Source organism: Scyliorhinus canicula, chromosome 17, assembly GCF_902713615.1.
Source record: "Scyliorhinus canicula chromosome 17, sScyCan1.1, whole genome shotgun sequence".
Lineage (NCBI taxonomy): Eukaryota > Metazoa > Chordata > Chondrichthyes > Carcharhiniformes > Scyliorhinidae > Scyliorhinus > Scyliorhinus canicula.
The window spans coordinates 16,226,410-16,514,767 of NC_052162.1; the positions used below are offsets into that span (position 1 = coordinate 16,226,410).

Sequence of the window (288,358 nt, forward strand, 5' to 3'; positions counted from 1 at the left end):
TGCGCAGAGCCAGCGGCATGTTGTACGGCACGACAGCTGCAGGTCGTCACTGTGCGCATGCGCGGCCTGGGACCCGGCCATTCTCTAGCCGTTTTCAGCACGGAAGGCGGAGGTTTCAGTGAATGCCGGTGCTGGCCCCTCACCGGTGCCGGAATCAGTGAAGGTTGCACTAAATTTACTGTCGTAAAAGACCATATATGCTCTGCTAGCACCAGCACTTAGCCACTGAAATGGACAATCCAGCCCAAGGTAAGCCATTAAAGTTGGAGTTCTATGTTAACATTCGTACACTACCCAGCAACTTTACAATCAGCATTACGCAGCTTTTAATTAACAAAAGGAGCAGACTTTATAAAATCCCTTTGCTTGGATACAAGTGAGGCTGCAACACAGGTTTGAATGAATGATCAGATAGCAGGTGTGGTGTTCAGCCAGTCGGGTTACTGTCTGCATTCTTGTGCTTATGAAATCATTCGTCTGCAAAAACAAGAGTTCAGACAGCTCCAGCTCCAGGTGCAGGCACAGGAGACAAAACTGAGGGGCGGGGGAACCTGCCTGGGAGGCTGGGTTAGTCATCTGATCCTTCAGGTTACTCTGCTGAGGCTGGCACAGCCAGTAATGATGCCTCGGGTCGGCCGTCTGCAGCCTTTTGGCAAGCGGCCTCTGGCCAATCTTGTCACGGGAGGGTTTAGAAGCTCGATCCCTGGCTTAGCCACTCGTGGAGTAAGTACTGGGTCAGAGGTTAATACGTCGACAACAGTCTCTGCGTCACTTGGTTAAGAGCGGGCATGTAATTTGCGGGGTGACTTGTGACACAGCAAGGGTAGCCAGGTTAATCTTTTGCAGAGCCCGGATCAATGAAACAGGCTGACAAACTGCAACTGGGTGGTGACCCGCTTAACATCACCGAATGGAAGAACAGTCTGACTCACTTAATGAAAACATAGGAGTTTAACTCTGCTTCTGCAGTGATCTTTTGTGATCCTTGGTCACACTGAGTTGTGAGTACGTTTACTCTTAATTAATGGTTTTCCGGTGTGCAGGTTAGATGTGAAGTCTTTGAACAACTAGACAGGTTTAGCCCTCGATTAAACAGGGACATAGACAACTTTAAGGTAAAAAAAAAAGGAAGTCAATCCTCTCAACTTGGTTACGTTTTTCTTTCAGTTGATAAAACAGTCGTCAGGAATGCAGCCACACACAAAGTGCCTTTTGTTGGGCATCACAATGTTGCGAAAGGCAAAGGGCAGATTGCGTATTCTGAAAATGTAAACTCGTTTGAGATGTGGAGTATCCACATGCCACATTGAGAGTTGGAAACTGGTTTCGGCCTGTTCCCGTGTGGGAAGAAGGTGAAACATTCAGAGGGGTCTTCAGAAGCCCGGGTGGCCAGGAACGCCGGGAATGAGACCACACATCCCATGAATGTGAAGTGCAGCCAACCGGTTCAGGGATGGACTGGCCTGAACTTGTCGGAATTTGTTTTATTCTGGTCTCTGCTGGGGTTTGCTGGAGGGGCCCAATTAACTGATAATTCAACCAGTCAGAGATCCAGTAGGAACTCCAAATTGCTGAGCAGTTACCAGCGTTTCACAGCAGACCTCAGCTGGAACCAGGTGACCTGCTGTCAATTTTATTAAGGGTCAGCGAGGGACTGACAGCAGGAACTTATGGGGTCGAAGAGGTTCAGGAGTGAACTGGTCCTCTCTCCCAGGGGCTGGTTTAGCACACTGGGCTAAATCGCTGGCTTTGAAAGCAGACCCAGGCAGGCCAGCAGCACGGTTCAATTCCTGTACCAGCCTCCCCGAACAGGCGCCGGAATGTGGCGACTAGGGGCTTTTCACAGTAACTTCATTTGATGCCTACTTTCATTTTTTCATTAATTTCATTTTATTTCCCTCAGACTGTCAGTGGACGGGTTATTATAGACCCCCATCTCTGTCTGTGACTGAGCCTGAGGTTATCACTGACAGTATACAGTGTGATTGGGCGTTAGCTAGGGCCTTGCGCTTCAGTGTGTCTTTGTGTGCGGCTGGTGTTTTGGGGCGCGATCTAACGGAAAAGTTTCTAAGTGTCATTTCAGGCGGGTTTGGCCTGGAATTCTTCCCCGGCTCTGTCGGCAAGTTCCTCGCCACTAACTATCCACACTGAGCCAGTTTTGTGTGCCCTGGGGAGTTTCCCTCCGGGTAAGCCCACGCATTGGGAGGAATTTAATCAGCAACCCGCCGCCTGTTTTCCAGCGGCGGAAGCGGCCCGCCAGCAGGGATCTCCGGTCCCGCTTGTCAACGGGATTTCCCGTTGACCGCATCCCTCATCATGGAAAACCCGTGCGCCGTCTGTGGGACCGGAATATCCTGCCGATATGAACAGCCGGTAAATTCCGCTCTTTTGAATTTTTTTTCCAGCACTGGGAAGCTGAACTCACGGGGCAGACCGGCACCTCAGACATCGGGCCTCCATTTTGAAAGGCTGTGCCGATCTCAAAGTGAGTTTGAGGGTCATCCTCATACCACACCCATGGGCAATGTCATCCCCCCCCACACACATGGGCACTACCCTCCCCCCCCCCCCCCACCTCCCCAACCCCCACAAGTGAGGACACCTCTCTGTGGGGTCGCTAACGGCCACCCTTTCCAGGCCTTCCCAAGACCCCCCTTTCAAGAACCCCACCCTTCACCGCCCCCCACCCCAACATTCCGGAGGGCCCTTCGTGCCTGCCCAGACCCCACTATTCATATCCCCCTCATCGCTCCTTTCATGGACATGCCCCCCCCCCCCCTCAGTCCCTGATCCTTGGCCGTGCCACCTTGACACCCGGTCTCCTGCCAGCCTGGAAGTACCACTTGGGCACCTTGGCAGTTCCAGGGTAACAGTGCCAAGGTGCCAGCCTGGCAGTGGCAAGGGGAGAGCCAGGGTGCTAGCCTGCCCCGTCCCTGACCACCCAGGGTCAGCCAATGGCCTGGAGAAGCCCCAGGTGCTTGCTGGTTACTGTCTGTGGACATGATCAAACTTGGCTACAAGGCCCCTGCAGTTGAAGACCCCCATTGGGAATGGGAATGGAGGTTAAATCACAAATAATGGGGACTGAGGCAAGGTTTCAGAAGGATGCTCTGGTCCATGGGATGCTGTCCCAGATTAGCAACTGATATGTGGCTGAGTGGAAAAGTCCTTTTTCCTTGCTTCAGCAACTTTACAAACTCTGCGGCAGTTTTCTCTTTTTAAAAAAATGACCTTATTGCTTCCAATGTGACCACAGTTACACTGGGGTACAAGGAGAGTATTTTAGTGGAACATGCCACAGTCCTACAGGTCAGTGAACTTCAAAGTTGTGGGCGCAACCTGCGGGTGGGTCATGGGTGTGTGTCGGGAGGGTCATGGAGTCGTCCGTCGCAGCGCTCCCGATTTGCGCAAATTTGCACGAAACAGCCGCTTTTAACTATGCCGGCTGCCAGCGGCCTTTTTAACCATATTTAAAAAATGCGGGTCCGCACTGCGCATGCGTGCCCGCTCATCGGTGCGCATGCGCAGAGTTTTGCACATGGGCACCGATGATCAGGCACGCATGCCCAGTGCAACCACATTTTTAATATGGTAAAAAGGCCGCTGGCAGCCAGCATAGTTAAAAGCCGACTGCTGCTTGCTCTGCCCGGTTCGGAGGTGCTCGCTTCTTCTGAACGAAACTAAGGCCAAGATTCCCCCCAGCGACTAGCACCATCGGACCCACCCACAGAGATCCAGCGCCAGACCTCCACCTCGGAACTTGCCTCATCCTGCAGGACAACGAGGTCACCATCACCGAAGACAAACTCAATGCCCTGATTAAAACAGCTGGTGTGACCATTGAGCCTTTCTGGCCTAGTCTGTTTGCCAAGGCATTGGCTAATATTGACGTCAATAGTCTGATCTGCAACGTTGGTGGCGGTAGCAGCTGCAGCTGTTGTTTCCACCACTGGCTCTGTTGCTGCTGAAGAGAAAAAGGAATAGAGGAAACAGGAAGAATCTGAAGAGTCTGACGATGACATGCGCTTTGGTCTCTTTGATTAAAAGTGCCGTGTACCAACATTGTTACAATTTACAAAAAACAAATAAAAGTTGAATATAAAAGCCGGCTGCTGCGGCTGAAGACCGCGAATTTGCGCAATCGCAGATGCAGATTTTTTTTAAAATTCTATGTCATCTTCCAGCCTGAGGGAGGCAGAGAGCAGGTCACGGCCCCTGGACGTCGCCATCACGTGCTTTGGGCCCGATTGCGAGTCCTCCATTTTGTCAGCAGCAATCAAGGTAAGAGAAAATGGTGGGTCGCGAAGGTCGGCCGGCGTGGGTCGCGAAGGTCGGCCGGCGTGGGTTGCGAAGGTCGGCCGGCGTGGGTCCCGAAGGTCGGCTGGCGTGGGTCCCGAAGGTCGGCTGGCGTGGGTCCCGAAGGTCGGCCGGCGTGGGTCCCGAAGGTCGGCCGGCGTGGGTCCCGAAGGTCGGCCGGCGTGGGTCGCGAAGGTCGGCCGGCGTGGGTCCCGAAGGTCGGCCGGGGTGGGTCCCGAAGGTCGGCCAGTGGTAAACATGGGTCCCCGGAAAAAAAGTTTGAAAAACACTGCTATAGGTCAAAGTGAACTAGTCGGTATCCTTTTAGACGCACTCCAACATGAAGCGTTACAGGCAATGCAGGCCGTTGTAATTAAGTGGCACAGAAGTGAAACCTATCACATCAATTGCGATTGCACCGTATCAACAACACAAAATAGCCTGGATTGTTAATAAGTAAAGCTGTTAGATTCATAGAAGGCTGTGTGATTTAATCAACTGTTCTTTGTCGAGGGGACCAAAGAGATCAGATATCATACTTCGACGTGCTGTTCACCTGTGTAACTACTGAATACTTAGAAATTCAATTTCACCCAACTTCAGTACAGAGAATAGAGAAACAAATGCATGGACTAAACCTTGAAGTGACCTTTCATCGTACTCCTGTCTTACAGACACACAACCCAATTTTACCAGAGTTTTACATCTTTTTTCACAGTAGATGTTAGCTAACAAGGTAACCAAGCTGCCACAGAATGTTTTCCTTCTATGTGGTACTGCTATTCTGAGTCTTGTTCCCAGGCTAGAATATTCCCAAAAAAATAGTCAATATGTTACTCAGTTAGAAGTGGGATAACCTCCCCTTGTCCTTTGGCGGGCAGGATTCAGACTATTCAAATGAATGTCCTTCTGACGTTTTAATTTATTTTTCAAACAACTTGTCAACAAATTGATAGCTTCCTTCATTTGGGTGGGAAAGGCCCCAAAGATTTGTCGGGCGTTTCTGCAGAGAGGGACACAATTAGCTTTATCTAATCTGTTATTTTATTACTGGGCAGCTAATATTGGAAAAGTACTGGGGTGGCTCAAGGAGTTGAATTCCAGATGGGGGCAGGTGGAGGCAGGCTCTTGTAGTGGTTCTAGCCTGGGGGTTCGTAGTAACTGCCTCACTTCCATTTCCCCCTGAAAGATTTACCTCGAGTCCGGTAGTGATGCATCTGGCTGTCTGGAAACTGTCAATTACAGCTTACTAACAGCTATTTCTCCTTGAAGTCAACAGAAGCCTTGCAGATCAAAGGATCTGAGGGGGTTTAAAACTTGTGATGTGGTTTTTGCTTTCTATGAAGTTGCAGCTGCTGCTTTCTCGACATCTGCCTGAGGCAGCAGGTGTAAGGAACAGGTGAATGAAAAAGCAGTGATTCTTCCACTGTTTCTGCCTGCCATGCTCTTTAGCTTCCAGGAAGAGGTGACTAATGGTGGGGTGGAGGGTCTCTGTTATGGGGGGGGGGTGGGATCCTGCTGTGGGGGTTCCTCTAATATGGGGGTTCTCTGTTATGGGAGCCTCTGGTGGGGGGGAGGTCTCTGATATAGGGGGCCTCCATTGGAGGGGTCTCTGATATGGGGAGGTCTCTGGTGGGGGGGGTCTGATGGGGATCCACTGGAAGGGTCTGATGGGGATCTCTGGTGGGGGGGGGGGGGGGGCTCTGATGGCGGGTCTGATGGGGATGGCCTGGGCAGGATTTTCACTATAGGAGAGAGGTGACCCCTTATGGACTCACTACCACGGAGGTGAATATTTATATCCCTCCAGAATAATAAATGCCCCAAGAGCTTCATACGTTCATACGTATACTTTCATACTTGGGTGTGCTAGTGCATGAGTCACAGAAGGTTGGTTTACAAGTGCAACAGGTGATTAAGAAGGCAAATGGAATTTTGTCCTTCATTGCTAGAGGGATGGAGTTTAAGACTAGGGAGGTTATGTTGCAATTGTATAAGGTGTTAGTGTGGCCACACCTGGAGTATTGTGTTCAGTTTTGGTCTCCTTACTTGAGAAAGGACGTACTGGCGCTGGAGGGTGTGCAGAGGAGATTCACTAGGTTAATCCCAGAGCTGAAGGGGCTGGATTATGAGGAGAGGTTGAGTAGACTGGGACTGTACTAGTCCTGAATTTACTGAATTTAGAAGGATGAGGGGGGATCTTATAGAAACATTTAAAATTATGAAGGGAATAGATAGGATAGATGCGGGCAGGTTGTTTCCACTGGCGGGTGACAGCAGAACTAGGGGGTATAGCCTCAAAATAAGGGGAAGTAGATTTAGGACTGAGTTTAGGAGGAACTTCTTCACCCAAAGGGTTGTGAATCTATGGAATTCCTTGCCCAATGAAGCAGTTGAGGCTCCTTCATTACATGTTTTTAAGGTAAAGATAGATAGTTTTTTGAAGAATAAAGGGATTAAGGGTTATGGTGTTCGGGCCGGAAAGTGGAGCTGAGTCCACAAAAGATCAGCCATGATCTCATTGAATGGCGGAGCAGGCTCGAGGGGCCAGATGGCCTACTCCTGCTCCTAGTTCTTATGTTCTTATGTTCGGTTTATTTTTAAAAGCAAATTACTGCGGATGCTGGAATCTGAAACCAAAAGAGAAAATGCTGGAAAATCTCAGCAGGTCTAGCAGCGTCTGTAGGGAGAGAAAGAGCTAACGTTTCGAGTCCAGACGCTTTTGTGAAAGGTTTAATTTTTAATGCTCTTATCCACCAATCAAAATTATTTTGTTTGAATCTTTGAAATTCTAACTATGTCTGACTTGGTTCTTTCCTTAGATTTCTAAGCTGTAGGCTTCTGCTTTTTGGCTTCTGGCACTATTTCATCTGCACTTAAAAAGGCTTTTCGCACCTCATCAAAATCCCGGGATCTCTCGTCTGACAATGGCGTAAACACTTTACTAGCTCCAGGTACCAATTTTGATTGAAACAATGATACCCAAATACTTGCCGCTTCATGTACGTGAGGGACAACCTGGTGTGGTGAGGACGGAGGGAAAGAGTTTGCAAACATGTTTCCAAAACATGATCCCAGTGTTGCACTTTCCCATTCTGCTGGCTGCCACCCCACCTAGCGGATGAATGTATGCTGGTGTAGTTTAATTACCGCAGCAGCAGACATAGTTGAAGGCCAAGAGGACATGAAGATGTGATTTTATTTATGAGGCTGCAAGAAGGTTTGTCAGCGATGAGGCTCATATTGCTTGTTTATCTTTCTGCTGCTGGGATAGGAGCCAGACAACGTGGTCTGTGTGGCCTGTTGAGTTTTAATAAGTCACGAGAACAACTTACATGTCTCAGATAGGTTTAGCAAGTGTTACTGTGGCAGTTTCTATTTTGGTATTTAACTGATGCTGCGAATATTCACATAAAACGCTTGCACACACAAGTTACCCAACGTTCGCAGCCTCTAGCACTATTGCAACTTCTTGTGTATGGCTTGGATAATCTGATTTCCTGAAGAATGTTTTTAAATTCTGAATGCAAACAATGCAGCAATCGAAGGCCTCGAGAAACGTGCTGCTTCTTGGAATTAGAGTCAGCATGGGGCAGCACGGTGGCGCAGTGGTTAGTGTTGCTGCCTCACTTCGCCAAGGACCCCCCCCCCCCCCCATAGCGTGCTTCACCCCTGCCAAAAAATGGCAAAGTTTCGGGTTCGGTCAGAAAGTCACCGTGTTTTTTCTTTGTAGAAAAGGGCAAATAAGAACCTGACAAGATCTTCCCAAACTTTGCTATTCTTTTTACAGAATGTGTGTTTTGGTTCAGCTTTGTACGGGGCGGGGCCTGGAACTGCTGGAAAGCCCAGCATCACAGAGATCAAGATCTCCAAATGAAGTTAAAGACCCCCCTCCTGAGACTATAAGACATAGGAGCAGAATGAGGCCACTCAGCCCATCGAGTCTGCTCCGTCATTCAATCATGGCTGATATTTTCTCATCCCCATTCTCCTGCCTTCTTCCCAAAACCCCTGATCCCCTTATTAATCAAGAAACTATCTATCTCTGTCTTAAAGACATTGTGATTTGTCCCTCACATCCTTCTGCGGTAAAGAGTTCCACAGATTCACCATCCTCTGGCTGAAGAAATTCCTCCTCATCTCCGTTTTAAAGGATCATCCCTTTAGTCTGAGGTGGTGTCCTCTGGTTTTAGTTTCTCCTCCAAGTGGAAACATCCTTTCCACGTTCACTCTATCCAGGCCTCGCAGTAACTTAGTGTAAGGACGTGCTTCAGGAAGCCCTCACAGGCCGGTTAAGGTTTTGCAGAATTAGGCGCCTGGTGTCTTATTGAATTGAATAATGTTGCATATTACACAGGGGATGGTAGAAACTCTCCATTCCTGATGGCCCTGATGGCAGATTTCACACGTCGTTCAGCCAAAATCTCACTGAATAGAAGAAGAAGCTCTTGAGAGAAAGGTTTCTTAATCATTCAGGACGTCAGATAGTTTCTCTTCATTTGCATCTCTGGAGAAACACGTTCTGCACCCTGCTCTGTGATGTACGATAAAGGTAAAGTGCTCTTTGTATTCTCGAAGCGACCTTTTATCTTAACCACTGTTAAGGCTGGCAATAAGTCACTAATTATCAACGCTTCCTCCATGCGTTTTTAAACAAACTAAAAACTGTAATCTTAGTCCCCTGCCTTGTGTGCAGTGACATAGTCCATTGTTTGACTCTAAACCATGTTGATACTTCTCAATGTTGCTGCCCAATGCATGTTGCAATGTATTGGGAATAGAGGGGGCTGGATCCCGGAAATGTAGAAGATTTTAGTTTAGACGGGCAGCATGGTCGGCGCAGGCTTGGAGGGCTGAAGGGCCTGTTCCTGTGCTGTACTTTTCTTTGTTCATTTTGTACCACATTGCTAGTTCATCGAGGAGCAATTAACAACAGTTCCCAATGTCTACTGACTTTAGAACAAATCCATTCTTATCCTTTTGTCAATGGCCTCACCACTCTCTAAAATTATTACTCCCCTCCAGTTCCACAACCTTCTCCAATTCTGCTCTCTTGGACACCCCTGATTTGAATCACTCCACCATTGGTAGTTGTCTGAAACCAAAACTCTTGAATATCTTCAGTGCACCTCTCATCATCTCTTCATTACACCTGTCCTCGTCTCTTCATTACACCTCTCCTCAGCTCTTCATTACACCTCTCCTCAACTCTTCATTACACCTCCCCTCATCCCTTCATTACACCTCCCCCATCACACCTCTCCTCATCCCTTCATTACACCTCCCCCCATCACACCTCTCCTCATCTCTTCATTACACCTCCCCTCATCCCTTCATTACACCTCCCCCCATCACACCTCTCCTCATCTCTTCATTACACCTCCCCTCATCCCTTCATTACACCTCTCCTCAGCTCTTCATTACACCTCTCCTCAGCTCTTCATTACACCTCTCCTCATCTCTTCAATACACCTCTCCTCATCCCTTCATTACACCTCCCCTCATCACACCTCCCCTCATCCCTTCATTACACCTCCCCTCATCCCTTCATTACACCTCCCCTCATCCCTTCATTACACCTCCCCTCATCCCTTCATTACACCTCCCCTCATCCCTTCATTACACCTCCCCTCATCTCTTCATTACACCTCCCCTCATCCCTTCATTACACCTCCCCCATCACACCCCTCCTCATCTCTTCATTACACCTCCCCTCATCCCTTCATTACACCTCCCCTCATCCCTTCATTACACCTCCCCTCATCTCTTCATTACACCTCCCCTCATCCCTTCATTACACCTCTCCTCATCTCTTCATTACACCTCCCCTCATCCCTTCGTTACACCTCTCCTCATCTCTTCATTACACCTCTCGTCAGCTCTTCACTACACCTCTCCTCAACTCTTCATTACACCTCTCGTCATCTCTTCATTACACCTCTCCTCAGCTCTTCATTACACCTCTCCTCATCTCTTCATTACACCTCTCATCATCCCTTCATTACACCTCTCCTCATCTCTTCATTACACCTCTCGTCATCTCTTCAATACACCTCTCCTCAGCTCTTCATTACACCTCTCGTCATCTCTTCATTACACCTCTCCTCATCTCTTCATTACACCTCTCATCATCCCTTCATTACACCTCTCCTCGTCTCTTCATTACACCTCTCCTCAGCTCTTCATTACACCTCTCCTCAGCTCTTCATTACACTTCTCCTCATCTCTTCATTACACCTCTCATCATCCCTTCATTACACCTCTCCTCGTCTCTTCATTACACCTCTCCTCATCTCTTCATTACACCTCTCCTCATCTCTTCAATACACCTCTCCTCAACTCTTCATTACACCTCTCGTCATCTCTTCATTACACCTCTTATCATCCCTTCATTACACCTCTCCTCGTCTCTTCATTACACCTCTCCTCATCTCATTACACCTCCCCTCATCCCTTCATTACACCTCTCCTCATCTCTTCATTACACCTCCCCTCATCCCTTCATTACACCTCCCCTCATCTCTTCATTCCACCTGTCCTCATCTCTTCATTACACCTCCCCTCATCTCTTCATTCCACCTCTCCTCAACTCTTCATTACACCTCTCCTCAACTCTTCATTACACCTCTCTTCAACTCTTCATTAAACCTCCCCTCATCTCTTCATTCCACCTCTCCTCATCTCTTCATTACACCTCTCATCATCCCTTCATTACACCTCTCCTTGTCTCTTCATTACACCTCTCCTCAGCTCTTCATTACACCTTTCATTATCTCTTCATTGCACCTCTCATCTCTTCATCACTTATCTCTTCGTTACACCTCACCTGAACTCTTCGTAACACCTCTCATCTCCACTACACCTCTCCTCATCTCTTCATCACATCTCTCCTCATCTCTTCATTACAACTCTCCTCAGCTCTTCATTACACCTCTCCTCAGCTCTTCATTACACCTCTCCTCATCTCTTCATTGTAAGAAGTCTTACAACACCAGGTTAAAGTCCAACATGTTTGTTTCGAACACTAGCTTTCGGAGCATTGCTCCTTCCTCAGGTGAATGGAGCAGTGCTCCGAAAGCTAGTGTTTGAAACAAACATGTTGGACTTTAACCTGGTGTGTAAGACAACTTACTGTGCTCACCCCAGTCCAATGCCGGCATCTCCACATCATCGCTTCATTACACCTCTCCTCATCTCTTCATTACACCTCTCCTCATCTCTTCATTACACCTCTCCTCCTCTCTTCATTACACCTCTCCTCAGCTCTTCATTACACCTCTCCTCAGCGCTTCAGTGCACTTCTGCTCCCTCTTCATCACAACTCTCCTCATAGCTTCATCACACCTCTCCTCATCTCTTCATCACACTTCTCCTCATCTCTTCATTACACCTCTCCTCAAATCTTCATTACACCTTTCCTCATCTCTTCAGTGTACCTTCCGTTTCTCTCCAGTGCATCTCTCCTCATCTCTTCCTCTCGTTCCTCTTTTAGACATTTTTAAAATGTTTGTCTCATAAATTTAGAGTACCCAATTATTTTTTAAAGGGCAATTTAGCGTGGCCAATCCACCTCCCTTGCACATCTTTGGGTTGTGTGTGTGTGGACCACGCAGACATGGGGAGAATGTGCAAACTCCAGATGGACAATCCTCGGCGTTGTGAGGCAGCAGTGCTAACCACTGCAGCACCCTGCTGCCCTGTGCTCGTTTAGACATTAAGTCAAATCTGCTCCTTTGAACAAACGTTCGGCCACCTGCCCTCATACTGCTCGAAAAGCTGTTTTCCACTTGTTTTGTTTTTTAATGTTCTGGTGAAGCAACTTGGGACGTCTTAATACATTAAAGGTGCTATATAATTGCAAGTTGTTGTTGTGGAGCTGTATCAGCAATAATTTTGGGGAATACAGATGACCACTTGGATCAACATTATAGAATCCTTTATATGAGGAATGAGTCATTTCCTTGTGTTTAAATCTTGTTAAAGGACTGTTAGCCCAGACATCTGAGGATTTACAAGCTCACATCTCACATTTCACCTTGCCAGAATGAAATCTTCGCAGAGCTGCAGTGCCAGCTTCCTCGGGCTAATTGGCCTGATACAAAGGAAAAGAAACAAAGTCTTTACGGAGGTCGACTGCCATGAAATAATAAACATCTCTGGAAAGTCCATTGCCAAATATGCATAGCGAGCTGAATGTTGTGTTTCTTTCAGGGACCGCCTGGTTTTACCGGCGCCTGACAAGGACGTTGTCAGGACGAACATGGATAAGGAACATGTCCCCGGATCACCGGTCTCCCCCCTCCAAAGAAGACAGCTGTTTTTAATTTTCCATACTAGCTGCTTCACCGCCCATGCTCATTAGGTTGAGTGGACTAAATGAGCACGGAGGCACCTGCCTTCGGATTTTATCAAATCATCGACTAATCCTGACTGAAAGTATGCTTTGAAATTTAGATCTGTGTGAACTTCTTGTTAGCCTGTCCCCACTTATGTAGCCGGGGTGCCAGTCAATGGTGCGGTGCTTACTCAGTGATCACAGGATCTTTATGTGCGGGGATGTGCAAATTAATCAACGTAAGGGAAAGGGGGAGGGGAGAGCAAAACAGACACTTTAATGACACAAGTCTGCCAAGCTTCAGTTTGCAATCTCCATTGCATACTTAAACCAGGTCCAATGGCATTGTTGTTAAAATGCACTTAATTTGGTGAGGGACTTTGTACAAAGGCAGGTTTTGACCTTTCCGCTTCTACCACCTCATGGGGGACACAGGATACCGTAGATTCAAAAACGGGAGTGGGGGAGGGGAAGGTCACGGAAATTTATGAAGAGCTCATGGAGTGGGAGGGAAGCCAGATAGGGGAAGTAAAACCCAAGGGGGAAGATGAGCTGGGGAAGGAGCTAGAGGCGGGGACTGCGGGAGGATGCTCTGAGTAGAGTCAGCACGTCCTCATCGTGTGCCAGGCTCAGCCTGGTACAATTCAAGGTAGCCCACCGGGCACATATGACGGTGGCCCGGATGAGCAGGTTTTTTTCGAAGAGATGGAGGACTGCTGTGGGCGGTGAGCTGGAGGGCCCGCAAATCATACCCAGGTGTTTTGGACTTGTCTGAAGCTTAGGGAATTTTGGCAGGGATTTGCTGATGTCACGCCCAGGGTTTTAAAGACAAGGGTGGCACCTAGTCCAAAGGTGGCGGGTTTCGGAGTGTCGGAAGACCCCGGAGTGCAGGGGGCGAGAGAGGCTGACGTTTTGGCATTTTCCTCCATGACAGCCCGGAGACAGATCTTACTGGCGTGGTGGGACTCGGAGCCCCTGAAACGGGGGTGTGGGTTAGTGACATGGCCGGGTTTCGCAGGCTTGAGAAAATCAAGTTCGCCCTGAGAGGGTCAACGTTAGGGTTCACCCGGAGGTGACAGCCATTTAGCGACTCCTTTGGGGAAAATTAAACTGTTAGCAGAAATAATAAGGGGGGTGGGTTAGGGAATGAGGGGTTAGGGGGAGATAGTCTAGTTTAGTTTAGGCGAGACCAGCGAGTAGGGGAGGAGGGACCGCCAAAGGTCTTTATGCGGCCCACCAAGATCAAGTCATAAAAAATAAAAATAAAAAAACATTTTTAAACTTTTTTTTTAATAAGGTTAATGGGGGGGGAGCTGGTATAGGGTGGATACGTTGACTTGAGTAGGGTGATCATTGCTCGGCACAACATCGAGGGCCAAAGTGCCTGTTCTGTGCTGTACTGTTCTATGTTCTATATGAGGCACCCAGAATCATAACGGGGTGAAGCGCCATTTTTGAAAAGTAGAGAAAAAGAGGGCTAAAGGCAGGATGCCGCCGGGGAAGCGCTGAGGTATATGCCGCAGGCTAATTGGTTAGAACCGGGACTATCAATTAATATACTATGCGGCCCTTTAAAATTGTGAATTTCTGAATGTGGCCCTTGCACGGAAAAGTTTGCCCACTCCGTTATAAGTCATGTTGGCTGGGGGGGGGGGGGGTTTATAAACGGAGTTATGTTTACATTTGTAATTACTGTTATAAAATCATAAATACCGGAATAAAACGCACTCAGAAAAAAATGCACTCAATTATTCCTCAAATCATATTACAGGCCAGATCTGAGTAACATGATTGGATATGTACGGGGAAAAGATCTGGGTGGAAATAGAATTTTCAAGATATAAACGGTATAAAGACGGGATTGGAGAATTACAGCAGCACTTAGCGCAATGTGCACAGTTGTTTTCACCATTTCAGAAAAAGGACACGGAGGAGCTGGGGAAAATGCAAAAGGTTTACAAGGATGGTACCAGAACTGAGAGGTTAGTACTATCAATGAAGGCGAAGTTGGCTGGGGCATTTGTTTGTCCAGCAAAAAGGCTGAGGAAGTGACCCAACTTTAGGGGTGGGCTTTTCAACCGAGGACAACTTAAGAAGTGGGCCGTGGGGGAGGGGTCAGCACGGGGCTGGATGGAGGCGGCATTGAGGGAGTTCCGGCAGGGGCTCTCAGACATGATGTTCAGGGGCTGGGTGTGGAGGTGGTTCCGAGTCCAGAGGTGGCGATATTTGGGATGCTGGAATACTCGGAGGTCCGGGGGGGGGGGGGGGGGGGGGGGGTGAGAGGCTGATGTCTTGGCCTTTGCCTCCCTGATAGCCTGGAGACGGATTTTGCTGGGGTGGGGGGACTCGGAGCCACCAACTGCTGAGGTGTGGATGAGAGACCTGGCGCAGTTCCTGAGGCTGGAGAAGGTGAAGTTCGTCCTGAGGGGGTCAGTGGATGAGTTCACCGGAGGTGGAAGCCATTTGTTGACTTGTTTAAGGAGGTTTGAGAGGTCAGCCAAAGGGGGGGGGGGTTGGTAAGGGGGTGAAAATGGGGAAGGCGGGATGTGAGAAGGAGGTAGTATCAGGGGAGCAGGAGGGAGGAGTGCGTGTTGGTTGTTTATTGAGCTATTTGGTTGTTCTTCTGGCTTTGTTTGTATAAAAATGCCTTGAATAAAACTAAATATTATTAAAAGTTATGTTCTAATTGCGGGATCATCTTAATCAGTAAATAGCTACACTGAACACACAAGGAGGGTCTTGGGTTCACATCCTAGGCCGCCCTTAATCAACCAACAACAGTTGGAGTGACAGGAAGAACAATTGGCCTCAGCACCACTTGCTTGGGGAAACAGTGGTGGCATTAGGACCATGTAACCCATGGAATTGCACAAAGCCTGAGCCAGCCAAGACGACCAAGTAAATGGAGAACCAGGTAATGTTAATAGCTGATCCCTGGTTATTATGTCACTGATTTTTGTATTGCCAATTGAAGGCCTTTTCATGGCTGCGTGAATGTGGATCGGACTCTTGGTGAAGTCAGCAATGTTTATTATATGAAGGGTGCATCAATGCCAAGTGGCACTCCTGCAGACTAGAGAACATTAATCAGGGTTCCGAGACCCGGGGGAGGATCTTCAGCCCCCACCAGAGGGAGGAGGGCATAAAATTCCTGCCACAGGCCGACATGATGGCACCGTTGCCCCCCCCCCCCCCCCCCCCCCCCCCCACACACACACACACAAGGCCTTTTCCCCGGAAGTGAGGTCGGGACAGGCAGCAAGTGGCAGAAAGCCAATTGAGCCTTTTGAGGGCCTTCAAAGGCCTATTGGTCGAGCCCAGGTCCCCGGAGATAACAGGAAACTCTGTAGTTGACTGGAGACCAGATCTAGTGCTCCAGACAGGCATTGAGGCCCTCTTCACCTGAACAGCCACAGGCCGCCCTGCGGAAGGGGTTGCATCGCGACAATGATTGGTCAACTGCAGAGGGAGTTTTTTATTTTAAAGTTATAAAACATTGGAGCAAGGGGGTGCCCCAATTTGCAAGCACCCACTCACTCACTTACCAAAATGTCAGCCGACTGCTTCTTCAGTGTTGTCCTTAACAGAATGATAGCCAAGCAAGTATTCATTCTCTTCAGGAAAGGAGTTGAGAGAAAATACCTATTTGAAGTTAACAAGGAGAAAAAGACGTATGAGAAAAATTGCACCAGTTGGTCTCTGGTTAGATTCGTAGCCTGTGCGTTGACTGCCTGGGAAAGACACAAAAAGCCAGATTTTAAAAACCCAGACTAATTTGGAGGTGAAAAATTGGGGAAATTCCTCTCTGCCTATCTAGGTGACCTGCCTATCACCATGACCCTGAGTTCCTTGCCGTGACTCCCTTTTGAAGGAGGTGGTGTCCACCCCAGCTGGAAGTATGTCCAGCTCTCGCTTGTAGGAATTCAGGGAATTAGTGTCCACTGCACAAGATGGCCGCCTACTCTGGGTCTCACTGAATGGGAGAGCAGACTCGAGGGTCGAATTGCCTACTTCTGCTCCTGTGCCTTAAGATCTTAACTGGTGTAGGACCAAGGACCAGCAATTGACCTCAGCACCCTCATACTGTTGAGGCAAAAGCGTTTCCTGGCGTTTCTCACACCAAATCTGCTGGAAAGTGGACGGATGTGGTCAAGGTTTGGCACTGCTGCGATGTCCCCAAGTTTCAGTCACCAACCAAAACTTGCTGTCTCGTCTGGCACACGTTAAAAAGGGCACTGGGGTGAGAGGGGTAAGGGATGTTTGGTGTCTCACAGAGAGGTCTGGAGATGTGTGCAGATGAACATTGAGGCCGGGATTTTCCGCTCCCATTTTCCTCGACCAGTTCGCCAAAGGTAGCGGAAAATCTCGCAAGTGGTCTCAGACCATGTTTCACACCAACGTCAATGCGTGACGCCATTGTTCTTCCCCCCCCCCCCCCCCCACCCCCATCAGTGACAGAGTGTGTTTTCCAACGTTCAATATTGGGAATATTATTTGAATTAGTTATCATCGCATTACCAAGCACCCGACACCTGAATCACCCCCCCCCCCCCACTCCCCTTAAGAAAGCCCATTCACGTCAATGTGAAAACAGAACGGTATGAATTACAACTGGTCTCCCAACGTGTGCAAGCGGAGCTCAGGTGAGTGCATCACTCAGGGGGAAGAGGATCATGCACGGACAGTGCCAGGAGCTGCGGGGGGGAGGGAGGAGGGGTTCATCATGAACTCTTCTGCATTGGGACAGCCTTTCAAATTGGGGCCTCGATCTTGTGGCCAGTGCCAGGGGGCCAGTGGACAGTGCCAGTGGCCAGTGCCAGGGAGCCAGTGGACAGTGCCCGTGGCCAGTGCCAGGGGGCAGTGGCATGAAAGGCTCTGCATTATATCATGGGGCTGGTCCCTTTAAGATTTTCACACTAAGTCGAGGACAATATGACAGGGAAAGCCACCAGTGCTGTCAGTGGCTTCAATCTCGCTTTTCCCGCCCGCTATCGGCCTTTGCCGAATTCCAGGAAAACTCCACCCTAAGTGTTTATAAATAACTCATAACTATATACCTCTCCAAGCGTGCATTTGGTGCTGTTTCCATGTTGGCTTGCACAGATTGGCTGTCACAGATCCACGTTATCATAGAATCCCTACAGTGCAGAAGGAGGCCATTCATCCCATCAAATCTGCACCACCCCACTGAAAGAACACCCTAACCAGACTCCCACCATATCCCTGCAACCCCCTAACCGCACCTAACCCACACATCCCTGGACACTAAGTGGCAATTTAGCGTGACCAATCCACTTAACCTGCACATCTTTGGACTGTGGGAGGAAGCCAGAGCTCCCAGAGGAAACCCACGCAGACACGGGGAGAACGTGCAGACTCCACACAGACAGTCACCCGAGGCTGGAATTGAACCTGGGACCCTGGAGCTGTGAGGTGCTAACCACTGTGCCACCGTGCCAGCTTCTTCCAGACTCTTCTACACACAGTCTACCAACATGTGACTCTTCACATCATAATGCGGGCCGTACTGATCCTGCACAGCTGGTGTGTGGTGCAGAGCGAGGCCAACAGCCCGGGTTCAATTCCCGTACCGGCTGAGGTTATTTGCGAAGACCCTGCCTTCTCAACCTCGCCCCTCGCCTGAGGTGTGGTGAATCACCACCAGTCAGCTCTCCCCCTCAAAGGGGAAAGCAGCCTATGGTCATCTGGGACTCTTCCCACTTTACTGATCCCCATGAATAAACGAGGGACTTTTAAAAAAATAGTGAAGCACACAGGAAGCGATTACATGATGGAGCTGGGGACTGCAGTGGGTTAGCACACAGTCCTTCCACACCACCTGTCGGACCAGATTTCAAATGAAACCTAGGCAGGTGAAATGGAAGTGTTCATCTTTGCTGTATGTAAAAAAAAACTTGTACGAAATAAGTTTGAACAGTTTTAACCCAAGGGGTAGAGGCTCCCAGCACGCAAATACCTCTAACCCAGCACAACACTGGCACAACAACGTCAATCTTCCTGAGAGGAGGCACAAGACTGGTGCCGATATAAGAAAAATCACACTGTTGCAGAAGGAGTCACCTTCCTCAAACTTAAGGTAAGTTATTGGGTTAAGCTACTGGAAGTTTTTTTTTTGCAATTGACCGCTCTATTCCCGGACAAAAGCATGGTCTGTTTGGAATCCCCAAAACTGGGCACGTAATCATTTTGATAAACATATTGTACTATCAACAGAAATCATAGAATCATAGAACAATAGAATCTACAGTGCAGAAGGAGGCCATTCGGCCCATCGAGTCTGCACTGGCCCTTGGAAAGAGCACCCTACTTAAGCCCACACCTCCACCCTATCCCTGTAACCCAGTAACCCTACCTAACCTTTTTGGACACTGAGAGCAATTTATCATGACCTAACCTGCATATCTTTGGACTGTGGGAGGAAACCGGAGCACCCGGGGGAAACCCACGTAGACACGGGGGAGAACACAGACAGTGACTCAAGCCGGGAAACGAACCCGGATCCCTGGCGCTACGAAGCGACAGTGCTAACCCCCGTGCTACCATGCCGCCCAGAAAGTTACATGCATGGCCCCCAAAATCACTTAGTTAAGTGTGAGATATAACGGGTGTAAAAGTGTGACAAAACCTGCCCAGAACAACTTGCTTTCCGTGACCGAGTTGTGGTGAATGAAAATTGCACAATTGTTGCCTTTTTGCAACTGAAATGCCGTTCCTTTTTGACAGAGTTAAATGCACCTCGAGGAATGATCTGTGGGGCTGGAGGAATGACATCAGGGTCACAATAAGAGGCTGATCTTATCATCCCTTTTAACAGTAGTGTCAGATTTTAATGTGTTGCCACTGAGGGGGAGGCGGTAACCAGCCGTTGATAAGATCCCTTCGAGGGTTACCCAGAGCAGGCAGTGCACCACCGTTGATACCTGCTGTGCCAAAGAGTCCCAGCAAAGGGAATGTGAATCTGTAGGGCAGGGGGAGGGGGGGGGGGGGGGGGTGGCGGTGGGGAGCGCTTTGTTTTAATCCCGTTAAGTTTGAAACTGACACAAATCAAAGTGAATGATCCTAGATTTTACACCAACTCCTTATTGACTCTGAAGAGTGATAAATATGACTGACATAAACTCAGGTGACATCTCTCTGTCACGTTGCCATTCCTAATTCCATTTTCTTGTTGTGTCACTGAACAATTTGTGCCCGTGTTGACTCTGCCAATAATTAAGAAAGCAATTTTATCCTTCAAAGTGCATTTTTAAATTATGGCAAATGCAGTGCCAGAAGATTTCTCCAGAGGGTGCCTGTCCACTGTAAAATGCATGTCTGTAACGGTGAAGTATGAAGTTTGCACATGTAACATTTCTATTTTTAGTTATTTTTTTTAATGCAATTGTGTTTGTCTTCTACGTTCTTCGAGTGGATTCTTCCTGGGTTCTGGAGGTGCTGCAGGAGAGATTCGATTCAGTAAACTTCTCAAACACAGTTTTCTCCTGCCAAGTGGTTGGGTAAGCAGGCAGCACAGTGTTCATCGGGCTCACGTGACAGTGGCCCAGTTGAGCAGATTCTTTGGGGTGGAGGACAGGTGCACAAAATGCACGGGAGGACCAGTGAACCATGTCCATATGTTCTGAACATGTCCAAAGCTTCGGGGATTTTGGCAGGGGTTTGCGGACGTTATGTCCAAGCTTTTAAAGACAAGGGTGGCGCTGAGTCCAGAGGTGGCGATTTTCGGGGTGTCGGAAGATCCAGGAATCCAGGAGGAGAAAGAGACAGACCTTCTGGCCTTTGCTTCTCTGGTAGCCCGGAGACGGATACTATTAGCTTGGACGGACTCAAGGCCCCCAAAGTCAGAGACCTGGCTATCGGACATGGCTAGCTTTCTCTGTTTGGAGAAAATCAAGTTCGCCTTGAGAAGGTCACTGTTAGGGTTCGCCCGGAGGTGGCAACCATTCGTCGACTTCTTCGCGGAAAATTATTCGTCAGCAGATGGGGGTGGAGTAGTTTAGGTTAGAGTAGGGGGATAATAAGGGTGGGACCTGTACGAAAGGTAAACGGCCTTTTCTCTATGTTTATGGTTTCATGTATTTGTTTATTGTTGTTACTATACCAAAAATACCTCAATAAAATGTTTATTAAAAAAAAAAGCAGATTTCAGGACATTTGGGAGTGGAGGAGAGGTATTTTCTATCGCCCAGCGAGTTGTTGTGATTTGGGATGCGCTGCCAGAAAGGGTGCTGGAAGCAGATTCAATAGTAACTTTCAAAAAAGAGAATTGGAAAAGTACTTAAAAATAACATGGAAGAAAATTGCAGGCCAATTGCGAGCAGAGTAAAGGAGTGAGCCTGCTTGGGTAGCTCTGCCAGAGAGTTATTCGCAACTTCGTAAACATCTCTTATTTTGTTACGATTAATTGGGTACATGTTCTGAAATCAACAGGAGCTTTCCTAGCTGGAGATAGCCCATCTATAAATTGGATTCATCCAATGGCTCGGTTGGGAGGGGAAAATGGAAACAAAAAGTACTCTGCGTTGGAACAGTATTTAATCATAGAACCAACAGTGCAGAACGAGGCCATTCGGCCCATCGAGTCTGCACCGGCCTTTGGAAAAAGGTACCCGACAAAAACCCACACCTCCACCCTATCCCCATAGCCCATTTACCCCAATTTAGGGTGGCCAAACCACCTAACTTCATTTCTTGTACACTCCCACTTGAAATTTAGAACTTACATGATGAGCTGAATGGCCTCTTTCTTTACTGAGTGATTCTATGACTTCAGTACTTTTGAAACAATTAACAAACAGCCAGTCACTGGCTGCGACTTAACAGAAAAGTTTTGAAGTGTCACCTTGGGTGTAATTGGCAGGAATGGTTCTCGAAGGCCGCATTGACGAAACCGTAGCCGTATTTAACGGCACTTCATGTCGAAAACGAGCCCCCCCCCACCCTCCACCAAGCTTCTCGCCGTTATTGATTGTCTCACTGTCTGATTCGCCAGACTTCAGCTCAACAGCTCGCCGCTATCAAGCTGCTTTTATACGCTCCCTCGCCACTCACTCCCAGCATGTCAGCGAGCAGAACTGCTCCTCGCTTTGGCGATGCCGACCTGGCCAGGCCTCTGGAGGCAATGTCCACCGGGAGGGGGGGGGGGATTGGAGGCCCAACCGCAGGACCATCAATGCCCCTGGGAGGCAGTGGGAGCAGCTGTCAGTTTGGGCAGCATGACCAGGAGGACTGCCGTACAATGTAGGAAGAACGCCAATGACCTCCACTGTGCTGCAAGGGTAAGTTACCACCACTTTCCTGGCAATAGTTCTGTCTGTATAGCTCCGCTACAACTCACTGGCTGACACCTCACATCCTCCCACATCCAATCGTGGTGCTTGTTCCCCAACACCCCCTGACACCCACCAGCACAACCCCTCCATATCCAGTTGCGTTACCCACACATGCCACACTCCATTGACCCCCCCCCCAACTCGCCAATCCATCAAGTGCGCAGCTCAAAATCCCCTCTCTCTCTGTCCCAACAGGAAAGGATAGCCCATAATAAGTGGGAAAGGGCCAAGACGGGATGGGATATCTGGGATCCAAGTCCTCACCTTCGATGAGGAACGGACCCTGGGGCGCGGAATTGACCGAGGAGAGAGCAGTGACCGATAGCGAGGTTGTCCTGCGCTGCAGACGTGAGGATCCACTGCCCCTCCACACAGATGACCCGTCTCAAGTGAGTTGTTCATGTCAGACAAAATGATCCTTCCCTCTTACTGCCCACATGTCCATCCTCTCGCAGGATCTCCATCTGATGAGGCCGGGCCGTCCAGAGTCGTTCTCCAGCGTCCCCCCCCCCCCCCTTCCGCCACCCAAGGAAACACCTCCAAGGAGAGCTCGGAGATTTCCGAGGAGACCACTATCGGTGAGTGACATTAGCGATCAGGCTTCTGGAGCACAATCTGGTGAGCACCACACAGATGCTGATGCAAATCAGGTTGACTCCCAAGGGAGTCAGCAGTCGGAGATCTGCAGGATCCCAGGACTCAGTTGAGTCCCAGTCAGAATGAACTCGAGAATATTTTGGTTATTAAACGGTTAACATTAACAAAGATTTGAAAATCAACTGCGTAACATCTCATATATCAGACTAACCATTAAACAACAAGGTAACGTCACCGTTCCATATTGGTCCCAATATAAAGTTATATCAGCTTCTTTTCACACAAAAAAGCCCAGCACACGGTATCGCCCCTCGCAGGTTCCTCAACAGAGATGGAGGATAAGCCTGAGAATGTGCTATCATGCCCAGAACTTTGGCGTAGAAATGATCTGTCCATCAATGTGTTACTTGTCCCACCTACAAGTTCCATTCTCCATCCAATAGCCGTAGCTGTGCAGGTCCCTCCCACACGGCCCAATATCATCGGAACCAAATCCTGGCATTCACATGTTCCACTGGTGCTCAAGGTGAAGTTGAACATCTTTGACTTCCAGCGTGTTTGACCCACAGTGACATGCTAGTTACATGCAGCACTCACCACACCAGCAACCAAAGCATCAGCAACTTGCAAAAGCATTTCTTCAACAGCATCATCAGGTGGCCCATTTGGATCAGTGTCGCGCACCAGGTCCCGCAGCGTCTTAGTTAGAACCATATCGCCTTCTGGACTCGTATGTCTCGCTGAGCCCAGTGTTCCAGGAGCCAGGCAGCTGAGAAAAAAATTGTTCTTCTTTCCGGCTACAGAAAGGAAGGAAACAGCAACAGCAGCCTCCAGAGATCTGCAGCCACCAGCAGGAGCAAGCGGCAACCACGACCTGCAGCTGTGAAGTGCTCTCACAATTAACAAGGTCAATTCCTTATTAGCAATAGCCTTCAGCTGTGAAAGCAACGGGAGTTAACGTGACCATCAGCATCTATCTAAGAACAGGGTGGTTTTGTTCTGGAAGTGTTTAGTAGGACAGGCAGGAACCAGCTGTAGTTACCCCTGTTATGGGTATCCACAATGACCTGAAGGCCTCACAGAAGAAAAGCCCCTCAACCTCCCCCCTTCCCCTCATCTGAGGGGCAACCCCCAACCTTGAATGCTTCAGGGCCCCGAGCCATTGCGCCAGCTTCATGTTTTTAAAAAGGAGCACTAAACAATGCCCACGTGATTTACCATTGGGGAGCTAGTTAATTCCCGGGGGGCCGTTACAATCGACTTCAATCTGGCTAATGAGATGGAAATGGCTGCTAATTGGGATTGTTGACATGCACGTCGCATTTGGGAATAATCTGGAATTTACCATTGGGAGCGGGCCCGGTTAGATAGCAAACTGATGCCTTCCGATGGCAGCTATTTGTTGAGCATCGCACATATGCTGGCTCCCACCAGGATATTTTGTTTTTGGCCCTGTTTGCCTGGTTTATGGGCAATTTTCTGGAGCAAATTGGTGTAGTTTGATGGAATGAGATGTTGGTTAGCTTCTTGACCAATGAATTTAAGAAGCAGCGGCAGGTCACTGAGGATCTGGAGGAGGCAGCGGCCGCGGTCAAGATAGATCCGAGGATGGGGGTAGAAGGGGTGGCAATACAGAAGGTGGAGGTGGCGCTCTATGGCCATAGTGATCAGATTGTCTCCCTGGAAGCAGAGATGGCGTTGCTGGCTGATGAGTGTAGAGTGCTAAAGGCCAAGGTTGATGATCTGGAGAACTGCTCCAGGCGGCAAAACGTAAGAATCTTTGGATGCCAGAGGGCCTGGAGGGTGTTTTTTTCTGGGTGAAGTTGGGGTTTATATATTGCACGGTTGGAGTTTTCATGGAGGGGAGGGGGATTGGGTGTTGAAGTTCCTCTATTGTTCTGCGTTAAAGTTTGGTTTGGGCAGGGGGGGCTGATCATTAATATACTGTTTAGTTGACTTTGATTTGTGTGAGGGTCACCCTGCTCGCAGTATAGCTAGTTAACAGGAGCAAGGAAGGGGACATACCTGCACCTTGTTACCATGGGGATATGGTTTTGTTTCGTTTTTTAAGTTGGCTTTTTGTTTCTGTTTATTTGGGTTTGGGGACAGGGAGAGGGGGGGGGGTTTGTTCTTCTGTTGGTTGTTTGTTCGGTTTTTCGGGTGGGGAGTGGCTGAGAGGTGGGAGGAGTCAGGGAGAGGAAGGGGGGAGGGGTGGACTGCTGACGGCGATGATGGTTCCTTTGTTTCCTTTGACTGGCTTGATGAGGGATGTTGTGGCCATCTTTGGTGGGCAGTTAGTGCTGGTTGTGGCACTGCTGGATTGCCTCACGGGGGGGCAGATGGGGCGGTGGTATGGCTGATCCTGGGTCGGAGGGTGGGGTTGATATCTGGAATGTGAGGGGGTTAAATGGCCCAGTAAATAGGTTGCGGGTGTTTGCGCCTTGAGAACTTTGAAGGCGGATGTGTTTTTTTTTACAGGGGACTCATATGAGAATCAGAGACCAAATAAGGTTGAGGAAGGGATGGGTGGGCAGGTATATCACTCGTGTTTCGACTGTAGGGCGCTCGGGGAGGTGGGGGAGGGGGCGCTGTGTTGATTAATAAGAGGGTGACCATTTCTGCAGTTAATTTATTGGCAAACACAGGTGAGTGATACATAATCACCAGTGGGTCATTGGCAGGCACGCCGCTCGTGTTGGTCAGCGTGTATGCACTGAACTGGGATGACATCAATAAGGTGCTGGCATCTATCCCAGATCTTGATTCACATCAGCTAATTATGTGGGAGGACTTCAATTGTGTTTTGGATCCGAGGTTGGATAGATCGAGTCCCAAGTCTCTGAGTCCATCAGGGGTGGAAAAGGAGTTATTGGTGTTCATGGATCTGATGGTGGAGTTGGGCCCCTCTCAGCAATCCCCGTGGAGACTGTATACGGTGTTGCTCGCCTAGTTTTTGTGAGCGTGTATCCTCTGCCATTGGGGAGCATTGTGAGTTCAACTGGAACGAGGTGGTCTCGCTTTCCACGCTCTGGAGAGACCTGAAGGCAGTTCTTAAGGGGGAGATAATCTCTTATAAGGCGCACAGGGATAATCTGGTACGGTCGAAAGGAAGAGGCTGGTGGACTCCATTCTCGAGATGGACCAGTACTCACTCGATCACTATGGCACCGGAGTTAATGGCGGACGGAAAGAAATTGCAAATGGATTTTGAGTTGTCAACACGCAAGGCGGTTAGCCAGCTGCGACGCTCAAGGGGGACTTTTTGTGAGTATGGGGAGACGGCCAATCGTCTGTTGGCTCACCAGCTGAGATGGCAGGCTGCATCCCGGGAGATGGTGCAAGTTAGGGTCTCGGGTGGTGGGTTGGTATCTGCCCAGAGAAGGTTGATGAGATGTTTGATATCTTCTACCGTGAACCCCCAGTGGAGGGTTCATCAATGAAGCAATTTTTGGATGAGTTGACCTTCCTGGAGTTTGAGCAGGAGAGAAGTCAGGAGTTGGAGACGCCAATAGGGCCGGAGGCGATCATGAGCTGTATTTGGTTAATGCAGACGGGCAAAGCACCAGGTCCAGTTGGTTCCCCCATTGAATTTTAAAAACAGTTTGCTGGTCAGCTGGTTCCATTTCTGCTGGTAATATTTAATGATTCTGTGTCCCGGGAGGTGTTGCCAGCCACGCTTGCGCAGGCGTTGATTTCCCTGATCCTGAAGAAGGCCAAGCTGTAATGTTCTGTGTTCTATGGAATGTGACACGTATCGACCATTTCATTGTTAAATGCTGACGCTAATTGTTGGCTAAGGTGTTGCCAACCCTGCCTCCCTGGCGTGATTTCAGAGGAGTAAATTGGGTGTGTTAAGGGTGGCAGCTGTCGGCCAATATTAGCAGATTGTTAGATGTTATGTTGTGGCCCTCCTGAGGGGCGGATTCAGAGGTGATTATTTCGATGGAAACAGAGACGGAAGGTGTTCGACACTGTTGAGTGGTGCTACCTCCTTGATAGCCTGGGGCGGTTTTGGCTTTGGGCTAAAATTAATTTTATGGATTGGGCGTTTGGACAGGGCCCCCACCATGAGTGTACGTACTAATGCCCTGATCCCCGGTTATTCCCAATTAAACAGAGGTACAAGGCAGGGCGTTCATTGTCTCCGCTTTTGTTTGCAGTGGCAATCAAGCTGCTGGTGATTGTGTTGAGGTGATCTACCAGACAGAGGATGATAGAGCATGGAGGAAATGAGTATAGGGCATCCTTACATGCGGACAATTTGTTACTATATATCACAGACCCACTCTCCAATGTGGGGGAGATAATTGAGTTGCTCAGTAAGTTTGGCTCCTTTTTGGGGTCCAAGTTGAATCTGGGCAAGAGTGAATATTTTCCAGTGAACCCCTCGGGGAGGGGAGCTGATCTGGGGAGGATGCCTACATCCGGTTCGGAGTAGCTTCCGGTATCTGAGAATTCGGGTGGCCCATGACTGGGTCACTTTCCATAAACTTAACTTTTCTAGTCTAGTGGATGGGGTGAAGGCCGATTTGTAAAGGTGGGATGCCCTCCCTCTAACCTTACTGGAAGAGTAGAGACGGTGAAGATGAATATATCTCCCAAGGTTTTTGTTTTTGTTCTAGTGTCTCCCAGTCTTCCTCCAAGGCTTTCTTTTGCAGCTTTAATAAATTGATATCTACTTTTGTTTGAGCTGGTATGAACCCTCGGGTTCGTAGGACGTTTTTCCAATGGGATGGGCAGTCAGGGGAGTGGGAGAGGGGGTGGGAGTGTGGTGCGGTTGACATTACCTAACCTGTTGCGGCTCTATTTGGTGGCAAATATTGATAAGGTACGGGGATGTGGTTCAAGGATCCAGACTCTATAGGGGGCGGATGAAGGAGGTTTTGTGCAGAGGGTCAAGTTACAGGGCCCTGGTCATTGCTCCCTCCCATGTTCCCCAGCTAGATTCTCTTTGAGCCCGTGGTGATAGCCACTTTGAGAATTTGGAATCAGTTTAGGCAGCATCTTAAACTGGGGTCCATGCCACTCCTGGTTCCGATTTGCAGGAACCCCTAAGTTTGTGCCATTTGGCTTAGATTCATCGTTCAGGGCACGGGAGAGGGAGGGGTTGGAGAGGTTTGGGGGAGATGTTTCTGGAAGGTAGTTTCGCCGGGGACGAGTTGTTCGGGAAGTTCAAGCTTCCGAGAGGGAAGGTATTCCATACGTGATTTTTTTGCACAAGGATCTTCCTTAATTCGCTGATGGATAGGATCTAATTGTCTTGCAAATCAGGATTTTTAAAAACACTATTGCAGCAGCCGCACACACACTAACCCTAACATATACATATAATACAAAATATCACAAGGTTCGTAAGAAACTTAGTAACATTGATGAACGAGGTCGGCTTAGCTTGACTAAATATTCTGAATTGTTTCTGTTGTTACGCTGTGACCAAAAACAATATAAATAGATTTCCATAGGTATAACACGGAAGTGCATGGGGCAAATCGTCAGCATTCTGCAAGTAATCTTCTGAACTTTCTGAAATATAAATGCCTAACACACTGGACTGACAGTCAATTCCTTCAAGGATTAATCTCCACAGTTTCAGATGACAGACAAGATTCAGGGGGGGGGGGGGGGGGGGGGCTGGGGCAGTGTGCAAAGCAGCTGTTAAACAGCCCATTCCAAAACATTCAGCTGGACCTGAACAGTCGGCAGCTAATCACTGAACTTTGGAACATTTATAATCAGCTCAGATGCCTGGGAGATATCAGTCTCACGTCCACTCTAATCCAGCAAATGTCGGACTGACAAAACCCCAACCTCGATTGCTACATTAAAACCTGAAAACGTTTGCACTGCAGATTGTCTCGAACTTTAAAAGAGTAGTTTCGGGCCTGGACCCAAATTCAGTGGTGGAGAAGGGAAAATATTGTACACCTTCACTTCTTGTCTGTCTGAGGAAACTTTGTCCAGCTCACTGCTGGTTACTAAAGTGACAAATATAATGATACATACTCTGCCCCATGTTCTATTCACCAACAAAGGGTTCCTCACTGAGCCTTTATTAAGGCCCCAAGCTCAGTATGAGCAAAGCATTATTTTAGAGAGAGACAAACTGATTGTGGCAAAGTGATCAAACTGCCCCACTGTAGAAAATTAAGTAATTTTTAAAAAATAATAAATTTAGAGTACCCAATTCTTTTTCTTTCCAATTAAGGGGCAATTTAGCGTGACCGATCCACCTATCCGGCACATCTTTGGGTTGTGGGGGTGAAACCCACGCAGACACGGGGAGAATGTGCAAACTCCACACGGAAAGTGACCCAGGGCCGGGATTCGAACCCGGGTCCTCAGCGCCGTGAGGCAGCAGTGCGAACCAATGCGCCACATGCCGCCCCTGAAAATTAAGTAATTTAAGTGATATTTGTAAACTATTGGTACCGAGAGAAGGGAATAATATAGAAATATTAGAATAATGTCAATAAAAGGTACCACGGCAACAACATTTATTTGAAGGAAGTGAGTGGAGCTGAAGGGGAAGTTGTTCAGAACAAGAACAAGCTCAATCAGGTGGAGAAGGGTGGTGGTGGGTAAAAGCTGGTTGGGCCTCCATTCAAGGAAGAAGTGGAGAGCTCCAAGACTGTCCTGGTGGGGGATGGAAGTGAAGAGAGATTGGATATTCACAGTGAAGAGGAGGCTTATTGCCAGGAAACTGGGAAGCTGTTGAAGTGACATGGAGCATCAGAAGAGTCATGGATGAAGGTAGGAAGAGAGCAGGGGGAGAAAAATGAAGTCGAGACATGAAGAGATAAATTCAGGGGGTTGGAGCAGGCTGGAGCAATGGGTTGACTGGGGCGGGTTTGTTTATGGATCTTGGGAGGAGGTGGAAATAGGCTGTAAGGAGGTGGGGACTATGAGGTTGGAAGCAGTGCAGAGATCTCCAGTGACAGTCCTGGATACAATGATGTGGACCGGAATTCTCCGCTGGTGGCTGGATTCTCTGGTCCCGTCGCTAGTGCAATCCCGCCTGTGGGTTTCCCAACAATGTTTGGTAGCTGCAATGGGAATTCCCATTGACAGAAGCAGGAGCACCGCCGAGAAACATGCGGCTGGGATGCCGGAGAATCCCATCAATGATGTTTTATAATTGAGGGAAATAGCAGAGAAACTAAACAATTATTTTGTGTCTGCCTTCACGGAGGAAGATACAGAAAATCTCACAGTGAAGGTGCCCTCAGGTAGCAGAACCCATAATATGGTTGAATTTACATTTAGTTTGATGGAGAGAGGAGTGGGTCCGAGACTATGTTTTTAAACGTAAACAGGGGCAATTATGAGAGAAAATTGGACAAAGTATAAGTGGCAGCAAAGGATGGCAAAAAGATTAATAAGGATTTTAAAAAATTACAGTATGAGAGAACAATAGCCAGAAATATAAAAACAGATAGTACGAGTTTCTAGAAATATTTTAAAAAGAAAAGCATTAGCAAAGTGACCCATAGAAACTGAGTCTGGAGAAGTGACAATGGAAAAGAAGGAAATGACAGATGAATTGAAAAGGTATTTTAGATTTGGATTTAAATTTATTGTCTCGTGTACCGAGGTACAGTGAGAAGTATTGTTCTGGGTATATTCCAGGCAGATTGTTCCAGACTTGAAAACATTGAACATACGATAAATACATAAGGACACATTTTTTAAAAATAAATTTACAGTACCCAATTAATTTTTTCCAATTAAGGGGCAATTTAGCTTAGCCAATCCACCCACCCTGCACATCTTTGGGTTGCGGGGGTGAAACCCACGCAGACACGGGGAGAATTTGCAAACTTCACACTGACAGTGACCCAGAGCCGGGATCGAACCTGGGACCTCGGCGCCGTGAGACTGCAGGGCGAACCCACTGCGCCACCGTGCTGCCCTCACATCAGGATACATAATGAAAATACATAAACATAAGACAATGGGTGAAGTGTACGGTATATAGTGTTACAACTGTAGAGAAGATGCGTAGAAATATCAGATCAGATCAGGCCCTAAGAGGGCCATTAAGGAACCTGGGCAGGGATTCTCCCCTACCCGGCGGGGCGGGGGTCCCGGCGTGTTGGAGTGGCGTGAACCACTCTGGCGTCGGGCCGCCCCAAAGGTGCGGAAGTCTCCGCACCTTTAGGGGCCAAGCCCCCACCTTGAGTGGCTAGGCCCGTGTCTGTGTGGTTGGCGCTCCGCCGACTGGCGTGGACGGCCCTTGGCGCCACACCAGCCGGGGCCGAAGGGACTTCGCCGGCTAGCGGAAGTCCGCGCATGCGCCGGAGCATCAACGGCTGCTGACCTCATCCCCGCGCATACGTAGGGGAGGGGGTCACTTCTGCCTCCGCCATGATGAAGACCATGGCGAAGGCGGAAGGAAATTAGTGCCCCCATGGCACAGGCCCGCCCGCCGATCGGTGGGCCCCGATTGCAGGCCAGGCCACGTGTGGGCACTCCCCGGGGCCAGATCGCCACGTGCCCCCCCCCCCAGGACCCCAGAGCCCGCCCACGCCGCCTGCTCCCGCCGGTCAGGTAGGTGGTTTGATTCCCACCGGTGGGAGAGGCTTGACAGCGGCGGGACTTCGGCCCATCGCGGGATGGAGAATCGCCGGGGCGGGGGGCTTTGACCGGCGCGATTCCCGCCCCCACCGAATCTCTGGTGGCAGAGAATTCGGGATACGGCGGGGGCGGGATTGACGCCGGCCCCCGGCGATACTCCGACCCGGCGGGGGGGAGTCGGAGAATCCCGCCCCAGGTAACAGTGAGGAAACTAACCACAATGTTTATAAACATCTAGCTATGATTGACTGTTCTTGGCCCACAACAAAGACAGTTAAGTGCCGTCAGATCTCAGCGCGCTGACCCAGGAGAAGATTTTTATTTAAATCTGTGCCGTCTTCCTGCTGAAGAGACTGCAGAGAGCAGGTTACGTGCCCCGAACACTGATGTCATGTCCTCTGGGCACGAGAGGATTCCCCCATTTTGTTAGCAGCAAACAAGTAACAGGACTGTCAAATTTAAAATGGATCGTATTGTAATAAGGAAGAGAAGCCAGAGTCACAACAGGCCAGGATCCCACAACTAAACCTGCTGGAGAGAGCTGCTCAGGAGAATCCACAACAGATTTAGTTGTGGGGGTGTAAGCTGCTTAGGAGAATCCACAGCAGGACAGAGCAGTGCTGGTGTGAGCGGCTCAGGAGAGTCCACAGCAGGACAGAGCAGTGCTGGTGTGAGCGGCTCAGGAGAGTCCACAACAGGACAGAGCAGTGCTGGTGTGAGCGGCTCAGGGGTGTCCACAGCAGGACAGAGCAGTGCTGGTGTGAGCAGCTCAGGAGAATCCACAGCAGGACAGAGCAGTGCTGGTGCGAGCGGCTCAGGAGAATCATGGTAGGACAATGCAGTGCTGGTGTGATCACCAGGATCTCTGATGAACAACCCATGAACAAGAAGCTGAAATCAGCAACAAAGCGGTATAAAGATGATTTTTTTAAGGTATGGCTTTATTAATTGTGTCAATGCAAATCAGGATGTGTTATTTGCAGGGAAGTGCTGGAAAATGGAAGTTTAAAACCCTCAAAACATCAAAGGCATTTGAAGACTAACTATGGCGAGTTTGAGGACAAACCTTTTGATTTTTGTTAAAGGATGTAGTGACAACTTAAATCGTCAGAGGAAGTCCTACCGTGGGCAGCACGGTAGCATGGTGGTTAGCATAAATGCTTCACAGCTCCAGGGTCCCAGGTTCGATTCCCAGCTTGGGTCACTGTCTGTGTGGAGTCTGCACGTCCTCCCCGTGTGTGCATGGGTTTCCTCCGGGTGCTCCGGTTTCCTCCCACAGTCCAAAGATGTGCGGGTTAGGTGGATTGGCTATGCTAAATTGCCCATAGTGTCCTAAAAAGTAATGTTAAGGGGGGGGGGGGTTGTTGGGTTACGGGTATAGGGTGGATACGTGGGTTTGAGTGGGGTGATCATGGCTCGGCACAACATCGAGGGCCGAAGGGCCTGTTCTGTGCTGTACTGTTCTATGTTCTATCTCTTAGAAACCTATAAAATTCTAACAGGACTAGACAGAGTTGAATCAGTAAGGATTTTCCCATGGTGGGTGTGTCTAGAACTAGGGGTCTAGGTTTGAGGATACGGAGTAGACCATTTAGGACACAGATAAGGAAATATTTCTTCACCCAGAGAGTGGTGAGCCTGTGGAATTTGTTACTGCAGGAAGTAGTTGAGTCCAAAACATTGTATGGTTTCTAGAAGCAGGTAGCCCTTGGGGTGAAGTGGATTAAAGGATATAGGGGAAAGTGGGATTAGGCTATTGAGTTGGATGATCAGCCATGATCATATTGAATGGCAATTATTGCCCATCCCTGTTGCACTTCAGAAGGTGGTTGTGAGTTGCCTTCTTGAACTGCTGAAGTCCTTGAGGTGTAGATACACCCACTATGCTGTTGGGGAGAGAGTTCCAGGATGTTGCCCCAGCAACAGTGAAGGAACGGCGATATATTTCCAAGTCAGGGTGGGAAATTACTTGGAGGAGAACCTCCAGGTGGTGGCGTTCCCAGATATCTGCTGCTCTTGGCCTTCTAGATGGTAGTGGTTGTGGGTTTGGAAGGTGCTGTTGTCTAAGGAACCTTGGTGAGTTACTGCAGTGCATCTTGTAGATGGTACACACGGCTGCCACTATTCGTCGGTGATGGAGAGTTTGTATGTTTGTGGAAGGGGGAGCAATCAAGCGGGCTGCTTTGTCCTGGATGGTGTCGAGCTTCTTGAGTGTTGTTGAAGCTGCACTCATCCAGGCAAGTGGAGAGTATTCCATTACACTCCTGACCTGTGCCTTGTAGATGCTAATTAATACTGTGGCCACCTGGGCCACAGTAGCCCTGGGGGTTTGGGGGGTCAGGAGCTGAGTTACTCGCTGTATGATTTCTAACATTTGACCTGCCCTCATTAATGCTGTGCTAGTCCAGTTCAGTTTCTGATCAATGGTAACCCCCAGGATGTTAATTGTGGGATTCAGCGATGGTAATGCCATTGAATGTCATGGGGCGATTGTTAGATCCTCTCTGGTAGGAGATAGTCATTGCCTGGCACTTGTGTGGAGCGAATTTTACTTTATTCACCGTGAGACACTGGCATCAAAATATTTAGATTTAGATTTATTGTCACTGAGGTACAGTGAAAATTATTATTCTGTGTACAGTCCAGGTAAATTGTTCGATACATGAAAAACATAAGACATATGATAAATACACAATGCAAAAATATAGACAGCGACATACGGTGAAGCATACGGAGTGTAATTCCACAACAGCAGAGAGGATGCATAGAGGTCAGTTCAATCCCTGGAGTCTGGTAACAGCGGGGAAGAAGCTGTTTTTGCATCTATTAGTACGTATTCCCTGACTTCTGTATCTTCTGCCCAATGGGAGAGGTTGGAAGAGAAAATAGCCCGGGTGGGCGGGGATCTTTAATTATGCTACCCGCTTTCCCAAGGCAGTGGCAGATGTAGACAGAGTCAATGGATGTGAGGCGGGTTCGCATGATGGACTGGGCTGTGTTCACAACTCTCTTTGTTATTTAGGATCCTGGGCCGGGCAGTTGCCATACCAGCTGTGATGCAGCCACATAGGATGCTTTCTATGGTGCATCTGTAAAAATTAGTCAGAGTCAATGTGGACATACTGCATTTCCCTCGTTTCCTGAGGAAGTATAAGTGCTGTTGTGCTTTCATGGTCAAAGCGGCGATGTGGGTGGGCCAGGACAGATTGTTGGTGTTGTGCACACCTAGGAATTTGAAGCTGTCAATCACCATACCTCGGCCCCATTGATGCAGACACTTCGCTTTCTGAGGTCGATGATCGGCTCCTTAGTTTTACTGACATTGAGGGAGAGATTGCTGTCGTTACACCATGCCATTAATTTATCTATATTCCTCCTGTACTCTGACCCATTGTTGTTTGAGATCCGCCCCACTATGGTCGTGTATTCAGCAAACTTGAAGATGGAGTTGGAGCTGAAATTTGCCACACAGTCGTGTGTGTGTAGGGAGTATAGTAGGGGAAACGAATTCCATCCAATCTTGAAGTGGTGTTGAAAGAGATTGTGAAAGTTGTGAATTTCATTAAATGCAGCACAATCAATACCAGACTTTTTGAGACATTGTGTTCTGATATGGGGGCTGAGCACACACATTTATTGTTCCACACAGAAGTAATTTGGCTGTCAAGGGGTTGGGTGCTGGTCAGAGTTTATGAACTGAGGCACTTTCCTCCTCGAGAAATTATCTCCTCTGGCTGATTAATTTGCTGACAAAACTTCGATGCTCACTGTGTCTTACCTTGCAGACATCTTTGCAATTCTAAATGAACTGAACTTCCAATTGCAAGGGAAGGACGATGATTGCTTTCGACACTGTTTAGAAATCAAGGGCGGAATTCTCCGCTCCTGGGAAAAATCGGAAGGCCGTTATGAACTCGGCCGAGTTTCACGATGGCCTCGGAGGCCGCTCCTCTCACCATATTCACCCCCACCCGGGGGGCGAGGAGCGGCGCTCAGTTATTCTCGGCCGCCGGGCCTTGACGCTTGCGTCAAGGCGGTGCGTCGAGAATGACGCGACGGCGGCGCCTATGTGACGTCAGCCGCGCATGCGCAGGTTGGCCGGCTCCAACCCGCGCATGCGCGGCTGATGTCACGACGGCTGACGGCTCAAACCCGCGCATGCACGGTGGCCGTCTTCCCCTCTGCTGCCCCACAAGACGTGGCGGCTTGATCTTGCGGGGCAGTGGAGGGGAAAGAGTGCGTCCCTTTGAGACGAACGGTGGGCACCGATCGCGGGCCAGTCCCCTCCCGAGCACGGCCGTGGTGCTCACTCCCCTCTCTGCCCCCCACAAGCTTCAAACGGGCCTTTGGCGCCCATGTTCACGACGGCAGCGACCAGGTGTGGTTGCCGCCGTTGTGAACCGGTCGCGAACGGCAGGCCGCTCGGCCCATCCGGGTCGGAGAATCGCCGGTCACCGTGAAAACCGGCGACCACCGATTCTTCCGAGCGGGGAGTGGGAGAATCGCGGGGAGCGCCAGGGGGGCGTGAAATGAGTCGCCCGGCCCTCCCGCGATTCTCCCACCCGGCGTGGGGAGCGGAGAACTCAGCCGAGTTTCACGACGGCCTTGGAGGCCGCTACTCTCAACGTATTCACCCCCTCACCCGGGGGGCAAGGAGCGGAACTCCGTTATTCTCGGCTGCTGGGCCTTGACGCTTGCGTCAAGGTGGCGCGCCGAGAATGACGCGACGGCGGCGCCTATGTGACGTCCGCCGCGCATGCGCAGGTTGGCCGGCTCCAACCCGCGCATGCGCGGCTGACGTCACAACGTGGGGAGCAGAGAATCGCGCCCCATTGCTTTCTAAAAGTCATTGAAAGTTTGGCAATTGCGAGTACAAAGCCAAAATTATTACATGTTCCCCACACTGCTATGACACATCAAAGAAAATTGTGTCAGTAAGGAAACTGTCAATAGACTGGCAAGTCCAGTATCTGGCTGCGTTGATTTTTGTTGCTACTTTCCAGAGGAGAAGTTTCAGATTTTGATAGAGAAGAGGTGGATGAAAAATCCCTTTGAGTTTGAGACCACAGAAGCAATTATTAACTTGCAGCTGACTCCAAATGAAGAAACTGAGCTTCTGGAACTCACCTATGACACAACATTAAAAACACAGCACAAGTCAATGAGGTTGTCAGCATTCTGGAGTAGCGTCTCCGAGGAGTAGTATCCAGTGCTGAGTAAAACAAGCATTTTGTTGCTTTTGCCCTTCACAACCACCTACATGTCCGAGGTAGGATTTTCTGTCCTCATAAAGATGAAGACAGCTCGAAGGAACCGGATGAACTTTGCAACTGATAAGTGCATCGCCCTCTCCTCCTGTGAACCTAATTGGAGTGAGATCTTGAGGCCCAAGCAGGCTCACCTGTGCATTAAAGGTCAGAGAAAATGTGGGTCGCAAAGGTCTGCCGGCGTGTGCCGCGATGGTCGGCTGGCATGCGTCCCAAAGGACAGCCAGTTGGTAAAAATGGGCCCCGGGCAAAAAGGTCTGAAAAAGACTGTTTTACAGTATTATGATGTGGAGATGCCGGCGTTGGACTGGGGTGAGCACAGTAAGAAGTCTTACAACACCAGGTTAAAGTCCAACAGGTTTGTTTCAAACACTAGCTTTCAGAGCACTGCTCCTTCCTCAGGTGAATTCACCTGATTCACCTGAGGAAGGAGCAGTGCTCCGAAAGCTAGTGTTTGAAACAAACCTGGTGGACTTTAACCTAGTGTTGTAAGACTTCTTACAGTATTATGTTGAAGGTGCTAAATAAATACAAGTAGTCGTTATTTCTTGAAAACTGTCAGAAAAGATGAGTCGACTGTAAACTGAAAAACTAATTCTCCTGAGTTTGTGATCCAAGTTAGCATGGATACATGTGCTAATTTACAAAAACTGGCATTCATAAGGAACTTTAAGCAACACATGCTCAGCACTTCTGATGAAGGGTCATGTTAGACTCAAAACGTTAACTCTGTTTTTCTCTCCACAGTTGCTCTCGGAGCTGCTGAGTTGTTCCAACACTTATTGTTTTGAAATGAAATGAAATGAAAATCGCTTATTGTCACGAGTAGGCTTCAATGAAGTTACTGTGAAAAGCCCCTAGTCGCCACATTCCGGCGCCTGTCCGGGGAGGCTGGTACGTATGTTTTTATTCATGCACAGCACTTGCTGGGTCTTTGGGGTGGTTTGATCCCAGGGTAGATAAATCTAAGTATAATTCCTTCGCTCTGCGTCATATTGAGGAAAAATTGCCCAACTCCCTCCTTGGACTGAAGAGAGTCAGACAACAGGAGCTAGCGGGAACAGAACTCCAGATCCCGGCTTCACGAACAGAGAATTCCTAAAACAAAATCTGCATTGTAATCCGAAGACTCCACATTATTCTCCCTGTGTACTTAACGTGCAATCATGTGAAGAGGTGATATTTAAAATGATGCCAATAGCTCGGCACAGATGTAGCCTAGCAACAGACTGCTGACTAGCTATGGTCATTGTGAGGTTAATTGTGTCTTCCGACTGTATCTAGTACAATCCCATATTTCCTGATGATCTTGCCACTGCTTCTGATTGTTTCTCAAACAATAGATTCCAACGCAAACAGGCAGGACACATGGAGACGATCCAGTCATCAAAAGAGACAATGCAACATCTTAAATTTTTTAAATTGTGCTTCACACTAAATAGGGAGCTGCTACAAAACTCTGGGGTTATTTAATCTAGACTCAGTGTAGACTGCATTGACTGAAGCCGAACAATCAAAGATATTAATTAGAATGAGGAGGTCATGGATGCAAAAATACTTGAAATAGAATAATTGATGTGGTTTACGGTTGATTAAATAAGGACACTGTCACTATTAAAAGCGTTTGTACAATTAACAGCGTTTCATCATATATAAGAGCCATTGTTCATGAATATCCATCTAAAATATATTTAAATATCTTCCCCCTGTGCAAGCTTTCTCTCGACCTTCTGTTGTCACGTTTTCATCACATATTTTGTGTCACTTTTGTCATGACCCTACGACATGAAAGAGATCATAATTTGTTCCAATCCAACAGTACCTTTTTGCTTATTTAAAAACTGGAATTTATTGAACCAAAAGGATGGCGGCTACAAGTCACATGATTCACAAGTTGACTACAGTTTACGAACATTTCCAACAGCAGCTACAGGACAAGAGCTCAACCCTCACCCTTGTGGAATATCATACCTCCCATTGGTAGTGATGTGTTGGGCAGGCTGGGTCGGTGTGGACTGCACTTGATGCAGTGTAGCGAGAGACAGACCTCCAACACTTGATAAGATGCAACACGATTTTATTTAACGTCTTAACTATTATACAAGACACTATGCTGACTTGACTGGAGACCTATGTACTAGCCTGACCACACTTACTAGCTACCACATGGTGTTTGCACTGACTAGAACATAGAACATAGAACAGTACAGCACAGAACAGGCCCTCCGGCCCTCGATGTTGTGCCGAGCAATGATCACCCTACTCAAACCCACGTATCCACCCTATACCCGTAACCCAACAACCCCCCCCCCCAACCTTACTTTTTAGGACACTACGGGCAATTTAGCATGGCCAATCCATCTAACCCGCACATCTTTGGACTGTGGGAGGAAACCGGAGCACCCGGAGGAAACCCACGCACACACGGGGAGGATGTGCAGACTCCACACAGACAGTGACCCAGCCGGGAATCGAACCTGGGACCCTGGAGCTGTGAAGCATTTATGCTAACCACCATGCTACCGTGCTGCCCACTAGCTCACGAACTCTGACTGTCTCAGAGGCTGGGTCCCGAGAGAGCGGGAAACCTGGTGCCCTCTGGCTTTATAGTGGTCGTATCCTGTCTGGTGATTGGCTGCTGTGTTCTGTGTGCTCACTGGTCATCCTGCATGTCAATCACTGCCTGTCTGCACTCCATTATATACATAGATGTATATTATGACAGGTAGGACACATTATAATCAATGAAACCTGGGACCAGCAGACAATATATCTCCCCAGCCTGCTCCTAATACAAAGTGAGAGCCAAAAAAGCTCATTATACCTGCAGAAGCACCAATTGCCACCATCTATCACCTAAGGAACGATGGATATTGACCTGGGGCATAGAAGCTGCTCGTTAACCTGCCACTGACTTATTAATGGGAAACATCACATGACCAAAACAACTGGCCTTTGGAATGTTTTGATATTGCATTTCTAGACTCCCAGTTCAGTCTGCTGTAACCTCCAGCCTGCCAACACCACAGCAGGGCTCCAGGCTGACCAACAGCCAACGTAAAATCTGAGCCTTCTGGAAGCCTGTTTCTCTGAAAGATAGCTAACATCATCTGCTGAACAGTACACATCTCTGTGTGTGTAACCTCACCTCCCTGGGTTACCATCAACTTTCAAGGAATCCTGCAACCCCATTCTTCGGAGAGCTAAACCCGCCTGAACTGTATCTCTTCCGTGAAGGGCCTCTCACTGGCCTGACTTTCTGGACCTGTGCCAGTCACGTGAACTGATCTCCAAATCTGTGGCTCTCTTACATTATCCATAGCTTTTAAAACGTCTTTATCCTATTTCCTAGTGTGTGTATATGAAATTGCGACCATTCCCTGGGTTTGAATGTAGGGGATAAACAATTCTTCTGCTTTAACTCCCTGGGGAGTTTGCTGTGAGTCACTTTAAAATTGACCTTGCAAACTGAGGGTTTGGTGAAACAAGCCGAAGCCTATTTCAAAACGTTAATAATAATAATAATCGCTTATTGTCACAAGTAGGCTTCAATGAAGTTACTGTGAAAAGTCCCTAGTCGCCACATTCCGGCGCCTGTTCGGTACAGGAATTGAACACGCGCAGCTGTCTTGTTCTGCATTACAAGCCAGCTGTTTAGCCCACTGTGCTAAACCAGCCCCTAAACACCTCCACCTGCAGATAGGCAGCAAGAAGACAAAGGTGTTCAGGTCTGCCTCTCTCCCCTGTCCATTAAAAGTTTCTGTGTCTCTGCTTGGAATGATTTGCCTGTGTAAACCTTGATTATGCACCCTGACTATTAGGTTTCCACAAAATTATTCCTGACATTTTTAACCAGAGCATTTCCTCAGTAACTGAAATTTCTAACGTCCAAATTGAAGGCTTCACACAACATGCAAGAAGTTATGTATTACCCGATAACATTATTAAATTCATCCATAAAACTCACCAGCTGAAATGGCAGGCCACCTCCCGGGAGATCACACAGATGCAATTCGCTCGATAACCTCTCTCTGCAGGTTAATGTGGATTTTGAATCTTTTTATCACCATCTCTATAGATCGGAACCTCCTGCAGACGGGTCGGTCATGTCTGACTCTTTTGGATGGCCTACCCATCCCACCTGTTGGGGTAGATTGAAGCGGTGAGTTGGAATCCCCGTTACACCCTGATGAAATTTAAAATGTGTTGGATTGTTGCAATCAGGCAAAACCCTTGATCTGAATTTGATAAGAAATTCTCGAAGCACCTTCAATTCTGGACATGTCCAATAATTCCCTATCCCGGGGAATGTCGCCCTCTCCCCTCACTCAGGCCTCTATCTCTCTTTCTTTAGAGGGACTGATTTGATAGAGTGGAGTGGGAGTATTGTTTGAGATATTTGGGAGGTTTGTTTTTATTTCTGGGATTCGTCTGTTGTAGAAGGTCCCCGCTGCCAGCGTTGGTACGAGCATCTTGAATTCTGATTATTTTCCTTTAAACAGGGGCACGAGGCAGGAATGTCCACTGCCCCCATTCCTGTTCCCCATTCCTGTTCCCCATTCTGTTTGCTCTGCCAATAGAGCCACTGGCGACAGCGCTGGCGTCCTCTCTGTCAAGTGGAGGGGGATTAGTCAGGGAGGGGCAGAGCATCAGGTGTCCTTTACGCGGGCGCCCTGCTTCTATATAATTATAGATCCAGCACCCTCCCTTGACGACATGACAAAGGTTGTTTGGCACCTTTGGTTCCTTCTCTGAAATTAGCCAAAAGTGAATGTTTCCCGTTCAACCCCCCCCTGGGAGGTGAACCCAAATGGGAATGTTACCTTTTCGCCTTTCTAAGATAAGCTTTCGCTATCTGAGGTCCGGGTGGCCCTCAACTGGGCCCTCACTTCGTAAACTGAATGACACCAGTTTGGTTAGCAGTATCCAGGCAGATTTGCAGAGGTGGAATAACTTCCTCCTGGCAGGTAGGATTCAGACTATTAGAATTAACGTGCTCTTGAGGTTTTATTTTTCTTTCAGTGACTCCCCATGTTTCTCCCCAAATCCTTTTTTATCAAGGTCAACAAACTGATATCATTGTTTATTTGGGCAGGTAGGACCCCGAGAGTCTGTGGTGTTGTGCTTCAAAGGGACAGACAGTCTGGCCCTCCTCGATTCTTTTATTTTATTACTGGGCAGTCTCTATTCAAAAAATATGGGTGTGGTTTAGCTATGCCGGGACCATTTGGGGACAAATTGAAGCTCACTCTATGTGTTCCTGTGTGTATCTGTGTGTGTGTGTGTATCTGTGTATTTGTGCCTGTGTGTGTGTCTAAGTATCTATCTGTGTGTGTCTGCATCAGTGTGTGATTGTGTGTGTGGCTGTAGCTGTGTCTGTGTGTGTGTGTCTTCATGTGTATGTGCCTGTGTGTGAATCTATGTGTCTGTATCCGTGTTTGTTTTCATGTGTGTGTGTCTGTATCTGTGTCTGTGTGTGTGTCTTCATGTGTATATGTGTGTGTGTCTGTCTGTTTGTGTCAGTGTGTTTTTGTGTTTGTGTCTGTGTGAATCTGTGTGTGTGTGTCTGTGTGTCAGTTTTTGTGTGTGTCTGTATCTGTGTGTGTGTGTCTGTGTCTGTGTCCGTGTGTGTGTGTCTGTATCTCTGTGTGTGTGTGTCTGTGTGTGTCTGTATCTGTGTGTGTGTGTGTCTGTGTGTGTGTGTCTGTATCTGTGTGTGTGTGTGTGTGTCTGTGTGTGTCTGTATCTGTGTGTGTGTGTGTCTGTGTGTGTGTGTCTGTATCTGTGTGTGTGTGTGTGTCTGTGTGTGTCTGTATCTGTGTGTGTGTCTGTGTGTCAGTTTCTGTGTGTGTCTGTATCTCTGTGTGTGTCTGTGTGTCTGTGTGTCAGTTTCTGTGTGTGCCTGTATCTCTGTGTGTGTGTGTCTGTGTCTGTGTCTGTCTGTCTGTGTGTTTCTCTGTGTGTCAGTTTCTGTGTGTGTCTGTATCTGTGTGTGTGTGTGTCTGTGTCTGTGTCTGTCTGTCTATGTGTTTCTCTGTATGTCTGTGTCTGTGTGTGTTTCTCTGTATGTCTGTGTGTGTGTGTGTGTGTGTGTCTGTGTCCGTGTGTGTGTGTGTCTGTGTCCGTGTGTGTGTGTCTGTGTGTCCAACTGCCATGTGTATTTCCATTTCACCAATCTACGCTTCTTCAACCATCTATCCGATCTGCTCTTCAATGCTCAGTTTCTCTCCCAGAGATAAATTCCAAAGCTTCACATCCCTTGTCACCTGTTCTAAATTTCCTACATTTAATCATGTTTCAATAAACCCTCATTCTAGTCCCTTAATTACTGTAAATGATTGCAATAGTGTAATCCTTTCATTACTTGAAACACTTTTATCATATTGTCCCACAATCTTCATTGTCCTAATAATGGGCGGAATTCTCCGACCCCCTGCAGGGTCGGGGAATCGCCCGGGGCCGGCATAAATCCCACCCCCGCCATGGCCGGAATTCTCCGCCACCTGGGAATCGCACTGCCGACCGCGATTCCCGCCCCCGCCGATCGACAGGCCCCCCGCGGCGATTCTCCGCCCCGCGATGGGCCGAAGTCCCGCCGCTATCAGGCCTGTCCTGCCGACGTGGTTTAAACCACCTCTGTGCAGGCGGGAGTAGGCGGTGCGAGCGGGCCCCGAGGTCCTGGGAGGGGCGCAGGGCGATCGGACCCCGGGTGGTGCCCCCCACTGTAGCCTGACCCGCGATCGGGGCCCACCGATCGGCCGGCGGGCCTGTGCCGTGGGGGCACTCTTTTTCTTCCGCAGCCTCCACCATGGCGGAGGCGGAACAGACACCCCTCCACCGCGCATGCGCCGGTGGTGACGTCAGCGTCCGCTGACGCTCCAGTGCATGCGCGGACTCACGCCGACCGGCGAAGGCCTTTCGGCCAGCCCCGATGCCAGCCGGTGTGGCGCCAAAGGCCATTGGCGTCAGTCGGCGGAGCGGGAGCCACTCCGGCGCGGGCCTAGCCCCTAAAGGTGCGGAGAATTCCGCACCTTTGGGGAGGCCCGACACCGGAGTGGTTGCCGCCACTCCGCTACGCCGGGACCCTCCGCCCTGGCGGGTAGGGGCAAATTTCGCCCAATATTTCAAGTCAGGATGGTGCATGACTTGGAGGGAAACTTGCAGGTGGTGGTCTTCCCAGGTAACTGCTGCTCTTGTCCTTTGGCTTTGGAAGCTGCTGTTAAAGAAGCCTTGGCCTCTTCCTGCAGTGCATTTTGTACATGGTTCACACGGCTGCCACTGTGTGCCAGCGGTCGGGGGCGTGAATGCTGAAAGTAATGAAATGGTTGCCAATCAAGCGGGGCTGCTTTACATGGAACATTCATACAGTGCAGAAGGAGACCATTCGGCCCATCGAGTCTGCACCAACCCACTTAAGCTCTCACTTCACCCTATCCCCGTAACCCAATAACCCCTTTTAACCTTTTGGACACTAAGGGCAATTTAGCGTGGCCAATCCCCCTAACCTGCACACCTTTGGACTGTGGGAGGAAACCGGAGCACCCGGAGGAAACCCACGCAGACATGGGGAGAACGTGCAGACTCCGCACAGACAGTGACTCAGCGGGGAATCGAACCTGAGACCCTGGCGCTGTGAAGCCACAGTGCTAACCACTGTGCTACCATGCTGGATAGTTTCAAGCTTCTGAATGTTTCTGGAGCTGCACTCACCCAGGCAAGTGGAAACTATTCCATCAAACTCCTGACTTGAGCTTTGTAGATGGTGGACAGGCTTTGGAGACTCACGAGGCCCCGAAAGTGAGGAATTCTCACCTTTCTAGGGGGCTAGGTTGGTGCCGGAGTGCTTTCCACATCTCCAACCGGTGCTGAAGGGTCGGCGGAAGTTCGTGCATGTGCGGAATGGCCAGTGTATTCCCGCACATGCACAGAACGGCTGGCGTATTTCTGCGCATGCGTGGGGGTTCCCTTCTCTGCGCCATCCCCCGTGCAATATGGTGGAGCCCTACAGGGACCCGGCGCAGAGTAAAGTAGGCCCCCACGGAACCAGCCCGCCCGCCGATCGGTAGGCCCTGATCGTGGGTCAGGCCACCCCCTGGGGTCAAATCCCCCTGCCCCCCCCCCCCTCCCCAGGATGGCCCCCCCACACTTACCTTCCAGGTCCCGTCGTGTGGGAGGTGAGTAATTCACGCCGGCGGGACTGGGCAAAACAGGTCGGCCACTCGGCCCATTGGGGCCCGGATAATCCCCGGGGGGGTGGGGGTGGGGCAGTCCTGCCGCCGCCCGTAAAATGGCGTCGGAGAATAGGGAAGCCGGCGTCAGAGTGGCAGAGCGGGATTCGCGCCTCTCCCCCGGGTCGGAGAATCCCGGCCCACGTGTTGTTTTGACCTGATGCCATGTGACTTCATGGTGATCAGAGTCAAAGTTGAGGATTACCAGGGTAAAACTACATCACTTGTGTTTTAACTGTTTAGAACATAGAACACAGAGAAGTACAGCACAGAACAGGCCCTTCGGCCCACAATGTTGTGCCGAACTTATGTCCTAGTTTAATCATAGTGTCCAAAATTCTATGATAATCTAAGGGCAATTTATCATGGCCAATCCACCCAACCTGCACATCTTTGAACTGTGGGAGGAAACCGGAGCACCCGGAGGAAACCCACGCACACACGGAGAGGATGTGCAGACTCCACACAGACAGTGACCCAAGCCGGAATCGAACCTGGGTCCCTGGAGCTGTGAAGCAATTGTGCTAGCCACAATGCTACCGTGCTGCCCTTAAGAACAAATTAATCTACACTCCATTATTCTACCATAATCCATGTACCTATCCAATAGCCGCCTGAAGGTCCCTAATGTTTCCGACTCAACTACTTCCACAGGAAGTGCATTCCATGCCCCCACTACTCTCTGGGTAAAGAACCTACCTCTGACATCCCCCCTATATCTTCCACCATTCACCTTAAAAACAGCCGGTAAATTCATGTCCGCTTGCAATGGTTTGTTCCACCCGGGGAAAAAGTCTCTGACTGTCTACTCTATCTATTCCCCTGATCATCTTATAAACCTCTATCAAGTCAGCCCTCATCCTTCTCCATTCTAATGAGAAAAGGCCTAGCACCCTCAACCTTTCCTCGTAAGACCTACTCTCCATTCCAGGCAACATCCTGGTAAATCTCCTTTGCGCCTTTTCCAAAGCTTCCACATCCTTCCTAAAATGAGGCGACCAGAACTGCACACAGTACTCCAAATGTGGCCTTACCAAGGTTTTGTACAGCTACATCATCACCTCACAGCTCTTAAGCTCAATCCCTCTGTTAATGAACGCTAGCACACCATAGGCCTTCTTCACAGCTCTATCCACTTGAGTGGCAACTTTCAAAGATCTATGAACATAGACCCCAAGATCTCTCTGCTCCTCTACATTGCCAAGAACCCTACCGTTAACCCTGTATTCCGCGTTCATATTTGTCCTTCCAAAATGGACAACCTCACACTTGTCAGGGTTAAACTCCATCTGCCACTTCTCAGCCCAGCTCTGCATCCTATCTATGTCTCTTTGCAGCCGACAACAACCCTCCTCACTATCTACAACTCCACCAATCTTCGTATCATCTGCAAATTTACTGACCCACCCTTCAACTCCCTCATCCAAGTCATGAATGAAAATCACAAGTTTAACCGACAGTCAGCAGAATTAAAATTCTACCTACTTCCTATCTTCATGGGTTCTTGCTCGAATGTTCCTTGACCTGTGAACTGGGACTCAAAATCCCTCTTCAGCAGCAAGGCTACATTTAGAATAGATTTACTGCTGCAATTTTCTAAACAAGAAGCATCACCTCATTCGTACTGGCATCAACCTCGATCTACCATTGTATCCCAAAACCCCATTTAACAAATCTCTTTTCAAAACTCTTTCCATCTCAATTCTGCTGTCTAAGGGCAGCACGGTGGAGCAGTGGGTTAGCCCTGCAGCCTCACGGCGCCGAGGTCCCAGGTTCGATCCCAGCTCTGGGTCACTGTCTGTGTGGAGTTTACACATTCTCCCCGTGTCAGTGTGCGATTTGCCCCCACAACCCAAAGATGTGCAGGCTAGGTGGATTGGCCACGCTAAATTGACCCTTAATTGGAAAAGAAATGAATTGGTTACTCTAAATTTATTTTTAAAATTCTGCTGGTTTACCCACTGCTCATCCTTAAAAAAAACTTGCCCTCATTCAATCTGGTGTATTAGTTGTTGCAATTATATTTTCCCTTTCGAATAGTAAACCTTATTGTACCATGATCGCTACTCCCAACACGTCCACCCAGATCTACCTCATTTATCTAATCTCTTTCATGACTCATTGCCAGATCTAGCACATCATTTGTCCGCATATTTCTGAATGCCCCCATTAGCTGGAGTCTCAATTGTTTAACTATCACAGGACTGAAAATGCAATCTCACATTTTACGGGGGGCCGTAAGAGCAACGGACCCTCAAGAAGGTCACTGCCTTCGACTGGCCTTGACTATAGGTTAGCGAATACCCTGATTTACAGGAGACTCGGGTGATATGAAAGGTAGAGTTACAATTTCTCTTGAACATAGAATATTTGTTGAATGCCGTCTGTATACTGTACCTTTAACAGCAGTCTGTCAGCCAACAGTTGCTGGGATGTGGATGCTTAGACAGCAGTAAAGATTGTAGTGCAGGCTGGCATTGCAATCAGCAAGGTTACATCCAAGATATGGTCATGTTTCACTTCTTTGGCTTTTCAGCATTTTAACTGGGCTGTTTAAAACTTAATTTTAAGTTCTGGCAGTACGTCAAACTGCTCTCAATTCATACTGAATGAGACTCCATGGCTCCTTCAACAGCACCTTCTAAACCTGCGACATCTACCACCGATAGGAACAAGGGCAGCAAACAGATGGGGACACCACTACTTGTGAGTTTCCCTCCAAGTCACTCACCATCCTGACTTGGAAACAATTATTTTATTTATTTATTTTTAAAAATAAATTTAGTGCACCCAGTTCACTTTTTCCAATTAAGGGGCAATTTGGCGTGGCTAATCCACCTATCCGGCACATCTTTGGGTTGTGGGGGTGAAATGCACGCAAACACGGGGAGAATGTGCAAACTCCACGCGGACAGTGACCCAGGGCCGGGATCGAATCTGGGACCTCGGCGCTGTGAGGCAGCAGGGCTAACCCACTGCTCCACCGTGCTGCCCCGTTGATTTGAAAACATGTCGCCGTTCCTTCACTGTCGCTGGATCAAAATCCTGCAACTCCCTCCCAGCACCCTGGGTGTACCTACACCACATGGACTTCAGTGGTTCAAGAAGGCAGCTCACCAGTTCAAAGGCAATAGGGATGGCCAATAAATGCTGGCCTAACCTAGAATGAATGATAAAACACTTCAGACTGACCACCTTCTCTGACCTCCTCCATTGCTGGAGGGTCCAATATTGTTAGGGTAACCACAGTTTGCAGACTGCTCAATCGGCCTCTGTGCACATTTGAATGCTGAAGCGATAAGCCCTGGCTACATGATACAGTATCATTGTTTGTGAAATCACCCGGGAGAGAGATTACTCCTGTGCACTCTTGTGTATCAAAATTGTAAACTACTAGAATGATTTCTCACTCACATTTCAGTAGAGTTACTGTTAAAAAGTTAAAGCAGTCCACAAATGCTTGATAATGCCCCACAATCTTCCCCAAAATGTTATTAACTTGTAATACGTATTGTTATTAAATATTTACTAGTAAAGCAAATCCACTTTCAGCAATCAAATCCTTCCAAGATTGGTATCAGTTCACTTTATCAGCTTAATACATAGAATTTTATAGAGCTGAAGGAGGCCTACTGATCTATTATGCATGCACCAGTTGGCAGCGATTACCATTTATAAACATTCCTCTGCCTTTTCCAAATTCCCTTTCCAAATTTTCTTTTTCAAATTATTATTCCTTTCCCTTTAATTGCAATTTCAGATTCTGCATCCACCACTGCTGAGGGCTTGTAGGGTGGTTCATGTACAAACGAACAAAAAAAATAGCTTTACCAACTGGTGTGTATGTGCAGAATAAGGTGCAGAATAAGACCATTCGGCCCACCGTGTATGTACCGGCCCTCTGAATGAGCATTATGGCTCAGTGCCAAACCTCTGCCTTTTCCCCGTGCCGATCTTCTATCCAAATAATCATCTAATGCCCTCTTGAACGCCTCGATTGAACCTGCCTCCACCAAACTTCCAGACCGTGCATTCCAGACCCCAACCACTCGCTGTGTAGAAAAGATTTTCCCCAACACATTTGCTTCTTTTGCAAATGACTTTAAATCTGTGACCGCTCGTTGTCGATCCTTTTACGAGCGGGAACAGTTTCTGCCTATCTGTTCTGTACACTCCCCTCATAGTTTTGAACATCTCTACCAAATCTCCTCTCAGCCATTTTCCCACCAAGGAGATCAGCCCCAACCTCTCCAACCTATCCTCATAACTGAAGTTTCTGATCCTGGAACCATTCTTGTAAACCTCTTCTGCTCTCTCTCCAATGTGTTCACATCCTTTCTCGACTGTGGTTCCCAGAACTGTGCACAATATTCCAGCTGAGGTCTAACTAGTGTCTTGTATAAATTCAGCATAACTTCATTGCTCTGGTACTCTATGCCCCTATTAATAAAGCCCAGAATAGTATCTGCTTTATTATCCGTTTTCTCCACCTGTCCTGCCACCTTTAATGATCTACACCCAGGTCCCTCCTCCTGCACCCCCTTTAGATTTGTACCCATTATTTTATATCATCTCCATGTTCTTCCTACCAAAATGAATCACCTCACACTTATCCGTATCAACCTTCATCTGCTACCTATCTACCCATTACACCAAATTGTCCATGTCCTTTTGAAGCTCTACACTGTCTCCTTCCATGTTTTATATCACCCGCAGGCTTAGAAGTTGTCCCCTGCACACCATGATCTAGATCATTAATATGGTTACAAATGTTGCCCAGATGAGGTCTCCCAAATGTATCCCCTCGGGTGAGATCCCTCAATTTGTCACCGACCGGCTGGGATATTTCCAAATTATTATGGCTCGGGTGAGGGGGGGACGAACTGGCTCCCTTTCTTTATTCAACCCCATCTGCTGGTCACAACAAAATTTAATCTAAAAAGGATTTTTTTTTTCGTGGAGACCTTTCCCCAATCACAATATTTGTGTTTTAAAAGGAGCCAATTTAACCAGGCTGCCTTGAGTTAAAAGTAGCGCGCGTTTATTAATTATTAACGGCAAGAAAATGACAAACGGGCATGCCTATGGGAAGGAGGTGGCGTAGTGGTATTGTCACTGGATTAGTGACCTGGAGTAATGCTAGGGACCCAGGTTCAAATCCTGCCACTGCATATGGTGAAATTTGAATTCAATAAAAAAAAACTGGAATGAAAAGTCTAATGATGATCATGAAATGATTGTCTGAAAAATCCATCTGGTGGATGGCCTTTAAAGAAAGATATCTACTGTTCTCGCCTGATCTGGCCCATCCTCAGCAATGTGGTTGACTCGCTGATTCTTAAGGGGCTGGTTTAGCTCACAAGGCTAAATCGCTGGCTTTTAAAGCAGGCCAGCAGCACGGTTCGATTCTCGTACCAGCCTCCCCGGACAGGCGCCGGAATGTGGCGACTAGGGGCTTTTCACAGTAACTTCATTGAAGCCTACTCGTGACAATAAGTGATTTTCATTTCATTTCATTTTTCAACTGCCCCCTCAAAGGGCAATTAGGGATGGGCAATAAATGCTGGCACAGCCTGCGACACCCATGTCCAATGAACAAATTTTATAAAAATATACATTCATATGGATTCGAAGTGAGAATTGAGTCCAAAGTAAGCTGGAAAAACAGTTTATGTCCTTAACGTGTGAGCCATAGGTGATTGAGCATTGCCGCCTTCTGGATTCGAAATTCCAGTAGCACTGACTCCAGCAGACGAATAGTCAGTTTTGAGTTTTCAATGCTCTGCAAGTGGTAGAGAAGCTTCCCTGTTTCTGCTTCAGCTGTAGTCTTTGCTGACTTGGCTCACTACCACAATCAGAGCGAGAGAGAGATAGAGATATACTTGCAAATGGCTTTTACAAGGCAGCTGCTGGCTGGCCTTTTACTTCTGTAGCAGACTCTCTGACACCTCCGAATCAGTACATGCAAACACACACACACACACATACACTTTTCAGCTGGATTTTGTCCCAGTCATCGTGCATTCCTGGAAGGCAAAGCTGAAAATTTGTCTGGACAATATCTCTTGATCAGATGATCCTCATTTCCCAGCATGTCCCATTGTCTCCACTGGAGATGGCAATTAGTTTATGAATGCATTTGAAGTGTCTTTGTCTGGAAACAGGGCGTACTTCCATTGTCTCTCAGAGTATCACCTGTCGCCAATTCAGCCAATACATCCTCCGCCATCTTTGTCTGTGCGTCCATTTACAAAAACTCACATAAACTTCAAAGTTCAATATTTACAGGCGTAAGTTGGTATTTTTCCTTCATTATTATGACAATATATATATCAGGAAAAGCAAGATCTCAACACCAACCCCCGGTGGAACATCACCACAACCCTTCCTCCAGCCTGAAAATGACCATTCACCATTACTCTCAGTTTCCTCTTACTCAGCCAATTCCATATCCACATTCCTTTTTTATTAAGAATATTTTTATTCAACATCTTTGATAATTACATAACAATAAAACGGTAAAATAAATAAAAGCAACAGTACCCGCACCCCAACCCCTCACAAACCCTTCCCCCTCCCTGATAGCTGAAGGTGACCAGTTTGTTAAAGTACAAAATAAACGGCTGCCATTTTTTATAGAACCCTCAGTAGCTCCCCTCACAGTGTAAAAATTCCCAGGAGATGCCCCAGCTACACTGAGGCACTGGGTGGAGAACCTGACCTCCACTTCAACCGAACCGGCCTGCGAGCAACCATTGAGGCGAAGGCCAGGTCATCGGCCCCCACCACCATCTGCAGCTTCAGAAGGTCTGACACCCCAAATATGGCCCCTCAGGGACAGGCTCCATTTCAATCTGCAGAACCGCTGACATGGTGCAAAAGAAGAAGATTCAGGAGCTCAGGGCATGACCAGAATATGTGCATGTGGTTGGCCTGGCCCCTCCCACAATCTTCCACTCCTGCAAACAACCTATTCATAGGCGGCATGGTGGCACAGTGATTAGCACTGTTGCCTCACAGCGCCTGGGACCCGGGTTCGATTCTGGCCTTGGGTCACTGTCTGTGCGAAGTCTGCACGTTCTCCCCATTCTGCGTGGGTTTCCTCCGGGTGCTCCGGTTTCCTTCCACAATCCAAAGACGTGCAGGTTAGGTGGATGGGCCATGATAAATTGCCCTTAGTGTCCAAAAAAAGCTAGGAGGGGTTATTGTGTTACGGGGATAGAGTGGAAGTGAGGGCTTAAGTGAGTCGAAGCAGACTCAATGGGCCGAATGGCCTCCTTCTGCACTGTATGTTCTGTATATGTATGTTTCTCTGTATGTAACTCCTTAAAACCACATTCCTCTACCTACCTAGGTCATTGGTACCAAAGTGAGCCACAACCTCTGGCTGTTCACCCTAGAACATAGAACATAGAACAGTACAGCACAGAACAGGCCCTTCGGCCCTCGATGTTGTGCCGAGCAATGATCACCCTACTCAAACCCACGTATCCACCCTATACCCGTAACCCAACAACCCCCCCCCCTAACCTTACTTTTTAGGACACTACGGGCAATTTAGCATGGCCAATCCACCTAACCCTCTGCCAGAAGGATGTCCTGCAGCTGCTCTGTGACATGGTTGACCCTGACACCAGAGAGGCAACACGCCAACCTGAAGTCATATTTACTGCCACAGAAATGCCTGTCTGATCACCTGACTATGGGATCGCCTATCACTATTGATTTCACACACTTTGTACTCCCATCCTGTGCAGCTGTGCCATCCATTCCACCACAGACTTGGTTCTGGCTGCACGCCCTGAGGAACCATCGCCGTCACCAGTGCCCAAAATGTAAAACCAATTAGCAAACGAGGTAGTGAGGGGACTGCTGCACTACCTGCCTGTACTTCTTACACTGCTTGATTCTCTTCCAATACCTCCCTGCCTGCATGCTCTTAACATGCAGTGTGACCACCTTTGGAAACATGCTAGAGACGCCCCATGGATGCACAATAGCGACTCCAACCACTGCTCAATATCCAAAACCCAGAGCTCAAACTTCTGCAGCTGGTGACACTTCCTGCAGATGTATTCATCGTGAACACATGGTGCCTCCATGACTTCCCACATACAGCAGGATGTACATTCCAATTGACCGAGCTGACCTGCCATATTGTAAATTTAAAAACGATTTATTACAATTAGAATAAGTAGAATAACTTAACCAGTTATTCACCAACCAACATCCCCCCCCCCCCCCCCCCCCCCCCGTAGCAAAGTAAAAGCGAGCTACTGGAGGCTGAGGAACGGTAGAAAATCAAAAAATTGCATCCTTCCCTCTTCGCTGAATTCCCTGATTCACCAAACTCCAACTTAACCAGTCTGATGCAACCCAGAGCAACATCTCAGTGCAGACCTGAAGCATTATATGAGAAACTAACAATTTGAGTTAATATAAAACACCTACCTATATGTCATTATTTAAGGTATCGAGTTTTCAGCTAATTTGGCTAAAAGTGATTATTGAGAACAAGGGACCAACTTCACTAATAGCAACAATTAATAAAATCTTTCCGAATCAGTGTGGATAAATTTATTCCCGAAGATGAGTGTACTGGAGTCAGGTGGAGCTTTAAAATTTTTTAAATCTCAAACCTGACCCCGAAATCGCTTCCAATCCACTCCCTTCCAGATTCCGCGGAGGGGAGACAGGACATGTAGGCAACCAACCCAATACAGGAGGTAACTTGGTCATTCAAATAAAAGCAAGTTACTGCGGATGCTGGAATCTGAAACGAAAGGGAAAATGCTGGAAAATCTCAGCAAGTCTGGCAGCATCTGTAGGGAATACCTACAGATGCTGCCAGACTTGCTGAGATTTTCCAGCATTTTCCCTTTCGTTGGTCATTCAAATACCAATTTTCACGAGCTCTGGCTCCACTCACCTTCTAATCCTTTATTTTTTTTAAATAAATTTAGACCACCCAATTAATTTTTTTCCAATTAAAGGTGCAATTGAGTGTGGCCAATCCAGCTACCCTGCACATCTTTTTTGGGCTGTGAGGGTAAGACCCACGCAGGCACGGGGAGAATGTGCAAACTCCACAGGAACAGTGACCCGAGGCCGGGATCGAACCTGGGTCCTCGGAGCTGTGAGACATCAGTGCTAACCACTGCGCCACTGTGCCACCCAAACCTTTATTTTATGCTAATGCACAACCCATAATTTGTTTTGTGATCTATGTCTTGTGCTATGTCCCTGGTCGGTGTTTGATGGTGAAGAGTTGTGTTGAATCTGAGAGAATCCTCGTTGGATTGGGGCAGTGGGAGATGGCTGGGATGGGGCCCAACTTGCAGAGGCGGCTTTACTGGTGAGCGGGCCTATGCCTCGGTGGTGCTGCATGACCGCCATTTTGAATGTTGTTCCGGATGATGATTACATTGGTGCAGGTTTTCAATGCTCGCTTCGATGAACTGCAAAGTATCCTCAAGAGAAGGTTTGACGGATCACATTGTATCCATTCTTCAAGGCGCCTGGGGTCGGGTGGAGGCCCCGGCCATTGGTCTTATGCTGTCCCGCCCGTGATGCGCGTCGTGAGGGATTGGCTATGTCGAGTCATTCCCCCCTCTCCCCTAGCCGGGGCCCTGTTTTCTAGCCGCCTGGCAGCGGGGCGATGGCGTGGCAGAGGTGAAGATGCTTCATTCGATGGAACCTCTGAGAGGTCCTGGCACGGCTAGCTAGGGTGGTGGGTCCTGGCACGGCTGGCGAGGTGGTTGGTCCTGGCAGGGCTGGCTAGGGTGGTGGGTCCTGGCACGGCTAGCTAGGGTGGTGGGTCCTGGCACGGCGGGCTAGGTGGTGGGTCCTGGCAGGGCTGGCTAGGGTGGTGGGTCCTGGCAGGGCTGGCTAGGTGGTGGGTCCTGGCAGGGCTGGCTAGGTGGTGGGTCCTGGTGTGTGCTGGGTGTCTTGACCCTTCAGTCTCAGAGAATGCTGGGCCAGACCAAGTCTGGTTCTGTGATTGATATCCTGCTGCCCTCTTTTGCTCAGGACATGTCTTCTCGAAGGTATTTATTAGGGACCTCCTGAGAAGCTGGGTTTTTGATTGTCTTGATTACCCTTGGTTTATTGGCTCACAGTGCACTAGGGTGTGGTATCGAGCTGTGTCCTATACTTTGGTTGATATGAATTGGTTGCGAAGTTCCCTTACACAGACAAACAGCTTTTTCTCTTCTTCAACTTTGGGGTGGGGCGTGCGCCGGAGGACTACGCACTTAGAATTGCGTAAAATTTACAGTGCAGAAGGAGGCCATTCGGCCTTTCGAGTCTGCACCTTGGAAGAGCACCCTACTTAAACCCACACCACAACCCTATCCCCGTAACCCCACCTAACCATTTTGGGCATTAAGGGAATTTATCATGGCCAATCTACCTAACCGGCACATCTTTGGACAGTTGGAGGAAACCAGAGCACCCAGAGGAAACCCACGCAGACACGGGGAGAACGTGCAGACTCCACACAGACAGTGACCTAAGCCGGGAAGCGAACCTGGGAGCCCGGAGCTGTGAAGCAACAGTGCATCCACTGTGCTGCCGCGTCACCCCAACCACTTCTGATTGTATCTTGCTCCTTTTTTATCCTGAGGACCTTTGCTCCTGATAGCTCTCCCTTTTTTATCCTGTCTTGTTTAATGTTCTGGAAAGCGCTGACTACACTGGCCAGAATCCAAATTTATAGCTGCTGTTCCTCTTTGTGTCAGTACCTGGAATGATGATCGTCCTGTACTCTGCCTGAGGTTAGGATTATGTGGCGTTGTGTGGCGCGTGTAAAACATCCTTCTCGAGCTGGAGTCCTCATGTTTTTTCTTTGTATTTTTCTGTTTTCTGTTACGGTGAGGTTTAAGAATCTGTGACTGGCTCCTGCCAGGGTACAGATGAGCCTGACATCCGCAGGGAGGTGGTTGCAGTTTGTCTGGGGCGGGATTTTTCCGTACCCGGCGGGGTGGGACGGAGCGGCGTGAACCACTCCGGCATCGGGCCGCCCCAAAGGTTCGGAATCCTCCGCACCTTCAGGGGCTAGGCTGGCGCCGGAGTGGTTTGCGCCCCGCCAGCCGGCGTGGAAGGCCTTTGGCACCACGCCAGCCGGGGCCGACGGGACTCCGCCGGCCGGCGCTGGTCCGCGCATGCGCGGGAGCGGCTGCTGACGTCATCCCCGCGCATGCGCAGGGGGAGCTACCTCTTCGCGCTGGCCATCACGTAGGCTTACACGGCCAGCGCGTGGGAAAAGAGTGCCCCCACGGCACAGGCCCGCCCGCGGATCGGTGGGCCCCGATCGCGGGCCAGGCCATCGTGGGGGCACCCCCCCTGGGGCCAGATCGCCCCGCGCCCCCCCAGGCCCGGAGCCCGCCCACGCCGCCAGGCCCCGCCGGTAAGGGACCAACTCTAATTTACGCCGGCAGGACCTGCATAGAATGAACGGGACTTCGGCCCATCGTGGGTCGGAGAATCGGCCAAATGCAGCGTGAAAGATTGATCCTGATCTCTCGTGGCCGTTGCGAGCAACCGCCAAGTGGGAAGGTGTGCAGCATTTTAACATCTCTTCATGGCTTCATCCTTCGCTCACTTATTCTTTGGAGGCACCAAATTGAGTCTAAACATTGCACTGAGCTAATTGCTGTTCTGTTCCCCTCCCTGTCCATAAATATTGAGAATATTTTTGTGCTGAGCTGTACCATTCCTGTGGTTTCATTGCGTTATTTGTTAAAATGAAAAACTTCAATAAAAAAATTTTTTTTTTAATATAAATTTAGAATACCCAATTCTTTTTCCCAATTAAGGGACAACTTAGTGTGGCCAATTCACCTCCTCTGCACATCTTTGGGAGAATGTGCAAATTCCACACGGACAGTGACCCAGAGTCGGGATCGAACCCAAAATCTCGGCGCCGTGAGGCTGCAGTGCTAACCACTAAGTAATATGCTGTCCCAATAAAAGTAGTTCTGAAGAAAATTATAACAAGGCTGCTTTCCTCAGGTCTAAAGTACCTTCCAGGTTTAAATCTGGCCGGCTGACTTTCCCAAGTCTCAGAGAATTTGGCAGCTGAAGGGAGACAAGGGCTGCTTTGCGGAAGAAACTAGACTTTCATGTACTGCTTGTGTACTAAAAGAAGCAGGAGAGTTTTGGAAGGGCAATGAGGTGGAGTCCTCCCAGAATTTGATTGAAACGAAAACTTCATGGCCCCTAACTTCGGGCTAACGGCAGGAATCCCCGGGTCGCCCCACCTATCCTTTTGGACACTAAAGGGCAATTTGGCAAGGCTAATCCAGCTAACCTGCACATCTTTGAACTGTGGGAGGAAACTGAAGCACCCGGAGGAAACGGTGGTGACAGATTGGTTAGCACTGCTGCCTCACAGCGCCAGGGTCCCGGGTTCAATTCCGGCCCAAGAACCAAATTGAACACGGGTCCCTGGTGTTGTGAGGCAGCAGTGCTAACCAATCTGTCACCACCGTTTCCTCCGGGTGCTTCAGTTTGCATATTCTCCCCCCCCCCCCCCCCCCCCCCATCTGCGTGGTTCTCGCTTCATAACCCAAAGATATACAGGGTAGGAGGATTGGCCATGCTAAATTACCCCTTAATTGGAAAAATTTAAGTGTATATATTTTTCCACATAAACAGAATGGTTCTGCCTTTTTGTAAGGAGGAAGGGAAGAAAGGAGAGTGTTTTGGCATATCAATTGTTGAAGTTACAAGCTCAAAGTCCGAAAGCAACAGCTGCGGAAATGCAGTATCCTGGAACACATGTACACATCTCCTCTGACATCATTCTAGGATATCCTTTGTCAGTACACTCTTAGGGGTGGGTAATTGATTCGCTGCAATACCTGTCAGACAGATAGTTCACATTAGCTTACAGGAGGCTTGTCTATGTCAACTAAGGCATGAAAGCATTTGAAGTAATCACTGATGCATGAAAGGAGACTCTTAAACAACATAGCTTGAAATACATTGCAAAATCCAAATGTACTTTAGCTCCCAATCAACTGGGAGGACAGGCATGCTGACATTAGTGTCCTTGAAGAAGTCTGTTGTACAAGTATTGAGGCCATGATCATCCGAAACCAACTCCGCTGGACCGCCCATATGCTTAGGATGCCAGAGCCCGGATTGCCAAAGTAAATCTTCTTCCCCCAGCTCAAGGAAGGATCCGAACAAGAGGAGGACAAAGGAAGCTCTTCAATGACACCTTGGACGTCAATGCCTGGGAGACCTTTGCTGAGAAGGGACCTACTTATAGGAACCTCCTGATTGAAGAGTCACAATTCTTTTTGAACACCCGCTGGCAAGAGGAGGTCCAGAAAAGGGAAAGGGATACCCACGAGTTAGCATCCAAGGACTGATGCCAACTTTTGGCAACTCCTGCCAAATGAGTGATTGAAGATGTGGCTCTAGGTTGGGGCTTATCAGCCACTCAAGGATCCACAGAACCCGTGACCAGTAACACTGAGTATCTTAGGTGGACAATCATACTTATTAGTGAGTGATCACCGCATTCTATCCATTATAGTTCCTTTAATAGAATTAACTTTTCATGGATAACCAAAGTTAAAAATCAATCATTATTTCACCTTCTGTGACTCCAAACTCACTTTATACAGTAAAGTACCCTTTTAATGGAATTAACAGTCTCATGATAAACCAAAGTTGCATTTGAAACATTTTAAAATGCGAAACATTAATAATATAAAATATGAACCGACCACAAAATGTCCCCCGATGTCTGCTGCCTCAGCTAGATCAAAAAATAAAAGCGCAAATCAAAAGGTGTTAAAGTCCCACCTAAAATCCGGGTAAGTGGTCCAAGTCAGCGCTCCAGCTGAATAATTAATTCACCAACTTCGGCGCACGCAGGGCTACCAAGCAGGGAAAAAATGCCGTCCGGGAGTTTAAATGCACGTGCTTCAAGTGTGCATGCCCTTAGGTCCGCACTTCCGGGTCGTCACAATGCACACAGCGGCACAGTGGTTAGCACTGTTGCCTCACAGCGCCTGGACCCCGGTTTCGATTCCGACCTCAGGTGACTGTCTGTGTGGAGTTTGCACATTCTCCCCGTGTCTGAGTGGGTTTCCTCTGGATGCTCCGGTTTCCTCCCACTGCCCAATGATGGTTAGGTGGATAGGCCATGCTAAATTGCCCCTCAGTGTCAAAAAGGTTGGGCGGGGTTACGGAAATAGGTGGGGGAACAGGGCCTAGGTAGGGTGCTCTTTCGGAGGGTCGGGTGTGTCATAATATACACATCAATATATGATGGTGCAGAGACACACACTGACTGACACACTGCAAGACCAATCAACACACACAACACAGCAGCCAATCACCAGTTAGGGCATGGTCACTATAACGCCAGAGGGCACTAGTTTTCCCGCTCATTCGGGATGCAGCCTCTTAGACGGACAGAGCTCGCAGCTAGTAGCACAAACCTTCACCATGTGCTAACAGTTTAGACTGGTCAGGTAATCAGGTAATCAGGTAATCTAACAGTGTCGACCCATAGTGCAAGTATGTTCAACAGCTCTTAGGTTAATAAAATAGAGTTGTACTATTACAAGTGTTGGTAGCCTGTCTATGTTACTGCAAAGGTAAACTCAATCTCCACAGATCCAGAGTACCCAACACATCAGGGTGCAGACTCAAAGGGCTGAACGGCCTCCTTCTGCACTGTAGGGATTCTAAGATGTTTTCTTGCGGCGCACTAGCAACTTCCCCTCATCAGGGAAGCTGGTACTCTGCCAGATCCTTGGGGTAGTTAATCATCCCTACCCCATAAGACCCGTGCAGATTATAACAAAGTTTCATCTCAGCTTGCCAAGCTAACATTCTTAAATAAAACCAGAAAGCGCTGGAGAAACGCAGCCGGTCAGGCAGCATCCGTGGAGAGAGAAACAGAGTTAAACATTCAGGACTGCAAAAGGTGCTGATGGTGGCATAAAGGTACGATAGCAAAATGATGCCAAATATAATTGGGTAATCTAAATTTATTTTTTTTTTAAATGTAGAGTGTGAAATAGGCACTTGCAATGACGTTGGTGGCACGGTTCATTTGCGGTATTGCACCAATAAAATATGTCTCAAGATCGCACTGTTATAAATGCTTTAATCACGGTGATGCGACCATCAATTCACGTGAAACAGAGAGTGGATGTAAACTGTGGCTTTAATCGACTAGAACAGTGCCTGCCTGCGACTGCTCTGCTACTGAGAGCCACCGACAGGGCTACTGCTCTTTATACCTCCCCTCAAGGGGTGGAGCCAGGGGCGGAGCCCACAAGGGCACCAACATGATACATTCCAGGTAATATCGTACAATAGTCGATAGGTGGAGCCCACATGGGCAACAGCGTGATACAGTGACATACATGATGAATGGTTAATGCAATACGTTCACCACACACGGAAAATGGTTCGGCTTCAAGGACCTCGAACGCTCTGGAAGAAATTATGGCCAGGATTCTCCGTCCCGCCAGCACTGTTTTCCATGGCGTCCCCGCCGACAGCTGGATTCTCTTTCCCGCAGTCGGCCAATGATGTTTCCCATTGTGGCCACCCCCAGGCCGCCAGGAAACCCACAGGGGTGAGGGCGCTGCCAGCGAAGCGGAGGATCCCGCTAAAGGGGAACCCCGCTGTATTGTTTTATAAAAGACACCGTTCCTTAAAGGGTTAAAACAAGGACTATAGTTGTTGCTGGTCTTGGAAAAGACAGCATTTACAGGAAAAGGTAATTAAGCAGTTTTAAAGAAGCTGGAAGCCTCTTGACCCTGATGGACTGTGTACAAAAGGATCCCAGACCAATGCCGAGAGATCAACTGTACAACCCAGATGACATTTCAAAAACTCCATCTTCTATCCTTTCCCCTTGAACCACTGACATTTCACCATTTGACAGAATTATTCTATTTTATTTTATTATTTATTTTGGTGTGTGTGTGTGTTAGGACATTTAGACAGATACTTTAGATACTTTCATATTTCTTACTGTATGTTAGTAAGCTTTCCCTTTCCACCTGACAAGCCTGCTTTAATGCTAAACTAATAATTTTGGTGTTCAGTGAAGAAGGCTGGGTATTGCTTGGCCATTCTGATGTAAAGTATATGCCAGCTTGGCAGTGCCAGGGTACGATGTTGCCATTGTCAAGCTGCAGCGATTGGTCCGGGGTGCACTGCTTGGGTTTCGGGGGTTTGGGGGGAGGGGGAGGGCAGAGGGGGCGTGTACCCCCTCGTAGTGAGTTGGGGCTGGGGAGGGGGGGTAAATCAGGGGTCATGTGGGGGGCTCTCCAGAGATCAAGACACTATTTTAAAATGGCGTCTCGATCTCTCACTGTACTGAGGAGTTCCAGCCATGGCCACGCGTTCCCCGCTGAGGCTCCCTATCTATCCGTTCGTTTTTTGGGTCCTGGGGAGTTTCTCTTCAGGCTTGCCCACACTTTTTTCATCACTGGAGAGCTGAACTCTCCATCCAGACCGGCTCCTCAGAGATCAGGCAGCCATTTTGAAAGGGTGCCCCGATCTCTAAGTGAGCCTGAGGGTACCCCCACCCATGGGCAATGTCACCCCACACATATTGGCATTACCCCCCCCACCCCAAGTGAGGGCAGCCTGCTATGGGTCAAGGATGGCTCCCTTTTTTAGGCCTTCCCGTGGCCTTTTTTGGGGCCCCCCCATTCAGAACACCCCCCAACTTTCCGGAGGACCTTTCACCTGCCCTTCACCCACCCCACCCACCATAATCCCTTTTTTCATGGGCATGCCCCCCCCTCAGACCCCAGCCCCTGGCAGTGCCGGAGTGACTGGGCTAATCTGCCAGCCTGGCAGTGTCAAGGTGCCTGTGTGCCACCCTGCCCTGTCCTTGACCACCCTAAGACGACACTAAGATGAGTGGTAAAGCAAAAAGTGCAGAGGATACCGGATGTCTGCAGAGGGATTTGGATAGGTTAAGTGAATGGGCGAGGCTCTGGCAGATGGAATACAATGTTGACAAATGTGAGGTTGTCCATTTTGGTAGGAATAACAGCAAAAGGGATTATTATTTAAATGATAAAATATTAAAGCATGCTACTGTGCGGAGACCTGGGTGTGCTAGTGCATGAGTCGCAAAAGGTTGGTTTGCAGGTGCAACAGGTGATTAAGAAGGCAAATGGAGTTTCGTCCTAGACTAGGGAGGTTATGTTGCAATTGTATAAGGTGTTAGTGAGGCCACACCTGGACTATTGTGTTCAGCTTTAGTCACCTTACCTGAAAAAGGACGTACTGGCACAGGAGGGTGTGCAGAGGAGATTCACTAGGTTAATCCCAGAGCTGAAGGGGTTGGATTACGAGGAGAGGTTGAGTAGACTGGGACTGTACTTGGAATTTAGAAGGATGCGGGGGGTGGGGGGGGGGGGGGGGGATCTTATAGAAACATATAAAATTATGAAGGGAATAGATAGGATAGATGCGGACAGGTTGTTTCCACTGGCGGGTGAAAGCAGAACTAGAGGGCAGAGCTTCAAAATAAGGGGAAGTAGATTTAGGACTGAGTTTAGGAGGAACTTCTTCACACAAAGGGTTGTGAATCTATGGAATTCCCTGCCCAATGAAGCAGTTGAGGCTCCTTCATTAAATGTTTTAAAGATAAAGATAGATAGTTTTTTGAAGAATAAAAGGATTAAGGGTTATGGTGTTTGGGCCGGAAAGTGGAGCTGAGTCCACAAAAGATCAGCCGTGATCTCATTGAATGGTGGAGCAGGCTCGAGGGGCCAGATGGCCTACTCCTGCTCCTAGTTCTTATGTTCTTATGTTCTTATGCTATGTTCACCCAGGGGTCTCCAATGGCCTGAGAGATCCCGCCCAGTTGCCATGACACTGGGTTTGTGTGGACCAGTACTAATCGGCACCCGCGTGACCTCTCTCTGGGGAGCCGGTTACATCACAGGAGGCTGTTAGTTCAGGTTGCTGTCTCGCTAATGAGATGGAGATTGCCCTTAATTGGCTTCAGTTTGCTTCGCGCTGCGTCTAGGCAGGATCCCGCCAACGGGAGCAAGTCGGTTAGATCGTAAATTGCTTGGCACCCGACAAGGTCCCCGAATTAGGCCTCTCTCGCGATCTAACTGGCCCACGCAGATCCTCACCGGGCGCAACACAGCTGTTAAATTGTGCCCTTAATCTTTATCCTACATTGGTATATATTCAGTGCCAACAATATTAGCACAGCTAATATTATAATTTGTTGTGAGCGGAATCGAATACAAAAGTAGGCAAGTTATGCACCAGTTGTACAGAGTATTGGTCTCCTTATTTAAGGAAGGATGTCATGGGTGGGTTCTCTTCTGAGGAATGTTTGGACTGGTGAGGCTTGTATCTGTTGGAGTTGAAAAGACTTAAGAGGTGACTTGATTGAAACATACCACAGCCTCAGACGTCTTGACAGGGTGGATGTGGAGAGGCTGTTTCCCCTTGAGGAAGAATCTAGAACTTGGGGTCGCTGTTTTAAAAATAAAGGGTCGCCCATTTAAAAAGAGGCGAAATCCTTTCACCCAGAGGGTTATGAATCTTTGGAACTCTGTTCCTGAAAAGGTGGAAGCAGAATCTTTCAATATTTTTAAGGTAGCGTCGGATAGATTGGTAAGCAAAGGGGTGATAGATTATCAGCAGCAGGCGGGTTTAAGGTTACTATCAGTTCAGCCATGATCTTACTAAATGGGGGAGTGGGTTGGAGGGCCTGAATGGCCCGTTCCTGCTCCTTGTTCGTATGTTCCTAATGTTATTTGCCTGTCAAAGTAAAATTGTTTTTAAAGATGCAAACTGCTAGCGACAGGTGTTTCAAAAATGCACAGGTATCGGTCAGATGTTTAAGCGAAAAATTGAACTGTAAATAATGGTTTACAACATTAGTGGGAGGCAGATCATTTAACAAAAGTACATGGGCGATGTCAAATCATGACAGTTTCCTCCATGAATGAACCTCATGACTACAGGAGTAACCATCGTAATGACACATCCTGTAGAGCTCTTTGTATTTCATTCATTGTTATGTGGAGGCTGCTGACTTAACTACCAAGGTTGCGTTTCTGCTCCAAATTGAAACATTACATTCAACTCACATTCAGAGGACACCACAAAGGGTTGTTGAAATATGTTCTTGTGAAGTCTGGTACTGGCAGTTTGCAGAAAATCATCGTTTGAGGATACTCTGGAAAAAAAGATGTAAACGCTGTGAGGAAGCTCCAGCATTAAAATAGGAGAAGTGCATTAGATGACAAGACCCAGTAAATCCTGTGCACAGTGACAAGAGAGGTAATACAGTGAAAAGGAATCTGTATGCATGAGCTCATTAATACCATAATGTTGTAAAATAGGAATGTGCAGTTACACCTGCTATGCTGCATTGCACATCACTGTGTTAGAGTGAAATATTGGACAGCCGTGAGATTATTATGTGCCAAGCAAAGTTGTGGGCTGGTGACAATTTACATACATCATAAAAATGTCAGGAATTTACTTATATTTGAGATTGTAGGTATGCAGATTTGACTGTAGCCCATGGAGAATACAAATCCTGGCTGCAGGACCTCTGGTGATGAAGTCACTGATGAATCAGAAAGGAAGTGTGGCATTTTTTCAGAGGCTCTCACAAGCTCAGATCATCCCAAGGCACTCAACATGCAATGAGTGTCACTGTAGTAGGGCAAAGGCTCTCAGGTGCAACGTTAGTGCCAGGCTAGTTTCAGATCTTCTTTGTTCCTAGGCCAGGTGACTGCCACCCCCCCCCCCCCCTCCCTCCCCCTCCCCTGCACACACCCATCCCCACAAAAGATGGGGCAGCACGGTAGCATTGTGGATAGCATAATTGCTTCACAGCTCCAGGGTCCCAGGTTCGATTCCGGCTTGGGTCACTGTCTGTGTAGAGTCTGCACATCCTCCCCGTGTCTGCGTGGGTTTCCTCCGGGTGCTCCGGTTTCCTCCCACAGTCCAAAGATGTGCAGGTTAGGTGGATTGGCCGTGATAAATTGCCCGTAGTGTCCAAAATTGCCCTTAGTGTTGGGTGGGGTTACTGGGTTATGGGGATAGGGTGGAGGTGTTGACCTCGGGTAGGGTGCTCTTTCCAAGAGCCGGTGCAGACTCGATGGGCCGAGTGGCCTCCTTCTGCACTGTAAATTCTATGATTCTATGATAATCTATGAAAAGAGAGACAGAGGAAAGGGGAGAGTTATTCCCACCAATCCTCATCCGTACCACTCTATCGCCTTATCAAAGTGTGGCAGATGGTCATCCTCATTTTCACAGTGAGGCAGTGCAACATGGTATTGAGGGAAATTGGAGAAAAATCTATTAAACAGGGAATTATATCTTTTGTCGTATCAATTTGTAGCCTTGAGCTTAAGACTGGAGTTAGACAATACCCCCCAAAGCTCAGACTGGGTGAGATGGCCTCCTTGATGGAGCCTCAAAGCCCAAGGTGCGAGTGAGCTTGGCTGTCTTGAGTTAGTCTGCCACTCTCGTATTGGCTAGTAGGGTAGGTGGTGGAATAGTGGTCATGTATTCGACTTCGATTCCAGAGGTGCAGGTTAATGTTCTACGGGCATGGATTCTAGCTCACTCAGCTAGCTAGCTGGTGGAATTCAAATTCAATTAATTAAAACAGGAGTGAAGAGGTCTTGCTGCAATTATATAGAGCCTGAATGAGGCCACACCTGGAGTATTGTGTACAGTTTTGGGCTCTTTACTGAAAGGAGGATATCATTTCCACAGAAGGAGTGCAGTGAAGTTCAGCACACTGATCCCTGGGGTGGTGGGTTTGGCCTACGAAGAGCGATTGAGAAGACTGCGCTAATGTTCTTTGACATTCAGAAGAATGGGAGCAATCTCATTGAAGCTCACAAAATTCTTACAAGGCAGAGACAGGAAGGAGGTTTCCCCTGGCTGAGGGGGGTGAAGAATCGGGGGGGACAGTCTCAGAATCAGAGCTGTTTAATACCGAGGAGGAATTCCTTCACTCAGAGGATGGTACATCTTTGGAATTGTCTACCCCAGAGGATTGCGGAGGCTCAACCATTGAGCATGTTCAAGGCAGAGGTCAATAGAATTCGAGATAGTAAAGATATCAGGGGATATGGAGATATTGCTGGAAAGTGGTGTTGATGTAGAAGATCGGCCATGATCTACTTGAATAGCATAGCAGGCTGGAGGGGCCGAATGACCTCCTCTTGCTCCTATAGACGTATGCACAGGCAAAACCACTTTGCGATGATGGGAAAGTGACAATATAACCATGTCCTCGGGTACTCAAATCCACTGATCTTAATCATCTCACTGCAATGTTTCTTCAAAAGTACATTGAAAGCTACAAATGTCAAGCTATGATAGAACGATCTTGTTTCATGCATCTTTTTCCACTTATTATCAGGCACATAGAGTATTTGGCTGTAGAACCTCTAGCTAGTCTTAAAGAAAATGTATGTTTTGTTCAGTGTATCAACTCCAAAATGTGTAAATCAATCAAAAGCGATATTTTCATTTCTCATCTCTGAATAGGGCCCATTAAACAGCGCACTGTAAGGGTCCTTCCTATTTATTCCCTTACTTCCCCCTTTTTTTATTTTGCCGTTATCAGTTTTCGTCCATGGATGATTAATGGACATGTGTCTTTAAGTCGAGCCACAGGGAGAATGAGGATCTCAGAAGTTACAGGAGAGAACACTCTGTTAGTCTTAACAGGAGACCTCCGGCATTTTGGCACCAGAGAGAAAGAGATGGGGTGGGGCTTGGCTTGACTGATTGGCTGCTAGCCAATGAATTGGCCAAAAGACCGTACTCTGCCCAGTAACAGGTGGTGATTGGATCCTATTCCTGTGGGGTGGTTCTCAGAGACCTGAGGGAGCAGTTGAGTCCTGAGACGCAGAGAGACAAAGACCTGCTTTCTCTCCTTCCCCTGAAAAGCTGTAATTGCTGTGTGCCTGACGCTGTAGAGAACCTGAATGAATGAATCTACAGGAAAACCATTGCAGGCGACGAAGGTAAGGACCTACTCTCTCTCATCCATGTTCTCTACAGAAAGGCTGTGAGTGCTGAAAGTACAGAGACCAGAATGAATCTACAGTAAGACCTCAAACTGACAGCAAATTGTGGAGTGGAGTAAAGTGCTGAGACTCACCATCTGAAACAATGACTCTAATTTTGCTTTAAATTATGTTTTTTTTAACTATTTCTTCCCGTGTGTTTGTCTGTCTAGTGTGTATGTAGAGGGTGGGGGGGAAGTTAAAGCAGGGAATTAGGAATTCAACAATAGATATCCAGTTGTATTTGTTGCATGTATCATTATAATTCTTGTTATAGATAAACAGTAATCGTGTTTAAACTTACAAACCTGGTGACTGTAATTATTGGGCAGCCAGGGGCCAAAGTCTTTGCAAGTGGACCTGGAATTGACTGTGTATTAGCCCAGGGTGTCATAACATAATGCTTCTTGACAAGTACATTGAGAGCTACAAATGTCAAGCTATGATAAAACTATCTTGTTTCACGCATCTTATTCCACTTATTATCAGACACAATAATTTGGCTGTAGAACCTTCCCCATGCTTTATTTCACCCTGAAGAAAATGTATGTTTCGTTGAGTGTATCAATCAAAAGCCATATTTTCATTTCTCATCTCTGAATACGGCCCACTAAACAGCGCACGGAACAGGAAAACAGAAGTCTCGGCCATGACCTTGTGTAATATAACTGTGGACAACGTCGGTTTTCCTTTTTATGCAAAATAAGTTTGTGTTGACTGTTTAGCTTGTGTGAAAAATAGAGTTTCCCAAATGAACTGTTGTAGCTGTCACATTTGCCCCAATGAAATAAACTGAATTCAGCCAATTACAGTGACTCACTTCTCGTGGCAATGCTTTCCCCATTATTGTTAGGTTTAAAGCTTGTCTATTACAGCCATCCATCTACACAGCCAGCAACTAAAACTGTCACTATTGCATCTGCTGGCCATTGCTACGATTATGTGTAACTACCTGTAAAAGCGATCTTAATGGTAAATGCTTAATGGTATGTGTTGCGTGACCGGTCATCTTATAATTTTGCAAAGCTTTCTGCGGTTACAAAATTAGCTGTCTCACAAAGTTAAACTTCCATAAACCACCTTTCTTTCTGTATTTCAAGTTCATACATACAGAAATGTGAGCAAGTGTGTGAAAGCACTTAGCCAGTGCCAGTAAGAAATATTTAAGTGCAACTTCCGCTCTTGGAGGTCACAATTCTTTCAGTCCCCTGAATGCTGTCAATATTCTCCCATATCATTGTGTGCTCCATATGTGCAGTTCCTCTCTTTCATTTAAATTGCAAGACATTTAGCATTGAGGAAGGCAATGTTCATGGAGAACCTCCCTCCAGTTAATGGTTGAATTGTCCAACAGCATTTACCACTGGATCTTCAATCTTACCTGTTGGTTGTGGGATTACTGAGCGCTGTCTATCAAGTGTGGCCCGGGGTCACTATGGAGTTTGCACTTTCTCCCCATGTCCGCGTGGGTCCCACCCTCACTACCCAAAGCTGTGCAGTGTAGGTGGATTGGCCACGCTACATTGCCCCTTAATTGGGGAAAAAAGAATTGGGTAGTCTACACTGGGCTAAATCACTGGCTTTGAAAGCAGACCAAGGCAGGCCAGCAGCACGGTTCAATTCCCGTACCAGCCTCCCCGAACAGGCGCCGGAATGTGGCGACTAGGGGCTTTTCACAGTAACTTCATTGAAGCCTACTCGTGACAATAAGCGATTTTCATTTCATTTCATTTTCATTTCTTCTGGCTATTTAGTACGCACATACTCCAGTGATGGAAACTCACCAGGTTGCCATCTCATTTTTAGGTATGGCTCTCCCGTACCCCTCATTGAACTAGGGTTAGTCGCTTGGCTTAATGTTTATGGTAAAATGAGGAGGATTCCAGGCTGAAGCTGTGATGGAATATATTCATGTTGCTTCTGATGGCATATAATGTCTCATTAATGCCCAGTTTTGAACTACTAGATCTGTCCTGAATCTATCTCACAGGGAACAGTGGTTTAGTGGCACACGGTAGACAGCATTTTGTCTCCACTTGGACTGTGTGGTGGTCATTCTATCAATACTTTCATGGATAGATGTAATCACAGAAGGTAGGTTGTTGAGGGGGGAGGACAACCACAATGGGTAAGTTGGTTCTCTCATCGCTTGTCACGGCCCTGTTTGGTTGATAAGTACTTCAGAACTCGGCTATCTCAGTCAGCAGTGATTCTGTTGTTCAACATGGAGGAGTGTTCATTCACCAGCAGAGGGAAGGCAGTCAGTGATAATCAGAAAGGGGTTTCCTTGTCTATGTTAGGCCTGATGCCATGAAGCTTGAGTCTTGGGTATTGTCATACCCATGAGTCTTGGGTATTGTCATAATATACACACAGGTATATGATGGTGCACAGACAGGTAGTGATTGACACACAGGATGACCAATGAACACACAGAACACAGCAGCCAATCACCAGACAGGACACGACCACTATAAAGCCAGAGGGCACTAGTTTTCCAGCTCTCTTGGGATCCGGCCTCTGAGACAGTCAGAGCACGTGAGCAGCAACTAGAACATCCACCATGTGGTAGCAAGATAGTCTGGTCAGGTTAGCCTCAGGTCTCCAGTCAACTCAGCATAGTGTCAACCCACAGTTAAAGTATGAAAATGAAATGAAAATCGCTTATTGTCACGAGTAGGCTTCAATGAAGTTACTGTGAAAAGCCCCTAGTCGCCACATTCCGGCGCCTGTCCGGGGAGGCTGGTACGGGAAGTATGTATGATAGTTAAGAGTTCAATAAAATCGAGTTGCATTTCTTCAAGTGTTGGAAGCCTGTCTCTCTCACTACTGCAGTGAACGCAGTCCTCTCAGACCCAGCTTACCCAACACATCAGGTATTGTCAGTTATAATTCTGTGAGTATGACTATGTCAGGCAGTTGCTTGACTTGTCCCAAGCTCTCCCAATTTCGGTGCATGCCTCTCGTGATTAGTGAGGAGGACTCCGCAGGATTGACTGAGCTCAGTTTGTCTGTGTGGTGTCCACTGTCTAAGTTGATGCTTGGTCATCTGGTTTTATACTTATTGTTTCTTCGCAGCAATGGTCCAATTTAGTGACTTGATAGGTGATTTCAGAAAGCGACTGCTGTGGGTCTGGAGTCTTGTGTAGGCTAGACTTGGTAAGGGTGGCAGATTTTCTTCCTTAAAAAGGACACTAGTGACCCAGATGTTTTTTTTTTGAGACAATCCAGGAGTTTCATGATCACTATTACTGAGACGTGTATTTTTATTCCAGATTTAAAGTGAATTTAAATTCTTCCGCTGCCATTGTGCTATCAGATGGGCGGCACGGTAGCACTGTTGCTTCACATGTCCAGGGTCCCAGGTTCGATACCCAGTGCTCCAGTTTCTTCCACAAGTCCCGAAAGACATGCTGTTAGGTGGATTGGGCATTCTGAATTCTCCCTCCGTGTACCCGAACAGGCGGCGGAAACCTTGGGCGGGATTCTCCCCTAACCGGCGGGGCGGGCAGTCTCGGTGCCAAGGAGTGGCGTGAACCACTCCGTCGTCGGGCCGCCCTAAGGTGCAGAATCATCCGCACCTTCAGGGGCTAGGCCGGCACCAGAGTGGTTTGCGCCAGCCAGCTCGGAAGGGGTTTGGCGCCATGCCAACTGGTGCCGAAGGGCCTCTGCTGGCCGGCGGAGTTGGCACATGGGCGGGAGAGCCAGCGTGTGCTGGCGTCATCCCAGCGCATGCGCTGGGGGGGGGGGGGAGGGTTCATCTCCGCGTCGGCCATCACGGATTTTTACACCAGCCAACGCGGAGGAATAGAGTGCCCCCATGGCACAGTCCCCCCGCGGATCGGTGGGCCCCGATCACGGACCAGGCCACTGTGGGGGAACCTCCCGGGGCCAAGGTTTTTGACAGCGACATACGATTTTATCAGCTTTCTCTGTTCGCTTGCTATTAGAAGTTTGAAAAGGGTTTTTGGACGCATCAGAAGTCTATCTGGGACAATGAAGACTTCACCAACACGCGAGTAACATTTATTCTGGAAGGATTCCACCCCAAAAGAGCGAGTGTGGTACTAGTCTGTCTTCTAGGAGGTGCCAGGAGAAACAAAGCGTGTGATGATAGGTGCCACGCTAAAGGTCCCTTAGTCCAAATGAGGTATGTGAGAACAGGAGAAACAGAGCAGCACCAGCAGTGAGCGGGGTTGGTGATAGGAAAGTGAGGCGGACTCCTTCTCTGCTGCAGATACAGGAAATCCCTCCTCCTCTGGACCGCCTCCACCATGATGTCCAGCACCAAAATCTGACAATGTGCACCCCCCTTGTTGAATCTCTGAAATGAGCTGCTGTTTGTCAATCACCATCCCACACCGTCAGTGGTAGTGAGTGCATTGAGCCTACGTCTTCTGTCGAATCAAACTTGCATCTAATCAGCACTCGAGTGTTAAACCTGCAGGTTGGCCGCTTTAGCACCTTCAGGCAAGGTTAAAATATGGTATCAGCAATTAGGATCAAAATTGCACACTAAAGCCAGACTTTCAAAAAGGCTGGTTATTAGCCCAGCTCCCGTTTAATGCCTGTTTTCACCCTTCCACCAGAATAAGCCCAGCTCGTCTTTTAACTACTCCATGTGGAAAAGGAAGACTTGTATTTATATAGCACCCTTCCCCACTTAAGGCATCCCAAAGTGTTTGAAAGCCAATTAGGTACCTCTCAACTTGAATCACTGCTGATGCGCTCCAGGATAGGCAGCAGCTCATTTGAACACAAAAAGCTCCCACAAACGGCCAGCTGAGAATGACCAGATAGTGTTTTGTATGGCTGAAAATATATTTGTCGAAGCTTTTGCTCTTGCACTCGTCAGGAGTTGGCAAGATTGCCAATGTCAGGAATCAATTACTTTGTACTGTATGTGAAGAAGGTGCTGATTGGTAGGCAAGTGGACTCTGATTGGTAGAGACGTTGCCATGGAAAATACACCAGTTGATGGCGACTGACAGTTAACAGCCAAGCAGTGATTGAAATTTAAATCAAAAAGTTTGACTCTGATTGATCAAGGCATGCCCTGTGGAATGAACCAGCAAATTACTTTATTTTGTTTAGTTCAACAGATGCAATGTAGATACATATTTCTTTCAGTCTTCAAAGAGAGTGTACTGGAAGCTACATCTATTAATACACAAAGTCCTGTTCTTTGTAGACAGAAAGAACATGCACACACATTGTACCTGTTTCAGCTAAGTGACAGCCATTCGGTAGCTCATTCCTCAGAGTCACGCTTCCCAGTTTAAATTTCAAACAACGCTTAGCAGTTAACTGTCAGTCACCATCAGCTGGTGCATTCTCCATGGCAATACCAATCAGAGTCCACTTGCCAACTAATCACCACCCTTTTCTTATATAGTATAAATTTGTTGTTTCCCATGACATTGGTATTCTTGTGATTGTTCTGATGAGTGCAAGATGGGTGGGGTGGGGGGTAATTTAAAACAGCTCTGATTACTTCTCTCACCACCTGCGCGGGGTTATGCTGCAACTGTACATGACCCTGGTGAGACCACATTTGGAGTATTGTGTGCAGTTTTGGTCACCTCACTATAGGAAGGATGTGGAAGCATTGGAAAGGGTGCAAAGGAGATTTACCAGGATGCTGCCTGGATTGCAGGATAGGTCTAATGAGGAAAGGTTGAGGGAGCTACGGCTTTTCTCTTTGGAGCGGAGGAGGATGAGAGGCGACTTAATAGATATTTATAAGATGATGAGGAGATAGATAGAGTGGACATTCAGAGACTATTTCCTCGGGTGGATGTAGCTGTTACAAGGGGGCATAACTATAAGGTTCAGAGTGGGAGATATAGGAGGGATGTCCGAGGTTGGTTCTTTACTCAGAGAGTGGTTAGGGTGTGGAATGGACTGCCTGCTGTGATAGTGGAGTCTGACACTTTAGGAACTTTCAAGCGGTTATTGGATAGGCACATGGAGCACACCAGAATGACGGGAGTGGGATAGCTTGATCTTGGTATTGGACAATGCTCGGCACAACATCGAGGGCCGAAAGGCCTGTTCTGTGCTCTACTGTTCTATGTTCTATGTCCTTAAACAGAAGACGTTTCTGATTTTTGATTTCCCCCTTCATGAGTGTGGCAACCCTCTTTCAATAATCCCCTAAAAACTCAAAACACAGGAAGAGCATTTGCGACGTTACCCTCTCCAGCCCACCCCCTTCGGCATTCATACAATGAAAGGGGGATAAGGGAAAGTAAGAGCTACAGGGCAAAGACCACAGACAAAATAAAAAATATTGTTTCACTTCATTTAAAATCTAAAGCCCAATGGTGTTTTCTTGCAGAGGTGTTGGCAGCTGAAGCTGATGCCGGTTAATACACTTTTCCTGGAGTGCTGACTTGCCCAATGGGAGAAGCACGCAGAGATTTATTAGACTTGTAGTAGGCACTGGTACAGGAGTTCAAAGGTTCTCGTGAAAACAGTGTTGATGAGGGACAGGTAATTTAAACGTGGATGTAGCTCTAGTCCTGCTGCTGTTTTTGTTGATGGAAGATGCAAACTGTCTAATTTAGCATCACATGGCATTATTACAGGTTCGAACATCTGGGAGTGAAGGGGGTCACATGATTTAACTCCCACTTCTTGCCCATGGTTTGGACAAAGGATGTATATCCCTGGTCTCGAGTCTTGAGATGGTTCACGTGTCATTGATTAATAACCAAAGAAAAAATGCTGGAAAATCTCAGAAGGTCTGGCAGCATCTGTACATGAGAACATAAGAACTAGGAGCAGGAGTCGGCCATCTGGCCCCTTGAGCCTGCTGCGCCATTCAATGAGATTGTGGCTGATCTTTTGTGGACTCAGCTCCACTTTCCGGCCCGAACACCAAAACCCTTAATCCCTTTATTCTTCAAAAAACTATCTATCTTTATCTTTAAAACATTTAATGAAGGAGCCTCAACTGCTTCACTGGGCAAGGAATTCCATAGATTCAGAAACCTTTGTGTGAAGAAGTTCCTCCTAAGCTCAGTCCTAAATCTACTTCCCCTTATTTTGAGGCTATGCCCCCTAGTTCTGCTTTCACCTGCCAATGGAAACGGCCTGCCCACATCTATCCTATCTATTCCCTTCATAAATTTATATGTTTCTATAAGACCCCCCCCCCCCCCCCCGCATCCTTCTAAATTCCAACAAGTACAGTCCCAGTCTACTCTACCTCTCCTCGTAATCCAACCCCCTCAACTCTGAGATTAACCTAGTGAATCTCCTCTGCACACCATCCAGTGCCAGTACGTCCTTTCTCAGGTAAGGAGACCAAAACTGAACACAATACTCCAAGTGTGTCCTCACTAATACTTTATACAATTGCAGCATAACCTCCCTAGTCTTAAACTAAATCTCTCTAGCAATGAAGGACAAAACTCCATTTGCCTTCTTAGTCACCTGTAAACCAACGTTTTGCGACTCATGCACTAGCACACCCAGGTCTCTCTGCACAGCAGCATGTTTTAATATTTTATCATTTAAATAATAATCCCTTTTGCTGTTATTCCTACCAAAATGGATAACCTCACATTTGTCAACATTGTATTCCATCTGCCAGATCCTAGCCCATTCACTTAACCTATCCAAATCCCTCTGCAGACTTCCGGTATCCTCTGCACCTTTCGCTTTACCACTCATCTTAGTGTCGGCTGCAAACTTGGACACATTGCACTTGGTCCCCAACTCCAAATCATCTATGTAAATTGTGAACAATTGTGGGCCCAACACTGATCCCTGAGGGACACCATTAGCTACTGATTGCCAACCAGAGAAACACCCATTAATCCCCACTCTTTGCTTTCTATTAATTAACCAATCCTCTATCCATGCTACTACTTTACCCTTAATGCCATGCATCTTTATCTTATGCAGCAACCTTTTATGTGGCACCTTGTCAAAAGCTTTCTGGAAATCCAGATATACCACATCCATTGGCTCCCCGTTATCTACCGCACTGGTCATGTCCTCAAAGAATTCCACTAAATTAGTTAGGCACGACCTGCCCTTTATGAACCCATGCTGCGTCTGCCCAATGGGACAATTTCTATCCAGATGCCTCGCTATTTCTTCCTTGATGATAGATTCCAGCACCTTCCCTACTACCAAAGTTAAGCTAACTGGCCTATAATTACCCGCTTTCTGCCTACCTCCTTTTTTAAATAGTAGTGTCACGTTTGCTAATTTCCAATCCACCAGGACCACCCCAGAGTCTAGTGAATTTTGGTAAATTACCACAAGTGCATTTGTAATTTCTCGAGCCATCTCTTTTAGCACTCTGGGATGCATTCCATCAGGGCCAGGAGACTTGTTTACCTTTAGCCCCATTAGCTTGCCCATCACTACCTCCCTAGTGATAACAATCATCTCAAGGTCCCCATCTGTCATAGCCTCATTTCCATCAGTCACTGGCATGTTATTTGTGTCTTCCACTGTGAAGACCGACCCAAAAAATCTATTCAGTTCCTCAGCCATTTCCTCATCTCCCATTATTACATCTTCCTCCTCATCCTCTAAAGGACCAATATTTACCTTAGCCACTCTTTTTTGTTTTATATATTTGTTGAAACTTTTACTATCTGTTTTTATATTCTGAGCAAGTTTACTCTCATAATCTATCTTAGTCTTCTTTATAGCTTTTTAGTAGCTTTCTGTTGCCCCCTAAAGATTTCCCAGTCCTCCAGTCTTCCACTAATCTTTGCCACTTTGTCTGCTTTTTCCTTCAATCTGATACTCTCCCTTATTTCCTTAGATATCCACGGTCGATTTTCCCTCTATCTATGTCCTTTCTTTTTGTTAGTATAAACCTTTGCTGAGCACTGTGAAAAATCGCTTGGAAGGTTCTCCACTGTTCCTCAACTGTTTCACCATAAAGTCTTTGCTCCTAGTCTACCTTAGCTAGCTCTTCTCTCATCCCCTTGTAATCTCCTTTAGTTAAGCACAAAAAACTTCTCACCCTCCATCTAGATTTGAAATTCCACCGTATTGTGATTGCTCCTTCCAAGAGGATCCCTAACTATGACATCATTAAGCAATCCTGTCTCATTACACAGGACCAGATCTGGGACCGCTTGTTCCCTAGTAGGTTCCATTACATACTGTTCTAGGAAATTATCATGGATACATTCTATAAACTCCTCCTCAAGGCTGCCTTGACCGACCTGGTTAAACCAACCAACATGTAAATTAAAATCCCCCATGATAACTGCTGTACCATTTCTACATGCATCCGTTATTTCTTTGTTCATTGCCTGCCCCACCATATAGTTACTATTTGGTGGCCTATAGATTTCTCTGATCAGTAACTTTTTTGTCTTATTATTCCTGATTTCCACCCAAATGGATTCAACCTTATCCTCCATAGCACCGATGTCATCCCTTACTATTGCCCGGATGTCATCCTTAAATAACAGAGCTACACCACCTCCCTTACCATCCACTCTGTCCTTCCGAATAGTTTGACACCCTTGGATATTTAACTCCCAGTCGTGACCATCCTTTAACCATGTTTCAGTAATGGCCACTAAATCATAGTCATTCACGATGATTTGCGCCATGAACTCATTTACCTTATTCCGAATACTACGAGCATTAGTACACTAATGTTGGCTTTTACACCTCTGTAAGGCATCTTACATCTTCCTGTAAGGAATCTTAACACCTTGATCAGTAACCTCTCGTAAGTTATTTTTCCTCTTAACTTTTCTCCTAATTTTCCTAGTCGTTGAACCCATATCTTCATGTAACAATCTGCCGCGTCGCTTTCCATTTATGTTTTTACTTCCCGTTTTATTCCTTTTAGTATTACAGGGCCTATTCACTGAGCTCCCCTCAGTTACTGTACCTTGTACTGTGGCCCTTTTTGATTTTTGACTATGGCTGCACTGCCTTATACTTTCCCCGTTACTGCCTTTTGTTTCTGTCCCTGTTTTACTACCTTCCGACTTCCTGCATCGGTTCTCATCCCCCTTCCACATTAGTTTAATCACTCCGCCAACCGCTCGAGCAAATAGCCCCCCAGGACATCAGGTCCAGTCCTGCCCAGGTGTAGCCTGTCCAGTTTGTACAAGTCCCACCTCCCCCAAAACCGGTCCCAATGGTCCAGGAATCTGAAACCCTCCCACTGACACCATCCCTTCAGCTATGTATTCATCCTATATATCCTGTCATTTCTACTCTGACTAGCATGTGGTACCGGTGAGATCAGTGCCTTCGAGGTCTGATTTCTTAACTTCCTTCCTAGCTCCCTGTATTCTGCTTTTAGGACCTCATCCCTTTTTTTTACCTGTGTCGTTTGTACCGATGTGGACCATGACAGCTGGCTGAATTCCCTCCCCCTCTCCCCTGCAGGGAGAGAAAAGAGCTAACGTTTCGAGTCCAGATGTCCCTTTGTCAAAGCTAAAGACAGAGAAAGTGGGAAATATTTATATTGTGGAGTGAGAATGAAAAGTTGCAAGACTTCTTACTGTGCTCACCCCAGTCCAACGCCGGCATCTCCACATAATGAAAAATGAGTCATAGCCACAGAAAACCAGGAAAACAGGGGTGCTAATAGCCACAGAAAACAAGGGGGAAGAGTGCTAATGGCAATCCCCAGAGAGAACAAAAGGTGTGAAAGGCCGAACTGCAGAGAAACTAACATCATAGGCTAAACTGTGACAGATGTAGATGCAGGGGGAGGGGAAGGAAAGGTGGATAAGGTGGGGAGGGGGGTAAATAAATATAAAGAAATACAAGAGAGAAAGAAATGGTAAAAGACAGTTCAAATGAAATGGGATGAAAACAAATGGATCAAGTTGAGGTTGAGTTCATTGATTAATAAGTTTACCAGAGGTTTCAGGGTCCTTTAGTCATCACAGATGGATCATCTCCATTGGCTAAGGCTTTGCCTCAGAAATATAAAGGGACCCTTTTGTGCTCCCTTGGAATTTGATTTCTGTAGTCACAGAGTGCATTAGCACCTCGAGAGATAACAAGGTTGCTGTGGTTTTCTGAAGGATAGAAATTTATTTTGTGAGAGTCGTAGCCAATCATTTCAGTCAGAGTTTAAGCATTTGTCCATTTTTTTTAAATTATAAAGTAGTCAGGATGATTCAGATATATATATGTACTTTTTTAAAAATATTTTTATTCTCCTCCTTTTTCACATTTTCTCCCAAATTTACACCCACCAACAATAAACAATAATCAGGAACAAATATGTCAATCCCCATATCAATAACAACAATCCCATCCTCCCACCAAACTCCGAACATTAGCCTGCATGTTCGCACAAACAAATGACAAAAAGGAATTAGGGATCACCCATAGTCGCCATTAACACACACAGCCCCCCTCCCCCAGCCCCCCTCCCCCAACCCTCCCGCCCACCCGCCCTCCCCCCCAACCCGCCCCAACTAATGTTCGATGTTATTCAGTTCTTGAAAGTGCATAATGAATAACGCCCATGAATTGTAGAACCCCTACATCCTTTCCCTCAGTTCAAACTTAACCTTCTCAAGAGTCAAGAATTCCAACAGGTCCCCCCGCCACGCCAGGGCACAGGGTGGAGAGGTTGTTCTCCAACCTATCAGTATCCACCTTCGGGCGATCAACGAGGCGAAGGCTACACCATCTGCCTCCGCACCTGTTTCCAACCCTGGCTGGTCCGACACCCCGAATATGGCCTCCCAGGGGCCCGGGTCCAGTGTCACGTGCACCACTTTAGAAATTACCCTAAAAACCTCCTTCCAGTAATCCTCTAGCTTTGGACAGGACCAAAACATATGAACGTGATGAGCACTTCCCCCCCCCGTCTCCCCCCACAACGTTCACACACGTCTTCTACTCCTTCAAAGAATCGGCTCATCCTCGCCCTTATAATGTATGCTCTGTATACCACCTTCAGCTGTATCAGCCCCAACCTCGCGCACGAGGTGGAGGCATTCACTCTGCAGAGCACCTCACACCAGAACCCCTCCTCCATATCCTCTCCCACTTTGCATTGATCCCTTCCAGTGGTGCCTTTTCTTCTTCCAAAGTGTCGTAAACCACCGACACTACCCCTTTCTCCAGTCCCCCTGTCATCAGCACCTCCTTCAGCAACGTGGAGACCGGCTCCACCGGGAAGCTCTATATCTCCTTTCTGGCAAAATCTCGAACCTGCATGTATCTAAACATTTCCCCCTCCTCCAGCCCATACTTTGCTTCCAGCTCCTTCAATCCTGCAAACTGACCCCGAAGAAACAATTCTATTAGTCTTAATCCCCTTCTCCTCCCATTTCCGAAAATTTCCATCCCACCTCCCTGTGGTTCCCCCAAATCGGCATTTCCCTTGACCCTGCCATGAACCCGAAGTGTTGGCGAAACTGCCTCCAAATTCTCAATGAAGCTATTACTACCGGTCTCCCCGAGTATTTCCCCGGGGTCATCGGGAGCGGCGCTGTTGCTAGTGCCTTCAATCCCGACCCCCTGCACAAACTCTCCTCCATTCTGACCCACTGAGAATCAACCCCTCTCACCAGCTCCGCACCTTCTCCACATTCGCTGCCCAGTAGTAATACATCAGGTTCGGGAGACCCAAACCCCCTGCATGCCTTCCCCTCTGTAGCAGCACCTTCCTCACTCTGGCCACCTTCCCTCCCCATATGAACGAAGTAATCCTTCCCTCAATCTCCCTGAAAAAAGCCTTTGGTAGGAAAATCGGCAGGCATTGAAAAATAAACAGAAATCGCGGCAACACGTTCATTTTAACCGCCTGTACCCGACCCGCCAGTGACAGAATCAGGCCATCCCACTTTCCCAGATCAGCTTTCACTCTCCCCACTAATCTAGAAATGTTGTACCAGCAGAGCCCGCCCCCCCCCCCCCCCCGCCCTCGCCAACTCCCAGGCAATCTGCACCCCCAGGTACCTAAAGTGAGTGCCTGCCCTACGGAATGGCAGCCCCCCACCCCTGCCCCCACCCCCAGCCGAGACACCACAAAATACTCACTCTTGTCTAGTTTGTACCCCGAGAAAGACCCAAACACTCAAAGCAGCTCCAATAGTTCCCCTTTCGACACACTCGGTTCCGACACGTATAACAGCAAGACATCGGCATATAAAGACACCCTATGCTCTATCAACCCCCCCCCCCCCACTATTCCTTTTCCTACCCCCAAACTTCTTAATGCGATAGCCAACGGCTCAATCGCAAGTGCAAACAGCAGGGGGGACATATGACATCCCTGCCTAGTCCCACGGTGGAGAGAGAAGTATCTCGAGCTGATGTTGTTTGTGCGGACACTCGCCCTCGGCTCCTTATATCGTAGCTTTACCCAGTTCACAAATCTTGGTCCAATCCCAAACTGCTCCAGAACTGCCATCAAGTTCATTTTAACCACCTGTACCCAACCCGCCAGTGACAGAGGAAGACCATCCCACCTTGCCAGATCAGCTTTCACTCTCCCCACCAAACTAGAAATGTTGTACCCCCATTCTACCCGGTCAAACGCCCTCTCAGCGTCCAATGCCACAACCACCTCTGTTTCCTTCCCCTCTGCCGGTGCCATAACGACGTTCAATACCCTTCTAACGTTTGAAAAGAGCTGCCCCCCTTTCACAAACCCCATCTGATCTTCACCCATCACCTTCGGGAGGCGCTCCTCCAGCCTACCCGCCAGTACCTTCACCAATATTTTTGCGTTCACATTCAGAAGTGATATGGGCCTATACGACCCACATTCCGTCAGATCCTTATCTTTTTTTAGCAACAGGGAGATCGATGCCTGCCCCAAGGTTTGTGGCAACGCCCCCTTCCCTATCACCTCTTCAAACATCCCCACCATCAGGAGTGCCAGCTTATCATCGAATTTTTAATAATATTCCACCCAAAACCCATCCGGCCCTGCCACCTTCCCCAACTGCATCCTCCCAATCGCATCCTTTATCTCCTGCTCCACTATCGCTCCTTCTAATGTAGCCCTGTCCCCCTCCTCTAACCTCGGGTACTCCAACCCATCTAGAAATTCCTGCATCTCCCGGTCTCCCCCGGGTGGCTCTGACCTCTCATAAAATTCCTCAAAAACCTTGTTAATCAGATCCGGAGCCACCTCCAACTTCCCTGCCCTATCCCTCACCTGAACAATTTCCCTTACCGCTGCCTCCCTCCGGAGCTGACCTGCTAACATACGCCTTATCTCCATGTTCGTAAACTGCACCTCTTGCTCGTCTCAGTTGGCGCACCGCCTTCCTGGTAGATAGTCGGTCAAAGCTCGCCTGTAGCTCCTTCCTCCTTTCCAGCTTCGTTGGGTCCCCATCTTCTGCATAACTCCTATCTACCTCCAACATCTCATCTATTACCCTCTGTCACTCCAACCTCTCCTCTTTGTCCACCCTGGCCTTAAACAAATTACCTCACCCCTCACCACCGCCTTTACAGCCTCCCAGACAACTGCCTTCGACACCTCACCCGTACAGTTGAAACCTACATATTCCTCAATTACCTTTTCGATTTTATCACAAAACCCTTGGTCCCCCAAAAGTCCCACATCTAATTTCCACCGTGGCCTCTGCGCTACCCCCTTCTCCAGTACCATATCCACCCAATGTGGGGCACGATCTGACACTGCAATTGCCGAGTATTCCGACCCCTTAACCGAAAGCCAGCAACGCCTTCCCCACCACGGAAAAGTCGATCCGCGAGTATACCTTATGGACTGCTGAGAAAAACGAGTACTCCCGTTCCCTCGAGTGCAGGAACCTCCAAGTGTACACCGCTCCCATTTCCACCATTAGCCCAGCCAACGCCTTCGCCCCCCCCCCCCCCCCCCCCCCCCCCTCATGGGACCAGCGAGCGCGGCCGTGATCTGTCCAACCTTCGCTCTTGCACCAAGTTCCGGTCCCCCCCAATATCGGTTTGTGTGTGTCCAAGTCGGGGATGGCCCCAAACACCTTTGCAAATCTCACACCATCCCAATTGGGACCATATACACTTAACAGCGCCACTAAACTCCCCTCCTAACCCCCTCACGTTCCACGTGACTATCCTAACTGGGGGGTCTCTCACCCCCCGCCACCCTTCTTGTCCACGATCATCATACCACCGGGCCCTGCCCCATGAGCCTGACCTGCCCCTATCCATTATTAACATCGAACCCCTTCCCCCTCTCCCCAAAACCCCCCCTACATTTCCTCTCGAAAAAACATCTCCCAACATCAATCCCTTCCTCCCCCTCGCTCGCCTCGTAGGCCCATCGAAAATGATTCAAATATATATTTTTCTTTTATGCCTACCTGGCAGGACAAAGATGAAAAGCTTTGACAAAATATCATTTTCTGTATTACCAAATGACTAGATAATCTCTTGTTTTAGTGGTGTTGACTGACGGGGAAATATTGGGCAGGAGATCAGAGATAACGGGAATCAATGGGAACCCAGGGAGAAACTCTTTGCTGGTTGGAGTGACACCTGGCAAATAGATGGTTGCAGTTAGGTTAGAATCGAATAGAATTCCTACAGTACAGAAGGAGGCCATTTGGCCCATCAAGTCTGCACTAACCATCTGCAAAAGCTAGGCCCACTCCCCGGCGCTATCCCCGTAACCCAATAACCCTAACTAACCTGCGCATCTTTGGACACTAAGGGTCAATTTAACATGGCCAATCCACCTAATCTGCATTTCTTTAGTTACTGGTGTTCAGTCATCTCAGCTCCAGGGCAGGAGTTGCTCAGGGTAGTGTCCTAGGCCCAACCATCTCAACTGCTTCACCAATGACCTTCCCTCCAGCGTAAAGTCAAAGGGAGGTATATGCACTGATGATTGCACAATTTTCAGCACCATTCGTAATTCCTTAGATACTAAAGCAGTACATGTCCAAATGCAGCAAGACCCAGACAATATCCATGTTTGGGCTGACAAGTGGCAAGTAACTTTCATGCCACACCAGTGCCATGCAATGATCATCTCCAACAAGAGGGAACCTACCCATCATCCTTTGACATTCAATGGCATTACCATTGTTGAATCTCCACTATCAACATCCTTGACTAGATACCTAACTGGACTAGTCATATAAATATTGCAGCTACAAGAGCAGGTCAGAGGTTAGGAATCCCGAGGCCAGTAGTTCACCTCCCAACTCCCCAAAGTCTGTCTACCATCTAAAAGGTACAAGTCAGGGGTGCGATGGAATACTCTCCACTTGCCTGGACGGGTGCAACTCCATCAACTCTCAAGAAGCTCGACACCATCCAGGCCAAAGCAACCCGCTTGATTGCTACTCGTTTCACAAACATTTAATCCCTCCACCACGGACGCAGAATAGCAGCAGTGTGTACCATCTATAAGATGCACTACAGGAACTCAACAAAGCTCCTTAGACAGCACTTCCCAAAACCACAACCATCTAGAAGGACAGAGGTAGCAGATACAGTGGAACGTCGTCACCGCTAGCTTCCCCCCAAGTCATACACCATCCTGACTTGGAAATAGATCACCATTCCTTCACTGTCACTGGATCAAAATTCTGAAACTCCCTCCCGAACAGCACAGTGCGTGTCACTACATGGCCTGCATCAGTTCATGAAGACAGCTCACCACGATAATCTCAAAGGTAATTAAGGATAGGCAATAAAAGCTGCCCTAGCCACCAACACCCAGATCCCTTGAATGAATAAAAAAACTTACCTGCTCTTCTTCAAGAAAGTGTCTTGGGGTCTTTTATATCCACATGAGAGCGTAACCAGGGACTTGCTTTTAACATCTTACCCAAAGGACAGCGCCCCCAAAAATGCAGCACTTTTTTGTTACTGCATGGAATGGCAGACAGGACTTTTGCGTTCAAGTATCTGGAGTGGAATTCAAATCCACAACTTTCTGATTCCGTGATAAGAGTGTTACCCACCTCGTCACAGCTAACACCACCCGCTCGGGTTCACCAACAAGCTTATAAGTGAATGATGCCTCAACTTGGCTCACTTCACTCTTACATCAAGCCATTTAAATTGATTATGGATTCACCTTATGAACTCTGAGTTAGAATACCCACAAGCTATTGATGAATGGATTGAGCCTTTTCTGCAAATCAGAGAACAAATCACGGAATAACAACCATTGACTACAAGATTCTAATTATTACTATTTAAACACTTTACACAAGCAATTAATAGATATACATAATTACAGACAGGGTCACCTGGTAATTTGAATAACATGATTAATGGAGTTACTAGACAAAATGAATAGAGATGATATTGTTGTGTCAGCATAATTCAGCATTAACTGGATTGCTTATTATCAGACTGCAGTTGAACTGAATATTTGTGATAGACGTAAATTGATGAGGTTGAATTAGGAATATCCTATTGATCGCAAACGGTTTAACAATAAAGGCTAGTTGGCCTATTGAGATTAGATTCTATTGCATATGGTAAACAATGTTTCCAGAGCTTAGACAGCCTTGTCCTTCTTTGTCAGCCGTGGGTCCCAGGTTCGATTCCCGGCTTGGGTCACCGTCTGTGCAGAGTCTGCATGTTCTCCCTGTGTCTGCGTGGGTTTCCTCCCGGTGCTCCGGTTTCCTCCCACAAGTCCCGAAAGATGTGCTGCTGGGTAATTTGGACATTCTGAATTCTCCCTCCGTATACCCAAACAGGCGCCGGAATGTGGCTGCTAGGGTCTTTTCACAGTAACTTCATTGCAGTGCTAATGGAAGCCTACTTGTGACAATAAAGATTATTATTACTTCTTAGTTGGTCAGGAGATGGCCATGCATGTACATATGGCGAGATCATACCTGGTATTCTGTAACTTATATGACCCACATTGCCTTAAAATGTTACCATGTTTGAGACATTAGTTGCTTCGATTCTACCTTTTTGGAAAAAAAAAGCACCACCCACATCGCACTCTAGTTGAGAAAACAGCTGGGTTTCGTGCCCATTGGGCACAATGATGCTGCTGATCTAACTGCAAGAAATGTTTTCATAGGGAAATTATAGTCTTCAGTCATCCCTTGCTTTCTGTGGGGAAGCAACTAATCCCCACTTGGAAATTTGGTATTATTACTATACGCTGCTATACTATAAGCTGCTATTATCATCTATTGTTTTTATCACTGTGTCCTGCTGCATTAAAATATGGATGATAGATACTGCAAAATATAACCCCAGATTCAATATTTAAAAATTTAAGTTATTTCCGGCTTGGAGAGGTGGGGGGGGGGGGGGGGGGGGGGGGGGGGGGGGTGCCTATCAGTGATACATATTTAGACCTTCGGGGTCAGCCTAAAGGGGCTAAGTGTACATGCCAACTGCGTTCTATGTTTGCATATGACAGGCACTCTGTGAAGTGCATTTTCAGTGGAAAGTGTGAAGTGGCTGAGGGGCTGGGTGTTGCTGCAGCTCTCCTGGGATCCAGGTGGCCTTGTGCTTCATTTTCCTAAATCTCGAGCTGCGTCTGCCACTTATGCCACCGTCTGCAATGTGTGGTAAACCACTGTATTGTATTGTACTGTTATACTGTTACATGCCTGGGCTTGTCCCTGCTGGGCCCGAACCACTGTAGTATATAATCTGTGTATTGTGGTAAACTGCCACTGTATTATATGTAATGTGGTAAACTACTGCCTGCTGGCTCCGCCTCCCGTGAGCTCGGTATAAAGGTGGCTAGGCTCAGCCGCTGCCCCAGTTCGGGATCCTCCTAGGCCAGGAGGCTTTTTGTTTAGTTTATTAAAGCCTCAGTTACGTTCACCACTCGTCGTGTGTTCATTGATGGCATATCACAATGTTATGCCTGTCAACTGTCTGCTGCCCACATTGACATTTCTGTCACGTGACAGGAGTGGGGGGTGGGTGCTGCTGGACGAGTCTTATTTTGGTGTGGCTAAATCTCTGTGCCCATCGAACAGCAGAGCAGTCTCGAGTGACCATATGGCCCTACTTCAGTTTCTTTTTCCATGCAGGAAATCTCCAAAAATTTGGGGAAAACAATATACAGGATTACGGGAAGAAGGCAGAGGGAATGGCACTTAGGGCTTGCCCAACCTTTTTGGATGGGGTGGCGGGGACCTGGCAAGTTCCCATTTTTTTCTCACTCAAGGGACTGACAATCAAATTTTGGGAAAATAAGGTTTCGCACAACGTTAAACATCTTTCTCTAAAATAAATTTCACAGAATCTTGACATTGCAGAAGGTGGCCAACCGGCCCATCGGGTCTGCTTCGACTCTCCAAAAGTGCATTGTGCCCTGCCCCATTCCCTAAAGTTGCTCACTGGTAAGCTCACCAGCGAGCCAATCAGCAGCAAACGTGGGATAGAAATGGTCTGCGATTGGGGGGGCAGCTCCTTGCAGATCTTTCACTCCACTTACCCATAGCACGAACAGTGCAGGTAATAATAATAATAATCGCTTATTGTCACAAGTAGGTTTCAGTGAAGTTACTGTGAAAAGCCCCTAGTCGCCACATTCCGCCGCCTGTTCGGGGAGGCCGGTACGGGAATTGAACCCACGCTGCTGGCCTTGTTCTGCATTACAAGCCAGATATTTAGCCCACTGTGCTAAACCAGCCCCTGATACAGGTGCTTCAGGGGGCCAGGCGTTGGACAAGCCTACTTGCGGTGAGTTGTTCATTTGGAGAGCCAGCATAGATACGTGTGAACGGCCTCTCTCCTTGCTGAAACTACTCTGTGATGCTGAATACAGCACCAATCTACCGGGAAGCAGTGCGATTTGCCAAACTCTAATGTCAATGGCCCTCTTCAACTAAAAGTTGTAGAAAACAAGCTGTACTTTGACGACTAAGCCTTCCATACCAGCAATGTGAGGATTCACAATTGATAACCCTGCTGTGCATCAAATCTCTCTCCCACGGGACCATTAACTAACACATGTTCCTTGGTAGACTGCAGCCCCCAAGAAGCCAGTATACAATACAGAACAAAGCAGCTGGAGGTGGAAAGGAGACATCTTCCACACAATGCTGCAGGAATTCTGCTGAGGGGTTTGGCAAAACTGTAGATAATACTCATGCCGTTCACTGATACTTTTAGTATGCATGTGGCCAGTACCATCAGCATTTTGTTAGTGAGCTGCAGTCCATTAAGCATCACACAAGACCTGGACAATATCAGAATTTGGGCTGATGAGTCACAAGTTAACATCCAGGTGCCAATTAGGAGAGACTAACCACATCATCCTGAGGTTCAATGGCATTTCAGGCACAGAATTGCGGCCAACAACATCTTGAGTCACCATTGACCAAAGCAGTAACTGGACCAGCCACGTATATACTCCAGCTAAACAGCAGGTCAGAGCCAGGAATCCTGAGGCAAGTAACTCACTTTCTTACTCCCCAAAGCCCGTCCACCATCGACAAGACACAAATCAGAAGTTTGATGGAATGCTCTCCACTTGCCTGAATGAGTTCAGCTCCAATAACATTCAAAAAGCTCAACACAATCCTGGACAAAGCAGTCCAATTGATTGAAACCCATCCACAACCGACACACCATGGCCTTTAACACCGAGAAGGTGTTGGGCAGCACCACTTTTTAAATAATTAATTCAAGGGGAGACACGTGTGTGGGAGTGGTTGCAATTTTAAAAATCTTTATTGTCACAAGTAGGTTTACATCAACACTGTGCTGTGAAAAGCCCCAGTCGCCACATTCCGGCGCCTGTTCGGGTACACAGAGGGAGAATTCAGAATGTCCAAATTACCAAACAGCATGTCTTTCGGGACTTGTGGGAGGAAACCCGAGCACCCGGAGGAAACCAACACAGACACAGGGAGAACGTACAGACTCTGCACAGTGACCCAAGCCAGGAACTGAACCTGGGATTCTGCCGCTGTGAAGAAAGTGCTAACCACTGTGCTACAGTGCCGATCACGTGCTCCGGTTCTATTCACCTTTTAATCCGTCTTTTCATCCTTGTACACATTTTGTTTTTGCAGAGCGGCACGGTGGTGCAGTGGCTCATGGCGCCAAGGATCTAGGTTCGAATTCGGCCTTGGCTCACTCTCAGTGCAGAGTTTGCACATTCTCCCTGTGTCTGCGTGGGTCTCACCCCCACAACCCAAAGATGTGCAGGCTGGGTGGATTGGCCACACGAAATTGCCCCTTAATTGGAAAAAAAGAATTGGGTACACTAAATTTATTTTTTTTAATTTTCTCTTTTCTTGGTTTACTATGTACATATGTTTACTATGTCCCAAGAATGGCTGGGTTGATGTCTTTGCACAATGGAGCATCGATAGAATGTTTAAATCCTCAATAGTTCATGGCAGCTCTGGTGGGGCCCGGTTTTTAATGACGCAGTTGCCTTTGAGCGGGCTCCCGCCCTGGCAGCGCTGTGTGCATCGACGGATGATGGCTGCCAACAAAGATGCTGTTCTGGCTGAAGGTCTCGGTTCTGTGGTACAGGTTGTCAAGGCCCAATTCCAAGAGGTGTGGGGCGTTTGTATGGAGGCGCACGAGGAGGTTCTTGTAATAAAAAGAGCATTGTCACTGGTGAGAACCCACCTCCGTTCAATAGAGATTCCGCTGCATGCCTGTCCTCCATCTCAATGAGTTTGGAGGGGGAAAGTGGGGTGGCGGTGGGCAGGTTATTGCTGAACAAAGACCGGCCAATTGTACTGTTGATGACCTCTTCCATCATTTTACTGATGATCGAATGTGGACCGATGGGTGGCCAGATTGGATTTATCCTGCACTTTGTGTACAGGACATACTTGGGCAAATTTCTCCATTGCTGGGTAGATGCCGGTGGTGTAACTTGCAAGTTCCCCTATAAAGTCACATACCATGCTGACCTGAAAAAATGTTATCGGTCCTTCACCGTCACTGGCTAAAAATCCTGGAACCCTCTTACTAATAGTAGGTGTAGGTATACTCATTCTTTAAGGATGAGAACACAGAACATTACAGCGCAGTACAGGCCCTTCGGCCCTCGATGTTGCGCCCACCATGAAACCCCTCTAAAGCCCATCTACACTATTCCCTTATCGTCCATATATCTATCCAATGACCATTTGAATGCATTTAGTGTTGGCGAGTCCACTACTGTTGCAGGCAGGGCATTCCACGCCCTTACTACTCTCTGAGTAAAAAACCTACCTCTGACATCTGTCCTATATCTATCTCCCCTAAATTTAAAGCTATGTCCCCTCGTGCTGGACATCACCATCCGAGGAAAAAGGCACTCACTGTCCACCCTATCTAATCCTCTGATCATCTTGTATGCCTCAATTAAGTCACCTCTTAACCTTCTTCTCTCTAACGAAAACAGCCTCAAGTCCCTCAGCCTTTCCTCATAAGTTCTTCCCTCCATACCAGGCAACATCCTGGTAAATCTCCTCTGCACCCTTTCCAATGCTTCCACATCCTTCCTATAATGCGGCGACCAGAACTGCACGCAATACTCCAAATGCAGCCGCACCAGAGTTTTGTACAACTGCAACATGACCTCATGGCTCCGAAACTCAATTCCTCTACCAATAAAAGCTAACACACCGTACGCCTTCTTAACAACCCTCTCAACCTGGGTGGCAACTTTCAGGGATCTATGTACATGGACACCGAGATCTCTCTGCTCATCCACACTACCAAGAATCTTACCATTAGCCCAATACAATGGTTCAAGGCAGCAGTTCATCACCGCCTTCTCAAGGGCGATTATTGGTGGGTAACAAATGCTGGCCTTACCGGCATCCCATGGTAAACTAAAAAGACGACTTCAGTCCTGCTGTGTTGAGAGAACTACAGCCATGCTCTAGCTTCCATTGAGCCCATTTTCCCAGTGATGCCAGCTCCACTCTTACACCAACAGCTGTGTTTCTGGCACTTCAAAGTATCACAGTTTGCTTGCTAAACCCAGCCACAAATGTTGCCTCAAACAAATGTAATTTAACCAAACTGATCACTATTCGGTTAATGTTGGTCCATTAATCCTGCTGTTAATCCCTCTCCTGACTCCTATTTTTGACAGTTATGTCACCCCCCAACTTCCAGCAGGCTTAACGTCTGAGACTATTTAATATATAGGAGGCAAAAATGAATGGAAAAGTACTTTATCTTCTCTAACCGTCTCATTGCCCCTTATTAGCCCAAAATTACTAGAGTACACATTATTTTCTTTAAACAATGCAATTGTTCTTATTACCAAGTAGAGGGATATGTAACAAGGAAGTGCTGAGGGTTTGGCCAAGGTTGGTATGACTGGTACAGACTTGGAGGGCCGAAGGGCCTGTTCCTGTGCTGAATTGTTCTTTGTTCCTATGCTTTTCCCATTTCTGTTTTCCAGCAAAATGGAATTACCACGCAATAGCGGTCTTAACTGAAGCCATACAGATTTTTCACTCATCCATTCTTTACTTGAACAAGAGGCCTGACAATCCAGTAAAAGAGTGCTTACTTAAAAACAGAAGGAGCAGGTAGAAAGCACTAGCGTTTTTTCTGTGACAACTGATTTATGGCTTATATATTGTGCATGTGGCCAGGGAAATGGGGTTTCATCATTTCCAGCAAAATCAGTACCCAGACCCTGATATTTCCACTGTCATCAGTTATAAACTCAGCTCCTTAAAGCGCCGCAGATGAACTTAATCTGACATCCCTGCTTTGTCGGACTTCATTCCCATGTGGCTTAACCTACACTTACATTCATAACTGCCACTAGTACAGGGCAATAATTCTTGGTCATAAGTGCATTGTGCTTCAATGTGCTTTATGCCATGTGTTATTAACTATTCCTTTGCATGCAGTTTTAGTGTCACAGCCCTCTACAGAAAGCTACACAGCAATTTGTGAAAATCAAGCAAACTGGTGTCCTCAGATGCGACCTCCGTGTTTATAGAGCACTTAAAATATTAACCGCAAAGCTTCACTTACCTCCTTGTTCAGTTTTCTTTGAACCAATTAAGTTGTTATGCCATAATGTAATAATCAGTTTCTGACAAACACCGCACTTTAACAAGGAGGACACCACTAAAACATCTGGGTCACACAAATAAAAATGTGTGGTAGTCAATGAAAACCATCCACATCTGCCAGTTGTGAAATGCTTGACGTGGACCTATGGGCGCCACATGCCTCTTTGCTTATTGCGTGGAGATTCAGACACAGGCTCATGTGTCCTGTGGATATTCAAGAGCTGTTTTTCCCACCTGTTGGACATTAAGGCCCTTTGTAGTTATTTGTTGTTTCCCAAATGTAGCAACATAATTCACAGACAACAAGAAGTTAAGCTACTCAAACCTCAGCCACACCAATCACAACTCTGCATGACACCAGACTGGCGCAAAGCACAACGGTTGACTACAAAACTCCAAACCAACCAGAAACTCCATGTCCTTGCCACTGGCAGTGTCCCCCACTGTTTCAAGTCAATACGGTTTGCAACCTCAGTGTCCTTTTCAATCCTGAGCTCAGCTTGACTCTCTGTCCTCTCCATCACCAAAGACCACCGACGCCAATTCTGTAACATCACCTGTCTTCCCCAATCACACACGTCACCCGTTACCAGTTCCAGACTCTACTATTCTAATGTTCTCCTGACCAACCTCCCATTCCACACTCGCTCATCCAAATTTCTGATACCCAAATCCTAACCCGAGTCCTGTGCGTCTATCATCTGTCATTCCAAATTAGAGCCTTTCCTTTTCAGAAAAAAGCACGTTGGTATACAGTACAAGTGATAAATGCAGCACAGCTCAGCAGAAAATGGTGATTTTAGACCGACACTTTTGAAAGTTCTCCACCAGTACTTCCTTGCTCTTGTCTGTGGACTAATTGCTAGATTGCTATGATAAGTCAAGGACTCCATTATCATTGTATCAAGCAAGCAACAGGATGCACCTTGATCTTTCTGCTAACAATTCCTACGCTGAGCTGCATCAGCTCCCAGCTGGCCTGCATCAAGGGGATACCGTCAAAGATATCTGATGTTCAACAGTGGTTCAATTTGTACCGTGCCATTGCCTAACCCCAGTCCAGAGGCCAGGGAACACAAAGGAAACAAATTATTGGCAGCATCACAGCCAAAAAAATCCGAGTGACATCAAAAGGTAACGGTAGGGGTCAACAAATGGTTTAGGACGTTCACCAGGAAAGGACAATAGCCCCTTAGGATGTTTTTATACCATAAAGCATTCAAAATTTGGGAAACAAACACTTCTATTTCCATAGTTCCTTTCCTTACCTCAGGACACAAAGTAATTAAATACTTTTGGCTCATAGCCACTATTATAGGTGTAGGAAATACGGCAGCCAACGCGTGCACAGCAAGCTCCCACAAACTGGCGTGTCAATGATAAAATTATGTTTTCCTCGACATTGGGCGAGGGATCAATCAACATTGGTCGAGATACCAGAGGAAACTCCACGCTGTTCTGTGAAATAGCACTGTGGAATCTTTTGCATCCAACCAAACAGGCACCCTGGGACCCAGTTTAACTCATCTGAGAGCTGGGCGACTTCCATTAGTGCAGCATTCTATTAACACTGCCCTGGTCTGTCAACCTAATTAATGTTCTCAAGTCCCTGGAGTGGGGTTCAAACTCGCAGCCTTCGGCCTCAGATGTGAGGGTCCACCAACTGAGCCGTATCCAAAACGACAGAGGCTGCAGGCCAAATTTGGGGTGCTGACTACAGGCAAGGCTGTAGAGCAGCTTAGAAAGGTAAAAGGCGCGATTTATGAGCATGGGGAGAAGGCCAGTAGAATGCTTGCGCAGCCACTGAGGAAGAGGTGAGCGGCTAGGGAAATAGGGAGGGTAGTGGATGGAGAAGGCAATCTAGTGGGTGATCCAGCAGAGCTGAACAAGGTCTTGAGGGACTTTTATAGGAAGCTGTACACTTCGGAACCACCCGGGGGACCGGGGGGGATGAGGCGATTCTTGGATGGACTGACCCTCCCAAGAGTGGGGAGGGAGTTGGTGGACGGATTGGGGGCCCTGGTCAGGATCGAAGAGGTGATGGGGGGCTTGAAGGTCATGCAGTCGGGTAAAGCCCCGGGGCCGGACGGGTATCCAGTGGAGTTTTACAAAAGATTTGCCGGGATATTGGGGCCGGTGCTGGTCAAGGTCTTTAACGAGGCAGGAGACAGAGGGAGTTTACCCCCGACGATGTCGCAGGCCACCATCTCGCTCATTCTGAAACGGGATAAGGGCCTGGAGGCCTGTGGGTCATACAGGCCGATTTCTTTGATTAACATAGTCGCCAAGTTACTGGCCAAGATTTTGGTGACTAGAATTGAGGACTGTGTACCGGATGTAATTGTGGAGGACCAAACTGGGTTTGTAAAGGGGAGGCAGCTGGTGGCCAACATAAGAAGGCTGCTCAACGCGATTATGATGCCCCCGGAGAGTAGGGAGGTAGAGATAGTGGTAGCCATGGATGCTGAAAAGGCTTTTGACTGGGTCGAGTGGGATTATCTGTGGGAGGTACTAGGATGGTTCTGGTTCGGGGGGGAGGGTTCATCGACTGGGTTAGGCTATTGTATCAGGCCCCGGAGGCGAGTGTAAGGATGAATAGGACGACATCGGACTATTTTAGACTGCACCGTGGGACAAGACAGGGCTGCCCTCTCTCCCCACTGCTGTTTGCGCTGGCCATAGAGCCGCTGGCAATTGCACTGAGAGCTTCTCGGGGCTGGAAAGGGCTGGTCCGGGGGGGAGTGGAACATAGAGTCTCGTTATACGCAGATGATCTGCTGTTATATGTATCGGACCCAATGGTGGGGATGGACGGTATTATGGCAACCCTGAGGGAATTTGGCCAGTTCTCCGGATACAAACTGAACCTGGCTGAGAGCGAGTTGTTTGTAATTCAGGCGAGGGGGCAGGAGAGTAGGCTGAAGGGGTTGCTGTTCAGGCTAGTGGGGGAGAGTTTCTGATATTTGGGGATGCAGGTGGCACGGGACTGGGGCAGCTTGCACAAGCTCAACCTGTCCCGACAGGTGGAATGAGTGAGGGAGGAGGTCCGGAGGTGGGATGCGCTCCTGCTGTCATTGGCGGGGAGGGTGCAGACTACAGGCAAGGCTGTAGAGCAGCTTAGAAAGGTAAAAGGCAGATGAAGATTCTCCCGCGGTTCTTGTTTGTTTTTCAGTGTCTCCCCATCTTTGTCCCGCGGTCCAGGGGCTGGTTTAGTTTAGTGGGCTAAATCGCTGGCTTTTAAAGCAGGCCAGCAGCACGGTTCGATTCCCGTACCAGCCTCCCCGGACAGGCGCCGGAATGTGACGACTAGGGCTTTTCACAGTAACTTCATTGAAGCCTACTCGTGACAATAAGCGATTTCCATTTCATTTCATTCTTTTTCATTTAATTTCTTTAAGAGGCTGAATAAAATTATTCTGGGATTTGTATGGGCAGGATGAAGAGTGTGATGCTTGAAAGCAACAGAGGAGATGGGGGCTTGGTGTTGCCGAACTTCAGCAGCTATTACTGGGTGCCAACATAGCGATGATAAGGAAATGGATGGTGGGTGCGGGGTCGATTTGGGAGCGGATGGAGGCTGCTTCGTGCAGGGGCACTAGCTTGGCAGCCCTGGTCACGGCGCCTCTGTCGCTTTCGCCAGCACGGTACTCCACCAGCCCGATAGTGGTGGCAGCTCTTCGGATCTGGGGCCAGTGGAGGAGGCATGTAGGGGAGGTAAGAGCATCGGTGTGGATCCCAATCTGCGGCAACCACCGATTTGCCCCGGGGAACATGGACGGGGGGTATCGACTGTGGAGGAGGGCAGGGATTATGAGGATGGGGGATCTGTTCATGGAAGGGAGCTTTCCGAGCATGACGGCGCTGGAGGAGAAATTTGGGCTGACGAGGGAGCATGACTTTAGATACTTGCAGGTGAGGGATTTTGTACGCAGACTGGTGCCGTTATTCCCACGTCAACCCGCCGAAGGGGAGGCAGGACAGGGTAGTTTCTCGGAGAGAGGTGGGAGAGGGTAGAGTTTCAGACATCTACAAGGAGCTAATGGGAGCTGAGGATACACAGACCGAGGACCTGAAGCTTAAGTGGGAGGAGGAGCTCGGGGGGGATGCTGGAGGACGATATTTGGGCAGAAGCCCTGAGCAGAGTAAACACAACCGCAACATGTGCCAGGCTCAGCCTGATCCAGTTTAAGGTCATGCACCGGGCCCACATAACTGTGGCCCGGATGAGTAAATTCTTCGGGCTGGAGGACAAAGTGTGCTAGATGCGCCGGAGGGCCGGCTAACCATGTACACATGTTCTGGTTGTGCCCTAAACTCGGGGGGGTATTGGCAGGGATTCGCAGATGTCATGTCCCGGGTGTTGAAAACTGGGGTGGTAATGAGCCTGGGAGTCCAGGAAGAGAGGGAGGCCGATGTTCTGGCCTTTGCTTCCCTGGTAGCCCTGCGACGAATACTATTAGCATGGAGGGACTCAAAGCCCCCGAGGGGTGAGGTATGGCTATCGGACATGGCGAGCTTTCTTGGCCTAGAAAAAGTCAAGTTCGCCTTGAGCGGTTCGCTACTAGGGTTCGCCCGAAGTTGGCAGCCATTTATTGACTTCTTCGCAGAGGAGTAGGCGTCAGCAGGGAGAGGGCGGGGGGTGGGGGGGGGGGGGGGGGGGGGGGGGGGTGGCTAGGGTAGAGTGGAGTCGGGGGTTTTGAGGCAAGTCCGTGCGTGAACAGAGCCGTGGTTTGCATTATGTTTAATGTGGAATTTGTGTCTTGACTTATTTTTTTGTTTGCACTGTACAATGTCATTTTTTCTATATGCCTAATATACCTCAATAAAATTGTTTGTAAAAAAAACACACAGCAGAACTCTGCGTGGGTTTCCTCCAGGTGCTCCGGTTTCCTCCCACAGACCAAAAATGTGCAGATTAAGTGGATTGGCCATGCTGAATTGCCCTTAGTGGTCAAAAAGGTTAGGTGGGGTTGCTGGGTTACGGGGATAGGGTGGAGGCGTGGGCTTAAGTAGGGTGCTCTTTCCAAGAGCCGGTGCAGACTCAATGGGCCGAATGGCCTCCTTCTGCACTGTAAATTCTATGATAACTTGCATACTCCTTTCCTTCTAAATTGGCCTGGAACGAAACGTATGGAAAACGTACCAAAAAAATACGATGTTCAGCACAGGGAAAGATCAACTTCCCCACTCAGTACAGATACTTCACACGCATGCAGGAATAAGCTGCATTACTATGAACAGATACACCTGCGTAAATAGTTTACAGACAGGCAACTTGTAATTTAATGGTAATCTTAAACTTAGGAATACTTGCATACAGATGAAAATAGATGTCAAACAGTAGAAGTCAACAGTTGACAGATGTGGCCAGCATCGGGTTCATTATGATTCTGAGCATGTGCCGCACTGAACTAACTCAGCACGTTGACTAAGCTGGTCAAGGAGCACCCAGAAGCAGTCCAGAGGGCCCAAGAAAACGGGTTCTTCAGTTATTGTATCTGCCACCATTAAATTAACCTTTTGCGCCGCCGACTCGCACCAAGCGGATGCTACTCAAACGTTAACGCTGCTGCTAAGCTGCAGAATGCCTCTCAGCAGCAGAAACTTATTTGGCTTTGGGAGTCGAGGGGGAATGATGCAAGCCAATGTGGGGTTAGTTGTTGCTCACCTTTTGATGTGTTGCCATTCACACCTCAACCAATATTAAGCTAAGCCTACAACATTACAAGTCATGATGTGGAGATGCCGGCGTTGGACTGGGGTGAGCACAGTAAGAAGTCTTACAACACCAGGTTAAAGTCCAACAGGTTTGTTTCAAACACGAGCTTTCGGAGCACGGCTCCTTCTTCAGGTGAACCTGAAGAAGGCGCCGTGCTCCGAAAGCTCGTGTTTGAAACAAACCTGTTGGACTTTAACCTGGTGTTGTAAGACTTCTTACTGTACAACATTACAAAACATTGCTCAGGATTTATTGATTATGAACTTCAACTACTGGAAGACCTACTGGACGCAAGTATCCTAGAGAAAGGGAACTGTAGTGACATGTATGACCGACTGGTAGATAGGGACGACACCGTACTGGACGCAACAAGAAGGAAATGGGAGGACGACCTGGGGATGGAGATAGGGTGGGGACTCTGGAGCGAAGCACTGCATAGGGTCAACTCCACCTCCACGTGCGCAAGGGTCAGCCTGACGCAACTAAAAGTGGTACATAGAGCCCACTTAACAAGAACCCGTATGAGTAGGTTCTTCCCGGAGGTGGAAGACAGATGTGAACGGTGCCAAAGAGGCCCGGCCAACCACGCCCACATGTTCTGGTCTTGCCCCAGACTCGTGGAGTACTGGACAGCCTTCTTCGAGGTTATGTCCAAAGTGGTGGGAGTGAGGGTGGAGCCATGCCCGATAGTGGCGGTCTTCGGGGTTTCAGAACAGCCAGATCTATTCCTGGGGAGGAGGGCGGACGCCCTTGCCTTTGCCTCCCTGATCGCCCGCCGTAGAATCCTGTTTGGCTGGCGGTCAGCAGCACCGCCCAGAGCTGCAGACTGGCTGTCCGACCTCTCGGAATCTCTCCAAATGGAGAAAATCAAATTTGCCATCCGAGGGTCGGACGACGGCTTCCACAGAACGTGGGAGCCATTCATGCAACTGTTCCGGGACCGATTTGTGGCCAATGTACAAGAGGAAGAATAGTCGGGGGAAGGTAGCGGGAGGGGCGGGGGCTACAGGTTCGGTACGGGGGTTCGATGGCTAGCTAAGGCCCAAAACCAAACTAAATAAACATGTTGAGGGGGGGGGGGGGGGGGGGGGCGGGCGCAGTTACTACTACGAAGATGCTTACCTGTAAATATGTATGTTAATTTTTGCGTGTTTGTTTGTTTTTTTTTTGTTTTTTTTTCTCTCCTAACAATTTGTAATTTGTTCAATATAAAATATGAAAACTGAATAAAAAAGATTATGAACTTCAGAGGCTGCTATTCTGAAGAGTATCAGTCAGAATGTTTCTTTCTCTTTCAAAGGCTACGGTGCAAGGTTTTTACATTATTTGGATTTGCAGCATTAACTGTTTTCCTTTCTACTACTACGTCTCCTTCACAAGCCCCCACAAGTTTTAATAATAACATAAAACTTGTTTTTTTTTAAAGTCTCAACAAGTGAACATGCTGAATTTCAAAAGACTGCTGCAAACATCCACAATTGTGCCAGAATTATTTGTAGAAATCAGTAGGCCATCAGCACATAAGCATTGACTGAACAATGTGTAGCTCCTCCTGATCGATGGTGAACTGGGGATATGATTGAGAGGCCAGACATGCCCTGAATCAGGATCAATGGGCTGATCTTGAACATTGCGAAGACAGAAAAGACAACCTCGATGCCAGTTCATCGGGGCTTCTTCAAGATCAACTCTCAAACCCTCAACCTCTTAGAAGGACAGACAGCAGCAGGCACATAAAAATACCACCATTGTCAAGTCCTCCTCCACATCATATGCCATCCTAACTTGGGTGCATCACCATTGCCTCATCATCCCACAGTCAAAATTCTGGAAACCCCTATCTAACAGTACAGGAGAAATACCTGCAGCAGACGGACTGGAGCAACTCATGGAGGCTCAGGAATGGGCAACAAATACTGATCTTGCCACCAAGACTGACATAAATCTCCAAAGATGGAGCAGACGTACAGTGTAATATACCTCTATCAAATATATAGAGAACACAAAAATCTAAGTTGACATTCTAGTGCTGTACTCAGGGACTGCTGCACTCGACTTCCAAATGAGGGTGGCACAGTGGTTAGCACTGCTGCCTCACGGCGCCAGGGACCCGGGTTCAATTCCAGTCTATGTCTGTGTGGAGTTTGTACGTCCTCCCCGTGTCTGTGTGGGTTTCCTCTGGGTGGGTGGATTGACCATGTTATTAATTGCCCCTTAGTGTCCAGGGATGTGTAGGTTAGGTTCGGGGTTAGGGGGATAGAGCTGGGTGGACGGGGGAATGTAAATGGGTAGGGTTCTGATTCGAAGGGTCTGTGCAGACTCGATGAGCCTCCTTTTTCACTGCAGTGATTCTATGAAGACATTTAAAGAGGTCCTTTTCTGCCATGTGTGTGAGTACAAAAAATTGCCATTTTGAAGAGGTAGTTCTTCCGAATGCCCTGTTTAATATCTGACCCTCAGCTAATGCCGTAAACAGATTTAATAATTATCGCATTGCTATTATGGGAACTTGTTGCAAATGTGTAAATTGATGATCATGTTTCCCACATTATGGGGCAGCACGGTGGCGCAGTGGTTATTAGCATTGCTGCCTCATGGCACCGAGGTCCCAGGTTCGATCCCGGCTCTGCGGAGTTTGCACGGTCTCCCCGTGTTTGCGTGGGTTTTGCCCCCACAACCCAAAGATGTGCAGGGTAGGTGGATTGGTCACACTAAATTGCCCCTTAATTGGAAAAAATGAATTGGGTACTCTAAATTTTAATAAACTGTTATCCACATAACCTCTTTGAAGGGTAGGCCATATTGTAATTAATTGACTAAAGTGCTTCAGAGCGTCCTGAGGTCATGAGGAGACCCATATAAATGCAATTATTTCTTCTATCTTACTGGAACACAAAACAGCACCAATGGGGCCCATCACGGAGAGAAACTGCAAAATAATAAAGCTCAGTGACACAGTGGACTAAATAAATATAGGGATAATCCTTGCATTGTTTTGATCTATTGTTAATCTATTATCCCCAAGTGCGGTGGTCAGGACTGGACAGTCATGGACAGAATTTTCTGGCAGTATAAAATATTCTTCCCCCCCCCCCCCCCCCCACCACTAAGTTCACAGATGTAGAGCACCCTGTCCCTGGCATCATGCAGCTATGCTCATAAATCTTGTTGCCCCATTCAAAGACATTCTGCACAACTTTCTGAGGCACTCCATCCTTAGGAAATTCCAATAATCCATCTTCAATTTGTTGATATCAAACTGAAAAGCTCTTGTTGGATAAGTCAGAGGCACGGGCGGCACAGTGCCAGGGAACCGGGTTCAATTCCGGCCTCAGGTGACTATTTGGAGTTTGCACATTCTCCCCCGTGCCCCGAGGGTTTCCTCCTGGTGCTCCAGTTTCCTCCCACAGGGCAAAGATGTGTACGTTAGGGCGGCACAGTGGTTAGCACTGTTGCTTCACCGCGCCAGGGTCCCAGGTTCAATTCCCGCATGGGTCACTGTCTGTGTGGAGTCTGCACGTTCTCCCCGTGTCTGCATGAGTTTCCTCCGAGTGCTCCGGTTTCCTCCCAAAAGTCCGAAAGACGTGCTTGTCAGGTGAATTGGACATTCTGAATTCTCCCTCAGTGTACCGAACAGGCGTCGGAATGTGGCGACTAGGGGATTTTCACAGTAAGTTCATTGCTGTGTTAATGTAAGCCTACTTATGACAATAATAAAGATTATTGTTATGATTGGCTATGCTAAGATTTCCACCTGGGTTCCAAAAATGTGCAGTTTAATGTGGGGTTAAGGGATAGGGCCGGGAAGTGGGCCTAGGTAGAGAGAGCTGGAGCAGACTTGATGGTATTCTATGGTTCTAAGTCAACTTCCTTGAGTGGAATTACAACCAAATAAGGAAAAGAGGTCACATCAACCAATAGCCAAGTGTAAAAACCACAAAAGGTCAAGGAGAAAAAGGAGGGGTCGCAATGTTGTCATAGTCCAGACATGAACTGAAAATAAAGACTTTCATTTATATAGCACTTTTCAGGAATACCAGGCTTTACAATCAATTACATACTTTTCAAGTGTACTCATTGTATATTGGAAACGTAGTAGCCAATTTTCACCCAGCAAACGCCCATAAGCAGCACTGTGATAAAGACCAGAGAATCTGTTTTGATTATGTTGATTGACGGATAATAGAAGCCAGGAATAAGTCCCCTGCTCGTCTTCAAATCTGTCTGGGCTGCACGCAGGACAATACTTTCCACTGTACCTCGGTACACGTGACAATAAACAAATCCAAATGAAAAATGAAATGAAAATGAAATGAAATTAGTGCCATGGGATTGTTTACGCACAAACGAGCAGGTAGTTGGGATTTTAATTTCTCATTCGAGGGACCACACTTCTTAAAAGTGCAGCACGGCTCCTATACTGCTTTTGAGCGCAAGCCCTGGGGTGAGAGTTGAACCCGTAGCCTTGTGACTCACAGCTGACACCAAGAGGGGCGTTTGATCCCATCATCAATACACTATGTATCTGCTCATAAAGTACAACATTGCGAAAAGTAACTGAATCAATCAACTGTTGCTGTTTGCCTTATCAGTCCATCTCAGGGAAACCCATAAAATTTCAAACCCACATCAGAAAATAGGAACCAGTCACTGGTCTCATCCACGAGATTTTACACCTCGCTTCCACATGGTAGTAATCAGCGTCAAAAATCAAGAGACAGAAATTTCAAATACTTTCTTGACGGCCCAGTTTAACTCATTAATCCAGGTCCAGAAATTTATGTCAAACATCTGGAGATAATGGCCAATGAAATTATAGTCAGCTTTAGTACAGCCTAAAATTGAGTGATAAATGCAGAAAACATAGTGGTGGCATGCTTGATATTTCAATGATGTGGTATAGAAAGTGTTGATGTTTTTTTCCTATTTCCTAAATGCCCAGGAAAGGAACAGGCCCCATTTTAAACCTATCCAAATTGTAAAACATCGCGGTGATTAAAAAGGAAGTGTATCTTGCTTTTGCCATAATTAAAGTGACTGGAGGAACTTAGTGCAGTAAAAATTCTCCAGAGGTTTCTCCTTTGTCCATGTGTTTCATCTCTCGCCATTATTTACTATGTTACCATCAAGGGGCATTTTCTTTACTTATGATTCGGGCTCATGCCTGCGTGCATGGTATTAACACAGCCGCTAATCCATTCAAACCCATGTTAAAATAATACACAAGGCTTTGGTGCAAATTTACAAACCAGTATTCTAAAATAGTGCCTGGGAGGAATTTTAATTCCCAGGTTTGCTTGGCAAAAATAAAAAGTGCAAATACAGACAGCAAAACCGATAGCAAGCAAAAATTAAACCGCATGAAAACACAGCTTGGAACAGAGGAGAAACCCAACACCGATCATTGCTGCATTCACGTGAAAAAAGTTTCATCAGTATAAAAAATTCTGTGATTAAGAATAGCACGCAACGAGTATCCAAACAGTTGTCTTCACGGTGACATTGCTTGAAATCTCTTACCTCCCAATTCCCCACCAGCTTATATTTTTGTGATTAAAGAAAACAAGGAACTAGGAGTTGTGACAGACACCCACGCTTGGTGTGTGGATAGAATACAGGCACAGATCATAAAGCTTCATGGACCAGGTACAAAGGGCAAAGTGAATACTTCCATTAAAGTCCATGGGGCTGGATTCTCCGTTTTGGAGGCAAAGTCCCCACACCGGCGTGAAAACGGTGGTCTTTTACACCAGGAAAACTGCCGTCAAAAGGCCACCGAATCCCCGCTTTGCTGGGGACTAGCCAGGAGGCAGCATAGAGTTCGCAGCTCTAGCTGCTGATACGGCCCCCAGAAAGTCCGGGTCAGAGGCCGCGCATTTCGGACTCAGCCCGTGGACCTGGACCACCAAAGTAGTTCCCAAAACGGATTCTCTGGCCCGTCGTAAACAATTGATGCTAACAGATCTTGCATTCCGATTCAGGATCTATAAACAACACTAACAAATCTTCCCACACCTCCAAATAGACAAAACGAAAAATCAGTGGTCAATTTAAGCACAAGCAGAAAATTAGCTATTGTAGACCGCATGGACTAAAACCATTGTTCAGACAAACCAGGACTAGGGAGTCCACTTTGAATAAACTCTTCTACTTTCCAAAATGCGGGCCCATACATCTTTCTGATTAAACTTATACAACTAAATAATGAATATAACTAAAAAAGAAGCTCATAAAAAAATTTAGAGGAAGGTGGTGGTGCACTAGTAATGTCACCGCATAGTAATCTGGAGGCCCAGGGTAATTAATATACTGGGGACAGGGGTTCAAATCCCACCATGGAAGCTGGTGGAATTTGAATTCAGTTAATGAAAATTTTTAATTAAAAGTTAGTCTCAGTAGTTATGAAACCATCGCCGATTGTCGTAAAAATCCATGTGGTTCACAAACGTCCTTTGGGGAAGAAAATCTGCCATGCTTACCCAGTCTGGGCTATATCGGACTCCAGGCCCAGAGCCATGTGGTTGGCTATCAAATGCCCCCTGAAATGGCCTAGCAAGCTACTCAGTTGTATCAAACTTCTACGAAGTCTAATAAAGTGAATGAAAAAATGAAATGAAATGAAATGAAAATCGCTTATTGTCACAAGTAGGCTTCAAATGAAGTTACTGTGAAAAGCCCCTAGTCGCCACATTCCGGCGCCTGTTCGGGGAGGCTGGTACGGGAATCGAACCGTGTTGCTGGCCTGCTTGGTCTGCTTTAAAAGCCAGCGATTTAGCCCAGTGAGCTAAACCAGCCCCTCGTGAGCTAAACCAGCCCCTGCAGCCCAGGAATGCAGCCCAACAGTCCACCAGCAAGAGCACACCCATGTCGACTCCGTACTAATATCTGGGGACTTGGACCAAAGTTGGGAGAGCTGTCTCACAGATTAGTACAGCAACAACTTGACATAGTCATGCACATGGAATCATACCTTACAGATAAAGACACAGGCACCATCAATGTGGATGTCCTATCCCCCCAATTGGAGAGACTCACTGGACATGGCACAGTGGTACACAGTCGGGAGGGAGTAGCCTTTGGGGTCAACACCAATTCCGGAACCAATGCAGTCTCATGGCATCAGATCAAACATGGACAAGGAAACATCCTGCTAGTTACAACATTGCTCCTCCCTCAGCTGATGAGTCAGTGCTCCTCCATATTCAACACTGAGAAGATACACTTTGAGCGTGGCAAGAGCACAGAATGTACTCTGGGTGGGCAACTTCAATGTCACCAAGAGTGACTCGGCGGCACCACTACTGAACAAGCTGGCCAAGTGCGAAAGTATTTACCTACTAACTGGGTCTGCGGCACAAGATATCAAGAAATGGCTGAAGGCACTAGATACTGCAAAGGCTGTGGGGCCTGACAACATTCCAGCAAGGGTACTGAAGTCTTGTGCTCCAGATCTGGTTCAGCTGTTCTAATACAGCTACAACACTGGCATCTACCAATGTGGAAAATTGCCCAGGTATATCCCGTCCACAAAAAGCAGAGGGCAGCAGAGCAGAGCTTCTGATTGGCTGTTCCGGGGAGATTTACATACGTGCAGTGCGGTCAGCGTAAGTTGAAGGTGTACCTACGCAAGTTACCCGAGGAGTTCGAGTGAAGGAAAGCATCCAGCAGAGGGCAGCAGAGCAGAGCTTCTGATTGGCTGTTCCGGGGAGATTTGCATACGTGCAGTGCGGTCAGTGTAAGTTGAAGGTGTACCTACGCAAGTGACCCGAGGAGTTCGAGTGAAGGCAAGCATCCAGCAGAGGGCAGCAGAGTAGAGCTTCTGATTGGCTGTTCCGGGGAGATTTGCATACGTGCAGTGCGGTCAGCGTAAGTTGAAGGTGTACCTGCACAAGTTACCCGAGGAGTTCGAGTGAAGGCAAGCATCCAGCAGAGGGCAGCAGAGCAGAGCTTCTGATTGGCTGTTCTGGGGAGATTTGCATACGTGCAGTGCGGTCAGCGTAAGTTGAAGGTGTACCTGCGCAAGTGACCCGAGGAGTTCGAGTGAAGGCAAGCATCCAGCAGAGGGCAGCAGAGCAGAGCTTCTGATTGGTTGTTCCGGGGAAATTTGCATATGTGCAGTGCGGTCAGCGTAAGTTGAAGGTGTACCTGCGCAAGTTACCCGAGGAGTTCGAGTGAAGGAAAGCATCCAGCAGAGGGCAGCAGAGCAGAGCTTCTGATTGGCTGTTCCGGGGAGATTTGCATACGTGCAGTGCGGTCAGTGTAAGTTGAAGGTGTACCTACGCAAGTGACCCGAGGAGTTCGAGTGAAGGCAAGCATCCAGCAGAGGGCAGCAGAGTAGAGCTTCTGATTGGCTGTTCCGGGGAGATTTGCATACGTGCAGTGCGGTCAGCGTAAGTTGAAGGTGTACCTGCACAAGTTACCCGAGGAGTTCGAGTGAAGGCAAGCATCCAGCAGAGGGCAGCAGAGCAGAGCTTCTGATTGGCTGTTGTGGGGAGATTTGCATACGTGCAGTGCGGTCAGCGTAAGTTGAAGGTGTACCTGTGCAAGTGACCCGAGGAGTTCGAGTGAAGGCAAGCATCCAGCAGAGGGCAGCAGAGCAGAGCTTCTGATTGGTTGTTCCGGGGAAATTTGCATATGTGCAGTGCGGTCAGCGTAAGTTGAAGGTGTACCTGCGCAAGTGACCCGAGGAGTTCGAGTGAAGGCAAGCATCCAGCAGAGGGCAGTGAAGCAGAGCTTCTGATTGGCTGTTCCGGGGAGATTTGCATACGTGCAGTGCGGTCAGAGTAAGTTGAAGGTGGAGCTGCGCAAGTGACCCAAGGAGATCGAGTGAAGGCAAGCATCCAGCAGAGGGCAGCAGAGCAGAGCTTCTGATTGGCTGTTCTGAGGATATTTGCATACGTGCATGGCGGTCAGTGTAAATTGAAGGTGTACCTGCGCAAGTGACCCGAGGAGTTCGAGTGAAGGCAAGCATCCAGCAGAGGGCAGCAGAGCAGAGCTTCTGATTGGCTGTTCCGGGGAGATTTGCATACGTGCAGTACGGTCAGCGTAAGTTGAAGGTGGTTTGTGATGGGGCTGTTCTCGAGTGACAGCTTTACCTGAAACACTACTTACGTAGTGTCTCCCACCCATCCTCCTCTAACCAAAAAAAAGGTCTGTCCGTCGGATTGCTAAACTAACAGGTTTTTTAAAAAATTTTAAATTTTTTTAGTTTTCTGTAGTTGGGAAGTTAGTTCAGTGGGAATGGAGGCTAGGGCAGTTGAATGTTCCTCCTGCAGAATGTGGGAGGAAAGGGTCACCTCGGGTGTCCCTGCTGACTACATATGCGGGAAGTGCACCCAACTCCAGCTCCTCGAGAACCGCGTTAGGGACCTGGAGCTGGATGAACTTCGGATCATTCGGGAGGCGGAGGGGGTTATTGAGAGGAGTTATGGGGAGGTAGTCACACCTCACGTAAAAGAAGAAGGTAGATGAGTTACCATCAGGGGAGGGAGAGGGAACCGGCAGGCAGTGCAGGGATCCCCTGTGGCCGTTCCCCTCAATAACAAGTATACCGTTTTGGATACTGTTGCGGGGGACGACTTACCAGGGGTAAGCAATGGGGCACAGGTCTCTGGCACAGAGTCTGTCCCTGTTGCTCAGAAGGGAAGGGAGAAGAGGAACAGAGCACTTGTCATTGGGGACTCCATAGTTAGAGGAACAGACAGGAGGTTCTGTGGGAACGAAAGAGACTCACGGTTGGTGTGTTGTCTCCCAGGTGCCAGGGTTCGTGATGTCTCTGATCGTGTTTTTGGGATCCTTAAGGGGGAGGGGGAGCAGCCCCAAGTCGTGGTCCACATAGGTACCAACGACATAGGTAGGAAGAGAGATGGGGATTTGAGATAGAAATTCAGGGAGCTAGGGTGGAAGCTGCGAGCTAGAACAAACAGAGTTGTTATCTCTGGGTTGTGACCCGTGCCACGTGCTAGCGAAGTGAGAAATAAGGAAATGAATGAAAATCGCTTATTGTCACGAGTAGGCCTCAATGAAGTTACTGTGAAAAGCCCCTAGTCGCCACATTCCGGCGCCTGTCCGGGGAGGCTGTTACGGGAATCGAACCGTGCTGCTGGCCTGCTTGGTCTGCTTTAAAAGCCAGCGATTTACCAGCTAAACCAGGAGAGAGAGGAGTTGAACACGTGGCTACAGGGATGGCGCAGGAGGGAGGGTTTTGGTTTCCTGGATAATTGGGGCTCATTCTGGGGTAGGTGGGACCTCTACAAACAGGATGGTCTTCACCTGAACCAGAGGGGTACCAATATCCTGGGGGGGGGAAATTTGATAGTGCTCTTCGGGGGGGTTTAAACTAATTCAGCAGGGGGATGGGAACCTAAATTGTAGTCCCAGTGTACAGGATGTTGAGAGTAGTGAGGTCAGGGATAGGGTTAAAAGTTCGAAGGAGGGCACCGGCAAGCAAGACGCTGGTTTGAAGTGTGTCTACTTCAACGCCAGGAGCATCCGGAATAAGGTGGGTGAGCTTGCAGCATGGGTTGGTACCTGGGATCTCGATGTTGTGGCGATTTCGGAGACATGGGTAGAGCAGGGACAGGAATGGTTGTTGCAGGTTCCAGGATTTAGATGTTTCTGTAAGAACAGAGAAGATGGTAAAAGAGGGGGGGTGTGGCATTGTTAATCAAGGAAAGTATTACGGCGGTAGAAAGGACGTTTGAGGACTCGTCTACTGAGGTAGTATGGGCCGAGGTTAGGAACAGGAGAGGAGAGGTCACCCTGTTGGGAGTTGTCTATAGACCTCCGAATAGTTCCAGAGATGTAGAGGAAAGGATTGCAAAGATGATTCTCGACAGGAGAGAGAGTAACAGGGTAGTTGTTATGGGGGACTTTAACTTTCCAAATATTGACTGGAAATACAATAGTTCGAGTACTATAGATGGGTCAGTTTTTGTGCAGTGTGTGCAGGAGGGTTTTCTGACACAGTATGTAGACAGGCCAACAAGGGGCGATGCCACATTGGATTTGGTACTGGGTAATGAACCCGGCCAGGTGTTAGATTTAGATGTAGGTGAGCACTTTGGTGACAGTGATCACAATTCGGTTATGTTTACTTTAGCGGTGGGCAGGGATAGGTATATACCACAAGGCAAGAATTATAGCTGGGGGGGAAGGCAATTATGAAGCTATTCGGCAAGATTTAGGATGTATAGGACGGGGAAGGAAACTGCAGGGGATGGGTACAATCGAAATGTGGAGCTTTTTCAAGGAACAGCTACTGCGTGTCCTTGATAAGTATGTACCTGTCAGGCAGGGAGGAAGTTGTCGAGCAAGGGAACCGTGGTTTACTAAGGAAGTTGAAGCACTTGTCAAGAGGAAGAAGAAGGCTTATGTTAGGATGAGACATGACGGCTCAGTTAGGGCACTTGAGAGTTACAAGTTAGCCAGGAAGGACCTAAAGGGAGAGTTAAGAAGAGCGAGGAGAGGACACGAAAAGTCATTGGCGGATAGGATCAAGGAAAACCCTAAGGCTTTCTGTAGGTATATCAGGAACAAAAGAATGACTAGAGTAAGATTAGGACCAATCAAGGATAGTAGTGGAAAGTTGTGTGTGGAATCAGAGGAGATAGGGGAAGCGTTAAATGGATATTTTTCGTCAGTGTTTACACTGGAGAAAGACAATGTTGTCGAGGAGAATACTCAGGTTCAGTCGACCAGGCCAGATGGAATTGAGGTCCACAAGGAGGAGGTGTTAGCAATTTTGGAAAGTGTAAAAATAGATAAGTCCCCTGGGCCAGATTTGATTTATCCTAGGATTCTCTGGGAAGCCAGGGAGGAGATTGCAGAGCCTTTGTCCTTGATCTTTATGTCGTCTTTGTCGACAGGAATAGTGCCGGAAGACTGGAGGATAGCAAATGTTGTCCCCTTGTTCAAGAAGGGGAGTAGAGACAATCCTGGTAATTATAGACCTGTGAGCCTTACTTCGGTTGTGGGTAAAATGTTGGAAAAGGTTGTAAGAGATAGGGTTTATAATCATCTTGAAAAGAACAAGTTGATTAGCGATAGTCAATACGGTTTTATGAAGGGTAGGTCATGCCTCACAAACCTTATTGAGTTTTTTGAGAAGGTGACCAAACAGGTGGATGAAGGTAAAGCGGTTGATGTGGTGTATATGGATTTCAGTAAGGCGTTTGATAAGGTTCCCCATGGTTGGCTATTGCAGAAAATAAGGAAGTATGGGATTGAAGGTGATTTAACGGTTTGGATCAGTAATTGGCTAGCTGAAAGAAGACTGAGGGTGGTGGTTGATGGCAAATGTTCATCCTCGAGTTCAGTTACTAGTGGTGTACCGCAAGGATCTGTTTTGGGGCCACTGCTGTTTGTCATTGTTAGAAATGACCTGGAAGAGGGTGTAGAAGGATGGGTTAGTAAATTTGCAGATGACACAAAGGTCGGTGGAGTTGTGGATAGTGCTGAAGGATGTTATAGGATACAGAGGGACATAGATAAGCTGCAGAGCTGGGCTGAGAGGTGGCAGATGGCGTTTAATGCGGAAACGTGTGAGGTGGTTCACTTTGGAAGGAGTAACAGGAATGCAGAGTACTGGGCTAATGGCAAGATTCTTGGTAGTGTAGATGAACAGAGAGATCTCGGCATCCAGGTACATAAATCCCTGAAAGTTGCCACCCAGGTTAATAGGGCTGTTAAGAAGGCATATGGTGTGCTAGCCTTTATCAGTATGGGGATTGAGTTTCGGAGCCACAAGGTTATGCTGCAGCTGTACATAACTCTGGTGCGGCCGCTCCTGGAGTACTGCGTGTAGTTCTGGTCACCACATTATAGGGAGGATGTGGAAGCTTTGGAAAGGGTTCAGAGGAGATTTACTAGGATGTTGCCTGGTATGGAGGGAAGGTCTTACGAGGAAAGGCTCAGGGACTTGAGGTTGTTTTCGTTAGAGAGAAGGCTGAGAGGTGACTTAATAGAGACATATAAGATAGTCAGAGTGTTAGATAGGGTGGACAGTGAGAGTCTTTTTCCTCGGATGGTGATGACCAACACGAGGGGACATAGCTTTAAATTGAGGGGTGGTAGATATAGGACAGATGTCAGAGGCAGTTTCTTTACTCAGAGAGTAGTAGGGGTGTGGAACGCCCTGCCTGCAACAGTAGTAGACTCGCCAACTTTAAGGGCATTTAAGTGGTCACTGGATAGACATATGGATGAAAATGGAATAGTGTAGGTCAGATAGGCTTCAGATGGTTTCATAGGTTGGCGCAACATTGAGGGCCCGTATTGCGCTGTAATGTTCTATGTTCTAAATCCAACCGTGCCAATTACCTAGAGCAAAGAAACCTTTGATGTTTCACTATGACCCCTGTCCTTAAGCTTTGGACTTGACAAAAGTTGATGACATTTCTATTCAGGGTGCATTCTTGTTGGAATCAGAAGCTCAACTCCAAAGTCTTGAGCAAGTAATCCAGGCTGATGCTATGCAGTAGAGGGTATGCTGCACCATCTGAGATGCTGCCTGACTGATGGGGTGCAAGATTTCACAGCACTGATCGAGGAGCAGTGGAGGTGGGGATTCTACTGGCCAACATTTATTCCCGACCAAAAGCCAACATAGATCGTCTATTCATTTATTGCATTGCTGTTTTGGCGGCACGGTGGTTAGCACTGCTGCCTCACAGCGCCAAAGACCCGGTCCGACCCCGTCCTGGGTCACCGTCAGTGTGGAGTTTGCACATTCTCCCCGTGTTTAGATGGGTCTCACCCTCGCACTGCCAAGATGTGCAGGCTAGGTGGATTGGCAGAATTGGAAAAAAAAGAATTGGGCACTCTTAAATTTGAAAAAGAAATTATCGCATTGCTATTGGTGAGGCTGTTATACATAAATAGGCTCCTGCATTTCTTATGTTACAAATGGCTACTTATTTGGGTGTTACACACTTTTAGACATAGCCTGGTGGTGGTGAAATACCCCATACCTTGGACGTTATTTAGTCAACTCCACTTAGCCTAATTCATACCTTGCTGTCTTAAATCATTGCGTATTCAAATTCAAATTCACTCAAAAAGAAAACAAGAGGGGCAAAGGGTTGGAAGTCAATGTAGCTGGGTCTTCAGCTGGAACGAAAGAGCAATTGTGCAAATTCAAAAAGGTTAAACTGAACTTTGGTTGATCGGCTGGTTGGAAAAGTCAACACAGGAGACATCTTCCAAATTGAATAACATAATTTTGAACCAGTGAAAATGCTTATAACTGGTTTTTTAAAGAAAGGAAAGAATCTAGTTTCAGTACTCACCTTTGTCTACCTTTCAGTCTCTACCAGATTTTAAATCAAACACCTTCAGAATACTTCGCTCAATTATTTCTTGTGACAGTAAAAAAGTCATTTTGCCTAGCTTTCTATATCATAGAATTTACAGTGCCGAAAGAGGCCATTCGGCCCATCGAGTCTGCACCAGCCCTTGGAAAGAGCACCCCACACCTCCACCCTATCCCCGTAACCCCATCTCACCTCCCTGGACACGAAGGACAATTTATCATGGCTAATACACCTAACCTGCACATCTTTGGACTGTGATAGGAAACTGGAGCACCCGGAGGAAACCCACGCAAACATGGGGAGAACGTGCAGACTCCGCACAGACAGTGACGGTAGGAAGGGATGGAATCTGGGACCCTGGAGCTGTGAAGCAACTGTCCTAACCACTATGCTACCGTGCTGCCCTGGGTCATTTCTCTCCTGGTCACAACACCTACAAAGTGCTCGTTCAGACTGGCGCCGATTTCCATGCAGGATTTTGGTTTTCACTTGGATGTCATCAAAAGGTGATGACACCTTTGCAGAGGGATTAACTACTCACTTGAAAGAAAAGCAACAATAATCACCAGCCAGATGTCAAGTCGGAGTGGATAGGTAACTTGCATCTTCCAGCACTGACCAAGACCAGGTTAATAGTTAAAATAAAGAAGTTGTCCATCAGATTTCCACCAATCACTCTTAATGGTGTCATGGAAAAAAAACCTGGACAACAAAAAGCTTCTATGAACTGCCCCTCAAAATCCTTGTGAAGAAACTGGTTTTTAATGTTAGTTTTCAGCAGTCAAGACGGCAGAATCCAAGCCATGATTCCATCATCCAATCTATCCCTATTCTGCCTACTGCCCAGTTTCCATTTGTGAAGAGTAAATTAGTGGGCAGCACAAGTGGATAGCATGGTGGCTTCACAACGGCAGGGTCCGTTTGATTCCACGCTGGGTCACTGTGGGTGCGGAGTCTGCATGGGTGGGTTTCCTTCGGTTTCCTCCCACAGTCCAAAGACTTGCAGGTTAGGTGGATTGGCCATGATAAATTGCCCTTTTGTGACCAAAAAAGGTTACGAGGGGTTACGGGGATAGGGTGGACGTGAGGGCTTAAGTGGGTCTGTGCTGACTCGATGGCCCAAATGGTCTCCTTTCGCATTGTGTTCTAAACGGAACAAGTGCCCTCCCCAACTCGGAAGGTATTCCTTTAATTTTTAGGATGCACGAATTTCTGGTAAACCCAGCTTTTGTTGCTTATCCTTATCTACATGAGATGTGATGAGAATGGCTTGCTAGAATCAATCACATTGGCATGTGTCAGTAATCTGTAATCACTGGTTTAAAAACAGCAGGATTTATTGCCTAAATAAGAGTAGCAATCTCATTAGGATCCAATAAGTGCTAATTCAACTGCTTCACGGTCACTTTTGCTGACTGAGTGAGATGCGTTTCAATATTTTTTCTAAATAAATTTAGAGTACCTAGTTCCAGCCAATCCACCTACACTGCACATCTTTGGTTTAGGGGGTAAGATCCACGCAAACATGGGGTGAATGTGCAAACGGCACACAGTGACCCGAGGACGGGGTCGAACCTGTGCCCTCCGTGCTGAGGCAGCAGTGCTAACCACTGCACCACCAATTCAATATTTTTAAAAACAATTCAATCCTCATGCTAGTTTGAGAATTTCAGCTCGGTCTCAGAACAAAGAAAAGTACAGAACAGGAACAGGCCCATCGGCCCTCCAAGCCTGTGCCGAACATGCTGCCCGTCTAATCTAAAATCTTCTACACTTCCGGGGTCCATATCCCTCTATTCCCATCCTATTCATGCATTTGTCAAGATGTCCCTTAAACGTCACTAGCACCCGTTCCACCACCTCCGCCGGCAGCAAGTTCAAGGCACCCACTACCCTCTGTGTAACAAAAAAAAAATGCCTCGTACATCTCCTCTGAACCTTGCCCCTCGCAACTTAAACCTATGCTCCCTACTAATTGACCCTTCTACCCTGGAAAAAGTCTGACTATCCACTCTGTTTATGCCCCTCATAAATTTTGTCGACCTCTATCAGGTCACCCCTCAACCTCCTTCATTCCAGTGAGAACAAACCAAATTTATTCAACCGCTCCATTGTCCAAGCACCTTGACTACTAACATAACAATACCAATGTACCATTTTACAAGCATGCTACATACCCAACTCTTTGGATCAACAATCAGTCCAGAATTACACTGAGGCTGGCAGAGCTGGTTGAAATATATGGCACAAGTTTAAATTCAAGAGGAATTTTAGCTTTATAGAACCCACACAGATTATTGCTGCCCTATAAAAGTATTTCCTACTCCGCTTCAAAGATCACAAGCTTTTAAAACCAGATTGCAATCTTTATACCAAGTCAATAGATGCATTGATGCACAATGCTGAGGTGCAAGTGTTACCACTCACACCCACATGCCTAAAGGTACAGTGGACAATGAATTTGGTTACCAGAAACCAGTTGTTTTTTAATGTTACCCACCACAATTTCTCCAGCATTGCTGCACTTTGAGCAACCATCATTGGATTAGGTTTACCAAGCAAAACTGCCACATTCAACAGGTGGTTGGTACAAGAACAATTACTCTCTAGCACACCTAGTGGCCAACCAAAGCACCATTTTAATTATGGTGACTCAGGTAGGCAGGGAAGGAGAAAAGTGACTTTTACAAACTTTGTTGAAATGAACCCAACTTGTGGGACATAGAACATCCTCATTGCTTTTACTAGAAGTTTGTTGCTTGGCGATCATTGCCATAGCTCAATCACAGGTACATTTAGGAGATGCACTCTTTCCACCAGATATCAAACTTCTTTTAAAAACTAATTTAGAGTACCCAATTCCCCCCCCCCCCCCCCCCCCCCCCCAAAATTAAGGGGCAACTTAGGATGGCCAATTCACCTACTCTGCACATCTTTTTGGGGTGTGGGGATGAGACCCACACAGACATGGGGAGAATATGCAAACTCCACATGGACAGTGACCCAGGTCATCATCGTCATGAGGCAGCAGTGTTAACCAGTGCACCATCATGCTACTCTTCACTAAATGTCAAACCCATGTAAAATATTTGCAATTATTCCAGTAAAAACACAGCAATTCAGTGGGCAAGTTTTGATTTTGCAGTTGACTTAGTGGCTGGCATCAAATTGAATTCAGCGAATTATGAAAAGAAAATCCAGGCAACATTTCGCCCAATCATTGCAGTGGAGGTATTTTGGACCACCGCAACGGCACCAGATCTCCAAAACAGACATTGCGACTTTGCACCATTCCCCTACGTTTTCCCTGTACGATTACATGAATATAAATCTTTAATGGACTCTTTAATGCCTCAACACTTCCAGGCAGTGCATTACACTCTAACCAATTGAGAAAAATATTTTTCACATAGTCTGCTTTTGCGAAAGAATATTCACAAACCTTTAAAGATCCTGTACCAACCTTAAAGCAACGCTAAGGATTTTTAAAAGTACGGATTGTAGTGCATCTAAGTTCCAGATACTTTGCCTTAACGTTATTTAACTTGACATATCTTGCCTGTACTTCCTAGTAACTGCTGCTCTCCACCACTACCTATTCGCACAAATCCAGCATGGAAGATTGGAGACCAATGGAATGAGTACAGACCATGTTTTACTATTTCTACTGAAAAAAGGTGCCTGGACAAGAAAAAAAATACATGGATTCTTTAGCATCTACTGGACAACATGAATTATGGAGCGCTGCAGCCTTAAACAGCATAGACCCCCCAGGACAAGAACACAATTATACATAACCAACTAAATTCAGGACCAAGATATCAATAGTACTATACTTCTAATTAATGAAAATATCAATATCATGCAGGACCTACAAAAATTGGAAGCTGCTTAACCAAGTACTGGACAGCAAGAAAGAAAAAGGAGTCATAATGGTCACACCCAACATGAGCAAAGACACTGCCATAGTAGTGCGTATGGACAAACCAGCTATTTTAGGAGCAGTGCGTGCTGGTTTTTTGGCTATGTAACAAGCTCTCAAAACAAACAAACTTCAAAATTATTCCAACACATTTCCTAACCCGGACAATTGAATTTCCTAGATGGGACAAATGCTTTAAAGGCCAGTTACTTCTTCAGACTAGGACAATACTGCTAGATTGAGGCATAATGTACAAAGTTGACAGAACCCATGTTTACTATATTAACTCTAGTCTGCCCATCTCCCCAAGTCATGCTGAAGAGTTTTTAGTTTGTGTGTGTTAAGACTTCAGTGCAGGCCATTCGACCCATCAAGTCTGCACCGGTCCTTGGAAACTCCACCCTATCCCATAACCCTACCTAACCATTTTCAGATACGACGGGCGATTTAGCACAGCCAATCCACTAACCTGCACATCTTTTTTTTTAAATAAATTTAGATTAGCCAATTATTTTTTCCAATTATGGGGCAATTTAGCGTGGCCAATCCTACTCTGCACATTTTTGGGTTGTGGGGCAGAAACCCACGCAGACACGGGGAGAACGTGCAAACTCCACACGGACAGTGACCCAGAGCCAGGATCGAACCTGGGAGGCCGCCGTGCTGCCCTAACCTGCGCACCTTTGGAGTGTGGGAGGAAACCTACGCAAACACAGGGAGAACGTGCAGACTCTGCACACAGTCAGTGACCCAAGCCGGGATTCGAACCTGGGACCCTGGAGCTGTGAAGCAACTGTGTTACCGTGTTGCATTAACTTGACCTGTACTTTGAGTCTACTCCCTTTTCAAAATCAATCGATGTGGCTGTACTCATTTCATCAGTAAATCCTAATACTAAAGAGTTCAGTGCTTTGGGTACCGGTGAACTATTCAATTTCACCAATAACATCTATTAAAAGGAACTGGGTAAATGTAAATTACAAGACCGTCCCTGCAGTCAAAATCGTAGATTTCAGTAGCCTCAGGAATACGTAGACTTGGTGGAAATGTGCACATTCATCCCTATGACTATTAATTCAAACTCCCTGGAAATCATTGTAAATTGTAAACTGTAAATTTGGCTAAACAACTGAAGTACTGTGGTGTAGGGATATCCATTATCAAGTGTCTAATAAGACTAAGACAAGCAAGACTTTACAAATTTAATCCTGTTTTAATTACTTCAAAACACATTTTAGCATACTAAACATACAAAAAAGAAAATATACCTTAGTTACAAGATCATTTAAAGTACAGAATGCTCAGGGTTGTCACTAGGATTTCAGCAAAGTGCAAAATTGGGAGTCACCACACAGCCTGTGAAGTTTCAGGCAGGGCCACATAGTACTGCACAAAGTCAAATGTCACTTATATAAAAAGGGGATGCCTTAAAGCATTTTGCTCAATTGTTCCCAAATTGTGAAGTATGCAATCACTTTAAAGCATGAATACATTACCTAGAACACCATATACAGGTTCATTAATTTCAAAACAAAGCTTTTGTTTTAAAACAGTACAATTCCTTCTCATTTATGAGTGAGAACAACAGTTCACAGAAATGGCAAGAATAATTTGCCATTTCACAGCCCTTTGGATTTGGCTTCTGCTTACCAATATATCCTTGGAAGTGCAGTAGCATGATGTATATAGGCACAGGAGGTCGGTGTTGAATGATGGTTACCTCCTTTTCAATCCAACAGGTCTAGATTAACTGATCACTACCCAAGGGTGGCTGCCATCTTGCTACTCTGCTTCTATAAACCATACCTTACTCATTCAGAATGAAGTCAAAAGCATATTGCACGACCATTCTGGTATATGGGACACCGCGCAATGCTGCCTACAAGTGTGGCAGGCTTAAAATGCCTACTGACAACTCTGATTTTTTTTTTTTTTTTTAAACTTTGATTGCTTTATTTACCCCTCATACTTACAGCAATCTCAAAAATTGAAGAATTGGCTACAACGGCACTTTAAACTATACTGCACTTAAACACAACACCACATAAATACATTTTAATCCAGCTAAATCCCCCTTCTGTACAAGAGGCAGAGCCAGTTTACAGAAAGAAGAGTTAACAGTTGACTCAATGTCCACCGCTGTAGTGTGATTACAAAAAGGCCTGTACAGTTTAAAACTCAAGCTACTTTTTGCCTTAGACCATATACACACCAACTTACAAAATTAAAAGGTTGCAACACTTGTAACAGGGTTTAAATGCTTTCAGTTACATAGCAAGTAATTAAGCTGAGGCAAATGTACAATTTAATCATCATCTTCATCCTCCTCCTCCTCTTCCTCCTCATCTTCTTCCTCATCATCATCGTCATCATCGCAATATGCCTCCTTCTTGGCAGGGGGCTTCTTTGCACTATCCACCTTGCCTTTGGCGCGGTAATCAGCAACATCCTTAAAAAAAGGAAATTATTTCAACTCCTTGCCACTTGAAAGACCAGCAAATTCCCGTGAGACCAGCAGTACACAAACTTAAACTACCAAGTCTCCCCAGTACTGAATAGTCAATACCTCGTGCTAAGGAAAGTTCCAGGTGGCATTACAAATGTTTCCAAATATAATGGGAGAATCTAATCAATATGAAGGGCTTGCCTCATACACATCCAGTGGCTTTTGGGCAGGCTTTAGACTATTTACTCCAATTTAGCTTGGGAGCACTTGCTTTTACAACTGGACTTACCTTATCATATTTCTCCTTCAATTTATAAGCTTTGCTAATGAACGGCTTCTTCTCCTCTTCAGTACAAGCATTCCACAGCTCACCAAGCTTCTTTGCTACATCACCAATAGATAAGCCAGGACTCACAGCTTTGATTTTTGGTCGGTGTTCCGAGCAAAACAAGAAGAATCCAGAGCTGCAAAGAAGTATTACAATAAATGCATTTGAAAGAACAGTTCCAGTATTATATTTATGTATTAAACTGTCAGTTGGGCACAAAGCAAAGAAAACCCAGCTGAATTAGGCACTATTCTGTGCCAGGTTAAGGAATTTGAAAAAGTATTTCCAAATTAAGCTTGGAACAAAATGCCATTTTGGCACTACAGAAGTCAAATCGTGTTCTTTTAAAATAGCATCAGATTGCCAACACAATTGACAGTATCTGGAGGTACACTTACGGGGGCCTTTTTGGTGCATTGGGGTCCTTCTTCTTCTTCTTGCTACCTTTCGCCGGCACGTAATTTTTCATTTCCCGGTCGTAACGTACCTTGTCTACTTTCGCCAAATCTTCAAATTTGCCCTTCTCTTTGCCAGACATGGTCTGGTGGAGAATACATGTGTTACACCAACAGCACAGTTAAAACAAAAAATATTTTTATCCAATAATGCACATGGAAATCAAGTTACCTTCCATCGTTCAGAGCACCTTTTAGAGAAATCTGAGAAATTAACCGGAATTTCAGGGCTTTTCTTCTTGTGTTCTTCACGGCAAGTCTGGACAAAGTAAGCATAAGAGGACATCTTGCCTCTTGGCTTCTTAGGGTCACGTTTTGCCATTTTGGTGTCTTTCTATGAAAGAGACAAATGGTTTAAAAAATATCATTTCCAAATTTACCTCAAGTAGGAAATCTGCATCTGGCACTGTAAAAAAAAAATCAAAAAATGCATAATCTGTCTTCCAAATTCCTATATTACACTTGATGTTAACTTGGGGGGGGGGGGGGGGGGGGAAGAGAAATTGGAATATAAAACATCACGTCAAAAAAAATTGGCATTTTAACCACCTGTATTAAGAATTTGAAAAATCACAATAAAGTATTTAAATACAAGTCAGCTCATATGAATTAAAACCACCCCAAGGGGTACAGTACAAAAAAATAACATTTTGAAAGCCCTACACGGCACAAGTCCCCCTTTCCATTGTTATAGCAAAAAGATATTTCATTTCAGTGAGGGATACAGACAAGCGCAATTTTTTTTTTAAAGGCTGAGGTGAAGTGGTAGGAATAAAAAGACCTGAAAAGCGCCGGCCGGTAGGGCTGGTCGAATGGGCAAAAATTCAATAGCGTGGAAAGGCTTAATACCACCGGCTCCCACAAGACGAAAAGAGAGAGAGTCTTTCCCCGGTTATTTATCTATTTGTTTCCCGCCATGTTCTTTCCATCTCCATTTCATGTTCAAGGACAACAACAGAATAGAGAGAGAGAAAAAAATCCCCTCTCTCTCTCTCGTGAAACAAAAGAACCTGCGAAAGAAGAAAAAGGAAGGGGGGGGGGGGGGGAGAAATGTATTTGTGTTGGGAGAAAGAAAATTCCTTATTCCAGTCAAGGGGGGTTGCTGTAGCATGCGTGTGTGTGTTAGTGGAGATAGATAGAGTTGCAGTGATGGCGAATTGCGAGCGGCTAAGGGGAGGGAAGAGAGAGAAAAAAAGAAGAGGGAAAAAAAAACAGGTCAACATCCCAATAATTCTTCTTCCATTTTGTGAAATCCTTGCTCATGAAAGAAAGTCCCCTTAAAATGCCTCCCTGGTCAGGCTGCCGCCGCTGGGGGGGCGGCAGATTGGCGGGGTGGGGGTGTTTGAGAAAGGGGACGGGAAAAGGAATCCTTGCCCCCTCTTTGCTTTGGCAGCGCTTCATATATATTTATATAGAGAGAGAGTGTGTGAGTGAGAGCGCGCACTGGCGATGTGAGCCCAGCCTTGTTCTCAATAAGCGCTGGGCTAAAATGGCTCCATCTTTTGCACTAGAGGCGAACGACAGCCGGAGAGAGCGAGCGAGCCCAACAATACCTCACACCCAAATATACAACATTACACACCGGCTTTCTGAAGGGTTTTCACTGGGGGGGAAAAAAATTATAATTTTTTTTTTAAATCCGGGTTAAAAAAAAAAAATATTTTTATAAACCAAATCTCCCCCACCCCCTTCAAGGCCGAAAAGTTTGGCCACAGTTTTTTTCTTTTTAAAGAGACACTTGACGCATAGCGGTTGTGTTGGTGTGTAGACATTTACCCGGAGGGAGAATGGATAAGTTAGCGGGGAACACACGCCCCCCCCCCCCCCCCGGACCCGGTTGGGAGGGGGGGGGGGGGGGGGGTGGTGGAAGGGAGCGGGAAACGGAGGGTGTTTGGGGGGGGAGAGCGCTCGGCCTGTCCCCCTCTCTCCCATCGCCATTAGAAAAAGGAGCTGCCATGTTAGAAAAGACGGGCGCCTCACGACGGCGGAGAGAGGGGGGGGGGGTGGTGGGAAAGGGGGAGCGCCTCGCCACCGAGCAGAGAGGATAGGGAGAGGGGATATAGAGGGGTAACGAAAGGATCGGAGGGGTGCGGGGGTGAGGGCTGGGTTTTCCCTCCCTTCTCTCCCAGCCCGGCACTACCTACCGGCCGCAGCTGCCTCTGCTGATGGTCGGCGGACGCGCGCTCGCGAGCCTCCTTCTGCACCAAGCCCCGCCCCCTTCCCTCTCCCGTGCTGCCATCGGCCCCGCCCACCCCGCTTCCGCGCTCGCCCATTGGTCGGGCGTGCCGACCGCTTCGAACAGTTGGCGCGCCACCCCATTGGCCGGCGCGCCCGCCCTCCGCCCCGCCCAGCCGCTGCCGATTGGCTGGCGCCGCCGCCACGCAGGCCGGCAGATTCAAAAAAGGCCCGCCTTTTTTGTGAGAAAAAAATATCCCGGGGAGGGGGCGGGGCCTGAGAGGGGGGCGGGCAACAGCACATGGAGGAGCAAATAGTCACTCTCAACTCGGGGATGCATTGTACTTTCCAACCTGTTGCTGTTCCTCCTCAGACACTCTGAGACAATGAACCTTTCTTTGCTTGGGTTCTTCAATCCAGATGTGACTTTTTAAAAAGTTTTAAAACTATTGCTACTTTTTCCTCCCCCTCAGCTTTTCTTTTCCAAAATAAACTTTAGCCTCTGTCTTTCTATATGTTTTCTTTTTTAAGTCTAAAAAGCATCAACAGAGACAATAAGTTTTAAGATTGTCGTGCGATGTCCATTCATTCGGTGTTGCAGCGTCTGCATGGCATACGCTGCAGGAAAGGATGTCCCGAAGCGTGGTACATTAGAAAAAGGAGCTGCCATGTTAGAAAAGACGGGCGCCTCACGACGGCGGAGAGGGGGGGGGGGGGGGGGGGGGGAAAGGGGGAGCGAGACCATGCAGGCGCTGCGACAACGAATGAACGGACATCGCGCGACAAACACCAGGCAGGAATGTTCCCTTCCAGTCGGGGAACACTTCAGCAGTCAAGGGCATTCAGTCTCTGATCTCCGGGTAAGCGTTCTCAAAGGCGGCCTTCAGGACGCGCGACAATGCAGAATCGCTGAGCAGAAACTTATAGCCAAGCTCCGCACACATGAGTACTGCCTCAACCGGGACCTGGGATTCATGTCGCATTATATTCATCCCCCACCATCTGGCCTGGGCTTGCGAAATCCTACCAACTGTCCTGGCTTGAGACATTCACACCTCTTTAACCTGGGGTTACCCCTATCTCTGGATCTGTAAAGATTTAATCACCTGCTAATGCTCGCATTCTAAGCATTGTCTGGCATCTTTGAATTTGTCTATATATATGTTTCTGGAACATACCTCTTCATTCACCTGAGGAAGGAGCAGTGCTCTGAAAGCTAGTGTTTGAAACAAACATGTTGGACTTTAACCTGGTGTTGTAAGAGTTCTTACTGGGCTCATTTTATTTGAACAAAGATTAGTTTTTTACTCGTTCAGAAGTTGTGATTTTAAAAATGTCTCACCGCTGTTCTTCATTCTGGGCATGATTTTTTTCAAAACGTTTAAAATCTTTTGGTGTCTTCACTCTGGGCTTGCGTTTTAAAAAAATGAGACCATAAGACACAAATCGATCAAAACTTCTTGTCATTTTTAAAGGGTTTTGATTTCTTTGACGTTGTGTTCATTCTGAACTTGAAATGAAAAAATGAAAATCGCTTATTGTCACGAGTAGGCTTCAATGAAGTTACTGTGAAAAGCCCCTAGTCGCCACATTCCGGCGCCTGTCCGGGGAGGCTGGTACGGGAATCGAACCGTGCTGCTGGCCTGCTTTAAAAGCCAGCGATTTAGCCCAGTGAGCTAAACCAGCCCCTATGATCAACCAACTTATGATTTTTATGAGTTTTATTTTAAAAAGCTGACCACGTGTTTTAAATCTATTTACTCTGTTCTTTGTGGTTGATATCCCTTGATAAAAATGTAAAAAAATCCACCTTTCCCATAAAATTCAATTGCTGGAAATAGCTGACAATGGAATTTTACTAAAACAAATGTCTGATTGCTAACTGATGGGAAACAATCACGATAGGGAATTCATACGCTTGACGTATTAAATATTTCCCCAATTTAATGCTGTAACCAGTTTCATTAATAAAATGCAGTGAAATTACTGAATGAAATGTGCATGAGAAAACCAAAACTATTTAACTGGATTGAGTTGGATTTGTATTTAATCTATGTTATGAGATATGTGTAAACTGTATTTTTTAATCAAAAACAGTGTGCGAGTTGTGAAAACGTTAAAGAAACACAAAGACAGCTGAGAATGTCTACAGGTGGATTTTTTTTAGACACTGGCTCATGTCCCAGGTCCTGCTGGCGGGTCTGCCGAACAGCACTGCCGAAAGGTGGGTGCTTAACACACTTCCACAGGCCAGTGCTCAGGTACTCCCTATGGGGGAGTGATCTAATTAGACACATCCTGAGGGAAGTTTCTGTAGATTGGCGGCTGTTTATGAATCCCCAGGTGCTATTCTTGGGAAGAAGCCAAAGTAACAGCAGGACGCGATTGGTGCTCTTTCTCTTTTTGCATAGTTCAGTCAGTCATCATGGGATATGCCTTCTGAAGCATGCCACACCAAAGACTCTTTAAACACACTTATCAGATCACCTAAGCTCTAACTCACAGGTGAATCCGAAGATATACTGTTTAATAATGCTAAGAATGTCATATTGCCACGCCTTTAAGGCCACAGAATCTAACCGCTGTCTGCAAACGTAGGCTGATGCCAAACAGAATGTAATTTACTGTTTGGAACATGATCACTTTAAGCCTCAAGTTATTCAACTAATACTCTTCTCTTTTTCTAAAATACTTTTGACATAAGTATTCTCCCCCTCAGTTTTCCCTTGGATGTTCTCCTCTCATTTTTTACTGTCATGTAACAACAGTCCTTCAAAATCTCACCTTAATGGCAAAGTTGGGTTGAGAATTTTGAAGAAGTCCAAGTCAACACCAGTGGTTCATGAAAGTTGATAAGAGCCCAGTACACCATCCTTATCCACGTTACCATCCTATGGTCTGACACCAAAATAATGTTTTTTTTTGTTTTTGGGATGTGAGCTTTGCTGGCAAGACTGGTATTTTTAGTTATGCACGAGCTGCTGAAATCAAATGGTGAAGGTGCTCCTGCAGCAGTCTTAGGTAGGAAATTCCAGTCTGGGAGAGAAACCTGTACAGAGGTATCTAGTTTTGTCTCAAATTGTTCTGTGTTGCAGTTTTTGGTTTTTTTTAAATAATTTTTATTGAGATTTTTGAAAAATGTATAACAACAGAACAATAATAATAATAACAATAATAAACACCCCCCGGCACCCATAACAACACATATAACAAACCCCCCCACCACCCCCCAAACCCAATAAACAACAAAATAAATTAACAATAAATTAAATTAACATAAAAAATGCCCCCCTGAAACCAACCCCCCCCCCCCATCTCCCCCTCTCCTCCCCTTTTCCCCCCTCCCCCTCGGGTTGCTGCTGCTGCTGACCTAGTTCCCTATCTTTGAGCCAGAAATTCGAGGAAAGGCTGCCACCGCCTAAAGAACCCTTGTACCGACCCCCTCAGGGCGAATTTGACCTTCTCCAGCTTAATGAATCCCGCCATGTCATTGATCCAGGTCTCCACGCTTGGGGGCCTCGCATCTTTCCATTGCAACAAGATCCTCCGCCGGGCTACTAGGGACGCAAAGGCCAAAACACCGGCCTCTTTCGCCTCCTGCACTCCCGGCTCCACCCCAATCCCAAATATCGCGAGTCCCCAGCCTGGCTTGACCCTGGACCCTACCACCCTCGACACCGTCCTCGCCACCCCTTGCCAGAATTCCCCCAGTGCCAGGCATGCCCAAAACATATGTGCATGGTTCGCTGGGCTCCCCGAACACCTAATGCACCTGTCCTCACCCCCAAAAAACATGCTCATCCTCGTCCCGGACATATGAGCCCTGTGCAGTACCTTGAACTGGATGAGGCTAAGCCTCGCACATGAAGAGGAGTTCACCCTCTCCAGGGCGTCCGTCCATGTCCCCTCCTCAATCTGCTCCCCAGCTCGACTTCCCACTTAGCCTTCAGCTCCTCTACCGACGCCTCCTCCACCTCCAGCATCACCTGGTAGATGTCAGACACCTTCCCATCCCCGACCCACACCCCCGAAAGCACCCTATCCCTTACCCCCCGCGGGGGCAGCAAAGGGAACCCCTCCACCTTCTGCCTAGCAAACGCCTTGACCTGAAGGTACCTGAACATATTCCCCGGGGGGAGCTCAAACTTCTCCTCCAGCTCACCCAGGCTCGCAAACCTCCCGTCAATGAACACGTCTCCCAACTTCCTAATGCCCGCCCTGTGCCACCCCAGGAACCCGCCATCAATGTTCCCTGGGACAAACCGGTGGTTCACCCGCAGCGGGGCCTCCACCGAGCCCCCGACTTCCCCCCTGTGTCACCTCCACTGTCCCCAAATCTTGAAGGTAGCCGCCACCACCGGGCTCGTAGTGTACCTCGTTGGAGGGAGCGGCAACGGCGCCGTTACCAGTGCCTTCAGGCTTGTGCCTCCACAGGACTCCGTCTTCATCCGTTTCCTTGCTGCCCCCTCCCCATCCATTATCCACTTGCGTACCATCGAGACATTAGCCGCCCAATTGTACCCAGAGAGGTTGGGCAGCGCCAGCCCCCCTCTATCCCTGCCCCGCTCCAAAAAGACCCTCCTCACCCTCGGAGTCCCGTGCGCCCAAACAAATCCCATGATGCTGCTATTCACCCTCCTAAAAAAGGCCCTCGGAATGAAAATAGGGAGGCACTGAAACAAAAACAAAAACCTCGGGAGCACCGTCATTTTAACGGACTGTACTCTACCCGCCAACGACAGCGGCAGCATGTCCCACCTTTTAAACTCCTCCTCCATCTGCTCCACCAACCTAGTAAAATTAAGCTTATGCAAAGTCCCCCAACTCCTAGCCACCTGAACCCCCCGTTACCTAAAACTCCTCACTGCCCTCTTTAGCGGGAGCCTACCAATCCCCTCCTCCTGACCTCCCGGGTGTACAACGAACAGCTCACTCTTGCCCATGTTCAATTTATAGCCCGAGAAACTCCCAAACTCAGCAAGAATCTCCATCACCTCCGGCATTCCCCCCACCGGGTCTGCTACATACAGCAGCAAGTCACCTGCATAAAGCGACACTCGGTGCTCCTCCCCACCCCGCACCAGACCCCTCCACCTCCCCGACTCCCTGAGCGCCATGGCCAGAGGCTCAATTGCCAACGCAAAAAGCAAGGGGGACAGGGGCACCCCTGCCTTGTCCCACAGTAGAGCCTGAAGTACTCGGACCTCCTCCCATTTGTCGCTACACTCGCCATCGGGGCCTCGTACAGCAACCTCACCCATTTAATAAACCCCTCCCCAAATCCGAACCTCTCTAGCACCTCCCACAAGTACCCCCACTCAACCCTATCAAAGGCCTTCTCCGCATCCAATGCCACCACAATCTCCGCCTCTCCTTCTGCCGCCGGCATCATTATCACATTTAGCAGCCTTCGCACATTAGTGTTCAGCTGCCTCCCCTTCACAAAGCCCGTCTGATCTTCATGTATCACCCTCGGCACACAGTCCTCTATTCTAGTGGCCAAGATCTTCGCCAGCAACTTGGCGTCCCTGTGTTGCAGTTAAAGGTTCATAACAGGCGCCAGAATGTGGCGAATAGAGGCTTTTCACAGTAACTTCATTGCAGCGTTAATGTGAGCCTACTTGTGACAATAAAGATTATTATTATTATCTGTGCACTTTTTCTACCAGTTCACAGCATCCCTAGTTCTCCTTTCTAGTGCAATATTTCATCAAATTATTGACCGCTATTCATAATCCAACTCTGTCACTTTTTGGTGACAACTCCCTGGTAATAGTTACCATTTCTCTCACTTTCATACTTAGCTTTTCTTCATTGGTCAGCATTCTTGGCATCATTCAGTCCTCGGCTCTTCAGTGAAAGTCCGACATGTCTTGCTTCAAAGATAATTGCTTCCCTCTTTTAATTCAAACTTCTCTTCGTCTTGACCATTCTTTATTCTTGCAGTCTCTGCCAGCATTTATGCTCGACCCAAGCTTCCTTCCATCCTTCCTTATCTAACTATCAGCAGACCCCGCTATTACCTTCTCCCTTATATGGTTCTCTAAATTGTGCTCAAATGGATTTATCACAATTATTCCCTATGGTACTGGGTTCCATATTCTCATCTCTTGCTGGGTAACAAAGTTTCTTCTGAATTTGCCATTGGATACCTTCATGACTATCTTATATATTGATGGCCTCTAGTTATGCTCTTCCCCACAAGTAGAAACATTGGCTCTATATCCACTCTATTAAAAGTTTTCATAGTTCTACAGATCACCGGTGAAATTCTCCCATTTGAGACTAAGGGTGCGATCTTCCCAAAAAGGACCAAAGTCCCTAGCGAGCACATTTAGCCACATGTTTGCAGGCACTGGAAACACATGGCTATTCAATACTATTTTTAAATGGTCTCCATATCTCCAAAGCCCACAAAAAAATCCGCTAACTCCCCCCAAGCCCAAACACAACATGGGAGGGGGGAGGGTCCCTCACCCCCACCTCCCTGCAACCCCAGCCCAATTGCACACATGAAAATGCCATCTTGGCAGTGCCAGGCTGGCACCCAGGTGGCAACAGCAGTGCCAGGGCACCACATTTCCAAAAGGACACGCAGCTGGGGGCCTCTGAGCCCCTTGGAGACCCCACAAATGCTATTCTGTCGAGTTCCCATTTGTGGGGACCAGTACAAAATGGCTTTCACCCAAGGTCTCCAAGGTGAAGGGATTGAATCCCAAAGCCTCAGGTACCTCGGGGTTCTGCACATTAGAGTAAGGCTTACTGCTTCACTCTAATATGCAGATTTGCTAAAAATTGATCTTGCCATTGTGGGTGGGATTCTCCTTGCAACGTCTCGTGAGGTGTTGCGAGCCAGGTGGATCCTGGGCGTGGGGTCTCTGGGCTTTCACTAGCTACGCTGCGCCGTGGCAAGCTGCTTTTCTGACGCAGCGTGACCGGAAGATTGGATTGTATTTGTTTATTATCATGTGTACCGAGGTACTGTGAAAAGTATTGTTCTGCATGCAGCTCAGACAGACAGGGCAGCACGGTAGCATAGTGGTTAGCACAGTTGCTTCACAGCTCCAGGATCCCAGGTTCAATTCTGGCTTGGGTCATTGTCTCTGCGGAGTCTGTACATTCTCCCCATGTCTGCCTGGGTTTCCTCCAGGTACTCCGGTTTCGTCCCACAGTCCAAAGATATGCAGGTTAGGGGGATTGGCCACAGTAAAAATATCCTTAGTGTCCAAAAATGTTTGGTGGGTTTACTGGGATGGCATAGAGGCTTAAGTGGGATGCTCTTTACAAGGGCCGGTGCAGTCGCGATGGGCCAAACGGCCTCCTTCTACTCTGTAAATTCTATGATTCTTAAGAAGAGGATCTGTGTGAAAAAACTCACAGAGAGTCGCCACACTCCGGCTCCATCTTGGAGGGAGGATCCACCATCTTGGGGAGAGGCCCTGCCATCTTGGGGAGAGATCGCGCCCTGTGTCCCATGGTGGCGGTCGGAATATGGAGTGTTTGCCATTACAGAGGCTGACGGGAAACCAGTGGTTAGCACTGGGAACGTGGCGCTGAGGATTTGTGTTCAAATCCCGGCCCCGGGTCACTGTCTGTGTGGAGTTTTCACATTCTCCCCATGTCTGCGTGGGTTTCATCCCTACAACCCAAAGGTGTGCTGGTTAGATGGCTGGTCACGCTAAATTGCCCCTTAATTGGCTACTCTAAATTTTAAAAAAACGAAAAGGTGCCCAGCATTGGAGAAAGAAGATGGACCTCCTGAAAAAGAAAATGGATCTCCATTGGACCTCCTCATGACACTGAATCTGGAAGAGCATCTAAAGGAAGATCCACCATGTAGATGTGCTCCCCACCCACAGCCGTGGTGTCCTAAGGTTGCTGGCAGCCTACATCTTGAATTGCGGAGGCAGCTCTAGACAGTGTTCAGGTGAGTCCTGACTTCTGCACACCCCATTGTTCCAGATGTGTTCCGGCCCAGCATGTTTTCCCACCGGCATCGCAGAGAATTGGGAGTTGTGGGGGGGTACGCTGGTCAGGTCTTTATCTGCATCCCAATAGCAGGATTCAAATCAATTTCATGGCAACCTCCAGTGGGCTCCAATTCAACATAGTGGGCACCAGCGGAAGATCCAGTAGGAAATTCACGCCGGCATGATACCGATTTTTGGAGTGCCGCCGAATTCTCCCACCCATCCGCCATTGAATCTGCTGGTGGGGCCATGGGATAATTCCTCCCCGCTGTAACATTCTACCTTGACAAAAATTATGTCAATCACAGGTGGGCATTCACTTGGGATTCACTTGCCGTTCTTCAAAACTGCGATGGTTAGATTAGGGGATACATATTTATAATGTGCATCTCTGTAAATAAAACCATGTAAAAAAGTGTGTAAAGATTGGCTCCAGATCTATCCTTCACCACTAGGGCTGCTGGACTATAACAATAAAAAATCCAATGTGCTCATCTTTTCCGGAAATGTATTGTTTTATAGTTCTGTTATCACCATTGTAAATAATTTTTTTTTCATTGTCTGCAGTGACTCTAATGCACAGAATCCTCCCAAGCCCCCACTGGCGGGCCTGTGGGGAGAATATGGTGGGAGGCCCAGAAATCACACCGAAAATCCTTTCCAGTGGGATCCTCCATTAGTGCCCACCATGGCCAGTTGGAAACACCCCAGAGGCCAGCATGAAATTAATTTGCGTCTTGCTAATAATGCCCAAATAAACGCCTGACACCCCCCCCCCCCCCCCCCCGCTCCCCACCCCAACACGCCAGATTCTCTGCGGTGCCAGATGGAAAACATGCCAATTCGAGGAATATGGTGTGCAGATGTCGGGGCATATTGGACGAACACGTGGCTGAAGAGATGATGGGGGGGGGGGGGGGGGGTTTCAGATTCCTGAGAGATTGGGACTAGTTGTGGGGGAGGTGGGACCAGTACAAACTGGATGGGTTACACCTAGGCAGGACCGGGATTGATGTCCCAAACAGTCATTTTCAAACTCAGGGTAGTGACCCGGGGGGGTGGGTCACAGACGGGTGTCGGGTGAGTCACGGGGCCATCCGTCAAGGCATTCCCGATCGCGGGAAGAAGTGCCCAACAGCCGCAACCCTTTTTCAAAAATGCCGACCGCGGCTGGCTTTCAGAATGCCGCCATCCCACACAGGTGTGCCCCCTCAGCAGTGCACAGGCCCCGAGCCTAGCGAGGCAAACCACCTCCTCCTGATTTAAAAAATCAATGGAGCCTTCTCACCGGAAGCAGCGGCAGAGAGCAGCTCACATGCCCCGTACATTGACATCACGTGCTCTGAGCGCAAGAGAGATTCCTCCATTTTGTAGCTGCCAGCAGTGCTGGTATGAGCTCCAGGGCCTCTCATGAACAGCCCATTAAGAATAAGCTGAAAACAGGAATAAAGCTGCACAAAGATGATTTTTTTGAGGTATAGGTTATTAATTGTGCCAATGCAAATGAGGATGCAACGCTCATGTGTATTATATGCAGGGAAGCACTGGCAAATGAAAGATTAAAACTCTCAAAGGCATTTCAAGGCTAGGCATGGCGAGTTCGAGGACAAATCTCTTGATCTTTTTTCAACCGATGCAGCAAGAACTTAAATCATCAACTGAAGTCCTTAGCAGAAATGTAACATTAAATAACAAAGCAAGTCAGATCTTGAGGACCAAGCAGGCTCGCCTGTCACATTAAAGGTAAACGTAAAGATAGTCAGAGGCTTTTCCCCAGGGTAGAGGGGTCAATTACTAGGGGGCATAAGTTTACGGTGCGAGGGGCAAGGTTTAGAGGAGATGTACGAGGCAAATTTTTTACACAGAGGGTAGTGGGTGCCTGGAACTCGCTGCAAGAGGAGGAGGCGGAAGCAGGGACGATAGTGACATTTAAGGGCATCTGGACATGAATAGGATGGGAATAGAGGGATATGGACCCCGGAAGTGTAGAAGGTTTTAGTTTAGACGGGCAGCATGGTCGGCACGGCTTGGAGGGCCGAAGGGCCTGTTCCTGTGCTGTACTGTTCTTTGTTCTTTGTAAATGGTGGGTTGTGAAGTTCGGCAGGCATGGGCCCAGACGTTTGGCTGGCTGGTACAAATGCGTCCCAGGCAAAAAAGTTTGAAAAACACTGCCCTAGGGGGAGCATTTGCAGAGTGGTTGGGGAGAGTTTAAACTAAAATGTCAGAGGGATGGGAACCTAAGCAAGGAGTCAGAGGAAGGGGAATCAAGAACAAAAATAAAGACAGAAAGGGGAACATGAAAAGGCAAAGAAACCAAGGGCCAAATTCAAACAGGACCACAGTGCAAAGTAGTGGGAACGGAACAAAGAACGTTAAAATGGCAAGTCTAAAGGCTTTGTGTCAACGTGCGGAGCATTTGCAATAAAGTGGATGAATTAATAGATATAAATGTGTATAATATAGTCGGGATTACGGAGACATGGCTGCAGGATGACCAGGGGTAAGAACTGAACATCCAGGCACATTCAGTATTTAGGAAGGACAGGCAAAAAGGGAAAGGCAGGGGAGTTGCTTTGCTGGTTAAAGAGGAAATTGACACAATAATGAGAAAGGATATTATCTCTGACAATGTGGAATCTGAATGGATAGAGCTGTGAAACACCAAGGGGCAAATAAACATTAGTAGGGGTTGTATATAGACCCCCAAACTGTAGTGCCAATGTTGGGAATGACATTAAACAAGAAATTAGAGACACAAGCGGTAAAGGAACATCTGTAATTATGGGTGATTTTAATCAGCACGTAGATTGGGCAAATCAAATTAGTAACAATGTCATTGAGGAGGAATTCCTGAAGTGTATATGGGCTGGTTTTCTGGACCAATATAAGGCTGGGTATTGTGCAATGGGAATGGAATAATTGGCAATCCAGTTGTGCGAGACCCCTTGGGGATGAGCGACCATAACATGACAAATTTTTCTTTAAGGTGGAGGGTGACTTAGTTGATTCTGAGGCTAGGGTCCAGATTCTTAATGAAGGAAACTATGACGATATGAGGTTCAAGTTGGCTATAATTGGGAAATGTTACTGAAAAGGATGACGGTGGATAGGCAATTGCAAATATTCAGGGAGTGCATTGGTGAACTGCAACAGCTGTTTATTCCTGTCTGGCACGAAGTATGAAATGAAAAATGAAAGTCGCTTATTGTCACGAGTAGGCTTCAATGAAGTTACTGTGAAAAGCCCCTAGTCGCCACATTCCGGCGCCTGTCCGGGGAGGCTGGTACGGGAATTGAACCGTGCTGCTGGCCTGCTTGGTCTGCTTTAAAAGGCAGCGATTTAGCCGAGTGAGCTAAACCAGCCCCTAGTGAGCTAAACCAGCCCCTGTATAAGTATAACGGGAGAGGTGGCCAAACCAGGGCTTACAAGGGAAGTTAGAAACAGTATTAGATCCAAGGAAGAAGCATACAAATTGGCCAAGAAAAACAACAGACCTGAGAATTGGGAACAGTTTAGAATTCTGTAAAAGGAGGGCCAAGGGATTAATTAAGAAGGGGAGTATGAGTATAAGTTTGTGGGGAACATAAAAACTGACTGTAAACATTTCTATAGGTATGTGAAGAGATAAAGTTTGGTGAAGACAAAAGTAGGTTCCTTACAGTCAAAAACAGGTGAATTCATAATGGGGAACATAGAAAAGGCTGACCAACTAAATGCATATTTTTGTTCTGTCTTCACAAAGGAGGACACCCCCAGAAATGTTGGGGAACTCTCACAGCGCCGAGGTCCCAGGTTCGATCCCGGCTCTGGGTCACTGTCCGTGCGCAGTTTGCACATTCTCCCCGTGTTTGCGTGGGTTTCGCCAGCCCAACCCAAAGATGTGCGGGGTAGGTGGATTGGCCACGCTAAATTGGCGCTTAATTGGAAAAAATAATTGGGCACTCGAAATTTATTTTAAAAAAAGAAATGTTGGGAACACAGGCTTTAGTAAGTGAGAGGAACGAAAGGAGATCAGTTTAGTAGAGAAATGGTTTGGGGAAAATTGATGGGATTAAAAGCTGATAAACCGCAGGGCCTGATAATCTACATCCTAGAGTACTTAAGGAAGTGGCCCACAAAATACTGGATGCATTGGTGGTCATCATCCAAGATTCTATAGACTCTGGAACAGCTCCTGCAGACGGGAGAGTAGCTAATGTAACCCCACTATTTAAAAAGAGAGGTAGAGAGAAAACAGGGAATTATAAACTAGTAAACCTGACGTCAGGCGTGAGGAAGATTCTAGAAACCATTATCAGAGATTCTATAGCAGAGCACTTAGAAAACAGTGGCAGGATCGGACAGAGACAACGTGGATTTGTGAAAGAGAAATCATGCTTGACAAATCTACTGGTATTCTTTGAGGATGTAACTGGTAGAGTTGACAAGGGGTCGCCAGTGGATGTGGTTTATTTGGACTTTGACAAAGTCCCACATCAGAGATTAGCGTGTAAAATTAAAGCACATGGGATGGGGGTAGTGCATAGAGATGGATAGAAAACTGGTTGGCAGATTGTTTAAAGTAGGAATAAATGGATATTTTTCCACATGGTAGGCAGTAACTAGTGGGATACCACAGGGATCGGTGCTGGGACCCCAGTTTTCACTATATGTCTCACTGATATAGATGGGGGTACTAAATGGATGATCTCCAAATTTGCAGATGACACAAAGCTAGGTGGGAGGTGAGCTGTGGGGAGAATAGAGAGTGAGTGGGCAAGTGAATGGCAGATGCTGTATAATTTGGATAAATGTGAGGTTATCCACTTTGGTAGCAAAATCGGGAGAGCACATTATTATCTGAATGGCCATAAATTAGGAGAGGGGAACGTGCTATGAGACCGGCGTCTCCTCGTACACCAGTTACTGCAGGTACAGCAGGTAGTAAAGAAGGGGACATGGTATGATCACCTTCATAGCCAGTGGAATTGAGTAAGGAGCAGGGATATTTTGCGACAATTATACAGGACCTTGGTGAGACCACACCTGGAATATCATGTACTGTTTTGATCTCCTTATCTGAGGAAGGATATTCTTGCTGAAGAGGGAGCGCGGAGAAGGTTTACCAGACTGATTGATGGGATGGCAGGACTGACATATGAGGAGAACCAAGTTGGTTAGAATTGTATTCTCTGGAATTCAGAAGAATGAGGGAAGTGCTCATAGAAACCTATAAGATTCAAACAGGATGAGACAGGATGTTTGCAAGAAAGATGTTCCCAATAGTAGGGGGTGTCCAGATCCAGGGTCACAGTCTGAGGATACCGGGTCGACCATTTAAAACAGAGATTAGCAGCAATTTCTCCTCCCAGATTGATGTCAGGCTGTGGAATTGGCTACCAAAGAAAGTAGTTGAGGCCAAAACATTATGGGCACGATTCAACTGAAAGGGAACAAAAGTCCCATAGTGAGCACGTTTAGCCGTGTGTTTCCCAGCACTCGCAGCGCCAGGGAGCATGTGGCTATAAAACGCCACCCTCGTTAGATAAGGGGCCCTAAGTGGGAAATGCGCAGCCGAGGTGCTGATAGCCCCATTTGGTGTACTGAGGAGCTCCGTTCGCCAGAACCCCTCAGTGCAGCGAGAGATCAGAATGCCATTTTACATGCCGTCCCAATGCGAGGCCCTTGACAAGACCCCCAACCCACACCAAGCCCAGATGCCACACTCTCCCCAACACCCGCACAGGGCAGCTACAGCCTGATCATCAGCACACAAAAAATGCCAGCTCACCTAGCTGAGCCGCTTCCAGCTGGCAGTGCCAGCAGGTGACACCAGGTGGCACCAGCAGTGCCAGGGTACCACCCTGCCCAAAGAGCACACACCTGGGGGGGGACCTCTGATCCTCTGGGAGATCTCCACAAGCGCCAGTCTGGTCCCAGTTTGTGGAAACCAGTGCTAACAGCGCTCATCCGAGGTCTCCAAGGCAAAGGGATAGATCCCACACCTCACGTAACTCAGGAATCTGCACATTAAAGTGAGACGAGCTGTCTTGCTTTAATACGATGATTTGCAAAAAATTGATCCTGTCCACAATAGGCGGGATTTACATCGCAACGCCTGCCGTGATCGCGTTCGATCTTGCAAGGCATTGCGAGCCAGGTAGATCCCGGGAGCGGGGTCTCCCGGCTTCTATCTGCAACGCTGCGCCAGGGCAAGCTGCCTTTTGGGTGCAGTGCGGCTGTTGGATCGCTCCCACAATGTTTTCAAGAAACGGTTAGCTATAGCTCAGGGCAAAGGGGATCAGAGGATGAGGGGAAGTCACGATCAGGCTATTGAGTTGGATGATCAACCATGATCTTAATGAATGGCAGAGCAGGCTCAAAGGGCTGAATGCGCTCTTCCTGCTCCTATTTTCTATGTTTCTACTGCAGAAGTGGAGTTGAGGGAACATCTGGAGGTGGACCTTCCAGATTCAGTATCCTGGAAGAGGTCCATCTTCCAGCCTCAGAATGTTGCCACAGATTCATCTTCTTTCTCGGGAGGACGAGTTTCAGAGTGCTCCCGGAAATCCATCTTCAGGAAGTCTATCTTCCAGCCTCAGAGTTCTCCCGGCAATCCATCTTCAGGAAGTCTGCCTTCCAGCCTCAGAGTGCTCCCGGTGATCCATCTTCAGGAAGTCTATCTTCCAGCCTCAGAGTGCTCCCGGTGATCCATCTTCAGGTGTTTGAGATCCACCTTCTTTTTTCAACAGTGGGTCAGTAATGTTGGGTGCTTTCCAATATGGTGCCCAGATAGGATGACGGTCTACATGCTGACGGTCTACATGCTATCAGGCCTGACCTATATATGTATGCCTTATGTTTATTTTTCATGTAGGAATGATCTGTCTGGACAGTATGCAGAACAATACTTTTAACAGTATCCAAATCCTGCCACAGAATATGATGCAAAACACCTGGGTGCATAATTTGATACTTCTACAAGCCCCTCCCCTTCTCCATAACATTTCTAATCTCTCCCCATGCCTCCAATCTTTCTGCCATGCCCCCATACCAAGGCTTATAACCTTCCCCAGCCAGCCAATCTCCAATCTCTTCCTCTTTATTAGTTCTGTGGCCTTTGCTCAGACCTCCAAAAGTCCCCATGAGGCCTGCAAACTACAAGCCCCCACCCCACCCCACAACCGTACTGAGGCCTCTGATCTTACCCACCTGAACCCTCTACCCAGCCTCTGATACCTCAGGGCTCTGTTCCATGACTCTCCACAGATGAACCAATCTCTGCGATCAATAATAATAATAATAATAATCTTTATTGTCACAATTAAGCTTACATTAACACTGCAATGAAGTTACTGCGAAAATCCCCTAGTCGCCACATTCCTGCGCCTGTTCGGGTACACGGAGGGAGAATTCAGAATTCTCAGCTTGTACGGGAAATGAACCCATGCTGCTGACCTTGTTCTGCATCACAAACCAGCTGTCTAGTCCACTGAGCTAAACCGGCCCCACCATACCCATCATCACCGGCGCCAGACGATGTTTCATGATTTCCTGCCGGCCTCCACGGCAGAAATCACTCCCGTCCCTGCCCCCGCCCTGGGACCCAGTCCCAAAATGGGAGAAATTCGCCCTATGTCCTGTTTCATAATAAGGGGACCAGAACTGTACAAAATTTAAGTGTGAGATAATCAAGATTTAATATAAGTTTCTCAAAATTCTCAACTTTTCAAATCTGCCCATCTCAAAATAAACTTTAGTGCCTGATTTGAATTTTTATGTATTTGTACACTGGGTTATCTATACCACCCCTCCACCCCCCCCCCCCCCCCCGCCCCCCCCCCCCCCCCCCCCCCCCCCCGCCCCCACCACCACAATCCCATGTCTGTATTAAACATTCCTCGCCACAGTTCTGCTCATATTTCGTCCATCTCATTCTACAATTTCTGATCTACCTCCTTAGGTTCTACTGTCCTTTTGAGCGGGAGTTGCAGGGTCTCAATCAATTTGCATTGTATTTCTGAGTCCACATTATTGGCGTAAATTAGAAATGACAACAAAACCGACTTTAGTTATAGAGTAGCTATAACGGAGCAAAAATATCCCAAAACATAAGCATTGTGCACAAAAGGTTTGTTACTGCGCCAGGTAAAATTATAACACAACAAATAATCAAAAGCTTATTCAAAGAGACAGGATTTCAGGAGCATCTTCAAGGGGAGAGATGAATAGAGAAGCAGAGAGGATTATATCCAGGCTTGCCACTAACAAGTGGAAAGTTACATTCGCGCCACACAAGTGCCAGACAATTACCATCTCCTACAAGGAGGATCTAACCATCGCCCCTTGACATTCAATAGTATTTCCATCGCTGAATCCCCTACAATCAACATCCTGGGGGTTACCGTTGATCAGAAACTGAACTGGACTAGCCATATTAATACTGTGGCTACCAGAGCAGGTCAAAGGCTAGGAATCCTACTGTGAGTAACTTATCTCTTGACCGCCCACCAAAGCCAGTCCATCACCTACAAGGCACAAGTGAGGAGTATAATGGAATACGCTCCACTTGCCTGGATGACTGCAGCTCCAACACTCAAGAAGGCTTGACACCATCCAGGATAAAGCAGCCCACTTGGTTGCTCCCCTTTCCACAAACATTCAGACCCTCCACCACTGGCAAACTGTGGGAGCTGTGTACCATCTACACGATGGACTGCAGGAACTTGTCAAGGTTCCTTAGGCAGCACCTTCCAAATCCACAACCACTGCCATCTAGAAGGACAAGAGCAACAGATACCTGGAAACCCCACAACCTGGAGGTGCCCCTCCAAGTCACTCACCACTCCGACTTGGAAATATATCGCCGTTTCTTCAATGTCGCTGGGTCAAAATCCTGGAACTCCCTCCATAACAGAATTGTGGATGTACCTATACCTCAATGAGTGCAACAGTTGAAGAAGGCAGCTCACCACCACCTTCTGAAGGGCAACTAAGGATGGTGCAATAAATGCTGGCCTAGCCAGCGAAGCCCACATCCCATGAATTAATTTTAAATAATGTTCAGGGAGGGAGTTCCAGAGATTAAGGTCAAGGCAGCTGAAAACACGGCTGCCAAGAGTGAAGTGATTAAAAATGTAGGGTGTGCAAGAGGTCAGAATTAGAAGAACAAGGGATCTCAAAGAACAGGTAGGTCCACATGCCATGGCCAGCAAGTGATTGTGGATATCGATCCCAGAGGTTGGCTCATCTGTGGAGGTCAGAGAACAGAGTCCTGAGGTATCAGAGGGCTCAATTGGTTGCGAGGGAAGAGTTGGGGGGGCTATTTGGAGGCCTAATGGTAAGGTAAGGTCTGAGGTAAGGCCACAGAACTTCCTATTCTTTGCCAGTCCTCATTTTTAAAGAATTGCAGATGGGATTTACGTTTTTAAAGAATTGCGGATAGAATTTTAGAATTTTCCACATCACCCCCCCCCCCCCCCCCCCCCCAACGCAACACACCCCACCCAGTGGTCTTCCACGGTCTTGCCTGACTGGGTGGTCCTGGAGAGCGTGCTATACATTAGGCCTTCCATAATAATCTTTATTAGTGTCACACTCAGGCTTACATTAACACTGCAATGAAGTTACTGTGAAAATCTCCCAGTCGCCACACTCCGGCGCCTGTTCAGGTACACAGAGGGAGAATTCAGAATGTCCAATTCAGCTAACAGCACGTCTTTCGGGACTGGGAGGAAACCGGAGCACCTGGAGGAAACCCACGCAGACACTGGGAGAACGTGCAGACTCCGCACAGACAGTGACCCAAGCCAGGAATCGAACCTGGGTCCCTGGCGCTGTTAAGCAGCAGTGCTAACCACTGTTCTATCGGTGGGCACCAAAAGGACTGGAGTGTTATAAAATATCCACAGTAAGAAGTCTTACAACACCAGGTTAAAGTCCAACAGGTTTGTTTCAAACACGAGCTTTCGGAGCTCCGAAAGCTCGTGTTTGAAACAAACCTGTTGGACTTTAACCTGGTGTTGTAAGACTTCTTACTGTGCTCACCCCAGTCCAACGCCGGCATCTCCACATCATAAAATATCCAGAATGATGTTCTCATTTAGTGTTACATTTCCTCTTGTTTAAAATATATTTTAATTGGAGCTTTACTCTTAACAGCTCTAAAAAAAAACAGAAAACGGGACGCATTTTGTCATAAAATGGGAAAAGACAGGTTAGTGAGTGTTTGCCACGCGGAGATCAGAGCCAGTCAATCCCATTGTTACCAGCAACTGCATGCTCACACTTCCAGCAGGTGTCACTGGATACCAGTCAGGAGCAGGAACCTTGATTGACTACCTACTTTTTTCAGTTTGGGAACACAAGAACAGGAATAGGCCATTCAGCCCCTCGCGCCAGCTCCACCTCTCAATTACTTGATGGCTGACCCGTATTTTCGCTCTGTTACAATCCCAGCTGATGTTAATATTGGGCAGTCAGGTCCCAGAATAGAACCCCGCTCAACAGATTGCAACTTTTAATTTGCAAGTTTATAAGGATAGCAATAAGGTTACAATTTATCTTTGCTCTAATGTTCTCACAGTCCATGTAAACCGATGGGTGAAATGTGGTCAGACACACTCTAATACCAAGTGATAGATGCAACCCAATACAACCTCTGTGGAGTTCCCATCAAACCCCCCCCCCCCCCCCCAGATACTTGTCACACTGTGAGACAACTGGTCTGACTGCAACTCTGACGTGCACACGAGTGTTTCCAATCTCGAAGAACACACTGTGGAATCTTCTCCCACACGAGGTGCTCGCTCTCTCTCTCAGATGCCTTTGCCAAGGATCCACTTTCATGATTTCAACTCTTTAATCATTCCTCTGCCCTGGATCACCACATGCATTGAAGCATCCGCACAACCTCTCGGGTATCCAACTACGCCAACAGAGCACCACTGCTTCATAGCCCATACTGAGGTGTCACCAACCTTAGGATTACTTCAGATGTCCGGCTCCTCGCCAGCCGACTTCACCAGGTCTACACCTTGCAGCTCTTACCTTTAACTGGGAATGTCTCTCCACCCCTTTCTTTAACTTCAGTGAGCAGAACCTTGTTCAGATTCCAGTTCTTTGGCCCTTTAAGTCCAGTCTTCCTCAGACACCTGCTTTCATTCCCCCAGCTTCTGACTGTTCTTCAGCTTCTGGGACTTCCTTTCTGTCCCTTACTTTATTGTCTTGCCTGCACTGGTTGCCTGTGTTAACAGCTTCTTGCTTCGAGGGTTACCTGGTTCCAACTGAAAAAAACTGCTTCTACTTTTCAGGGTGGGCTGCTGGTCACCCAACAACAGCTTTGTTTTGTTACTTCTATAATTACTTTTACATCACAAACCTTTAATGACTATGCAGACAAAGGTGAAGTGAAACTAAAACCCATAGACATGCAGGCACCTTTGTTTAACATGAAGCTAACTGATGTTTGTAACCCTTCCGCTGCACATAAATTAAAAAACTCAAATTCGGCTTAAAACTTATTCCTCAATTTCTACCATCCACAATACAAATATCAAATGTTTAAACCAGCTCTATTTCCTAACAACTCAATCCAGCTGCTTTGACTTCAGATCCTTTAATGCCCCTGGTGAGCAAAAATTAATCAACCTCGAATTTAAAATTGTTACTGGAGCAAGCATCTACTCCAGGGCATGTCCCGGTCGCTGAGGATCGCGTGGACATTGGCGAGGCACTGTTGAGCATGGCCCGCTCACAGAGGGGCATCGCTGAGGGCATCAACACCACGGTGCAGACACTGGGGAGCTGCCAGGGCTGGCAGAGCCAGGTGGCACAGGGGCATCCAGAGCTCAATCCAGCTACCCCTCCAGAGGATGCCCGCCAGGGGCATTGATGGCCACAGTAAGCAGCAGCTTGCCCCCACCTCTGATGTGCATCCTGGAGAAACAGTAGACTTTGCGGCAGAACACGGAGGGCTTAGCAGATAGAGGATCATTGTGGGGGGAGGGGGGCGCAGCACAATCGGGGGTGAGGGACAGTTAGGGTCACAATTGTACACCATTAAAACATGTTACACTAAAGATACGTGAAGACTCTATCAGGTTATTCTGCACTGCAGGCCGGCCTGCACTCCCAGTTGCCCTCTGCCCTCCCCCAGCCCCATCCTCCCCCCTCCACCTCCCAGGCTTAACACTTACAGGTGATGGGTGTGAGCACGCACTCAGCAGGCAGACTGGAGTCTGACGATGGCATAGATTGAGGAGCACCAAAACGCAGCTCACACAGGGCTGCACGGTAGCGCAGTAGTTAGCACAGTTGCTTCATAGCTCCAGGGTCCCAGGTTCGATTCCCGGCTTGGGTCACTGATGTGTGGAGTCTGTACGTTCTTCCCGTGAGTGTGCGCGTTTCCTCCGGGTGCTCTGGTTTCCTCCCACAGTCCAAAGATGAGCAGGTTAGGTGGATTGGCCATGCTAAAAGTTGGGGTTGGGGAAGAAGTGGGGGGAGGGGGGGGCCACATCCCATGAGAAGCGGTGAGGATGAGGGCCTTCCTGGGCCTCCACTCACCGGCTTGCTGCTGTGCCAGGTTGTGGAGGGTTCAGCAGACCACCACAAAGTTGGCAGCCCTCCAGGGGGTGTATTGCAGTGCACCATCAGCGCAGTCGAGACATCAGAACCGCATTTTAAGCAGTCCGAGGCACTGCTCAATGACAGCACAGTTGGCAATATGGGCCTTCTTATATCGGTTCTCCGCATCAGTCTCCGGCCTCCGTGCTGGCGTCATTAGCCAGGTCCTCAGCTCTTATCCCCCAAGAGCCAACCGGTTACTCTAGGAATCTCTACAGTGCAGAAGGAGGCCATTTGGCCCATCGAGTCTGCACCGACCCTTAGAAAGAGTACCCTACCTAGACCCACGACCTGACCCTATCCCAGTAAGGGGCAATTTAACATGCACAATCCACCTAACCTGCACTTTTTTGGACTGGGGGAGGAAACCGGGGCACCTGGAGGAAACCCACGCAGGCACGAGGAGAATGTGTGAACTCCACACAGACATCCTGCCTTCCCCCCATATCCCTTGAAATCTTTCGCCCCAAGAGCTATGTCTAATTCCTTCTGGAAATTATGCAACGTTTTAGCCTCAACTACTTTCTGTGCTGGCGAATTCCACAAATTCACCACTCTCTGGGTGAAGAAATTTCTCCTCACCTCAGTTCTAAAAGATTTACCCCTTATCCTCAAACTATGACCCCTAGCTCTGGACTGCCCCACTATCTGGAATATTCTTTCGGAATCTACCCCGTCTAATCCTGTTATGATTTTGAAATTATGAGGGGTTCTGACCCAGTAAATAAGGAGAAACTGTTTCCATTGACAGGAGAGTTTGGGCATCATTGTCAGGTTGTTTTCTTGAACCCACTACTTGCCTCCAGCAGCGTGACTGACATTGGGCAAGCTGCGGGCGGGCTGCTTGAGATCTGTGCGAAGCAGCATGAACATTGGTAACTGGAGACCAGGACGATTTCCATCTTTTCATTTTAATTTCATTATGGGTTACAAACAAAAAGGCAGATTGCAGGTGGAAGAATTTCAGCATTAAGATGCTCGCTTCGAAGATGCCAGGGAACTCCGACTGCCCAAGGATGTAGCTGTCATGCATGCTCCTGGGGAAGTGTGCACACGTGCATGATCTTTAGGTGATAGTCGTACACGAGGTGGATGTTCAGGGAGTGAAACCCCTTCCTGTTAATGAAGGGCGGCTCCAGACCAGACCGCCGGGTGTGCACAAGGCCACACGCATGCCATCTATTATCCCCTGGGCCTGGAGCATCCTGGTGATGCCGGAGAATAACAATAATAATAATAATCTTTATTGTCACAAATAGGCTTACATTAACACTGCAATGAAGTTACTGTGAAAAGCCCCTAGTCGCCACACTTCAATGCCTGTTCAGGTACACGGAGGGAGAATTCAGAATTCTCAACTGGTACGGGAATTGAACCCGCGCTGCTGGCCTTGTTCTGCATCACAAACCAGCTGTCTCGCCCACTGATCTAAACCAGAATCCTGCTGCCCGGGCATCTTGGTGGGCCTGGTCCAGGTCAAAGTTTATGTAGTCGGCCGCCTGGGCAAACGGGGCATCTGTGACTATAAGGACGCACGTATGGGCTGTAGGTTGGGAAATGCAAAAATAAGTCCCCGCTCGAGCCCTAGAATGATCTGGAGACATAAACTTTCTGGGCTTGACGGCCACCGGGAGTGGGTATCCGTCTCTAACCCTGTGGTGCCAAGTCTGCAAGGGCATGGCACAGGTACCCCACCGTCCCCTTGTTGAGGTGGAGCCCCCTGTCGCACATGCTGTCCGTCATCTGTTTGAAGGACCAAAGACGCCTGTACACCTTGGGCCATTGCCGGCGTCCCTCTCTGGCCTGATGGGCAGCTGTGTCCTCAGTGTGTATGGCAGGGCCCTGCACATGGGCTGCTGCCTCGAGCCTCTGTCTATGTTGCTACCGCTGTCATCTCTGGAGTCTGGCCGCCTTGCCTCCCAACACTACCGTGAGGGAAGCTTCTGTGGTGTCCAGGATATCATCCATAATGTAATATCTGTAAGGAATCTGAGAGGGTGTGAGACTGACGATCAGCTATGGCTTCCACGGGGCAGCACGGTGGCGCAATAGTTAGCACTGCTGCCTCACGGCGCCGAGGTCCCAGGTTCGATCCCGGCCCTGGGTCACTGTCCATGTGGAGTTTGCACATTCTCCTCGTGCTTGCGTGGGTTTCACATGTGCAGGGTAAGTGGATTGGCCACGCTAAATTGCCCCTTAATTAGAATAAATGAATTGGGTGCACCAAATTTATTCTCAAAAAGCCAAGGCTTCCACCCCGGTACCCTCAGCTCCCTCAAGCGCCCCCCAGCCTCACACCCCTACCATCCTTCACACTGCCATCCAACACATCCTGAACATGCACACAAGCCCACAGCAGTGGCCCCTGGGCACCGGGATCCACAGACCCTGTACCCCAGACACCCATTGCAAATGTGATCTAGACTGGTCTATAGATTCCAGGATTATCCCTGCTAACTTTCTTAAACAACGGGCGCTGATTCCTTCCCCGGTTCATACACACATCCCTTGGTCATGGAGATTTCCCCAATGCTGAGGCCCAGCTCTTGGGTGTTCGAATGTATGCTGCCTCTGTGGTGTTGATGCCTCTGGAGATCAGGACATGTGTCCAGGCCTCACGACCTGATTGGGATGCTATGCAGTAATAACCACCTGTATCTTGGCATGTGTATCCACGAAAATCAACTTAGAGCGGTGAGGTGCAATACTAGAATTGCTAACTCCCCATTAGCAATAGCCTTCAGCTGTGCGGCCAGTGGTCACCACGGTCAGCGGGGGTTAAAGTGACCTTCACCATATCACCACAGACGGGGCTCTGTCACGGGGGTATTCGGTGGGCCAGATAGGCAACATGTGGAGCTGTCCCATTTATGGATATACACGATCTGGGGGGTGGCATAATGCACCCATGGGTACCGAGTCCCCTCGCTTCTCCCCTCCAGCTCAAGGGAGACCCACCCCCCCCCCCCCCCCCCCCCCCCATTCCCCCCACCCCCGTCCCCCCACCGCAGCAATGGCTCAGGTGCCCCTGGGCTGAGTGTGCTCAATTTCAAAGATGGCTGTTCACCTCCTCGGATCCCCCAGTCATGGCTTCACCTGAACCTGTTTAGCTTTGTGCTGACAACCGACAAACCAAAGCAGACACCCCCGTGTCTGCGTGGGTTTCCTCCGAGTGCTCCGGTTTCCTCCCACAGTCCAAAGATGTGCAGTTTAGGTGGATTGACCATGATAAATTGCCCTTAGTGTCCAAAAAGGTTAGGTGGGGTTTCTGAGCTGTGGGGATTTATGGGGATTGGGGTGGAAGTGTGGGCTTAGATAGGGGGCCGGTGTAAATTCGATGGGCCGAATGGTCTCCTTCTGCCCTGTAAATTCTATGATTCTATGATTATCTTTCATTGTTATTGACAACCCACCCCCACCCCACATAACTCTTCAGCAGAAAAAAAGTATTGGTTGAGATATTGCTGTTTGATTCCTGCCAAGCTCTGCAAGTTTGCCAACTATGTATGATGTAAAATATACATCATAATACAGGCAGGTTTTATTGTTTGTGAGGTCATTTGGTTTATATAATCAATAAATATTACATTCTTGCTGATAAGTGATTAGTCATGGTGATAATTCATTATGTGATCCCTCAGATTTGGTTCTTATCTTAATCAACCAATCAGTTGATCATCGAATCCTCACACTGTAATTCCACGCGAGACATTCTCGATTTCACACATTAGCTCAGTGGGCTCGACAGCTGGTTTGTGATGCAGAAGAAGGCCAGCAGTGCGGGTTCAATTCCCGTACCAGCTGAGAATTCTGAATAATTCCCCCTCCTTGTACCCGAACAGGGGGCGGAGTGTGGCGACTGGGGGCTTTTCACAGTAGCTTCATTGCAGTGTTAATGTAAGCCTACTTGTGACAACAAAAAATTATAAAAAAATCTATGTTACCATCCAAATTGACTTAGACGCAACTCACTCTTGGGTGTCCCCTCAGCCATAGAGAAGGAGTTTATAAAGCTCACTTGAACTTGTTACGAATAATTGAGCATGGCCCTTTCACTGCGGAGATCTTGGTTCCTTTTCGAGGCAGACCAATCGGATAATGACTCTGATACACTTTAAAGTGATGTAATCGCAGATTCTAATGAATGAAAGTTAATAAAAGCAACTTACCATATTTGTGGAACTCTCCAAGTTCGCAGAGAAAATCAATGCTGTTCGAGCAGTATTAAATTGACTGTGTTGGTTTCCAGATTTATTTAAATGAAGCATTATGATACAGTCCATGTTATTTTAAATGACACACCTCCCCCCACCCCCACCCAAGGTTGGATAAATCCACTGGCACAAATTAAGTTTTCGCTCGTTATACAACATTTTTATTGATCTTAGAACATCCCAAAGTCTATCAGAATCATGAACCACTCGTCAAGCATGGTCACTGTGGCTACACGAGATTCCATTGCAGCAAATTGGATAATTGACCAATTAGTCTGCTTTAGCAGCATCAATTGAGGAAATGATGCTGGCCTGGACACACTTCACACAGTACGAATGAAATCTTGCACAGGTTGGTGGGAATATAACATGCTATTTGAAAGGCAGCAACTATGGGCAGGAGTGCAGCCACTGAGCCACCCCCCTACCCCCAACCCCAATCTCCACCCCCTGCCCCTACCCCCCCAACCCCCAACCCCCCGAATCACCCCCACACTACCACCAGCCCCACCCCCCCCACCCCCTCCATCCCCCCCACCACCCCTACCCCCTCCACCACGCCCACCCACCATCCCCCCACCCCCTCATCCACCCCCACCCCACCCCCCATCCCCCCACCCCACATCCCCCCACCCCACATCCCCCACCCCACACACCCCCCCACCCCACACACCCCCCACCCCACACTCCTCCCACCCCACACTCCCCCCACCCCACACTCCTCCCATCCCCCCACCCCACCCATTCCCCCCCATCCCCCCCACCCCCCATCCACCACCCCACCCCCCCATCCACCACCCCACCCCCCATCCCCCCACCCCACCCCTCCCCATCCCCCCCCCCCACCCCTCCCCATCCCCCCACCCCACCCCTCCCCATCCCCCCACCCCACCCCTCCCCATCCCCCCCACCCCTCCCCATCCCCCCCACCCCACCCCTCCCCATCCCCCCCACCCCACCCCTCCCCATCCCCCCCACCCCACCCCTCCCCATCCCCCCCACCCCACCCCTCCCCATCCCCCCACCCTCCCCATCCCCCCACCCCACCCCTCCCCATCCCCCCCACCCCACCCCTCCCCATCCCCCCCACCCCACCCCATCCCCCCACCCCACCCCTCCCCATCCTCCCCGTCCCCCCCCCCCCACCCCTCCCCATCCCCCCCACCCCACCCCTCCCCATCCCCCCCACCCCACCCCTCCCCATCCCCCCCACCCCACCCCTCCCCATCCCCCCCACCCCACCCCTCCCCATCCCCCCACCCCACCCCATCCCCCCACCCCACCCCTCCCCATCCCCCCCCCACCCCACCCCTCCCCATCCCCCCCACCCCACCCCTCCCCATCCCCCCACCCCACCCCTTCCCATCCCCACAAATCATACAAAAAACATGGTGTTCACACCCAGCCCAATTGCTCCCTATTATCTATCTTCAGTGTGCTTCTCCCACAGCACTTAGGTTGTGAGGGTCAAATGAAAGTCACCAATGACATTTCAGCAATATGCTCCACCATTTTTTCTCCATGGCACCCTCCACACACATCAACCTCCGACAATATCCATCATATCCCCTGCAATGACCTCTGCTCCTACTTCAGTGAAATTCAGTTGATAGTTTTGGCAACCTGAGGACACCGGTAATAAATGAACATTGATTTATTAACTATTCACAAAGTTCTGCTCAAAGCAGCATATCAGTCCCACCACAGCCCTTGCTGGGACAACTAAACTCTCCAGGTCCTGCTTTGGGCCGGCTTGTATATTAGTATATAAGGAGCCCCAGGCGGGTGACCTGGGGAAATAGTACTCCCCAGGGAGAGATCAATGATGGTTTGCCCATGGTCCTCTTGGAGGCGATGACAATAGCATCCTCACTTCTAAAACATGAGGCTTTAAATTCAAATTGAACAGTTTCGGATCTGAACACCAAATCTGTGATGGCATTCCAGAGGAGTAAAGAATGAGCACTGCACCATTGGAGTTGTCTTTACGATTAGATATTTTGCTGTTGACTTGTCCACCCATTCAAGTGGAGATTAACAACCCAGCAGCACTACTTCACCCAAGTAACAGGCTAGGGAGATAGTCATCCAGAGACCCAAGGTAATGCGCTGGAGACCCAGGTTTCGATTGCCACCATGGCAGATGGTGAAATTTGAATTCTCGTTCACTAATGTCCTTCAGGGAAGGAAATCTGTTGTCCTTACCTGGTCTGGCCTACATGTCTCCTCAGGAAACTAAGGAAATTCGGCATGTCCACATTAACCCTTACCAACTTTTACAGATGCACCATAGAAAGCATCCTATCGGGCTGCATCACAGCCTGGTATGGCAACTGCTCGGCCCAGGACCACAAGAAACTTCAGAGAGTCGTGAACATCGCCCAGTCCATCACACGAACCTACTTCCCATCCATTGACTCCATCTACACCTCCCGCTGCCTGGGGAAAGCGGGCAGCATAATCAAAGATCCCTCCCACCCAGCTTACTCACTCTTCCAACTTCTCCCATCGGGCAGAAGTCTGAGAACACGCACAAACAGACTCAAAAACAGCTTCTTCCCCACTGTCACCAGACTCCTAAATGACCCTCTTATGGACTGACCTAATTAACACTACATCCTGTATGCTTCATCCGATGCCGGTGCTTATGTAGTTACATTGTATATCTTGTGTTGCCCTATTGTTTATTTTCTATTATTCCCTTTTCTTCCCATGTACTTAATGATCTGTCGAGCTGCTCGCAGAAAGATACTTTTCACTGTACCTCGGTACACGTGACAATAAACAAATCCAATCCAATGTGACTCAAGATCCACAGCAACTTGGTTGACTCTTAAATGCCCCCTGAAATGGCCTAGCAAATCATTGGTTCGAGGGTAGTTAGGGATGGGCAATAAATGCTGGCCCAGCCAGCGAAGCCCACATCCCATGAGTTAATAAAAAACTTAAAAATAAGACAAAAAGATCTCACACTTTCCACTTTCTGAAATGCATTTCAGCAACTTTCAAGTTTTTAGTACACGGTTAATTATTATAATAAGTTATATCTTCATAATAAAGTAATAAGATGAATTTAAAATGTTTGTTTTATGCTAGTGTTTTGCTGGTGGTAATCACACTTCAATATAAAAATATCATACTTGATACAAAGCTTGTCCGCTATCTACAAGGCATAAGGAGTAATACTCTCCACTTGCCTGGATGGGTGCAGCTCCAAAGACACTCGAGAAGCTCGAACCATCCAGGATAGAGCATTGTCAGGGGAGGCAGCGGTGTCACCCCATCCACCAGCTTAAACATTCACTCCTTCCACCACCCGTGCACAGTATCTACAGTATGAACCAGCTACAACATTTGCGACAGCAACTCACCACAACTCCTTCAACTGCGTCTTCCAAACATGCGACATCCATCATCTAGAAGGCCAAGGGCAACAGTTGCCATGGGAACATCACCACTTTCAAGATCCCCTCCAAGCCACACACCATCCAGACTTGGAAACATATCGTCGTTCTTTCAGTGTCGCTGAGTCAAAATCTTGGCACTCCCTCCCTAATGTGTTTGTGTTGCTAAATTCAGGATGGTTAGCGTAGTGTTCACAAAGACCACAGAATAGCTTTAAATTGAACAAAGCTATAAATTTATTAACACTACTAATTTGGATTCAACACTTACTCCTAGATAATACACAGTTGATAATAAACATATAACTTACACTCATCTACTCCCAATCACTACACTATAACATTAACTATGATCTGCTCTCACTCACACGATCTTTCCTTCAGTCTGTTCTCTAACCTTCTCCTCAACCTCTCACCCATAAGGATTAGCATCAATGTCTTATATACTTGTACACCTAGCTCCTTCTAGTGGTTGATTTAGACATTTCATTAACCCTTGCAGTCCTTACATTCATGATAATATCACACCTAACAGCACTGTGGGTGTGTCTACAACGCATGCAATTCAAGGAGGTAGCTCACCACCACCGTCTCAAGGGTGTTAGTGTAAATCTTCTGCTGAGACAGTGAACTTTGAACTAAGAGTGACTCGAACAGATGTATCCTCCAAAAACAATGGGTCAGTGATGACCAGTACTCCACGGACTGCAGGACCTGTTATTCTAAGCTGTTAAAACAGCTGTGAAAGGTTAGGGGGCCTCTAAATCCTCTTCCAGGATTGGCAACTTGTGACCTTATGACTGGCAACTCATAACCTTATGACCTTATGTAATCACGCGCGCAACATATAGATTGGACGAATGTGACATACTGGGTATAAAGAATTGATAACTACATATGGAATGAACTGAGATACTAAGAGATTTGATTGGCTGTATGTAAATGAGAATGCAAACTAATTCTGCTTTTAAAAGGGTATATTAACCCAGTTTAAGCCACAGCTCAGAGAGAAAGTGTGCCGGCAAGACTGCGGGGTCTCGGACCAAATCCTCCAGAGCTCTGCAACAATAAATTGCTTCTTTTGCTCACTTTAAGGTCTACTTGTGAATATTTTCACGCAACAAGGGCAATTGGGGATGGGCAATAAATGCTGGCCTAGCCAGTGGCACCCTCATTCTATGAAAAGAATAAAAATAAATTGAAAATGCAGAAAATAGCAGTGGAAAACGTACCCGAGCTGTTGCATTCTCACCTACCAGGAATTTTTGGAGGCGATTGTTCCGCGACTAATATGGTCTCTTCAATAGGCAACTAATATGTCACAGATCCCTGAAATGCAGTTGAATGATTGGAGTCTAGCTAAGCTCATGGTTATCATAGAAACATTCTCTGATTGATAGGGGCTGTTTAGCACAGGGCTAAATCACTGGCTTTGAAAGCAGACCAAGGCAGGCCAGCAGCACGGTTTGATTCCCGTAACAGCCTCCCCGAACAGGCGCCGGAATGTGGCGACTAGGGGCTTTTCACAGTAACTTCATTTGAAGCCTACTCGTGACAATAAGCAATTTTCATTTTTTTATTTCATTGTTACTGCAAAACTCACTCATTCACACTTAACGGGAATTGGGAATGTGACAGCAAATTGGCAATTGAATCTAATTTAATTGGTTCAAAGAGGGGCATAGCTTTCAGTGTCATACAAACTTATAAATCAGGAGTAGACCATTCGGCTCCTTGAACCTGCTTCAGCATATAATAAGGGATCTGATTGTAGCCGCCCACCTATCCCCAATAACCTTTCACCCCCTTGTTAATCAAGAATCTATCCAGCTCTGCCTAACAGCCTTCAAAGAGTCTGCAGCCAGTGGGCGGAATTCTCCACTCCCCACGTGACGTGGGAGAATCGTGGGAGGGCCTCCCGACATTTTTCACGCCCCCTTGGTGCCCCCAGCGATTCCCCCTCCCCCCCCCCCCCCCCCCCCCCCCCCCCTGGCTCGGAAAAATCGCAGCTTGCCGTTTTTCACGGCGAACGGCGATTCCCTGAGCCCGATGGGCCGAGCAGCCGGCCCTTCACGCCCCTTTCACCACGGCAGCAACCACACCTGGTCGCTGCATTCGTGAAACGGGTGCCAGATGCCCGTTTGGGGCATCTAGGGGCCCGATTGGCACGGGGGCACCACGGCTGTGCTCAGGACGGGCCAGCGTCCAAAATGGACGCACTCTTTCCCCTCCGCCGCCCGGCAAGATCAAGCTGCCACGTCTTGCCGGGCGGCTGAGGAGAAAGAAGGCCACCGCGCATGCGCGGTTCGCGCCGTCTGCGTGATGAAGTCATCATGCGCAGGTTGGAACCAGCAACCCGCGCATGCGCGGATGACCTCACAAATGCACAGTTTTGCGCGTCATTTCCGGCGCGACGAGGGCGCGGCCGGGAAGGACGGTGGCCCGCTCCTAGCCCCCTGGGTGGGGGTGAATTAGGTGCGGGGAGCGGGCCCCAAGGCCGTCGTGAACCTCGGCCGATTTCACGACAGCCATCTCGATTTTTATTGGGAGCGGAGAATAGCGCCCACTGTCTTTTGAGGAAGAGAGTTCCTAAGACTTATCTTACCCTCCGAGAGAGAAAAAATGCTCCTCCTCGCCGTCTTAACTGAGTGATCCCTTATTTTTAAACAGTGACCTTTAGTTCTAGATTCTCCGGCAAGAGGAAACATCCGTTCCATATCCACACCAACCTGTATGTTAACTCTGTCTCTCTCTCTCTCCACAGATGCTGCCAGATCTACTGAAGTGATCCAACATTTTGTTTTTGTTTCATATTTTCAGCATTTGCTTGTATTCTTCCACAAGGTGTGGAGGTCAGCAGTGGTCACACCATTGATTATCAGGTTGGGGGGGGGGGGTTAGATTAGCTCTTGTTAGAGATGCTCATCGCTTGGCACAGATGTTACTTGCCACTTATTAACACAAGCTTGAATGTTTTCCAGGTCTCACTGCATTTGGACACGGAAGCTTCATTGTCTGAGGACATGTGAATGGTGTTGAACGTTGTGCAGTCATCAGCGAATATCCCCATCATTTTATGATGGAAGGAGCGTTATTGATGAAGCAACTGAAGATGGTTAAGCATGAGACTCTGAGGAACTCAGATATTGATGTCCCAAAACTGAAATGATTGACCTCTGACCGCGCCACCCATTTTCCTTTATGTTTGGGGTATGACTCCAACCAGTGGAGAGTTTTCTCCCTGCACTGTTCCTATTGGCTCCAGGTTTGTCAGAGCCCATTGATGACATACCAGCCTCCCCGAACAGGCGCCGGAATGTGGCGACTAGGGGCTTTTCACAGTAACTTCATTTGAAGCCTACTTGTGACAATAAGTGATTTTCATTTCATTTCATTTCATTTCATACTGAGTCAAATGCCGCCTTGATGTCAATCTCACCGTACCTCTTGAGTTCGGTTCTTTTATCCATGTTTGGACCAAGGTTGTAGCGAGGTCAGGAGCTGAGAGGCCCCAAACTGAGCATCAGCGAGTAGGTTACAACATCTACAGTATTTTACTTTTGTATCCTAATAACAGTTGTTAAAGTTCTCACTGATGTCCCAGTGTGTCTATGAAACATCTTCCAGTTGTGATGGAAGATCTTCGACCTGAAGGTGCCAGATTCTCTCTGCACATACACTGCAGGGAAGGGGAAGAGTGGGTCAAGTGGTCTCCTTCTGTGTTTGTCATCCGACGATTTTCTGCTGCCTGACCAGCATTTTCTGTTTTTATTTCAATATGTCCCCAGATTTAGTCAGAGTTTTATAGGCAAAATGTACCACCCAGGAACAGGTTGGTCCAAGTTCCAATCAGGAGCGGAGCGGGGCCTGATCCTCAAGGAATAGTGGAAGTGGGAGAAAGAGCTCAGATTGTTGTGAATGTCGGGTCGCGGCAGGTTTGTGTTTGTGATATCTTCTCCCAATACGCCCGCTATGACAACTGTTGTAGCCAGTGTAGCCACCTGGGGTGGCCACGTCCCGATTACAAAATGGACACTTGCAGAGAATGAAGGGAAAAATGGACAATGCTGAGAAAGCAAGCAGGTGCAAGGTTTGTCTGTTGATTGGAGTTTGCAGCTCCCAGACAAGGCCGATACTGCCAAACCATTACCATACTAATGAGCCATCTCCAGGGACAAAAGAGAAACATTTAGGTAAACGATACCAAAGCAGACACCCCGGCGCCAGAAGAGACTAGAACAAGGCAGGCCAATGGCCACCTAGGGCCCACCCAGCAATCAGGGCACCCACCCCTTTATTGGAGCAAATCGATACCAATGATCAGGATATAGTCCAATTAATTGGGACCAAGTTCAAGGCCCGCTCAAAAGCGCGCGAAGCCCCTTTGGGTATAAGAAGAAACCCCCAAGAGAGAATCGTTCTTCTTGGCCTTGGCTCTCAGCGACGAGAGGCCTGCCTAGCAGCTGCACCAGAACAAGTAAGTCCAAAGTCAACGCACGCTACAAGATAGACGCTCCTAGCTACTATTCTATACAAGTTCATTCCCAACAGCCTCAGAACCGGACAACGGCCATTGTTCCTCTGACTGAGTGGGCACCCGAAGCTAAGTATAGGCTTTAGTAGTGATAGTTTAGTTAGTAGAGTTTGTGCATGAGTATAATTGATTGTGTGTAAATAAATGAGTATTGATTTTGAACTTACTAACTGGTGTATCGAGTCTTTGATCAGTATTCGGTTTTAAACCTTGCGGCGGTATCGAAAAGATACCTGCCGACACTTGAGCAAGCATAATTAGTATTAAGGACGGCGACCATATTAACCGCCATAAACAGAGCCAATTAGAGAGAGAGCACAGCGAGCAACACTGTCAAGAATGAAGAGAAGACATATGGCAAGACATTGAAGGGCTGTGTCTACGGCACCACAATCCAGGACAGACCAGTGACCAGGAAAAGCCTCGAAACAAGAAAGAATTTGGATTTTAATGCTCCTTTCACAATCTTCGGATTTGTGAAAATAATGTACAGCCAATGAAATGTTTTTGATCTGTAATCGCTATGGTAATGTGGGAAAGGTGGCAGCCAATTCATACACAGCAAGATCCCACAAACAGCAGTGTGATAATGACCAGATCACCTGCTGTATTAGTGATGTCGGTTGAGGAATAAATATGCGCCAGGATAATGGGAGAGACTCCCCATTTCCAATCCAAATCTGCCATGGGAACTTTTACATTCATCTGAGATGGGGCCTTAATTTGCACCTCATCCAAAAGGCAGCATCTCTGATAGTGCGGCACTCCCTCAGTGCGGCATTCACCAGTCAGTTTAGATTCTAAATCCATCCATCAGGACTGACCCACCTCCACCCCACACAACCCACCGTCTGCCCTGAGTAACAGCTCAGGTTTTCATATCTCCTAATTCAAACGTTACTGATGTTTAACCCTGCCGTAGCTCTCCAGCAGGAAGAGGTTCACACGATGCTTCGACTTGTTGGACCAAATGTTTCTGTGCAGTAAAATTTTACGTGATTCTACTCCATCTTGTAGCGACCACAAACTGGCTAATAATCTCCCCCCGGATAGATACACTAGGGATTAGGATCAAACAAATTCAAAATGACAATCATAAACTGTTACAACTCCCTGCAGGGTCAGAACTTGTACTGCATCCGATTCCTCTCCGACACCTCAGGAGTTTGAGATACCCAGGTAACCAGGGGGGCAGAGCTTCCTCCCAATTGGAGGGAATCCCCACAGAATATAACCCCCAACCAGGAAGTAGTTTGGGGAGGGTGACCCTGCGGTGAGTGGAGAGGACTGATTGTTGTAGCTAGTGTGAGGATAAAGAAAGTTGTATCCTGTCAGCCTGGCCTCTTGTGGAGTCTTTGCCTCCATCCCCAACACATACGAAGTTCATTGTTCACTTTTGGCACATTAACAACTATAATGTGCCATTTGCTTTGTGGTGCAACATTGTATCTTGCACATCAAACCCATCCAAGAGACCGGAGAGAAAACGCGTGATTCAATCTCCACAATTGCATATGCATTAGTCGGCACAAAATAATAAAACACTACATCAACAAAGAGTTCTGAGCTCACTACAATAATAAAAAAACAATTATTTACAAGCAGATATAAGCTTTACCAGCTCAACAAGACGTTCAGACGAGCTGATGTGAGAAGTGGGTGCAACAGATTGAACAAAAGTTGAACTAAAAGACTATTGAAAAGAGAGGTTTGCATTTTCATTGTGCCACTTACAACGCCGGGATATCCAAAAGTGTTTCCCGCCAATTAAGTATTTATTGAAGTGCAATCAACTTTTGTAATGTAGGGCAGCACGATGGCGCAGCGGTTAGCACTGCTGCCTCACGGCGCCGAGGTCCCAGGTTTGATCCCGGCCCCAGGTGGAGTTTGCACATTCTCCCCGTGTTTGTGTGGGTTTCGCCCCCACAACCCAAAGATGTGCAGGCTAGGGGGACTGGCCACCAAATTGCCCCTTAATTGGAAAAAATGAATTGGGTACTCTAAATTTATTTTTTAAAAACTTTTGTAATGTAGCAGAGGGAGGAATCGATTTGTGGACAACAAGCTACCACAACCAGCGGCAAAGAGATAACAACCTGATAATCTGGTTTTAGTGATGTTGCTCGAAGGGTACAACCCCTGCGGAAGTCATAGGGTGTGGACCATTAGGTTCCCCATGACCTCTACAGAGTATGGACATCCCCTTTAATGAGGGGAGCCCATGGATTATAAAAATCCGGGCCTGAGTGTAGTCGGTGCAGGAGACCCTTCGGGGAGTGGAGTAGTTAATGTGCGTATCAATAAACTTTTATTTTTGCATCCTACCCTTTGTTCCACGTGATGGCTCTGTACAGATTCTCCAGGTACATATTGGACACCAGAGAGAGTGTCACTGCTCCTCTTTGAAATAGAGCCATTGAATCGTTTGCCTCCAGCTGGGGAGGCAGATAAGGCCTCAGTTTAGCATATCTCATTTGACTGATGGCACCTCTGCCTGTGCAGCACTCCCTCAGTACTTCAATGAAGAGCGTGAATCAACTAAATCTGAACAAAGTCCCATAGCCAGCACGTTTAGCCGCATGTTTCCTGGCGCTCACAGCGCCAAGAACACATGGCTATAAAACAGCATTTGTGGTAAATAAATAGCCTCAGTGGAGAACCCGCAGCCAAGGCCACATATAGCCTTGTTTCCTACACCGAGGAGCTCCGCTCGCTGGAACTCCTCAGTATAGCGAGAGGTGGCACTGCCAAGGTGCCATGTGACACCAGTGTTAGGGTACCACCCTATTTAAAGGGCATGAACAGGAGGGGGGGCCTCCGATCCCCTGGAGACCACCATGACTACCGTTGCGTTTGGTCCCCATTCATGGAGACCAGTGCTGAACAGCACTCACCCAAAGCAAAGTGCACAGATCCTAATGCCTCAGGTACCTCGCAAAACTGCATATTAAAGTGAGACTAGCTGTCTCGCTCTAATATGCAGATTTGCTAAAAAGTGACATGTCTTGTGAGATCACATTCAATCTCGTGAGGCACAGAGAGCCAGGTAGACCCCGGAGTGGGATCTCCCGGCTTCTATCGGCCACTCTGCGCTACAGGGAGCTGCTTTTCAAGGGCAGCGTGGCCGTTGGATCATGCCCGAAGTATCAGTTCTGGAGTGGGATAAATCCTGGCAGGTGATCCCATAAACCTCAATCCTGAGCACTGATGGGATGTGCACAACGTGCGATGGAAATCGTAAACCCTCCCTCATAAGTAGGAACTCTGATTTTTGTTACTGTGAATCAACGTCAAGTCAAACATGTTCATTTCAAGTCATCTAAGCACTTAAAAGCTGAATAAAGGTCTTGATGCAAGTGAGTTTCTGATTTCCGAACACGCGAGACCATTGCTGTTTGAATGAAATCACAAATCCCAAGATTAAATTATATTAAATGTAATTATTTTCTGTGCCCATCATTTATTTGACAATATTACTTTTGGCAGTGACATTTTTAACAGCATGTCTTAGAATGAAGTCCAGCCAGTTGCTGCCACTTAAAGAGCATTTGGTTTGTGTTTTTCCCCCTGGATGTGTCTGGCGACATGGCTGATTTCTAGGGTGAGAAGACTCCTCTCCGGTTATGCAGCATGAGACCCTTACTGAAAGATTAAGTTTGAAATATAAGCACACGATTAACCAGAATTTAATCTGCAGTGGATTACTAAACATGAGCAATGTTCTACATATTATATTTAGATACTAATAGTTGTCCTGTGGCAACGCGCAGGGTGAGTCAGAGCATATGGCACAGCTCGAGAAAGTTGTGGCACTGTGTGATGTCGCAAGTAGCTGATGGTTAAATGCTTTTTGACTATTCCTTGGGAATTCTGAGGCAATCAGAAAGCGTGACAGATTTCTTTGTTCAACAGACAAATTTAAAATGCAATTTGTGCAATAGGGAAATGTTTCATTCTCAATTTGTTAATTAAACTTTTTAATTGCAAGGTGCAAGTCCAAATGGGTTAGAGGAACTGAGGGACCTCAAGTTGCACCGCAGTTTATCAAGGCCATTAAAAATGTACACCTTTATTTCCAGAGGAATAGAGTGGAAAAGTAAGGAAGTTATGCTGAATGTATAATCAAACCTTGGTCAGACCACACTGACGGTGCTGCACAAAGTTCTGATCCCCATATTATGAAAAGAATATAGAGGCACTGGAGATGGTGCAGTGATTTACAAGGATGGCACCAGAAATGTGTACGTTTCAGGAAAAGATTGGCATGCTGGGTCTATTTTCTCTCGAAACATACAGAAAGATGTTTTCTTTTGTAGGAAAGAGAATAAATAGAGGCCATCAATTCAAGAACGTGATAAAATACTCTGGAAGCCAAGATGACAGCCATCTGAGTTTCCATGATGGCGCTGTTAGCTTTCATAGAAGCCGTCAGAGCCTTCCGCAGAGGTCCACCATGGTTCACGCAGCTGACCTCTCTTTCTATAATGGGCAGAATGGTCAATAGGCCCCGCGTAAAGGCTTGACCCAAGATGGAGCTGGATACCTCCCAGTTCTGTGACATTGTGTGCGAGCTCACAGACACCTGTCCAGTGCACATAACATTTTGTACTGCAGTACTTGGGCCCTTAAATGCGACTCGTCTACAACAGATGCTATCCTTTAATAGATTGTGTTATGATCTCAATAGAGATCACCAACTTTTCTTGAAGCACACTAAATTAAAATCTCATTATTTATTATGGGAATTTAGTTACAGGATTCCACTGTTTAAACCAGAAGATTTATTTTTACTATACACGAGTCAACAAAGCAAACACTAAACACTATCTATCAGATACTCTAAGATCCAGACTTAACATGTTAACCATGAATTCACAAGCAAATTGTAGTTGAAAATAAACTATAAATTGCACGTTAAATGACAGATACAACTAAGACAGATATTATGATTTGACTCAACAGACAACTCGGATCACAGGATCACAATGAGTCACAAAATCCTTCAAACTCTGTCTTCCTCAGACGGGATATCATCTCTGATACTTTGAGGAGTTAGTCTGATATCCAGCTGACAGCAGTGCACAACCAACTGGAGTTCCGCAGGCATGGTCTTCACCACAAAGCTTATACATCTGCAGAACCTGCTCAGAATATAAAAACAGACAGTAAAAGTTTTTACAAATATATAAAACAAAAAAGAGTGGCTAAGGTAAATATTGGCCCTTTAGAGGATGAGAAGGGAGTTTTAATAATGGGAAATGAGGAAATGGCTGAGGAACTGAACAGGTTTTTTGGGTCGGTCTTCACAGTGGAAGACATAAATAACATGCCAGTGACTGATAGAAATAAGGCTATGACAGGTGAGGACCTTGAGAGGATTGTTATCACTAAGGAGGTAGTGATGGGCAAGCTAATGGGGCTAAAGGTAGACAAGTCTCCTGGCCCTGATGGAATGCATCCCAGAGTGCTAAAAGAGATGGCTAGGGAAATTACAGATGCACTAATGATGATTTACCAAAATTCACTAGACTCTGTGGTGATCCCGGTGGATTGGAAATTAGCAAACGTGACACCACTGTTTAAAAAAGGAGGTAGGCAGAGAGCAGGAAATTATAGGCCAGTGAGCTTAACTTCGGTAGTAGGGAAGCTGCTGGAATCTATCATCAAGGAAGAAATAGCGAGGCATCTGGATAGAAATTGTCCCATTGGGCTGGCGCAGCAAGGGTTCATAAAGGGCAGGTCATGCCTAACTAATTTAGTGGAATATTTTGAGGACATTACCAGTGCAGTAGATAATGGGGAGCCAATGGATGTGGTATATCTGGATTTCCAGAAAGCCTTTGACAAGGTGCCACACAAAAGGTTGCTGCAGAAGATAAAGATGCATGGCATTAAGGGTAAAGTAGTAGCATGGATAGATGATTGGTTAATTAATAGAAAGCAAAGAGTGGGGATTAATGGGTGTTTCTCTGGTTGGCAATCAGTAGCTAGTGGTGTCCCTCAGGGATCCGTGTTGGGCCCACAATTGTTCACAATTTACATAGATAATTTGGAGTTGGGGACCAAGGGCAATGTGTCCAAGTTTGCAAATGACACTAAGATGAGTGGTGAAACGAAAAGTGCAGAGGATACTGGAAGTCTGCAGAGGGATTTGGATAGGTTAAGTGAATGGGCTAGGGTCTGGCAGATGGAATACAATGTTGACAAATGTGAGGTTATCCATTTTGGTAGGAATAACAGCAAATGGGATTATTATTTAAATGATAAAATATTAAAGCATGCCGTTGTGCAGAGAGACCTGGGTGTGCTAGTGCATGAGTCACAGAAAGTTGGTTTACAGGTGCAACAGGTGATTGAGAAGGCAAATGGAATGTTGTCCTTCATTGCTAGAGGGATGGAGTTTAAGACTAGGGAGGTTATGTTGCAATTGTATAAGGTGTTAGTGAGGCCACACCTGGAGTATTGTGTTCAGTTTTGGTCTCCTTACTTGAGAAAGGACATACTGGCACTGGCGGGTGTGTAGAGGAGATTCACTAGGTTAATCCCAGAGATGAAGGGGTTGGATTATGAGGAGAGGTTCAGTAGACTGGGACTGTACTCATTGAAATTTAGAAGGATGAGGGGGGATCTTATAGAAACATTTAAAATTATGAAGGGAATAGATAGGAAATGAAATGAAAATCGCTTATTGTCACGAGTAGGCTTCAATGAAGTTATTGTGAAAAGCCCCTAGTCGCCACATTCCGGCGCCTGTCCGGGGAGGCTGGTACGGGATAGATGCGGGCAGGTTGTTTCCACTGGCGGGTGAAAGCAGAACTAGGGGACATAGCCTCAAAATAAGGGGAAGTAGATTTAGGACTGAGTTTAGGAGGAACTTCTTCACCCAAAGGGTTGTGAATCTATGGAATTCCTTGCCCAGTGAAGCAGTTGAGGCTCCTTCATTAAATGTTTTTAAGGTAAAGATAGATAGTTTTTTGAAGAATAAAGGGATTAAGGGTTATGGTGTTCGGGCGGGAAGGTGGAGCTGAGTCCACAAAAGATCAGCCATGATCTCATTGAATGGCGGAGCAGGCTCGAGGGGCCAGATGGCCTACTCCTGCTCCTGGTTTTTATGTTCTTATGTTCTTAGAACCTGTTCAAATCGGTAGATCTAAAAATGTTCTCTTGAAGTAACAGAAACAGTAACAGAGGTCCCAGCCTCTTCTTCTTAAGTTTTCTCAGCTTGCCTGTTGTGCCCCAGTCCACTCAACAACTGCTACTGTACAGCTTGGACTGATCTGTGTCCTTTTATATCTTTCAACAATAGCCAAAATGTTGCATTGTAGAGACATGTCAGGTGTGATAGTTGGCCTGAATGCAGCTGGGCAATGGGGTAGATAAACATATCTAATCTTTTGCTTCTGAGCTAATTAGAACATAGAACATACAGTACAGCAGGAGGACATTCGGCCCATTGAGTCTGCACGGACCCACTGAAGCCCTCACTTTCACCGTATCCCCCTAACCCAATAACCTCTCCTCACCTTGTTTTTGGTCACTAAGGGCAATTTATCATGGCCAATCCACCTAACCTGCACGTCTTTGGACTGTGGGAGAAAACCGGAGGACCCGGAGGAAACCCACGCAGACACGGGAAGAACATGGAGACTCCGCACAGACAGTGATCCAACGGGGAATCGAACCTGGGACCCTGGCGCTGTGAAGCCACAGTGCTATCCACTTGTGCTACCGTGCTGCCCAAATTAATTATGTATCTGTGAGGACTTTGCAAATTATGTAGCAGGGCAAGCAGGAAGTCATCATTACCTCACGGGGTTAAAGAGCCATAAATAAAGTGTCATCCGACAGACATTCACTCACTGCAGACCAGGCGCTCTGCACTGCTCCTCCAAAATCATTGTGACTGCAGCTCATACGGGAGAAACTTGCAGGTGTAATCATTTGTTACATAGGTGGTCGTATTAGTCCTACTGGAGGTGGGCACTGCTAGACTTAATCCTCGGAAATGAAGCCAGGCAAGTGCTCAAAGTGTCCTTGAGCGAGCATTTTGGGGATAGTGACCATAATTCTGTAAGTTTCAAAGTCAATATGCAAAGGGATCAACATAGTCCAGAAATCAAGAGCACAATTTCCCCACCCGTTGGCGCCTGGCACAACGCCTGTTGCACCAGGTGTATAGCGGGAGAGGCCCAAAATGGGTTTCACGGCAGGCGCAGAGCTGAATACGATGCACCTGACCCACCATGCCCAGCAGGATCTGGATCACACCACCGGTAGGCTTGATCCAGACAATCATATTTAAATAAGCCATTCGACTCAGTTAAGTAGGCACAGCCCATTTGATGCTGCGTTCTCCTGACTCCTGGTATTCACTCGCCGTACGGGCAAGGCCTTACTCCAGCACAAACAAACTCTGGCCTCCACGCAGACCTTTAGTGATGGGTGGGGGTAGGTTGCCCCTCAGGGTCGAGGGGTGGGGGTGTTGCACATGTCATTGGGGGTCACAAAGTTCATGAGTGTGGGGGTCCCTCAAGCTCACGTTGAGATCTGAGCACCCTTTAAAAATAGTGCCCTGATCTCTGAGGAGCCGGTCTTGCCGGTGACTTTAGTTCTCCAGGGCACAAAAAAATTCTCACTGAAAAAAATGAGTCTGTTATGGGGGGGATTAGAGGGTGGTTCTCAGCAAAAACATAATTTAATCTGGCAACCACGCATCCCATGGGATGCTCAGAGTCATCAACAGAATTGAATGTCACCACAATCTTTATCCTCTTTGCATGGCACCAACTCTGCACCAGCCAGGACACCAACTCCGGTTCAATGGGTGACATAGAAGAACGTACCAAGAGTGACATGAAGCATACCTTAGAATGAAGTACCAATGTACCCAAACAGACTATAAAAGAGACAACCTGTTTCACAAAAAGATGAAAACATTGTTCTGTAGCCCCACCACATTGAATCAAAAACAACCATGCAGGATGTGAGGGATAGGGACCAGGCCAAAATATTTAGAACATAGAACTTACAATGCAGAAGGTGGCCATTTGGCCCATCGAGTCTGCACCGGCCCTTGGAAAGAGCACCCCATTTAAGCCCAGAACCCCGCCCCATACCCGTAACCCAGCAACATCACCCAACCCCTTTGGACACTAAGGGCAATTTATCCTGGCCAATCCACCTAACCTACACATCTTTGGACTGTGGGAGGAAACCGGAGCACCCGGAGGAAACCCACGCACACACGGGGAGAACGTGCAGACTCCGCACAGACAGTGACCCAAGCCGGCATCTTCAGACAAAAGTACCATGCGGATGATCCTACTTATCACCCTCTACCTTGGAGCACCAACCATCATACACACTAATGCCAATTCAATTCAGTTTATTCATGTGACAAAGATTGGCAGAGACCATGCAACATAATAAATGCATTGGAGCTTGATAATGTTATAACCTGCCCGAATCCTATTGGCTGGGGACAATTGGTAATCCCATAATTTATTTTGGGGAGAATGAGCTCCCCCTATGAAGGGGGGGGGGGGGGGCAATCACTAATAGTTGCTGTTACATTCTGGTGCTTGGCAGGTCGGAATAAGTAAACTATAAAACATCTAGTTCGTGACAAGAACTGTTCAACAATAACGCGGGTGAGATACCCTTAAGACAATTATCAAAATCTACTACCTACTATAAATTATCTAACAGCTACTACAAATTGTGACTATTCACTACAAAGACTATCCCCAGACTCCCTGAGGTAGCAGTGTTACATGGTTGTTCTCTACTGCCGCCTGCTGGTTGGAGGTCTTGTCTCTCACTATATACATGATTGCTTATGCATATCATCACAGTTGCAGCTGTATAAATAGAGCTAGCCAGCGTGGTACCGGTTAGAGAAGGAAGCAGTGGTGAACTACTGTGTACATATTGTTGTAAATAAAGTTACTTTCTGACTCTACAAACTCGTGCTGGATTTTTTGTGTCCCTCGCACACGATAGTCTCCCACTGAAAACCTTCCCCACCCCAGTCAGATGGGGTTTTTCTAATACAGTTAGAACATTGGCATCTACCCAACAAAGTGAAAAAACTGTTCAGATATTCCTATTCACAGGAAAAGGGGATAAATATAATCCAGCCATTTACTGCCCTATCGGCCTGCTCTAAATAATCAGTAAAGCAATGGGAACTGTAATAGATATTGCCATGAAATGGGACCAATCAATACACTGCCAGCTGACACTCAGGGTAGAATGTTCCGTTTTGCAGATAATGGTGCTAGGCGCGATAGTTGGGGAGTTTATCACTGATCGGCAGGGCAGGTTCTCACAACCGGACTTCCAGTCGAAAGCTGATTAATTATGCATCAGTAGGGTTCACTTCCCAAGTCACTCACCACCTCGATTTGGAAATATATTGTCGTTCCTTCACTGTCGCTGGGGCAAAATCTTAGAGCTCCCTCCGTAACAGTACCTACACCTCAGCGTCTGCAGTGGTTCAAGACGGAAACTCACCAACACCTTCTGACGGGCAATAAATGCTGGCCAAACCACATCCCATAAATTAATATTTTTTAAAAAGCTGCTCGCTGAATTACAGGGCAGGCATTGATTCGTTCAGCCGTTGTTACCTCACAGGGCCGAAGGTCCTGACACCATATTTAAGCTGCTCCCAAACATACATTCACACTCTGGTGTGGCTGGACTTTAGAAGCAAGAGATCTGCACCTTGATTCAGTCATGATGACTCATGTCCAGGCTGTGCATGAACACCGAGATGTCCTCTTCCCGAGGCAAGGAAGCAGGAGGGCGACCAGCCTCACCTCACCGGTCAGGGAGGAGGTTACCAAGGAGGTTCCACATGAAACAGAAATGCCCCGAAGTGCAGGAAGCGGATAAATTATCTTACCCTCTGCCGGGGTAAGTCAACCTGGACAGCACGGTAGCACAGTGGTTAGCACAATTGCTTCACTGCTCCAGGATCTCAGGTTCGATTCCCGGTTTGGGTCACTGTCTGTGTGGAGTCTGCACGTTCTCCCCGTGTCTGCGTGGGTTTCCTCCGGGTGCTCCGGTTTCCTCCCACAGTCCAAAGATGTGCAGGTTAGGTGGATTGGACATGCTAAATTGTCCTTAGTGTCCAAAATTGCCCTTAGTGTTGGGAGGGGTAATCCTGTTATGGGGATAAGGTGGAGGTGTGGGCTTGGGTAGGGTCCTCTTTCCAAGAGCCGGTGCAGACTCGAAGGGCCGAATGGCCTCCTTCTGCACTGTAAATTCTATGAAAATTCCAACTCATTCTAGGCTCACAATTTCATTCGGGGGTCAGTAAGTCTTAGGGTTACAGGGAGCTCAAACACTTAGCAGAAGGAACATACATTTGCACTGAATATCACACACACTCTTTAAAATCACCACCAGTTCATGTATCATCCTGCATACTCAATGTTTTCTGCTCTTAATGGGGAGGGCAAGGCACACACAGCAGCCATCTATGTTTCCAAACTTCTCTTCCATCCATTCTCACCACGTTCCATTCCAGCTCTCTTCCTGTAGGCTAATCTAGCCCACAACAAGAGGGAGATGTCCTAAACCAGTGTAAGAAATACAGGAGCTGACTGCCTTTGAGAGGGGTGGGGGGGGGGGGGGGGCAGTTCAGTTGGCAGGGGAGGACATGGGCCAATCCTATAGGGGAGGTGAGATCAGCCTCCCCCAGCAGAGTAGCACAGATTAACCCTCCAGTAGTCAAACACATCATGACCTTCGCTATGAGTTAAATTAAATGTTGGCCTACTCAAGAACTGATTCTATCTCCTCTCTCACCCAGGCACCAGCAGGAGCAGACTGATACACACCTCCAGCCAGCCCACCTTGGAGAGCCCACTAGATGTGGAGCTGCTGATTGGCTGTTGCGGGGAAAATTTGCATCAGTGCATTGCGGTCACTGTATCCAGAAGGTGTACCTGAGCAAGACATCATTCGTGTTCAAGTGATGGCAAGTATCCAGCAGAGGGCAGCAGAGCGGAGCCGCTGATTGGCTGTTGTGGGGGAAATTTGCATCAGTGCATTGTGGTCACTGTATCCAGAAGGTGGTTTGTGGAGGAGCTGATGTGAAGTGACAATTTTACTTTTTTTTTTCTTTTTCATTTATCTATTATTTGATATTATAGTTGGACTAAGTTAAGCTTATGATTAAAAATGGCAGGAGATCTCAGACCCGTGTTATGCTCCTCTTGCTCAATGTGGGAGCTCAGGAATGTGGCTGATGTCCCTGTCTCCTTCACGTGCAGGAACTGTGTCCAGCTGCAGCTCTTGTTAGACAGCATGACAGCTCTGGAGCTGTGGATGGACTCACTTTGGAGCATCCGCGATGCTGAGGAGGTCGTGGATAGCACGTTTAGCGAATTGGTCACACCACGGATTGCTGAGGGAGAAAGGGAATGGGTGACCAAAAGGCAGAGAAACAGCAGGAAGGCAGTGCAGGTGTCCCCTATGATCATCTCCCTCCAAAACAGGTAAATCGTTTTGGATACTGTTGGGCGAGATGGCTCACCAGGGGAAGGCAGCAGTAGCCAGGTTCATGGCACCGTGGCTGGCTCTGCTGTACAGAAGGGCGGGAAAAAGAGTGGAAGGGCTATAGTCATAGGGGATTCAATTGTAAGGGGAGTAGATAGGCGGTTCTGTGGTCGAAAACAGGACTCCCGAATGGTATGTTGCCTCCCAGGTGCACGGGTCAGGGATGTCTCAGATCTACTGCAGAACATTCTGAAGGGGAAGGATGAACAGCCAGTTGTCGTGGTGTATATAGGCACCAATGATATAGGTACAAAACGGGATGAGGTCCTACAAGCAGAATTTAGGGAGTTAGGAGCCAAGTTAAAAAGTCGGACCTCAGAGGTAGTAATCTCAGGATTGCTACCAGTGCCACGTGGTAGTCAGAGTAGAAATGAAAGAATAGGCAGGATGAATGCGTGGCTTGAGAGATGGTGCAGGAGGGAGGGGTTCAGATTTTTGTGACATTGGTACCGGTTCTGGGGGAGGTGGGACTACTACAAACTGGACGGTCTACACCTGGGCCGGACTGGAACCAATGTCCTTGGGGGTGCTTTTGCTAACACTGTTGGGGAGGGTTTAAGCTAATGTAGCAGGGGGATGGGAACTAAATGAGGAGGTTAGTGGACAGTAAGGAGATAGTAACTAAAGCCTGTAAGGAACTAGATCATGAAGTCAGCGTGACTAAGGGGAAGAGTAGGCAGGGAGCAGATGATGAATGCAAAGGGATTGGTGGTCTGAGGTGCATTTGTTTTAGTGCAAGAAGTGCAGTAGGTAAGGCAGATGAACTTAGGGCTTGGATTAGTACCTGGGAATATGATGTTATTGCTATTACGGAGACCTCGTTGAGGGAAGGGCATGATTAGCAACTAAATATTGCAGGATATCGATGCTTCAGGCGGGATAGAGAGGGAGGTAAAAGGTGTGGAGGAGTTGCATTACTGGTCAGAGAGGATATCACATCTGTGCTGAATGAGGGCACTATGGAGGACTCAAGCAGTGAGGCAATATGGGCAGAGCTCAGAAGGGCGGGGTAACAATGTTGGGGCTGTACTACAGACCTCCCAAAGATTATGGAAAGATGTAGGAGCAACAGAGTGGTGGTGATAGGAGATTTTAATTTTCCCAACATTGACTGGGATACCTTTAGTGTCAGAGGCCTAGATGGAGCAGAATTTGTTAGGAGCATCCAGGAGGGTTTTCTAGAGCAGTATGTAAATAGTCCAACTCAGGAAGGGGCCATACTGGATCTGGTGTTGGGGAATGATCCCAGCCAGGTGGTTGAAGTTTCAGTCGGGGATTACTTTGGGAATAGTGATCACAATTCCGTAAGTTTTAGAGTACTCTTGGACAAAGACGAGAGTGGTCCTAAAGGAAGAGTGCTAAATTGGGGGAAGGCCAAGTATAACAAAATTCGGCAGGAGCTGGGGAATGTGGATTGGGAGCAGCTGTTTGAAGGTAAATCCACATTTGATATATGGGAGGCTTTTAAAGAGAGGTTGATTAGAGTGCAGGACAGACATGTCCCTGTGAAAATGAGGGATAGAAATGGCAAGATTCGGGAACCATGGATGACAAGTGAAATTGTGAGACTAGCTAATAGGAAAAAGGAAGAATACATAAGGTCTAGGCAACTGAAGACAGATGAAGCTTTGGGAGAATACCGGGAATGTCGGACCAATCTGAAACAAGGAACCAAGAGGGCTAATAGGGGTCATGAAATATCTTTAGTAAACAGGGTTAAGGAAAATCCCAAAGCCTTTTATTCATATATAAGGAGCAAGAGGGGAACTAGAGAAAGTGTTGGCCCACTCAAGGACAAAGGAGGAAAGTTATGCGTGGAGTCAGAAAATAGGTGAGATTCTTAACGAGCACTTTGCATCGGTATTCACCGAGGAGAGGGACATGACGGATGTTGCGGTTAGGGATAGATGTTTGATTACACTAGGTCAAGTCGGCATAAGGAGGGAGGATGTGTTAGGCATTCTAAAAGGCGTTAAGGTGGACAAGTCCCCAGGTCTGTATGGGATCTATCCCAGGTTACTGAGGGAAGTGAGAGAGGAAATAGCTGGGGCCTTAACAGATATCTTTGCAGCATCCTTGAACATGGGTGAGGTACCGGAGGACTGGAGAATTGCTAATGTTGTCCCTTTGTTTAAGAAGGGTAGCAGGGATAATCCAGGTAATTATAGACCGGTGAGCCTGACGTCAGTGGTAGGGAAGCTGCTGTAGAAGATACTGAGGGACAGGATCTATTCCCATTTGGAGGAAAATGGGCTTATCAGTGATAGACAACATGGTTTTGTGCAGGGAAGGTCATGTCTTACCAACTTAATAGAATTCTTTGAGGAAGTGACAAAGTTGATTGATGAGGGAAGGGTGTAGATGTCATATACATGGACTTCAGTAGAGTAGTAGTGGAAGGGAGTTTCTCAATATGGAGAACTGTGACCAGTGGTGTTCCACAGGGACCCGTGTTGGGACCACTGTTGTTTGTGATGTACATAAATGATCTGGTGGAAGGTATAAGTGGTCTGATTAGCAAGTTTGCAGATGACACTAAGATTAATGGAGTAGCAGATAGTGAAGGGGACTGTCAGAGAATACAGCAGCATATAGATAGATTAGAGAGTTGGGCGGAGAAATGGCAGATGGAGTTCAATCCGGGCAAATGCAAGGTGATGTGTTTTGAAAGATCCAATTCAAGAGCGAACTATACGGTAAATGAAAAAGCCCTGGGGAAAATTGATGTACAGAGAGATCTGGGTGTTCAGGTCCATTGTACCCTGAAGGTGGCTGCGCAGGTCGATAGAGTGGTCAAGAAGGCATACGGCATGCTTTCCTTCATCGGAAAGGGGATTGAGTACAAGAGTTAGCAGGTTATGTTACAGTTATATAAGACTTTGATTCGGTCACATTTGGAATACTGTGTACAGTTCTGGTCGCCACATTACCAAAAGGATGTGGATGCTTTGGAGAATGTGCAGAGGAGGTTCACCAAGATGTTGCCTGGTATGGAGGGCGCTAGCTATGAAGAGAGGTTGAGTAGATTCGGGTTATTTTTATGAGAAAGATGGAGGTTGAGTGGGGACCTCATTGAGGTCTACAAAATCATGAGAGGTCTAGACAGGGTGGATAGCAAGAAGCTTTTTCCCAGAGTGGAGGACTCAATTACTGGGGGTCACGAGTTCAAGGTGAGAGGGGAAAAGTTTAAGGGAGATATGCGTGGAAAGTTCTTTACGCAGAGGGTGGTGGGTGCCTGGAACGCATTGCCAGCGGAGGTGGTAGAGGTCGGCACGATAGCGTCATTTAAGATGTATCTAGACAGGCACATGAATGGGCAGGGAGCAGAGGGATACAGATCCTTAGAAGATTGGCGACAGTTTTAGACAGAGGATCTGGATTGATGCAGGCTTGGAGGGCCGAAGGGCCTGTTCCTGTGCTGTAATTTGTTTTTGTTCTTTGTTCTTTGTCACTGCATTTACGTGCCCCCTCCACCAGCACAGAGACACATTCCTCATTGGGTCCTAGATCGAGATGAGGCTCAAGTTCACAATCTGTAGAATACCTCATAGACATGTCTCATCGGCAGTCAGAGGCAATGACAGCCCAGATCTGTGGCCCTCTGAGGACGTCTGGAGCATCTGCCCCAGCTGAGTCTGAATCAGATGATGAGGCCCTGCAGTCGGCCACTGCACACATGCTGGACATGCTAGGACAGGCTGGGGAACATCAGGCAGAGCTGTCCAAGGCAGTCACTAGATCAAGGGGTGGAGGAGTCGGTCGCGTTCTCTCTGATGTCGTGGCTCCGGCTCTAGGGTTTCTGTGGGAAAGGTGATGGCTGCCATGGAGACCACGGTCCAGCAATTTCTGCTGGATTTGTGTGTGGACCTACACTCCATTGCTCTAGGCGCCGGTGGAAACCATCAGTGGCGAGCTGAGGGGGTGACAGGGCGCCTTGACCTCCCCCCCTGTGTCCATTCTCCTCAAGGAATCAGACAGGGACACTAAGGAACCCAAAGGATGGAAGAGCACCTGCCACACACCACAGGGCCATCCACACAGGAGGCCCAAGGCTGTTTAGCCGTTCCCAATCCCCTCTGCCTGCTATTTCATCAACTCCAGTTGCTTAAGAGACCCTTGTCAGGCCCAGGGCCTGATGTCTGCCGAAGTCAGGCAGCAGGGCATAGCGGTCGACAGGCTGCCTCCACCTCTGCTGTGGCTGACTGGCTCCATCCATTCACAACAGTAGGGTTGGTAAAGTTAAGAAATTCTGATTGGGAACTGTTACTGCGGGACAGGGGCTGGTTTAGCTCACTAGGGGCTGGTTTAGCTCACTTGGCTAAATCGCTGGCTTTTAAAGCAGACCAAGCAGGCCAGCAGCACGGTTCGATTCCCGTACCAGCCTCCCCGGACAGGCGCCGGAATGTGGCGACTAGGGGCTTTTCACAGTAACTTCATTGAAGCCTACTCGTGACAATAAGCGATTTTCATTTTCAAATGGGAGGTCGGGAAAAGTGAATTCCCGAGCTAGAGGCTGGCCTTAAAAGGGTGATGGCTAGTGGACAAGGAGTGTGCTGGAAGCCCCCTGACCAGGCTGATTACATGGAACGTCAGAGGGCTGAGAGGGCCGGTCAAGAGGGCTCACATGTTTGCGCATTTGAGGGGGCTGAAGGCGGACATGGCAATGCTACAAGAGACACACCTAAAGGTTATAGACCAGACGAGATTGAGAAAGGGGTGGGTTGACCCTTAAGAGGATCAATGTTAGGGTTCACCCGGAGGTGGCAGCCGTTCGTCGACTTTCTCGGGGAAAATTAAAATGTCAGCAGATGCAGTATTCCAAGGGGGGGGGGGGGGGGGGTTTGTTGTTTTATGGTTGGGGTGTGTGAAGATTGGGATGGGGGGGAATTGTTTGTTATACCATGTTCATGTCAATGTTAATGTTATTTTCAGAAAATTTTCAAATACCTTAATAAAAATATTTTTTAAAAAAGAAATTCTGATTGGACGCAGGTGGCACGGGCCACTGTATTTCTAATGCACCTTTGTAAATAGAATTTGATTTTATGACCAAACGTCTCAGAATGTGAATGCCTCTTTCATTTGATTCCATTGCAAGGGTGACCTAAGCTCCCACTCCTCATTGGTCTGCCTTTTGTCCCTCAGTATCTAATGTCTGCCTGATAGCGGTGGCTCTTTCTTCTTTGCCTTATGCAGAACACAGCCATCAAGTAGGCAGCATTGTCTGCAGCATCCAATCTGGACTCTCCCTTCTCCCTGGGGACAGTTGATCAAACACATGAATGCTGCTTACCCTACACTGATCCCGCTCCAAGGCTGAAATGCAGTGTGAAGACCTTGGGCTGTGTCATTCCCAGTTCCACCCTCGCAGCCAAGGAGCTAACTCAAGGGTCTTGTGTGCCTATTAACCCCCCCCCCCAGTTACTTGACAGCACAACCACACACAGGAGTGGACAGTGACAAGCACAGCCAAATGATTTCAGACTCATCCAAGGCTCTGTCAGGCATTGCACTTTTGGAATCTTTGAAAGCCTTGTACCCTGGAAGCCAAGTCTATTCCACAATGCTTTGTGCAGGGTCTCATACATCATCTTGCATATGCGTTATAACCCACACAGGTCTGACGAGTGGGAGTGATTAACTATCCCGTGGACCTTGCAGAATACGAGCTCCCCCGATAAGGGGGTGGGGGGACCTCTAGCAATGTCTGGCTTTGCATAAATAGAGTCAGCCAGTAAGGCACCGGGTACTAAGGAAGGGAGCTACTGGAGCTTTATATAATAGTAGCTGGAAACCAAAGTCAGTTTTCCTTTCTACAAAACTCAGTATGGACTCTTTGTGACCTTATAAAAATATGGCACTGCTCCATTAATGGTGTGAGTCCTCCTTCCCTTCATATACTCCTGATTGCAACAGTCTCAATGACACCAACTCAACGATGACCTCAAGCCCTCAGTATGTAATCGTATCAAAGTGCACCATGATTTAGAGTTCCCACTTCTTTAACTTTTCAGTAAGTCTTCATTGCTGTTTTCAGCTCAGCATGTATCTCAAGGCTCTCATGTGCAAACAATGAGGGTGTCCCTTGAATGGGCACATGAGTCCAGCCATTGATACCTCCCAAGCAGTCTCTGACCCTTCCCATAGCAATTTTTTTCTCAGGATCTTTGAAAACTGCCTCATTCCATTAAACAGTCAACAGGTGGTGCTGCACTTTTATTTTGAGACTCACTTCCAACTTCGCACTGTTACCATGGAAATCCCTTCCATCGTCCTGGAACCCCCACGGTGCGCAGGAAGATCTCCCTTTGGTCACTCTCCAGCCGCCCCCAGTAACCCTGGAGCCCATACTTGTTGCTGTGGACATACCTGTCCTCCCTCCTGAGCCCATCACTGTCGATGTCCTTATGCCCCATGTGGACCTTATCTCTCCCCAAACAGAGCCCCCCCCCCCCTCCCCGTACCACCCATTATGTTCAACAAGAGAAAGCATAACCACCTTTTCAAACTTCAATGAGGCCACCGTTGCTTAGTCCCCACATCAACAGCTTCAGGGATCACAATTAACAGGACGTTTAACTCGATCGTCTGTATCAATGTTGTGGCTGCAACAGCAGGGCAGAGACTTGGTACTCTGTGACGAGCGGCTCACCTTCTGACCCCTCCACCACCTATAAGACACAAGTCTCAGCTGTGAAAGACTACGCCTGAAAGGACACTCCAGGCACTCCAGAAGCTTGCCAGCTCCCAGGGAAAAGAAATTTGCTTCATTGATACAACAGCCCCTGGAGATAATGGGCCTTATTTTGCTGTCAAAACATTGGTGAGACTAACAGCATTTACCATTATTTATGTGCAAGTAGTTCAGCCACAGAGTGGGAGAGAGCAAGAGAGAGAGGATCAGCCGTGATCATATTGAATGGCAGAGCAGGCTCGAGGGGCCGAGGGGACTACTCCTGCTCCTATTTTCTATCAGGCAAGAGAAAAAGCGTGAACAAACATGAATATCCAAATAGCTTCAGAAAAGTGGCACCTCACTATCTGCCTCACCATTGAAATGTATTGAAAGGTGTATTGTTCCTGTATTTATGTGGTAAATCCAAATTAAACGAGCCACAGGAAGTTAAATCTGGCACATTTCAGCCTAAGTGCCCTTTAAACAACATGACGTGTTTATTAATGTCAGCCACCCTTTCTAGTTTCAGCACAGTGGTTAGCACTGTTGCTTCACAGCACCAGTGTCCCAGGTTCGATTCCCGGCTTGGGTCACTGTCTGTGCGGAGTCTGCGCGTTCTCCCCGTGTCTGCGTGGGTTTCCTCCGGGAGCTCCGGTTTCCTCCCACAAGTCCCGACAGACGAGGTGTTAGGTGAATTGGACGCTCTGGATTCTCCTTCAGCGTACCCGAACAGACGCTGGAGTATGGCGACTGGGGGATTTTCATGGTGACTTCTTTGCTGTGTTAATGTAAGCGTACTTGTGACAATAATAAAGATTATTATTATTATTAAATGCCATACATGCAGCCGAGGAACTGCCAGGTTTTTCCACCAGACATCACAGCAATTCTGGCATCCCACTGCCCTCAACCACCCCCGCCGAATCCCCCAAACCCCTCCCCACTGGCATAATAGTATTGTGATTACTATTTCCCTAACCATGAGAGCCATACGCATTTCACCGAATATCTATTGCAACACTTATCTCTGATCTAATAAAAATGTGAATGTTCTTTGGGTCAAATGCATAAGTTTATGGTGCCAGATGGCCGAGCGCAACTGTGTAATTTTCAGCTCGGCATTTCTCTCAGCTTAGGGGTTAAGAATAGAAATGTCATGCTGCATTACGAAAAAAAACTTACTTAATGGATTAATCAGTAGATGGTGCTGTAGATTCTTCCTCACATCCAAGTGGATATAGCTGATTAATTTTAAGACAAAACAGTTTCCACCTGCATCGCTCCATTATGACAATTAACGCTCGCTCCCCCTTGAATGATTACATAGCTGGCGCATTGATTTAGGTTCTCTCCAGGATGGTTTTTCTATCTCTGACATGAAGCCTCCTGTTTACTGTGCCGTCTGGTTTTAGATATTGAGAATGATTGAGTTCAGCAGCTAATGCTTTGTTCAAGTCGCGCGCAGCAGACGTCATGGTTAGTGGCAGCCAGTCTGTGAATTCCCACCACTTCTTGATCGCAAACCAGCTCACAAATTTCTTTCTGTGCTTTACAATTTTTGGGCCTTTGCAAGATATGGAGAAAACGTCTCAAAAGCCCTCAGCACCCTCCAGTGCTGAAGCAGAAGAATTGGACACATGTCTTTTTAGCACACGCGTGTAATTGTTACTGCTCTGAGGGCAATGACTCAGGTGTTTAATTATAGTCGATTTAAACCCCTTCCCGCCTCTGAAAGCTTCATTACTCAAAAAGATTAAATAATTATCATTGACTATGAGCTTCCTGTCTAAATATGGCCGCGAGTGTAATTATTCTGAAAGGGGGGGGGGGAGGGGGGGGGGGGGAGGATCAGAAAAGCTCTTACACAGCACAACAAAGGGAAAATGTTGGAAACATTCAGCACCTGTTGACCATTGATCTTAAATTGAGGAGAGCAAATTTTAGCACCCGCACCACCCCCCAACTTCGCCAGGAGGAGGGACGTGTCGGGGGATGGGGAGAAGTGTCTGGGGGAGGGGGGAGGTGTCTGGGGGGGGGGAAGTGTCTTGTGGGGGGGAGGTGTCTGGGGGGGAGAAGTGTCTCGGGGGGGAGAAGTGTCTGGGGGGGGAGAAGTGTCGGGGGGAGAAGTGTCTCGGGGGGGAGAAGCGTGTGTGGGGGGAGAAATGTGTGTGGGGGGAGGAAGTGTCTGGGGGGACAAGCGTGTGTGGGGGGGAGAAGTGTCTGGGGGGAGAGAGAGAAGTGTCTGGGAGGGGGGGGCTGATGTGTCTGGGGGAAGTGTCCAGGGGGGGAGGGGAGTGTCTGGGGTGGGAGAAGTGTCTGGGGGAGGGGGACGTGTCTAGGGAGGAAGTGTCTGGCAGAGCGGGGGGGAAGGGTCTGGGGGAGGGGGGGAAGTGTCTAGGACGGGAAGTGTCTGGCAGAGGGGGAGGGAAGTGTCTGGGGGAGGGGGGAAGTGTCTGGGGGAGGGGGGGAAGTGTCTGGGGGAGGGGGGAAGTGTCGGGGGGGAAGTGTCTGGGGGGAGGGAAGTGTCTGGGGGGAGGGATGTGTCGGGGGGAGGGAAGTGTCTGGGGGTAGGGGGTGTCTGTGGGGGGAGAGGTGAAGTGTCTGTGGGGGAGGGGAAGACTCTGGAGGGAGGGGGAAGGAAGTGACTGGGGGAGGGCAGGGGAAGTTTCGGGGGGAAAGGGGAATGTCTGGGGGGAATGGGGAGGTGTGGTGAATGAGATTCACACGGTGTTATAAGTTACCAATGTCACTCTGTTCCCATTGTATATACGTACCGATATTGTAAGTGCAGTTGCACTACCTGACCACCAGGGGGAGTAGCTCTGGGAGTACTCGAGAGTTTGTACTGGGCTCCTCCCTTGGTTCCGCCCAGAACTCCTCCCCCTGGAGCTGCTGTATAAAGATCCGTGCCACAGAGCCAGCCGGCCAGTTCATCGAAAGTTCAACAGCGAACAGGTTGGCTCTGTTTTAAGTATATTAAAGCCGCTATTCTAATCCTACAAGCACGTGTCCATAGAATTGATGGTTCCATTAATTTAATATACTTACGAAACAGTCGAAGTAAATCATGGAAGCAGCCCTCAAGCTCGGACGCCTAGAACTTGACCCGCAGGATGCAGAGGCTAAAGAAATTTTCTCCCACTGGCTGAGATGTTTTAAGGCCTACATGGCAGAGGCCAACACCGCTGGAACAACGGAGGAACAAAAGCTCAGCCTACTGCATGCGAGGGTAAGCCACAGAATCTCCAAACAGCTAAACCCGGCCGGTTCTTACACCGCAGCGCTGGCGATATTGGACAAAATGTACGTTAGGCCCATTAACGAGGTTTATGCACGCCACGTGTTTACGACTCGCAGTCAGCGGCCGACAGAAACACTAGCTGAATTCGTACGGGAACTTAACAATCTTTCCAATGACTGTAACTACCAGGCCATTACCGCGGCCGAACATAGGGAGCTTGCTGTGCGGGATGTTTTTGTAGCGGGTCTCAGATCAAACTATGTGCACCAAAGGCTGCTGGAAAAGGGGGCCCAAGACTTAGACACTATTGTGGAGGCTGCTACCACAATGGAAGTCTCCTTCCGCAGCCTCAGAACTCCGCCCAGAACTCCTCCCCCTGGAGCTGCTGTATAAAGATCCGTGCCACAGAGCCAGCTGGCCAGTTCATCGAAAGTTCAACGGCGAACAGGCTGGCTCTGTTGTAAGTATATTAAAGCCGCTATTCTAATCCTACAAGCACGTGTCCGTAGAATTGATGGTTCCATCAGGAGGGAAGTGTCAGGGAGAGGGAAGGGACGTGTGAGGGGGAGTGGAGAGGGACGTGTGTGGGGGAGTAGGGAGGGACGTGCATGGGGGAGTGGGGAGGGACATGTGTGGGGAGTGGGGGAGTGGGGAGGGACGTGTGTGGCGGAGTGGGGAGGGACGTGTGTGGGGGAGTGGGGAGGGACGTGTGTGGGGGAGTAGGGAGGGACGTGTATGGGGGAGTGGGGAGGGACGTGTGTGGGGGAGGGACATGTGTGGGGGAGTGGGGGAGTGGGGAGGGACGTGTGTGGGGGAGTGGGGAGGGACGTGTGTGGGGGAGGGACATGTGTGGGGGAATGGGGGTGTGGGGAGGGACGTGTGTGGGGTGTGGGGAGGGACGTGTGTGGGGGAGTGGGGGAGTGGGGAGGGACGTGTGTGGGGGAGGGATGTGTGTGGGGGAGGGGGAGGTTAGTGTTGGGGGAAGGGGAGGGAGGTACTGGGAAAGGGAAGTGTCAGGGGGAGCGGAGAGTCTGGAGGGGAGGGGAGGGAGTGTCTGTGGGGAGGGAAATGTCTGGGGAGAGGGAAGAGTCTGGGGGTGTGGGGGGAAGTGTTGGGGGAGGGAGCGAAGGAGGGAGGGAGGGTGGATGGGGGAAGTGTCTGGGGGTATGGGGGAAGTGTTGGGGGAGGGGGTAGGGAGGGACGTGGGAAGTGGGAAGTGTTGGGAGGGAGGGAGGGGGAGGTGGGAAGTGTAGGGGGAGGGAGGGGGAGGTAGGAAGTGTCTGATGGTATGGGGGAAGTTCCTGGGGGGATGTATCTGTGGGGAGGGAAGTGTCTGGGGGAGCGGGGGGGGGAAGTGTCTGGGGGAGTGAGGGGAAGTGTCTTGGGGAGCGAGGGGGAAGTGTCTGGGGGTATGGGGGAAGTGTTGGGGGAGGGGGTAGGGAGGGAAGTGGGAAGTGTTGGGAGGGAGGGAGGGGGAGGTGGGAAGTGTAGGGGGAGGGAGGGGGAGGTAGGAAGTGTCTGATGGTATGGGGGGGAAGTTCCTGGGGGGATGTATCTGTGGGGAGGGAAGTGTCTTGGGGAGCGAGGGGGAAGTGTCTGGGGGAGCGAGGGGGAAGTGTCTTGGGGAGCGAGGGGGAAGTGTCTGGGGGAGCGAGGGGGAAGTGTCTGGGCCACAAAAGGACATCACTGAAGCCATGTGATAAGCCAAAAACCTTTCTTTAAGGGACACTGCCATGACACTAGCTCCAAGCAGCAAACACCACATTACAGAAAAGGTTTATTAAAATAATAGTTTCATATCAAATATTTTTTCATCTGCCCTCTTTTTGTAGATATTATGGCCGGGATTCTCTAAAAACGCGGCTAAGTGTTGACGTCGGAATAAATATCGGAGTGTTTTACGCCGGAGTCAACGGTCCTCTTGACCCAGCCGGAGCTGCCATATGGGGGCCTGCACTGCTTGCCACTGCCACTTCCATGCCGGCGCCGCGCAACATGGCGGAGCCACAAAGCGGGCCGGCGCGGAAGAAGGTAGGCCCCCCCAGTGGCCCCCGATCATGGGCTTGGCCATAGTGGAAGCCCCACCTCAGAAACTGATCACCCCACCCCCCAACAGTACGGCCACCGCAGCCGCAAGACCGAGCTCCAGCTGGGTTAGAACTCGGATAGTCGGCTGCGGAGAATCGCAGCAGGGGCCTCTTTCGACGGCCCCCAACCAGTGCAACATCGACCGCACAACTGCCGACGATTCGCCAGTCGCCGGAGATTTGCGTCCCGGCGTCGGACCTGATCGCGGGTCTAAAGCCCCAATCTCAGCCTCTGCACCGAGCGCCATTTCGGCACGGAGGCTCAGAGAATCCCGGCCTATATTTCCCCATTCTGGGCCGCGATTCTCTGAACCCACGCCAGGTCGGAGAATCGGAGCTGACGCCGAAAATTCCCGACCGGAGAATCGGCGCCAGACGTGCGCACGCGGTCGGCGAGGCGCCGATCGGGGTCCGTTGAAAGAGGCCCCCAGCGGCGATTCTCTGCGGTCGACCAGCCGAGTTCCCGCTGAGTTCCGCCGGCGTAGTTCCCGTATGGTACCACCCAGCTAGAGCTCTGACCCGCGGCCGCGGTGGCCGTCCTGGTGGGGGGGGGGGGATCAGACTCCGGGGGTCCTTCACGACGGCCAGGCCCGCAAACGGGGCCGACCGATTGGCACACCATCTGGGGGGGGGGGGGGGGAGGCCTACCTTCTTCCGCACGGGCCTGCTGTGTCGCTACGCCATGTTGCACGTCGCGGAAACGTCCGCCGGGCGCATACACCGGCTCGGAAACGGCCGCCGGGTGCATGCACGGACCCGCGCCGGCCTTGCATGGCAAGCAGCTGTGGCGCCGTGCTGGCCCTCTGTAGGCCACTGAATCGCTGGGCCAAGAGGCCTGTTGACACCGGCGTGAAACACTCCGGTGTTTACACCGGCGTCAACACTTAGCCGGGATTTTGGAGAATCCCAGCCCTGGTTTCTGTACCTTGTTTTAGATGTTGTTGCTTTGCACAACAGCGCCTCCTCCACAATAGTCCTCAATACCGGGGCCAGCAATGCTGCATATTTAGCCCCCTACTATACTCCCTATACACACACAACTGTGTGGCAAAATCTGGCTCCAACTCCATCGACAGGTTTGCAGATGACGCTTCTGAGATGGGTCGGATCTCGAATAACGGCGAGTCAGAATACAGGAGGGAGATAGAGTACCTGGTGTCATTGTGCAATGACAACAATCTCTCACTCAATGTTAACAAAATTAAGGAGTTGACTTCAGGAAGCGTAGTATCGTGCACACCCCGACTGCATCAACGGGGCCGAGGTGGAGATGGTTGACGGCTTCAAATTCTTAGCTGTAAACATAATCAACAAGCTGTCCTGGTCCACCCACGTCGGCACTACAACCAAGAAAGCACAACAGCGTCTTTACTTTCTTAGGAAACTAAAGAAATTTGGCATGTCCACATTAACTCTTACCAACTTTTACAGATGTACCATAGAAAGCAACCTATCTGACTGCATCACAGCCTGGTACGCCAACTGCTCGGCCCAAGACCGTGAGAAACTACAGAGAATCGTGAACACAGACCAGTCCGTCACGCAAAACCGCCTCACATCCATTGACCCTGTCTACACCTCCCGCTGCCTGGGGAAAACAGACACCTCTCACCCGGGTTACTCTCTCTTCCAACCTCCTCCATTGGGCAGGAGATACAAAAGTCTGAGAACACGCACTAACATGTTCAAAACCAGCTTCTTCCCCATTATTACCAGACTCCCGAATGATCCTCTTATGGACTGTACTGATCTCGTCACACATCTTCCATACTGAGTAGTACTACACTCTGTATGCTTCACCCTATGTCTATATATTTACATTGCGTATTTATCGTATGTCCTATGTTTTTCATGTATGGAACAATTTGCCTGCACTGTACGCAGAACAATACTTTTCACTGTACACCGACAATAAATCAAATCCAAATCCAAATTTATTTTCTTTTTCTTGCCTGTGATAAAATGTGTAACATATCGCACCGACTACGGCGCCTTATGCAGCTGTTCATATGCAAGTCAATGGCTACACTGTTTGCTTCTGGATGTAAAATTTATTAAGATCAGAATGTGTGGGAGGAGTGGGAGGAGGAATTTTCAGGCTTGTTCCTTTGTTTTTTTTTTACAGGATTCCTTTCTATTTGTTAGCTTGTGTGTGTATCTATATTTTTGAAACAAGCAATGTAGGGAACAGGGTTAGAATGCTGCCATAGGGAACGTTTGAGGTGAATAGCATTTAAGGAGAAGCTTGATAAGTATACAAGAGAGTAAGAAATAGGATAGGGTCAGATGAAGAAAGGTGGGAGGCAGTTTACATGGATCATAAATATCGACATAAGCCAGTTGTCCTGTTTCTCTGCTGTAAGTGAAACATAATTCTAAGTAAAAAAGGCAGATATTTTTGTCAAGATCTTGACTCAGCGTCACCAGACGTCATTGAGCAGTCAGCCAATGTATCAGTACCACCCGCCCCAACAGCCCTGGACACACCCATACCCACTATTAAAGCCTCAGCAGTAAGATCTGCCTTCTTGAAAGTGAGCACTGGGCGAGCACTCAGAGTCTGCACAGACCAACTGGCGAGTGTATTCACAGATATCTTCATCACCTCACTCCTCCGCTCTGAGGTCCCCACCTCCTTCAAGAAGACCACCATAATACCAGGACCAAAGAAGAACAAGGTAGCCTGCCTCAACGACTGCCGGCATGTGGCCCTGACGTCTGTTTTCATGAACTGCTTCGAGCGGTTAGTCATGAGACAGATCACTGCCAGCCTCCCAGACGGTCTCGATCCACTGCAGTTTGCCTATCACCGCAACCGGTCCACAGCAGACGCTATCTCCCTGGCTATACAATCAACACTCAAACATTTTGACAACAAGGACACCCTTGTGAGACTGCTGTTCATAGACTACAGCTCCACCTTCAACACCATTATCCCGACAAGACTAATAACCAAACTCCGCAATCTTGGACTTGACCCCTCCCTGTGCAGCTGGATCATCGACTTTCTCACCAACAGACCGCAATCTGTCAGGACAGGCAACAGCATCTCCTCCACAATAGTCCTCAACACTGGGGCCCCGCAAGGATGTGTGCTCAGTCCTCTACTGTACTCCCTATACTCACATGATTGTGTGGCAAGTTTTAACTCCAACTCAATCTATAAGTTTGCGGATGATACGACTGCGGTGGGCCGTATCTCAAACAACGACGGATCAGACGACAGGAGGGAGATAAATCACTTGGTTGCATGGTGTACCGAAAACAACCTCTCTCTAAATGTTGGAAAGACCAAGGAACTGATCATCGACTTCAGGGAGCGCAGCACGACACACACTCCTGTCTGCATCAATGGCTCCGAAGTGGAGATGGTCGATAGCTTTAAGTTCCTGGGGGTCACCATCACCAACAGTCTGTCCTGGTCCACTCACCTTGATGCAACAGTCAAGAAAGCCCAACAACGATGGGCAAAATTTGGCATGTCTGCATCGACTCTCACAAACTTCTACAGATATGTGATAGAGAGCATCCTATCCGGCTGCATCACAGCTTGGTATGGCAACTGCTCGATCCAAGATTGCAAGAAACTGCAGAGTGTGGTGAACTCAGCCCAACACATCACACAAGCTTGCCACCCCCACATTGATTCTGTATACATCTCCTGCTGCCTCAGGAAGGCAGACAGCATTATCAGAGGCCCCTTCCACCCAGGTATTGCCTTCTTCCAGACCCTTCCATCAGGCAGAAGGTACAGAAGTCTGAAGACCCGCACATCCAGACATAGGAACAGCTTCTTTCCCACAGCTACTAGACTCCTCAACGACTCCCCCTCAGACTGATCTGTTCCCTGTAAGAACACTATTCACGACGCCCTATGCTGCTCTTGCTCATGTATTTGCTTTGTTTGGCCCCTTGTTCCGCACTGTAACCAATTACTGTTTGTCGATGTACCATTTGGCAATGTTCTCTGTTGATTATTCTTTTGTCTACTATGTACGTTCCCTCGTCCGCAGAAAAATATTTTTCACTGTACTTCGGTGCACGTGACAATAAATCAAATCAAATCAAATCAGAAGTCGCAAAGCATTATTTAAATTGTTTGGACAGTTAACAACTTTATTTTGCTCAAAGAGGAACCCATTTATCGTTGTATGATTTGAATGTTAAGTTATCCTGTCTCCCTGTATCTGTCTTGGTTACCCAATTGAGATTTTAAAAAAATAATTTGACTGAATTCTGTGTCTGGCCACAGTGGTACATCAAGGGCTGTTTAGCACAGGACTAAATCGCTGGCTTTGAAAGCAGACCAAGGCCGGCCAGCAGCACGGTTTAATTCCAGCCTCCCTGAACAGGTGCCGGAATGTGGCAACTAGGGGCTTTTCACAGTAACTTCATTTGAAGCTGACTTGTGACAATAAGTGATTTTCATTTCATTTCAATTTGCACTGCAACCTGTTACAGCAGCGGACTACCCATCTCAACTGAAAGTCCCACTCTCATTCATAGAGTCACAGGACAGCATGTTGCATCAGCAATGGGGGTCTCAGCCACTGGCTTTGGGATTGACAAGAAAGGGAGTAAGGGCTAATTAATAATTTCTTTGTAAAGGAGCCTTCAGGGACGAGTGACCATAATATGCTGGAATTTTACATGGCTTTTGAAACTGATTGAGTTCAATCCAAAACTAAAGTTGTTAGTCAAAACAAAGGAAACTATGACTGGGGCAGCACAGTGGCGCAGTGGTTAGCACTGCTGCCTCACAGCGCTGAGGACCCAGGTTCAATCCCAGCCCGCGGTCACTATCTGTGTGGAGTTTGCATATTCTCCCCATGTCTGCATGGGTCTCACCCCACAACCCAAAAAGAAATGTGCAGGATCTTTCCCAGGTCCTTGGTGCCGTGTACTTTGGTAAGAAAAACAGATATGAGTATTTCTTAAATGGGGAGAGAATGAGAAATGTTTTCAGGTTCAAAGAGGCCCGGGTGTTCTTGTTCATAAGTCACTGAAATTTCACATGCAGGTGCAACAAGTGACTAGTTCGCCTTTATTCCATGAGGATTTGAGTACAGGACTGAGGAAGTCTTGCTGTTGTTGTACAGGGCCTTGGAATATTATATCTACCTGAGGGAGGATATACTGGCCCTAGAGGACCATATTCCATCTGCCACAGAGGGAGTGCAACAACGTTTCACCAGACTAATCCTTGGGATGGAGGGATTGGCCACTGAGGGAAGATTGAGGAGACTGGGCCTGTTTTCTCTAGAGTTTAGAAGAATGAGAGGTGATCTCAATGAAATGTATAAAGTCCTCACAGGGCTTGACAGGGTAAATGCAGGGAGGCTGTTGGGGGTTCTAGAACCAAGGAACACTGTCTCAGAATAAGAGGCGGAACAGTTAGGACTGCGATGAATCAAAAGTTGCCGGCCAATCAGAGGCTTGCATTTTTTTTGAATGGCAGCGCCGCTGGAGAGGCGGTAACTACTACCAGAACAACACTCGCTCGACGGCCAGGGCCCAGGCCACAGGTGAGTGATGGCAGGAGGGGATGGAGTTCGTGGGTGTGGGTGAATTGAATTGGCAGCAAAGACGGGGTGGAGGGGGGGGTGGGGGGGTGTAGCTCTCAGCAGGTCTCCCTTTCCCAATGCTGGGTCCCCCAATCAGGCACCGAGTGCCTTTGAATTAGATAACCCCCCCCCCTCCCACACACACACACACCTTCAACAGCCACTAGAAAACGCGTCAGTTTTCTGCTTGCTGTGCATCCCACATGTCAAGCCTCACGTCCGCGGCAGGGTCAATAACCTGGAGTGATGGGATGAGACCCTCAAGTGTCCATTCGTTTCCCAATTCAGGGGTTCCATTGGCAGCAGGCCAGGCAGGCTCTTCATGGGCATTCCCACCGAGGGCCTGACTGGGGTGGAGGTGGGAAGGTGGTTATCGAGCTCACTTATACAAGGTGTCGGATTCCCTGCCACCGCCACCCCGGCTTAAAACTTAGATGGGGAGCTGCTGAAGGGAACATCGGCTGCCCCGCAGCCATTTGGCGGCCACCAAGGAGGCAGCTCACTACCACCTTTTCAAGGGCAACAACTGTTCACCTTACCAACAACGCTCACATCCCATGACTGATTTAAAAAATGTATAGTTTGCAATGCATTATGTGGCTGGAACAGGGCTCGCTAAAGTAGGACCTGAGGTGCAATCATCATGTAAATATTAATTTTAGATAACATTGCAAGTAAGTATTTAAATTCTCCTCATCCCGCTTCCTTAGAATAACATAGAGTGGCGGGGAGTGTAAGAGTTCCTAATAGCCCCAGCTAAGGATTTCCATAAGTGCCTACAATAGGCCACACAAGAGCAGAAGGATTAGGAACAGGAGGAGGCCATTCAGCCCCAGGAGCCTGCTCCACCGGTCAATAATATCATGGCTGATTTTATTGTAGCTCCAACTCCACTTTCCTGTCTGTCTGCCGTAAGCCTGAACTCCCTTGTCAATCAAACATCTGAAACATCTCAGCCTTAAAGAGGTTCAATGATCCACCATCCACTGCTCTCCAGGGGAGAGAGTTTCACAGTCAAATCAGCCTCTGAGAGAACAAAACTTCCCTCATCCCAGCCTTAAATGACCGAGTCCTAATTCTTAAACTGCAACCCCAGTTCTAGATTCCGCCACAAAGGGAAACATCCTTTCAGCATCCCCCCTGTCAAGTGCCTACTGGGCCATTTGTGTTTCAATAAGACCATCTTTCATTCCTCAAAACTCCAATAGGTAATGTGGTGATATGCATGTACGCATCAACGTATATAGTTGTTCATCAATGTATACAGTTATCGGTATGGCCGACCAGCAGGTGGAGATAGAGATTCACCATGTGACTTGCGACATCCGCCCGTAGGTAGTAAGTCGTACAAGAGTGTAGTCGCACTTCACTTAGAGTGAAGCTCCAGGAGAATTCACTGAATTAATTTAGTAGCCATCGTCTGTATTATAGTTTGTTAGTTATCTTTCCACCTGTTTATTAATAAATCATCTTTCTGGTTAAACAACTAGATATTCTGTGTACATCATTACCACAGCCATAATACAGAATACAACAGGCATAGGCCCAACTTACTCAACCTTTGCTCATTGGATTAACCCTTTTTGCCCCAGGAATTAGTCAAGTGAATCTTCTCTGAACTGCTTCTGATACAACGTGCATCTGGAGGAATCCACCAGAGAGGGAGGGATGTTCTGGGAGAGCAGGAGTAAAGAACAAACTGATGAGGATTCAGAACCAGCTCCCAAATAATAACGAGATATATTCATCAGACAATATTAATTAACAATAGTCAAGACTTCACATCAATTTGTAGCATTTATTCAAGAGGGTGACTAACTGAGGCTGATCACTTTTGAGTTAATACCTGTTTCTGCCTGAAATACATAGAGTGCTTAATTTGTACAAAGTAAGCAGCTTTATAACTGACCATCATGGAAATGTCTTCCATGGATTGTCACCTTGCTGAGTTGGAGAGGCTTGAGCATTCCGTTATCTCGAGAGCAATGTTGTGTCGTGAGTCCTAAACTCCTGGCAGGGTCACCCATGATGGTCAGGTGGGAGGGGAAGAACCAGATAAAGCACATTCCAAAACAAGTCCTCAACAGTGGATCAGGCGGAAGGTACTCGTGCGATAACAAGAGCTGCGAAGGCGGATGAAAGTTGCAGCAGGAGGTGAGATCCCCAGTCATCGAGGTTCTCTTGACACTGGAGCTCAACCTATTTTCTGTCACGGACTGTGTGTCTGCTGATGTGGGACCCTGGAGCTGTGAGGCAACTGTGTTAACCACTGTGCTACCATGCCACCCTCACTGAAGGAAGGAGGAGGCTCTCTCCCCCCTGTGTGTTCTTTACTTGAGGGGTCCTTTTACTTGCAATAGGACCAACTGGAAATTAAGTGTTTCATAGAATTTACAGTGCAGAAGGCCACTCGACCCATTGAGTCTGCACCGGCTCTTGGAAAGAGCACCCTACCCGAGGTCAACACCTCCACCCTATCCCCATAATCCAGTAACCCCACCCAACACTAAGGGCAATTTTGGACACGAAGGGCAATTTACCATGGCCAATCCACCTAACCTGCACATCTTTGGACTGTGGGAGGAAACCGGAGCACCCGGAGGAAACCCACGCACACACGGGAAGGATGTGCCGACTCCGCACAGACAGTGACCCAAGCCGGAATCGAACCTGGGACCCTGGAGCTGTGAAGCAATTGTGCTATCCACAATGCTACCGTGCTGGGTTTGGGATCTGCAATGAAACCTCCAGGGTGAAGAGAGAGAAAATTCCCACAGCTTTATATTGAGCTTTTGGGAATATGGTGATATCCTTATCCTGGGGGGGAATGTGTGTTTTACAGGGAGGCCCAGAATTCTCACATCTCTCAGGAATTAAATAGTGGCTGAAATATTTTGGCGACAGACCAGTTCAGGGAGGACTCCTGCTGCATCCCAGGACAAGCACCATAGATGAGAGTTACTGACCGAGGCTAAGAAATCTCCCAGAATAAGTTGCTCTTTGGAATCAGACAGTAGCACCAACCAGGCATTGCAGCACAGAGGGGGGGGGGGGGGGGGGGTCTGATTTGCGGCTGGGCTGGGCGCCCGGTGGCGGGAACCCAGCTCAGACCAGGAGGAAAGAGTCAGGAGTCAGTGGGGGGAAGCTGATGCACTCCAGCAAGTGGCGTTTGGATGGTTCTAACGTTCGAGCAAACACCTACCACAGCTCACGACTATTGATTTTCGCTGGTTGATTCCCGGAGTGTGGGGCCGATGTTGACAGGAATATTTACCGCGGCACTGTGAGGGCAGGAGTTTTTTTTTTGGTGATTGTTGTTGCAGAATATAATTTTAAAAGCCAGCAGCTGTGGATGGGGAGGGTGGTGGGAGACGGGAAGGGTAATTCACCGCGCCGCATGTTTGGAGAACTGGATCTAGACAAAAAGAAGAAGCTTTAAAAATGCAACAGGGTGGTAAAAATTATTGCTGTTGTATTTCCAGGGCTGGAAGAAGTTGTGTGGGGGTGGGGTTCGATGGTCAGTGTGAAGGTGCCTGAGTTAGCCAGGCTGACTGTGTCCAGTTTGTGTGCCTGTCTGTCTCTACCTCGCCTGTCTGTGTCCAGTTTGTGTGTCTGTCTGTCTCTACCTCGCCTGTCTGTGTCCAGTTTGTGTGTCTACCTGTCTGTCCAATTTGTGTGTCTGTGTGTCCAGTTTGTGTGTCTGTCTGTCTATCTAGTCTGTGTACCTATCTTGTCTGTGTGTCTACATTTAAACTGTGCGCCTGTCTAGTCTGTGTCTATCTGCCTCTGTCTAGTCTGTGTGTTGTCTAGTCTGTGTGTCTGTCTGTCTCTGTCCAGTCTGTATGCCTGTCTGTCTCTATCTGGTCTGTGTTTATCCAGTTTGTGTGCCTGTCTGTTTCTGTCCAGTCTCCGTGTCTGCCTGTCTCTACCTTGTCTGTGTGTTTGTCAAGTATAATGTGTCAAAGTTTGAAGATGACACTAAGGTGAGTGGTAGAATAAAGTGTGCAGAGGGTACGGCAAGTTGTCAGAGGGATATAGATAGTTTTAGTGAGTGGGCAAGGGTCTGGCAGATGGAGTGCAATGTTGGTAAATGTGACATTGTCCATTTTGGTAGGAATAACAGCAAAATGGACTATTATTGAAATGATAAAAAAATTGCAGCTGTGCAGAAGGACCTGGGTGTCCTTGTCCATGAATCACAAAAAATTGGTTTGCAGGTGCAGCAGGTAATTCAGAAGGCAAATGGAACATTGTTCTTCATTGCTAGAGGGATGCAGTTTAAAAAAGGGAAGTTATGTTGCAGCTGTATAGGGTGCTGGTGAGGACACACCTGGAGTACTGTGTACAGTTTTGGTCTCCTTACTTGAGAAAGGATGTACTGGCACTGGAGGGGGTGCAGCGGAGATTCACTAGGTTGATTCCGGAGTTTAAAAAAAAATATTTTCATTGAGGCATTTATAAATAAACATCAAACACAACCAATTGATTCCAGAGTAGAGAGGATTAGCTCACAGGGGGAGACTGAGTAGACTGGGACTATACTCATTGGAATTTAGAAGAATGAGGGGAATCATTATGGCTGAATTTCCTGCCAGGTGAAGCAGTTGAGGCTACCTGGTTGGATGTTTTTAAGGCAAGGATAGATAGATTTTTGAAAAGGAATTCAGGGTTATGATGGAACAGGCAGGGGGTAAGTAGAGCTGAGTCCACAAAAAGATCAGACCTGATCTTTTTTTTAAAAATGTTTTTTATTGAGTTTTCATATTTTATATCCAACAAATTACAAATTATTAGAAAACAAACACGCAAAAATTAGCATATATTTACAGGTAAGCATCTTCATAATAACAACTGTGGCCGCCCCCTTTAACCGTCATACATATTTTACATTCCCCAATATGGCCAAGGCACATGTTTATAGGCATTTATTTACAATTTGGTTTTGGGCCTTAGCTTGCCATCAAACCCCCATAACGAACCCGTAGCCCTCCCCCCCCCTCCCCCGGCTACCTTCCCCCGATTCCCGTCCATTTTCCCGATTCTTGGCCACCAGACTATTCTTCCTCTTGTTCGTTGGTCACAAACAGGTCCCGGAACAATTGCATGAATGGCTCCCACGTTCTGTGGAAGCCGTCGTCTAACCCTCGGATGGCGAATTTGATTTTCTCCATTTGGAGAGATTCCGAGAGGTCGGACAGCCAGTCTGCAGCTCTGGGCGGTGCTGCTGACTGCCAGCCAAACAGGATTCTACGGCGGGCGATCAGGGAGGCAAAGGCAAGGGCGTCCGCCCTCCTCCCCAGGAATAGATCTGGCTGGTCTGAAACCAGCATCTACCTGGTCTGTGTGTCTCTCTGCCTATCCACCTAGTCTGTATGTCTGTCTGCTATTGTCCAGTCTGCGTGTCCGTCTGTGCATCTGTGTGAGTCTGACCCTATCTAGTCTGCCAGTCTGTTATGGGTGACACGGTAGCACACTGGTTAGCATTGTTGCTTCACAGCGCCAGGGTCCCAGGTTTGATTCCCGGCTTGGGTCACTGTGTGGAGTCTGCACGTGGGTTTCCTCCGGGTGCTCCGGTTTTCTCCCACAAGTCCCGAAAGACGTGCTGTTAGGTAATTTGGACATTCTGAATTCTCCCTCTGTGTACCCGAACAGGCGCCGGAATGTGGCGACTAGGGGATTTTCACAGCAACTTCATTGCAGTGTTAATGTAAGCCTACTGATGACAATAAAGATTATTATTAGTCTGTGCGTGTCTGTCTCTATCCAGTCTGCATGTCTGTCTAGTCTGTGTATGTCTGTCTATCTAGCCTGTGTGTCTGACCCGTCTGTATGTGTCTGTGTCTTTCTAGTCTGTGTGTCTGTCTCTATCTAGTCGGTGTGTCTCTATCTTGTCTGTGCGTTTGTCTAGTCTGTGTGTCTGTCTCCGTCTCGTCAGTGTGTCTATCTAGTCTTTGTGTCTGTCTAGCCTGTGTATCTCCATCTAGTCTGTGTGTGAGTTTCTCTATCTAGTCCGTGTGTCTGCCTGTCTCTATCTGGTCTGTGTCTCTCTATCTAGTCTGTGTGTGTGTGTCTAGTCTGTGTCTTTATCTGGTCTGTGTGTCTCTATCTAGTCCGTGTGTCTGGCTGTCTCTATCTGGTCTGTGTATTTCTATCTAGTCGGATGTGTCTGTCTAGTCTGTGTATCTCTATCTGGTCGATGTATCTATCTAGTCTGTGTGTGTGTGTCTGTCTATCTAGTCTGTGTGTGTGTCTGTCTAGTCTGTGTGTGTCTCTATCTGATCTGTGTGTCTATCTGGTCTGTGAGTGTGTGTGTGTCTGTCCAGTCTGTGTGTCTCTATCTGGTCTGCGTATCTTTATCCGGTCTGTGAGTGTGTGTGTGTGTGCCTGTCCAGTCTGTGTATCTCTATCTGGTCTGTGTGTCTGTCTAGTCTGTGTATCTATCTGGTCTGTGTATCTCTATCTGGTCTGTGTGTGTCTGTCCAGTCTGTGTGTGTCTGTCCAGTCTGTGTATCTCTATCTGGTCTGTGTGTGTGCCTGTCCAGTCTGTGTATCTCTATCTGGTCTGTGTGTGTGCCTGTCCAGTCTGTGTATCTCTATCTGGTCTGTGTGTCTGTCTAGTCTGTGTGTCTATCTAGTCTGTGTGTGTGTCCAGTGTGTATCTCTATCTGGTCTGTGTGTCTGTCTAGTCTGTGTATCTATCTGGTCTGTGTATCTCTATCTGGTCTGTGTGTCTATCTAGTCTGTGTGTGTGTCCAGTGTGTATCTCTATCTGGTCTGTGTGTCTGTCCAGTCTGTGTGTGTCTGTCCAGTCTGTGTATCTCTATCTGGTCTGTGTGTCTGTCTAGTCTGTGTGTCTATCTAGTCTGTGTGTGTGTCCAGTGTGTATCTCTATCTGGTCTGTGTGTCTGTCCAGTCTGTGTGTGTCTGTCCAGTCTGTGTATCTCTATCTGGTCTGTGTGTCTATCTAGTCTGTGTGTGTGTCCAGTGTGTATCTCTATCTGGTCTGTGTGTGTGTGCCTGTCCAGTCTGTCTCCCCACCCCCTCCCTCTCTGCAGCGTACAGACGCTGGGCGTCACTGAGTGTCAGATGGCCGGGGGAGTGAGTAGACAAAAAGGGGACGGTGGAGGAGGCTGGTGTGTGTGTGTGTTTGCGTTCGGTCTCTTCTTCAACCTGACAACTGCCAGCTCAGCAAACCGCCCCCTTTTTATGAAAAAAAAACCCCTCCAGCCACTTGATCTTCCAGCCTCAAAACATTTTGCTCCTCACCCTCCCTCCCCCCACGCCCAATCTCAGCACCCCACTCTCTCACGAAACGCAAACATTAAAACAAAAACAAGCCCCAGCGCCCTGACCATGGCGAACGCCCTGAGAGTGGTCTTGCTGTGCGCCACTTTTACCCTGTTGACAGGGGGAGGTAAGATAATTTTCCTCATTTCTCTCTGTCTGTCTGTCTGGGTGGCTGAGGTTGGGTGGGTCCCACTCCCAGGTTTACATTATAACGGGCTACTCGCTAATTGACGCAGTGATCAGGGGGGAAAATGTTTTTAAACCTTTCAGTGAGTTGGGAAATGGGTCATTTACGTCCAGAATTTAAAAATTTTTTAAAAAAGCTTTGGCTGAGTGAAATCCAGGAGAGTTCATTTATAAATGTTGGCGTGTGGTTAGGAATTGCTTTGTACCGCCGCAATGCGCATTCAGAGAATTCCCCGGGTTAACAAATAAAATAACATTGTAGGTTTATTTTGGGAGAGGGGGGGGGGGGGGGGGGGGTGTCAGCTTTAGTCATCAAAGGGCGGCGACTGCGTCCTTTTCACTGGGTTTTTTTTTTGAGGAGGGAGGGGGAACTGGAAGTTTGTGGAAAATGAGGTGAATTTTCACCAGCCACTGGTCACCTCGCCGACAGTCAAACCGAACCAAAGCAACCGGCGGCCCACAGGTCTTTGTGCCTTGACCGTAAGGCGCGGGGTCAGGCCTTGGCCGATCGTCAGAGGGAGAACATTAAATGTCCTCTTCGTTCCTTCCATCAGCCCATGCGGAGATTGAGGGAGGTGGAATATTCACGGTGCTTCAGCGCTGAGGGAGTGCTGCACTGTCACAGGCACTGTTTCCCGGCTGAAATGTTCTAACTGAGACCCCCACCTGGCCTCCAGCCTTTCCAAGGGCAAGGGAGGTATCCCTGATCTCCCGGCCAACATTTACCTCAGCCACCATCAACATAGCATCTGGTTATTATCACATTTCTCCTGCGGCCTCACGGCGCCGAGGTCCCGGGTTCCATCCCGGCTCTGGGTCACTGTCCGTGTGGAGTTTGCACATTCTCCCCTGTTTGCGTGGGTTTCACCCCCACAACCCAAAGATGTGCAGGGTAGGTGGATTGGCCACACTAAATTGCCCCTTAATTGGAGAAAAAATGAATTGGGTACTCAAATTTTTTTTTTTTTAAATCACATTTCTCTTTGTGGGAGCTTGCCGCACGGAAAGTGGCTGTCCTGTTTCCCACAGTACAACAGTACTGGAAAAAGTACTTCACTGGCTGTGAAACCCTATGGGACATCATGGGGTAATGAAAGATGCAGAGCAAAGCAAGTCTTTTTAATATAGCAGAATATTTGCCAACACGAGAGCTGGGCATGCAGCACGGTGGCACAGTGGTTAGCACCGCTGCCGCACAGCTCTCGGGACCCGGGTTCAATTCCGGCTACTGATTGTGTGGAGTTTGCACTTTCTCCCTGTCTGTGTGTGTTTCCTCCGGGTGCTTCGGTTTCCTCCCACAGTCCAAAGATGTGCAGGTTAAGTGGTTTGGCCATGCTAAATTGCCACTTAGTGCTCAAAGGTTAGGTCGGGTTACGGGGAGAGGGTGGAGGTGTGGGCTTAAGTAGGGTGCTCTTTCCAAGGGCTGGTGCAGAATGATGGGCCGAATGGCCTCCTTCTGCATTAGTGATTCAATGAGGACAGATGTGCAGATCTTTGAATGAATATTTGAACTTTTTGATCTGGGCATGTGTTGTATTATTACTAATGAGGTGTCTAATTTCTCAAACATTTAAGCATCACTCGTTGTATTTCTACTTGCCAAAAAAGACTGTTTTGATGATGAGAATAAGGAACATATCATGTAATATGTTTACTCAATAGGCAGAGACAACTGCACAATTAGTATAATGGAAGTACCTCAGATGTAGAGTAAGGATTACACGTGTTCTAAAAATATTATAAATAAGTAAAATAATGGCTGGCTTAAATGGAGGAATTGCTGATCATGGCGATTTCACTAAATCAGACGGAGGATATGCTCATACTGTTAAAAGTAATTTTGTATTTTACACAATGCTGTCTCCCAAGTGTTTACGACATAAAAGAATAAGATGTTTGAAATTTGTTCATGCTGAATTAAAAGCGCAATTGGCAAACAATGGATACGTAACTGAACTGTGGTATTATGAAGATTATTACATGTGGCAGGAGGACCTAAATTCATAAAGCATCAAGTCTGATATTCTCTTTCACTGGCCCAAATTCCCTTAAATGAATCCCCGGGCTATATGTTTGAGGTATGAGTAAAGCTTGTCAGATTAATTTCAAATTCTTGGTAAGAACCCTTTTTACACTAATGAATAATTTACATTTCGGAGAAGCAGACTGTGCTTTTGAGGGCCTCCTCTCAATAAAGCCATGAAGATGGCGATCCCACAAGTTATGCACGACATGTTTTTGGCTTTGCAGATGCTTTTTGCAGATGCTTCCACATCCCTTTTAATCAGCAGAGCACTGGTGCGTTATCTGACCCTTAATCTCGAGCAGAATTATCCAGGTTATGCAGACAATGGCAGTAAGCACACATGTATCCCTTTAAAAATGATTTTTTAAATGTGAAAGAAGAGGGTAAAGCCAAGGGATGTTTAGCTCTTAGAGTCAAATTCCTCTTCATACTTGAGGGTATAATCTACAAAAAAATATTTTTTTAAGGCAATCGCTGGGCAAAGTTGGAGGAGTTTTTGCCAGCTGTCAATTGTATGTGAAACAAGCCTGATTCTCACTCGTCAAAAACAGATGAATCTCCCCAAGTGCTCATGTAAAGTTCAAAACAAGTGACATGATCTGAGGGTTCTGCTGAAACCCAATTCAATTTTATAATAATAATAATCTTTATTGTCACAAGTAGACTGACATTAAAACTGCAATGAAGTTACTGTGAAAAACCCCTCATCGCCACATTCCGGCACCTGCTCGGGTACGCAAAGGGAGAATTCAGAATGTCCAAATTACCTAGCAAGCACATCTTTCGGGACTTGTGGGAGGAAACTGGAGCATTTAGAGGAAACCCAAGCAGACACAGGGAGAACGTGCAGAGACTCCACACAAGCAGTGACCCAAGCCGGGAATCAAACCCGGGTCCCTGGCACTGTGAAGCAACAATGCTAACCACTGTATTACTGTGCCGCCCTTCACGATCAAATCACTATCACCTACGGAATACAACCTAATATTAAACATTGTTCTCGGAATTCAGTGGTCCTCACTATATGGAATTTGTACATTCACCTGGACTTAAAACAATCATTATTTAGTTATGCCATCCAATGGAGCTTTTGAACAAGTGTGTCTTCACTGAGATGGACGCAAGTGGTATCTTCTATGTTCTTTGTAACTGCTGGTCAAAATACTTTATTCATAAAGTACTTATCAAAAATATATAAAATGTTTTCGTACTTTAAATACAGGTACAAAGCACACTTTGAATTCGAGGGCTAAATGTGGGAACAGTGAGCCAAATTGTAAAATCACAGCCAACTCATAAAATCACAAAAATGTTGAAATTACATAGAACATAGAACAGTACAGGCCCTTCGGCCCTCGATGTTGTGCCGAGCAATGATCACCCTACTCAAACCCACGTATCCACCCTATACCCGTAACCCAACAACCCCCCCCCCCCCCTTAACCTTACTTTTTAGGACACTATGGGCAATTTAGCATGGCCAATCCACCTAACCCGCACATCTTTGGACTGTGGGAGGAAACCGGAGCACCCGGAGAAAACCCACGCACACACGGGGAGGACGTGCAGACTCCGCACAGACAGTGACCCAGCCGGGAATCGAACCTGGGACCCTGGAGCTGTGAAGCATTTATGCTAACCACCATGCTACCGTGCTGCCCGACATGTCTCTAATGGAATCACATTTACACATGTAGTGTGGTGCAACTTCAATATTCTTATTTTGGTCACTTCCTTTTAACGTGTTTTCTACATGCACAAAAGCTCCAGGAACATCATGGACAATATAATACCTGATACACATTTATATATGGATTAAAACAAAGAACAAAGAAAAATTACAGCACAGGAACAGGCCCTTCGGCCCTCCCAGCCTGCGCCGATCCAGATCCTCTATCTAAAACTGTCGCCCATTTTCTCAGGATCTGTATCCCTCTGCTCCCTGCCCATTCATGTATCTGTCTAGATACATCTTAAATGACGCTATCGTGCCCGCCTCTACTACCTCCGCTGGCAATGCGTTCCAGGTACCCACCACCCTCTGCGTAAAGAACTTTCTATGCATATCTCCCTTAAACTTTTCCCCTCTCACCATGAACACGTGTCCCCTACTAATTGAGTCCCCCACTCTGGGAAAAAGCTTCTTGCTCTCCACCCATTCTATACCTCTCATGATTTTGTAGACCCCAATGAGGTCCCCCCTCAACCTCTGTCTTTCTAATGAAATAATCCTAATCTACTCAACCTCTCTTCATAGCTAGTGCCCTCCATACCAGGCAACACCCTGGTGAACCTCCTCTGCACCTTCTCCAAAGCATCCACATCCTTTTGGTAATGTGGCGACCAGAACTATACGCAGCATTCCAAATATGGCCGAACCAAAGTCTTAAACAACTGTAACATGACCTGCCAACTCTTGTACTCAATCCCACTTCCGATGAAGGAAAGCATGCCGTATGCCTTCTTGACCACTCTATTGACCTGCACAGCCACCTTCAGGGTACAATGGACCTGAACATCCAGATCTCTCTGTACATCAATTTTCCCCAGGGCTTTTTCATTTACCGTATAGTTCGCTCTTGAATTGGATCTTTCAAAATGCATCACCTCGCATTTGGCCGGATTAAACTCCATCTGCCATTTCTCCGCCCAACTCTCCAATCGATCTATATTCGGCTGCATTCTCTGACAATCCCCTTCACTATCTGCTACTCCACCAATCTTAGTGTCATCTGCAAACTTGCTAATCAGACCACCTATACCTTCCCCCCTGATCATTTATGTATATCACAAACAACAGTGGTCCCAGCACGGATCCCTGTGGAACACCACTGGTCACAGTTCTCCATTTTGAGAAACTCTCTTCCACTACGACTCTCTGTCTCCTGTTGCCCAGCCAGTTATTTATCCAACTAGCTAGTACACCCTGGACCCCATGAGACTTCACTTTCTCCATCAGCCTACCATGGGGAACCTTATCAAATGCCTTACTGAAGTCCATGTATATGACATCTACAGCCCTTCTCTCATCAATCAACTTTGTCACTTCCTCAAAGAATTCTATTAAGTTGGTAAGACATGACCTCCCCTGCACAAAACCATGTTGCCTATCACTGATAAGCCCATTTTCTTCCAAATGCGAATGGATTCTATCCCTCAGTATCTTCTCCAGCAGCTTCCCTACCATTGACGTCAGGCTCACCGGTCTATAATTACCTGGATTATCCCTGCTACCCTTCTTAAACAAAGGGACAACATTAGCAATTCTCCAGTCCTTCGGTACCTCACCCGTGTTCAAGGATGCTGCAAAGATATCTGTTAAGGCCCCAGCTATTTCCTCTCTCCCCTCAGTAACCTGGAATAGATCCCATCCAGACCTGGGAACTTGTCCACCTTAATACCTTTTAGAATACCCAACACATCCTCCCTCCTTATGCCGACTTGAGCTAGAGTAATCAAACATATATCCCTAACCTCAACATCTGTCATGTCCCTCTCCTCGGTGAATACCGATGCAAAGTACTCGTTAAGAATCTCACCCATTTTCTCTGACTCCGCGCATAACTTTCGTCCTTTGTCCTTGAGTGGGCCAACCCTTTCTCTAGTGACCCTCTTGCTCCTTGTATATGAATAAAAGGCGTTGGGATTTTCCTTAACCCTGTTTGCTAAAGATATTTCATGACCCCTTTTAGATTGGATTTGTTTATTGTCACATGTACAGAGGTACAGTGAAAAGTATTTTTCTGCAAGCAGCTCAACAGATCATTCAGTACATGGAAGGAAAGGGAATTAAACAAAATTCAAGAAAATACATGAGAATACATAATAGGGCAACACAAGATATACAATGTAACTACATAAGCAATGGCATCGGTTGAAGCATACAGGGTGTAGTGTTAATAAGGTCAGTCAATAAGAGGGTCATTTAGGAGTCTGGCGACAGTGGGGAAGAAGCTGTTTTTGAGTCTGTTCGAGCGTGTTCTCAGACTTCTGTATCTCCTGCCTGATGGAAGAAGTTGGAAAAGTGAGTAAGCCGGGTGGGAGGGATCCTTGATTATGCTGTCCGCTTTCCCCAGGCAGCGGGAGGTGTAGATGGAGTCCATGGATGGGAGGCAGGTTCGTGTGATGGACTGGGCGATATTCACGACTCTCTGAAGTTCCTTGTGGTCCTGGGCCGAGCAGTTGCCATACCAGGCTGTGATGCAGCCCGCTAGGATGCTTTCTATAGTGCATCTGTAAAAGTTGGTAAGGGTTAATGTGGACATGCCGAATTTCCTTAGTTTCCTGAGGAAGTATAGGCGCTGTTGTGCTTTCTTGGTGATAGCGTCGACGTGAGTGGACCAGGACAGATTTTTGGTGATATGCACCCCATGGAATTTGAAACTGCTAACCATCTCCACCTCGGCCCCGTTGATGCTGACAGTGGTGTGTACAGTACTTTGCTCCCTGAAGTCGATGACCAGCTCTTTTAGCCCTCTTGATCCCTCGTTTCAGATTGGTCCTACATTGCCGATATTCTTTCAAAGCTTCGTCTGTCTTCAGTTACCTAGACCTTATGTATGCTTTCTTTTTCTTCTTAGCTAGTCTCACAATTTCACCTGTCATCCATGGTTCCCTAATCTTGCCATTTCTATCCCTCATTTTCACAGGGACATGTCTGTCCTGCACTCTAATCAACCTCTCTTTAAAAGCCTCCCACATATCAAATGTGGATTTAGCTTCAAACAGCTGCTCCCAATCCACATTCCCCAGCTCCTGCCGAATTTTGGTGTAGTTGGCCTTCCCCCAATTTAGCACTCTTCCTTTAGGACCACTCTCGTCTTTGTCCATGAGTATTCTAAAACTTACAGAATTGTGATCACTATTCCCAAAGTAATCCCCGACTGAAACTTCAACCACCTGGCTGGGATCATTCCCCAACACTAGGTCTAGTATGGCCCCTTCCTGAGTTGGACTATTTACATACTGCTCTAGAAAACCCTCCTGGATGCTCCTAACAAATTCTGCTCCATCTAGACCTCTGACATTAAGTGTATCCCAGTCAATGTTGGAAAAATTAAAATCCCCTATCATCACCACCCTGTTGCTCCTACATCTTTCCATAATCTATTTACATATTTGTACCTCTATATCACACTCGCTGTTGGGAGGTCTGTAGTACAGCCCCAATATTGTTACCGCAACATTCCTATTTCTGATAATTTCCTTTTAAGTTGGAGAAGCTGAGGTGTTCTCTGTGGAGCAAAGGAAATTTGATAGAGGCGTTTAAAGATTATGACAGGTTTAGATAAGGTATGAAGGGGGATGTTTAGAAAACTTTCTTTTAACATGGCCCATGGTAATGATGCGGAACTCGCTGCCAACAAGGATACTGGATACCAAGGTGATGAATCACTTTAAAAAGTGATTGGATGGGGCGGCATCGTGGCGTAGTGATTAGCACTACTGCTTCACGGCGCCAAGGACCCGGGTTCGATCCCGGCTCCAGGTCATTGTCTGTGTGGAGTTTGCACATTCCCTGCATGTCTACGTGGGTCTCACCCCCACAACCCAAAGACGTGCAGGGTAGGTGGATTGGCCACGCTCAATTGCCTCTTAATTGGAAAAAAAAATTGTCTACTCAAAATTTATAAAACCAAAAATAAAGGTAATTGGATGAGCACTTGAGGGAAATAAACTTTCAGAGCTACATGATACAGTGGGAAATGAATCTGACTAGATTTCTCTACAGCAAGCCAGTATAGGCTTGATGGGCCGACTGGCCCATTATTGAGAAAATTCAACAAACATGAAGAAAAAACTTCCAAGGAAATGGGAAGAGCAGGGAATGAGATTGATGTAGATAACCCAACGGAGTATCAATTGAGGATTGATGGGCGAAAGTTTCTGCATCGTTTATAAGGCTGGGTTAGCAATTGAAGTCCATTGGAGGCAGAAACACGTGTGGATCTTGTGGAATTTAAATTGATTGGAACTAATTTATGTTGACTCTGTGGATTATGGAAAATAATATTAAAGCAGTTTATTTTCCAGAATCGCCAGAGTCAACACAAATTAGTTCTGATCGACATAAATCCCAAAAGATTCACATGTGCATCTGCTATTTTTCTGTGTTTGCCAGAGAGTTGAAATGTATGCTCTAATACAGCCTTTCAAATTGGATGGAATTTTAGTTCATCAATCCTTGACCAGGAGTGGCACCACTATTGAAGTTACCTACTTCAATCTCATTCCTTGCTCTTCCTGTGTTCATTTATTTTTTCACCTTTCTGCAATTTTCTCTTTTTTATAACTGTCATCAAATCTGCTTCAAAATCTGTTCTTGGGCATTGTCAGCTATATTCAACTGGTGCGTCATTTGGGGTGATGCAATAGGCAGGGCTTTGAATGAATAGGATATCCAGGGATGGCAGTTTCTAGTGCTCTCATTTACTTGTCCAGTGAAATTTGTTTTTGAATGTACACCATGCATTGCTTTGTTCAGCTAAAGTGGTTTGAAGGCTCTGCTGCAAAGGGAGCTTGTCCAGCGGTCTGTTGTATTCAAATGCGTTTCATATGAACGAGTTGCAGGCAGGATCCGCTGGTGAATTTGTGGAAAGTAACCTTGCTGTGATTTTATAGGTAATTTAACAATCAAGCAGATCAGACTAGCTTGGCCAATGCATAGAACCACAGAATGAAAGCTACAGAGGAGGCCATTTGGCCCATCATACCAACAACAAAGCACAGGAACAGGCCATTCGGCCCTCCAAGCCTGTGCCGACAATGCTGCCTGTCTAAACTAAAATCTTCTACACTTCCGGGGTTCGTGATGGGGCATCACAGGTGGAGAAGGTAGTCAAGAAGGCATACGGCATGCTTGCCTTCATTGGCCGGGGCATTGAGTATAAAAATTGGCAAGTCATGTTGTAACTGTATAGAACCTTAGTTAGGCCACACTTGATGTCCGGAATCCTTCTATTCCCATCCTATTCATGTATTTGTCAAGATGCTACTTAAACGGCACTATCGTCCCTGATTCCACCACCTCCTCCAGCAGCGAGTTCCAGGTACCCACTACCCTGTGTGTTAAAAAATCCTGTCTCGTACATCTCCTCCAAACCTTGCCCCTCGCACCTTAAACCTTTGCCTCCTAGTAATTGACCCCTCTACACTGGGAAAAAGTCTCTGACTATTCACTCTGTCTATGCCCCTCATAATTTTGCAGACCTCTAGCAGGTTGCCCCTCAACCTCCATCGTTCCAGTGAGAACAAACCGAGTTTATTCAACCTCTTCTCTTAGCTAATGCCCTCCATACCAGGCAACATCCTGGTAAATCTCTTCTGCACCCTCTCTAAAGCCTCCACATCCTTCTGGTAGTGTGGCGACCAGAATTGAACACTATACTCCAAGTGTGGCCTAACTAAGGTTCTATACAGCTACAACATGACTTGCCAATTTTTATACTCAATGCCCCGGCCAATGAAGGCAAGCCTGCCGTATGCCGTCTTGACTACCTTCTCCACCTGTGTTGCCAATTTCAGTGACCTGTGGACCTGTACACCTAGATCTCGCTGACTGTCAATACTCATGAGGGTTCTACCATTCACTGTATATTCCCTACCTGTATTAGACCTTCCAAAATGCATTACCTCACATTTGTCCGGATTAAACTCCATCTGCCATCTCACCGCCCAAGTCTCCAAATGATCTAAATCCTGCTGTATCCTCTGACAGTCCTCATCGCTATATGCAATTCCACCAACCTTTGGGTCGTCTGCAAACTTACTAATCAGACCAGTTACATTTTCCTCCAAATCATTTATATATGCTACGACCAGCAAAGGTCCCAGAACTATGTTGGCTCTCTGGCCTAGCTATCCAATTAATCCCATGTTTTCACTTCAAATACTTATCCAGCTTGCTTCTGAAAGTTATTGAATTTGCTTCCACCGCCCAAATCATAACCATGTAATTTGTTTCAAAACAAAGTCCTCACACAGCTGCTTGTTCGTTTCCAGTCACTTAGTTCTGTGAGATCTGGTTGCTGGCTTGTTGCTGCCTGGAAACAGTTTCTCCTTATTTACTCTATCAAAATAGTTCATCACTTTTAACACTTTCGTCAAATGTTCTCTTTACCTTCTCTCCTCTAAGGAGAAAAAAAGCAGCTTCTCCAAACTCTCCATATAACTGAAGCCCTATATACCTGATACCATTTGTAAGATTTGGATTAGATTTAGATTTATTGTCACGTGTACCGAGGTACAATGAAAAGTGTTGTTCTGTGTACAGTCCAGGCAGATTATTTCATACATGAAAAACATAGGACATACGATAAAAATGCAATGTAAATACGTAGACAGTGGAGACGATAAATACGCAATGTAAATACATAGACAGTAGAGAAGATGCATAGAGAGATCAGTTCAGTCGATAAGAGGGTCATTCGGGAGTCTGGTAACAGCGGGGAAGAAGCTGGTTTTGAATCTGTTGGTGCGTGTTCTCAGACTTTTGTATCTTCTGTCCGATAGAAGAGGTTGGAAGAGAGAATAACCTGGGTGGGAGGGGTCTTTGATTATGCTGCCCGCTTTCCCAAGGCAGCGGGAAGTATAGACAGGGTCAACGGATGGGCGGCAGGTTCACGTGATCGACTGGGTTGTGTTCACGACTCTGTAGTTTCTTACAATCTTCGGCTGAGCAGTTGCTATACGAAGTTGCAAAATGCCAGATAGGGTGCTTTCTATGGTGCATCTATTAAGATTGGTAAGAGCAATGTGGACATGCTGAATTTCTTTAATTTCCTGAGGAAGTATAGGTGCTCTTATGCTTTCTTGGCCATAGTGTCAACGTGGGTGGACCAGGACAGATTGTTGGGGAAGTTTACACCTAGGAATTTGAAGCTCTCAACTATCTCCACCTCGGCACCATTGATGCAGACAGGGATGTGTATGACACTTCGCTTCCTGAAGTCGATGACTAGCTCCTTAGTTTTAGGGGGTTTTGAGATATTAAAACCTGCTAATTAAAATTCCATGTTCCGAATTCTTAATTTCTAACTCTTGGTCTTCCATTGTGCCTGGCCTAACAAAGTATTTGACTACGTAAAGTTAAAGCGCTTGGGATTGTGGGTAGTGTCTTGAGATGGATAGGAAGCTGCTTAGCAGACAGGAAGCAAAAGTTGGAATAAATGTATTTCTTTACAATCGGCCGGCAGTGATTTGTAGGGATTTGTTCTAGGGATTTGTACTAGGGCATTGGTGAGGCCACACCTGGACTTGTGTGCAGTTTTGGGGTCCTTACCTGAGGAAGGATGTTCTTGCTGTGGAGAGTACAACAAAGGTTTTCCAGGCTGATTCCTGGGATGGCGGGACTTTCATACGAGGAGAGGCTAAGTCGGTTAGGTTTATATTCATTGGAGTTTGGAAGAGTGAGAGGGAATCTCATAGAAACTTATAAAATTCTAACAGGGTTAGGCTGGGTAGATTCAGAAAGAATGTTCCTTAACGCGTCCAGAACTAGGGGTCATAGTTTGAGGATAAGAGGTAAACTTTTTCGGACTGAGGCGTGGAGAAATTTCTTCACCCAGCGAGTGGTGAATCTGTGGAATTCACTAGCGCAGAAAGTAGTTGAGGCCAAAATGTTGTGTAATTTCAAGAAGGATGTGGGATCTCTTATTCTCTAATAAGAGCCGGGGTCCGGTGGCAGGTTGAGATTGAGTTTATTGCAAAACTTGTTTGTATTTGAAATAGTACTCAGCAAGAGAAACAAAAAGAAGGCAAAAGAAAGAGGACAATGAAAAGAGAAGAAAGAAGAGAAAAGCAACACATGCACAAAGGGTTTTATATGTTTTTGGTACCGCCTCTTCCTTACCCTCCCCAATTGGCTTACAAATTCTGAATTGTGACTTCTGATTGGCGCTTCATACCGGCATTCACTCTTGCCTCTAACTTACTGGCTGCGCTTGCATTGTCACATCTGTACTCTGGATTCTGAAAAGCTGAAATGTCCTCACAGTTACAATATTTTAAATTGGGTTTCAATTTTTCCCCACAAAGATGTTAGATTTAGCTGTTGGGGCTAAAGGGATCAAGGGATATGGGGGGTGGCGGGCGGGGGGGAGGCTGGATCAGGGTATTGAACTTGATGATCAGCCATGATCACAATGAATGATGGAGCAGGCCCGCAGGGCCGAATGGCCTCCTTTTGCTTCTATTTCCTATGGGGGTCTCAGTGTCAGTACGAATATCTAGTATTTCTGAATCAAGTAGAATCTGATAAGCAATATTTTACATATATTTGACAAAAAACAGTGAGGATGGCATGGAAATTCCACATCACTCAAGTTCCCAGGATTCCTTAAGCATTGCCATGTCTTTCCCTTCTATCGCTGAAGTGATGTTGAAGTGTCCCTTAAAAGAGTCACACCACAGAAGCCACGGTGAAACTGTGCCAACAGAATGCAATTTTCCAACTTTTATATCTCACTCTCACTATTCCTGAATTCCAGCTTTGGCAATAGTCCAAATTCGCCTTTTCCATTGGCTTAGGATGCAAGCCATCTTGTGTCACCCCACCTTTGTAAGTAAGGTAAAGTCACCATAGTCACAGGTGACCATTTCCCTTTGAGGTAGAGAGCTGACTGGTGGTGATTTAACTCGGGGATCACCACACCTCAGACGAGGTTGCGAAGGTTGAGGGGCCTTCATGAATAACCTCAGCCGGTACGGGAATTGAACCCGGTGCTGCTGGCCTCGCTCTGCACCACGAACCTGCTGTCCAGCCAACTGAGCACGGCCACCAATGGTGGAGCGATTAAAAGTGAGAAACCGCAAGAGGCCGGCGTTGAATGAGTGCAGATATCTCAGAGGGATTTTGGGATGGAGGAGATTCCGGAGGTATGGAGGGACAAGGGCATGCAAGCATTTGAGAGCAAGAATCAGAATTTTAAAATCAAGTCATTGCTTAAGCAGTCAAAGATAAAGTTAAATAAAGGCTAAGATCTCAGACATGCTTTTGACAGCCTTCTAAACTTGAATAATTTGTGTATACACCCCCTTATAAATCTTTGAAATGGTTGATATTGCCTCTTTATGTTTTGGAATGAAGAATGATCACTTCACATTTCTCTGCGTTAAATCTGATCTGCCATGTGTCTTCCCATCTCACCAGTCTGTGTCTCCCTAAAGTCTATTATTTTCCTTCTCACTTGACCACATTTCCAAGTTTCATTTCGTCTGCAAACTTTGAAATTATATCTTGTCTACCCAAGTGCAGGTTATTAATATAAATCAAAAAGAGCAGTGAACCTAATACTGATCCTCGAGGAGCACCACCATATATTTTCCTCCAGTCTGGAAGTTCACCAGTACTCTGCTTTCTGTTTCTTAGCCAATTTAGTATAGCGACAGCAAAGTAAAATACTGCTACGAAAACATAAAAGTGGGAATCAAGCAGGTCAGAAAGCATCTGCGAAGGGAACTGATTTATAAGGTTGTTTGGAGAATAGATCTGTCCTCAAACCTGGCCGTGATTTTTTATTTTTAGGGGCTCTCTATAATGGAACTGATGCATGAATTGTTGCAGTGAGAGAGCATTCGGATCTCACCTCCTCTCTGCCTGAACTAGGTATCCATGGTAACATATACATCGAGCACCCCCTCAGGTTATTCATGAAGGCCCCGCCTTCGCAAAGCTGCCCCTCGGCTGAGGTGTGGTGACCCTCGAGTTAAATCACCACCAGCTCTTCCTCCCTCAAAGGGGCGAGCAGCCTATGTTCATCTGGAACTATGGCAACTTTACCTTTACATAGAGTAAGAGAAGGCTCATTGCTGTGTTCGTCCTTGGAAAGTGAATCATAAGCAACTCTGGTATTGGTTTAATTTGTTTGATGGCTCACCACACAAAATGGCAATATTACAGGTCGAATATCCGTTATCTGAATTTCTCCTGCTTGATCATGTTCGGATTTCCGATAATTGCGGTTTTACGGATACCTTTTACGCGTATAAGACAAAGTCTACTTGCAATATGATTGCCTAAGGCTCAGCTAGCGATGGTCTAAAGTAAATAAAATGGCTACCCATAAGAGGTTCCCACCCGTGGTGCCATTCTGTTAGTCTGCTTGTATTGTTTGATGTGTGGACAAGCAACTACTGTGCTAAGTACTGGATTTAGTCGGTAAGGTTTGTGTTGGCTTGGATCAGAGACTTCCTGTGTTAAAGGTCAAGTGCGGCCAGTGAAGTTTGTATTGGCACGTCCATGTGAGCTCAGGTCAGTGACCTCCAGGTGCTAAGGGTTGCTGAGGTTCAAAAAAAGTGGTTTTTGGATTTAAAAATAAAGGATACTCAGCCTGCAACCTTAAAAAAGAAGCAGAATGTCCTGAGAACATCAAGCAACAGAAAATAATTTAGAGTTTTTTGTGAGCCTGAAATGTCCTTTCAAGGGAGGCACAATAGCACAGTGGTTAGCACTGGTGCTTCACAGCGCCAGGGTCCCAGGTTCGACAACCCGGCTTGGGTCACTGTCTGTGTGGAGTCTGCACATTCTCTCTGTGCCTGCGTGGGTTTCCTCTGGGTGCTCCGGTTTCCTCCCACAAGTCCCGAAAGATGTGCTGTTAGGTAATTTGGACATTCTGAATTCTCCGTCTGTGTACCCGAACAGGCGCCGGAAAGTGGTGACTAGGTGCTTTTCACAGTAACTTCATTGCGGTGTTAATGTAAGCCTACTTGTGACAGTAATTATTATTTAATTATATTTAAGTCCACTGATCGTTTTTGTTGAGAAATTTGTTAAAACAGGAAGCAATGGACCTGCATTGTATATTGTAGCTCACTGTATTCTCTAGAATATTTGTGTGTTAGTCTAGACGTGTAGAGGATGTTTCCACTTGTAGGAAAAACTAGAACCAGAGAACACCATCTCAGATTAAAGGGACCGTCCTTTAAAACTGAGATGAGGAGGAATTTCTTCAGCCAGAGGGTGGTGAATCTGTGGAATTCTTTGCAGAAGGCTATGGAGGCCAAATCATTGAGTGTCTTTAAGATAGAGTTAGATAGGTTCTTGATTAATAAGAGGATCAGGGGTCATGGGGAGAAGGCAGGAGAATGGGGATGAGAAAATATCCGCCATGATTGAATGGCGGAGCAGACTCGATGGGCCGAGTGGCCTAATTCTGCTCCTATGTCTTATGGTCTAAAAACAGAAAATGCTGGAATATCTCAGCAGGTCTAACAGCATCCGTGGAGAGGGAACAGAGCTAACGTTTCGAGTCTGGGTGACTCTTGGTCAGATTGCGTGACTGGAAGGATACTCAAAGACAAACTGGATGTGGATCATTTTTCACCTGGCAGTTTATGTTTCCGTCAATATATCCTTTTGTAATTCCATTTGAGCATAAAATAGCCTATTCAAAAAATAAATGGTGATAAGTCAGCCAAGAAGGTGAATTACAAGGTGTTTACTGCGCAAGGACAGGTCAGTCAGCCCAACAGGTCGATGCCACTCTTTAATGTTTCAGGTAAACTGTTCCTGTGTCCAGTTTAGAGTATTGCACCAGGTCATTTATCAATTGTTATTCTCGTTGGCTGAAATAACCAGTACCTAATCAATGGCTGAAGCATTTGCTGCCATATTCAACCAGAAGTGCTGACGCAAGGATCCATCTCAGCCACCTCCTGCGGTCCCCAGCATCACAGATTCTAGTCCTCAGCCAATTTGTGCGATATCAAGGAATTGCTGCAGGCACTGGATACGGCAAAGGTCATGGGTCCCGAAAATATTCCAGCAATGGTACTGAAGACTTGTGCTCTAGATGTAGATGAGGGCAGTGCAGGTGATGTAGTCAGTAAGGTTTTTGACAAGGTCTTGCATGGGAGAATGATCAAGAAGATAAGAGCCCATGGAATCCAGGGCAATTTAATAGATTGGAACCAAAATTGGCTTAGCGGCAGGAGGTGGAAGCTAATGCTCGATGTTTGTGTCCAGTGGTGATCTACAGGGTCCGGTGCTGGGTCCCTTGCTGTTTGTAGCGTAAAATAATGATCTAGAATCTAAAATGAAAATGAAAATCGCTTATTGTCACGAGTAGGCTTCAATGAAGTTACTGTGAAAAGCCCCTAGTCGCCACATTCCGGCGCCTGTCCGGGGAGGCTGGTACGGGAATCGAACCGTGCTGCTGGCCTGCTTGGTCTGCGATTTAGCCCAGTGAGCTAAACCAGCCCCTGCTAGATCTAGATTCTAGATGCAAATGTGAGAATGTTCCTGACCGTGGGGGGAGACCAGAACAACGGGTCTTGGTTAGGACAAGGGGTAAACATTTTGGACTGAGGTGAGGAGAAATTCCTTTACCCAGAGAGTGATGAATCTGTGGATTTCACAACCACAAAAAATAGTTGAGGCGAAAACATTGTGCAATTTCAGGAGGGAAATGGTGGCTCGGTGCTTAGCACTGCTGCCTTACGGTGACGAGAACCCGGGTTCGGTCCCGGCCCCTGGTCACTGTGTGGAGTTTCACATTCTCCCTGTGTCTGCATTGGTCTCACCACCACAACCCAAAGACGTGCAGGGTCGGTGGATTTGCCACGCTAAATTGCCCCTTAATTGGAAAATTGTTTTAAAATTCAAAAAGGAATTCGATGTAGCTCTTGGGGCTAAAGGAATCAAGACATATGGGGGAAGGTGGGATCAGGGTATTGAACTTGATGATCAGCCATGATCATAATGAATGGCGGAGCAGGCTCGAAGGGCCGAATGGCCGCCTCCTGCTTCTATATTCTATGTATGTTTCTACATATGTATAATCAGTAAGTTTCATAGAATTGTTTCATAGAATTTACAGTGCAGAAGGAGGCCATTCAGCCCATCGAGTCTGCACCGGCTCTTGGAAAGAGCACCCTACCCAAGGTCAACAACTCCCCCCTATCCCCATAACCCAGTAACCCCACCCAACACTAAGGGCAATTTTGGACACTAAGTGCAATTTATCCTGGCCAATCCACCTAACCTGCACATCTTTGGACTGTGGGAGGAAACCGGAGCACCCGGAGGAAACCCACGCACACACGGGGAGGATGTGCAGACTCCGCACAGACAGTGACCCAAGCTGGAATCGAACCTGGGACCCTGGAGCTGTGAAGCGATTGCGCTATCCACAATGCTACCGTGCTGCCCCAAGTTAACAGATGACATGATATAGGCGGACTGGTCAGATGGATAGAAGAGTGGCAAATGGAATTTGGGCCTAAAAAGTGTCAAGTGATGCATTTTGGGTGGACTGACAAGACAGGGTAATGAACGTTGGACGCTCGGATGTATAGAGGACCAGAGGGACCTTGGGATGCATGTCCAAAGATCCCCGAATGCAGCATGACAGATAGATAAGGTGGCTCAGAAGGCATATGAGATACTTGCCTTTTATTAGCTGTGGCATAGAATATAAGAGCAAGGAGGTTAAGATGGATCTGTATAAAATGCTCGTCAGGCCACAGCTAGAGTACTGTGCGCCGTTCTGGTCACCACACTATGGGGTGTGACTGCACCAGAGAGGGTGCAGAGGAGATTTATCAGGACGCAGGCTGGAGTGTTTCAGCTGTGAAGGGAGGCTAGTTAGGCTGGGGTTGTTTTCTTTACAGCAGAGAAGGTTGAGGTTGAGCTGTACAAAATGATGAGGGACATAGATAGGGGTAGATGGAAAGAAACCTTTCCTCTTAGTAGAGGAGTCAATCATCAGGGGGCATGGATTTTAAGATAAGAGGCAGGAGATTTAATGGGGATTTGAGGAAGAACCTTTTCACCCAGAGGGCGGTGGGAATCTGGAATTCTCTGCCTGAAAAGGCTGATAGAGGTGTAGGGACGTTCACAACATTTATGAACCATTCAGATGAGCACTTGAAACGCCATAGCATGCAAGACCACGGACCAGGTTTTGGAAAATTGGATTAAAATCGATAGGTGATGGCCTGCGTAGACCCAATGGACTGAAGGGCCTCTTTCTGTGCTGTACAAATCTGTGACTCGAAGAACTAGCTGCGCCCCTAGCCAAACTGTTCCAGTACGGCTATTGGCATTTACCCAGCAATGTGGAAAATTGTCCAATTATGTGCTGTCCGGAAAATGTAGAACAAATCCAATCTGGCCAATTATCAACCTCCCCTCAATCATCAGCAAAATATGGGCGGCACAGTGGTTAGCACTGTTGTTGCACAGCGCCGGGGTCCCAGGTTCGATTCCCGGCTTGGGTCAATGTCGGTGCGCAGTCTGCACGTTCTATCCGTGGCTGCGTGGGTTTTCTCCCGGTGCTCTGGTTTCCTCCCACAAGTCCCGAAAGGAGGTGAATTGGACATTCTGAATTCTCCCTTTGTGTACCCAAACAGGCGCCGGAATGTGGTGACTAGGGGCTTTTCACAGTAACTTCATTGTAGTGTTAATGTAAGCCCCACTTGTGACAATAAAGATTAGTATTAGTAAAAGTGATGAAATGTCATAATTGTTGACAATACATTGACAGTACTTTTACGCGGCTATACCCTTCTCAGTGATGTTCAAGCTTGGGTACCGCCAGAGCCACTCAGCTCATGATTTCATTAGAGCCTTGGGCTAAACAGGGACAAAAGAACTGAACTCAAGAAGTGAGGTGAGAGTGACTTCCCTTGACATCAAAACCACATTTGACCAATTGTGGCATGAAGGAGCCGGAGCAAAACCGAAGTCAATGGAAATCAAGGGGAAGAGGATCTGCTGGCTGGAGCCATACCTGGCACAAAGGAAGATGCGACCGGTTGTTGGAGGTCAATCATCCCAGTCCCATGACATCGCTGCAGGAATTTCTCTGGGTAGAGCCTTGGACCCAACCATCTTAAACTGGATCGTGATTGACTTTCTGTCCATCATAAGGTCAGAAATGGGGATGTTCGCTGAACACTGCACAATGTTCAGCACCATTCGCGATGACTCCGATACTGAAGCAGTCGATGCCCAAATGCTGCAGCAAGACCTGCAGTCCTGTAGGGATTCCATCATCTGGACAATATCCAGGCTTGGGCTGACAAGTGGCAAGTAACGTTCACATCGCATATGTGCCGGGCACTGGCCATCTCCAACAAGAGAAAATCTAACCAGGAGGGCAGCACGGTAGCACAAGTGGCTAGCACTGTGGCTTCACAGCTCCGGGGTCTCAGGTTCGATTCCCCGCTGGGTCACTGTCTGTGTGGAGTCTGCACGTTCTCCCTGTGTCTGCGTGGGTTTCCTCCGGGTGCTCTGGTTTCCTCCCACAGTCCAAAGACGTGCAGGTTAGGTGGATTGGCCATGCTAAATTGCCCGTGGTGACCAAAAAGGTTAGGAGGGGTTATTGGGTTACGGGGATAGGGTGGAAGTGAGGGCTTAAATGGTTCAGTGCAGACACGATGGGCCGAATGGCCTCCTGCACTCTATGTTCTATGTTCCTCATGATGGTCAATGGCATTACCATTGCTGAATCTCCCACTGTCAACATTTTGGTGATTGCCATTGCCCAGAAACTGAACAACATCAGCCAAATAAATGCTGTGGTTACAGGAACAGGTCAGATCCTCCCCTCCCTCCCCCACCAGGCTGCCCCCGGCAGGATGAACAGCGAAGTCCTGCTGGGTAGGACCACATGTGAACGGCGCCGGCGGGACTCAACCTATCTCGGCGGCCACTCGGTCCATCGCGCGCAGAGAATCACCGGGGGGGTGCGCCTGACCGGTGGCGTGCCGGCACCAGTAGCGCCGATTCTCCGGTCAACGGAGAATCGGCGGACCTGCGTCGGAACGATGTCGCGTGTATCGCCCCCCCCCCCCCCCCCCCCCCCCCCGGCGATTCTCAGAGAATCCCGCCGAATATTCCAATATTTCAAGTATGATCTAACCAGGGTTTTATAAAGCTGCAGTAAAACCTCATAGCTCTTGAACTCAATCCCCTTGTTAATGAATGCCAACACATTATCGGCCTTCTTAACAATCCTATCATCCTGGGTGGCAACTTTGAGGGATCTATGTATGTGGACCCCATGATCCCTCTGTTCCTCCACACTTCAAAGAATCCTGCCTTTAACCCTGTATTCAGCATTCAAATTCAACCTTCAAAATGAATCACTTCACATTTATCAAGGTTGAACTCATCTGCCACCTTTCAGCCCAGCTCTGCATCCTGTTAATGTCCTGTTGTAACCTGCAATAGTCCTCAACACTATCTACCGCTCCACCAACTTCGGCCATCATCAAAATTACTAACCCATCCTTCCACTTCCTCATCCAAGTCATTTATAAAAACCACAAAGAGCAGAGGTCCCAGAACAGATCCCTGCGGGACACCACTGGTCACTGACCTTCAGGCGGAATACTTTCCATCGACCACCACTCGCTGTCTTCTTTCGGCCAACCAATTCTGTATCCAGACAGCCAAATGTCCTTGTATCCCAATAGCCAAATGTCCTTGTATTCCATGCCCCCTGAATTTCTGAATGAGCCTACCATGGGAAACCTTATCAAATGTCTTACTGAAATCCATATACACCACATCCACTGCCTGACTTTCAACAATGTGTCTCGTCACATCCTCAAAGAATTCAATGAATGAGGCTTGTGAGGCATGCCCTGCCCCCCACAAAGCCATGCTATCTAAATGATCATAAATCCTATCTCTCAGAATCCTTTCCAGTATTTTGCTCACCACAGACGTAATAGAAGATCGAAAAATTATATGACCAACGCATTTTCTTAAGAGCTGCTGCAACTCAAAACTTTCCACCACATGGTCAGGGAAGAGAGTGAATTTGAGTGGAGTGGGGGGGGGGGGTGAAACCAAATGTGAGGCTCCAGGGGCTGGGTGGCCATCTGCTCCTAAATTGTACGTTTGTATGAGTGTGTGTGAGGGAGGTGGCCCTCAGGTCCAGGGATAGGTGCCAGGAAAGAAGCTAAGCACAGGGCCCCATTAACTGTAAATCCACCAGTGGAAATGATGATAGAATGTTAGTATTTAATGTGAGAGGAATTGAATACAAAAGTAGGGAGGTTATGCTTCAGTTATACAGGGCACCGGTAAGACCACATCTGGAGTGCGGTGTACAGTATTGGCTACCTTATTTAAGGATGGGTTTAAATGCATTGGAAGCAGTTCAGAGAGGATCTAGCAGATGAGTACCTGGAAAGGGCGGGTTGTCTTACGAGTAAATGTTGTACAGGCTCGGCATGCGTCTACTCATGTCTGGAAGAGAAAAAGGCAACTAGATTGACAAATGTAAGTTCCTGAGGAGCCTTGACAGGCTGGATGCGGAGAGGATGTTTCCTCTTGTTGGAGAATCTGGAAATAGGGGTCACTGTTTAAAAATAAGGGATAGCTCATTTTAAGCAGAAATGAGACAAAATTCTTTCTCTTAGAACATTGTGTGTCTTTGGATTTCTCTTCCTGAAAAGGCGGCGGAAGCAGAGTCTTTGAATATTTTTAAGGCAGAGGTGGATAGATTCTTGGTGAGCAAGGAGTTATAGGTTATCAGAGGTAGGCAAGCTGCAGATTTGGGTTGCTATCAGATGAGCCATGATCTTATTAACTGACAGAGCAGGCTCGAGGGGCTGAATGGCCTACTCCTTCACATATTCTGATCTCATAAGTTTTTGAAAACAGTAATTCTGGCGATATTTGCCCTGCCTTCATTAGAGATGTGAATGATTCATGTTATTCCCCAGATCAAAGAAAGGTTGGAAAAACAAATGGTATACTCGGAAGGATCTTAAAAGTATCCATATTTTCAAATTAAAGGACATGTTTGGTGTTTGGTGTTTGTATCTGGGACATCACAGGTTTGCTTGATGCTGGGGGAATAATTATAAGGAAGCAGTCTTTTGCATTGAGTTTATCTGTGTTTTTCTCACCGAAACATTTCATCAGCTCGGGATAAGCTATGACGTAGGTAGTGAGCGAAAAGGCTGCCAGTAGCTGTAGACCACTGGGCAAGAAGGCAGTGAAGTACATGTTTCAGCAGGGATGTCCATAATCCTGAGATACTTCAAGGCTGCCTGGCTGAATGCTACTGGAAAGGTTATACCCCTGAGATTAGCAGGAACAGAGGAAATCTTAAAGTGAATTCCTAAGAGCTGTGGCACAACATGGTCTAGTCCCAGGAGAAGTGACCGAATCTTCAAATTCCTGCAATGGAAATTCTTGGGTGCAATTAAAGCAGAATGGAAAGTGGGCTGTTGACCTTTTTGGCTTCAAAATCGTAAGTGTTAACAAAATACACATAGACTATGTATATAAATCACCAGTTCCTCCTTTGTTTAATTCTTGTACAATAAAAGTTTTTGTCTAAAATGTGAAATTCTGTTGCAAAATTCTTTCAAGTAATAGCTGAGCATTTGAACTTATTTTTTTAAATGTTAATGGCCTCCATTGAGATCATAACAACGTCACTGGTCCAGTTAAAGCTTTGGTCGGTAGCGACTCCTGAATGTTGAGAGGCGGTTTAATAGAGGTGTCCAAAATAATGAGGGATGGAGAGAAATTGTTCCCACTAGTGGAAGGATCAATAACAGTGCTATGATAATGCCGTAGCATGTCAAAAGAAGGTAGTTAGATCCTCTCTTGTTAGAGATGGCCATCAGCAGGCACTTAAATGACGAGTAACATTCACGCCACACACCAGCCCAAATTCAATTCCTCTACAGGTCTTGCTGCATCAGGGCACTGAGTGTTTCGACCTCTGACAAGTTGTAAACATTGTTAACGCTGTGCAATCATCGGAAAACATTGCCACTTCTGACCTCACCATAGTCATTGATCGAGGATTTGTTGTTTATTTGTCCAGCACCATTCATGACTGAATATGGCAGGACTGCAGAGTTTGTATTTGTAGATAGAAATATAGGGCAAGTTTTCCCGACTATTCACGCTGGCGGGATCTTCCCATTTCCCCACGTTGGTATTCCTGGCAGCATGGGATGGATTCAGTGGGAAATCCCCTGACAGGGTGGGACCAGAAGATCCCGTCGCCAGCAAAAAGTGGGCCACCTCTTGCCGCTGAGAAACACGCGGGCGTGGGGAGGTCAGAGAATCTCGCCCGTAGACTTGCAGTTCCATAGCATGTCTCAGCTCATTGCCGTATAATATTTAATTGGTTCGCATACGTTACTGAGTCTGTTTGAATTCTTTCCCAATCCAAAATCAACTTAAAATTGGAAAGGTTTCAGAACTGAGTTTGGGGCGAGACCAGTAACTGATATTATTAGTAATTCGTTATTAGGTAAAGAAAGATTGAGATTTTATGAACGTTGATAGGAAAGGATTAGATGCAGATACATATCAGGGTTGCCGAACTAAAAGACATGCTTGTATTTTTTTTTTAAATTCAGAGTACCCAATTATTTATTTTTTCCAATTGAGAGGCAATTTAGCGTGGCCAGTCCACCTAAGCTGCACATCTTTTGGGTTGTGGGGGTGAAACCCACGCAGACATGGGGAGAATGTGCAAACTCCTCATGGACAGTAACCCAGGGCTGGGATTCGAACCCAGTTCCTCAGGGCTGCAGTCCAGGTGCTAATCACTGTGCCACAGGCCGCCCTGACATGCTTGAATTTAACGTTGCTCAGCTGCAGTGAGTGTGTAGACTAGACGGCCAGCTGGGAACACTTAAATCAAATGCTGGATAAATGTGTGTAGGAACAGGATTGGGAGAAAACCAGATTTAGCCTTGATAGAGATGATTGATCTCATGTGGCATTGTATTTTTCTGATTTTTGGGGAACATGGGGTGTCAATCTGAGTCAAGGAGCTGGCGAAAGCAAGTATATTGGAGTTCAACTCAATTTATTTTGGCGATGCAGAGAAAACCTTTGTTTATATAATTAAATTGATTGTGGAGCGCATCATCTTTGTAATGCCTCAAATATAAAGCAAGAAGAATATAAAAGAAACGTTTGAAATTTTCACAAGCACTGACTTCTCAAAGCACCGCACAACCAATCAAGTACTCCTGAAGTGGTAATGTGGGAAACACAGCAATTGATTTGCACATTAAAAGGTTCCACAAATAGCAAGGTGGTAACAACCAGGTTTTCTTTTTGGTGGAAGGATACATATTGCCTGGGACACCAGGTACAGGTTTTGGACGCTTTTTCCAGCATCCCAAAATTCAGACCCCAAAAAATGTGATCTGTGTTTGTTGTGGAGGCAAAAACGCAAATCAAAACTTTGAGACAGCTAGCCTTGCTGTGGTACAGATTCAGCCTCTCAGATTTGGGAAGAAGGCCCACAACACGTGCTGCTGCTGTGCCAGGCAGAAGAGAAGAACTGATTACAATCAAGCAGAGTACTGGTGAGGATGGATGCCCAGTTGAAAGGAATGAAGCTTGTGGACAATAAAAGGCCAAGGAACTTCCAGAGGAAGTTAATTTGATTGTGCACAGCAGATTAAGTGAGAGGATTTCCAATGAAATGGCCACCGGAAGTGGTGATGGGGAGGGGGGGGGGGGGGGGCAGGGAGAAGAGGCCCTGTTAAATCTAGGAGGAGCGTGGAACTTTAAGCACAATACTAGATTTCTGCTGAGATTTCAGGATACCATATAAACATGGCTTGGAGTTTTCGGGTGTGCTAAAAAGTTAATTAGGAATTCCTTTTCTGTGGTTTACGATCTGAGTTGCCTGCTAAATAATGTTTGGTCAATGTTAGAATCGTACAATCTCTAGAGTGCAAACGTGGGCCATTCGCCCCATTGAGTCACCGCCGACCCTTGGAAAAAGTACCCTGCCTAAACCCACACACCAACCCTATCCCCGTAACCCAGTAACTCCACCTAACCCGTCAGACGCTATGGGGCAATTTATCATGGCCAATCCACCTAACCCGCACATCTTTGGGCTGTGGGAGGAAATGGGAGCACCCGGAGGAAACCCACGCAGATACGGGGAGAAAGTGCAAAATCCACACAGACAGTGACCCAAGGCAGGAATCGAATATGGGTCCCTGGCGCTGTGAGGCAGCAGTGCTGACCACTGTGCTGCCCCCTTTTTGATTTTAGCGTGTTTGTTACAGTAAAAGTCTTTGTGGCATTATGTTATGCGATTCTTTGCATTGGTTGCTGAGAAATTCATATCTTTTAAAATATATCAGTCTCCATATGGATCATAGCACAATGTTTTAGTGCAAGGAAATGTGACATCTAAATTGGACAGACAGTCCCAGAAACAACAGAGATCAAATAATCTTTACTTAACTGGTGGAAGAACTTGCCTGCTCTTCTTCAACTAGTACTGTAGAGGACAGATAAAGGCCTTCAGTTTAATGGTTTATCGAAAAGGTGACATTGATGACAACACAGGACAAGATGTGGAGATGCCGGCGTTGGACTGGGGTGAGCACAGTAAGAAGTCTTACAACACCAGGTTAAAGTCCAACAGGTTTGTTTCAAACACGAGCTTTCGGAGCACGGCTCCTTCTTCAGGTGAATCACCATTCTGTCACCTGAAGAAGGAGCCGTGCTCCGAAAGCTCGTGTTTGAAACAAACCTGTTGGACTTTAACCTGGTGTTGTAAGACTTCTTACTGTGAACACAGGACAAGTCTCTGGAGTGGAGCTCAACCCACAACATTTTGACACAGCGAAGGGAGTGCAGTGAAAGAGCTGACATTGTCAAAAAACAATTTGATTCCGTTTGTCAAGCAAGGGCGCAGTTTCAGACAGCTATATAAAAATATCACAGTAACAGATAGATGGAATTAGCTTCCCCTGCCACTGATTCTTGCATCGTTTCTCAGCACACTGCTGAAATAAGATGACTGACGGACAACTCAGTAGACAGCCTGCTCACGCTCAAGCTGGCAGACTTCAGAAGGCTGCTAAAAGGTGAGGTGTTTGTTACAGTAAATGGAACGATCTAAGACTTGGTGCACAGAAGTGAATTGCAGACAAATACTCGTGAGGTGCTTTGTGGTCCTTTTATCGGAAGATTGAATGGAAGACTAATTGAGTTGCAGATTTGCTTCAACGGTGTGTCTGTAATTCTGTAACAAGTACAGCATTGAGACAAGGTGGAATCTAGCCTACGAATGCTAAATGATGTAGGATGCACTGGTAGAAATAATTCCGCAGGAAGCTTGCATCATCCCTGTACAGAGATCTCATAGAATCCCTACAGTGCAGAAGGAGGCCATTCTGTCCATCGAGTTAGCACCGACCCTCTGAAAGAACAACCCAACTATGCCCAAGGCTGAAGGTACAGGGTACCGAAAAGGCCTCGTTCCGGCAGTACTTCTGAAGCACTGAAGAACTTGTGTCGCCCCTAACCAAGCTGTTCCAGTACACTGGCATCCATCTGGTAAAGTAGCAAATTGCCAATGTATGTTCTATACACAAAAAGCAGGACAAATCCAACCTGGCCAATTACTGCCCCATCGCTCTACTTTTACTCATCAGTAAAATGATGGAAGGGGTCATCAGCAGCGCTGTCAAGAGGCACTTACTCTGCAATAACCTGGGCACTGACGCTCGGTTTGGGTTCCACCTGGGTCACTTAGCTCCTGATGTCATTACAGCCTTGGTTCAAACGTGGACAAAAAGTGCTGAACTCAAGAGCTGAGGTGAGAGTGACTGCTCTTGACATCAAGGCAGCATTTTACCTAGTATAGCATCAAGGAGCCCGAGCAAATCTGGAGTCAATGGGAATCGGAGGGCGAGAGTGGCCAGGTTTGGGGGGGGGGGGGGGGGTGCACAGGGGACTCTCGCTGGTTGGAGTAATACATGACATAAAGGAAAATAGTTGTGGTTGTTGAAGGTCAGTCATTTCAGTTCATCATTACAGCAATTCCTCAGGGGAGTGTCCTGGCCAACCATCTTCAGTTGTTTCATCAATGACCTTTCTTCCATCATAAGGTCAGAAGTGGGGATGTTCAGCGCCTTTCGTGACTCCTCAGATACTGAAGTAGTCCATGTCAAATTGCAACAAGACCTGGACAATATCCAAGCTTGGGCTGACAAGTGGCAAGTAATATTCGCGCCACAAAAGTAGCCATTACCTCTTGACATTCAATGGCATTACCATCACTGAAACATCCATTATCAACATCCTGGCGATTACCAGATTAACCAGAAACTGAACTGGACTAGCCATATAAACACTATGGCTACAACATAAGGTCATAGGCTAGGAATCCTGTGACAAGTAACTCGCCTCCTGACTCCCCAAAGCCTGTCCACCATCTGCAAGACATAAGTCAGGAGTATGATGGAATGCTCCCCACGTGCATGGATGAGTGCAGCTTCCACAACACTCAAGAAGCTTGACACCATCCAGGGCAAAGCAGCCACTTAATTGGAACTCCATCCACAAACATTCACTCCTTCCATCACTGATGCACAGTAGCAGCCATCTAGAAAATGCCAGAACTCAACAAGGCTTGTTGGCAGCATCTTCCAAGTCTTCAATCACTATCATCTAGAAGCAGAAGGGTAGCAGATACATGGTAACACCACCACCTGTAGGTTCTCCTCCAAGGTACCATCCTGACTTAGATATATATAATCACAATAATAATTGCTTACTGTCACAAGTAGGCTTCAATGAAGTTACTGTGAAAAGCGCCTAGTCGACACATTCCGGCGCCTGTTCGGGGAGGCTGGTACGGGACTTGAACCCACGCTGCTGGCCTTGCTCTGCATTATAAGCCAGCTGTTTAGCCCACTGTGCTAAATCGTCATCGTTCCTTCACTCTCACTGGGTCAAAATCCTGGAACACCCTCCCTAACAACATGGTGGGTGTACCTACACCTCAGGAACTGTAGTGGTTCAAGAAGGCTGGTTGCAACCATGTTCTCCAGGGCAATTAGGGATGGGCAATGACGTTGGCCCAGCCAGCGAAGCCCACATCCTGTGAATGAATTTTTTAAAAAGATTCATTTATTTCTTTAAGGAACAAATCTTTGCAGTAAAGAGGAGGGTAGTCCCCATTTAAGCATCTACGTTAGAAATGTTACTCAAAATATTTCTAGATTATGAACAGTTAAAAAAAATCTTATAAATAATATGGGATGCGATTTAATGGATAAATTTATAAGTGCCATTTTGGCTGCATTTGCGGGATGTTTCTCTGTTGGCTCTGCTGGTGAGATTGCGGCCCGTATTTAATGGCACTTTGTGCCGAATACGAGTCGCCAAGAGCATCTCGCCATCACTGGCTGTCTCGCCGTGTGATTTGCCAATCTCGTACCTCAATGTCTTGCCGCTAACAAGAGGGAGCTGCATTTAAAGCTCCCTCACCGCTCACTCCCATTAAACACACAAGCATGGCAGCACGTTGACCTGCTTATCACTTTGGAGATGCCGACCTGGACAGGCTCTCGAGCCTGTGAATGAGAGACTGAGCATCCTGTTCCCTCGAGGGAATCGGAGGACCGGCAGCAGTGACAGCAAAACCGCCTGGGAGGCAGAGGCAGTGGCCGTCAGTGCGGGCAGCATGACCAGGAGGACCACCATCCGATGTTGGAAGAAGACCAATGATCCTCACTGAGCTGCAAGGGTAAGTTACCCCCTCTCTCCTGGCATCAGTTCTGCCTGCCACCCCTCAAATTCCCACCCCCACACAAATCACTGTGCTTGTAACTCAGCACCCCCTGGCACCCATCAACACAACCCCTTCATGTCCAGGTGCGGTGCCCGCACATGCCACCTGCTATAGACCCCCCCTCCCCCCAGACCCATTAAGTGCGCAGCTCACAAAGTCCTCGCTTTGTCCCCGCAGGAGAAGATAGCCCATAACAGGCGGGTAAGGGCCAAGACGGGGGGACAGAGTAGCAGAGATCCAAGTCCACTCCCCCTATGAGGAATAGACCCTGGAAATCCCCAAGTAGAGAGATATACACCTTGGTGGTTGCCATTAGTGGACAGGCTTCCGGGGCACAGTCTGGATAACACCACACAGTTGCTGATGCACGTCAGGTGGAGGCAGGAACATCCAAGAGAGTCAGCGGTCGGAGGTCTGCTGAATCCCAGGACTCAGCTGAGTCCCAGTCAGATGCTGAGCCCCTGGGCAAGGTTATCCTGGAGGTGATGCAGATGCTAGGACATGGCCATGAGATTGAGGAAGTGATGTCAGCGACATTCCGGCAAGTACATCGCCGTTTGGAAGAGTCACAAAGGCTATGGGCGCAGGCGATGATGCAGACGACGCTTGGCGCCGACGCCAACACTGCTAGGGTGGCGATCGTGGTGGAAATCCTGCAGCACGAGGTCAGCGTCTTGAGTGGTGATGTCCAAGGCATGGCTCAGTGTGTGAGGACCATAGATGAGGGCCTCAACATCATGTCCCAGGCGCAGGTTGACGTTGCCGAGGCACTCCAGAGCATGGCCCATTCGCTGAGGAGCATCACTGAGGACATTGACACCATATTGCAGACAATGGTGAGGCACCAGGACTGGCAGAGCCAGATATTGCAGAGGCCTCTGGAGCTCACTCCAGCTATCCCATGGGGACCCCCAGGGCCCTAAGGGGCACTGTCAGGGAGGAGGAAGTGCGGGAGGCTAACATTGAGCCTACCACGAAGGAGATGATGGTACTCTGGTGCATCTTAAGGGCAGCAAGCAGAACAGGGTGGTACGACAAAACCAGTGACACTGGTAGTTTGGCTGGGGCCATCTTACTTTTTTGCCTGAGACCCATTTTTTACTAACCGACCATCCTTTGCGACCCAGACCGGCTGACCATCGCGACCTAGCATTTTCTCTTACCTTTAAAGCGACAGGTGAGCCTGTTTGGTCCTCATGATCTCACTCCAATCAGGATCACTAGAGGGGAGGGTTATGCACATTTCGGGTGCAGAGTTCAGCCAGTTCCTTTGCATCATCTTCATCTTTATGAGGACAGAAAATCCATCCTTGCATGTGTAGGTCATTGTGAAGGGCAAAAGCAACGCAATGTTTGTTTTACTCAGCTCTGGATACTCCTCGGAGACACTGCTCCAGAATGCTGACAGCCTCATTGACTTGTGCTGTGTCTTTAATGTGCTGCCCCAGGTGAGGTGCAGAAGTCCAGTTTCTCTGTTTGGAGTCAGCTGTAAGTTAATAATTGATTCTGGGGTCTCAAACTCAAAGGGTATTTTCACCCAACTCTTCCCTCTCAAAATCTGAAACTTCTCATTTGGAAAGTAGCGACAAAAACTGTTGATCAGCGCAGCCAGATGCGACTGGCAGTCTACTGGCAGTTCCCTTTTTTTCAATGTGGCAGAGCAGTGTGGGGAACATGTAATAATTTTGGTTTTGCACTCGCAATTGCCAAACTTTCAATGACTTTTGGAAACCATCGAAAGCAATCATCATCCTTCCCTTGCAATTTGAGGATCAGTTCATTTAGAATTGAAACGATGTCTGCAAGGTAAGACATAATTCGGCATCCAAGTTTCATTAGCAAACGGTACAGCCAGAGGAGACGATTTCTCGAGGAGGAAAGCTTGGATTTGAACCTCAGTTCATAAACTCCTGATGAGCACCCAACCCCTTGACAGCCAACGTACTTCTGTGTGGAACAATAAATGTGTGTGCTCGGCCTCCATATCGGAAGACACAGTCTCAAAGATGTTGGTATTGAATGTGCTGCGTTTATTGAAATTCACAACTTTCACAATTCTTTTCAACAGCACTTCAAGATTGGATGGAAGTCCTTTCGATGCCAGTGACTTGCAGTGAATAAAACAATGATTCCAAACAATGTCCTGACCAGCTGCCTCCTTAATTCATATTATAACTCCGCTGTTTTTCCCAGTCATATTGGCTGCTCCATCGCTTGTGATTCCTCTGCAATGAATCCAGTCGGGCCCACATTTTCCAACCACGTAACTATTCAATGCTACAAAGATCTCTGAGCCAGTCTTGTGGGTTGGTAATATCAGGCAGCAAAGCAAATAGTCAACAAACCACATTGTGCCAAAGATACCTAACGTAAGCTAGCAAGGCAGCACAATCTGAAATGTCTGAGAACTCAGGTGCTGATTTTAAATTAATAAGCTGGGTGTCTAAATTCTCAGCAATATCACAAATTCGGCGATCCACTGTGTTTTCACTAACTGGGATGCGTTTCACTTTTTCAGCGAACCTCTCATCTAGGACCATACTAACTATGTCTATTGCTGCAGGGAGAATTAATCTCTCTGTGGGGCATTTTCTTGTTAGTTACACAGTAAGCTATGTAAGAGGCTAATTGTACTTTGTTGTTCAATGTAACATTTCTGCTGAGGACTGATGAGACCATCAATTCACAAGACACGTGATTGGAAGTGAACAGTGGTTTCAATAGTCTTACAACTGAGCCTGCCTGCGACGAGATGAACTGGCAGCAGGCTCACGACTGCAGAGCTTTATACTTCCGGTTAGTGGGAGGAGCCATGGGCGGAGCCAAGGGTGGAGCCCAGTACCAACTCCTCATCTCCCCCTTTTGGCAGAGCCGCGCAACGGCTCGTATACAGAGCCCACAAGGACACAATACATATAATAAAACACAGTGTGAATTGCTAGGTTTATAATTCACCACAAGGACTTCAGCTGTTGATTTACGTTCTTGCTGCATCCTTTGAAGAAAATCAAGAGGTTTGTCCTCAAACTCTCCGTGCTTAGTTTTCAAATGCCTTTTAAGTTTTGAGGGTTTTAAACTTTCATTTGCCATTACTTCCCTGCATATAACACACATGGGCTTCACATCCTGATTTACACTGGCACAATTAATAAATTCATACTTTAAAAAAAAAAATCATCTTTATACTGCTTTGTTCCTGATTTCAGCTTCTTCTTAATGGGCTGTTCATCAGAGGCCCTGGAGCTCACAGCACCACTGCTCTGTCCTGCTGTGGATTCTCCTGAACCGCTCTCTCCAGCAGGTTTTGTTGTGAGATCCTGACTGTTTGAGCCTCTGGCCCTCGCTTCCTTATTATGAAACAATCCATTTTCAATTCTTCAGTCCTGTTGCTTGCTTGCTTCTAACAAAATGGACAAATTGCTCTCGCGTCAAGAGCACGTGACGTCAGTGTTCAGGGCGCGTAACCTGCCATCGCTTCAGGCAGGAAGACTCCTCTCCAGCATGTTGCCCCGCTGCTGTACTAGGTTGTGAACTGCACAGGAGACCACCACAAAATGGAAACCCTCTGCCACCACCAGAGCGGTCCAGACATGGGAACCGCATTATCAGCAGGTCGATGCACGTGTGAAATCTTGGGCTTCATTATATTGGGACTATGCCTCAGTCTCCGGCCTCCGCACTGGTGTCATCAGCCAGAACCTCTGCACGTACCCCTTATCCGCCAAGCGCCAACCCGTCATCCTGGGGTGGTCCTCAGAGACGCCGGAGATCTCTGAGTGTCGCAGGATGTAGCTGTCATGAACGCTCTCTGGGAAGTGATCACACACGTGCATGATCTGGAAGTGGTGGTTGCACATGTGTTGAACATTCAGGGAGTGGAACCCCTTCCTGTTAATGAAGGGTACTCCCTGATGCCCCAGGGCACGCATGGCAAAATGCATGTTATCAATTACCCCCTGGACCGGGAGCATCCCGGTGATGGCGGAGAATCCTGCAGCCCGGGCATCTTGTTGGGCTTAGTCCAGCTCTAAGTTGGTATAGTTTGATGCCCGGCATACAGGGTATCTCTGTGTTCTCGTGTATGCACTTTTAGCTGAAGTTTGTAAAATGCCACACAAGTCCCCGCTCGAGCCCTGGAATGAACCGATGGCATAGAGGCTCAGGGCTGCAGTGACCTTCACGGCCATTGGGAGCGGGTGTCCTCCTCTACGGGGTGACAAGTCCACGAGGACATTGCACAGTGTTGCCTTCTTTACTTTGGGGTGAACCACAAGCTGTTTCTTATATGGACCAAATGACCACACAACCAATACGTTAGCTCAAAAACACAGTTTATTAACAGCACCAGACTTGTATCTCTGTGCAATAACACAGCGGCTCCGTACTAAACTACACCTAACGACTAAGATGGCCTTTACTTAACTTCGAGTGACTGGCACTGTGCGAGATAAGGCCTTTATCCGGGTCCACGTGGTCGGCTTGGAAGTTGTTGGGTTCGTCTCAGCTGGGCTTGTCCTTCAGGAATGGTCACGGGTCCTTGAACTTGGTTGTTCTGCTGCAGTTGGTCGCGCACAGGCCGGTCCCAAAAGAGATCGATCTCTAGTGCGCTGGGCTTTTTATCCTTTGTCTCTTTCACGCCCTTTTGGGCGGTCCTTACTCCAGGTCCAATGGGTCAATAGGGTTTTCGATCACCCTCCTCGATCTCAGCCAATTAGGGGGCGGATACCTCGATAGCTGGGTGGGTCCCAGCTATCATTGTCCCAGGCACGTAGGCCTTTCCAAATAAAGGGGGGGTGGCGACGGTTAGTCTGCTACTGTTACCTCCTTGATTCAAACTCTATTCTCCTGGGAGAACTGGTGATTGACTCTTAATGGATACAGGTTTCAGCCAAGTCTGGTTTCTTTGCGGAATACACAGAGGCTGTGTATCTGTCTGTGGCCCAAATTGACCACAATTCCCATGGTCCTTTGCAGGTGGCCATTTTACATGGCTACAACAGGTGCCGCACTGTCCCTTTGTTGAGATGGAGCCTATTGCGGTACAAGCTGTCCATCATCTCCTCGAAAGGCCAGTGACGACTGTACACCATGGGTCTCAGGGTTCCTCCTCTGCCTGATGAGATGCCAGGTCTACAGGGTGTGTTGCGGCCTCCTGCACATTGGGGGCTGCCCCCAGCCTGCGTCAAGGCTGCTGCCTTCTCTGCCATCTGGTCGTCTGGACTGCCACCAGCACTGCGAGGCTCTCTACGGGACCTACACCATCATCCATTTTGGTATCTGTAAGGAATTGGAGCAGGAGACAGACCCGACAGTTAGGCCTTCCACCCGAGGACCCTTTCAGTCCCCCAAACCTCCTCCCCCCTTATGTGGCCTGTCTTCTCTGAGCGCCATCCAGCAAGCCAGTGTGCTGGAGAACCTCACTCTGCACACTATCCCCTGGCCACAACAGGAGCCCCTAAACCCCAAACCCCTGCCCAGAACATTAGGGAGACCATGCTCAGGTACCCTCCCCTGATCCACACACTTACCCTTTGGTCGCGAGGATATCCCCAGTGCTGAAGCCCAGTGTTTGATTGTTGGCTGCTGCTTCTATGCTGCTGACGCTTCTAGAGTTCAAGCAAACTGTTCAGGTTTCAAAGTTTGATTGAAATGTGATGCAATAATCATCTGGGATATGGGGCGCGATTCTCCGCTGCCCACGGTGGGTCGGAGAATAGCGGGAGGGCCTTCCTGACATTTTTCCCGACCTCCCGCTATTCTCTCCCCTCCCCCCCCCCCCCCCCCCCCCCCCCACGGCCGCCCCATGACACGAATCGCTGCTCGCCATTTTTTACGGCGAACAGCGATTCTCCCCTGGCCGATGGACCGGGTTCCCAGGCCTTTACGGCCGTTTTCACGAACGCAAACACACCTGCTCTCACCGTTCGTGAAAACGGCCGCAAAGTGCCGTCCCGGGCAACCATGGCACCGATTGGCACGGCTGCACCACGGCCGTGCCAAGGGTGGCATGGGCCCACGATCGGTGCCCACCGATCGCGGGCAGCGGGTCTGATACCCGCGCACTCTTTGTTCCTCTGCCGCCCCGCAGGATCAGTCCGCGGGGCGGCTGAGGGGCATGACAGCCCGCGCATGCGCGGCTGATGTCATCGTGCGCGTCAGCCGCCGTGACCCTTGGCACGACGGCTTAGCGACGGTCGCTAAGCCCACGATGCCGTTCTTCACGGGGCCGCGCTGCTAGCCCCGACCGGGGGGGAGAATCGGGTCCCGGGAGGGGGCGCGGAGGCTGCCGTGAAACACGGCCAGTTTCACGGCAGCCTTTACGGCTCTCCGCATTTGCGGAGAATCGCGCCCATGGCACGTGTACCCACGAGAATCCACCTGAGAATGTTTTGTTTATTAAACGGTCAACAGAGACAACGATTCGAAAATCAACCGCTTAACATTCCACATACTAAACTAACCATTAAACCACAGGAAACGTCATGTTCCATATTGGTACCAATACAAAGCTATATCAGCTCATTGTCACAACAAAAAACAAACACATGATGGTATCACCCCTCACCAGTTCCTCAACAGAAACAGAGGATGAGCCTGAGAATGTGTTATCTGCGATTTTGGCCTTTCCTGCTATTTGAATGGTGCGCCCAGATCCTCGCCGACGCAACACGGTGATTAAACTGCGCCCACGATTATTTAATGGTTTATGAAAAATGGCAAGAATTAATGATCCTTCATTTTGTTGGGATTTGTACAGGGGGGTTACATCTGTACGAACAGGAGAATGCCCTTCAGTCCATCGAGACTCTTCTGCCATTCGTCTGCTATTCACTAAGATAACGGCTGATCTGCATCTCAATTTAATTTACCCGCCTTCTTTCCATGACCTTTAATAACCTTGGCTGATAAAAATCTACCAAACTCAGTTTCGGAATTTCTGGTTGATTCTCCCCCGAGCTTCACCAGCTTTTTGGGAGCGAGGATTAACACAGTCGCCAGGGGCGTCACTGCCTGTTGGTGATGATGTGTTGGTCACTGGGGCGGAGCCCACACAACAAAGGGACGATGCAGGCATCATTAAAACACTTTATTCAACTCACGTGCCCAGCAGCCTTTCTCGCCAGCAGAGTCAGTTTGCAGTGATTGCAGGCTGCTGCAGTAATGATGGTGGTATTGATTTATAGGGAAGGTATGCATGCATTTTTAATGTTGCGTGTGTGAAACCAACTCTGCTGCCAGAATTTCAGTCAGGGAAATAGTAATGTCGCAGTAGAAGCTGTGTGGCATGGATCATTTAGATTTTTAAAAAACGTTGAAAATTTTATTAATTCTTATCTTGCTCAGAAACTTGTCCTTTCTCTGGGCTGGAGGAATTTATCAGCGTGTTGGCCGGGTTTCTGTGGGGCACAGTTACAGGGAGATGTAATGGGGAGGAAAGCAATTTCTGATAGTGATGTACTGCAGCACGCACCACTTCTTTTAACTGTGAGGATATATTTTGTGGGGGTTACCTCTGGGCCTCAGACCAGCTGTGGCTAAGAGGATCAACAGCTGCCCTGCCGCCAAACCGCTAATTTCAACCAAAATCCCACGTCAGAGATACAGGAGCATAAACCCACTCCTGGCTTTGGATTATGTGGGGGAGGCCTCCCTACAACGCAACCTTTGGCACATCGGGGAGAAGGCGCTGTTGCTAAATTTGTGCTAAATTTGTGGCCTCACGGTAGCATGGTGGTTAGCATAAATGCTTCACAGCTCCAGGGTCCCAGGTTCGATTCCCGGCTGGGTCACTGTCTGTGTGGAGTCTGCACGTCCTCCCCGTGTGTGCGTGGGTTTCCTCCGGGTGCTCCGGTTTCCTCCCACAGTCCAAAGATGTGCGGGTTAGGTGGATTGGCCATGCTAAATTGCCCGTAGTGTAAGGTTAATGGGGGGATTGTTGGGTTACGGGTATACGGGTTACGTGGGTTTAAGTAGGGTGATCATTGCTCGGCACAACATCGAGGGCCGAAGGGCCTGTTCTGTGCTGTACTGTTCTATGTTCTAATTCAGTATTTCCCGTTTCTTCCAATCATACACCATCTTGGACTAAGTGGGTCAAATTGCCTTTCCCGTCGTGCAATTTTTGTGCACTTCAGAGTCCCCAGACGTGGTGGGTTTTGCACCTGAATTCAAAAAGACAGATTGAGTGGAAGTGCTTTGGATTGCTGTGGGTAGTATTTTAATTTGCCTTTTTCATTTTGAGGATTTAAGTAGCCTTCAGTACACATTGCGTCGCAGTTGCAGGACACAATGTTGCTACTTTGTGGTCGTCTTTTAGGTCACTATAATTGAAGGAATTTCATCCAAAATCACCCAAGGCTATGCATTCCTTCTGGAGCACTTCAGGTGCAGATCCAGCCACCTTTTGAAGAGTTCTGGTTCTCTGCCTCCTCCACCAACTCGGACAGCGAATTCCAGGACACAAAGTTCCTGAACTGCATTCAAGAGAACTGTTTTTGGCCAGCACGCAACAAGTCCAATGAGAGGGGGCACAATTCTAGATTTAGTCTTCGGAAATGAAGCTGGCCAAGTGGATGAAGTAGCAGTGGGGGAACCATTTTGGAGACAGTGACCATAGTACAGTTAGATTTTGCATCATTGTGGAAAAGGACAAAGCTAGAACCGGAGTAAAGGTTCTAAATTGGGGGAAGACAAATTTTACAAAGCTGAGAGGTGAGCTGGTAAGAGTGGACTGGATATGGCTATTAGCAAGAAAAACTGTGTCAAATCAGTGGGAGGCATTCAAAGGTGAAATTCTAGGGCAGCACGGTGGCCTAGTGGTTACCACAACCGCCTCACGGCGCTGAGGTCCCAGGTTCGATCCCGGCTCTGGGTCACTGTCTGTGTGGAGTTTGCACATTCTCCCCGTGTCTGCGTGGGTTTCGCCCCCACAACCCAAAAATGTGCAGAGTACGTGGATTGGCCACACTAAATTGCCCCTTAATTGGAAAAAATAATTGGGTAATCTAAATTTTTTTTAAAAAGGTGAAATTCTACGGGCAGAATGTAGAAATGTCCCCAGAAAGAAAAAGGATGGTACTTGCAAATGCAGAGCCCTCTGGTTACCCAGAAGCATACAGGCCTAGATAAAGCAAAAAAGGGAAGCTTATGACCTCCACAAATGACTTAATAGTGTAGAAAGCCTGGAGGAGTATAGAAAGTACAGGGTTGAGGTAAAAATGGAAATTGGGAAAGCGATGGGAGGGTACAAAAGAATATTACAGGCAAAATCAAAGAAAATGCTCAGATGTTTTACCAATATGTTAAGAGCAAGGGAATAAAAGACTAAATTAAGGAAAAGGCAGGGCCTATCAGATGTATGTGCTAATTTGAGGCTTGATTCAGAAATTGTAAGCAGGGTTCTTAATGAGTACTTTGTCTCTGTATTCACTGAGAGGGATGGTGCAAACATTCTGGTTAAAGAGGAGGAATGTGAAATATTACATACAATAAAGGTAGTGAGAGACGAAGCACTGGAGGGAATGGCATCCTTGAAGGTAGATAAATCACCAGGGCAGCACGGAATTCAAGTACGCCAAATTTTTTGAGGAAATAACAAGGAGGATTGATGAGAGTAACGTAGTGGATGTTGTTCATGCAGATTTAAGTAAGCCATTTGGCAAGGTCCCACTTGGCAGTCTGGTCAGAAAAGTAAGATCTCATGGGATACAGGGGAAGGTGACAGGCTGGATCCAAAATTGACTCAGTGGCAGGAAAAAGAGGGTGATGGTCAATGGATGTTTTCTGGAATGGGAAACAATTTCCATTTGTGTTCCACAGGGTTTCAGTGCTGGGGCCCTTGCTGTTTGTTGCATATGTTAATGGTTTATACTTAAATGTGGCAGGCATGATTGGGAAATTTGCAGATGGCAAAAATATTGTCCATGTAGTTGATAGTGAAGAGGATAGCTGTCAACTTCAGAATGATATCAACGATTTGGTTGAGTGGGCAGAGAAGTGGCAAGTGGAGTTTGATCCAGAAAAGTGTGAGGTAATGCATTTGGGGAGGGCAAACAAAACAAGGGAATACTCAATAAACAGGAAGTCATCCTTTGGCCTCCTCGATTGTAAGGAAAACAATCCTAGCCTATCCCATTTCTCCTCGTTGCTGCAATTTCCTGACAACATCCTTGTAAATGAGAAGGGCAGAGGAAGTGAGAGACCAAGGATTGCATGTCCACAAATCATAGAATCATAGAATTTACAGTGCTGATGCCATTCGGCCCATCGAGTCTGCACTGGCCCTGGGAAAGAACACCTTGCCCAATTCCACACCTCCACCCTATCCCCGTAACCCCACATAACCTTTTTGGACACTAAGGGCAATTTATCATGGCCAATCCCCCTAACCTGCACATCTTTGGACTGTGGAAGGAAACCAGAACACCCGGAGGAAACCCACGCAGACACTGGGAGAACGTGCAGACTCTGCACAGACAGTGACCCAAGCCGGGAATCGAAGGTGGCAACACAGGTGAACAAAATGGTGAAGAAAGCATGTTGAATGCTATCCTTTATTGGGCGAGGTATTGAATACAAAAGCAGGAATATAATGATGGAACTGTGTAAAACGCTGGTTAGGCCACAGCTGGAATTTTTTTTTTAAAATATAAATTCAAAGCACCCAATTAATTTTTTCCAATTAAGGGGCAATTTAGCCTGGCCAAACCACCTACCCTGCACATCGTTTGGTTGTGGGGGGGGTTAAACCCACGCAAACACGGGGAGAATGTGCAAACTGAACACAGACATTGATCCAGGGCCGGGATCGAACTTGGGACCTCGGCGCCGTGAGACAGAAGTGCTAACCAGTGCGCTGCCGCAACTGGAATTTTGTCTGCAGTTCTGGTCACCACATTACAGGAAGGACATATCGCTCTGGAGAGAGTGCAGAGGAGATTTACAAGGATGTTGTCAGGGTCTGGAAATCGCAGCAACGAGGAGAAATGGGATAGGCTAGAATTGTTTTCCTTACAATCAAGGAGGCCAAGGGATGACTTAATTGAGTTGTACAAAATTATAGGGCGCTAGACAGGGTAGGACAGGAAAGAGTTGTTTTCCCGAGGTGAGGAGTAAATTACCAGGGGCATCGATTTAAGGTGATTGAAGGAATAGAGAGGACGGGATAAAAAAACCTTTTCATACAGAGGGTGGCGAGTGTCTGGAATTCACTGCCTCAGTCGGTGGTTGAGGCTGAAATGTTCAACTCATTTAAAAGGATCTGCATCTGAAATGTTGTAACCTGCCAGACGTCAGACCAGGAATGTGGGATTAAAATGAGCGGCTAGTTTCTTTTTTCTCTCTTTTTTTTTGGCTGGCGCTGAAATGATGGACAGAATGGCCTTTTTTTGCACAGTAACCTTTCTCTGGTTTCTATATTCTCTCTTCTCTCTCTCTCTCTATCTCTCTCCCCCCCCGCCCAAAGTAAAATCCACCTCTTTGATTCCATGCTTATTTTCTCTTTTACATAGCATTTAAAAGAGACCATTACCGCTGATAGCAAGCAAAGGGAATCTGTCCCTGTAAAGCACTGTATCCAAACCCTTTGTACTTAATCGATTTCTACTGTTACGAAATCATCCTCATTTGAAGAGCTCCTCCACTAAACCCAGGAGACAGATATTCCAGCCGTATAGGAGTCAACAAACAGGCACTCCAGACAGCATTAACCTACATTTCAGATTCAAATGAGCAGTGAGTTTAGCAGCTCAGGTTGGATTGAGACCGAGTTAGGTTTGCAAAGAATTTGACCAAACGATGAACCGTAGCCTGCTCACCCATGCTTAACTCAGAGGAACAGCTATACTAGGCATGGGAACACTCAGCCTGAACGGTATTTGCAAATATATAATTAAATTGTATGATTGGTTAAACCCATGTGCCAAATTATTCATTTATTAAATTTTTTTTAAAAATTCTCCCAAATTTACACCCAACAATGAAAAATAATCAGTAATGAATGCAATATCAATCCCCATATTAATAACAACAATCCCATCCTCCCATCAAACCCCCAAACATTAGCCCACATGTTAACGTAAACAAACGACAAAAAGGAGTCAGGACTGACCCATAGTCACCATTAACACATACAGTCTCCCACCCCCCCATTCTCCCAACTCCCCCCTAATGTTCGATGAAATCCATTTCTCGAAAGTGCATAATGAATAACGTCCATGAATTGTAGAACCCCTCCATCCTTCTCCTCAGTTCAAATTTGACCTTCTCAAGAGTCAAGAATTCCAACAGGTCCCCCCGCTAGGCCAGGACACAGGGTGGAGAGGCTGCTCTCATCCCAGCAGGATCCGCCTCCGGGCGATCAACGAGGCGAAGGCTACAACATCTGCCTCCGCGCCCGTTTCCAATCCCGGCTGGTCCGACACCCCGAATATGGCCTCCCGAGGGCCCGGGTCCAGTTTCACGTGCACCACTTTAGAAATTACTCAAAAAACTCCTTCCAGTAATCCTCCAGCTTTGGACAGGACCAAAACATATGAATGTGGTTTGCGGGGCCCTCTCTCCATAACATTCACACACATCGTCTACCCCTCAAAGAGCCGGCACATCCTTACCCTTGTGAGGTGTGCTCTACATAACACCTTCAGTTGTATCATCCCCAACCTCACGCACGAGGTGGAGGCGTTCATCCTCCAGAGCACCTCACACCAGAACCCCTCCTCCATACCTTCTCCCAACTCCTTCCTCCCACTTTATCTTGATCCCTTCCAGCGGTGCCTTCTCTACTTCCAAAATAGCCCTGTAAACCACCGACATTATGCCCTTCTCCAGCCCCATGTCGTCAGCACCTCCACCAGCAATATGGAAGCCGGCTCTACCGGGAAGCTCTGTATCTCATTTCTCGCAAAGTCCCGAATCTGCATGCATCTAATATTTCCCCCTGCTCCAGCCCATACTTAGCTCCCAATTCCTTCAATCCTGCAAACCGACCCTCAAGAACAAATCTTTTTTAATGTCCTAATTCCTTTTTCCTCCCATCTCCGAAAATTTCCATCCCACTTCCCTGGCTCAAATCTATAGTTCCCCCGAATCGGCATTTGCCTTGACCCTGTCCCCAACCCGAAATGTTGGCGAAACTGCCTCCAAATTCTCAACAAAGCTATTACTACTGGACTCCCTGAGTATTTCCCCGGGGCCGTCGGGAGTGGCACTATCACTAGCGCCTTCAATCCCGACCCCCCTACACAAACTCTCCTCCATTCTGACCAACTGGGAGTCAACCCAGCTCCGTATCTTCTCCATATTCACCGCCCAGTAATAATACATCAGGTTCGGAAGACCCAAACCTGCTGCCTGCCTTCCTCTTTGTAGTAGCACCTTTCTAATTCTGGCCACCTTCTCTCCCCATATGAACAAGGTAATTATCCCTTCAATCTCTCTAAAAAATAGCTTTGGCAGGAAAATCGGCAGGCATTGGAAAATAAACAGAAATTGCGGCAACACGTTCATTTTAACCACCTGTACCCGACCCGCCAGTGACAGAGGGAGGCCATCCCACCTTGCCAGATCAGCTTTCACTCTCCCTACCAAACTAGAAATGTTGTACCTATGGAACCACCCCCAATCCCATGTGCCAAATTATTCATGCAGCAAAATGTGGAGCACACGAGCACAAGGAATGGAGGCAGGTAACATAGATGCATTTAAGGGTAAGTTAACTAAACACATTGGGAACAAAGGAATGGAAGCATATGCTGATGAAATTCAATGTAGGGGTAAGGAAGAGGGTCATTTGGAGCGTTAACACCAACCAGCATGGACCACTTGGGCTGAATGGTCGGTTTCTGTGCTGTAAGTTCCATGTATTGTGAGTGCCTTTTTGTTGAATCCTATATGGATGTAACAGATGTCTCTTGGCTCTTGGGTTCAGTGGAGGAGCTCTTCAAATAAGGATTATTCTGTGACAGTAGAAATCTATTAAGTACAAAGGGTTTGGATACGGAGGTTTTCAGTGTCAGTCGATTCCTGTTGCTTACTGCGAACAGTAATGGAATGTACCTCAAGTCAGTCGCTGGGAATAGTGGCGTTTTACACCCCAAAATATGGTGCAAAAGCTGCACCGATCATCCGTCTGTTGGGGGGCTCGCAGGCACGCAGTGTAAAGCCCCCCGGAGAATTGCTCGGTCCATGGCCACGCATGCGCACGGCGGCGGCCTGCTGCGGCCGTGCCGTGCAACATGGCACCGGCAGTACGCGGACCTGGCCTGCCAAAAACTGGCCCCCTGTAATCATTTCGCCATCCCCGGACCAGTGCCCCTAGCCCCTGCCAAAGCCCCCCTGCCCGCGGAACGGCTCCCCCTCCCCCCCACCACCCGACTGTGTCCGCAGCTGCCACGCCGGGTTCACGAAAAAAAAAAGGACATGTGTTCCACGCTGTCGGGAACTCGGCAGAGGGTCTCAAGTGATGTCCTGAGACAAAATGCGGCGTACTCAAATTTAGACGGGGCGGAGCATTGCAAAAGCGGTGCCGCCCTGATTTTGACGCAAACGGGGATTCTCCCAACTGATCACCAAACGCGATTTCGGCGACTGGAGAATCCCGCCCAGTATCTTTCTGACTTTCCTGCTTGGATTTGGATTTGGGTTTATTGTCACATGTACCGAAGTACAGTGAAAATTATTGTTCTGCACACAGTCCAGACAGATCATTTCATACATGAAAAAATATAGGACATATGATAAATACACAAATAATAGACACAGACATCGGATGAGCATACAGAGTGTAGTACTACTCGGTAGAGAAGATGCATGGAGAGATCAATTCAGTCCATAAGAGGGTCATTCAGGAGTCCGGGAAGAAGCTGTTTTAGAATCTTGGTGCGTGTTCTCAGACTTTTGTATCCCCAGCCCGATGGAAGAAGTTGGAAGATAGAATAATCCGGGTAGGAGGGGGTCTTTGATTATGCTGCCCGCTTTGCCACGGCAGTGGGAGGTGTAGACAGAGTCAATGGATGGGAGGCAGGTTCGCGTGATGGACTGGGCTGTGTTCATAGCTCTCTGTAGTTGCCATACCAGGCTGTATTGAAGCCAGATAGGTTGCTTTCTGTGGTGCGTCTGAAAAAATGGTAAATTGGGACCTCCTGACTCAAAAGACCAAGCAAGCTGCATAAAGTAAAACCGAACCTACCTCTGCAGGAATTAAAAAACATCCAGTCCCGTGAGAATTCAGTCCCCGGTGGCCCCTTTGTGGAGCCCGTTGTGGTTCAGAGACCTCAGTTCCAATTTTAAAGTTGAGTGCGCTGTGAGTGAGCCCAAACGCAGGCAATAAACCTGGTGAGTGGAGGTGGACGGGCAATCTTAGTGGTAGGGTCACATCTGCCCAAATCCATCTCGAGTCCTGTCCAACCCTAAACAGATCCACTGCCAGGGCAGGAGTTCAGCAGCAGGAGGCCATAACCCACCCACAGAAACTGTTCCTGGTAGTGAGATGAGGGGGAGGGAGTAGGGGGGGGGGTGGGGGTGGGGGGGAGAGAGATTGGCGGTTCCAGTCATGGTCATAATGGGAAGGCTGGGGAGGGCTTTATTGCCTCAGATATTGAATCAGATGTCAAGGTTTTACAATTATGTAAAGGTAACTACAAAGGTATGTGGGAGGAGCTGGCCAGAGTTGAATGAAAAGGGAGCCTAGCGGGGAAGACAGTGGAACAGCAATGGCAGGAGTATTTGGGGGTTATTCAGGAGGCACAAAAAATTCATCCCAAGGAGGAGGAAACATGCTAAGGGAAGGACGAGGCAACCATGACTGACAAGGGAAGTCAGGGACAGCATAAAAGCAAAAGAAAAAACACACAATGTGGTGAGGATTAATGGGAAGCGTTTAAAAAGCAGTGGACAACTAAAATAGTAATGAGGGAGAAGGTGAAATATGAGTGTAAGCTAGCTAGCAATATAAGAGAAGATTGCCGGAGCTCTGCTCAGACCACATTTGGAATATTGTGAGCAGTTTTGGGACCTTATCTAAGGAAGGATGTGCTGGCCTTGGAGAAGATCCAGAGGTTCACAAGAATGATCCCTGGAATGAATGGCTTGTCATATGAGGAGCAGTTGAGGACTCTGGGTCTGTACTCGATGGAGTTCAGAAGGATGAGGAGGGATCTTATGAGTCTTTCTTTTTTTTAATGTATTTAGAGTACCCAATTACATTTTTTATTTTATTGATTTTTTAATTGATATTCATTGTCACATGTACCGAAGTACAGTGAAAATTATTTTTCTGCGACCAAAGGTATGTACATACATAGTAGACAAAAAGAATAATCAACAGAGTACATTGACAATGGTACAAATAGTGATTGGTTACAGTGTGGAACAAGGGGCAATCAAGAGCAGCATAGGGCGTCGTGAATAGTGTTCTTACAGGGAACAGATCAGTCCGAGGGAGAATCATTGAGGAGTCTAGTAGCTGTGGGGAAGAAGCTGTTCCAATGTCTGGATGTGAGGGTCTTCAGACTTCTGTATCTTCTGCCTGATGGAAGGTTCTGGAAGAAGGCAATGCCTGGGTGTGAGGGGTCTCTGACAATGCTGTCTGCCTTCCTGAGGCAGCGGGAGATGTATACAGAATCAATGTGGGGGTGGCAAGCTTGTGTGATGCGTTGGGCTGAGTTCACCACAATCTGCAGTTTCTTGCGAAATGGCCTAGATCTGCTTCAATATCTTATGGCCTAAGTCTTTTCCATGATCAGGAAGTGGGATAGCCTAGGATAAGGTTGGGGCAGGGAGCGGGAGAGCTGGGATTGCAGGGTGGGGGGGGGGGGGGGGGGGTGTTGGCAGAATGTTAGGCAAGCCTTCCTCACTATACCAGCAGAGATATTTCTGTTCCACCGGGCCCATAAGCAACACTAAAGTTGAACGTTTTAAATGTAAGTTGCCTGGGCCTCCACTGACCCATGATCCACCTACTGGCAGGTCAGGTCTGACAGGGAAACCATCATTGTCCCTCCATCCAGACCCCTGATATTACTGATGACCTCAAATTGAAAGAAGGACCCCTTTTCCTGTTTTTTGGGGGGGTATTTTCCTCACCTCCTCAAAAATCAGGACAGGAGAACAGAGGAATCAGATTACATATCTGTCCTTATTGGAACTGCCCCCAGGGCCCTGTTTCTGCTCAGCAGAGGGAATTAATTAGATTCTCGACTTCAAAACCAGCATCCAGGATGTGCCCAGGATTAAAACACTTTGCAACACAAAGAACTAACAGACATTTCTTGGAATTCTCTGCAAATAAATATCAGCTTTGACCATTAGTGATTTATTGTCAAATGATTACAGTGAACCTTGAGATTTACTGATAGAACTTAACAAGTAGGTTCCGTTGCATCACCTTCAACCCAATAATTATATTTCAATTTAATTGAACTGGCATGCGCTAGTTTTGTGTTACAGCTTGATGGAAAGGCAATGTTAAAATGTCTTTTTCCCCATGTGGCTGATCTGACATTAGTTAGCAATCTGCTAATTTAACAGGCTGGCATTGCTAAGCAACCAATTATCAGTCAGATAATGCAGTCCAAGTTTCCTATTTGTTATTTGGTTAAACAGCTTGGAGAGCAGAATAATTGGTTTTCATTAAAATCAATTCTCGACACCAGTGATGGGCAACCTGGGCTAGTGAAATGAGCCGCGTGAGTGACCCTCCTTCATCTCAGTGGGCTGCAAGATTGGAAATAGGCTTGTTCCCTAACTATGACCGTTGAATAAGATTGAATGTATTTAATACATGCTGAATATTTCATTCCAAGACATAGAAATTCTTAATCATTTGTGTGTTAATAGAAGTGTCATCAACTTCCAGGTGGTAAAAACAAAATAAATATTTCTACTTGATTGGATGCAGAGAGAGCGCACGGCTCTCATTGTCAGTGTTGTGAGCAACCAGCACACAATTCACTTTACGTGCCCTTGCTTTACGTGCCAATCACTTCAATCATAAGGTAGGAAAAAAACTAGATGGATGGAAACCAGTGGAATGTTGCAACTCTGCGTGTGGGCAAAGGTCAACAAAATGCCTTGTGGACCGCACTGAGAATCCTGGTGGGCCCACCGCTGCTCTACACGGACAGATTGAGATTTGAATCTGGTTTGCCTGGTTTAAACTTCAAACAATGCTTGGCAGTTACCTGACAGTCACCTGGTGCATTCTCAATGGCAGTGCCTCTACCAAACTTCTACTTGCAGGGAACCCTCCCATCGTGCATTCGGGCTGGGGGGGGGGGGGCGCAGGGTGTGGGGTGGGGGTGGAGATGTTGGGTATTGCTTCGGGGGCCCCGGAGATCAGGACGCCATTAAAAATGGCATCCCGATCTCTCAGTACACTGCGGAATTCGGGCGAGCAGAGCTCCCCAATGTACCAAACGGGGCTATGTGCGGCCTCAGCTGTGGGTTCCCCGCTGAGGCCCCTTGTACAATGCGAGTGGCGGGAAACACGTGGCTCAGCACGCTCGCTATGGGACTTTGTTCTCATTTAGTTGAACCGAGCCCTATGTGTTTGCACCTTGAGGTGGGGTGCTGAGCAAGCATATGGAGCCAAGCTTTTCGGACTCCTCTGGTACCTTCTGAACAGTGAACAGTGGATAAGCAGAATACAAAATATTTTGATCAGTAACTTGTATTTACAGCAGGGGTGCTAATTCTCCCGGATAGCCCAGAAATCCCCCAGAATTGGGTGTGCTAATCCTCGGGGACCTGTGCACTGTAAAAGTTATTTGTTGTACAGCGGTGCCCACCTTCCCCCACCGCATGATGTCATCAGCTGCCAGAATTCCAAGACTGCCTCTGCCTGCTGTGCCAGGAACATTCTCGAGTCAAAGCTAGAAATCATTTAGAAGCAATTGGGATAATGGAAATTTAAAAAAACAACGATATAGAAGGACTGAGTGTGCGAACGTTGCATTTATGTAATTGTGTGGAAACCCGTTGCTAATTTTGAATCAAAGGAAGGGTTTGGAGATGCTGGTTTTGAGCAGAATTTGGGACACTTTGCTCATGAGAAGCATCCAGCAGGGGCTGGTTTAGCACAGGGCTAAATCGCTGGCTTTGAAAGCAGACCAAGGCAGGCCAGCAGCGCAGTTCAATTCCTGTACCAGCCTCCCCGAACAGGCACCGGAATGTGGCGACTAGGGGCTTTTCACAGTAACTTCATTTGAAGCCTACTCGTGACAATAAGTGATTTTCATTTCACTTCATCCCAAACACTGGGCCCATTGCCCCTGGTGCGATCTTTTGGTTTGATTTAGCTCCGTGTACGACGGGTCGTTTTGAAGTATGAATGAGCTCAGGCTGAAGTTTTCAGTTTAAAGTTGGCACCTTCTCTCTCACACAAGCACACACATGCACGCAGAAACACGCACGGGCCCAGTTCAATCCAGAGGAGACCAAGGAGATGGGGAGACAGAGTGGGAAGGAGAGCGGGCCTACAAAAGGTTCCACCAGCTTACGCAATTTGTTGGGGGGGGGGGGGGGGGGATTCTATCTGTAGTTTCAGGGTGAATCTCAGATTACGACTCATTTCAGGTAGGATATCAGAGTGTGTAGCTATTGTGTTGGCAGTGTGCTATTGTATTATTGGTCATTGTGACTATTATCAGTACACTATTTGTTCCTGGTTCAATTTTGTTGAGTTAGTATTGGCTACTGATGTCATTAACATCACCCCCACCTCTGGTTTGTGCCCAGTGAATCCTTGCTTCACGTTCAGTTTCCCCCATGCCCTTCTCTTATCGTCACACCCGCCTCCCCCCCCAGCCAACTCACCCCAGTCGCATCTCCCTTTCCCTTCTTAGTCTCTGGGCAATTGATTCTCAGAACCTCTTGAGCAGCAGCTGCTGGTGTGAAACCACACGCAAATACATTCAGCTGCAGGGGAACTTGACTGGTCACAAGGCAAGGGCACAGCGCGAACTGGGAAGAATCATTCACTTTGCCTGCCAGTGCTCACAATGGGCGCGATTCTCCAGCCGCGTCTGCCCGGCGCCCAGAGAATCCCGCCCGAGGTCAATGAACTTTCCATTGTCCGCGTCTCGCCTGCGGCGTTCTTGCGGACGGCGGGGCAGAAGAATCCAGCCCTCGGTCCTGAAATACTGAACCTTCATCATGTCACACCTCTGCGGATTGTCACGAGCAACATTGCCGACTACCTCGGTGTCTTAAACACTCAACATTCACAGGCGTCACATGATCAAACCTTTACGAATGTCTTCAACCCTAAGCGACAACCTGATGGCTTATTTTATTTGAGAGGTGTTGCTTTTAAATATCTAGTTCTTTGTCATAAAACACGCAGTCTTGTGATGAATTCTAGGGCTGGTAATGTTTTCAACTTACCGGCAATAGTGCCACGTTCAGGCGAATAACTGAAGGGAACGTTTCAGTGAGAAAGTGTTGCACGGCATGAGAACAAGTCGTAATGGAGCTGCAAAAGATCTATCCCTAATTGGTGTTCCATTAACACAGAAAGACATTCCCTTGAGGATAGTAGAATGACTTTTGTTTTTGTCGAGTGCAAATGTGGTTTGGGACCTGGCGGTGGCTCTATTCCTTTCAGGAAATGACACTGGAGCCAGCTGACAGCTGGCTGAAGATAATGTAATGGCTGAAAACCCTTTTTTAAAAAAATTGGTTTCAGTCAGACACTAATTTTGTATGCAGTGTGCAAAACCGCATAATTAATGAAGTTAATTAATGGAGCCAACGTAAGCTTTTTATTAGCACAGCGCCTACAGTTTGGTGGCTAATGTTTCGATGTTGCTTCTTGCCTTGGCCTTCTTCAAAAATAAGGAAAGTGAGCGGAATCCGAGTTGAAGAGACTGAAGGCAGGCAGAAAGAATGTTGCTTGTGATTATGCCGAGAAGTGCAATGTAACGTGGGGCTCAGTACATCAAGTCTTAGTGGGGACTGACGGGCAGAGAGAATGATTGCTCCCAGTTCCTATGGATGTTGTATTGTGCAGGCCCCAGTTTTAGAATTCTCATCCGAGTTTTCAAATCTCTCCGTTGTCTAACTCCTCCAACTCTATAACTAACCCCCGGGGATCTCTCCTGTAATTCTTGAATATTCCCAATTTGAATGGTTAATGATGGTAATAATAATAATCGCTTATTGTCACAAGTAGGCTTCAATGAAGTTACTGTGAAAAGCCCCGAGTCGCCACATTCCAGCGCCTGTTCGGGGAGGCTGGTACGGGAATTGAACCGTGCTGCTGGCCTTGTTCTGCATTACAAGCCAGCAATTTAGCCCACTGTGCTAAGCCAGCCCCAACCAGGTTGCAAAAGGCCTTAAGCTCTGGAATGTTCTTCCTACACTCGTCCACCTCTCTTTCCTTCTTTTGACATACTTGCCACCCTGACCAAGCTTTTCCTTAAAGTCTCCCGCTGTACCTTGGTGTCAAATTTTGTTTACTTGGTGGCACGGCGGAACAGTGTTTAGCATTGCTGCCTCATGGCGCCGAGGGCCCGAGTTCGATCGCGGCCCTGTGTCGCTGTCCATGTGGAGTTTGCATATTCTCTCCGTGTCTGCATGGGTCTCACCCGCACAACCCAAAGATGTGCAGGGTAGGTGAGTTGGCCATGCTAAATTGTCCCTTAATTGGCAAAAAAAGAATTGGGCATTCTAAATTTCTTTTAAATTGTTTGACAATGCAAAGTGCCTTGGGACGGTTTACGGCATTAAAAGGTCCTGCAAAATGCTGGAGGGGGAAAAGGCGCCGCTGGAAGGGATCAAGGCAAAGTGTGAGGAAGGGTTCTGGTGCGAGGTGCCCCGGAGGGTGAACGCCTCTACCTCGTGTGCGAGGTTGGTGCTGATACAGCTGAAGGTGGTGTATCGAGCACAACTTACAAGGGCGAAGATGAGCCGGCTCTTTGAGGAGGTAGAAGATGTGTGTGAACGTTGTGGGGGGGCGGGGAGCCTGCAAACCACATTTATATGTTTTGGTCCTGTCCAAAGCTGGAGGATTACTGGAAGGAGGTTTTTAGGGTAATCTCTAAAGTGGTGCACGTGAAACTGGACCCGGGGACATCGGGAGACCATATTCAGGGTGTCGGACCAGCTGAGGTTGGAAATGGGTGCAGAGGCAGATGTTGTAGCCTTCGTCTCGTTGATCGCCCGAAGGCGGATCCTGTTAAGGTGAAGATCAACCTCTCCACCCTGTCGCGGGAGGACCTGCTGGAATTCTTGACGCTTGAATAGGTCAAATTTGAACTGAGGGGAAGGATGGAGGGGTTCTACAATTCATGGGCGTTATTTATTATGCACTTTCGAGAATTGGATTACATTGAACATTAGGGGCGGGGGGGGGGGGGGCTGGGAGGGTTGGAGGGAGGGGGACTGTATGTGTTAATGGTGACTATGGGTGATTCCTGATTCCTTTTTGTCATTTGTTTATGTTAACATGCGGGCTAATGTTTGGAATTTGGTGGGAGGATGGGATCATTGTTATTGATATGGGGATTGACATTAGATTTGTTACTGATTATTGTTTATTGTTGGGTGTAAATTTGGGAGAAAATGTGAAAAAGGAGGAGAGTAAAAATATTTTTTTAAAAAGGCCCTGTAAAAATACAAGCAGGAGTAGCTCCACGTTGAATCCCTATAGTGCAAAAGGAGGCCATTCGGCCCTTCAAATCTGCACAAACCCTTTGAAAGAGCACCCTACCTGGGTTCCACTACCCCGCCTAACCTTTTGGACCCTAAGGGGCAATTTAGAATGACCAATCCACCTAACCTGCACGTCTTTGGACGATGGGAGGTGGAGCACCCGAAGGAAACCCACGCAGACACGGAGAGAACGTGCAGACTCCGCATAGACAGTCACCTAACCCCTGGCGCTGTGAGGCAGCAGTGTTAACCACTATGCCAATGTGCCACCAACTGAAGTATAAAGAAAGTAAACGCTTGGCAGGATCACAGCTTCCTGCTACCCAGCAACCACAAGAAGGAGTGACAAGTAATTTATCCTGCCAATCAGGTTAGTCTGCATGGGCCTGTCTCAATTGGCATGTTATCAGACAAAGAATCATAGAATTTACAGTGCAGAAGAAGACCATTCGGCCCATCGAGTCTGCACCGGCTCTTGGAAAGAGCACCCTACCAAAGCCCACACCCCCACCCTATCCCCATAACCCAGTAACCCCACCCAACACTAAGGGCAATTTTGGACACTGAGGGCAATTTGGCATGGCCAATCCACCTAACCTGCACATCTTTGGACTGTGGGAGGAAACCGGAGCACCCAGAGGAAACCCACGCACACACGGGGAGAACGTGCAGACTCCACACAGTGACCCAAGCCGGGAATTGAACCTGGAGCCCTGGAGCTTTGAAGCAATTGTGCTAACCACTATGCTACCGTGCTGCCCAGGTGATTGATGTTCTGATTAGGCACAAATAATAAATCTTAATACAGTTCATTTTAGAGGGTGGCTTTCAGGTATTATCTAACTTTTAAGTGTTGTGAAACCATAGCCTGTGATGAGTATCTGCCTTTAGTTGCAACCCCATCACCCTACAGATAGTAGCATTTTCATCAAAGGCTTCTCAGAACAAAGGGCATTTCTCTCCTAGAATGCGAAATGCCGGTGGCAAAACCTGCTCTTGGAAGTTTCCAATTCATGGGGAGGAAAGAGAGACAATAACGGAAGAATAGGGGCTGGTTTAGCTCACCAGGCTAAATCGCTGGCTTTTAAAGCAGGCCAGCAGCACGGTTCGATTCCCGTACCAGCCTCCCCGGACAGGCGCCGGAATGTGGCGACTAGGGGCTTTTCACAGTAACTTCATTGAAGCCTACTCGTGACAATAAGCGATTTTCATTTTTTTTTTCATTGGAACACATTGGACAGCCAACACAATCAGACTGGGCCGAATGGCCTCTATCTGTGCTGATAATATTCCACAATTCTAACAGCATACTGATTAAAGAATGTGGAGGCAGGAAGTAACATCGAAACAGAATATAGGTTTTCCGCAAAAACAAAACCTTGAAGCAATGAGGCCCCTTGTAATGGACAAATAGCTGTACTGATTTAATTATACTTTTACCAGTTGTGCAATCTTGAATACTGAACACAAGATACTACCATTGTGTGCCTGGTTGGAAACATTTTAGTGCAGATTATGTAAATACACATCCACGGCTGAATTCAGCTTTTATAGTCTGCTCTCCAGAGATCAGCGGCACAGGAATGAATCAGTTCATGTTTCTTTTGTCTGCTTTCTGAGCAGGACAAGTTATTTAGAATGGAATGCCTGTACTGTGACACGGTTTCGGCCCTGCTAACTCTCGTGATATGGTTGGTTTTTACATGTCCAACAATGTGGGCTGTGATTGGTCATATTGAATGCCTGTTCCAATCCCAGATTTACGCTTTCTGCAAATTCCCAGGGAGACCCTGTTTTAATGAACAGAATTGGATCCCGTGCATTTCCCTCCTCCCCTCCCCTGAGCAGCAGGCAGTGAAGAGAAGAATTTTGACGGTGGTTGATCAAATCGGCTTACAACAATTGCAATCTCTATTAACACACCATGTTCACAAAGGCATTTTGCAGTGCTTTATATTGAAGGGGGGGGACGGGACGCTGGGCATTGAGTAGGAAGACACACACAGATTAGGCTTGGTGGGGGCAATATGGCACCGTCAAAGAAGAGTTTTGAGGACTACTCTTAGTACAAGGGCGGAGAGAGCAACAACAGCTCTATATGGGACATTTAATGGGTGCGATTTAACGGAAATGAAACAGAGTCCCGTGTTGGGCACGTTTAGCCGGGTGTTTCCTGGCGCTGGCAGCACAGAGAATGACCCCGCTATTAAACAGGGCTCTGCTTTATTTCTGGGCCTTGGTGAGGGACGCCCCAGCGAGGCCGCACATAGTCCCATTTCCAGCACTAATGAGCTCCGCTGGCCAGTGCAGGAAGAGCTCGGGCGTCACGGGCCCCCAAAGCCCCAACTTATCAATATGTGGGTCATCGAGCTTCCCCGCACCCCACCTCATAAGGGCAGGGTGCCTGTGGGACCAATCCTTGGCATGATGCCACCTTGGCATGGGAACCCTGGCAGTGCCTCTGTCAGTGCCACCTAGGCACCTGGGGCACTTCCAGGCTGGCAGCCACGGTGCCTGGGTGGAATCGGTATTGGGTATCACCCTTCCTAGAGCTCAACAACCCAGGGGCCCCCAATTCCCTGGGAGGCCCCCCTCAAGTTCCGGTGTGCCTGGTCCATGCTTGTGGAAACCAGGGCTAAACGGCACCCACTCGGGGTCTCTAACGGCCCCGAACACTGGGTCAATCCAGCCTATACATACTCAAATGAGATTATCCGCTCACTTGAATATGCAAATCTGGGTCCCGACCTCAAAGAGTGGGTTCCAGATCGCAACATCTCGCGACATCTCATTAGATCTTGCGAGGCGTGTTGAAGATGTTAAATCTCATGAACGGCTTCTTGCGAGACTTATTGGCCTCGTCGCATCCTGAGTGGGGCACGGCAAGGCCGATGGATCATGCCAGACATAAAGAGAAATGACCCAAAGACCCTTCATAATCAGTGGAAAAGGGTTGGGCCTAACAGGTGGTCCTTAAGGAGGGTCAAATTAGGAACATTAGGCCTTTGCAGGGGCTTTGGAAGAAAATGCCAGAGTTTTGGATCTTGGATGACTAATGGCATGACCGCCAATGACGGTGAGGTGGGGGAGTGGGTGGGCCACGTACAAGAGGCTGGAGAGTGGGAAAGTATTGTGTGGTTGAAGATTATAGATATAGGAAGGAATATGATCGTGGAGAATTAAAGACCAGAATTAAAGACCGACAGAATTAAAGGCAGCACGGTAGCATTGTGGAGAGCACAATTGCTTCACAGCTCCAGGGTCCCAGGTTCGATTCCGGCTTGGGTCACTGTCTGTGCGGAGTCTGCACATCCTCCCCGTGTGTGCGTGGGTTTCCTCCGGGTGCTCCGGTTTCCTCCCACAGTCCAAAGATGTGCGGGTTAGGTGGATTGACCATGATAAATTGCCCTTAGTGTCCAAAATTGCCCTTAGTGTTGGGTGGGGTTACTGGGTTCTGGGGATAGGGTGGTGGTGTTGACCTTGGGTAGGGTGCTCTTTCCAGGAGCCGGTGCAGACTCGATGGGCCGAATGGCCTCCTTCTGCACTGTATATTCTATGATAATCTATGATTCCCAGGGTTTCCAATTTTCAGGAGTGCAGGCTGGTTTGGGATGCGAGCCCATTACCTGCACTCCCAATCTGACCGATCCCATTATGGGGATAGACGTGTCCTCGTCCTCTGCAATTTTCATGGAGTCAGGCGAGCTTTCAAAGAGTCATTCTTCATGGTATGGTGCTATGAATCGTAGCCTGCATGAGGGAACGTTTTGAAAGGTAAGTTCAAAAGGTCCTCCTCATGCCTCCGCATGCCAAGGTATGCCCCCTCATGCAGCCCCTAGGGTCCATAATGCACCAAGGCCAAAGAACTCCCCACCCATGGCCCGTTATGCCCTCAAAACAACCCCTACGAATCCTCAAACTCCCCATTCCAAACTATCTAAGAAGTCTTACAACACCAGGTTAAAGTCCAACATGTTTATTTGGAATCACGAACTTTCGGAGCTATGCTCCAAAAGCTCGGGATCTAAATAAACCTGTTGGACTGTAACCTGGTGTTGTAAGACTTCTTACAGTGCCCACCCCAGTCCAACGCCGGCATCTCCACATTATTCCAAACTATGACACTTCCTTGCCCAATCACCCCTGATACACTGCATAGAACCAAAGGACCCTGTAGTGACACTAGATTGCATCAAAGAAAAGGTTTAAAAACATTCATAACTTTACAGATCATTTAAAGTATCAATAGCTGGAATTGTAAGCACTTTAAATCTTTTAACCGTGTGTAAATAAACAATGTGAAATAGACAGCATAGATCAAAGAGCCAGACCTGGAAATCAAGCAATGTCTTCTCTAGGGCTGAGCTGTTTTAGCGCACAAATGGATATCTGGGGCGGGATTCTCCCCTGGAGGGATTCCCCGTTTTGCAGGCACCCGGGGGTTTCCCGACGGAGTGGGGCTGCCCCACAATGGGAAACCCCATTGACTGGCCGGCATAATGGAGAATCCCACCGGCGGATCGGGGCAGAAATGTGGCCGGGCAAAGAATCAAGCCCCTGGTGAATTTTCTCAACTCCCACCTCAAGGATGAAATTACAGCCCACAGTGCTGAAGGAAGAAAATCATTCTGGTTTTCAATCAAATTGAATATTCATGCTCTTTTTCTTTCTGCGCAAGTTATCCCCTCTTCTTTAATGTATTGACCTGTAATGGAACAGAGTTGCATGTTTCCCAGACACACTGAGCTGCCCTCCGCAGTGTGAACTGAGCCATCTGGTTGGCAGATTAGATAGTCCGTGGGAATTCAGAAGAGCTGGATTCTATCCTTGCCTGGCATATACACATATATATGTGTGACACAGCAAAGATAATGAACAGGACCAGGAATCTGTGAAGGTACTCTGCCTCTTGACGCACGTGCCTCTTCTGTAGACCGAGTTGAAAATCAGGTAACTCTCACATGAATGGGGGTCGGACCTGGGACATTCTTGGTCAGCTTGGTTCTGATAATGAAGTAAACCTTTCCTTTTTAATTACAAAAATAAAAGCAAAGCTATTTACCAGCTTGCATGGCCATAACAGTAAAACTAAATGGGTTCTGCGCTGCAGCTTCTTTTTAATTAGATTTTCCCTAATGAATGACCGAATATAAAACCGTTTTGGTCCATCTTCAATGATGCTGCCTCAGGCAATTCCTTCATGAATACCGCTCAATAACTTGACACACTACTGGATTCTTACCAACCCCCTTCTCTCATTATTGTCAGAACCTCCGTTTAAATTTTTCTCATTGCATTTTAATCTGCTCTGCAGTACAAAACTAAGGCTGTGCAAGTGTTTGGCTGAGGGCAATGGAGGCACGAGGTAAAAAATTAATAAAGTAATTACCATAGTTTCAACTAATATTTGCCACATGGTACAAAATATATGCAAAGGATGGAGTGAATGTGGCAATAATCTACCAGAGGTGAATTGGGATTAAGGGACACGACTAAAGATGAGTGTTGATGCATTGCACTGTGATAGCACCTCCGAGGAAGAATAATTTCAGCAGCTTGTAGCAACTTAAATATTTCATCATGGTTTCACTCTATCCAACGGGGGGGGGGCAGCTTTTTGCTGCATATCTTAATGGAGCAAAGCGACAAAATGTTAACATTTTGTTTATACTGCAGAATTTTCTGCTTATTTTTGACGTGGCCAAGGATTGTGTTAGACGGAGTCAAATTGCATCCTCAATGGAAGCAAAATACTGTGGATGCTGGAAATCTGGAATAATAAAAAAAAAATATGCACTTGCACCTCCTCTAATTTGGTCGACTGTATTTGTTGCTCCCAATGTGGTCGCCGCTACATCGGGGAGACTACGCAGACAGGGTGACCGCTTTGCAGAACACCTTCGTTCCACACGCAAGATGACCCCAAGCGGGGACGGCACGTGGCACAATGGTTAGCATTGCTGCCTACGGCGCTGAGGACCCGGGTTCGAATCCTGGCCCTGGGTCACTGTCCATGTGGAGTTTGCACATTCTCCTCGTGTCAGCATGGGTTTCACCCCCACAACCCAAAGATGTGCAGGTTAGGTGGATTGGCCAAGCTAAATTGCCCCTTAATTGGAAAAAAAAATTATTGGGTGCTCTAAATTTTTTTTAAAAAGATGACCCCAACCTTCTGTCACTTACCATTTCAACTCAGCATCTCATGCCCACATGTCTCTCTTCGACCTGCTGCATTGCTTCAGTTATTCCCTACCCAAGCTGGAAGAGCAACATCTCCTCTTCTAATCAGCCTTCTGGTCTCAACATTCAGTTCAACTTCAGGATGTGAACTTTCCCCTCCAGCTTGACGTCCCCCACTCCCCGCCCCCGCACCCCTCATCTGCTTTTGTATTCAATTCCCCTGGCTTGTCCCAACATTATCTATCCTTCCCCGTCCAGAGCGGAGAAACTACGACATCTTCTTTGCAGCCTTCAACGCGTCACCGATGACGGTGGCTAAACAGGGGCTGTTTAGCTCACAGGGCTAATCGCTGGCTTTGAAAGCAGACCAAGGCAAGCCAGCAGCATGGTTCGATTCCCGTAACAGCCTCCCCGAACAGGCGCCGGAATGTGGCGACTAGGGGCTTTTCACAGTAACTTCATTGAAGCCTACTCGTGACAATAAGCGATTTTCATTTTCATTTCATGAAGATGCACATCCTGCCAAGGTCGTCCCCACACCCCCACTACTTGCCTTCAAACAACCCCGCAACCTCAAACAAACCATTGTTTGCAGCAAACTACCCAGTCTTCAGAACAGCGACCACAACACCACACAACGCTGCCATGGCAATCTCTGCAAGACGTGCCAGATCATCGACATGAGTACCACCATTACACGTGAGAACACCACCCACCAGGTACGCGGTACATTCTCGTGTGACTCGGCCAATGTAGTCTTCCTCACACATTGCAGGAAAGGATGTCCCGAAGCGTGGTACATTGGCAAGACCATGCAGACGCTGCAACAATGGGTGAACGGACATCACGCGACAATCAGCAGGCAAGAATGTTCCCTTCCAGCCGGGGAACACTTCAGCAGTCAAGGGCATTCAGCCTCTGATCTCCGGGTAAGCGTTCTCCAAGGCGGCCTTCAGGAAGCGCGACAATGCAGAGTCGCTGAACAGAAACTGATAGCCAAGTTCCGCACACATGAGTACGGCCTCAACCGGGACCTTGAATTCATGTCGCATTACATTCACCCCCCACCATCTGGCTTGGGCATGCAAAATCCTACCAACTGTCCTGGCTTGAGACAATTTACACCTCTTTAACCTGGGGTTACCCCTCTCTCTGGATCTGTAAAGACTTAATTACCTGCAAATGCTCGCATTCGAAGTATCACCTTGCATCGTTGACTTTGTCTATATGTACGTTTCTGGAACCTACCTCTTCATTCACCTGAGGAAGGAGCAGTGCTCCGAAAGCTAGTGATTTGAAACAAACCTGTTGTACTTTAATCTGGTATTGTAAGACTTCTTACTGTGCTCACCCCAGTCCAACTCTGGCATCTCCGCATCCCCGACATGGCCACTGTTCCTTGTTGTTCAGTTATGTTCCAACTGAGCACTGACCTCTGTTTTCCGATTGACACATTCAGCTATCCAACCTTTGCCACTATTACTACTCTTCAGTCCCTAATGGCACTATTTGTCTCATGTCCATGGCATCTTTGTTAATATCTCCTTAGCTCCAACCTATCACTCAGACAAGTAACAATTGCACCACACAAGTCCCAGGCAATGCCATCTCCAATAAGAGAGAATCAAACCATTGCCCCATGACATTCAATGGCATTACCATCACTGAATCCCACACTATCAACATCCTGAGAGTTACCATTTACCAGAAACTGAACTGGACTAGCCATATAAATACTGTGGCTACAAGAGTAGGTCAGAGGCTAGAAATACTGTGACTCCCCAGTGCCTGTCCACCATCTGCATGGCAGAAGTCAGCAGTGTGATGGAATACTCATCGCTTGTCTGGATGACTGCAGCTCCAACAACATTCATGAAGCTCGACAGCATCCAGGACAAAGCAGCTCGCTTGATTGGCACCCCTTCCTCAAACATTGACTCCCTCCACCACCAATGCACAGTAGCAGCCATGTGTACCATCTACTGCAGGAACTCTCTGAGGATACTTTGGCAACACCTTTCAAAACCATGATGACTACCATCTAGAAAGACAAGGGCAGCAGATACATGGGAACTCCACCACCTGGATATTCCCCTCCATGACATTCACCGTCTTGACTTGGAAATATATTGCGTTTCCTTCACTGTCGCTGGGTCAAAATCCTGGAACTCCCTCACTAACAGCACTCTGGGTGTACCAACACCACATGGACTGCAGAGGTTCAAGAAGGAAGCTCAGCATCACCTCTTCCAGCGCAATTAGGGATGGGCAACAAATCCTGGCCTCGCCAGCGAAGTCCACATCCTGTAAAAATGTATTTTTAAAAACTTTCCATTCTGCCCCACCCCTTCTTTCCAACTATAGAATTTGTCATATTTCTATACATTTTCATTTCTATACATTTTCAATTCTGTGGAAGAGTCATACGGACTTAAAACGTTAACTCTAATTCTCTCTCCATAGATGCTGCCAAACCTGCTGAGTTTAGCCTGCATTTTGTGTAATTATTTCTGCATTCTCAATAGAAGGGGCTGCCACAGGGTCCCAATATCCATCTGGTTAAAATCTCTCACCTGAGTTAAAAAGGGAGGTAGCAGAACCAGACTGAGTCAGCATGGATTTCCGAAAGGAAAATCATGCTTGACAAATCTACTGAAATTCTTCGAGGATTTAGCGAGTGGAGTTGATGAGGGGGAGTCAGTGGATGTGGTTTATTTGGACTTTCAGAAGGCTTTCGACAAAATCCCACATAAGAGATTGGCATTTAAACGTAAAACTTAAAGATGGATAGAAAACTGGTTGGCAGACTAGAAACAAAGAGTTGGAATAAACGGGTCTTTCTCCAAATGGCAGGTAGGGAATAGTGGGATACCGCAGGGATTGGTGCTGGGCCCCCAGCTAGACACAATGTATATCAATTGCATACAGGAGTTGGGATGTTTTGTTGAAGTTGTACAAGACATTGGTAAGACCTCACATGGAATACTGTGTTCAGTTCTGGTCACCCTGTTGTAGGAAGGCTATTGTTAAACTAGAAAGAGTGCAGAAGAGATTTACGAGGATGCTACCAGGACTTGATGGTCTGAGTTATAAGGAGAGGCTGGATAGGCTGGGACTTTTTTCTCTGGAGCGTAGAAGGCTTAGGGGTGAACTTATAGAGGTTTATAAAATAATGAGGAGCATAGGTAAGGTAGATAGTCAACATTTACCCAAAGATAGTGGACTCTAGAACTAGAGGGCATAGGTTTAAGGTGAGTGGGGAGAGATATAAAAAGACCAGAAGGGAATTTCTTCTGGATGGTGAGCATCTGGATGGTGAACATCTGGAACAGGCTATCAGAGGCAGTGGTAGAGGCAGGTACAATTCTTTCCTTTAAAAAACAGTGGGATATGGGCCAAATTCTGGCAAGTGGGACTAGCTTAGTGATAGAAACCGGGCGGCATAGACAAGTTGGGCTGAAGAACCTGTTTATATGCTGTAGACATCTATGACTCTATGACAATGATTTAGATGAGAGAAGTAAATGTAATATCTCCAAATTTGCAGATGACACAAAGCTGGGTGGGAGGGTGAGCTGTGAGGAGGATGCAGAAATCCTTCATTGTGATTTGGACACGTTGAGTGAGTGAACAAACGTAAGGCAAATGCAGTATAATGTGGATAATGTATCTACCACAGCCTGCTGCTTTCTATCCTCAAGCCAATGTTTTATCCAATTGGATGCTGACCCTCCTATTCCATACACCTCAGTTTTGTTAATCACGTGGTACTTTGTCAAACACGTTCTTAAAATTCATTCCGACCATATCAGTACATTCCCATCAAGCTTCTCTGTTACCTCAAACTAAAACCAATTAGAAACGCATTTTACAAATCCGTGCTGGCTCTCCTTAATTAACTCAAACCTCTTAAGTGCCTGCTGATTTGTTCCCTGATTAAGGATTGAAAAACCTTACCGATCACTGATGTAGTTGTAAGGGTGCAAGTACAGTCTTCTTCAGTAAGGGTGTCACATTTGCCACGCTCCATCCTCTGACACCTCTCCCATGTCTCCGGAAGCTTGAAAAATGATGGCAAGCCCTTCCTCTATCCCTACCCCTGCAAGCCATCAGGATCAGGTAACATATACACAAAGCAAAACAGCCTTTCCAATACCACCTCTCCTTCAATTTTCACACTCTCCATTGCCTGCACTATCTCTTGTTTCTACTGATATTTTGTCAGATTTCTGTTTAGTAGACACCAATACAAATGATTTATCTAGTTGATATGTATCTTGGATTCCATTCTTTCTGGTTCTGCATCACGTGATGTGCAGTGACATCACAGAGTGTTTGCACGGACATTGTCATCGAGCAATGAATGAATTGGCTGAACATTTTGTGATACCATTAAAGCATTCTATCAAAACATCGAAGGACCAGGGGACATTATCAAGATGGGTAAACAAATTTCTAAGCTCTTATTGGAACGCTGTACATGCTGCCACGTAAAGTTCACCGGCAATACTGTTGTTTAGGAGGAAACTACAAACACAGTTTGATTTGTTAACTCCACCTGATACTTCAGAGATTGTCAAACAACAACAAACACAAACTGCTGGGAGAAAATCTCTAAAAAGTGAGTACTCAAACAGGGAGAGAGAGAGTGCCAGCTAGGAGTTACACCACCAACGAGAAATGGATACCAGCTATGATGCTAGCAAAGACAGGTCCACAGAGAGGGGCAGCACGGTAGCATTGTGGATAGCGCAATTGCTTCACAGCTCTAGGGTCCCAGGTTCGATTCCGGCTTGGGTCACTGTCTGTGCGAAGTCTGCACATCCTCCCCGTGTATGCGTCAGTGTCCTCCGGGTGCTCCGGTTTCCTCCCACAGTCCAAAGATGTGCAGGTTAGGTGGATTGGCCATGATAAATTGCCCTTCGTGTCCAAAATTGCCCTTAGTGTTGGGTGGGGTTACTGGGTTATGGGGATAGGGTGGAGGTGTTGACCTTGGGTAGGGTGCTCTTTCCAAGAGCCGGTGCAGACTCGATGGGCCGAATGGCCTCCTTCTGCACTGTAAATGCTATAAAAATATCATACACCCTACAGACAGACGATGAAAGAGTTTGGCAGCATAATGCTGCATGAAGTGAGTTTGCAGAAACACCTCAAGAGGTTCTATCTTTAGAATGGAGACCAGAGACAATGACAGGTGCAGATTCTGTTTCTGAGAAATTTTTCAATGCCTATAGTGAGAGATACTGAAATCGCTACTCAAGACGTACCATCTACAAAAAGGAATGAGGACACTTCTGAGGTTGCAAGTAGTCGGGTTCAAGAATGCCAAATTCTACCAAAAAGGAATAGACGTCCGCCACAGAGATTGTCTTATTGAATTGTATACATGTATAGAAATAAAATATCAGGGAATCTATTGTATAAATCTTAATTGTTGTTGTTGCACTAATGAAGTAAAGAGGGAAGGGTGTTCTGTATCTGGGAAAGCAGTCTTACTAATTCTACATCACGTAGTGTGTAGTGACGTCTGCAGAGTGTTTGTGCGGACTTTGAGAGATCACATATTGACTGTCTGAGCAACACTCTTAATAAACCTCTCATCGTGTTTTCCAAGAATCCAGAATGTTGGCTCCACCATACCCTTTCTCTTTGCGGCAATGAAGACATATATTAATATTCTAGCCTTGCCCTGCACCTCTAAGCCTATATCACCCTTTGTCTAATGACACCCACTCTACCTCTTACTTTTTATTTTCATGCCTGCAGAAGATTTCTGGGTTCATTTTTATGTTGACTGCCATTCTATTCTCATATTCTCCCTTTGCCAGTTTTATTTTCTCTTTACCTCCCGTCTCACGGCAGTTATTTCTTTAGATCTGGGTTGCAGTTTGCAGACTTCTGCGTCAGTCCTTTACTGAATGGCTCCACTTACTTTTAGAACATATAGAACATAGAAAATACAGCACAGAACAGGCCCTTCGGCCCACGATGTTGTGCCGAACATTTGTCCGAGATTAAGAACAAATTAATGTACACCCCATCATTCTACCGTAATCCATGTACCTATCCAATAGCCATTTGAAGGTCCCTAATGTTTCCGACTCAACTACTTTCACAGGCAGTGCACTCCATGCCCCCACTACTCTCTGGGTAAAGAACCTACCTCTGACATCCCCCCTATATCTTCCACCATTCACCTTAAATTTATGTCCCCTTGTAATGGTTTGTTCGACACGGGGAAAAAGTCTCTGACTGTACTCTATCTATTCCCCTGATCATCTTATAAACCTCTATCCAGTCTCCCCTCATCCTTCTCCACTCTAATGAGAAAAAGCCTAGCACCCTCAACCTTTCCTCGTAAGACCTACTTTCCATTCCTAGATGGCTAGCCCACCACATCTCTCCAGACTGTTCTCTCAGAGCCTATTACTATGTGACTCGATACAGCATACCATGGGTTATGCTATTCCCCAGTCCTACGTTAAGCATTGTTCTGCCGAGCACATTTACTTTACAATGGTATGCGCACAATATCACAAGTGTTATTGCTAAGCTTTACTTTTAAAGTCACAGGCTGTAGATAGATAACGGATGACTTGGTGTGAATGTCCATTTATGTTAAGACCAAAGCAAGTGTTTTGAATCTGCAGGGCCCACCTGCAGCAAGCTAGTAATTAAAAAAAATAATAATCCAATTTTTCTGCTTAGATTGAGCAGATCAGGCCTTCTGCTTTATTTGTGTTAGCATCATGGACTGATGTCCGTAGTCCACCAATATTGATATGGGTAGTGATAGCTAAACCAGGCATGACCTGCTGAGGTCGTAATCCTGATAACAAAACCTCATAGCTGGAAATAAACTAAAGATGGATCTTGAAGATTTTAAGCGATGGGGCTGTGACTATTTCTCTTGGCAGCTTGTTCCATATCGGCATTGTCCTTGGGAAGAAAGATTGTTGCTATCTTGGAAAGAAATTATCTTTGTAGTTTGTGTGGATGGCTACCTGGTGTTTTTGTCTTTGCCGGAGGGCACCAGATACTTGTTTCTATCAAGCTCATTATTCCATTCCATATTTTATAGAACACCATCGGTCTATTTTTCTCCTTCCATTGCCGTAGTGATTTCCATTCCAAATCTTTGACCAAGAATGTGACACTGGTGTATTTGCCACGCTGATTCCTGCAGAATCATGTTCTGATGGGTGCAAGATGAAAACTTCGACAAAAAGTCTCTTTTTCCAACAATACTGGTATTTTTGATGCAGTGCCAAAAATTCCTGCTCAGAAATCCAAGAACCCTGTTTGCTTTGGATGCTACCTGCTGTATGTGGAATCCCCTTTGAAGATTGTTGTTAAAGATGAACCCCCAGGTCGTTTTTTTTTATCTATGGGAACCCGCCTCCCATCCATTGACTCTGTCTATACCTCCCACTGCCTTGGGAAAGCGGGCAGCATAATCAAAGACCCCTCCCATCCAGGTTATTCTCTCTTCCAACCTCTTCCATCGGGCAGAAAATGCAAAAGTCTGACAACACGCACCAACAGATTCAAAAAAGACTTCTTCCCCGCTGTTACCAGACTCCTGAATGGCTCACTTATGGACTGAACTGATCACTCTTAGCATCCTCTTTACTGTTGTTAGCACTATACTCCGTATGCTTCAGCCGATGTCTATGTCTATGTATTTATGTTTTTTATTTATCGTGTGTCCTATGGTTTTCGTGTATGGAACGATCTGCCTGGACTGTACGCAGAACAATACTTTTCATTGTACCTCGGTTCAAGTGACAATAAATCTTATTCCACTTGTTGAAGAATTTGATTGCAGAAGCTAAAGCTGGATTCTTTTTGTTGATGGTACACATGACATAGCACTTTTTGGAATTGAATGCCATTTCGCATTGCACCTTCCATTTTTTCCAATTGCAGAAGATCATCTTGTAGTAAATTGATATGATCTTGAGTGAATTTTCCCTGAAATGCAAATCATGCAGTCATCTGAAAATAGTTGCATCCTGTTCAACCTGTTGGGAAGGTCATTTATGTATGTCAAGAAGAGTAAAGGTCCCAGAACAGTTCTTTGGGGTACTCCGGAGAGGATATTTTTTGGAGTTGCTGATTCCCCATCACACACCACTTTTATTAGTAAAAAAGGCCGGAACCAATATAATACTGTGCCCCGGATTCCATGGTATTGAAGTTTGGACAAGAGCTTTTCACGAAGAACTTTGTTAAAGACTTTTGAGAAATCTAGTATTGCCATGTGAATAGTAGTTTAACCGTTTCCAAAACCTCAAGTGAAGCCATTGACAGTCTGTCACAAAAGCTGAATTCCCAAGTAATGGGGTTGAGCACTGGGTTAGTGCACGGTTGATTCCAGCCCCACAGCCCCTGGAGTCCCAACACATCTGAATTAACCAATAATTTGAAGTTTCTGAGATCTTTGGCCCCTGACTGCTCCAATGACTTACAGGCACCAGGTTTGGAAGTGAAACGCAACAACTATGTATTTATAACAAAAATAGAGATAGGACATGCAATACTTAGAATAATGACCAGCTAACCTTTACCATCCCACTCTCTGCACAAACTCACACAAGACAGACTCACACAAAGGGAGGGAGAATAAGGGGGAACCATAGGTTCGTCCCGGGGAACATTGATGGGGGATTTCAGGGTTGGTACAGAGCGGGCATCAGACAGCTGAGGGACCTGTTTATTGATGGGAGGTTTGCGAGCCTGGGGGAGTTGTAGGAGAAATTTGGGCTCCCCCCGGGGAACATGTTCAGGTATCTGCAGGTAAAGGCATTTGCTAGGCGGCAGGTGGAGGGATTCCCTTCGCTTCCCGCGAGGGGCTGAGCGACAGGGTGCTTTCGGGGGTCTGGGTCGGAGAGAGGAAGATATCTGATATCTACAAGGTTATGCAGGAGGCGGAGGAGGCGTCAGTAGAGGAGCTGAAAGCTAAGTGGGAGGGGGAACTGGGGGAACAGATCGAAGACGGGCTGAACATGGGCTGATGCCCTGGAGAGGGTTAATTCTTCCTCCTCGTGTGCGCGGCTTAGCCTCATCCAATTCAAGGTGCTGCACCGGGCTCACATGACTGGGACAAGGATGAGTAGGTTCTTTGGGGGTGAAGGCAGGTGTGTCAGGTGCCCGGGGAGTCCAGCGAACCATGCCCATATGTTCTGGGCATGCCCGGCGCTGGAGGAGTTCTGGAAGGGGGTGGCGAGGACAGTGTCGAGGGTGGTGGGATCCAGGGTCAAGCCAGGATGGGGACTCGCGATTTTTGGGGTTGGGGTGGAGCCGGGAGTGCAGGAGGCGAAAGAGGCCGGTGTGCTGGCCTTTGAGTCCCTAGTAGCCCGGCGAAGGATCTTGCTACAATGGAAGGATGCGAGGCCCCCAAGCGTGGAGACCTGGATCAATGACATGGCGGGTTTCATTAAGCTAGAGAAGATCAAATTCGACCTGAGAGGGTCGCTACAAGGGTTCTTTAGTCGGTGGCAACCTTTTCTCGACTTTCTGGCTCAACGATAGGGTACGGGGACAGTAGCAGCAGCAACCCGGGAGGGGGGGGGGAGAGGAGGGGGAGGGAGGGAGGGGGGGGGGGGAGGGGGGAGGGGGAGGGGGGGAGAGGGGGAGGGGAGGGGGAGGGGGGGAGGGGGGGGAGGGGGAGGGGGGAGGGGGGAGGGGAGAGGGAGGGGGAGGGGAGAGGGAGGGGAGGAGGGGGGAGGGGAAGGGGAGGAGGGAAGGGTGGAGGGGCGGACGATGACTTTGTTTATTTAATTTAAATTTATTTTTAAGTTCTTTTGTTGTTCATTGGGGTTGGGGGGGTGGGGATGGGATACATGCATCGATACGGTCTGGGGGTGGTACAGTTATTATGGGTTATTTTGTTGCATTTCATTGTTTGTCGTTATGTTTTATATTTTCAGTAAAAAATTCCAATAAAAATTATATTTAAAAAAAAACAGAGGGAGGGAGAGGGGTAATAATAATAGGAATTAAAATATGGAGTGGAAAATTGGTGCTTCGCTTTGTTTGGCCCCTTGTTCCGCACTCTAACCAATCACTGGTTGTCAATGTACCATTTGTCAATGTTTTCTGTTGATTATTCTTTTTGTCTACTATGTACGTACTGTGTATGTTCCGTCGGCCGCAGAAAAATACTTTTCACTGTACTTCGGACATGTGACAATAAATCAAATCAAATCGTGTCCTTGCTTCCAATGTTGAAGTCATTGCAGCAGTAGGCTGTCCTTCCAGAACGTGGAGTAGTTGAAACCAGTGGTTGGATTGTTGACAAGGATCTTCTGGCAGGAACATTCAGTCAGAACTCCCCCCTCCCCGCAAAAAAAAAATCTGTAGGATTCCCTCTGGAGTCACTTTAACTTATATTAACCCGGGTCTTCACTCAAAGGGAACAGCCTCAGGGCTATGTAATTCTTATTTGTTTCACACTCTACAAAAATAACCAACAGCCTTTCTGAGATAAGAACAGTTCCCCGCATGAGATTTCAAAAGGACTTTTAAACTACTGCCCCTGTGTTTAGCTGGTGGTTCTCTGGATATCCTGAATATTTTCTTTGTCTCCCCTCAAACCCCTGAGAGCTTTCTCAGCCTGAGTCTCCAATCTGATATCTGGAGAGAAGTTCACCTTTTCAGGTAGACAGAAACTCAAAAGACCCTCCTTCGACTCTGAGTTCAAAACAAAACTAAACAAGATGAAGCTTTGCAGAACATTCCAGGAAAACCAGCACCAATCAGCATGGATTATCAGCTAAGGCCTGGCAATCTGAAACAGTCAAGTAGCCGACAGCCAAGTCCATCAAGATGAATCATCACTGATATCAGACCAAACAGCACACCATGCTGGAGATCCTTTTTTAAATTAGAGGTGAATTCCATCATAAAGGCATAGGTCTCATTCTTATCCAGGTATAAAAATTGAAAAGCAGATTAACAGAAATTAAAATGAAAAAAGAGCAAGGGACAGACGAGGATTAACAATAGGATCCTTATTAGCACATAATATACTTCTATGTCAATATTTTTGTGGAATATTTGACTCTGGTTTTCATAGTCGTCTAAGCTAAAGTTTGTCTTTAACAATAAGTGTGCGGCTGGATGTTTTCCCATTAAGTAACACATGCACATTAAAGTAAACATGAGTATTTATTTGTATTAATTTACTTTGGGCATTGAATCAGTTAGTAACCAAGCCATTTTGGATGAATGCCGAAATTGATAGAGGCATTTGATATACAGTCCCTGCAGTAATGTGTTTGGGTCAGTACCAGTCATCTGCTCTTCTTTATTAGATTACCAGACACTTGAACAGAAGTCACTACAATACAATGAGTGAACAAAGTTAGGTGATTATGAGCACATTGTGATTGTACATCTTTAGAACACGTCCCATATATGTGTGGAAGTTTCTCAGTTAGTTGAAAGGGACTACATTAGAATAGAGTATAAAGATAGGGAAGCCTATCGATGAACTCTCGATGGGAGTTCCTGCAGATCTCCCTCAATGCAGGAATCCTCACAGAGGGCAGTGCAGAGAATCTGTGCAGAAGCTGCGTGCTTTTTTAAAAAAGCATTAGCAGCCGTATTCTGGCGAGTGTTTAATGGTCACCAAACTTCTCAGTGTGTGTGAATGAACGAGTGAGTTAAGTGGGTAGAGAGGTGAGGCAAGTGTGTAAGCGGGTGGGGTTGCTGCTGTGTGAGGTGTGGCGCAGCCAGTTCAGATCGGGAGGAGCTCTCAGACCAGAGGTTGGTCAGATTGGGGTGGCGGGACGTTGGGAGCATCAATCGTATACTTACCCTGGATTCAGACTCGGATTATTCTGTACAACAATTTCTGGGTAACTCTTCAGGTAAGTACATCAGAACTATCCGGATTCTCCGATTCTAAGTTAGTCGGAAACCTTTTGGAGGGTCCTGAGGAGAAGCGGAATTGCCCATCAGAAGTTCAAACTTCCCAGGGAATTCTCAGAGAGTTATCGCGTCAGGACTTCCACAGTGTCCCTGACTTTCCAGACACCAGCAGATTTGGGCCATTCTTTGGTCAAACTGCTTTCACTGTACAATGCATGTCTCTCAATCCCAGTTAATCGCTAGGAGATTGTTACAAGAATCTCACATCCTTTTGTGATGGGCAAGGGTTTAGAAAACTCCAAAGTATATCATGGAGTTCACCTGACCTACAACTGTTTATTAATTTTGGTTACGAGCAGAACAAGGGCCTGCCTTTCGAATGTTATTCAACAGAGGCCTTAAGCACTTTTAATCAAAAACAAAGTTTATTCTACGAATTTAATTAGCATTTTTATAAACACACACAGTAAGTATTTTTATCAACTACAAACATAAATACCCCACACATCTACAGCATTCTATGTATAACGCTTAATAAATTCCCCCTTTAAGTTGTCCCAATTTGGTAACAAGATCCTATAAACAAGAAAACCCTGTTCAAAGGTGTGGCCCAGACCTGGTATAGGTACTTTGGTTGGATTGGATTGGATCTGTTTATTGTCGCGTGTACCGAGGTACAGTGAAAAGTATTTTTCTGCGAGCAGCTCAACAGACATTAAGTACATGGGAAGAAAAGGAAATAAAAGAAAATACATAATAGGGCAACACAAGGTATACAATGTAACTACATGAGCACCGGCATCAGATGAAGCATACAGGGTGTAGTGTTAATGAGGTTAGTCCATAAGAGGGTCGTTTAGGAGTCTGGTAACAGCACGGAAGAAGCTGTTTTTGAGTCTGTTTGTGCGTGTTCTCAGACTTCTGTATCTCCTGCCCGACGGAAGAAGTTGGAAAAGTGAGTAAGCCAGGTGGGAGGAGTCTTTGATTACGCTGCCCACTTTCCTCAGGCAGCGGGAGGTGTAAATGGAGTCAGTGGATGGGAGGCAGGTTTGTGTGATGGACTGGGCGGTGTTCACGACTCTCTGAAGTTTCTTGAGGTCCTGGGCCGAGCAGTTGCCATACCAGGCTGTGATGCAGCCAAATAGGATGCTTTCTATGGTGCATCTGTAAAAGTTGGTTAGGGTTAATGTGGAGATGCCGAATTTCCTTAGTTTCCTGAGGAAGTATAGCTTTCGGAGCACTGCTCCTTCCTCAGGTGAAGGATTCATCATTCACCTAAGGAAGGAACAGTGCTCCGAAAGCTAGTGATTCGAAACAAGCCTGTTGGACTTTAACCTGGTGTTGTAAGACTTCTTACTATGCTCACCTCAGTCCAACGCCGGCATCTCCACATCATGGACACAAAGATAGGTTGGGAAGTAAATTGTAAAGAGGAAGTAAGGAGGCTCCAAAGAGACATTACAGTCCTCCACATTGTCCATATCTCAAAGGTCAATAATTGCTCGAAAGCCTTAGTCACTGGTTGCATAGTCATGTCATGAAATCCATATTACCTGGTGTTCTGTCACCTAGCATGGGGATTCTGTCGAGCAGCGCTATTTAGCTGTTTAGGAGCAAAGTAACATGCTTAGAGGTCATTGGCTGGCATTATCAGGATGAATGCACACCACTGACATCAGACACTCATTCCTGTCCAGCAGACACTTCGAATGTCATTGACTAAAAACAGCTTCCATTGCTCATCGTCATGCATGGAGAGTGTGGGAACGAATAAAGGAGTACTGTTCAGCCTTACCAGCATTAACAAAATAACACTGCAGGGAGGCATGAAAGGCGATGGTGCTTGACGATGATTAATGCTTGAACCAAAACCTCACAGTCATAAAAACGAAGGCCATTGCAAAGTGCGCTTGAAAAGGCTTCAGTGTGGCTTGGGATAAAGACTTATAACGTGCACAAAGAACAGACTTTGGGGCTACAGCATGAGGATAATCAGTAACCTAGCAAGAACAATTCTCATGAGGTCACATAATGTGATCCTCAGTGTGAGGATTACATGTGCATTGTCCAATTCTCATCTTGGAAGTGCCTCTGGCACTAAAGGCGATTGAGATGAGATTGAGTGAGACTACGTGTAACTGAGGGACAAGATGAGAGGTCATTTGTTTGGAGTGGGTGGGGGGGGGGCATCTGGCACCCTTGGATTAACGTAGGACATGTTGCATCAGTATGTGGACCTCCTGTCCCCATCCCAAGGAAGAGCAGCTCCTGTCTTTCCTGTGCAGCCTGCAGGAGAAGCCCAGCAGTGCCTTGCTGAATCGTAGTGCAGAGTGTTTGTTATTTTTCGGGGCCATTGCTTTACTCACCACAACAACATCGGGGCAGCCAGTCAATGAATGTGGCTGTGGGCCACGTAAATATGGCACCAGGACCGTCCATCCCAGTGAGCCACGGCGGGGAGGATGAATCATGAGATTCGCTGAACTCCTCACTGCCTGGCGGGAAGACATCGATTATCCCGCTCACAATCACGCTTCATCGCCAGGATGGAAAGTCCCATCCTAAAGTACTGGAAAGATGTTCAAATCATGGGAGACTTCATGATCATGTCCAATGTCCAAAGTCCAAAGATGTGCCGGTTGGGTGGATTGGCCATGATAAATTGCCCTTCGTATCCGAAATTCTATGATTAACCTAGGACAAAAGTTTGGCACAACATAGCGGGCCGAAGGGCCTGTTCTGTGCTGTATTTCTCTATACTCTATACTAATGTCCTGACCTTTTTCATTGGGGCGCTACTGAATAGCAGTGAGAGAATTCCAGCTCTGAAATTCGAGCTTCCGGGAGCTGCAGCTGGACACATTTGCTGCACATGCTGTTCCCGGGCATTGAAAACTCACCCGGCTTGCCAAATAGAGCAGGAGGAGCATGCCGCTATTTTGAGCTCTGCTGCCATGACTAAACCCCTGGAATTTGAAACTCCAAAAGACTTTTTCAAAAAAACAAATAAGCCCCTGCCGTTTCGTAAACAATCACTTGCAATTTAATCTTGTTTGTAAATACCAACCAGGAATTCTCGCTTCCATTGGTCCCACGTCACTTTACAAATTGTGACATCACCTTGGAACGCCACCATCTGACCTCATAACTACTGACGCTCACTGAGGCAGGACACCGTTCCCAGACTGCTTTACTGGAACACTGACTGCGACAGGACACCATTATGATTATGTATGTAATTCCTATTGGAACTTATTATTGAATCTACTACAACATCGCTTCAGGCAGTGCATTCGCGTGTTCAGAAGACAAAGGGATTTATATTTGTATTGGTAAACATTACAACTAAGGTATGGTTTTAAGTGGGTTTATTTTAGTGTTTCTGTACCTGGAAGGGTAAAGCTGATAGTTAGATTCATGCTGGAAAAAGAAGTTGGTTAAGTTCCAACCTTTTTGGTGCTTAAAGAGGGATACGGCATGAAGAATAAATAAACACGCCACGGTTGTTTAGCAACTAGGGTCTTAAAGTTGTATTTTTAAGCTAATTTGATAGCAGTTGATGATAGGTAATGAGAGAGAAGGCAGTTCTCAAAGCTCTGCTAGAAGCAGTTGGTTTAGAAGGCTAGAGATGGAACTTCTACCTCAACTTTGCGAGAAGAAAAGCCATACCGTGGATTAATGATTGAAAAGCCAAGTGCAGAGATTTGAAGAGCAGCTAGTTAGAGAAACTAAAGAAATTAAGAGAGGTTTCCAAGAAGTCTGGAGTAAACAGAATAGAGAAAACTGGAAACCAGAACAGATTACTGTTCAGTGAAGTCACAGACAGTTTCAATTGTCAGAGCACAAAAAGATATGTGCAATAGTGCTAACATTTCTGAGAAATTACTACAGTTTGGGAGACATTATTTGAAATAATTGTGGACTTTGGTGGCTGACCTTGGAGTTTGGGTAAAAGCCTTTTAAGGCTGGAAACCTGAAGGGAAAGGTGTAAAATCTGAAAGTGAAACCTTGATGGAAGATGCGGAGGGTAAACATAGTTTAAAAGAAGATATGAAAGTGTGACTTTTGAAAGCGGAATTTGAAATCGCTCAGTGTGAGGGCTGCTGTTCAGTGAGACCAGTTGACTCGCGCTTTAAGAACCATCTGAGGAGATTCTAAAGAGAAATCCATAGACATTCACTTGGGTTCAGTGGGGAGTGCGTCTTGCCACAGTAATCTTGTGTGCTTAAAAGGGACTTTGAGTGTTCATGAGACCATTGTACTGTAAGATATACTTTGTAATCTGTGTTAAACCTAAATCTTTGTGCAATTGTTATACTAAGGGGGGGGGGGGGGGGGGAGTAAAGAAGTATTGTATAATAACCCAGCTTGTCATGTTTAATAAATGTTTTTTCTTTTTTTAAATAAATTCAGAGTATCCAATTCATTTTTTCCAATTAAGGGGCAATTTAGCGTGGCCAATCCACCTAGCCGGCACATCTTTGGGTTAGAACATAGAACATATAGTGCAGAAGGAGGCCATTCGGTCCATCGGGTCTGCGCTGACCCACCTAAGCCCTCACTTCCACCCTATCCCCATAACCCAATAACCCCTCCTAACCTTTTTGGACATTAAGGACAGTTTAGCATGGCCAATCCACCTAACCCGCACGTCTTTTGGACTGTGGGAGGAAACCGGAGCACCCGGAGGAAACCCAAGCAAACGCGGGGAGAATGTGCAGACTCCACACAGACAGTGACCCGGAGCTGGGATCGAACCTGGGACCTCGGCGCCGTGAGGCTGCAGAGCTAACCCACTGCGCAACCGGGCTGCCCTAAATGCTTTTTTTCTTGTCGTTAAAACTAATTAGCGGTCCTGTGACTGTATTCCTCCACGTTTTAAAGTAAAGTTTACAGTCCGGTGCCTGTTCGGATACACTAAGGGAGAATTCAGAATATTCAATTCACCTAACAATTCACCTAACCTAACGACTTTCGGGACTTGTGGGAGAAAGCCGGAGCACCCGGAGGAAACCCACGCAGAGACGGGGAGAACTTGCAGATTCCGCATAGATCGTGACCCAAGCTGGGATTCGAACCCATATCCCTGGCGCTATGAAGCAACATTGCTAACCACTGTGCTACCATGCCGCCCTATTTTGGCAAGTTCGCATTTTACTTTTAGTGATTGATGACTTCTTACTGCAGAGATTGTAGATGATTCTATAAGTTAATCACTTGTGTTCCCATGCTTTGCAGGAACCAGGTAAGATTATATACCGCTACATGAGTAAATGATAGGATTAGTGCTGGCCGAATTATATAATCAACGTCAGGTTGAACATCGTTATGTAAACAGGTGATACAGCGCAAAGGATAGGTTCCATCCAGTAATTTGAACCTGAGCATGAATTCCTTCCAATCATTAACGTGACCTTTTCTGAAGACAGGAACCTGCTGAAAGAAAAGAGGGTTAAATGTTGTGACAAGATACTTCCATAGTGCCCCTATTCGAAGCATTTTTTCTGCAGTGGCCGCTCCTGGTCATTCAGCAGGACGGGCACATGGTTGACAGTCACAGATGAGGAAAGACGCAATGTCGGAAAAAGATATTCCAGGACTCGCGACGGGTGCTGAGAAAGAAAAACATGGAGACAGAAACAAAAGTGAGCTCTTACTGGTGCAGAACCTGCCTCAGAACAGCAGGAGATCCCAGAGAAACAAAACTTGAAAGGAAAAGGGGATGGGGGGGGGGGGGGGGGGGGGGGGTGGAAATAAGCACAAGCAGCCGCATACACAGAAATAGAATGACCCCCAACTTGTTTGGATGCAGACAGGAGATGATAAATTGCCGAAGTAATGTTTGCAAGAGATAAAAAGGAGGTACAATGAAAGAAATCAATGAAATATATTTTTAAAAAGAATAGGCAGCAGGGGCTTATAAGATGGGGGGTGGTGAATTGAAAAAGCAGACCAGGTGGACTTGGCTTCTGGCTGAGAGGAGGCTCCTGGAAGAAAGATCGTTCATTGATGTAACACATTCCAGGTGCCCCAAAAGACAGAGCTAATGAATTACTTTTGAAGCAGTCGTCGTTATTTAGGCAAATTCCGCAACCCATTTGGATGAAGCAAGGTCCCGCACATGTAACCAGCTACTTTGGTAATATTGGTGAAGGAACAAACCTTGAAAATGAGGGACATTCGCTCTCTTGTACTTCTAAAATGGAGTTGCGCAATAGTTAATGTTTTTTTAAAATTCGTTCATGGGACGTGGGCTGTCGCAGGCTGGGCGGGCATTTATTGCCCATCCCTAATTGCCCTTGAGGGGGGCAGTTAAGAGTCAACCACATTGCAGCGGGTCTGGAGTCACATGTAGGCCAGACCAGGTAAGGATGACAGATTTCCTTCCCTGAAGGGCATTAGTGAACCAGATGTGTTTTTTTTTCCATAGAATTTCATAGGATTTACAGTGCAGAAGGAGGCCATTTGGCCCATCGAGTCTGCACCGGCTCTTGGAAAGAGCACCCTACCCAACCCCCCACCTCCACCCTATCCCCATAACCCAGTAACCCCACCCAACACTAAGGGCAATTTTGGACACTAAGGGCAATTTAGCATGGCCAATCCACCTAACCGGCACATCTTTGGACTGTGGGTCGAAACCGGAGCACCCAGAGGAAACCCACACACACATGGGGAGAACATGCAGACTCCACACAGAGAATCTGTAGAACTCTTTGCCGCAGAAGGCTGTGGAAGCCAAATCACTGAGTGTCTTTAAGACAGAGATATTATAGGGTCTTGATTAACAAAGGGATCAGGGGTTATGGTAGGAAAATGGGAATGAGAAAAATATCAGCCATGATTGAATGGTGGAGCAGACTTGATAGGCCGAGTGGCCTAATTCTGCTCCCCAGTCTTATGGTCCTCATACAGCAGCCACTGAAGGTAAGAATGCCGGTACAACAGGCGCTAAAGAAGGCAAATGGTCTGCTGGCCTTCATTGTGAGAGGGTTCGCGTACAGGAGCAGGGATGTCTTGCTGCAATTATAAAGGGCCTTGGTGAGGTCACACCTGGCATATTTTATGCAGTTTTGGTCTCCTTATCTGAGGAAGGATGTCTAGCTATAGAGGGAGTGCAGCAATACCAGTGTTGCTCGTTATGCTTTCCCTTAATTTGCTCTGTTTTAATTACCTTTGCTCAAGAGTCGCCAGGTATCTTTCTGATACCACCACAGGGTTCAAAGCCGAATATTGATCAATGACTCGATACACCAGTTAGTAAGTTTGAAATCAATACACATTTATTTACACACACAGTCAATTATTACTCATGCATAAACTCTACTCACTAAACTACGACTACTACTAAAGCTTATACTTAGCTTCGAGTGGCCCGCTCAGTCAGAGGAACAATGGCCGTTGTCTTGGTTCTGATACTGCTGGCTTCGAACTAGTACAGAATAGTAGCTAGGAGCATCTATCTCGTAGCGTGCGTTGACCTTAGACTTACTTGGCTGGTGCTTGGCGGCCTCTCGTCGCTGAGAGCCAAAGGCCAAGGTGAAGATGGAGAAAGTAAGAGTTCTCAAGAGAGCGAACTGACCTTGAGGACTCTGTTTTATAGTCCCCAGGGGTTTCATGCCCTTCTGGGCGGACCCCGGACTCGGTCCCAATTAATTGGACCATGTCCCAATCGTTCGTATTGATTTTCTCCAATACCGGAGTTGTTCCCTGATCATTGGGCGGGCCCTATGTAACCGTTCGCCAGCCTTTGTTTTAGCTCCCACTGGCGCCGGGGAGTCTGTCCTGGTCTCGATTGTTTCAATGTTTCCTTTTTGTCCATGGAGATAGCTCATTAATATGCTAATGGCTATTGGCTTCAGTTCTGTCTGGGTTCTGCAAGTCTTAATACACAGGAAACCTTGCACCTGCTTGTTTTTCTAGTGCTGTCCATTTTTCCCTGCACTCTTTGCGAGTGTCCATTTTGGAATTGGGATGTGGCCACCCCAGGTGGCTACACCAGCCTGCTTCCTGGGATGGCAGGACTGACGTACAAGGAAAGATTGAATCAGTTAGGATTATATTCACAGGCGTTCAGAAGAATGAGGGGAAATCTCATAGAAAGCTATAAAATTCTAACAGGATTGGACAGGGTAGATGCAGGAAGAATGTTCCCGGTGGTGGGTGTGTCCGGAACCAGGGGTCACAGTCTGAGTACACGGGATAGACAATTTAGGACAGGGATGAGGAGAAATTCCTTCACCCAGAGGTCTGTGGAATTCATTACCACAGGAAGTAGTTGAGTCCAAAATATTGTATGGTTTCAAGAAGCAGTTAGATATAGCACTTCGGGCGAAGGGGATCAAAGGATGTGGGGGAAAGCAGGGTGAGGCTACTGAGTTGGATGATCAGCCATGATCATAATGAAGGGCTGAATGGCCTCCTATTTTTTCAGTTTCTTTACCTGATTCGCCTCGTGGGTGCACAATTATTGAACTGAACAACAGAAGATTTTGCGTGTTCAGCCACACCACTGCCCAGCGAGAGTGATCCCACTTTCCCACCCACCACTGGGCTGAGAGTCCAGAACGGAAGATTTCATGAACAGGGTAGCATGGTGGTTAGCATAAATGCTTCACAGCTCCAGGGTCCCAGGTTCGATTCCCGGCTGGGTCACTGTCTGTGTGGAGTCTGCACGTCCTCCCCCTGTGTGCGTGGGTTTCCTCCGGGTGCTCCGGTTTCCTCCCACAGTCCAAAGATGTGCGGGTTAGGTGGATTGGCCATGCTAAATTGCCCGTAGTGTCCTAATAAAAGTAAGGTTAAGGGGGGGGTTGTTGGGTTACGGGTATAGGGTGGATACGTGGGTTTGAGTAGGGTGATCATGGCTCTGCACAACATTGAGGGCCGAAGGGCCTGTTCTGTGCTGTACTGTTCTATGTTCTATGTTCTATCTCTGACAACATAGTACTCCTCAGTACTGGACACCAGCATTAGTTGATTATGAGCTGTTATACCCTGTGAAGATGCCTACCTTTCAAGATACTGATTTTAATCCATGTCCATTTTTAAAGTCAATTTCAAAAAATCCCCAATGTGTTGTAAAGTTGGCAGCTGATGGCCAGCTAAACTTTTCTGATATCTGTCTGGACAAGGAATTAACTCTGGAAAGTTCTTAAAATGTAGACGGCCAAGGGTGGAATGCCCTCCCTTGAAATACATTCACAATGCAAAACCAATTGTGAATTTGTACCTCCCAAACACTGGGTAGAAGCCAATTGACTGGATATTTACTGAAACTCAAAACCAGTGCCCCCCCCCCCCCCCCCCCCCCCACCCGACACAAGAGTCTGCAAGCCACAATCTTAAAGAGAGGTACTGAGAAACCTGTTTATCACAAGCAGGTGTGAACAGCCACCATTCATCTCCTAGTATGCAGCAATTGTTTCTAACTTTAACACCTTTATGCGGACATGTGCTCACATGACTTCAGATAACAAAGCACAAAACCAGCTTTGGAGAGACAGGGTGATGGAACCATCAATTCACCAGACACGTGTTTCCGATATGAATCTAGGCTTTAATCAACTTACTACAGAGCCAGCCTGTTACCCGTTGATGAACTCTCAGTGAACTGCAGGCTGACTCTGGACAAGGGTATTTATACAGCAGCACTAGGGGGAGGAGTAGTGGGCGGAGCCAAGGGTGGAGCCCTGTACAAGCTCCTGAGCATTCCCAGAGCTACTCCCCCTAGTGGTCGGATAACGCTACTGCGCTTACAAAGACATAGTGTGAATTATCATGTTACATTCACCACATTCACCCCCGGCAAAAAAAAATCAAGTCCGGCGGGGGTGGTGGTCTACAACGTCAGTCTGTCCGGTGGTCGAATTGTCCGCTGTGATCTGCGGAGCACCGGGGTTGCAACCTCTTGCGGTGGCTGTTGTGTGCTGGAGTACAATGGCGGACTCCAGGGAGGGTTGTATCCGAGCTTCATACTCTCCTGGTTCGACCGGGGACTGGGGGCGCCGGGGGCTGGCCGGCGTGGGTGAGCGGAACTGGTGGAGCGAGCTTGCGGGCTCAGGAGCGCGAGGGGGCGGCAGAATGGGGTGTAGGGTGAGAGGTCCTTCTGTGGCGGTAGAGGGGGCGCTGGATCCGGCGGGTGCCAGATCCCGGAGGGATACAGTGTCCTGACGGCCGTCAGGGTACTGGACGAATGCGTACTGGGGGTTGGAGTGGAGCAGGCGCACCTTTTCAACAAGGGGGCCGGTTTTGTGCGCCCTGACGTGTTTCCTCAGAAGTACGGGGCCGGGTGTCCTCAGCCATGCCGGAAGTGAGACCCCCCGTGGTAGTGCCCCTGGGAAAAATGAAGAGCCTCTCGTGAGGGGTCTGATTGGTCGCTGTGCACAAAAGGGACCTAATAGCATGGAGCGCGTCTGGGAGGACTCCCTGCCACTGGGAGACTTGGAGCTTTCTAGACCGGAGGGTCAGTAGGACGGTCTTCCAGACCGTCGCGTTCTCCCTCTCCACCTGCCCGTTCCCCCTGGGGTTGTAGCTGGTAGTCCTGCTCGAGGCAATGCCCTTGTCGAGCAGGTACTGACGCAGCTTGTCGCTCATAAAGGACGAGCCCCTGTCGCTGTGTACATAGCTGGGGAAACCAAACAGGGTGAAGATACTATGCAGGGCACTAATGACTGTGTGGGAGGTCATGTCGGGGCACGGGATAGCGAATGGGAAACGGGAGAACTCGTCTACGACATTTAAAAAGTAAACGTTCTTGTTAGTTGAGGGGAGTGGCCCTTTGAAATCAATCGCGAGGCGTTCAAAGGGCCTAGAAGCCTTGACCAGGTGGGCCCTGTCTGGTCTATAGAAGTGCGGTTTGCACTCCGCACAGATCGGGCAGTCCCTGGTGACCGCTTTTACCTCCTCGTTGGAGAAAGGCAGGTTTCGGGCCCTGATGTAGTGGGCGAGCCGGGTGACCCCCGGGTGGCAGAGGTCATTGTGGATGACTTTCAATCGGTCAATCGGCGCGCTGGCGCATGTCCCGCGAGATAGGGCATCCGGAGGCTCGTTGAGCTTCCCGGGTCGATACTTAATGTCGTAATTGTAGGTGCAGAGTTCAATCCTCCACCTCAGAATTTTGTCGTTTTTAATTTTGTCCCTTTGCGAGTTGTCGAACATGAAGGCAACCGATCTTTGGTCAGTGATGAGGGTGAACCTCCTACCTGCGAGGTAGTGCCTCCAGTAATGGATAGCCTCCACAATGGCTTGTGCTTCTTTCTCGACTGAGGAGTTTCGGAGTTCTGAAGCGGAGAGGGTACGGGAGAAAAATGCGACTGGTCTCCCTGCCTGATTTAAAGTGGCTGCAAGAGCGACCTCTGAGGCGTCGCTCTCTACCTGAAATGGAGTGGATTCATCCACCGCCTGCATGACCGCTTTGGCGATGCCCTCCTTGATGCCGTCGAAGGCCTGGCGCGCCTCGGCTGACAGGGGAAATCGTGTGGCCCTAAAGAGTGGGCGGGCTTTGTCCGCATATTGAGGGACCCACTGGGCGTAGTAGGAGAAGAAACCCAGGCACCGTTTGAGGTCCGGGTCTGGACCCAGGACTCCGTTTTCCACGACATAGCCGAGGATGGCTAGTCTGGTTGTGCGGAAAACGCATTTCTCCTTGTTATACGTGAGATTCAGTTTCTGTGCCGTCTGGAGAAAACGGTGGAGGTTGGCGTCGTGGTCCTGCTGGTCATAGCCGCAGATGGTGACATTGTCCAAGTACGGAAACGTGGCCCGCAGCCCGTACTGGTCCACCATTCGGTTCATTGCTTTTTGGAACACCGAGACCCCATTAGTGACCCCGAAAGGGAAGAGGCGGCCATCGGCCTCGAATGCCGTGTAATGACGGTCCTCTGGGCGGATTGGGAGCTGGTGGTATGCAGACTTCAGATCCACCGTGGAAAAGAGCCGGTACTGGGCTATCTGGTTTACCATGTCTGCAATCCTGGGGCGGGGATACGCGTCGAGGAGCGTAAATCTATTTATGGTCTGACTATAGTCGACAACCATGCGGAATTTTCCCCCGGTCTTAACGACCACCACCTGAGCTCTCCAGGGACTATTGCTGGCCTCTATAATCCCCTCACTGAGAAGCCTTCGGACCTCTGATCTGATAAAAACCCTATCCTGCAGGCTATACCGCCTGCTATGAGTGGCTCCGGGTTTACAGGCCTTTGTGAGATTGGCGAAGAGAGGAGGGGGGAGGATTCGCAGCGTAGCGAGGCTGCAGATAGTGAGTGGAGGCAGGGGCCCGCCGAAGCTGAGGGTGAGGCTCTTAAGGTTACATTGGAAGTCTAGTCCTAATAAGAGTGGCGCGCAGAGTTCGGGCAAAACGTAGAGTTTGAATTTTGAGAAGCTAGCGCCTCGGATTGTGAGTGTCGCGGCGGTGCGTCCCTAGATCTGGACCGAGTGGGAGCCTGAAGCGAGCGAGATAGTTTGCTGCGCGGGAAAAACGGGGAGCGAACAGCGTCTTACCAGGTCTGGATGTATGAAGCTCTCCGTGCTCCCGGAGTCGAAGAGGCATGGCGTTTTGTACCCGTTGATTTGGACCTCTGCCATCGAATTTCGCAGATGCTTCGGGCGTGATTGGTCCAGAGTGACTGCGCTGAGTTGCGGGTAGTCGGCGGCTCGATTAGCAATCATTGGTGCACATAATTAGACCTGAGGCCCTTTACAAAAACATCGCGTACAGCAAGTTCTCTGTGTTCGACCGCGGTAACCGCTTGATAATTACAGTCATTGGACAAATTATTGAGTTCCCTTAGAAATTCGGCGAGTGATTCTGTAGGCCGCTGGCGGCGAGTCGTGAACACATGGCGTGCGTAAACTTCGTTAATGGGCCTCATATATATCTTATCGAGTACTGCTAGCACTGCAGTATATGAACCGGCCGAGTTTAGTTGTGTAGAGGTTCTGTGGCTCAGCCTCGCGTGCAGTAGACTTTAGTTCTGTTCCTCTGTCGTTCGGCTGTGCTCACTTCTGCCAGGTAGGCCTTGAAGCACCGCAGCCAGTGGGAGAAGATTTCTTTAGCCTCTGCATCCTGCGGGTCGAGTTCCAGGCGTCCAGGCTTGAGGGCTGATTCCATGATCGATCTTGACTGTTCTTAAGTCGATTAAATTGATGGAACCATCAATTCACCAGACACGTGTTTCCGATATGAATCTAGGCTTTAATCGACTTACTACAGAGCCAGCCTGTTACCCGTTGATGAACTCTCAGTGAACTGCTGGCTGACTCTGGACAAGGGTATTTATACAGCAGCACTAGGGGGAGGAGTCACGGGCGGAGCCAAGGGTGGAGCCCTGTACAAGCTCCTGAGCATTCCCAGAGCTACTCCCCCTAGTGGTCGGATAACGCTACTGCGCTTACAAAGACATAGTGTGAATTATCATGTTACATTCACCACACAGGGCAACCTAGAAACCAGTAGTACAGGAGGGAATAACCCAGCCATGCTGGAACAACCTGTCAACTCAGGGAATGAGAGAGAGAGGCTAATTTGTCTTCACTTGCAAACATTCTTCTCTACACACATTTGGCCATGATTTCAGCTGGGCCCAGAGATTTCCAACTTCCATTCATCCAAAGGACCAAGAGCGAGAGAACTCATCCTGGCCTGAAATATGTGGGCTGTTTAGCACAGGGCTAAATCGCAGGCTTTGAAAGCAGACCAAGGCAGGCCAGCAGCACGGTTCGATTCCCGTATCAGCCTCCCCGAACAGGCGCTGGAATGTGGCGACTAGGGGCTTTTCACAGTAACTTAATTTGAAGCCTACTTGTGACAATAAGCGATTTTCATTTTCTTCGAGCACTCATTTAAGTACACAATTTGCCTTGTGAATTTCTGTTAACAACCTAAATTCATGCTTTGTCGTCCAAATCCATCTTTAATTATGTATATGTCTGTGTGCAGGATGATAGAAAAAGTGTTTTTCATTGCATTCATATCTCGGGATATTGTGTGAATAAACATGATCTTTTCGCCTGCTTTGAACCTACCCAAAAAGCCTGTGTTGTGTCGAATAAAAAGAGTCACAACATCAGAAAAAATTCCTATATTGTGTCTATTGAAAAGAGTCACAACACCAAAAGGGTTGTAAAGCACTCCCTCTGAAATACACATCTTGCTGCGGATAACATAGAAATGAGAGGCAAGGGGAAAGGTAATCCCACCATCTCACTCCTGGATATAACAGTGCTCAAATCTTGGATCGGGGCTTGAATCCTCAACTTTCTGGCTCCAGTAACAATGAGCCAAAGTGGCACTTAAAAGAAGTGGGCGTGATTGTGAAATACTGCCAAAAGTGGTCATTTTAAACTGATAGGGGAACATTCTAAAAGGTTATAAGAATGTGCAACTTTCTAACTCAATGAAGCCGCCATAGTCCCAGGTGACCACAGGAGAGAGTTGACTGGTGGTGATTTAACCTGAGGATCACCACACCTCAGATGAGGGGCAAGGTTGAGAAGCCTTCATGACTAACCTCAGCAGGTACGGGAGTGAACCCACGCTGTTGGCCTCGCTCTGCATCTCGAACCAGCTGTCCAGCCAACTGAGCTAAAGTGGCCCCCCCTCCAACTCACTACAGATTAGAGAATAGAGGCAGCACGGTAGCATGGTGGTTAGCATAAATGCTTCACAGCTCCAGGGTCCCAGGTTCGATTCCCGGCTGGGTCACTGTCTGTGCGGAGTCTGCACATCCTCCCCGTGTGTGCGTGGGTTTCCTCCGGGTGCTCCGGTTTCCTCCCACAGTCCAAAGATGTGCGGGTTAGGTGGATTGGCCATGCTAAATTGCCCGTAGTGTCCTAAAAAGTAAGGTTAAGGGAGGGGTTGTTGGGTTACGGGTATAGGGTGGATACGTGGGTTTGAGTAGGGTGATCATGGCTCGGCACAACATTGAGGGCCGAAGGGCCTGTTCTGTGCTGTACTGTTCTATGTTCTATGTAATTCTACGCAATCATGACCCAGAGCAAACACATAACTCGCCTATCTAACCAGAACATTTAAGGAGCAGCTCAAATTTTCATTAACGAGGTATTTTGTAAAAGGTAATTCAAACAAAAATCATTTGTTAATTCCATCAACCCTCCTGTACGTTGAGTAGAATGCCTTGCCATTTAAGTAGAAATAGATTTGCTGGAATAATTGAGGGAAGATGTGGATCTAAAACAAGATAAAGTGGGCCAAGAGCCAAAGATTTCAATTCAGTAGTAGAAAAGAACATGTGATAATTGAAGCAATTTAAGCCAGTCAGACAAGGAAGTGTCTGGTGAATTGTTTAGCAGAACCACCTCCAACAGCGGTGAGATTGAAATAAGAAGTGACACGTCTGTAGCAGTCACTGCAGAATAGTTCGAGCAAAATACAAGCTTGTTTCTCAGCCATTACCAGTTGACACAAGCTGCAGTGTGAAAGTAACTTTTGTTATGACTAAGAGAGCTTCCACTCTGACAACAGATAAAAAGCTGCACCATGGTAGAATTGGATAGAGCGGCTAAGAGCTGCACAGTGGTTAGCACTGCTGCCTCACTGCACCGAGGACCCGGGTTCGACCCCAGGCCCTGGGTCGCTGTCCGGGTGGAGTTTGCACATTCTCCCCGTGTCTGCGTGAATCTCACCCCCACAACCCAAAATTATATGCAGGGTAGGTGGATTGGGCGTATATATTTGTTAAACCAGTAAAAAAAAATTGTACAAGGCCAAACGGTACAAACCCAAATTTTGCGCTAGAGAAACAGGGTACCCTCCCCTCATAGAATTTACAGTGCAGAAGGAGGCCATGTGGCCCATCGGGTCTGCACCAGCTCCCGGAAAGAGCAACCTACCCAAGGTTAACACCTCCACCCTATCCCCATAACCCCGCCCAGCACTAAGGGCAATTTTGGACACTAAGGGCAATTTATCATGGCCAATCCACCTAACCTGCACATCTTTGGACTGTGGGAGGAAACCAGAGCACCCGGAGAAAACCCACGCACACACAGGGAGGATGTGCAGACTCCGCACAGACAGTGACCCAAGCCGGAATCGAACCTGGGACGCTGGAGCTGTGAAGCGATTGTGCTATCCACAATGCTACCGTGCTGCCCCTGATACACTGATTATTAAAACAGTTCACAACATAGTTGGACAAAAAACAAACGGTACAAGCACTAAACTTTGTGCTGGTGAGACTAGATACCCTCACCTCTGTACCAACAGAAGGGAAAGGAAGGGGGTGGGGGGGGGGGGCAGAGAGGGGAAAGCAGGGTGGTGGGGAAAGTTAATTGCTCTTTAATTGGGGGAAAAAAAAGAATTGGATGCTCTAAATTCATATTAAAAAAATAATTGGCTAGCGATGATGAGTTTCTGCATTTGACCAGGAATCTTTGAATTTTTAAATAAAATTCATCCATCCATCCAAACTTTTGCTTTTCAGTTTCCTAATCTGAGAAGCAACTCCAAAATTCAGACAGCAGGATTTAACTGGAGAAACTCTTAACATTAAAAAAAAAAGATGCACGCTACATCTCCATGGAATCCTTGGGGGGGGTGCAGGCAATTTTTGTTTAATTTGCTCCTCAGAGCAAAAGATTTAACTGCAGCGATTGAGTAGCAATGACGCCAAGTCCTTTGCATTCAGTCCAACATTATCAAAAACGATAGAGACCAAGGTTCAGCAGGGTGGGTGGACCTGGTCTTCACAGGTCACCCAAGGAAAATAGAGGGAACAGCTGACTAATGAGATAAGGTAGTAATGGATTCTGTGGAATCCGAGGTGCAATTGCTAGACGGCCTCATTATGGACTAACCTCTATTAGGACCAGTAACCTACTACTAAATTATCAACAGCTGCAGTTAGTTTTTTTTTGGGTGGGGGGGTGGGGTTTCTTCCCTCCTATTACACATATTTTTACTGTGATAGCTCAAATAAGATTATCCCAATATTAATTTTAATTTGCTTGCCTCCTTTAACCATGCCATTTCCTGCTGCCCATATTGTCCCCATTAAAACAAATCCTGGAGGTCAGCCAGTTAGTCCGTTCCCTCCCAAGAGATTGAGTCACTGCAGTTTCTATGGTGAAATCACATGCGTATTTTCACCGAGTTTGCCTTTAGTTCCCCCCCCCCCCCCCCCGGTAAAGGACTTCTTCCATGTTGAGGGCAGAACTAGCATCTGCCGAGGATGATACTGTGGGGGAGTGAGCGTGCGGTGGGGAATAGGTGTATTGCAATCTTTTGCTAATATAAACACTTGGAATTCCAGTGTAAAAGGCTCCTGAAATGCCAGCTTCTCCCAGCCGCCTCTATTTTCAGCAGATTAACTCTGTGATTTGCGCGTTTGCAGCGTGATCCTATTTACAGAGCAAGACTGTTGGTGGCCCAGCATGCGAATTCTTCAGATCACAAAATGTCTTCACTCTCTGAAGATTGAGATTGATGTCCTGGACAATTTCGCTGTCAGAATATTGGGTATAATTTAGGTATTGAGTGCTGCTGCATGGGTTTACGTGGAGTACTAAACAAACTGCACACTGGTTGGCGGAACAATGGCAAATTGAGCTTCTCAATTCTGGCCACAGCTGGGACCCGTGGTTACCTGTGGCATGCCATTGATTTATAATCGGTGGTTGTGCGCAAGTAGTTTGCTACCCAAGGAATAGTTTCCCAGCGTCTTTACAAACTGGAGCTCACGCAGATTTAAATTACAGTGCTGATGTGATCAATAATCCTGGACAAATTCATGTGGATTTAACATGCTTGATGAATTACTAATCAGACAAATGAAGATTTGTTTTTGTTGCTGGAGGGAAGGATGAGAGTTTCAGGGCTGTTGCCATGGTTCCTACACTTGCTACTAACTGCTGTTTAGATGGCTCATGCCACGATACCATTACATTCTACAGTAACGTGAAGCTCCAAATCTCTACTTGGATTTTTCATCGACTTTGTCTTTTCTCGTGTAGGCATTTAGATTTACTAGATTAATATCAAGAGGTGAGAGGATTTACTTATTTTTTAAAAACAAGCAAAGCAGCGTTTCAAATAAGAATGTTGGGGGGGGGGGGGTTTGTTGGAGAGAATGTAAATGAATTCCTTAAAATTTTGAAGCAGTAGATGGGGAAGGATTTCTCTCTACTCTAAATCTTCAAAGGGGGGCATGAATTTCCAGTTTACAATGAAGTTGAAATAGAGGACGCTAAGATTTCCGCCCCAAACAGGACTGTTAGGATATGGTAGGGTTTTCCCGAATGGATACTGCGGCCTAAGCATTGTAATGTTTGATCATAGATTATCATAGAATTTACAGTGCAGAAGGAGGCCATTCGGCCCATCGAGTCTGCACCGGCTCCTGGAAAGAGCACCCTACCCAAGGTCAACACCTCCACCCTATACCCATAACCCAGTAACCCCACCCAACACTAAGGGCAATTTTGGACACTAAGGGCAATTTATCATGTCCAATCCACCTAACCTGCACATCTTTGGACTGTGGAAGGAAACCGGAGCACCCGGAGGAAACCCACGCACACACGGGGAGGATGTGCAGACTCCGCACAGACAGTGACCCAATCCGGAATCGAACCTGGGACCCTGGAGCTGTGAAGCAATTGTGCTATCCACAATGCTACCGTGCTGATAAATATATTAAGGGTATGGTTGAAGATTATTATTTCTATATTATTTCCCGTAACAGCCTCCCCGAACAGGCGCCGGAATGTGGCGACTAGGGGCTTTTCACAGTAACTTCATTTGAAGCCTACTCGTGACAATAAGCGATTTAAAAAAAAAAAAGATTAAGGAAACGGGATTGGAGTAGAGCAGGCTAGCACAGGCACAAATGTGTCAAATGGCTCCCTTCCGTGCCGAAACTTTGGGAGTTTTTATTCCACCCAGACCAGACTAATGGAAGTGGACATGCTGCAGGGTCAGGTTAAATCCATACCAGATTGCATTTCTTTTTACACATGTTCCTTAGGCAGCAGGAAGAAAGCTCAAAGCTCTGTTCGTATTTAATTGAAAGTCTTTTGTAACTTGATCCTGTTGATCTGGGTATGCAGCAGCTGCTTCAAAACATTAGTTGGATGATAAGCGAGAGAGGGAGAGAGAAAAAAACCAACCGATCGCACTCTTAAAGGAATAAACGGCAAGAAGAATAGACATGGCCACCAAGATCACATAGAATAGACATAGAATTTACAGTGCAGAAGGAGGCCCTTGACCCATCACGTCCGCATCGGAAAGACCAACCCACCTAAGCTCACACCTCCACCCTATCCCCACAACCCAGTAACCCCCACTTAACATTTTTTGGACACTAAGGGCAATTTATCATGGCCAATCCAATTAACCTGCACGTCTTTGGACTGTGGGAGGAAACCGGAGCACACGGAGGAAACCCGCACAGACACGGGGAAAACGTGCAGACTCCGCACAGAAATGACCCAAGCCGGGAATCGAACCTGGGACCCTGGAACTGTGAAGCAACTGTGCTAGCTACCGTGCTGCAGAAGTTGTGTCCACTACTCCCCCAAAGGCAATGTCATGACCAAAGGGGCTGGTTTAGCTCACCAGGCTAAATCGCTGGCTTTTAAAGCAGACCAAGCAGGCCAGCAGCACGGTTCGATTCCCGTACCAGCCTCCCTGGACAGGCGCCGGAATGTGGCCACTAGGGGCCTTTCACAGTAACTTCATTGAAGCCTACTCGTGACAATAAGCGATTTTCATTTCATTTCATTTTTTCATGAAGATGCTGGTCATCTAGAGAGTGGTGTGGAGGCTGATAAAGTCCAGCGATATTTTGGGCCATTTTCTTTGTGGTAGCCATGGCATGGTAGCCTTTCATACAGAAGACCGTGGGTTCAAGTCCCGATCCAGACCCTTGAGCACAAAATGTAAGCTGGCATGTTACCTTACATTGCATTAGTGGCTATATTAACTGGTACTCAGGATGCTTTGCGGTATTGTGTAAGTTATGGAAGGCGCTATATAAATGCAAGTTCACTACACACTGACATCCCCACTTGTTCAGCCCAAACTGTGCCATCCCGTGGTGATTCTGTATTTCGATGGGCAGACTGGCTTCCTTCTGCACTGTAAATTCTATGATTATGGCAGGCAGGTATTGATACAGACCTTCCCCTGCCCCTATGTTTCAAGTAGGGTTCCTCCATCCCATGTGCCTATACAAACGTCAGTAGATCCTATGATTTGTATTATTTTGTTTATTTTCCACAAAAACTTCAAAACTTTTTTAGCATTCAGTCATAGAAGTGGGCGTCACTTATTAGCCCAGCATTTATTGCCCATCCGTAATTGCCCATGAGAAGGTGCTGGTGACCATCTTCTGAAGCTGGGATATTCTATCGATCCTGCAAAGTTTGGTTTGTGGGCAGCAAGCCTAGATGGTTCAGGGTCGAGGCTGGGCAAATTAAGGTGACGGACAAGAGTTTGGCCTCGAGGATAATCTGCAAAGTGGACCTTGACCTATCATCGTGTGATAAACAACTTTGTCGAATCTACTCCAATTTTCTTTCTGCAGTATTTGTTATAATAAACCAAGGTTTTCAATTCCCCTGAACAAAATTATATCACTCAGAATAAAGGTACAGGTTGAAAGTCCTTTAACCAAAATGCTTGGGGCCGAGTGTGTATGGGATTTCGAATTGTTTGGATTTCGGAATATACTGCGGGGGTGTGGTGAGCAATGGGAACTGCGCATGTGCGGTACGCAATGGGAACTATGCATGTGTGGTACACACTGGGAACTGCATATGTGTGGTACGCACTGGGAACTGCATATGTACGGTACACATTAGAAACTGCATATGTGCGGTGCGCATTGGGAACTGCGCATCGGGAACTGCGCATGTTCACTATGTGTTGGGAACTGGCATTTGCGGTACGCATTGGGAACTGGCATGTGCGGTACGCATTGGGAACTACATATGTGCGGTGTGCATTGGAAACAGTGCATGTACACTGCGTTGGGAACTGGCATGTGAGGAATGTTGGGAACTACATGTGTGGCACGCATTGGTATGTGCACTGTGCATTGGGAACTGGCATGTACGATGTGCATTTGAAACTGCACATGTGCGCCACGCATTGGGAACTGCGCATCCAAGTCGAGCTCGCAAAAAAGTGTGGATATTGAAACTTCGGTTTTTGGAATTTCGTATAAGGGATGCTCAACCTGTATTGCATTATAAAATGGTATTTCTATTTTTCGTCTCGTGATGTTGGTCAAGTCTGCAGTCATTGTACCTCCCTAATTGCACAGAATGCAATCTTGGATGATCTTACTTGAACGCTATATAATGCTAATGTTGCTCCCACAAGAATATCTGGTCAACATTGTGGAATTCTCTACCTCATGACAATAAAGGAATGACAATAAATGTCCAGGTTATGATACTGCGGGGGGGGGGGGGGGGGGGGGGGGGGGGGGGGACTTGGATTTGATAGTGTTCCCAGAACCTTTCCACTACAATGAATGCGTGGCAGAAATAATAAACCAGGGAGGTGCTCCTGACGTTACGGCACCAGTAATGCAGTGGATGGATTTGAATTCGGTGCTTGGGATGCTGACTAACTCAATAGCTCTCTATGGGGCAGCACAGTGGCGCAGTGGTTAGCATTGCTGCCTCACTGTGTCGAGGACCCAGGTTTGATTCTGGCCCCGGGTCACTGTCCGTGTGGAGTTTGCACATTCTCCCCGTGTCTATGTGGGTCTCAGCCCCACAACCCAAAGATGTGCAGGGTAGGTGGATTGGCCACGCTAAATTGCCCTTAATTGGAAAAAAAAGAATTGGGTATTCATAGAATTTACAGTGCAGAAGGAGGCCATTCGGCCCATCCAGTCTGCACCGGCTCCTGGAAAGAGCACCCTACCCAAGGTTAACACCTCCACCCTATCCCCATAACTCAGTAACCCCACCCAACACTAAGGGCAATTTTGGACACTAGGGACAATTTATCATGTCCAATCCACCTAACTTGCACATCTTTGGACTGTGGGAGGAAACCGGAGCACCCGGAGGAAACCCACACACACACGGGGAGGATGTGCAGACTCCGCACAGACAGTGACCCAAGCCGGAATCGAATCTGGGACCCTGGAGCTGTGAAGCGATTGTGCTAACCACTATGCTATCGTGCCGTATTCTTTATTAAAGAAAAACTCAATAGCTCTCTTCTGCTTTTGCAACTACACTCGTGCGAGCAAAATGAATACCGTGTTGATGTGGCTGGTAGTATTAACCTTCTGCGAAGTGGTGACACCCAGTGAGTTGATGACAGTGGTGCTGTTGCAGGTCAGAAGAGATGCTTGAGATAATCAATATCGGGCAGTTAATGTGATTGGAATTGTTATCAGGCACATCGCAGCCCAAGCCAGGAGGGATTCCAGGTTTGTAAGCTTTGACCCCTTGAATGAGCTAATGGGATTGAATATGGTGGAATAGAACAACCTCGCTCTGGCCTTTTTGATGGTGAGAGGGTAAAGCAGTTTGACTGAGAGCCTCCTGAAGTGATATCCTGGAGCCAACACTTTCCTTAGTGTTCCTCGGGCATTTTCACTTTTCAGCTCCATTGATACCATCCTAACCTTTGTCAGGACCTTTGACATTGTGCACAGTTGAATGCGGCCACGACTTTGAGGGCAGTGACACTCAACTCACCTCTCGCATCCATAGATCAGGGTTGTGAGGGGATTTAGAGTTTCATGATTCCAGTTGGTGAAGAGGTGTTACTTAATGGCACGATTGATGACTCCCTCATATCTTTACTAATGATTGTAAGGAAGCTGATGGTTTGGTAACTGGTTGGGTTTATGGAGTAGAGCATAACTGGGGAATCTTCCACAGTGCTGGATAGCTGCCAGTGTAAATAGCTATACTGAAACTAGGATCCAATTAATTATGGGACTGAGCTTTTGAATCAATAATGTACTTGCGCTCATTGAAAAACAACTATGTTATTCCCCTCCTGAGACCTTAGAACTGGAGACTTCGGAAAGAGTCATTGAGGTCTACAGCACAGAAAAGGCTCATCACATTTACACCACCTAACTGTCTAATCCCATTATCCAGCACTTGGACCATAGCCGTGTATGCCTTGCATCGCAAGTGCGCATCTAAATACTTCTTAAATGTTATGGGGGTCTCTGCGTCCACCATCCTTTCGGGCAGTGAGTTCCAGTCCCACCACCATCTGGGTGAAACAGTTTCCCCTCACATCCCCTCTAAACTTTCAGCCCCTTACCTTAAATCTATGCCCCCTGGTCATTGAATCCTCCACCAAGGAGAGACGTTTCTGCCTGTCTACTCTATCTGTGCCCCTCCTAACGATATACATCTCAATCATGTCCCCCCTCAGTCTCCCCTGCTCCAAGAAAACTAACCAGTCTCTCACCACAACTAAAACTCTCCAGCCCAGGCAACATCCTGGTAAATCGCCTCTGCACCCTTTCCAGTGCTATCACACCCCTCCTGGAGTGTGGATTCCAGAACTGCACACAGTACCCTAGCTGTGGCCTAACCAACATTTTATACAGTTCATCCCTGCTCTTAAACTATCTGCTTTGGCTAATAAAGGCAAGTATACCATATGCTGCCTTAACCACGTATCCACTGATTAGTCCATCTGATGAGCCTGTCTGTATCCTCATGTAATTTAAAGCTATCCTCTCGCTATTTACCACCCCACCAATTTATATATCATCTGCGAACTCACTGATTAACCCTCCTATATTCATGTCTGAATCATTTAAATAAACCACAAACAGTAAGGACCCCAACACAGTCCAAAGATATGAAGGTTAGATGGATTGGCCATGGTAAAATTGCCCCTTGGTGTCCAGGGTTAGGTGGAGTTATGGGGAAGTGGACTGAGGTAGGGTGCTCTTTCAGAGGGTTAGTGCAGATGCGAAGGGTTGAATAGCCTCCTGCTGTACTCTAGGGATTCTATAATCCCTGCGGGATCCCTCTGGATGCAGCAAAACACCCCTCGACCACCACCCTCTGCTTCCTGCCACTCAGCCAATCTAGATCCAATTTGCCAAATTCTCCTTGGATCCCCTGGGCTCTTACCTTCGCTGTCAGTCTCCCATGTGGGACCTCATCAAAAGACTTGCTGAATTCCAAGTAGACTACGTCAGATGTGTTGCTCTCATCTACAGAACTGGTCACCTCTTCGAAAAACTTAATCATGTCAGTGAGACGTGACCTTCCCTGAACAAAACTATGATGACTGTTGTTGATTAATCCCTGCCTCTCCAAATGCAGATTAATTCTGTATCTCAGAGTTGCTTCCAATAGTTTCCCCACCACTGAGGTTAGACTGACTGGTCTGTAATTTCCAGGTTTATCCCTTTCTCCCTTCTTGAATAATGGTACCACGTTGGCTGTCCTCCAGCCCTCCTGTACTTCTACTGTGGCCAGAGAGGAATTGAAAATTATCCCCTGCTATGAGCTTGCTAACCTCACCCAACAGCATTGGATACATTTCATCTGGCCCTGGATACTTGCCTACTTTAAAGCCTGTCAGACCACTCAGAACCTTCTCTCTGTCTATGTTAATGTCTTTAATACAGACCTTCTCCCTGATTTACCCATACCAAGAATTTCACTCCCGCTGAGGCTGCATTTACCTCACTTCCTGCATTGACAAACTCAGCCCGTTAGTGCAGGAAGAGTTCAGGGAGTCATTTTTAAATACCGCCCCAATCTCTTGGCACCCTCAGCCACCCCACCATGGCTCCCCCCCTCCCCCCCCAACTTACCTCTTATGGGGTCCTCGGCCCCCTCATTCTACCTCTGAAAGGCTGAGCACCTGCAGGCCCGATCTTTGTCACTGTCAGGGTGCCTGATAGTGCCAAGGTGGCACTTCCAGGGTGCCAACCAATCGGGAGCTCCTATGGCCTGGGAGACTTCCCCCCCCCCCCCCCCCCCACCCCAACCCACCTCCATATGCCATTAAGCATAGTCCACGTTTGTGTGGACCAGTGCTAAATGTCATCATGGCAAGGTCTCCCAGCGAAGGCGAGAACTAGATCGCATTAATAGAATTTACAGTTCAGAAGGAGGCCATTCAGCCCATCGAGTCTGCACCGGCGCTTGGAAAGAGCACTCTACCCAAGCCCTCACCTCCACCCTACCCCCGTAACCCAGGAACCCCATCCCTACCTTTATGGACAGGAAGTGCAATTTAACATGGCCAATCCACCTAACCCGCATGTCTTTGGACTGTGGGAGGAAACCGGAGCACCCGGAGGAAATCCACGCAGACACGGGGAGAATGTGCAGACTCTGCACAGACAGTGACTCAAGCTGGGAAACGAACCTGGCACCATGGAGCTGTGAACAACTGTGCTAACCACTGTGCTACCATGCTGCCCTAAGCATCACAATTCCAAGCATCACAAATTTCGCGAGAGACCTCTTGCGAAATTTAACGGCCTCATTGAATCACCGAGTTGGCCGTTTGATCACGCCTGCAGCCTGAAAAATGATCTCCGTCTGATACTTCAAGCACTTGTCCAGCTTCGTTACCTAAAATGAAGTCCAGCGCTGACTTAAAAAGTTCACCTGGACACATTTTAAGAATTCTGCTCCCTCTAAATCTTTCATACAAGTGACTACCTCAGTTAATGTTGGGGAAGTTGAAATCCCCCACTATCACTACCCTATTACTTTTACACTTCTCAAAAAGTTGCCTACATATCTGCTCTTCTATTTCTCTCTGACTGTTAAGAGCCAGTAGAACACTCCCAGCAATATGATTGCTCCTGTTTGATTTTTAACTTCTACCTATAAGGCTTCATTTGAAGAGCCTTCTAGGATATTTTCCCTCCTTACTGCTGTAATTGATTCCCTCATCAAAATTGCGACACTTTCTCTTTTACCTACTTTCCTGTCTTGCCTGAAGATCCTATATCTTGGAATATTGAGCCGCCAATCCTGCCCCTCTCTCAACCACGCCTCAGTGACAGCAATGACACATCATACCCCCATGTTTTAATTTGTGCCCTCAACTCATCTGCTGTGTTTGTCAGACTCCTTGCATTAAAATAAATGCCATCCAATCTTGCCAAACTCCCTTGTGAATTTACTGACCTATAATCTCAATGCCTTCCTGACTCACTTGTTGACTCTTCTAATTTTGGCTGTGCATCGCCCCAGCTGAACCTTCTCTCAGGATCCCACCCCTCCTGCCAAGTTAATTTAAACCCCCCGACCCACCCTTCCCCAACAGCACTAGCAAACCTCTCTGCAAGAACGCTGGTTCCATTTCGGCTGGTCCCTGACCGGTCCCACTATCCCCAACAGCGGTCCTAATGTCCCAGAAATCTAAAGCCACCCCCCCCCCCCCCCCCCCCCCCCACCCCCCCCCCCCCCCCCCCCCCCCCCCCAGTGCACTATCTGACCAGGCACACATTCATCTGGAATGACCTCCTATTTCTATACACACTAGCATGTGGCTTGGATATATAAGATATATAGTACTTCAAATCTACAGTTACATAAAATGATTAATTGAATGTTGACACCAAAATGTAAAACTCTCTGCATACTAAGGGCCATTTCTCGCTGAAGCTCTGTCTTGAAATGATAGTAGGATCACAAAATAAAATGGCTGCAAATATGTAAATTGCCTGCTTCAAATGAGTCAGCAAATAATCAGTAGTAACGGTTATTGTTTGTAGATTGCCCTTCATAGACAATCTTTCGAAAACGTGCTTAAAACAGGTGGCAAGTGATGGAGAAAGTTTGATGAGGTGATTGACCATGTGGTGAAAGGGTTACATATAGACTAGAATCCCTACAGTGCAGAAGGTGGCCATTCAGCCCATTGAGTCTGCATTGACCCTCTGAAAGAGCACCCTACCTTGGCCCACTCCCCGCACTATCCCCATAAACCCACCTAACCTTTGAACGTCAGGGGGCAATTTAACATGGCCAATCCACCTAATCTGCACATCTTTAGACGGTGGGAGGAAACCTTTCGGAAGGTTTTTGAAGGAGAGGGGGGAGGTGGGGGTTTGAGATACAGCAACCCTGTGGCAACAGAAGAAGTGAATCAATGGAGGCTTTGGAATAGAGAGCGCATTAGGAAGTAGAGGGTTTTGCAAGGGTCCCAGGTAACTAAACCAAGAAGGGACTTGTAAATGAGGACAGGATCATCGATTGGCTAGTTTGGCATTGGGAAGCCTCTGAAGGTTGGCATGGATGGGAGAAGACACCATTTAAGAACAGGAGTTTGCCTTTCCATTCCAATCCAAGCCTGCTCCACCATTCATTTAGATTCTGACTGATCTGTATCTCAGTCCCATTTACCTGCATTAGCTCCATATCCCTTTTCACTCTTGCCAAAGAAATACCTACTAATCTTTGTCCCGAAAGCTTAGTTGTTTTCCGGCATACAAAGCTTCTTGAGGCAGAGAATTCCAGATTCCTCCCATCTTTCGCATGGAAAGATTAGTTGGCCGGCGTCCCTTCTAAAAGGCCCTCCAATTTTAAAATTCTGGCCCAGATCATACGTGGAAGTTCTGACCTGCTTGCCTGAGATGCCCGAAAGGCAATTCCCCTGCTCCCAGGGACCCTCCACAGAGGTTTCTGACTCGAGAAATGGAGTCCAATGTACCCACCTGAATAGTTATCCAGGAAATGTTAGACCGGCTAAAATCTAATCTGACTCCCGTGTGACTACACAACTAAATCCCCAATCACTCACACTGACCTTGACCCTGCCCCCAGCCGACTACCACCAGCCATCCGTCCATTCACTCATCCAAACGCCTATTCACTCATCCAAACGCCCATTCACTCATCCATCCGCCCATTCACTCATCCATCCGCCCATTCACTCATCCATCCGCCCATTCCCTCATCCATCCGCCCATTCCCTCATCCATCCACCCATTCACTCATCCATCCGCCCAGTCACTCATCCATCCGCCCAGTCACTCATCCATCCGCCCAGTCACTCATCCATCCGCCCATTCATTCATCCATCCGCCCATTCACTCATCCATCCGCCCATTCACTCATCCATCCGTCCATTCACTCATCCATCCGCCCAGTCACTCATCCATCCGCCCATTCATTCATCCATCCACCCATTCACTCATCCATCCGCCCATTCACTCATCCATCCGCCCATTCACTCATTCATCCGCCCAGTCGCTCATCCATCCGCCCAGTCGCTCATCCATCCGCCCAGTCGCTCATCCATCTGCCCATTCGCTCATCCATCCGCCCATTCGCTCATTCATCCGCCCATTCACTCATCCATCCGCCCATTCGCTCATCCATCCGCCCATTCACTCATCCATCCGCCCATTCACTCATCCATCCGCCCATTCATTCATCCATCCGCCCATTCGTTCATCCATCTGCCCATTCACTCATTCATCCTCCCATTCCCTCATCCATCCGCCCATTCACTCATCCATCCCCCGCCCAGTCCCTCATCCATCCGCCCAGTCACTCATCCATCCGCCCAGTCACTCATCCATCCGCCCATTCACTCATCCATCCACCCATTCACTCATCCATCCGCCCAGTCACTCATCCATCCGCCCATTCACTCATCCATCCGCCCAGTCACTCATCCATCCGCCCATTCACTCATCCATCCGCCCATTCACTCATCCATCCGCCCAGTCACTCATCCATTCGCCCAGTCACTCATCCATCCGCCCATTCACTCATCCATCCGCCCATTCCCTCAT

General features: G+C 47.5%; 2 protein-coding genes, 2 long non-coding RNA genes and 1 pseudogene across 8 annotated transcripts in view; 3 read left to right on the forward strand and 2 right to left on the reverse strand.

The window, feature by feature from the left end:
• The first annotated feature begins 708 nt into the window (after positions 1 to 708).
• Positions 709 to 13,550, forward strand: LOC119952432. Of its 2 annotated transcripts, XR_005457853.1 has the most exons (4): positions 709 to 1,001; positions 7,119 to 7,250; positions 8,654 to 8,848; positions 12,508 to 13,550. It is a non-coding gene; the product is annotated as an uncharacterized LOC119952432 (long non-coding RNA). The 2 variants fall into 2 exon arrangements; XR_005457854.1 differs by lacking the exon at positions 8,654 to 8,848.
• A 2,630-nt stretch (positions 13,551 to 16,180) lies between these two features.
• Positions 16,181 to 114,706, forward strand: LOC119952396 (annotated as a pseudogene).
• A 1,084-nt stretch (positions 114,707 to 115,790) lies between these two features.
• Positions 115,791 to 120,059, reverse strand: LOC119951709 (high mobility group protein B3-like). Its single transcript, XM_038774993.1, has 5 exons — positions 119,971 to 120,059; positions 117,999 to 118,160; positions 117,770 to 117,912; positions 117,333 to 117,507; positions 115,791 to 117,046 (listed from the first exon to the last, which is right to left on the reverse strand). The coding sequence occupies exons 2-5, from the start codon at positions 118,146 to 118,148 to the stop codon at positions 116,903 to 116,905; spliced, it is 612 nt and encodes a 203-aa protein (XP_038630921.1). The 5' UTR covers positions 118,149 to 118,160; positions 119,971 to 120,059; the 3' UTR covers positions 115,791 to 116,902.
• Positions 120,060 to 157,440: 37,381 nt separating this feature from the next.
• LOC119951710 lies at positions 157,441 to 173,670 on the reverse strand. Its single transcript, XR_005457662.1, has 2 exons — positions 173,155 to 173,670; positions 157,441 to 157,867 (listed from the first exon to the last, which is right to left on the reverse strand). It is a non-coding gene; the product is annotated as an uncharacterized LOC119951710 (long non-coding RNA).
• Positions 173,671 to 189,923: 16,253 nt separating this feature from the next.
• cd99l2 (CD99 molecule-like 2) overlaps positions 189,924 to 288,358 on the forward strand; it is a 185,708-nt gene continuing 87,273 nt past the window's right edge. For 2 of the 4 annotated variants that reach the window (XM_038774346.1, XM_038774344.1), the window contains exon 1: positions 189,924 to 190,278. In XM_038774346.1, coding sequence (XP_038630274.1) covers positions 189,951 to 190,278 — 328 coding nt within the window. In that variant the 5' untranslated portion in view covers positions 189,924 to 189,950. The remainder of the gene's footprint in view (positions 190,279 to 288,358) is intronic. The other 2 variants (XM_038774343.1, XM_038774345.1) reach the window with 2 other exon arrangements.

What these genes read in the sequence shown, in the direction of transcription:
- LOC119951709 (XM_038774993.1), bottom strand. Translation starts at nt 118,148, where the DNA reads ATGGCAAAACGTGACCCTAAGAAGCCAAGAGGCAAGATGTCCTCTTAT. An exon ending in AATGCACCAAAAAGGCCCCC is followed by an intron (nt 117,508 to 117,769) that starts GTAAGTGTACCT and finishes ACTTCTTTGCAG; the next exon opens with CTCTGGATTCTTCTTGTTTT. An exon ending in TGAAGGAGAAATATGATAAG is followed by an intron (nt 117,047 to 117,332) that starts GTAAGTCCAGTT and finishes CCTTTTTTTAAG; the next exon opens with GATGTTGCTGATTACCGCGC.